At 39.2% G+C, this 288,358-nt stretch overlaps 1 protein-coding gene across 3 annotated transcripts; it reads right to left on the reverse strand.

The window, feature by feature from the left end:
• Positions 1 to 6,364: 6,364 nt before the first annotated feature.
• FSHR (follicle stimulating hormone receptor) lies at positions 6,365 to 180,959 on the reverse strand. Of its 3 annotated transcripts, none has more exons than XM_045445998.1 (10): positions 180,725 to 180,959; positions 101,794 to 101,865; positions 59,387 to 59,461; positions 56,865 to 56,936; positions 35,834 to 35,905; positions 34,369 to 34,446; positions 29,381 to 29,449; positions 29,199 to 29,273; positions 13,981 to 14,166; positions 6,365 to 9,254 (listed from the first exon to the last, which is right to left on the reverse strand). In XM_045445998.1, the coding sequence occupies exons 1-10, from the start codon at positions 180,874 to 180,876 to the stop codon at positions 8,030 to 8,032; spliced, it is 2,076 nt and encodes a 691-aa protein (XP_045301954.1). In that variant the 5' UTR covers positions 180,877 to 180,959; the 3' UTR covers positions 6,365 to 8,029. The 3 variants fall into 3 exon arrangements, with proteins under 3 accessions (XP_045301954.1, XP_045301953.1, XP_045301955.1); XM_045445997.1 differs by having other exon boundaries at positions 56,865 to 56,939; XM_045445999.1 differs by lacking the exon at positions 59,387 to 59,461 and having other exon boundaries at positions 56,865 to 56,939.
• Between the last annotated feature and the right edge of the window lie 107,399 nt (positions 180,960 to 288,358).

Genomic DNA, 288,358 nt, shown 5'->3' on the forward strand with positions numbered 1-288,358 from the left:
TGAACAAAAATACACATAAAGTTTCTTTCTTTCTTTCTTGAGGAAATAGCTTAGAGTTTTGAAACTTATTAACCACCTTGGCTCATGGCCAAGTATGGCCCATGAGTTAGGGGTGTACTGGTTTAGAGTATACTTCATGGACCTTATCTTCCCCTGGCTTTTGCTGAGCTCAGGATTTTGCTTAGGGTCAGTAGGAAAAATGAGGTTTCAGGGAATTAGTAAAAATCCTGCTCACTTGAAAACTGGGCTTTGCTTTGTGACCCCATTTTTCTTGTTCATTTGATTAAATTTATACCATCTAGGCTTCACCGTGACCAGTTAGCACCAGCTGTATGGAAATGTAGTGGCTGCTCAGTAGTGTTTGCAATGTCTCTACTTTTATGTAACTTCAGGAAGGGTATAGCAGGAGACTCAAATTGTAGTTTCACTCTGCTTTCTGTTAGCTGTGTGACCCCACATAGGCCACTTAGCCTCTGAATGGCAATTTCTTCCTCTCTAACAAGAGAACCCTTCCTACCTCACAAGAATATTTTGAGAATCTAATGAGCCAATGCAAGTCAAAGTCTTCTAGAATGTGTAAAGCCCATTGGAATTTAAGAGATTATTATCACTGTAGTGTGAACCATTTATCATATCCCTTACAAAGTGACAGCTCCACAGGAGAGCAGCTTTGCTATAGGGGGGAGTAGAGAGATGATGGTGGAACAGGTAAAGTAGGGCTGGGGGAATCAGGGCGATGAGGTGGGGCACGTTGTTAAAGGAAATGAAAAGTGACTGGAATTCAAGATCTCCTAGCGTTCAGGACTAGGATAGGCAATGTTTACACATTGGCTTAGTACCACAAACTTTTATTTTTTTAAATGTTTATTTATTTTGAGAGAGAGAGTATGTAAGAACATGCAGGAAGAGGGGCATGGTGGGGGGAGAGAGAGGTAGAGGTAGAGAGAGGTAGAGAGAGAATACCAAGCAGGTTCCACAATCAGCACAGAGCCTGATGCGGGGCTTGATCCCATGACCCTGGGATCAGGACCTGAGTTTAAATCAAGAGTCCGATGCTCAACTGACTGAGCTGCCCACATGTCCCGATATGACAACCTTTTATATAATTTTTTCTGTTTGTCTACCTGGACCTTTTTAGAAGTAAAGAAAACCAAATAATCTGGCTCCCTATGCTTCATGTCTTTGTCCCACTCGATTTTCTCTGCTCCAGGCACGCTGACCTTATTTTTCTGGAACACAATAAGCTTATCCCCAGCCTTTTGCACTGAACTTGCTGTTCTCTCTGGAACATCCTTCCCTCAATGTCCTCATGTACCATATTCTACTACTTTGCTGTCTTCAGTCAAAAGTCACCCCTGAGGGAGGCCTTTAAATTATCTTCTGACATTTCATATGCTACCCGTCTTCCCTGATTTGTGTGCTGTCATTTGCACTTGTGAGTGTCTAGCATTCAATATGTTATTGAGCTTATATGTCTTCTCTTACCTCTACAGAATGTAAACTTAACAAGGGCAGAATTTGTCTGATTACTTACCACTATGTTTTCATATTTTATTTATTTTTTGTTTATTTATTTAGGGAATAGTGGAGGGAGGGGCAGAGAGAAAGAGACAGAGGATCCAAAGTGGGCTCTATCCTGACAGCAGAGAGCCTGATACAGGGCTCGAACTCACCAACCTTGAGATCAAGACCTGAGCTAAAGTTGGGTTCTTAACTGACTGAGCCACCCAGGTGCCTCTTATTTTATTTTAGAGTTTATTTATTTGTGTGTGTGTGTGAGAGAGTGAGTGAGCGAGCATGCGGGCATGAGCAGAAGAGGGGAAGAAAGTGGGAAAGAGAATCCCAAGCAGGCCCCACACTAGTAGCACAGAACTGGACATGGGGCTCAGATTCATAGATCATGAGCTGAGCTGAAACCAAGAGTTGGATGCTTAAATGACTAAGCCACTAAGGTGCCTCCCCATTGTGTTTTTAGTGACTGGAATGGTATTTGACTTACAGTAGGTGCTTAATAAATATTTACTTATTGAATGAGTGGATGGAAAACAGAACTGTGTGGCTTCTTTAAAGTTGGTTTTTGATTTCTGGAAGTGGCCACCAGTGATCTAATTTATCTCAACACCAAATATTTGCATAACTACAAATGCTAACTAATATGACTTTTGATTAGCTTCTCTCCCACAAGTAACTTGGCTCTTGAATTTTGGTCTAATTCTGTTTACAGATGTAGAAAACTAAGCTGCTGTAAGCCCTCCAGATATTCTAGGAAGGAGGGCTTACCACACCAGCCAATGTTCCATCAGGTCACAGTGAATAGAGGTCTTCCTGGGTCATTACCTGAGGAAGCACTACCTTTGCTGTGGTGTTTGGGAGCCTGGGCTGGGAGCAGCCTATGTTCTACTTGGAAATACATGGAGAAGAGAATTTTGTTGGGATACATGGAGAAAGGATTTCTACAGGGATGTGGCCTATAAAGGGTTCCCATCACTTTATAGACAGATGAAGTATAATTTTATTACTATTTTTCAAGTTTTCTTCTTCCTTTCTTCCTTTCCTCCCCTTCTTCCCCTTCTCTCCTATGTTATGGAACATGTAGGCATTTGGTAGATTATTTATTTACTCACTTATTTATGGATAAGAGCCCTGTGATATGTCTTTGTGAATGAAAAGGAATGAAAAACTTAAAACCTTGTCTATCCAAACCTCATCTTCATGTAACTCATTAATACCTGGAAGTTGAATGACCCTGGCTAATGATACATGTGGGAAAAATTGCCTGAAAATTCACTAAAGGCAGAACCAAAATTCTCTCTGTATCTTATGTGGTGAGCATCACTAGAAATAAGATGATTTTTATATTCTTCTCTTTGTAGGTTTGTTTATAAGTAATGTTTCAAGATTCAAGGAATCTTTTGTTAAGTAAAGGAATTGAGAGCACAAAAATAGAGTGCTATTACAATTTTGGGATTTAGTGTATTTTTGAGGCCTATCTAAGAAAAGAGCTCAGGGGCTGTGGATAATGCTATTAGTACAGAATATTAGGAAGACTTAGGTCTTGAAAAGGACTGAGCTTTCCTTACATTTTCTGATGTCTGAAGTAAAGAGGCTTTGAAGACCTTCAGAAATGTTTTCTTATTACTCATCCTTTAAACTAGATCCCAGGGCTCCAGATGATGGTATGTGGGAAGTCTAGAACATAATGGTATGACCGATGGACCTCTCTGTTGAGATCTAAGGCCGAGCCCGTTGAATATTTTGAGTTGAACTCTTTGCAACAAGTTGAAAGGGTTTAAAGACGGAGATGGGCAAGTACCAGCCTAAAAAGATACAATCTGAATCTGGTTTCCTTCTGAATTTCTCTTTTCTTTAACTTGTCTTGCCTTTCTCTCTCTCTTCTCATGTCTCCCCTTTTCCTGTCCTTGTACTTCTTTTTTTCTTTTATCCCTTCTCTTTGTTCCCTTCAATTTCCATATCTTGCCTTAAATGAACATTTCTTAGGTAATATCTGACTCCAGTGGTTGCCTTAAGATCTAAGCAGCTTCTAGAGTTTGTCCCAGGAAGGACAGACTAACATAGGGAGGAGAAGCTGGAATATGGGCTATGGGTGGAGGGGGAGAGGAGTGAGGGATGAGAACATAAAATGGGAGATGTGAAGGTGTGGTATGCTTCTTGACCTTGAACCCCATGGTTTCATCCCATAAGGATTTGGGTTAAATCTGGTTGTAGGATGGGATTGCCAACCCAAAATTCCCCCATCTGAATCTTCCCCTTCCACCTTCCTAGCTAACAGAGCTGTCTTTCCACTACAGAGGCTAACTGTAGCAGAGTTCATGTTTGCCATCTCTCTTGCTACCAGGGTAGTAATATGAGATAATAGGTAGGAAGAGATAATTTCTGAGGGTCTTTTGGGAGACATTTTCTTCCCTTTTGAAAAGAGACACCGGGAAGTAAAGATGTACATTTTGTTTCTGGATTTGGTTATACCTGTATGTGGTGTGTAGAGTTGCTACAGCCTTGCTGCCAAGGAGGAATCATGACTGAACACTCCAAGGATGGCAGGACAAAAACATGGAAAGGTCCTGGATCTTTGAGCTCATGGAGCTGCCAGTCCAAGTCTGCAGCATCTTATGTAATTGGCTTTGTGGTTTAAGCCATTCTTAGTTGGGATTTCTGTTACTTGAGCTGAAACCATTTTGATGGGAACCAGTTAGTACAGTCTCATGGCTGGGCTTTATTTTGTGCTGACTTTTAGTTGTTTTTTTTTTTTTCAATGTTAAATATTAAACAAAACATCCTATATATTTGTCTTCCTCCAATGCCCTTGATTATTCGGAAGCTGAAAGTTCATTCTTTGTATTTATGAGCTTTCCTTATAAATTACTGATTCCAACACTTGTGGCCATCACCCTAGAATTGAGATATCAGTTTCAGTAATCTTTTTCTGATTTCCTAATGAATACTATATGATGCTGGACAAAACAAGGTAGAGTGTCATTTCTGATAAGATCTGTAGCATCTTGGTGATGCAAGTACAGAAGAGCCTTTCTCTTGTTTTATTCCTCTCTCCATGTACCCCTTTCCAGAAATGAAGTCTGAAGGGTTCTCCATGTTTTGTTAACCACTGAGCCCTGTCGTACAATAGTCTCATGTGTTACTCCCTCCATCCCCCACCAGTACTGTTCCTGTATGTGGCAAGATAAAAATGTATTCATCTGTGTATCTAGTTCATCATATCATTCTGCTGGCTAAAAGCTTCTGGATTTTCTCACTCAGTCTCTTTGTTCTGATCCTTTTGAGGATCATTCTATATTGTCTGACTGCTTCTTAAGCAGTGAAAGAGAATCTGGAGCAAGGTGGAAGTGAGGAAGGTGATATGAGAGACTGGCCAGGATGAGACTGAAGGAGTTCTAGGTAGGTGAAAATCTGAGGAAAGAGTAATGGAAGCAAGGTCCAGGTTGAGGTCAGAGAGTTGGGGAGAAACTTATGCAGGGCAGCCAGTCACCTGGTTTGCATGAGGATGGCCAAATGGATTGTTGACAGCCAGTATTCATTCTGAAAGATCAGTACCTAGGCTGTGTCAATATTTCGAGTATCCCTCTGAAGTCATGGGTACTTGAAAAATCTCTGGGAGATACTGGTCCTCTGTGGTGTTAGAGATTTGAAATAAAAATTTTAGAAAAACAAGTTGGATAATATTTGATTTTATTTTTGGGGGGGGGTGTGGGTTTTTTCTTTTCTGTTGTTGTTCGTTTTGTTTTGTTTTCTGTTACCACTCTGGGACTGAAGCACCACTCTGAGTCACAGCCTAGAGGTGTGTGACCTGTATAATCTTTGTCTTTTTTTCTTTTTTTATGGGAAAAGAGTGATACACTGGACGCCAACTGTTTTATTCAAATGCAGGAAGTATTTTTCCCTTAAGACTTAAGAGTTTAGGAGCACTAAATTTAGCTCCCTATAAATATGTTTGCTTTTTTAAGGAAAATCTCCTCTCTTTCAGGAAGTGTTGTAGTGATAAAGCGATGGAACAAAAGTCTTATGAGCTTCTCTTGGCGCTTATTTATCTTTAAACATATTCTTGCCTCTTAGAACCACTATCTGTTAAACCAATGTGTCATCAACAGCTATGTTGTAAAATAATTAATACTGTATCCTAGTTTTAATTTAGCTGCTACTTGCTTTTGAGTCCAAATTCATAAACCTATTCCTTTTGGACATAAACAAGGATGAAGTATGGCTGCAGATGGAGCTGGGACACCCAACAGTGTGACAAACTGGTGTGGGGGCCAGAGAGGAAAATGCTAAATGAAAATGCTTTATTTTCATGTCAGGTTAGACCAGTGTTCTCCAATAGAAACATAACATAAGCCACAAACATGACCTACATAGGTGACTTTAAGTGTTTTAGTAGCTCCATTTAAAAATGTCAAAAGAAATAGATGAAATTAATTTTACACTTTTCTTAATGTGTTCGAAATAGTAGTGTTCCAGTAGGTAGTCAGTATAAAAAATTACTGAGTTACCATACATCCTTTATTTTTTTCTTTGCAGTAACTATTTGAAATCAAGTCTGTTGTGTGTACTAATAGCATGTCTCATACTGGTTAGCCATATTTCCAGTGCTCAGTAGCCACATGTGGCTAGTGGCTACTGTACTGAAGAGCCTAGGTCTAGACTACTTATTTTTATTTATTTCACGTTTATTTAGAGAGACTGAGTGGGGGAGGGTCAGAGAGAGAGAGAGAGAGAGAGAGATTGGAAGAGAGAGAAACCCAAGCAGGCTCTGTGCTGTCAGTGCAGAGCCTGACCCAGGCCTCCCTCTGACAAACGGTGAGATCATGACCTAAGCTGAAATCAACAGTTGGACACTGAACTCACTGAGCCAGCCAGACACCATGGTCTACACTATTTTTAAAGATAACCATTCTATTGTTCACTTGATGCTCACAACAGATCAAGATGGTGCCAGGGCACATAGGGAGAAATGATTGCTTTTTCTTCCAGCCCTATACGAACTTCCTTGTTAATTCATTTGGGACAAAGTTATGAAATGTTTGCCATAAGGCAAGAGGAGGAAGGATTGGCTTCAACATGGAAAGAGCATACTCTGAGAGGAGACTCAGAGCTTTGTGAGGTGGTTATGGAACAGTGCTTGGTGGAGATTTATGGTTGGAATTTATGGTCCAGGTTTTCTAGACTGGGTCTTTCAGGAAGATAAATATGGGAAATATAGTTACTTATTAGGAACAATATGGTATAATGGAATGAGTTCTAGATCAAGGGTCAGGAGTACTGGGCATTGGTCTAGGGGGAGAAAGGTAAACTAAAATGTATCGAGCCTACTATAACACTAAAGCACTTAACATTTTCTTACTCACTTCTCACAATAAGCCCAATAGTTAGGAATTCTAACCAATTCCAATTAACATGAATAAGTTGAGCCTGGAGAGATAGTATAGTGTCCTCGCTTATCGAGGATTTATGATAAAGTCTTAGCTCTAATTCCAAAGCCGCTAGGTTCTTAACATTATAATCTACATACATGCCATATAGTAGGCTCTATCTTCTACACATTAGGCTTTAACTAAAGAAGCAGAACCAGGCATGCATCTCATGCTGGAGCTCAAGTACACAACAGAGGCAGTGATAAAGGGAAGACCACTAGCATGCTGGAAGCCACCGCATGAGATAGAACCCCACAAGATAAAACTGAGCCCCATTTCCATCTTGTTGCCTCTCCCCTTGGTCATAAAAGAATTTTGCAGCAGCCGAGGTTCTTCATCATTGAATGAAGCACATGTACCTGGCCCAGGAGTCAGACTGCCTGGAGGATCCAAGGGAAGATAGAGCATTTCCAGGCCCAGTGGCTGCTCCATAGCAGTGAGCTGAACCAGCAGATCAGCAACAAAGTGTAAGAGTGACAAGATGGCTAGAGTTTCCCTTAATCTCTTTTCCCAACAATCTTCTCTGTAGCCCATCATGATGGGAAGCACATAGGGGATTCTGGGAAATGTAGTTTACCTTATTGAAGCTGACGCATAACAAAGCCATCACATAGGTACTCAGTAAATATTTGTTGAATGAATGAATGAGTGAACATTGTGCTGCTTCCCTTGGAAGTTTTTTGGGAATTGGAACACCTAATTGTCGCTCTGCTTCTTATAAGCCAAGCCATCTGGAACAAGTCACTTAATCCTTTGAGTCTTGATTTACTTGTCTATAAAACTCCAAGAATAATCCTGGTTAATAGGACTTTTATAAGGATCAGTTGGGATGATCTGAACAAAAGCACTGTGAACATCATAAAGCATAAAACAAATGTATTGTTTTAATTATGAATGTTGTTACTACTTCAGCTTCTTAATCTATCATAGGGAGTAATAGTTCCTGAGCAATTTACCTTACAGGTGTGCTAGGAAGATTAAATGGGATGAAGTATGTAGAGTACTCTGCCAGCTATGCCATGGCATATACTTCAAAAGTGAGACTTCAGTTATCCTTTGACACTGAGATACATTTTGCACCTAATGTTTTAGTTCTGGGCTAAATGGGTTAGAGGGACAAGTGTGTAATTGGTAACTCTGAGACCTGGAGGGCAGTGGCCATTTCTTGGATGGGAGTTGTGGGCAGTGGATAAAGTTTCTGTTCTATAAGTTTGGGCTTGCATTTCATAGCAACCAAACCTGCTCATCAAAATGAAGAAATCCCTGCGGAAGTTCTTAGTGAAGATGGCATAGAGGAAGGGGTTGGCACAGGAGTTGATGGGGTAGAACAGGACCAGTAGGATCTTTGACTTGGACACAGTGATGAGGGGCACCTTGAGGGAGGCAGAGATGGCAAAGAAGGAGATGGGTGCCATGCAGAGGAAGTCTGTGAAGATGAGCATAGCCATGCGCTTGGCGATCTTGGTGTCACTAGAGGAGGACACAATATTGGGGTTTCTCACTGTGAGGTAGATGTGAGCATAGCAGCCACAGATAACCACAAAGGCCAGGACATTGAGCACAAGGAGGGACATAACATAGAGCTGTGACAAGGGGCTGTCAATATCCATGGGCAGGCAGATGCTCACCTTCATGTAGCTGCTGATGCCAAAGATGGGAAAGAGGGCGACCGTGAAAGCAAAGATCCAGCCTAGCAGCATGATGCTGGCAGCATGGCGGAGCTGTACTTTGCATTCTAGCTGCATGGCATGGGTGATGGTATGCCATCTTTCCAGTGTTATGACTGTCAGGGTGTAGACTGAAAGCTCACTGGCAAAGACTGTGAAAAAGCCAGCAGCATCACAGCCTGCTCCAGTTTGCCAGTCAATGGCATAGTTGTGGTATTGGCTTTTGGTGTAGATATCAACTGATGCTATGAGCAGTAGGTAGATTCCAATGCAGAGATCAGCAAAGGCTAGATTGCACATAAGGAACCGGGGAACTGTGAGTTTGTATTGGCTGGTTATCAGGATCATCAACACTATGATGTTCCCTGTGATGGCCAGGATGCTAATAAACCATATCAAGACCCTTAGAATATCATACCCCATGATATCTTCACATGGGTTGAATGCATCTGGCTTAGGGGAGCAAGTCACATCAACCACTTCATTGCATAAGTCATAGTCAAATTCACTGTACATCATGTCAAATCCTTTGGTGTAACTGGATTCCTCGTCTTCTGCCAGAGAGACTCTCTGACCCCTAGCCTGAGTCATATCATCAACTTCTTGCCTTAAAATAGATTTGTTGCAAATTGGATGAAGCTCAGAGCTAGAAAAATACAAAAAGGAACAGAATCAACATCCTGGATCCAGAAAGGCAAATACATCACTGTTTTTGCACAGGGTGGAAATGATTGGGTTTCTTCCTGATTTTTTTTTTCTCTTCTCACAGTCTGTCTGCCCTTGAGGCTAAGCTCAAGGGTTAATGGTGCTTACTGTAAATGAACAGAACAACTTGTGTATATATTCCTAGAGTTGGATGGCCCACTGGGGAAACCATCTGGCCACAACCTGAATGTGGGAGGAAGGCGCCTGGGACTAGCTAAGCTTTGCTGTTAAGTGCAAATAATTTACGGACCTAATATCTACTTCACCCTTTGCCTTACCCTTTTCTATTCAGCTATCTGTTAACATGCCTGAGTAGGATATAACCCTATTCCTCCACTATTTACTGAAGTTGCTGTAAGATCTGGGCTGTTATGAACTGAATGGAGAACTTATTTGCTTGTTTCTTTTCTCTTTCTCTCTCTCTTTCTCTCTTTCTCTCTCTCTTTCTCTCTCTCTTTCTCTCTCTCTTTCTCTGTCTTTCTGTCTTTCTCTCTCTGTCTTTCTGTCTGTCTTTCTCTTTCTCTGTCTTTCTCTCTTTCTCTCTCTTTCTCTCTCTCTCTCTTTCTCTCTCTCTCTTTCTCTCTCTCTCTCTCTCTTTCTCTCTCTCTCTCTCTCTCTCTTTCCCCCTCCCCCTCTTTCCCCCTCCCCCTCTTTCCCCCTCCCCCTCTTTCCCCCTCCCCCTCTTTCCCCCTCCCCCTCTTTCCCCCTCCCCCTCTTTCCCCCTCCCCCTCTTTCCCCCTCCCCCTCTTTCCCCCTCCCCCTCTCATATGTATATATCTACATAAGGTAGACAAGCAGAATCTGTAGTCAGTTCCCAACCAGCAGCTTTCCCTGGCTCTTTGGTACTCAGGCTAGTGAGAGGTCTGCTGATTTGCCTGAGATGTTACTCAGGGTCCTATTCTCTATTAGCTCACTTCCCAGGAGCCACAATAGGCCTCAGGTATATAGTGATCTGCAAGGTAAAGCTGGGCTGTCGTATTAAATAGTAAGTGCAGGGAGAGCAAACATAGATTGTGAGGGGGGGGGTGTCTAATTTATTCCAAGATTATAACTTGCTCCCTGGGGAGCTGTCCTTTCTTGGGCTTACTTTTCTCTCTTGGTTTTTCTGCTAAACCGAAATGAGCAAGAGGCCTAGACAACAGAATAGAGGTGCTTACAGCAGGGATTTGAATGAAAAGCAGATGATAACTATTCTACCCATATGGGTGGATAGTGCATGTAGAGATAGGGTAATAGTTGTTTTAAAGCAAAGCCTTAGGGAAAGGAGATATTTTACACTGGGTCTCTTTTTGGATGGAAAAAATTTCATATAAACACATACCATTTCCTTCTGCTCTTGTTCCCTGAAAAGCAAACTCACAGCAATGTTAAGGGACTTTGTTTCTCTCATACTCTCATGTGAGTAGGGAAGTGGCTATTAAACCCTTAAAGAAATTGCTGTAAGGAGAGAGTAGCTGGGGGAGTGGAGGAAGTAAAGGTTGCATTTGATACTAAGGGAGGGGTCCTGGCTAAGTGTTCTGACATACATGGACTGAATTTTTCTCCATCAACCTCTGAGAAGGGGCTGTTAGGGAGAACCCTCTCCTTTTGTTTCTCCCCTCTGGGAAGTGAATTGAATTGCCAGAAAGTCATTGTCCATTGGCCCAAGGGACCCTCCCGCCGCCCCCCCCCCCCAACCACTTCCTGGAGAATGTGTTGTCTTTCATGTTAGAGACTGGTTGGGCTTCTCCCAGCACTCACAGGTTGCATGAAAAGGAGCAAAACAATGAACATACATGTAATTGAAAATGCCAGAAAATCTTTTGGTTCAGTCAGAGATGTTACAAGAAAGGTGAGGCAAGGGATGGGCCTGGCGGGGTGGTGGTGGTGGGGGCAGTGGGGATAAGAGAATCACTTGGTCCTTCATCTAACTTGTGACTCCTAAACCCTGTCATTAGATTAGCAGAAGCACGATTTTAAGAACAGAAAGTAAGTAACCTGGTGTCTACAGATGGCAATTCTGTTCATTGAAACAGATCTGACTTAACCATCTAGAGTCAGCCTTCACTTCCTGGGGCTTGCCTTGGCTTCTGTGAAGATTCTTACTGTCAATAATGCTACTAACATATTTTAAATATTGATGCTTCCCTTTCCTGAAACAGAAGTGATCAGCCACATGAATGTGGAAAACGTAAACAATGTATGTCTCTTAGAAAAGAATAGAAACAAAAATAGAAATGAGGGAATATAGTGTTTCTTCTGCAGTACCTTAGCAAATAATAAGCATCATAAAGAGTTGGGAGATCAGTTTAGGGTCATTTTTAAAAAAGTTTTCTTGAACCCCAATAAATTAATGAGCTGATGGTTGCAAAGTGTGTAGTGGAGTGGCCCAGAGCTTGAGTTTGGAAACAAAGAAAAGGGTTTGGATCTGAGTTGGGTGGTGTTGGTCAAATTATGTACTGTCTCTGAGGCTCAGGTTCTGCCTCTGTGAGGAGGGAATAAAAATACTATTGCCTTTGTAAGAATTACAGGAGATAAAGGTGCAAAGTTTAACGGGACCCAGCAATGAGACCTTAGCAAATATGAGCAATACCAAGACAGATGATGGTGGTTACTTAGTTCATGTTGGGGCCCAGGCCCTGTGTGGGTATTTAGATGTATATGCCACAGTGAATCAATTTAAAATCTAGTTGTGAAGAGAAAGCCTAAAACTGAAATCACAAAATGAGCAAAATAACTTTGGAAGCTAAGTGTTGAACTATGACAAAGAGATAAATGGTTCAAGGACAGATGAGGGGTGTGGTTAACCAAGTCTTTCTGTGAGAGGGTCCTTGGCCAAAACCTCACAGTCACAAGGGCTTAATGCTTACATCTTGGGCATGGTTTCTAAATGCAGATTGTAAGAACAATTGTATTGTACAACTTTAAATTTGAATCTCATTACTAAACCACACCTATGGTATAGGATGAAATGACACCATTAAAAAAAAAAAAAACCCTGCAATTATCTCACGAATATATAACTATTTTATTTTGTGTTTGTGGGCGTGAGTTTGTTAAATATAATGGCTAAAGGCCCACTGCAATATTTGTTACTCTGTTTTGGCATCTCTTCCTAGGAGAGGGGCGATCCTCTCTTTTGCTGTACCAGACAGGCCCTGATGGTCAATTACAATAGGGACCTAGAAAGGGTGAGAGCCAGGTAATCTGGGGGCAATCAGGAAAGGTCATGGGACAATGTGAGACAGACTTGAAGATTTCTGGTTGGGAACCCTGAGGCTGCATCTATGCTACCAGGGGGTGGCAAGACCGGAGGAGTATGAGCAATACTCCTAACACTGGGCCAGGCAACATATCACATGCAGCTCTTATAGTGATCTTGACTTCTTCGGAGATTTTTTTCCTGAAGGGTATTCAGTTCCAGGGTTTTGCCAGTAAATTGGTATCTTTCTCGTCCCCGCTGGAATAACTCTTATCTGGAATATAAAAGCTCAAACCTTGTTTACTGCAGCCCAACCCCTTCTGCATCCTGATTCTAGTCCTTAGGAAGAAATTCCCTGGCCCTGGAGCTAATGTGTGAGGAGTGTCCAATTCTGGATAGTTTTTCAGTGATGCATGCTATTTCTGAAAATAGCCTCTTTTCTGCAAATCCTTCAAATGGGTGTGAGTGTGGACTCCTAGTTACTCTGAAAACAATTTAGGGTATATACTATCTGTTTCATTTTTGTTTTATCTTGCTTTTGAGCAGGGGCTATGCCTACATGGGCAGATGAGTATGTGTTAAAGGTTGAACAATAGAGGGGATTATACTATACAGTGAAATGACAACACAGGGAAGCTGTATTAGTGCTGGGGTACTACACAAGAGTGTGATAAGGCACCATCTGAGTGTAACTGTATGTGGATTGTGTCAGTGAGCTCAGGGGAGGTGGAGGGCTTTGAGAACTCCTGATATCCAGTACATTCTATCTGCAATTGAGTCTTTAAATGCCTGGGACATTTTTGTGCAATCTCAAAAATATTGCCCCTCCACTCTTACCAGAGCCTCTCTATGATTCATTCATCTTTTTAACCAGTTACCTCCTGGTTTTTGTCTCTGTTTGCATTACCTGCTTTTCTGGGCTTTCTCAAATCTGACCAGCCTTGAAAGCCAAAGTGAACAGATGTCCCAATCTTTGTCCTGCCTGTGATGTGCTAAGATCCAAAGATGGATTAGGGAGCCTTGAGTGGTTAGGATATATTATGGACAGGTGCATCAGTCACTTGAATGGCATTTACGCTTCTCCCATCCAAAGTTGATTTTGATGGTCCCTGGGACATTTATAGGGTGCAGAGTTGGAGACTTGAAGGACAAATCCATATTGGTACCAAGGAAAAGGGGGACAAATGTTCATTAAACATCAGCTATGAGTCAGGCATTATGCTCGGTGTTTTTCATGTTACTTCATTTAATATTTGGAATGTCATCTACCATGTGGGTAGCCCTCTCTTGTGAGCCCATTTTCAAGAAAATGAGAAACCCTTCACAATACTGAAGCTGCAATCTAGAATATGCCTAAGGTCTTTCATCCGCTTTCTCTCTACAAGTGGATTCTCTTCATGCTGCAGATACGTGGAAGTTATGGACCAAGTTCTGCGTTGTAGAAATTCCCAAGTGGGGCTCAAGGGATGGACATGGGAAGACTCACATTGGCCGTCTCCAGTTTGCAAAGGCACAGCAGTGGCTAGGGTAGGTGAGGCTGGCCTCCATGAGTGTGACAAACTTATCCAGACTGGGAAGCTTTTTCAAGTTGTATGTTGACTTGGCCCGAAGCTTCTTAAGATTTTCTAAGCCATAGCTAGGCAGGGAATGGATCCTGGTTCTTGAAATGTCTCTATAAGGAGAAAATGTAAATAAGCCTGATTATTATGGACCTAAAATTTTCTGCTTGATTAGCAGGCAAAATTGCGGATGTAGTAGTGATATTCTTACACGAGTGAGGAGGGTGATGCCAATTGATCCAACACATCTCAGTCAGATCAATATATAGCTACTAGGACATGTGGTCCCCTAGAGCCCTGGCCCTTGGGTTTGCAGTAGGAGGACTTAGATAACAGGTTTCTCTGATCACTGGTTATACACACATCATGCCCGATCTGGGGCTTAACTATAGCCATCTCCCCTTCTATAGTCTGTCTGGAATAGATATCCACTAATTTACATCAGTTGAAGAAATGGAAGCCATTTCCTCCCCACTATAAAGCTAGCTACAAAAAATACTTGAGATGAGCGAGGGTGGAATCTGTGGCCAAATTTCAGAAAAGTGTGAGAAGAAACACCATAAGGGTAAGAGGAGTCTGGTGGGCAGTAGAGGCACCCTCAGCACAAAGTTGAAATGGCAATAGAGAGTGGTGATTATGAATATAGCCAGACTAGCCTGTGTATGTACCCTGTCCCTCTACCTATTAGATTTGTGATCTTGATAAAGTAATGTCACTTCTCCATTTCTGTCTCCTCAGCCATAAAATAGGAATGGTAATAATCACAGCTGCCTCAAAGGGTTGTTGGGACAATTAAATGAGTTAAAGTACACAGGAAACTTCCTGGCCAATAAACAGCACTTAAGAAATTGCAGATATTTTTAGTAAACACCTCTCGGTCTCTCGGTCTCTCGGTCTCTCGGTCTCTCGGTCTCTCGGTCTCTCGGTCTCTCGGTCTCTCGGTCTCTCGGTCTCTCGGTCTCTCGGTCTCTCGGTCTCTCGGTCTCTCGGTCTCTCGGTCTCTCGGTCTCTCGGTCTCTCGGTCTCTCGGTCTCTCGGTGTCTCGGTCTCTCGGTGTCTCGGTCTCGGTCGGTGTCTCGGTCTCTCTCGGTCTCTCTCGGTCTCTCTCGGTCTCTCTCGGTCTCTCTCGGTCTCTCTCGGTCTCTCTCGGTCTCGGTCTCGGTCGGTGTCTCGGTCTCTCTCGGTCTCTCTCGGTCTCGGTCTCGGTCGGTGTCTCGGTCTCTCTCTGTCTCTCTCGGTCTCGGTCTCGGTCGGTGTCTCGGTCTCTCTCTGTCTCTCTCGGTCTCGGTCTCGGTCGGTGTCTCGGTCTCTCTCTGTCTCTGTCTGTCTCGGTCTCGGTCGGTGTCTCGGTCTCTCTCTGTCTCTGTCTGTCTCGGTCTCGGTCGGTGTCTCGGTCTCTCTCTGTCTCTGTCTGTCTCGGTCTCGGTCGGTGTCTCGGTCTCTCTCTGTCTCTGTCTGTCTCGGTCTCGGTCGGTGTCTCGGTCTCTCTCTGTCTCTGTCTGTCTCGGTCTCGGTCGGTGTCTCGGTCTCTCTCTGTCTCTCTCTGTCTCGGTCTCGGTCGGTGTCTCGGTCTCTCTCTGTCTCTCTCTGTCTCTCTCTGTCTCTCTCGGTCGGTGTCTCGGTCGGTGTCTCTGTCTCTCTCTGTCTCTCTCTGTCTGTCTCGGTCGGTGTCTCGGTCGGTGTCTCGGTCGGTGTCTCGGTCGGTGTCTCTGTCTCTCTCTGTCTCTCTCTGTCTCTCTCTGTCTCTCTCTGTCTCTCTCTGTCTCTCTCTGTCTCTCTCGGTCGGTGTCTCGGTCGGTGTCTCGGTCGGTGTCTCGGTCTCTCTCTGTCTCTCTCTGTCTCTCTCTGTCTCTCTCGGTCGGTGTCTCGGTCGGTGTCTCGGTCGGTGTCTCGGTCGGTGTCTCGGTCTCTCTCTGTCTCTCTCTGTCTCTCTCTGTCTCTCTCGGTCGGTGTCTCGGTCGGTGTCTCGGTCGGTGTCTCGGTCTCTCTCTGTCTCTCTCGGTCGGTGTCTCGGTCGGTGTCTCGGTCGGTGTCTCGGTCGGTGTCTCGGTCTCTCTCTGTCTCTCTCGGTCGGTGTCTCGGTCGGTGTCTCGGTCTCTCTCTGTCTCGGTCTCGGTCGGTGTCTCGGTCTCTCTCTGTCTCTCTCTGTCTCGGTCTCGGTCGGTGTCTCGGTCTCTCTCTGTCTCTCTCTGTCTCGGTCTCGGTCGGTGTCTCGGTCTCTCTCTGTCTCTCTCTGTCTCTCTCTGTCTCTCTCGGTCGGTGTCTCGGTCGGTGTCTCTGTCTCTCTCTGTCTCTCTCTGTCTCTCTCTGTCTCTCTCTGTCTCTCTCTGTCTCTCTCGGTCGGTGTCTCGGTCGGTGTCTCGGTCGGTGTCTCTGTCTCTCTCTGTCTCTCTCTGTCTCTCTCTGTCTCTCTCTGTCTCTCTCGGTCGGTGTCTCGGTCGGTGTCTCGGTCGGTGTCTCGGTCTCTCTCTGTCTCTCTCTGTCTCTCTCTGTCTCTCTCGGTCGGTGTCTCGGTCGGTGTCTCGGTCGGTGTCTCGGTCTCTCTCTGTCTCTCTCTGTCTCTCTCTGTCTCTCTCTGTCTCTCTCGGTCGGTGTCTCGGTCGGTGTCTCGGTCGGTGTCTCGGTCTCTCTCTGTCTCTCTCTGTCTCTCTCTGTCTCTCTCGGTCGGTGTCTCGGTCGGTGTCTCGGTCGGTGTCTCGGTCTCTCTCTGTCTCTCTCGGTCGGTGTCTCGGTCGGTGTCTCGGTCGGTGTCTCGGTCTCTCTCTGTCTCTCTCGGTCGGTGTCTCGGTCGGTGTCTCGGTCTCTCTCTGTCTCGGTCTCGGTCGGTGTCTCGGTCTCTCTCTGTCTCTCTCTGTCTCGGTCTCGGTCGGTGTCTCGGTCTCTCTCTGTCTCTCTCTGTCTCGGTCTCGGTCGGTGTCTCGGTCTCTCTCTGTCTCTCTCTGTCTCTCTCTGTCTCTCTCGGTCGGTGTCTCGGTCGGTGTCTCTGTCTCTCTCTGTCTCTCTCTGTCTCTCTCTGTCTCTCTCGGTCGGTGTCTCGGTCGGTGTCTCGGTCGGTGTCTCTGTCTCTCTCTGTCTCTCTCTGTCTCTCTCTGTCTCTCTCTGTCTCTCTCGGTCGGTGTCTCGGTCGGTGTCTCGGTCGGTGTCTCGGTCTCTCTCTGTCTCTCTCTGTCTCTCTCTGTCTCTCTCGGTCGGTGTCTCGGTCGGTGTCTCGGTCGGTGTCTCGGTCTCTCTCTGTCTCTCTCTGTCTCTCTCTGTCTCTCTCGGTCGGTGTCTCGGTCGGTGTCTCGGTCGGTGTCTCGGTCTCTCTCTGTCTCTCTCGGTCGGTGTCTCGGTCGGTGTCTCGGTCGGTGTCTCGGTCGGTGTCTCGGTCTCTCTCTGTCTCTCTCGGTCGGTGTCTCGGTCGGTGTCTCGGTCTCTCTCTGTCTCGGTCTCGGTCGGTGTCTCGGTCTCTCTCTGTCTCTCTCTGTCTCGGTCTCGGTCGGTGTCTCTGACTCTCTCGGGGTCTCTCATACAGTTTTTTTGCCTTGTAGGAGTCTCTGCTTGGGCAAATTAGCAGAGGTCTACATGGAAGTCCCCAGAAATGTGCATTTTAATCAAGTTTGTGTCCCTGGAGGACTTCTGGTAGCCATACCAGTGACATTGGGTGCCTTTCTGGCAGCATGGTTGGCAGCTGCAATTCTCACAACAACCAAGACCAGCTAGTGGCAGCATGGGGCTCTAAATGGTACCAGCTTAGACCTGTTGGAGCCAGCAGGTTGGCCATGAAGGAGTGATTCTGATGGGGGCAGTAGCACGTGATAATAAGGTCTCAGCACCCTTGGGGACCTTAGATATATGTGGGGAAGGAGAAACTTCTAATGTCTGCATTTCCTGTAAGTAAAAGTAGTGGGCACTCAGAACAATAAACTTGGGTATGAAAATGCATTTGCTACCCCATATGTTCTCAAAGTCTGGTGAAAATGACATTCTCAAAACCTTGTTTTCATTATGTCCTTCATTTCCTTTCCCACATTCTGTATGCTTCCTGTTGTCCACTGAAACCCACCTCTAATTTCTTCCCTATTTGTCATCTCCTTTTCCCAAACTTAAAACAGTTTTTAATAACGGATGTCACTTTTTCCTTACAATGCAACATGGTTTCTACTCAAACCCTAGAGAAACAATACTTTCCAAGGCCACAGTTTCATTCTAACCTTCTTGATTTCTCAATTATATTTCATGTGTAAAACATTCTTCCTGAGACTTTTTCGTGGCATCACATTCTCTTTAATTTTTTCTGACATCTTCTTTGACTCTGGATTTTGTTATTCTTTCTCTTCTATCTTTTCTTTAAATATTGGAGTTTCTCCAAACTTTGGTACCTTTCTGACAGTATATAACCTTCTCAGATATTACCCACTTCTTTGGTTTCAGATACTGGAGATATGCTGATGGCTTCTGAATGTATGTTCCAGCTCAGATCCTACTTCTGAACCCAGGTCCAGATAATCAGTTGTCCATCATACCCCACTATGTTGATGACTTTCAAGTATTAAAACCGAATTTACCACCTTCCATTTAAATATGTTCCTCCTTATGTTTTTCCGTTCTCAGCAAATGACTCCTCCATTTTCCTCTGTTGCTCAAGATGGAAACTGGAAGTTGTGCTTGACTCCTACCTCTTCCTCACTTGGACATTGGGTTTCGTCAACTGAGACCTGACTTTATATCTGTTTGAAATCCATCTATTCCTCTGGTACCACTTTAGTTTCTGTAGTTTCGGCCTGGACAAAGACAGTAGCCTCATAACTGTTGTGCCTGTGACCATGGCATTCACAAGGGTTCTCCAGAGTAATAGAACTAGTATAGGATATAAAGAGATAAATAGGAAGAAATTTATTATGGGAATTGCCTCATGAGATTATGAAGGCTGGGAAATCCTGTGCTATGCTATCTGTAAGCTGGAGAATTAGGAAAGCTGGAGGTATAGTTGAATCCAAGTCCAAAGGCCTGGGGACCAGGAAGGCCACTGGTCTAAATTCCAGAATCTGGAGGCCCAAGAACCAGGAGCTCCAATGTCTGAGGCTAGGAGAAGATAGATGTTCCAGCTCAAGAAGAAAGCAAGCAAATTTGCCTTTTCTCTGCCTTTTTGTTCCTTTTGGGCCCTAACTAATGGAATGATGCCTACCTACATAGAGGGGGGTGATCTTCCTTACTCAGTCTATTGATTCAAATGCTAATTTCTTCTGGAAACAGTTTCATGGGTAGACTCATAAATGTTTTACCACTTATCTGGGCATCCCACAGCCCAGTCAAGTTGACAAATAAAATTAATCATCACAACCATCTCTCTCTCCCCAATGCAATCCTTACACTGCAGATTGGCATTAAAAAAAATCACCCAGATTATGGCTTCCTTCTTAAAACTCTTCGATGACTCCCCATTGTACTTTGATGAAGTACAAAGCATGGATGTGATATGTGGGTCTTTAGTCTGGTTTCTCTCCCATCCATTCTGTGCCCTTCTTTATGCTCTACTCTGTATTGCAGGATGGATGGCCTCTGCAGGTTCCATTTCCCAGATACCTTGTCAGTCAGCTTTCAGTTGGGTTTAGCAAATGAAACTGGTGGGAAATTAGAGGGTAAGATGAAGGGTAAAAGTTAAGTGTATGATTCCATGTGTCATTAGATCTTCTGAGGATCCAGCTTCTACTCATTTGTTCAAGTCCTAGCTTTAGTAGTGGTTACCAACCAATGCTAATATTTGGACTACTTATACTCTGCTTGATATTTAGGCAAATTTACATTTGAGAGCTAATGATTACATACATGTAATACCGATGTATATTTCACTTAGTCCCCTCCTTGTTAGTATTGACAAATTGGATAAACTTGGTATCTGTTACTCAAATTCTTCTGTATGCTTCCTGATTTTTTGCTTGCTTGTTCTATCATTACTGAGAGAAGTGCATTAAAATCTCCAACTATGATTTTGGATTTGTATACTGCTACTTTTAGTTTTGTCAGTTTTTGCCTTATATATTTATGAAAATACTTCAGGTACATGGAAATTGAAACTTTTTAGATCTTCCTGGTGACTTGCTTTATATCTAGTAATATTTGTCTCCTAAAGCTTTGGATGTTTCTTTGCTAATTGCTCCTTGACCTCCAACTGTTGGAGTACCCATGGGCTCAGAGCCTAGACTTCTTTTCTCTATTTTCACTTAATCTGTGGGTCTAGTCATCTAGTCTTACAGCTTAAACACCATTTATATGTTGATGGATCCCCTGTATTTATCTCTAGATTACTCTGCTCTCCTGAACTGCAGACTCTTACGTTCAGCTGCTTCCGTAAAATCTCTTCTTGGATGGATGTCTAACGGGAAGGCCAAACTTTGGATATTAAAACTGAGTCCTTATTGTCCCCCCCAAACTTGTTCCACTTATGGCCTTTCCAGTTGGAAAAACTTGTAAGTCATGCTTGGTGCCTCTCTCTCTCTCACATTCCATATGCAAACCCTCAACAGAATACCTTGGCTTTTTTCCACACATGCCTGGGATTTAACTATTTCTCACAACATTCATTACTATCACCATAAGGTAAAAGTTCTGGCATTCCAAGGTGTCTTCTCTAAATTATCTCTTAAGTATTTTGATTCTTGAGAATTGGGGTCCCTGGAGATAAGAGCCTGACCCATAAACCTTCATCCCTGTGCTAAGTCTTCACATTCCACTGCTAGATGATCCAGCTGTCCTGGCCTGCTCTCCACTTATACTTCCTATTGGTCCAGAGCTTCTTAGTATTTTTCTCTGCCCTAGAAAATCTCTTTAGTTTCTGTTTTCAACACAATTGTTCCACTGACCAGTTCTGCTATTGACACTCATTCTGGTCTCTGAGTTCATGTTCTTGTTTCATCTGGCTTTTTCCTCCCTGCTCAAATGTGGAAGAAAGCAAAAACTTCATTTTGTCTAAAATAATTCAAGGCTCCATTCAAGGAATGAGATGAAAGTATAAAAAGTCCTTCAGGAACAATTTAAGCCAGGGCAATCATTACCTGCCATGAACATTTTTCATATTTTTAAAAGCAACAAATATAAAACAGAAAACTTTTTTCTTAGATATGCACCTCCGTTGAGTTCAGAATATAAAAAATATCACATTAAATGAAGATTTCTAAAACAAACCAAAAAAACCCCCCAAATTATTAGATTCCATGGAATGCCCTCCTCTTATACACTGGGGTAGATTAAAGATGGCTATAAATTCTTTACATTCTTTCCATACAGGGTCTATTTGCTCTTCCCTTGAGTTCAGGCTGACCTGAAATATCTTTGGATTGTAATAGCATATGATGAAAGTGTTGCTTTACCAGTTCTAGACCTTGCCTTTAAGAGTGCTGACAGCTTCTATATTGCTCTTAGAGAGCCCTAAGATGCCATGAAAGAACTCTAAATACCCTGAGACTGCTGTGCTGGGAAAAGTCTAAGCTATGTGTAGAGATCCCAGAGAACGGGATGAAATGCTATCTGTGTGTGTGCACGTGTGTGTGTGTGTGTGTGTGTGTGTGTGTGTGTGTGTAGAGAGAGAGAGAGAAAGAGAGAGCAATAGGAAGGAGGACAAATACACAAGGCATGTGGAAATAGATCCCCCAGCCTTACTACCTGACTTGATATCACTTGGATCAGAGATAAGCTACCCACTTTTCTGAAACACTAGATTATGAACAAGATGGGATGATTATTTTGAGTCAGTAAGTTTCAGAATAGTTTCTATGCCATAATAGGGATCCCAAATAGACTCCCACGGAAGTCTCTGTGATTCTGTCATCTCCATAATTTTTAACAGTTGTAGAGATATTTTTCCTTGAAAGCCATTAAGAGTGCAATAGTATTATATCCCATCGATCTTATGTCTTTCTCACCACTTACTAGCTTTTATTTTATATGCTAGCTATAAAAAATATTTCTTTTATGTTTATTTTTGAGAGACAGAGTGCAAGTAGGGGAGGGGCAGAGAGAGGGAGACACAGAATATGAAGCAGGCTCCAGGCTCTGAGCCATCAGCACAGAGCCCCATGCAGGGCTCTAACCATAAACTGTGAGATCATGACCTGAGCTGAAGTCAGAAGCTTAACCAACTGAGCCACCCAGGAGCCCCTATATCCTAGCTCTTTGTACTTGGATTTTCTCTCTGCTTCATGGCAGAGGGCTCCTTGCATTCTCACCAGTGACTTTCATGTACTAAGCACCCAGAAAATTGTTGATTTGTTTGAAGATCCACTGGGAAGTGACGCTGAATAAGAATATGGAAAAGGAAGAGCTAGGTCACCCCAGCCAACTGTGTTGTCCCCTGACTTGCAGCAGTTTCAAAGAATCTCCCACCTTGTGTTATCCCTTCTATCATTTCAAACAATATGAAATGATATTTCATACCATGAAATGATACCATGAAAAATATGTTCATGTATGTTTGTTTTGTCTGCTCAGATTTCAAATGCTCTGAGAGCCAGGATTATTAAGCTACTTATGGGTTATGCACTGTATCTAGCACAGTACTGGGCTCTCAATCTATTCAGAAGATAGTTATCTGATTAGCAGAGATGCTTCATTATTAGTATCATAATACAAATGAGAGAGTGGAGCAAGTCTTGCAGGATAGTCATTCTAAAAGGAGAAGGCTGTTGGGGCACCTGGGTGGCTCAGTTGGTTGAGCATCTGACTTTGGCTCAGGTCATGATCTCACGATTCCTGAGTTCAAGCCCCACATTGGGCTTGCTGCTATCAGCCTGTCAGCACAGAACCTGCTTCAGATCCTCTGTCCCCTCTCTCTGTTCCTCTGTTGCTTGTGCTCTCCCCTAAACAAAGAAATATTTAAAAACAATAAAGGGAGGGGCGCCTGGGTGGTGCAGTCGGTTAAGCGTCCGACTTCAGCCAGGTCACAATCTCGCGGTCCGTGAGTTTGAGCCCCGCATCAGGCTCTGGGCTGATGGCTCAGAGCCTGGAGCCTGTTTCCGATTCTGTGTCTCCCTCTCTCTCTGCCCCTCCCCCGTTCATGCTCTGTCTCTTTCTGTCCCAAAAATAAATAAACGTTGAAAAAAAAATAAAAACAATAAAGGGAGAAGGCTGTGGGGCAGACTGAGAGAGGAAATCTGGATTTCAAGGTTGCTCAGCAAAGCGGTTACTGAAAGTATCAAAGGCACCAAGGAAGGGAGCAACCTTGTGCATATAGATGTGTATGATAGATAAATAGATGTGTATGAGAGAAGCAGCAGAACCATGTATGTATTGGGTGGATTGACCTGACTGCAGTCCATTACCTAGGTGTTAGACTGGGAAGCCTGGTTGGGAAGTTTTGGTGCCTTTCTGCCTGCTCAGTTTTCTGGAGCCAGCTCCTTATTACAGCTACGGAATATGTGATCTGTTGTCATAAGTGCTAGGTGGCTTTGCTGCTATGAGGCTAAAACATCTTGTCAGAGACCTGGGATCTGGATCTTCTGGTGGATGTTGAAAGGAGGGAGTGGTTGGTAAGAGACAAATGTAGAGTCACTTATAGTTCAGTAAGGCCAGTCTTCAGGAAAGTGGTTCCTGGGTGATAAGGGAAATAAAAGTCTTTATAGAAGTATTTACTTAAAGCTTGCTGGATACTTGCTGCAGTGAATAAACATGGGACCTGTCAAGACTTTCAAATTTTGGACTGACAGAAAAATGTTTCTGATATCTGCATGGATTAAGAAAAATCCATAGAAATTTATATCAGCAGGAACAAAGATAAGTGGATAGTGTTGAGTGTGGTTTGAGACTTTACTACTAGTATTTCCACTTTTGCTCTGTGTTCCCCTAAAACTTTATCTTTTTCCTGGCTACAATCTTTGTGCATGGATTGGAAATCTATTGTTAGATTTCAATTTCTTTGTAAAAACATTTTCCATGCTTAAGATGCGAATATACAGGGATGGGGGTGGGGTAACAAAATAAGACATTATCAGTTACTCACATCTTCATGGAAGTGGATTATTAGGACTATTGGCCAAAGGTGGGCTTAGAACACAAAGCATGGCAAGTGAGGGGTTTTCAGAATGTTGATTCTGGGTAACCATATTGTGAGGAGTAAAGGGATGGAATTAGATCTCTGAGCCTTGAAAGCCAGGTGGAAGAGTCTAGAATTTATAATGAGCAAAATAATGGCTTACTGAAAGCTGTAGTTTTGTAGGATTAATCTTGAGAACCTTGAACCTGGAACATAGCAAGTGCTTATAAATACTTGTTAGGTGAACTGGAAGGAGAAAGGATTGAAGGGAGGGAAGGGATGAAGTGGCCATTGCAGAAATTCAGGCATGAGTGCTCTCTTTGCCACACACCACCACTTCATCTGTTAAAGTCACTGTATCACATGACAAAGACTTATTCTGCTCTATTAGCATAGCCTCCTGAGGAAAATTTCTGTAGAGCATATTGTTCTGGGCAGTAACATATCTTCCTTGACCAGAATGAGATAGTTAAGGGCAGGCACTGTTTATTTTTAAATTTCTCTATCCCTTACACCTAGCATAGTACCAGATACACAGTAGGTGCTCAATCAACATCTACAAAATGTAGGACATGTATGACCCAATATACTCAGTGAATAGCTGAGAAGGTTTATTACTGACGTTGTTCCTGGGGCTGGTGAGCTGGACAAGGCGGGGGCATGGCTAGTTGTGGGCTTGTGTTTTTTATCATTGTCTTTCAGGCTGGTCTAATGACTGCAGTCTTTATTTTTTTAAGATGTCACTTTGGTTAACATTTCAGCACATACTATATTTGGCAGGGACTGTTTCTGAGAATTTAAATCCTGAAAAGTACTAACAGGAGACATAAGGGGATGGTGGCTGGCACTGAAGAGATTTAGTAATCCTAAATTGTTTCAACATTGTTAGGATTCCTGATTTTGAGACACAAAGCAAAAAGGGAGACAGCTGTCAGTAATAAGGTGCTGAGTCAGGAGAGGCAGGAGTTAAATTGCACTCTGTGCCCCATTTAATAAAGTGTGTTATAGCCAGTGCCACAAATTTGATTTGAACAATTTCTATTTTTCCCAGCAAAGATATTATTACAGGTCAATCATTTCCATAAGTGAGAGCACATTTCTGGTGTATACTACACTGACAGATGGCTAGAAGACCTCTCTTTCATGATCCCAGGCGGAATAAAAAGGCAATTTACTATCTATAGGACTGTGGGTACACTGGTAATGGAAGAGAATCGTTCTTATACAAATAACTCAGTGTTTGAATCTGAACTATCAAATGAATCTGAGCTATAGCCAAATCAATTTGATAAACCATCAGAATATGATTGTACTGGCTCCAGCCTACAAAGGCAATGCATTAAATTTTCCCCACAGGAAACAGTTACCCAAGGAAACAGCAATTGCTTGATTGCTTAACACACACACACACACACACACACACACACACCCCACACACACACACAAAACTTGAGTTCAGAATATCAGGTGAAAACTCAGATGGTCAAGACACCAGAGGGGGAAATCAAGGTGCTAGGCTGCTCCTCTGAAACTCAGTGGAGCTTGTATGTGTGCCCCTGGCTTTTTCCACATCTATTTCTATTTGCGATGGAACAGCTCACCCTTGTACCCTCAGGTGTTCAGAGGTTCCCTGTTTTCACTCAGCTGAAAATTTTTGCCTTCAATAAAGGAGTTATCATTGGTTTGGGGACCCTTCCCTTGGCTCTCTTGGAATCCTTTGCACGTATCTACTGTGAGGACAAAAAACTGAGTCTGTTGGGGAGGAAGACTGACCACAGTTTGCTTGTGGAGGAGACATCCCAGAGACAGGAAGAAGTTTCCCAATTCCCAGCACTGGTTCTAGTGCAGTGATTTTTGATGTGCTCTCCAGACCAGCAACATCAGCTTCACCTGGCAGGTTATTAGACATGCAGGTTCTTAGGTCAACTCCTGACCTGATGAATCAAACTCTGGGGGTGGGAATCAGCAGTCTAGGGTTTTACAACCATGCCTGGTGATTGTGATGCATGATCACACTCAGAACCACTTACACCCGAGGTGCTTATAGCTGAGCTCTACTCTGCAATTGCCTTCTTCACACTTAGCCAAGATTTGGCTCCTCTCCAGGTACAGCCTGATTGTTGATGAAGAGGGCTGGCCCCTTGCCTTAATTCAAACTTTGAAGGGCCGTCTTAATTCCACAGTTCCCCATGGGGAGCTGAGGCTTCTGTTGCAAATGCATTGCAGTTCAACTTCCCTCTTAGCCTGATTGTGTTCTCAGCAAGTCCTTCCCTCATAAACTAATAGCACTCCTCAGTAAACCTCCTGCATGCAAACATCCATATCACAGTCTTATGTGGGGGGAATGGGAATTGGATCCAAGACATAGAGCCATAGCCTGAGCATCTACTGAGCACTGAGTGATCTGCACTATCTGTACTCCTCCTGTTCATTAACTCACAGCACCTGAGGTGGGCTAGTTTGGGGCACACGCCTAAACAAGCAACTCTCAGGCCAGGGTTTGGCAGGGGTTGTCCTATGAGTTTGTAGATTAAGAGATGGACTAGGCCATAGAATCCTAGTTCAGCAAGCAGAGGCTGGAAAGACATCTGCAGACAAACCTGAAAACCCAGAAAGGAGGCTTGATGTTTAGGTGATCAATCCTCTTGCCCCTAAGGGGAGAAGAAGGAGACTAGCAATTATAGGCTGGGCTTTCAGCCATCATCTTGCACATATATCCTCATGCATTGGGGTGAAAGATGTGGGAATGTATTATCACTCTCAACCCTTTTAAGTCATGGCAAGTGCTTCATAATTCCTTTGTATTTTCTATAAATGTTATCCACTTTATTCTGGCCAGATAGGTTCCTGTGGTAAAAGCATTGAAATATGCACTTGTAACTTGAGGACTCTGTGGAGCTGCCTGTGATGGTGACATCCCTCTTCCTGCTGGCATTTGTGGGAGGGCTGGCTGGGGGATTCATGTCTGTGTTCTCCATTAAACACTTGGATGAGACACATGGCACAGTGCCTCAGCCTGGGACTTGCTTATGCACCTGTAGGAGATGCTCTTCTGTGCTATTTGCATTTATCATTTACTGGTGTCCTTAGGCTGGGAGTCTAGTGCTTACAATTATTCCTCCTCTATTTTAGTTCACAGCCTATTGTATAACTTTCAGATGTTTGATTAGACATACTTATGTGCTTTAGACAACATGATATGGTGGGAATACATGGACTGTGAGGCAGAAGACCTAGTTTCTGGTCTAAACTCTGCCAATTACAATAGCAGTGTGATGTTTCATGGGTCTCTTTCAACTTCTGGTTCTGGTTTCCTGGATATTGAGCTCACTGAGGATCCAGTCCATCTTGAATGTTGTCAGCAGAGTGGTTAAGGTGCTATGATTTAATAGTATACTCAGTGCAAACAACATATGGAAACCTATACCATCACAGACGCATGCTGCCATGACAAACAGAGGTGTGTGTTTAGGGACATTCAAAACTCTTAAGACTTTTAGGTAAGTAAAATTGCCAGACTTCTCTGGTGGTGGTCAAAGACATCAACAGCACTTTCTATAAGTCTGTTGGTCTCCCAAGTACTTGAAGATGAGGAAACAGTAAACATTACAAGTTTTAAGTATGTGGTATATTAAAGCACACGGATGGTATACCTGGCATTCCCTATTTGTCATGCCCATGAACTACTTGGTACTTCATAACACACATCATGACCTGTCATATTACGATGTATATTATTGTCTGATTCTCTTTTGAGAATATAAGCTTTCTGTGAGGAAGAACTTTCTGTGAGGAAACCAAGGCGTAGAGAGATGAAGGAATGGTTTTAAATCAAAGTAGTCTTCTCTGGCCTCTCTGCTTTCATCACGCCGATACTTTCTTCTTTTGCATATACTGCCCATCTCAAGCCAGCCATACTGAAATAATCATTGAACTTTTTTGAATCGAGTCCTATATATGGGTCAAACACATGCTCTGTCATGAATAATCACCCTCTGGAGTTTCTGCTCTACCATACGGGCTAGTGCTAGAGAGACACTATATTCCAGCCTGAAGGAGAATATAAGCTTTTGGGTGAAAATTAAAGTGATGATAGATGGGAGGGAGGTAGATAAACACACACATGGGAACTGATATTGACTGTCAAGAGGTTCAGGCTAGTGGCTCTCAAATGCCTAAATTTACCTTAGGCAGGCCACAGAAGGATCACCTAGTAAAACTTGAGTTTTTTTTTTTATATGTTCGCTTATTTCTTTGCTCACTATTTTTTTCTTGCATATGACTTCTTCCTTCTGGGTTCCTTCCTACAGTACATTTATCAGTAGATGGAGTAGGTCTTGCTTAGAGCCCAGGAAAACACACGTTTTTAAAAAGCTCTTGGAGATTGGGGTCCCTGCAGCCATAAAGGCTGTCAAAGTCACAGGAGGAAGAATTCACTGTTGACTGAGGTTGTCAGGGAAGAGGTGGCAGTTAGCATGACCCCTGTGGAGGGGCAGGGGCCGATGAGCATATGGGCAGTCCCTCATGGAGAGATTGAGATGAGGAAGCAACACCAGGAGGAGGGGTCCTCATGCTGGGCTATGAGGTACTGGATGAGTCCCAAGAGGTCTGATAGAAGGCAAAGAGGATCCAAAAATAAGTGGTGTGTGGGGATCTCTCAGGGGAGGAAACTCCTAGACATTGAAGGTGAGGAAAGAGAACTGTGCTTTCTCTTTCATGGAAGGAATGTATAGCAGACTCGTTAAGAGTCTATGCTATGAGTCAGACCAGTTTGATGTTAAATGCATGCTCCAAAATTTCAATGGCTTTGGGTGAGTTAGTTAACCCCTCCAGGGAAGTCAGTTTTTCCTTCTCTAAAATGGGAACAATAGCTCCTCCTGCAGAGGTTTTATAAGGATTAAATTTGAAAATGCATCTTCAGCTTTTAAAACACTGCGGCTTGGTAAGGGCTCATTAAATATTTGTTGTTGTTATTGTTGCTGTTATGTGGTTCAGCTTAAATTGTCCCTGTAAGTCTTTGTAGATAACACAAATAAAAATTGCCAGCTCTGTATGGGAAGCTTCTCTGAATTGGAGAAAGTTGACTTCTAAGTTATACATGTTGATATGTAGCACATGGAAACAGGAGAAGCTACTTACAGAATGACTGGTCCAGAGGCTCCCTGGAAAACATCATTAGGCAATTCTTCCAAATTAATGTTATCACTTAGATTCCTGGGGATGGAGATGAGGAAAGAAGGGAAACACGAAGCCACATAAATATCACTGTTGTAAGAGCCATTTCCCTCAAATGGCCTGGAAGGATAGTCAGGGCTACTTACAGCTCATCTAGTTGGGTTCCATTGAATGCACAGTTGTGTATTTCTTGAATGCCATTCTTATTCAGCCATCTGAAATAAAAGGCCCATTAAAAAACCAATAATGTTAGATGCAAACAATACAGGGGGTTTCATAATTGGAAGCACTGGGGCAAGGTCAGACATTGCAGGTTATTGGCATAAATAAAATGCCACCCTTAAAGCTCAGGGACAGGAGTAGGAGGGAGGCTGATTTATCACTATATAACCTATGTGATGTTTGAAATTTGTATAATGAGCATGTATTACTTATTCAGAAAAAAAATGTTGAAAAGGCACACATAGGCCTAGCACCTGGATCCTGTAAGGTCTTTGCACACATTATTAGTGGGCAGAGACCATGCCATGGGGGGATAAGACAAAGATCTCTGCCATCCTGCAGAACTGAAATCATACCATTATTGGACAAGTGTTTATAAGACAAGGAACATTTTGTATCCCCTTTCTCTAAGATCTTATGTCTCTCACCCATGCTCTTCCATAACAGCAGGCCTGGCTGTCATCAAAAAGTGATCTAATTAAGCTGTCAGACAACCTGAACATCTCCTGTGACCCATAGGGACCTGGATATTGAAGGCTTGTGGAGGTGGCTCTGGGTTAAGCCAGAAAGGAAGAGAAATCAATTACAGAGACTGGGCTGCGGCAGGGCACAGTACTGTGAGTGGGAGCAGGAGGGGGCTTTGAGGTTGATGGGGGCTGGATGTGGAACAGTCATCCTGAGTGTGCAGAGGACGGTGAGCAGGTCTGCCTGGATAGGGGAGCCCAAGGACACCTTGGGCTGACAACACAGCACTGCTGTGCTCCTGGATGGATCTGAAAACAAAAACAAAATCGAGGTTGGGAGAGCTTAGCCTGAGGAGCCTTTGACCGCCTGCTCTTGATTTGCTGTCAGGTTCTTTTTCCTGTCAGGCTCAGTGGGTTTACAGTGTTTGAAAAACCGAGCCAGAGAGGTTCCTGCATGTTCAGGACTCTATTTCCTGGCCTGCAATGGGTAACTAGAAACACTTAAAATCACAGGACAGCAACACCATGTTTTTTTCCTTTTTCCTGACAACCAGTATACCTAAAAAAAAAAAAAAAAAAAAAAAAAAAAAAAAAATCCAGACAGGAACCAGATAAATCTTCTTAAAACATAAGCAACCAATTGGTGAATTCTGATGGCCAAGAAGTGGCTATACACCCCCACACCCCACTAACCTTGCCACTACCTGCCTACACCCCAGCTCTCCAGCCTCCTGACTGCTTTGTCAACCTGTTCCCAGGTAGTGAATTGCTGGAGCAGCTGCCCCTAACCTGTGGGATGTACGTCCCTGGGATTTTGGATCAAACACAGGAGATTAGTGAACTTCGTCTGTAAAGGGCCAGGCAGTACATTTTAGGTTTTGTGGGCCAAGAGGCGAAATGGAGGATATTACATAGATGCTTTATACAGGCACTTATAAAGCAATGTCACAAATGTTTCCACTAAATTTAAAATGCAACAACAGAGTAAAAATTTTTTTGTAATAGTGGTCTATTGAAAAGAGTGGATTTCTTGCTTTCTCTCTCTCCCCCTTTCTCTCTCTCTCTCCCCCTCCCCCTCTCTCCCCTTCCCCCTTTCTCTCACCCCTTCTCCCCCTCCCTCCCTTTCTCTCTCTCTTTCTCTCTCTCTTTCTCTCTCTCTTTCTCTCTCTTTCTCTCTCTCTTTCTCTCTCTCTTTCTCTCTCTCTTTTTCTCTTTCTTTCTTGCCTGTCTTCTCTTGCCTGTCTTCTCTTGCCTGCCTACTCTTGCCTGCCTACTCTTGCCTGTCTTTTGTCTGTCTTGTCTTCTCTTGTCTTCTCTTTCGCAGGATACCATTTTACTTAACTTACTTTCAATGGTAATGTTCCCTGCAATCAAAATGTTCACTTCTAAAAACTTGTACTAATTTATGGTCCAGGTTTGGCTGACCCTTCATCTAACACAAGGGGTATGTAAATCCAGATGGGCTCCAACTATGTTTCTGAACACAAGATAGTATTTTCTGTACATATATTTTCTGCAAATAAATGTTATGATTACATATCATAGAGGCTAATTTAGAAGAATTACTGTACTTGAAGTAACCCTTTGTCTTTATGGACTTTTCTTAATCAATGGATACCATCATATGGGGAGAGGGTAGAATTTTTTGATGTCAACAGTGGATCTTTACACAAAAACCAAGTGATGACCAGAACCTCTTCCCTGGGATTTACATGAGGTGGTAGCACTCAGCCACTAACAATGAGAAGCTGACACTTATGAAGTATAACTCTTAGCCTCTTAAAAGAGACAATGGTGGTTTTAAAACCTGATGATGATGACGACAGAGACAATCTGGGCACCGTATTGACTAATGAATAACCGGATCATGGTTTCCTCGAATTTTTACACATAGGTAGCTTTAGTAGAGGCTCAGGAGCTCCAGAAGCAGAAATTGCCCTCAGCCTGGAGAGTGAAGGTGCTGGGGGTGACCTGGCCTATTAAAGCTCCCTGGGGTAGGCAAGAGAGATAGAAACCGGTTGAGGAAGAGAGGAAATGCACATGGAGTGAGCCTTTTCTATGGCTGGGATGTGTGGGAGCTGATAGACCTGTAGCCTCATTTAATTTTTCCCCAAATCTGAGGCCATTCTGCTAGTTGGCCATGGCTAGGTGTTTTCATTCGGACCCTCTGGTTGCAGGGTAGGGGTGGGAAAGGGCTCAGAGGCCTCAACATGGTGGACATCTAATCACTCATTTTCTTCTGAGTCACTAGCCAAGTATCTGATAATCCTTCATTACTGGATTGTTTGAAAAAAATGTGTGTGTGTGTGTGTGTGTGATATTTATATGTATGTTGCATATGTACAATAAAGGTATTTTTAGAACAGTGCCTCTGGATTTTGAAAAATGCCAGTGCATAGAAAATGTTATCAGTCCTCCGTGCCATTTTGCCATGCTTCCTTTTCTGGATATTCATAGTGGGAGAAAGTGGCCCTGCATCCAGAGGTAGCACCCAAATTAAGAAAAACTGGAGTGTTAAGCTGTGTTGAGTATGAATTTTCTGATTCTATTATCAATGGTAAGGACCATCTGAGGTCAAAATATTTTGTTCTCACAAAAATGAATTTATCCTTTAGAGATATGTCTGAGAAGTATTGACTCTCAAGAAAGCTCTCCTTTTTGGGAGAGTATGCTCTTCTGTCTTATGTTCTGGACAAAAATATTGGCTTGCCAAAGTAGAAAACAGTGGAAATATCAGCACACTCCCACTTAATGATATATTTCTATAAAATATTCTGTTAATAGATTTGCCACATGATAACATTAAGTGACTTTGAATCACTAGATTTAAAAATGACACCTGTGTTAAGGCAAGTTTTAAAGAAGCACAGATATCCAGGGACAACTGATGACCTTTATCACTAGTCTCCTTCCATATGTAGCACGGCAGTCCATTGTTTGTGCTCTAACCTGCCAGGCTGATGTTACTAAGGTGCTTGCTATTTTCCCCTTTTCCTTCTATCTCCCGTATTCCTTTTTTTTTTTTTTTTTTTTAAATCTTCATATCCTTGATGATTCTGTTTCTTCTGTTTGCTCTTTGCCTGGCACATCCCACTTATCGTTAAAGCCTATCTTAGACACAACTTCCTTTCTCAGCCACCTTTCCCTCATTAAACTGTTCCTTCAACCCTCACATCACACGCCAGTCAGAATAAATTAATCCTTCTTCAGTCTTAGAATAGTTGCTTTTATCTTGCACACTTTTAGTTCTGTTTATATTTTAATTCATTTATTTTGCTTTCTCCTTCACTCATATTTCCCACACCCCATCAACTCATTCCAATACATGTGTACATAAATTCTGAATATCATCAGTGTATTAAAACCAAGGCTTAGGTAGGACTCACTAAAAATTTTTGTTGTTATAACATATGCTCTGAATATATGCCTTTGATTTTATTTTTTCCTTGCCACTTGCAATTCCTCCACTAGTCTCTTTGAAACCTTTCTGTTGTTCTTTGTAATTAATTTACATCAAATGCTGTGCTTAGCTTTAATCTTCAATATTTCCTCATCTCTGTTTCTTCCCCCTTTCCTTTTTTGTATTGCTGAGTAGTCACTGAATCATGTTGCTGCTTTGAAAATGACTAAAATTCTTTCTTGGCTGGAACTTACCTTTTGTACATAATGACATATTTTAAAGACAAACAGACACACACATTACTATATTTTTTAAAAGTGCGACAATTTGTGAAATGGAAGGATAAAATGCATTCTTTACAGATGTAATGGCAATTACCAGTTTCCCAAATGCCATTCTGTTAACCTAACTTTCATGGGTCCCACAAACTCTTGGGTAGGCTCTAGCACTCTCTTTCTTGGCCATTTTGGGGAGTGGGTAAACTGTCACACTGGCTCCTAATACAGAAGATTCCAAAGTAGTCCATCAATGGCACAGAGTGCATTTAAAAACATTCCCAAAAGTCAGAGGGAGTAACTCAGGCTCATTAAAAAAACGTGATTGTTCCAAGAAAATGAGAAGTCATCTTATGCCCAGCATGGGGTTGAATAGGAGCTGCTTGGCATGGTTATGAGAGAATATCTTTTGAATTCAGCCTCCTTCTTGATCTTTTTCTCTGGGCAACAAAAGCCTTGCCAGGCAATAACTAGCTTTATTGATGCATGAGTTCTTCTGTCCTTCAGAACAGATGTTGCATCACAGGAGACCATCACTCACAGAGCAATTTTAAATACTTGAATCGCACCACAGAATCATAAATTATTAACATGACTCCATGTTGTGATTCTGAAATGCAAAGATGGAAATGAGAGAAAAATACTGAACCAGACAGAAATTTAAATGGTGAAATGCCAAAGTTACCTAAACACAAAAGGAGCATCCTGTTAAGAAAAAGATGATTAAATGAAAAACCAAATGTTACTCCATTGGAGTTTTTTCCTTTACTTACAAAATCATACTTTCAAAACTCAGCCCCATGAAAGAATTTCTTTCGACTGTGTGGATGTTTATATTATCTTGAATGTCTCTAGAAGAAAGAACAGGTACATTAGGTATTTATGCCAGCTCCACTCAAGTAACCTTCCAGCATTTAATTTCCTTGGCATGATGTGGTCTTTAAAAGCTGAGGCAATGTTTGAACAGTTACTGTTTGGAAAGATGATGAGTTCAAAGTTAGGGAAATAAATGACCTCTAATTTATCTTCAGTATATCTGTTCTTAAAAGTGAAATTGCAGACATGCAGTCTCTTGTCTCTGAACATTTCCTTAGCTAATTTCACTGTGTTAAAGTTCTAGGAGACTCCTTTATTATCCTTGACTGCTCACTATGCCAAAGCTACCTTTCACCTCCAAACCAAACTTCTCCATTCCCTATAGTTGGGACTTCATCTTCCTCCCGTCTCAATCCCCCTCTCACAGCCAGTTGACCTTCTTTTCTATCTGGGTCACAGGAAAAATTGTAGCATTGCTTTTTCTCTTCCTGAATGAAGGGGTGGGGAAAGTCTCATTTTTTGGTTTGTGTCCCTCATCCTCCCATCAAGCTTGACTGTTGGGTCAGATTTAACAAATAAACTGTATACAGAAGTGGTAAACTGCTTAGAACAATTTGAGAAATGTTAAGATTTTCTTTTTCTCTCCCCTTTCCCCTTTGTCCTTAGCTCCTTATACCGCTTCCCTACCATTTCCAGATTCTTACAATTTCACTATTGGAAATACACTTGGCACTACACACTTTTTTCCCCTCTTCTTTAAAAATTCAGATGTCTTAGGGCGCCTGGGTGGCTCAGTCGGTTCAGCGTTTGACTTCGGCTCAGGTCATGATCTCGCAGTCCGTGAGTTCGAGCCCCGCGTCAGGCTCTGCTGACAGCTCAGAGCCTGGAGCCTGTTTCAGATTTTGTGTCTCCCTCTCTCTGACCCTCCCCCGTTCATGCTCTGTCTCTCTCTGTCTCAAAAATAAATAAAGGTTAAAAAAAATTAAAAAAAAATTCAGATGTCTTGGGAAAAGGCAAATAGCTTATCTTGCTGACAGTGTGAGTTTGTTTGTCAAGTGGTTTCTTTATGCCTAGTATAGTAGACTTCTGGAGGGAAGAGGTGAGGGTGGGAGAAAGACTGGGGTGGTCGGGTAGTTGCAGCGGGAAGGGCATGTAAATCACTAAATAGTGAAGAAAGGAGAGACTACTTGATTTGCTACAAACTGGTTGTGTTGATAACAGTCTTATTGAGGAGCCTGCTGTCTCCACACTGAGCTTAGCTGGCTTTCAGGTAAAACCAAGGTTGCTTGCTCTTGGCCTTACTACCTCTGCTTACCCAGAGTGACATATTTGGAGGATGTAGGCTAAACAATACATATTACAGGCCCAGTGGCTGTTGGGCAAGCATCTATTGATTAGGTAAATACTCAAGGAAAAACTTACAGTAGAACCTTTTGGAGAGATTGAATCTTGTGAACAGCTGGCAAGTGCTTAATACCTGTGTTGGATATTAACCTAGAGACAGACAAAATAAGAGTGAGAAAAAAGTGAACATGGCTATCTTAACAATTGCTAAGGTATGAGCTTTCCAAATTCAAAATAACGATTTTGAGCTATCAGAAAAACCTACCAGAAAATCCCATAATATTCTTGACTCGTGCTTACCTTTTCTATTTTAAGGCTGTGACCAAGGTCTAGCAAGGTATTGATTCCTTGGAGAAAATAAACTTATACTTAAGGCAGAAAGGGGCTGGTATGCCACATGCACAATGCTCTTTTTTTTTTTTTTTTAAGATAACATGATCAAAAAGCAACTTGTAACTAGATAACAAAATGTTCCTAAATCACCCTTTGTTTCCCACCTTCACATATTCTTTGGAGAGCTGACCCCAGTCCAAATAATTCTGTTGAGATTAGAACATGAGGTTCTGTGCCCTTTGATGGAGTATGCATATAACCTAAACTGCGTCAATCAGACTGTCTCCTGGGGAGTGTTTGGAAGTTGATGAGAGCTGAGTCCGCTGGTGCCATCACCCCTAAGAGATAAACTATAAATCTCTGTAGCTGAAATATCCAGAACTGTAATGGATCCTTCCCAAGGCCTGCTTGTGTTAGCCTGGGTTCCCCAGGAAGCAAGGCTTGAGAAGCCTGGGCTATAGATAGTATATTTGATAATGAGCTCAAAGAGTTTGTGGCAGCAGTAATGAAACAGGGAAGAAAGATAATCAATACAAAGATAAGTTGTTGAGTTGGCCACCGCTACTGGTTACTGGTCCTTTATGCCAAGGACTTGATTTAGGAGATTTTCAAAATGTATCTGAGAGCTGTTGCTCTGAACTGGGGAGAAGGGTAAGCATTTATTTATGGACTATTATTTCCTTTTGGTCACATGTGTCTCCATGGTGTTAACTCCCCACCTCTGACTTGCATGCCCCAGTGTCTAGTGGGTTCCTGCCAGGACAGAAGACCCAGGACAGGAAATGAGAGGTATACAAGGCTAAGCTAGGTGCAGTCCATTTGCACCTTCATTAAGCTGGTTGAATGTGAGTGGAATGGCTGCCACAGCAGTGGTAAACCTTTTGAAGTGACACATGAGAGTTGTTTGACACCTTCTTGTTCAGCATTTCCTTCTTTCTTGTGAGTTACTCCGAATCCTTCTAATACCTCCTCACTACCATTTTTCTTTTCTATGTTTGGCTGACCAACCAGAGTTGGTCTTGGTCATTTGCAATGTAAAGAATCTTCACTGGTACAGTCATCGTGAAGGATCATGTGTCCTTTTGGGTTTATGAAGCTAGAATAGACTTTGGTATCTTGTTCTTTGCTTCTAAACTCGGAGAGTCAGTGAATTCTGCTATGGGTTCTCTAATGGTTCACAGATGTTTTGTTCCCTCTTCATTGTTATTGATTCATGGAGGCTCCATCTTGGTCAGTTCTGCTGATTACTTCAACAGCCCTTGATGGGTACTCCTTTGTTTTGATCAGTTTCTGTTCCTATGATTTTGCCTCTTCCAAAATGTTATATGAGTGCAATTATATATTATGCAACTTTTTGAATCTGGCTTCTTTCATCCAGTATAATGCATTTGATATTCTTCCATCATGTTGTATTTATCAATAGTTCATTGTTTTTTATTGCTGAGTAGTATTCCATTGTAAGGGTGTATCACAGTTTATCCATTTATAAGTTGAAGGACATACAGATTGTTTCCAGTTTTTGTGATAATTAAAAAGCTGCTTTAAACATTGGTGGTGGTGGTGGTGGTGTTTGTGTGTAGGCATGTACGCATTTCATGTGAAAGAGAGCGAGAGAAAGAACATTTTTCTTTATCTTGGATAAATACCTAGGAGTAGAATTGCTGAGTTGCATGGTAAGTGTATGTTTAACTTAATTAGAATCTGCTGAACTGTTTTCCAAAGTGACTACCATTATGCGTTGCCATTAGCAGTGTATGAGAGTTCTATTTGTCCCACATCCTTTGGTTATGTTAAAAAAATTCTTAGAATATAAAAGTAATAAATGTTGAGTGTGGGAATTATGGAAAATATGGTAACATTTAGAGAAGAAAATAAAAATCACCTCTAGTTTGACCACCCGGGGAGAGTTTCTGCCAACATTGAGAGCTTGATGTTTCTACAAAAACAAATGGCTTTCATAGTTGCTTTCTACAATCTGAGATTCTACTCATTCTAACAGAAACATTGCCACAAGTAAGTATCTACTAGCTTGACACAGCCCTATTCCACAGTTTAATTTAATCATATCCGGCCATCTACCATTTTTAGATCTCTTCTCATGTATCTATGACGTATGCCCTTAATGAGATATCAAAGTAAGGACCATATTTAATATCCTCTGACAATCTATACAACTATGTGCAGATTTGGAATGTAGTATGTGCTCATAAAATATTGAGTTAATTGGTTGATGTTTCTAAAACATTTCTTGAATCTGTCACTGGGAATGTATAAAAATCCTTACTCACTTGTCTGCCATCATTGCTACCTGGAGTAATTAATCTGAAACAGAGGCAGGGAAGACTGCAAGCCAAGAATTGGTAGAACCTATGGGCCAACTCTGTCATGAACTAGATACAACTCATTTCATCTCTTGAGACTGGAAAGGATGTGGAGTGTGTGAATATCAAGGTAGACATTCTATCAGACACCTCTATACTCTGCTTCATTCTCTCGGTCCATCTTTTACTCTAGCTGTTACCATAGCAACTAACTACATACAGACTTAACTTGACAGATATTGGTTGCAGCTATACTGATTGTCTCATTTTCTGCCCTGGGCTTCTTTGCCACCTCTGAGTGGGACACCTAAAGGGATCTGTTCTACCATTCAGAGACGTGTGCAAATTGGGAAGTGCAAGGGAGTTGGTACCCCATAGGGCAACTTTTGACTAGTGTTGAACTCCTGTCTTCCATTATTTGGGTGAAGAATTCTGAATATATTCTAAATGACACTTAGGAGGGACTCTAACATGAATGAACCCCAATTTTCTGGTGGTGATGAGCTGATAATACATTCCTAAGTTGGCTTTCCTTCTTTATTTTCTTCTCCTTAGTCATCCAATCTCTTTCCTTGGGTTTAGGTATAAAAATAAATTACTTGCATATAAGTTCTTCCTCAGACGTGTTTTAGAGAACCTAGGCTAAGACAAGTACCAGCTTACACTGAATCTCACATTTACATAGATTCCCTGATGGTTGCTATTTCCTTTTACTCCAAATCTGTCTCTCCTTGCACCCTAGCCCTGTTTCTCTTCCTTCTTCTACTGTAAAGTTTCTAGAAAGAGTTGTCTGCATCTGTTGTCTTTATTTTCTTGTATGCCGTTCCTTTTCCACCTGCTCCAAGATTTTTCATGATGCATCTCTCCACCAAAATTACTTTGTCATTCATCAAATGCACCAATCCATAACTAATAAATCTAATGAGCAATTTAAATTCTCATTTTTAAAAACCTTTTTCAGGAGAATTCAGTACTCTTTGCCAATATTCCTTTCCTGTTAGCCTTTGTCATTTTGCACTCATCTGTTGTTCTTCCTCTTAATTCACTTTATTTTGTTTTGACATCCCCTCCTCCAGCTTTATTCTGAGCCTTTTCCTTTTTTCTCTATCATCTTGCTGGGAATATCTCATTTACCATGGCTTTAAGTACTATCAATATGGTGACAACTCAGATTCATACTTGACTTCTGACTGTTATAGTCTGTCTCTAATTAAAGTTTACTTTATATATTCTTCAGAATGTCTCATTGGCATAGAAAACTAATTTTTTTCCCTCATCACCTCCACCAAACTGTTCTCAATACTTCCTCATAAATAGCACTACCATCTTTCATTTGTTGGTTACACATGTGACCATTAAACTTGGCTTCTTCTCTGCCCAACATCAATACATCTCAAAGTCCTCTTAGATTTCATTTCCAAGAGATTTCTTGATTCCATACAATTACTTCCAACACTACTGATACCATTCTAGAACAAGCCACCATTTTCTTTCCTCTAGGTCTCTGCCATAGATCTCCCATATATGTAATCTTGTCTTTTTTGAACCCATTCTCCATACAGCATCCAGAGAATTCTTTTAAAAAATGTAAATTAGATGGCTATCATCCTCTGCTTTTCTTTTGTTCTTTTCCATTATAGACTTTATACTTCTTATTGCCTACTCTTGGACCTTATCTCGTGCCATCCTTCCAATACACTTCAGCACCAGTAGCTTTCACCCAGTTCCTCAGATACACTAAATTATTCCCTGTTCCCAGGCATTTGCCCATGCTCTATATGGAAGGCTGACCACCTGCTCCTTTCTTGGCCCACCTCAACTTATCCGTCAGGGCTCAGTTACAAATGTCATTTTCTTGGTGAAGAGCTCTCTGATTGCTGATCTAAATTATGGCCCCTGATTTATTCCTGGTATAATCATGTCTTGTTTAGAACTTTTTCTTTTTCACACCCTTCAAAATTCTAAACTATATATTTTATTTATTCAATAGCCATCTCTTCAACCAGATTGTGAATGACCTGAGCACAGAAATCATGTTTTTCCTGAAAAACAAAAACAGTGTTGGCACAGTGGTTGGCACATATAATGTGCTTGATGTTTATCAGGCCAGGCAATGTGCTATGTGCTGTCAAAAGATGAGCACTAAAAGGAATCATTCACTACCTGTGTTCATTACACCTAATGGATTTGACATTATATTGATAGCAACCTGGCTCTGTCTCTTAATGAATTAGTATTACTTGTACAAAATTGAAGGAGGGAAGAATTTATGCTTGTAAAAGAGAATGGTACATTATTTGCCATCAATAGCATGAGCTTCTGAAGCCACAATACTTAAGGGATATCTATAAATGTCTATAGATGCACGTGGAAATCTTTGGCTTTTATAGAAATCACACAGCAAAATGGCTAAAATTATTCCAGTAGTGCTAAGTTTAAGACACTTAAGAAGATCTAGTGACCATCTAGTGAGATGGATTATTGGTGATAACTCTATAGCTAAGACTCTCCATAACCCCAAGATAACTCAGGAAATGGAGTTCGGATGAACACTTAGTTTTCAATTCATTTTTCTCCTTTGATCAATAAATTCATGTCTGATGGAGGCTGGAAGTGGGTAATCACCTACAAGCTCTGTCTCAATGGGTTTGCTTTGGTCAGATGACTGTTTGCTGCAAAATTATTTTGATTCACTCAACTGTGGTTTATCTTCAAAAACAGGTAAAGGCCTGAGGGTAAAATGTCAGCAAATTTAAGTCCTGCAAAAAGATCTTCTAAAGAAAAGCTTACAGTTCTCCTTTCTCAACAGCCAGTTTCACATTCTGAGCTGGTGTTAACACCTTTCATGCCTGACTGTCCCTCATCTTGAGGTAGTGAAAATGAGCACTGCTTCCATTGGGGTGAACTTAATGAGGTCCTTCTATTGCTGGAAACCATTCCCACTATGTGCTGCCATGTAAGAATATACTTGCCTTTTAGTACACGTACTGCCAAAGCAAGTGTTATACTTGCCTTTTATGAACAGGTGACCCCACAGCTCTGAGGCTCATTGGTGAAAACATCAATTATGCTTTTATTAATTTCCAGGAGTGCTGGTGAGTTTTTAACTCTTAAATTGTGTGTGTTCTTAGTTTTATTGCATTGGAAAATATGCCTTCCTTCCATACAACCTCCATTCCATTCCATCCAAGAGTGGACACCAAAGACCATCTCTTGGTTCCAGAAAGCTTGCAGCTGAATTGAGCAGTTCAGGCTAGTACAGATGAAATACTCAGACAGGTCTAGTGCTAAACTGTGTATTATTTATTGAGTGTATTAAGAGTTCAGAGAAGGGGAGAGCAATTTGGGTTGGAACAGTCATGGAGGACTTCTTATAGGAAAGAAAAAAAACCCAGATTTCTGAGTATAGAGCTTATTGGCCTGAATGAGAGAAGTGAACGCATGTGGATAGACCACAGGAAGGGTGTGACGGAACAGAGGAAGATGGAACTGAAAGGGAAGGAGGAGGAAGCATCTCAAGAACCTTTACAACTAGGTAGGGAAGTGTAGACTTGACGGGTAAGTGATTGGAAGTCACTTTTGGATGCTGAAAGAGGATATAAGACTTAAGGACTCTCTAAGCAGAGGTGGCCCATGTTTCCACAATCCCATAACACTGGAACTTAATAGTGGTGGCCAGGACAAACCAGTTGCTGGTTGAGACCCAACTGCATAACCCAACGAATGGAGAAAAGTCAGGAAGGAAAGATCCGCTTCATCACACATGCTAACAAAGAATGTAATTCTTTATCTCTATTCCACCCCAAATCCACCATGGAAGGGAATGGTCAATTCTGAGACTGTGTGAATCAGCTCTTGTAATTGTGAACTGAGGCCAAAACAGAGTTCATGCCAGAGACTGGATGGCTCATTGAAATACTTCAGGCAAATTTGATTTTGATTTAGGAATGGTATGTTGCTGATTGTATGTCCAGGTTAGGGGTCTATAATTTTTGCCAAAGCACATGTCCTAGAAGCTAATGCTGAACTCCTTTTCCTACCTCCTAATTGGTTTCCAGTGATAAGGAATTTGTTCACACCTAATTTGAGTCTTTTTTTTTTTCTTTTTACATTTTTAATTCTTTAGTCTCCTAGATAAAATGAACTTTTTCCTTCTGACCACTCTGGGAGAAGATACTTATCCAATGATGGATAAGAAGGAGAACAGACTGCACTTAATTAATACATGAAAAGACTTGTTACCTTGGGCTCACTGATACTGAGATTTCTATTAACTGCAGATCCTTAGCGATTGGGAATTCACATCTTTGCATACACCACTATAAAAGAAGCTAACATGTACTTTCTGAATCACTAAATAAAGATTGGTTAGGTGTAGAATCCCACAATCTTGGAGTTAGATGGCAGTGTGTAAGAAGCTCTGGTATAATGAAAAGGGCCTTGTACGTAAGATTAAAGACCCTGGATTTGAGTGCCTATCCTCTTACTAGTTGGATGATACTGAGTACTTCACTTGCCTTTTCAGAGCCTCAGTTTCTTTCTGTACAATGACTTTGTGTAAGGAACTACGTGAGAGTGGAGAGCCTGGTTTCCTGCCTCCCCAGCCTCATAACTTCAAAACTGAGACCATTTAACTCCTATTTAGCTTAAACTCACCTCAGCCCCCATAGAAAACAGACTCCTTAGCAATCAGGAGTGGGTAAGAGCATAGTGGTTGGGGGAGAGTTTAATGAACCCAAGGGAAGCATTTTAAAGAGCTCAGCCCTGTTAATGTGGCTGCATATTCTGTTTTGACCTAATATTCTGGCTTACTAATCAGGCTCTGGTCCTATTCTTAGGGCACGGAGCAAAGCTTTGAAACTAGTCAACTCTGAGGCTAGAGGATCTGGGTTCAAGTTCTGCCTGTACCACTTCTTAAGATGTGTGGCCTCAAGAGAGTTAGATGAAGTGTCTAGGTCTCAGATCCTTCATCTTGTACCCAAGAAAATAAAATGTACCTTACAGGAAACCTTAACACCATCCATGTTCAGGCACACTTATTGGTCCTACTGCAACCTTGTATTCCAGTTGCCCCAAGACCCTACATGATTTCCAGGTTCTCCTAGGACCTGGACCATGTTTTGCCTTTTTCCAGTTCTCTTGGGTACTAAGATGCCATTTCCACATCCAGGTCAATGTTGTCCCAATGGGGCTGCCATGGTGCCAGAGTGGGCTGGTCTATTAGCTGCTGCCCAAGGCTCCTTACTCTGTTGCAATACTTGGAAGCCATAGCTATATTTCCCAGATTCTTGCCACTTCCTCTCTCTGATTTCCTTTAGCAATTGCTGATAAACCTGCCTGAATCAACCTTCTTGCCTGTCTGATTCTGTGTAGTTTCTGGGTCCTGATTATCACCTAGAGGTTTGTTGGTCATCTCGTGGAAAATTACTGTGAAGTGACAAAATTGAAGACTTAGACATTTATAACAAAAATATAAGTGATCCAAATTGGTTGATACTTTCTGTGATAACAAATAATCTCAGAAATAGTGCTACAGAGCAGATACTTTTAAATTAGGCACACTTGGTTTGTCTTCTTAAGGGAAGGGTGATGCAATGCATTTGTAAGAAATCTGTGCTATGTAGAGACCACTTGGAAAAAATGGAAATAGTTAATTTATTGCTGAAAGTGATGCATGTCATCATTAGTGAAAACTCTAGTATTACACATTTTAAAAAGTAAGGACATACAACTTTCTAACTGGTTAGAGTTTTTTTCATTGTGTTTTGAACACATTCACTGGAAATATAAAAATGCAGTATCTTCCAAGTAGTTTGTAAGAACATTGGATTGAAATTAGGGAAGAAAACTTACTAGCTGAATTTCATCAACACATTTACATAAAAGTATAGGATAGAACCACTGAGTGTGATGACTCAGGGAGTGTAGCTATAGGCTTGTCTTCTGTTGGATTTACTTATTGTGATGATATTTTGTCTTCAGCTTTGACAGCCATTGAAATATGGTGTGATATGACCTGTGGGTTGCTTTTCCAGTGTTAAACTAAGGATTAAAAAATAATGAAGCACATCCTATGACATAGTTTTCTCTAAAATATTTTTATTGTAATTAATGAGAGAAAAATAGGCTTTTTGTGCCACATAAAATGTTATCTACTGAGACAAGATGTAAATGTAAAAGCACATTATTTATTCAGCATTGTTTCATGCTTTAAAATATTTTTGTGTATATTTTGTAATGTATAAAATAATACTGTAATTGTGTATATATCCATTTTATAAAGTTATTTGGGAAGTATACTCATACATTTTTGTTTGTTTGCTGATGGGAGGAGGAATCAAGACCATGCTGTCCAATACGTAGGACATTTTGCTTGGAAGGAGAAGCCTGTAATTCTGAAGGGCTGCCAGGTGGAAATGGTAATAGATTTGTGCTGTGTTGCTCTAGAAAGTAGGTATAGGATTAATAATAATAATGGTTAACATTTATTGAACATTTCCTATGCACCAGGCACCACACCAAGCACTTAACATTGATTATTTTATTTATTCCTGTTCTGTACCTTAGGAGACAAGTATCATTACCATCCTCATATCAGAGTGGTGGAGGAGGCCCAGCTGATAGAGGTCCAGTAACTTTCACAAAGCCACACATAAGGAGAGCAGAGCTAGAGGTTGAATCCACATTTTTCTGACTCTATATAGTTTGTGCTATTACCATTACCTGGCTTAGCATAATGATTGATTCTCATTCATTATGAAAGATGCCCACAGAGGAATGAATGGATTATATAGCTAAGCACTTGGTTCTTTACCTCTGGAAATATGTTCAACTAAATGACTGGAAGTTTTCTTCATGAGGAGTGTGATATTTTAACTTGTAATAAATATTTCATCTATGTTCCCCTTCCTGGTCCAGAACTTTCGGGTTGGTGAACATGTGGAGATGTGGGGAGAGTGGTGGGCATGGGAGCTCTGAACCTTTTCCCCACATCTTTCCCTATTCATCTCTTCTATATGGCTGTTTCTGAGTTATATCCCTTTATAATAAGCTGGTAATCTAGTAAGAAAAATGTTTCGCTGAGGTTCTATAAGCCACCCTAGCAAGTTAGTTGAACCCAAGGAGGGATCATTGAAACTGCCAATCTATAGCTGGTGGGTCAGAAGCACAAGTGTCAACCTGGACTTACAATTGACATCTGAAATGGGGACAATCATGTAGGATTGAGCCCTTAATCTGTGGGATCTGATGCTGTCTCCAGGTAGATGGTGTCAGAATTGAATTGTAGGATACCTAGCTGGTGTCTGAGAATTTCTTGGATATGTTGTAGTGGGGGGGGGGGACCTACACATTAGAATTGGGTGTAGAATTGGAGGAGGGAGTTGAACTCTGTGACCTCTAAGATGCCTTTCAACTTAGAAACCTTGAGCATTTCTCTAGACAAACTATTTCCAGAAAATATAAATGATTCCTGTACAAAGGATAGGGTCTAATGGTCAAAGAAGTTTGGGAAATTCTGGATTAATAAGGGGCAAGTAGTGTCTTTCCTGAAGGATTCTCAGAGAGCCTTTACCATATTATTCATTATAAATGTCCAAGAGAAGGAAATAATGTGCTGGCTTTCCCCAAACACGTTCATCTTGGATGACTCCTTCATTGTAGAGTTATCTCCTGAGTTTGGTGTTTTCTTGTTGAACCTTGGAAACTCTGATAGAAGCTAAAATATTTATACTAATTCTTGGGAAATTCTGTTACTCTTTAGGACATGGTTGGCAAGATGTCTGTTAGGCAGAGTATTCTATTAGCACCCTCCATTCCTCTCCCACGATATCAGAAAGTTGATAGTATAGAAAATCAGAACCACCTTCGTGAGAGGGTGCACTGTGCCAACTGAACTTTGGCTCAATTTCTACTCTCATCTTCAGGCCTTTTAGGGTAGTCTTCTTTAGATTATCACTTTGAGAAGTAAGGTAAGATACCCTGAATAATGCCACTGCAAAACTACAGAATATGTTAGGTACATGATAAGATTCTTGCTTTCAGCCCAACAATTAACCTCTACATATATCACGTCTGGGTAGAAAAAAAAAACATGTTCTCTAATGGCAAACTGAATCAAGGGAACTAAACTGAAAGTAAATATTAGGAAAAAGGGCCTGAATGTAAAAAATTAACATATGTGATGAGCTAATGTGCAGCCCTCACGGTTGATGTTATTTGTGCTTTGAATTTGGAGCATGCTGTAGGATACCTTTGTATCCTTAGCTAGGGCACATCTCAGTGTAGGATATTTAAATGCGTTTTGCCTGAGACACCGAGGGATGAGCGATGCTATGTTCTAGTTACATAATTCTTAACCTCTCCTGCAAATTAGGCAGGAAAACAGTTTAGAGATGCTGGGAGAGGGATTTCTGTGGACAAATGCCCTTCCCATCCCCCCACCATGAGGAAGTGTGGGCACTGCCTGCTGCTTCACTTAGGTTGAGAAACGGACCTGAAGAAGACCATGCGGCAGATTTCATAGCACTCTACTCTTGCTTGGGGGATATAGTGACCAGTGTTTGACTTGGACCAAACTAGAGGCTAAAGTGGCAATAGACCAGACGATTGCTATTTGGGAAGTAACTGAAGTCCTAAGGGCTGGTTACACAGGTCACAATTCTGACCCAGTCTTCTATTTTACAAAGGAAGGACTGGAAAAGAACCTTGACTTACATGTGTGTAACACATATGATTGACAAAGCTTTTTGTATGATCTTGTTTGACCTTACAGTAAGTTTCTGAGATGAACATGAATATGATTCTTGTCTTACAGATAAGGGAGGCAGTGCTCACAGATAGTAAAAAAAAAAAACAAATTTCTAGACTTAGACTAGAAAGAATCATAGTTAAAACTTCGCAATTACCTTAACAAGTGTTAGGCAGCATTGTAAAGGACTTACTGTATTGAAGTCCTTTAGTCCTGCCCACACTCCAGGAGAAAGATACTATTAAAATCTCCATTTTATAGATAACTGACACCTGGAAGCCTCAGTTTCCTTGACTTGTCCGCTAGAAAGTGCAAAAAAACCAGCATCTGAACTCAGGAACTCTGGCCCCTGGGCCTTTCCTGTGATGTTCTTTCCATTATAGCACATTGGCTACATAAGGATTTTTAAAACATAAAGATCTCTCTAGGTTAGTTTCACTGCCAACAGAGCATTGCCAAGTGGCAACCTTTTGGGACCTTCTTGGATGCCAATGTTAGAATAACTTTAATCATACTACCAATTTGTGATAAGCAGTTACTTTTAAAATACATAGGGGAGTCGCAAAAGAGTTAATATTTTAAACAGTTTGCACACCCTTCCTCACAACTCAATTCTAGCATTAATTATTTAGAAAGCTATTTCTTAGGTACACTTTGACTTAGCCTGAGTAGATGATCACAAGTTCCAAATGGCAAACATTAATAAGGTGTTAGTGTTGTGCTCAGAACACGAGTACATCATTTTGGCTTCGTCCATGCTCTATACCTTACCTGCTGTGGTGTGCCAGAAAGTGGGATAAATTGGTTTGGAGTCAGACATTCCTCGTTTCCATTCTATCGAGTACACAATCTCCGAGTTTCAAAATCCTCATTTGTAAATTGGGGAAAATATATGCCTTCTGTTTTTTGAAGATTGGAAGATGAGATGAGTTGTGTGACCAAAATACCTAGTCAGGGGTCTGCCGTGTAGTAGATGCTCAATCAGTTATCAGTTTCCCTGTTCCTTGTGGCCCGGGATCATTTCTTAATCCCATTTTGTGAGTTTGGGCAATTCAGTCATCCTCTATGAACCTTAAATTTGCCACCTGTGAAATGGAACCATCAGAAAATATCTCACAGGCTTTTCTAAGACTTCTTCAACCAATACCAGTGCAAGTGCTTCCTAAATTATGATTCCTGTTATCTACCCCCAAATCATTCAGCATGGCCTTGTATAGTTAGCAGATCTTATATTTGTTGTTGCATTAAACTTCAAAAGCAATCCCAAACTCTGTTTCATTTTCTGTTCTTTTCCTTTTTTATAACAACCGTCAGAAGGAGAGACAAACATTATTTTTCTCATTATCATACTTGAGGCCCAGAGGGCTACTTGCTTACAACTTCTCACAGGAGGACCAGGGCTGGAACCTGGGTCTGTGGCTCTCATTGGTGTCTTGCCAAGTGAATCTGCGTCCATGTGGCTCCTGTGGTTTGTTCCTTGCCTAGAGAGACCTTGCTGTGTGACTTTTGTTAGGGGGGCACCTGATTTATTCCCCCACAGTCCCCTAAACATCCTGCTCTCTTCCTAGCACTGCTATCTTTGAAACCCAAACTGGTGAGGGAGGAGTTTGTCGTCTCTTGACCTCAGCACTTTTTGCAGGGTGTTTACTATGGGTGAGCTCATGATTCAGCCACAGAAGAAAATTTTTGTAATGTCTACTGGAGATGAAAATATTCTTCCTTGGAACATTTGTCGCTTGAGTGTTCATACTCTGTAATGCCCCAAGACAATCCTCTAAAAACAGCAGCTGCTTCCCTTCCACTACACAAACAGAAAGGTTCAAACTCAGGCCTGCTTTGTTATTATGGGCCAACTGTGTGCAAACACTATGTCCTGCGGGGGGCCCAGAGATGAATTAAACAGCCCTTGCTCTGGATTTTCTGACAATAGAATCGGGTGATATCCTCTCCCCTCCCTTCATTGTTCCCCAGCCTGAGCCGCCTGATCTGGCTGGCTGTTGCATCCCCTGGGCTGCATTCCTTCTGCACACATACATGGGGAAGACCACTTCCCAGATGGACACGTCCAGAGTTTGGGAGCAGTGGATCTATTCTGCTAGAACATGCACTTGTTCTTAGCTGACAGCCTAAGAACACATATTCTTAAAGAGAAAGGTGAGCTAAATGAGGGCAGCAAGGAAAAAATGGGTCCCTCAACAAGTGTGAGAGGGAGGCGAGAACCAGGTGCGTGGGAGCTGCACAGCCAGCATCCTCCAAAAGGAAAAAATCCATAGCTAAGGGCTCTTTTTTGTGCCCTGAGCTGGGGATACAGCTATGAAGATGACCTGGTCCCAACTTGGAGTAGCATAGAATCTGGTAGTAACTAGAGTTCGCTCGAGTGTCACCCTCCTCCCAGTCATTGTCCTGCCTGCCCCTGCAGCACACTGCCCACCTAAAAGGATTGGTCATCGCTGTCTTGGGGAAGTGGAGGTGATGCTAGCACTGAGGAAGAAATCAGGACTGAGCTTCACGCAACTCATCTGAGAATTGTTTCTCTCTGAACCCTTGCTAGTCTTGTCCTTACAGCTGACTTTTGGTGATGATAGATGGGCCTTATTTCAAAATTAATGAGGTGAGGACACACCTACCTCATGAGAAGGTGTATCCTATGAAAATATAATTCAGAGACTCTTTAAGTGGGTGGAATATGGTTACCTAGGTGCTTTTGGAGTTGATTCTGTGGGACTGATCTCTCCCTCCCTGAACCTTCCATACCTGGGAGTCTACCATTATCAGTTCTTGGGTTTCACATTGCCTTTTCCAGGCTCCTGTTTTAAAAATGGAAATACCCCTAGGAAGAACATCAAGACCCGAACATTGAGGTACACTGATGGATCAAATAGTTGTCTTGCTGATGGATGAGACTTGGGCTTCTTGTAGGAAAAAACATAGTAAATAAATTAGAGGAATGAGGAGAGGAGGTGAGCATATGAAAACCTCACCATCCTGATGATCAGGCCCTTGGTAGAAGGAAGTTCTTGCCCTCCTTGAGTGGACATGCTCAGGCTGAAATCTCATCCTGAACCTCAGTGTTTCAGAATGCAAGTCTGATCATATTTTCCTAGCATTGACAACAGCAGGCAAAGTTGGCTCTGCTAGACAGATAACTGATAAAATAAGCAATTGTATAATTTCCATTGTGCCCAAACATTTTTGTAGTCATGACAACATCCTTAGATTCTTACAGCCCTGACAGCCAGGGAGATGGCTAATAATTCCTTTCCAATAATCACCAGCCTCTGTGTAAGAGGACTATTGGGCCCCGTTGCAGGATGGTTCTGTGTGAGAGGTGCTGAGGGAGAGGCACTAGAGGGAAGGGAGGCTTTGGGGATTATTCAAGGTAAGGGGCAAAAAAAAAAAAAATCACTGCAGTCACTTGGGTGACTGACCTAGAGGTAAATCATGTGCCAACGATCCTCTTTTGGAAAAGTGTCTCCAATTGAACCCATTCCTCCAGGTGCCACCGTTATTGTACCCCCAGGATTATAGCAGTTGCTCCTTAGTAGGTCTCCATTGTGTGTATCATCTGTACCCTGCTACTGGTCAATCTACAGTTCAAATCATTGTCATCTTGTCATGTTGCTGCTCAAAATTTCATGTAGCTTATTCACTACTTACTGTATTAGGCCTGAGCTCCCCTGCCTTAATTCCTTTTTTCTAATCTTGCCAAACCCAATCTATCCTATCCTGTCTTTCCAAATTTTATTTATCCCTTAAGTTATAGCTAAGATCTTCCTACCTCCATCAAGCTTCCTCTGACTACTCTGGCCCAAAGCATTGGGCTTTATGACCAGTACCACACAGCCCTACAGGTGTGTTGTTGCCAGGGATTAATGCATGCTAGGCCTTTTCTCCAGAAAAGACTGAATTCTGTGAGAGCTGTCCATAGATGTCTCCTGTATCTCTCAAAAAAGGCTATCTTTTCCATCTTTTCTCAACTGCCCTTTCTAAAACATTACTGTCTACTTGGTCTGCTTTTTTTTTTTTTTTTATCTTTCTTTATACCACTAACACCATGTAACATTATCCAACATTGTCTCAAGCTAGAATATAAATTCCATACAGGCAGAGGCTTTAACTGTCTTGGCTTCTTTTGTATACCCAACAAATACTACAAAGCTGAGAATATAATATGACCTCAATAAATGATTGTTGAATGATTGAATGAGTTTTTATTAGCCAATTCACATCCAAAATTATGGAGAAGAAAAGGGGAGGTACCAATCCTTTCCACTGTGTACATGCTGCCATAACTTCTAAAAATGAACCCTCATATGGTCTTTTTCCTATTAGAATAGACAGCCAAACGTTGCTGAACAGCAAGAGTAATCCAATTCATAGGGACATTGTGCATTCCTGTCAGAAGAGCCCTGTAATCAGGGACTACAGGCAAGGCCAGCTTACTGCTGCAAAATGCATGGGCTGTTACTACGCGCCAACTTCTTGGATTGCTGTGAGATTCAAATGCAATAAGGAATGGCAAAAAGGGTTAAATTGTAAATCAAGATAAAACTAGGAATCATTATTCAACCAGCTGGTGGTGTGAAGAACTGGAATTAATTTTGATAAAGACAGCAAGGAATACTCTGGACCACAAGTATTGAAAATAAACATCAAAAGGAGGTGTCAGGAGCTCTCTATTAGAACTCTGAAGGATAATATGGTTTTGATTGTTTGGAAGGGCCTTTCTGGATATGTCAGGGCCTCAGTAAGAAGGATGCCTTTCTCCTTTGAGAAACACAAATGATATATTTCCACATTGGAATACTGGTCAGTGGATCTTTCCAAAAGAAAAGTTAAAAAGACTTTGAAAAATTTTAGGAAACTTGGCGGGGAAAAAAAATCCACGATCACCACTATTGTCATCATCATCGTCATCAAATTAATCCTTTGAAAAATCTCAAAAGGTAGGTATTGCTTTCTTTTCTTTAAGCATAGGGGAGAACTGTGGTGTGAAGAGAATGAAGTCTCTTACATGGACTTCCCTTAGCTAGTAAACAATAGGGTCAAGAATTTAACAAAAAATGCCAACATTTACTGAGGATTTTCTTAATGTCAGTCGTTGTTTGCAATGCAATGCAAAGGTGCAGGTAGTGCTATTCCTGGTTTATAGTAAGTAAGACTGGGACCTAGAGAAGTTAAGCCATTACCTAAGGTCACATAACTAAGGAGAGCAGGAGCCTAGACCTGAGTCTAGACAGGTGGCACTGGTATCTATGTGCTTCTGCATTACTGTGTGATGCTTCCTGTGTCCCTGGCCACTGTCCTTTGAGATGCCCAACATATGGTTCAACTTTTATAATCAGAGAAGCTACTTTCATTACCCTTACTAAATGAAATGAGGGAGGAATACAGAATAGAGAGAAGGAGACTTGGGGGAGGGATTGCTAGGGTGAGTCCCAGTGAAGGCTCTCCTGGAATTACCTGGCTGGAGAAAGCAGATGGTGTGGGTGTTGTTAATAGGCATCCTAAGGAGGGTCTAACAAGCCTGCATGTGACTAGAAGATGGTTGTCAATTGGGGAGGGGTCCCACTCAGCTGTGCGAAGGGTTTGCTCAGATGAAATTAGGGTTTATTGAGTAGTAAACAGCAACATCCAGCTGCCTGAGAATTTCATTGACAGGATGCAAAGGCAGGAGAATATTGTGTAAACCTTATTTACAGATCAATAGATAATCTTTCATACACAAAAGGTCAGCTCCAGGAAGGCAGAGCAGTAAAAAAAGAAATATTGCCTGCAAATACAATATTGACTTTAAAAATGCACCCAGATGAATCCTTTGATGTATATTCTTCTAGTCAAAGTACATTTCTTTATTCATGAGGTTTTTTTTCCTAACCACTTCAGGTTTCTCAGTGAAGTATGAAGACAGTGATGAAGAACACTGATTTCTAGTTGTCTTGAATTCTGTGCCATCAAATGATCAGCATGAAATGGAATCAATGCTGAAAATTTCAAAACAACTTTCCTCTGTGTGTGTGTGTGTGTGTGTGTGTGTGTGTGTGTGTGTGTGTTTGTGAATTAAGATGCTCAAGTCAAATAGAAACTCACCCCTAACCCCTTGTAATTTCCTGCTTTGGTGGCTGTGATGATGATAAACATTTATCCTGGCTTCGGGAAATAAACAACTATTCAATCCTACTGATTCCCTCTGGATTCCTTCATTCATTTTGTATTTCTTCTTTGCCTTTAAGCAAGTAGTTCATCATCCCAAAGAATATCTGAAATCGTTGCCATCCACCTATACCTGACTGCTGGATTGTGAGGCCATTTATGACTGCTGCTCAGACACAAGTAAGCATGGGAGAAGGAAGCCTAACTGGGCTATGTTTCCCTGATAGAATCTTTCAGATTAGGGGTCCAACTAACTTAGATACCTTATCAGTATGGGAAATTTTTCAAAGGGCCACAGTCTGAGCCCTGAATAGAAATATTGCTGGTAGAAAGTGCCTTTGGGGTGGTTGCTCCACTCTCTGGGTCATTGTGTGCCACATCTGAAGGAAGGATGCACAGCTGGGAAAAGTCCACCCTCGTCAATAAGTCAAAAGGCTTAAGATGGACAATTCTTCCTCTTAACTTCCTGATGGAGAAAGGCATGGCAGTGGCTGTGAAAGAATTTTCTATGCTGTAGAATCATATAAATACATTTTCCAGAGTAACCAAGGAGGATCCTTTGACAATGACACAATTACTTCCAACTGCTTACAAGTTCTTTTCTTGCTGCACTGAGAAATCAGGTTTCAAATGCTGTGAGAACAATAACCTCCTCTTATGAAAGGATGTGGCTGGAATCGGCCACCTACAGCTTTGTCTAGACTTGATGGGGAACCAGAGGGACAGGGGACTACTCAACCCCTCAAAGAGAGAAAAGGATCCAGAGGGGAGGCTGGATTTCATGACTGATGGTATAGATTTTAGCCTCTTTCAGAGTCAAAGTCATAGCTTGGCCCCTCTATTTGGCCAAAGTTTCCATTCCTCCCACCTGGGGCTATGCCTTCCATGCTCACATCCTCCCAAGTTCCTCCCCAGCTCTTACCCCCTAGAAGGAGGACTGAGGGTCCTTATTCATAAGAGTGAATGGTGGTGACTACCAGGTGTGGGCCAGTATTGGGTCTAATTCTGGATATCTTGATTTCAAACTTTGCAATGATTCCTCATCCCTTATTTACTTGCTCCCAGCCCATCATTCTGGCTATTGTTCATGCTGTTACTATCAAGGGCTCTAGAATATGTATGTGAGGGGGTTGTTTTCTTTTTGGATCTATCTTCTTCAGGAATGCTTTTCATTACATGTATGTGAATGGCAGTTCCCCTGTGGATTCATTTGCATGTCCTAAGGTGATTATATTTTGTTATTGAAGGCTCTGTGGCCCCCACATCCCACTTGGACTTTTCTAAGAGAAAAGGGAGAGAAAGAGGGAAGAAGGTAGTTGGGAGGGAAAGAGGAAAAGAGGAAGGAATGAAAGAAGTCAGTTGGGTAACAGGTGCTAATAATTTTGTACAGTTGTTTATAGTTTATATACTGAGAAACAATTTGTAAAATGTTTTTGGCAGGCATCATCTTATTTTTCACAAGCACCCTATTTACAGATATGGAAACTGAGGCTTAGAGAAGGTAATTGGGTATCTAGCTAATAAATAACAATATCCCACCTGGAATCCAGTCCTTCTGCCATCATACATAGTTTTCTTTTCTATACTGCTTCATGAATATAAAGGCATTTCCTAAACTTGTTTTTTTGAACTTAAGACAAAAACTGTAAGAGCTGAAGGTCTTGGTGGCCACCATAACTCTATTCAGTCCTTACTGGACTTTTCTTGAGGGTGGACTGGTAGACTTTGGTTGGATAGAAATAATCATCCTACAAAGTACTCAGTACATATATTATTTTTGAACACTTCATGGTTTATGTAATATTTTCCTATATAAATCTCACTTGAGGGTCCTATAAGCCAAGTGGGTCTCGGAAGTCCAGCAAATGACCCAAAAGTAAATGGTGGGATGAGGATGAAGTCTTAGTTTTTTTTTTCTTTAATGCTCATGCCTTCTATTACTCCATATTTCCTCCACTGTTATGTGCCTAGTCTGCTAATCTGCAGACAGTATAGTAAAGTCCATTTAGGGATCCAACACACCCAAGTCTGAAAATAGAAGAGGTCATAACCCTGACCTCTGAGCATGATGGGCTGTATTTGGGGGGCACAGTGTAAAATGAAAATTCAGGGCCCTTCGTTAAAAAAAAAAGTATAAGCATTTCAAGACTGTGGAAGCAGGAAATTAAACCTAGTGTGAGGCTCTCTGAATGTGGGGTGCTTTTGAGCATGGAACCCTGTGTGACTGTATGGGCAGCATGCCAATGAAGCTAGTCCTGCCTCTGACATTAACTCAGGAGTGGATGACCGTAACTCTTTCTCAGATCCTTCCTGGAGCTTCTATCAGGGAGGGGAAGTTACATGTCATATAGACTCTGTTCTGTTAAACCTTTTATTCTTGTAGAGATGAGGCACACAAAGGCCCAGTGTTGCTCATTGAACCTACTAACTCCAGTTCTCAGGGATCAAAACTTAAGGACAAAGTATCACTAGCAAGTAATGTTGATGTGAGCATTTACTGTGTGACAGGCACTGTATAAAACTTTTTTACATCCTTTAAATTGTTTGCAAAGATGGCCTCAATTCTCTATCCTTACTTGGATCAACACATCTTATATTGTGACTGTGAAGCTTTTCCCATGAAAAAATGGAGTGCATTTCTCTATGTCTTGAATCAGAGCTGGCCGCATGAGTTGGTCTGGCTAATAAAATGCTTCAGAATAGATGGCATACTAGTTCAGGGGGTAGGTCTCAAGAGGCTTGCAAGCTTGAGCTCTTTCTGTTGGAACCCCAGGACTGCCATTAGAGCAAGCCTATGTTAGGCTGCTGGAAATGAGCTCCACTTGGTGTTGTCATCTCAACTGAGACCATCTAGGGCAGCCTGCCCCCAGTTGACCTGCCACCTAACTGTAATTGCTTAACCGAGCTTAGCTGAGGTCAAACAGTCCAGGTCAGGAGAACCATTCCACAGATAAACTCACAGACAGGTGAGAGATGATAGCTGTTGCTTTAAAACTGTGTGTGTGGGGGGAGGGGCTTAGGTAGTTATGCATTATTATCCCAATAGGTAACAGATACATACTATTACCATTGTTATTTCCATTCTTGTGGTAGGGAAATAAGGAAATAAGCAAATAAGCATCAAGACATTAGGTTGTAGCCTGTGACCAGTGGCTAGTAAATGGGCTTACTGTGACTTCTAGCCCAAGTCCTTATTGGTTACTTTGTGGGGTCCTTTCATAGCACTCTGGGCTCTGTCAAGCACTCAGCTATTTGGAAAGGTATTTGAATGAAAGAAGCATGACTGAGTTATGCAAGAGGTCCATGTGAAATTGCATTAATGCAAATGGAATTCTTTGTTTTTGTAAATGAAAACAAAAATGCAGTTATATTAGTGGAACTCACATATTAAACTAAAATAAAATCTACCAGCAAGTGTCTCCCCTCCATGTCTAGGTAACCCCACATCTTTTATAAAAAGCAGTTGCCCCCCAGAATAACAAGTAGACATTGTGCTAAACCAGGAATACACAATTTGTTTATAGTGGCCGCACCAGAATATAAGAGTTCTTACAAATATCGGAGGTTGGGAAGGTTCTGGAAGGCATCAGTGTCGATGTATAGCAGGTTGTTGGCCTTTTCAATTCTACTGTAAAACAAAAGAATATATACATGAGCTCAACTGTAAGGAATGCTGTAGTATTTTTCACATTATGCAAAGAGTATATCACTTATTCACTCACCCATCCATCTATCCACCCATCATTTCAACAAAAAAGTTTAGAACACATGCAGTATTTTCACTATGCTAAGTTGTTCAAGCTAAATATTAACCCATTTTGCTTTCATCACTAATGTCCTGTTGGGACATTAAAAATAGCCAAACAAAACACTTTCTGAGTTTGTCCTTTTCACCCAGCACACTGTGTCTTTAACCAGTAAGTGTCTCTCAGGGTCTAAGGAGGCTAAGAAGGCAGGGCTGAGACTGACCTGGGAAATGGAGATTTTGTCTGATTTGGAGACAAGAGTAGGGGATAGAAAACGAAGGTGAAAAGAAGATGGCAGGAAGCAAAAGGGTGAAGGACAAAAGGAGATTGGAGAAAGAGTAAAGAGGCAAAGGAAAGCAAAGGTCAGGTGAAAAGCAGTGGACATCTGATTTTAATCATGCAATTGTAGCAGGAAGTAGTTGGGAACGTGCTGCTGATTCCCTTCATGCTGTAGACTGAGGCTGCTCTCACAGCTCATGAGAAGTGGTGACTTTTGCCCTTGTTGTCTTTAGCTGTGTCCTGATCAATAGTCTGGAGGTGAACGTGTTCACATTTGGATTCCAACAGAGAGAGGCTGACCTTTCCTCATCTTGCTGGATCAATGTATATTTACAGATATGCTCTGTGTTAATTACTTCCTCCCTGTTTCATTAGCTTTTATGTTGCAGTAACCTGTAGCTACCCAGATCCAAGTACCAGGTAATTAATTAAGTATAGTCAGTGCTACATGGGGGTGAGCACCTCTCCATGCAGGGAAGAGATGAAAGAGCTGTTCCATTAGCTCTACTGCCTGTTGAACTGCAGAAAGGGGTGCCTGCTTAACCCTGCCCAGAGGGCTGATTGCTCTTTGGTTCATTTCTTTGACATTTCCTGTGGGTTCTGAGACACTGGTGAAACTCTCTTTTTCCAACTAGGGTAAGGAGAGACCAAGCAGAGAAGAAAAGAAGGAACAGGAGGGCAATGGGGGAAAGTGAGGAAAGGCATCAGTTTCAGAGGCTTAACAGCAATGAGGAAGAATGCAGGTGGGAGGCAGAGTGGGTGGAAGGAAGGAAAAGGGAGAGGGTAGTCTGCCAGTATGGACAGACTGAGTATCATTTCTAAATGTGTGTGTGTGTGTGTGTGTGTGTGTGTGTGTGTGTGTGTGTGTGTTTGTGTGTGTATGAATTATATGGATGTATAAATGTATATATATGTATATATGCTTGGCAAATGATAAGAAATTTTTTGAAAATGTAGGAGTTGGTATTTATGTTTAAGTCCTTATCCTGCTGTGGATTTGGCTGGGTGACTTTAGATAAGCCTTGCAACTTTCATTCTTGTCTGTAATATTAGGAAAGTGGTTCATTCACTTTCTTAACTATGTTGCATGGGATTTTTGTGAGGTGTTAATAAATGCCCCACAGAAGAAACCTTACCAGCGATACTGGTTGAGAAACCCTTAATAAAATGCCTCCCTGGATATTCCAAGTGTATATTCACACATGATAGGTTCTGAGTTTTCCTATAGTAAGTGAGCCTAACATTTGCCCAATGTTTCCTAATATAACTTGACCATAAAGTCGTTTACCTTTTTAAAAAACACTTTGTACTTTGGAAAATTTGGGACCAGATAGTGTCTAGTCTTTTCTGGCTTTGACATTTTATGATTCTGTGAATTAATTTATGGTGGTTATAGGCTGGTATGAAACAGAAATAGATCTGTATGAATATTGACAGGTGTGTAAAACCAGAATGTTAAAAACAGAAAGTAAATTTGGTTGTAATAAAGGTACCAAGTATCATTATGACATATTTACTCTATGTCAGTTGATGTGGGATCTAATTTATTTTTATCACCTTTGTTCATCACAGTGATCCTGTGGCATGCACTTTTACTCTCATTTTACAGTTAAGGAAAACTAAGTGTTAGAATGCTTTTGTTTCTTGGTAGGTTTCATGGTGAGTGTATGGCATAGACTAGTATTCAAGTGAGGACTGCCTATCTTTACATCATGTGGGATTTATTTTGGACTTTGACTCTGGAATAATTTTAAAAGAAACGATGAGATAGAGACCCCTTCAGTCACAGCACAAGGTTATTGGGTCTACTATTGGAAAAAAAAAAAAAAACCTCTTGGAGGGAGACAGCAGGACAAGATTATTTTCTTGGTTGGTACTTGGATCACCAGGCAGAGAGACACAGAATGGTGCCCTTTGGGCTGTCTTTGACATCTTAAAATGAAATTCTAGGGATCAGAGGATAGAGCAGAGTTAGGACCTTCCAGGGATATACACAAAATTTACAGCTATCGCCAATGGTGATGAGCAAACCCCACAGGATCTTGCTTACATTTCATGTAATTTGGACAGGTTGAAGAACACATTTGCCTCTATTACTTCCAAGACATCATTCTGTGAGATCTCTCTGCAAAAAAAATAAATAATAATACATATGATATAAAAATATGTGATTTGAATTTTTTACAAATGAAATGTAAGTCACCGTAGAGCCTCTTGTCTGCAATGATTCATGAGACACACACAACCCTATTCCTGTCCTCAAAGAAGCCAGGTGTAATAATCAGACAAATCTAAAATAGGAGATGCTAATATTTGGAGAACAATGAGAGAATAAGCCCAAGGTGATGGCTCAGTTAGTTTAGAGGTTATTCAGTCTGTGGATGTAGCAACTGAGGTCCAGAAAGGGAAAGAAAATTGATTAAAGATATTTAGGAAAAATTGATTAAAGATATTTAGGAATATTTAGGATGAGAACAAACTCTGAGTTCCTTAGACCTTACAGGGGTCAGCAAGCGTTTTCTACAGGGCTAGATAGTAAATATTTTTTTTGGCTTTATGAGTCATTTAATCTCTGTCACAACTACTCAATTGATAGTGCAATGCAAAAGTAGCCATAGATAATAAGTAAATGAATGAGCATGACTGTCTCCCAATAAAACTTTATTTATAAAAATAGATTGTGGGCTGGCTTTGGCACCATGGGGCTATAGATCTTGCTCTAGACCATGGAGTCAAGTTCTTCTCTCTGCTAATCTAACATTGGGAGATGAGAGCCTCAATTCAGTCTCAAAGGAGCGTGGCTTTAAATCCCTCTCTTCTCCATATCATTACCCAAGTAAGGGTCGTTACTCCAAGGTCTTTTGTTACCTAAAATATCTAGAGAAGATCTTTCAGGTCTCAGGTTTTTTTTTTTTTTCTTGATGGAGTAATTTGAGGGCAGTAGAGAGTGAAGTCCACTATGCCAAAGCCCAGAGCTTGAGAAGATAGAGGGTGGCTTAATCACTTAATGTTTATAAAGTGGTTCACAGATGAAACGTGCTATTATTAGGCCTTCAGAGGAAGGCTCATGCAGTTTTAATGCAGCAGCTGAGAGTGTCTCAGGAAATCTCATAGGCAGCATGCATTCAAATTGGCTGAGGCAGAAGCACTGTCTGCTGGCCCAGGATTTAGCTGAAGAGCTCTAGAAAGGCTCTTGATCAGGCAAAACCTGGAAGACCGAGCAGGGAGAAAGTCTTACAGGACAGGTGTGATTGTGAACAGTAGCCATCTCAGTGAGGGGAGCTGGTGACATCTGGAGCTTGTCAACTCAGTGGTGGTGGGTCACGTTTCACAAGCCCCTGTGAGTAAGGAGACATTTTGTGGGAGAAAAATAGCCTTCTTATTCTATGATAGCATCTTTGATGATTCACTCGGTAAACTTAAGTATTCACAATTTTTACAGTTGAACATAGATAAAGGTGGTGTGTGTGTGTGTGTGTGTGTGTGTGTGTGTGTGTGTGTAATAGAACATGTTGGCTATTGGCGGTTTATTTTGCTCCTCTGTCCTGCAAGTGGAAGGAGTGCTGGGAGGTACAGGAATGAAGAGGAGTAGGAAAGGGGTGGTAAACCTGGAAAAAGATGTTAATTTGAACATTTAAGGGAGTTGAGTGAAAGAGTTGCACAGGGAAAGGTAAGTCATGGAGGAAGAACTAGATAAATCCAAATGGGGCCATATCTTCCAAAAATGATTTGCAGGTTCACTTACTGCTTCCAGTAGATTTGGTTGACCACACATGATAATATCTCAGCCTGATATTGCCTAGAAGGTAGATATTCCTCCTTGTCTGAATTCATGTGCTGAGAGTTCCCTTATTTGGATTTTCTCCCTCCCTTCCATCTGTCCGTCCCTCAAAGAGAACTAAAAACTGTTAGAATGAACAAACCAAAGAGCATTTCTAAATTATTTCAGAAGGTAGTTCATATTTTATAGCCTTCACTTCAAAGACAGGAGAGGGTGTGGGTTGGAGAGGGGCAGGGAGAGCCTTTGGCTGGATGAGGGTTGGGGGAAGGTGAACAGTATGCAGCAGTGGAAAAATACATCACTGAGAAATTCAGGGATCTTGTTCCAGTCCAGCCTAGTTCTGTCTCTAGTTATTTTTATTATAATTTATTCGGTATCTTTATCAGCTACTCTATATACATTCTCTCTAATCCTTTTGACACACCTATAAAGTACATTGACCTCCATGTTAATAAACAGCCCCACTAATATGCAGGTATGCTAGGCTACCTCTGACTGATTGCAGGGCTACAACACTTTTTTTTTTAGGGTTTATTTACTGACTGAGAGAGAGAACAGAGGAGGGGCAGAGAGAGAGAGAGAGAGAGAGAGAGAGAGAGAGAGAGAGAGAATCCCAAGCAGGCCCCAGGTTGTGAGCACAGAGCCTGACATGGGGCTTGATCTCAGCGTGGTGAGATCATGGCCTGAGCCAAAACCAAGAGTGGACTGCTTAACCAACTGAGCCACCCTGGAACACTTTGTTTTACACATTTTGCCTCCCAGGCCACTCTAAGCCCAGGATTTCCATTCCTGTGTATTTACTCTAGGTAAATAAAAATGTATGCCTTCCCAAAGGCATTTTATACATTTTATTTGTAATAGCCCCAAACTGGGAACAACCCAATGGATGAACTATGGAATATCCATGTGATGAAATACTGCTCACTAATAAAATGGAACAAACTGTGGCTACAACATGGTTGAATCTTTAAACAATTATGCTGAATAAAAGAATGCATACTGTATAATTCTATTTGTATGAGGCTCTAAAACAGGCAAAACTAATCTATAGTGGCAGAAATTGGAGTAATTGTCACTTGGGGCCTGGGAAGGAGATTGCTGACAGGGTGGAGGCAAGGGGAAACTTCCTGGGAAGTTATGGAAATGTCCTATTCAAGATTGGGGAAGTAGTAACATGAGTGTATATACTTATCTAACTTGTTAAACTTTAAAATTAAAACAGGTGCATCTATTTTATTGTGTATAAGCATACATTAATAAAGTTATTTGAAAAATGACTTCCATGTAAAGGAAGGGGAGTAAACTGTTTTTGAGAACTCTGAATTAAATGAACTAATAGAAGAGTCTTGTCCTGTTTGCCCAGAAGGTGGTGTTCAAATCCTAGTTCTTCCCTGGTGATTCTAAGGATCTTTTCCGTCTTGGCCATCCCGGCCTCCTATCTGTAAAAGGAAGAGTTGGACTATATATCAGAGTTTCTCAACTCTGGCCACATGGTAGAATCTTGTGGTGGACCAGAGTCTGAGTCCACCCTAGAAAGCTGGATTTATTTAATCTGGGGTGGGACTATGGCATTGTGTGTGTGTGTGTGTGTGTGTGTGTGTGTGTGTGTGTGTGTCTGGTTTTTTCTTTTTCTTTTCCTTTTAATTCTCCAAGCAATGGTGATTCTCTTATGCATGAAAGATGGAGAACTGCTGGACTAGATGATCATTAAGGTCTCCTTTAGATCTGTGAATTTTGTCTTAGTCTGCTTCAGGAGCAAGTAGGACCAATTTTCCCTTGGCTACTGAGACAATAAATTAGACAAGTAAGGTTCTTGGAGCACGAGATAATGAGAGATAATGAGGCAAAATAGTAGCAAGATAAACCAGAGATAGAACATGGAAGCAGAAATAAAACAGAGAAGGCAGCAGGTAGTTTTTCATAAGTAAGAAAATTTAAACAAAAACTCACAACATTTCAGATGTTAAATGTGTAGCAAGAGCTGCTGTGGAAAATATATAATGAACATTTATTTACTATTGATAATTGACAGTATTTTTTATTATGCATAGCCTCCCTTCATTTTTAATGTACCTATGTAAAGTAGAGTGAAACAGCCAATGCTATCTCCAGTGAGGTTTAACAAAACTTGCCTGGCTTGGCTAAGATAATACACAATTGTGAGGATCGTTAAACTTGTCTTTGAAGGGAGGATGTGGAATCTTTACATCCAAAGAACTTATATAATTAAGAAACCATTCTTTGTCTCAGTAGATGCAGTTAAGAATTTTCTTTGCAATTGTGACAAATCATTGCAGTTGGCACAGTTCCAGATATGGCATTTTCTTAGGGGCAACAGGTAAAGGTTTTGTGAAGACAGGGGAGCTCTAAGAATGTGATAGATTAGCTGTTCTCAAAGTGTGGTCTGGTGGTCTGTATGGTCAAAACTATTTTCATAATAATTCTAAAATAAAAATTTTTCCACTTTCACTCTTTGAGGACACAGTGGAGTCCAGGGGTTACCCAGTGTGTATTATGGCAACCACTATAATGCAGAAGCAGATATGAGACTCCATCTGTCTTCTGTTAAGCCAGATGTTAAAAATGTTTGCAAATACGTAAGACCATGGTACTCTACTCACTAATATTTGTTTGAAAAGATGGTTGTTTTGTATAACAACGATTATTTATGTTAACATGTAGGAATTTATTATTGTTTTAGAATGGACTGTCAAATAAAACGTTTCCCAGTTTTAACTTCTAGTATGGAAAATATTGGTAGCTATAACCCACATAAACAAAATCTATTTGCTGTCTTTAAAAACTGTTAAGAGTTTAAAGAGATTCTGGGATCAAAAAGTTTAGGATATGTTCAGTGCAGACATTGAATGCAGGCCTTTTTGGGTGAGAGATCCTGAGACCCTGTGGAAAGCTTACTTCCCGAGATGAGGCTCCACTCATCTTCTAGGATAGTGCATCTCAGTTGTTCATGCACATAAGAATTATCTGGGGATCTTGTGCAAATGCTTCTCCACGGAAAGACCTTGAGTGGGGCCTGAGCCTCTAATTTCTAATACCTCCAGTATTAGGGGGTGGTTCTGGTTTTGACTGCTAGACTCTTTAGAAGAATGGTAGTAACACTCCAGCAGACCTTTCTCCACATCACACAAGTGGTTGGATGTGAAAAGCTTGATAGAGGAGTTCAATTAAATCAGCTCAAGAGGAATGAGTCACTTGATTTTCAAAACCCTGTATCTCCTTTGGAAAGCCTCCTTTTTCTCTCTCACTGAAGTTTTCCTACCTTCTAGTTCTCACAAGACTTCTTTGATTTTCTTTGATTTCTCAGTTAAAGGAAATGTATTGTTTTGTCATTGCTTTTTTTTTTTTTTTTTTTTTGGTCGGGAGGTGTGGTCATTGTCTAATTCCCTGACTTGGCTTTGAATTTCTGATCCTATCTCATTCATCTGTCTCTAGCATCTAGTGGCAAGTTTGCACGTAATAGGGACTCAATAAATGTTAAAAGGATGGATGGGTAGATGGAGGAAAAATAGTCTTCAGGTCCGGAAATGGGCATCTGCAAAACTGTGAAGGAGATGACAATTGTCTTAAGTATTCTTTCACCCCTTTTCTGTAGGCAGCATGACCAAACTGGGTAAATGGCAACCAAGGCTAGCTGGTCTGTGAGTTAGGCTTTTGTCCCAGGGATTTTTACATTTAATACACATCATTTAAGGGACACATACATGTATTTAGTCTGCTGTACTAATAGCTTCTGGATGTCTTTAGCTCCAGCTAAAGGTATTTCCCAGCTCCTTCAGCAGAGCTCCAAGATGAAGTCCTTGAGTCAGCAAACACCCATAGAGGAGAAAACATGGGAGATGACTGGTATGACTCTATGGGGTTTGGAGAGGATGACTTTTAAGGTCTCTTCTGTGAGTGAAATTCCATGTTTCCTTAAAGGAAGGGGGGATGTGCTTGCATGAGATACTGGGGGTTTTCAGGGCATTCTCTCTGGAGTGAATTTCCGAGCCACAAATTCTACTCCAGTATTACATTCTTCTGGTCAATGGAGTGGTTTTTATATGCAGGTACACTTGATGGAGGGGGTGGGGTGGGGTATTCAGTAGGAAGGACTTTAGGGACTGAATGAGCATGTAGAATTCAGCTAGGTCTAGCATAAAATTTCAAACTATTGTAGACAGGTATTAATTTGTCCACCATTTCACCTGATACTCATTTGCCAAATTCTGGGACTGTCTGATTCAGAGCAGAGTTGCTCTGGTTTTACAGGATAAGGAAGAACTAAAAACGGTCACCAAAAGTTATAAGTATCACTAGAATGTCAATGGCATCTATTACATTCTGGTTACATCCCGTAACAATAAATCAGATACCAGTAGAGCCTCCTTTGCTGTTTTTTTTCCTCTCCCAACATAGGAGATATTTTCCAGTTGGATCTTCCTCATCTTTTCCCTCCTCTCCTGACTTTTCACAGAGCATTTTCCTCTAATATATCCAAAGTACCCCTCCTTAACTAAGCACATTAGGGAACTCAATTGCACTAAAGTACTTTTAATATTCACCAAAACAAATTTCTTCTGTTTTTAATAACCTCAGACTAAATTCAGTTGACAGTTTTCTTTCCCTGAGTCCTTGTGGTCTAGGATTCATACATATATACTCTGTAATAGCCCTTACATACTGTGTTGGGTTTGCACTGGTTTGTCTCCTTCACTAGGCAAAGAGGACAATGACACTGCCTTTTATTTTAGTATTCCTGCTCCCAACCAAATGTTTGCTGAATGAATGAATTACCTTTTAAAGATTATAAAAGATTTTCTACCTTGGCTCTTGCGCAATAAAGCTGTGTTCTTGAAAACTTGGAGTAAACAGAGTATTTACAAATCAAATTGTGTATTAGCACAGGAAGGAAGCTTCTTGTTTAGCAAAACCTTGGAGTGAATATTTAAAGGAGTTAAGAATGAATTCAACAAATGTTCAACAGATTTTGATTAAGCAGCTTTTGTGTTTAAGGCACTAGGCTAGGTGCTGGGGATCTAAAAGATGAACAAAGTGGATCCTGATTTAGAAATCATCTGTAAGTAAGTCTAGTATTCTAGGCTTTCTTTTAACTGAGTGCTATCTTTATTTGATGGGTTATATCTGTGTTGGTGGAAAAAAGAAAATGGATTGTTGGCATGTTGTATTTGAATATAGCTGCAGATGTATGAATAATATACTTTTATATATAGTACATACATTATACTTACATATGAAGTAAATGTATATGGTTATACATAATAAAACATGCACACACATATACATATATATGTGTGTGTGTAAAAAAATATATTTTTTTACACACACACATTATGTTTTCTGTATTTATATCCTATGTCTACTCATCTACTCTCTATAGTCTTCTGGAACTGTGCTATATAATTAAAAAAAGTACGGAACAGGACAGGTGAAAATTCTAATGAAAATACATTTCAGAAAATTTCATAATGCTCTCCAAACACACAATTAAGGCTCTCATTTAGAATTCCCTGAAGATCAGATCCAGAGACTACCATAGAGACCTGAGTTTGAATCCTGCCTCTATTTCTTACTAGTTGTATAACTACGGACAAGTTAAGGAGTCTCACTGAGCTTCAGTTCCCTTGTTTGTAAAATGGGAATAATAACTACCACACAGGACTGTTAAAGAGACTAATCAGATGGTATGTGTGAAAGCACAATGTTCATTACATGGTCAACTCCAGATATCACCATGCCTGCCAGACAGCCGGCTTGACAGCCTGCCTTCTTGGGGGAGTTTAGACCTGAATTCCTCTGAAGGTAGGAAATAATAAGCTAGCCAGCCACTGTGCTGGAGAAAATGATGCTAGCAAATGTCCTAGGAACAGTTCCCTTAACCCCATTTAAAGATTAGATTCTTAAACCAGGCAATATGTAGCATTACCCTAAACGCCACCCTGAGTTTTTTCCACAGTGAGACCCACCATCCTGGTCTATTGGCCATCAGAGGAGAGTAGACAGTGCACGAAGGCATCCCAATAAGGATGCCTCTGTCACTGAAGTCAAATTCCTATTGTTCCCTTTGGGAGAGGATCAATATAGAATGGGACTTGCAGTCAATGTGTGGTAAGGCCATTGCCAAAGGGTTCCTCTCCCCTTCCTTTCCTGAAATTTTGCATCTGCTTTTTTCTCCTGGGCAAGGTGAGTCTTTGCTAAAGATTCTCTAAGGATGTCCCCAAAATGAGACAAATAAAAAGAACCCTCTCTGTGACTTTATCTGAGACAATTGAATTCAGCTCACTTTCAAATAGATCAGCAGCAAAGTATTGTATCCATTTTTAGTTTTGTCTTAATTTAAAATGTTGAGTAATTATATTTTGGAGTAATGTATTTCCCTCACTTCCCTTAGCAGATGAGGAAAGGGACTAAAAATCACAGTCATAATAGCTAACATTTATTATGCACTTATTTGCCAATTTTTCTGTGCTTCACATTTATTAAATTGCTTATTCATCCCAACAAGAGGAAGAGGAAGCATACAGAGGTTCAGTAATTTCCCCACTACCACGGAGCCAGTAAATAAAGTTGACCTTGGATATGCTCATGGGGCCTCAAAAGGATGGCAGAAATCAGGTAGGCCATATTTACAGTGAGTTGGAAAACTATTTCCACTTCAGAGAATTCTGTTGTTTTAAAATCCAGGAGAGTAGAAATCCTTTTGGGAATGATATGCCTATAAGACAACTAAATACTACTCCATTCCTCCATGCTACATTGTAAGGCAATATATAAACGTGGAAATTCACCTTTCACAGATAGTCTCGAGCAGTGAATCATATAAGTACTTTTTTAGTACATTCTCTCTGTGTAAGTGTAGAGCGTGTAAGACAGTAAAAAAACAAAACAAAACAAAAAAACAGCATCTCTGTCTCCCGAGAATTAATAATTTAGTTGGAGAGAATCAACATGCATGAGACGTTGGGAGTGCAAAGTCAATAGAAGTGGAGCAAAGTGTGGGAAGGATGCCCAAAATTAGAGCAATGAAGAGCAGAGTACAGAGTAGGGATTCAATACATTTTATTCTTTGTCTTCATATACCATATTTTCTCTCATGCCCTGTCAGTGTCAGCATCTCTGAAGCTCTGTCTTGGTATCCCTCAAGGTTTCCCTGTTATAACCTCTCTGTCGATACTTCACAGGTTACTGGGATATGTTTCTCTCTTAGACCAAAGTTCATGTCTGCAACTACCAAAGCCATATTCTACTACATGTTCAGTATACAATTCTAGACTAGGCATTTATTCTAGAACAGGTTTATTATTTTCTTCCCTCAACTGTCTTCTCCTCCCCAATTAATAATGCCAGCCAATACCTGTACCTGTCATCCCTATTGGTTCACTAGACCAACCCAAGCTTTAAATATTGGGGTTACCTCCAACTCTTCTTAAACATTTAACAGATCCTAAGTCCTCTCATTTACTTTTTTCAGTGTTTCTTGCAAATGTTGTTTCATTTCTCACCATCATTATTGTAATTAGGATTCTTTGCAATTTCAGGTATACCAGTAGTTATTAACAGTCATGTGATGACTAAGGAGTGGTTTGATGTGGGTTATGAGTCCTCTTTTTGCAAACAATTAAGTGTCCCAATGGCTTAAAAATTTTGGAGTAAATCCAAGGTTATGTATATAATGTTCAAGAAAATAAAAATGGAATGGCTTATGGAGACAAAGGTGGAGTAAAAAGTGATGCCCTAGGAGTTTATCTCTGCATGAATACAGGAGGATAGCTAGTACTTTTGCTTGGGAGCCATGAAGACTGTTGTTTGGGAAAGCCATTAGTATTGAGAAGATGATAAAAAGAGAATGGAGGAGAAAGAGCAAGAGGGAAAGGGAAAGAGATTTCTAGAGGTAGAATGATATTAGAGCTAGAAGTTACAAAAAGTAGACAACTCTTTTATTCCTCTGTGTGTGCCTCTCAGAAATTGTTCAAATGGGAATTTAATTAAGTTCTAAGTGATAGAAGACTAGGGATTGTGAAGGTATAAGGAAGTGGAGACTGTGTGTAGAGAAGAAAGGGAAGGGATCACTTAGGTCACTTGGCTTAGCTGTAGTCCTCCAGCTTCAGCAGAGGCCAAAGAAAGGGAGATGGGAAGGTAGGTGATACTTCTGACACACAAACCATGATAAATTATCTGTAGGTTTGGGGCATGTGTAAGTTTGAGCTGTGTAACTCAAGGCTGCAGCAATAATAATGATGGTGAAATAATTAACCTTTATTACACACTTGTGTAGCAGGCATAGTGTTAAATGCTCTACGTGGGTATTCTCACTAATGACCTTTTTCGAAGGCTATGCTGACTTGTATTTATCTTAGTTCATGTACACATATGAGAGGCAGTGTGGACCTGGGAGCCAGACAGGACTGAGTTAAAAATATACCTTTATCATTGCCAGTTATGTGACCTTAAACAAGTCAACTAACCCCCAAGAAACTTACTTAATCCAGTGGATATCATTATATCTACCTTTGGGGTTTTTTTATGAGAATTATGGATATAATACATGGCAGGGAAGAGATTTCTAGCTGTCTACCAAAATCTGTTTTTCTTTTCTTATTTTTGGGTACATAGCTAGACTACATTTTCTGGTCATTTTGCTGTTTAGGTGAAGCCTTGTGAGGAGCAGTTTCCTTCCATGGGAATGTGAGCAGAAGTGATTTGTGCACCCTTAGGCCTGGCCCATAGCCCCTCATGTGTGTTCCTCTATGTTCTGACTTCTTTCCATCTGATTTGGCTGGAGATGCCCACGGAAACCTTGGAAGCCATAATTAAAAATGGATGAGCTACTGTTGTCCTGGCATCCTAAGTAAAGTGCTGAGGAACACTACCCGGGACTACTAGGTGAGAAATAAAGAACCTTGTTCTTAAAGTCCCTGACACTTTGGAATTTGTTGTTGCCATCTATTCACTCTAATGCCTAAGACTCTAGAACCCTGCATGGTATCTAGTGTTTGCCCAACAAATGCTCTTTCCATCAGGTCAAGTAGGAGTTGTGCATCTACCACCTAGTGAAAATGGGTATATACAGTAAGTGTTTAAATTTTTGTTGGCTATTGAATTAGGAGTCATGTAGGAGTGTTGGTTGGCCACACTGGAAAAAAATCCCCCTCAAAACTAAGTCTCTGACCTAATTTACCAGAGACCTCTCTTCAACTTAATGGTACAGTATTTACTGCCTGTGATGGAGTTGCTTGGCCTCTCACTGTGCGAACAGGTGGCTGCTCCTTCCTTATGGTCCCTTGGCTTTTTATTTTATTTTTCAATTATGTCATGAAAGAAAACATATAGAAAAGTAGAAAGAAGAACTTTTTAAAAATGGGGACTACTAAATCCTTTAGCACACAGACCCTCAGAGGGTGTTCAGATTAAGAAATTTGAGCCTCCAACTCTCGAGACTCCAGCAATGTGGAGCTTCATGAGGCAAGGTCTCTTGAGTGGGTAAGATAAAGTCCTTCATCACTTTGGAAAATCACTGGAGTTCTTTGAGATCCATTTTCTTCAGTAAGATATTGCTAAGGCCCTCTGTACCTCAGTACATTTCATACTCAATTCTTTGTAGTTGGTTGGGCTATTGAAGATCGCATGAATAATGTATGTTCATACAGGAGGAAAAAATACATAGTGTTATGCAAAGGTTATGCTGCTTACCATTATTTTTATTACTTCACTGGAGTCAGGAGACCTAGGTTCTAGTCTTGACTCTGCCACTAATTAACCACTCTGCTTGAGTCAAATCAGTTACCTTCTCTGGGCCTTTGTTCCTCATCTATAAAACAATACTGTTGATCCAGATGATCTCGTGGGTAACTTCTAGCCCTAGAATTCAGTGATTTTAATTATTTCTGTGATTCTGTTATTAAAAGGCAGCCAGCCACATCGTCAGCAGTCCTCCATGACAGCCAACTTCCATTTCTAACAAGGTGGGTGAAGGGCTCCATCCTTCTTAGGGCACTGCACCTGTTTCCTAGAAGCGGCTCTCTGGGCAGTCCCTATGAGGGAGCAGCAGCAGGGTAGCCAGCAAGGGCCATTCTTCCTGAAAGCTGGACAAGGGGAGAAGGTAACCTTAGTCTGAGCCATTATTTTGGACATAGTTCTTGTTTTATTATCAGCTTAAATAGGGCTCCATTGATCTCCCTGTAAGCAAGTGTTGAAATCTTCCTTGTCATATATCCGGAGCCTCTTTACCAAGAGAAACACCAAATGTGTGTGTGTGTGTGTGTGTGTGTGTGTGTGTGTGTGTGTGTGTGTGTGTGACACTTATTGCAGGCTTTTCCATTCACTTTTGTCACCCCACAGCACCCCCAAAAACTTCCTTAATAATTATCTCTGGGGATCTATTATGCCTTTTTCGCTACCCTTCCCGTACCTATAACGTAATTTGCCCTTCCCTAAATGGCTTTCATCCTCCTTCCAGTCTCTGTTTTCACTCTGTAATTCATAATTACTCTCCCTTTTATGCCCCACTATTTTCCACCTCATTAACTCTTATTCTTGGCATAAAAGTGCCTCCTTTATGGGCTGCAGTGAAGGAACAAGAAGGAACTCACATTTAGCCTCTTTTGAATTTGAGAAAGTTTTCCTTGTTTTCCTCTTTGAAATACATGAGAGTAGCACCCTCATAAGCATTCTACATGGAAAACTGATATCTATCCTGCCTTTTGCCACATTTTCAGAATTTCTTTGAATTCAGAAATTCAGGGGCCCATTTTTTGCCAACTACATATTTCATTAATTTTATGTAAATTTCTGAGCAGATTTCCCCATCTCACATCAAATGGTAGTCAAAAGCCCTACACTACAGCTGACTTTGCCACACGTTGGTTCTAAAAGTGTCCCAATTTTTTACAGCAAAGAGACCTGTATGGTCAGGAAAAAGGAAGTCCTGAAAAAGAGACTCCTATTTTATGAGACTTTGCCACTGCCTGGAGAAAAATGCCATCATTTTAGGAAGTGAGGAGGAGAGTGGACTGTCTTTCAACATGAGTTTGATTCAGCCAGTTAAGGCCATGCAAGATGTTGGGAATCATCAGACTAGTTTAGTATATATTAATTTACTATATTTTTTATGCTTTGGAAACCTTTATTAAACTTAAAAAAAAATCTTTATTATTTTTGAGAGAGAGACAGACTGTGAGCAGGGGAGGAGCAGAGAGAGAGGGAGACACAGAATCCGAAGCAGGCTCCAGGCCCTGAGCGGTCAGCACAGAGCCCAATGCGGGGTTTGAACTCACGAACTGTGAGATTATGACCTGAGCTGAAGTCGGATGCTCAACGGACTGAGCCACCCAGGTGCCCCTGGAAACCTTTGTTTAAACAAAGCTTGAAGAGTGGCAAAGCAAATAAGGGTGGAATTATTCCTGTTGAGGTCTAGGGCATTGGCTGTAGAACAGAATAAAAGAATCCAGATTTCCTTCCTCCCTTTAGCAGCTTCTGGGGGCTCTTCTGTACTCTTATTCATGTGTATATTTGTGAAATACACATTTGCCTTCTAATACAATTTCAGGTAACAAAGATCTTGTTAGGAAAAAATCTTTTAGAGAATGTGTGTTGTTTTGTAGTATCCCTGAAAAGAGAATTTCAGAGGATCAGCAAAGGAAGGAAGACAGGCCCTTGAGTAGTTATCTTCTAGATTTACTAGATTTTCATGTCCTACACATGCATCCTCTCCTTTTTTCTCAAACACATAGTGTAACAAAGGAATGGTAAGCTGTATTTACATGGGTAATTAATAACTGAGCTGGTCTAGGTTAAGATGTTCTTTATGATAATAGGAGTGCATTTTCATTCATCCACTTAAAGTTTTTGCTGGGGCTATAGAAATTGAGTCAAGGTTAACTGACTTCCAGGAAAGGGCATATCTATGTTAGGAACCAGGACCAGGCAGCAGAGTTAGTACTATAGACCCATACAAGTACTCAGACTCATATAAGCTGTGTGAAGCTGGCAAGGTTACTTAAATTCTGAGCTTCAGTTTCCTCATATCTAAAATGAGGACAATAGTATTTACCTTGAAAAACTTTGTGAGGACTAATTACTAAACAATTACATGTTAAATATCTAAAGCTTAGTAAGTGTTAAATAGTATTATCATTATTTTGTATTATAGTAGTATTTATTATCATCACTCTATTAGACTAGAGTCTAGTCTAGTAACTATAATTCCCTTGAGGTCAAGGACTTTGTTATATTCATAGTTTGTCACCCCTGCACCCAGCAGGCACTCCACAAATGTGTGCTGATTCGACAGATGACATCTTTAGGACTTGAAATCCTTTGCTTACATTGATTAAAGTAAACTTTACCTTCACAACTAAGTAGTAGAGTAGGAAGGAAATATATCAGTTTTAAGGCCACCCTTTACAGTTTTCCCCAAGGAAGACTTCTCTAATCCTTTGGAATTAAGACATTGCCTTCCTCTGAGCTTTCCTTGAACACTCCTTGTGTCTTTATTAGAGTATTTTATCATTGTTGGACTTGTAGTTACACTGGCCGTGCTTCTGTCTATAGGATTCTGAGGGCTGAATCTGTGGCCACTGTCATACTGTAAATACTACTGAACCTACTACATCACATACAGGGGGCTTTCAATTCTATTGAGCTGGAGGGGACAGGTGTTAACAATGCTTAAGTGTTTTTGGCACCAAATCTCAAAATTTGTCTGCAGGCCTCATCTTCAGATATATTCAAGAGAATACAATTTCTGCTGTCAAGGAGCGTTTAATCTAATGGAAATTGTAACATTGTTTTCATTGCAACAGATTCCAGGGTTTCATGTTGAATGAGTGATCATTGGTTGTTTAAATTAGTGAAAGAAGCAAAAGCTGTTATCTTGTTTAGGAGGAAAGAATGAGAAAGTACAGAAAGGTTAGGTGATTTACCTAAGGCCACACACCAAGTCAGAGAAGTAGAACCTGGGGCTGCCAAATCCCATCTGATGTCCTTTCAAGCACACAATGCAACATCCTTGTGTTAAGGACCTCAAATACCTCAATCCTAATTTTTAGCTATGAATAGCCACCTCCTTCCTGCTTGTCCATGATACAGTTTTTCCCCTTTTTTCCCCCAAAATATAAGTATTTGGAGGAAAAAAAACATTCTGACCAAATGTGCTTTTGGTAGAAATTCTAGGACCAACTTATTACATCAAATCCTGATTTAGATTTCAGAATTCATTTGAATATATTAGTTGCACAATTTGTGTATTTTCCTCTGTCACCTACCAAAAGCAATTTCCCCCTTTTAGGATCATTGTGTTTTTAGATATAAGATGTAAGAGACAAGAATTACATAGCAACTTGCTTTCCAATTAGACTGCAGTTGCTGACAATCTATCTGATCAGACAAGGTCAGTGACAGAATAAGCTCCATAGTATTTAAAGAGAGCTTGGGGGGGTGGGCAGGGACAATGAAGAAATGAGAAAACTATTGGAAAATCTTTCCCTAGAATGGAACGTGAGTCCTTTATTGCTTGCTGCTTGTATAATCTGAAGAGATGTCTTACAGTAGCAACAGTTTATAACCTGCCAACAAGAAAACTGGGGAACTGAGGCAATGAGATGTTCAATTGTGGTTGTTTTTTCTTTCTTCTAGTTCCCAAAGCTTTAGAAAACTAAAGACTAAAAATCACCAACTTGAGAGGTTGAAGCTGAATAGGGGGAGTTAATGAAGAGGCAAATACAGGGGACTCTTTTCAACTCAAATAGGGAATTGAGGATATATGAAAGGAGGTGGAATGGTCCAAAACCAGGTTTGCCTGGTGGGGTCATGGAAGTGGACCTTGACTCCAGGCATCATAGGAAGTACAGCTGGCCTTGAATCCTGTATCATCTGGGCCCATTTCAGTGACTGTCTCTCTCCCCCTCTCCCTGTATTAGTCTCTGCTTTAAGAAGAAACACTCATTCATACCAAAGTGTCTATCTCTGACAACTGATGACAGTCTGATTGGAGGAAGAGCATTAGGGTGCCTGGGTGGCTCAGTTAGTAAAGCTTCTGACTTTGGTTCAGGTCATGAACTTGCAGTTCATGAGTTTGAGCCCTGTGTCGGGCTCTGTGCTAACAGTTCAGAGCCTGGAACCTGCTTTGGATTCTGTGTCTTCCCTTCTCTCTGTCCCTCTTCCAGTCACACTCTGTTTCTCTCTCTGTGTCTCAAAATAAATAAACATTAAAAAAAAAAAAAAGGTGCGGGAGGGCATTGCATTTTATCAGGGAGCAAAGATGTAACCAAAGAGTCATGATGAATACTGGGGACAATGGATCACATAGATGAAATAATTTTGGAGCTTTCTGACCTTTATGGGGCCCCTTAAGTGACATATGTGACCTACCATGGTTTCATAGAAGGGTGGTTAAAAATGAGCTCCAGGTCCTCACCCCACTCAAGGAAAAAATGAAATGAGGTCATTGTTCTAGTGGCCAAATTTTAGATGCAGCTCAGACACAGGCAACATCATGGAAAGCAAACACAAAATCATATTCTCTGGGAGCATTTGGGTTGAGGAGATGAGACCCAAAGCTTAAATGTTTAGTACCCAGGAGAGAGCTTGGACTAACTCTCTGCCTGAAACTCCCTTTCTCCCTGCTCTACCCCTTCCCCAACTATTCTCTGCCTGAGGACTGAGTGGGAAGAAGCCAGTTCTAACAGAGAAAATGAGCGCAGGGGCTCCTGAGAACTGGTAAGATGAGGCCTTGGGTTGTCAGAGTATTTAAGTATTTCCTGATGTCAACAAGACCTTGAGTAGTTGAGGAAAGCTGACCTGCTAAACCAATTCCCAAAAGGGCTCAAAAGTCTCCTTGGCCCTGAAGACATTGTTAGAGCAAAACAGTGTCTGTGGGATGAACAGCTAGCACCTAGTTTTAGGTTCCTACTTTCTTACCAGTGATGTGACCTGGCACAGACTCTTCATAAATTTTATGTGTGAAGTGAATAAACAATTCTCTCATCTACTTCATATCATCAAAATCAAAGTTGAATGATGTCGGTGAAAGCATTTGTTAAACAGTAAAGCATTAAACACATAAACCTGCTTTTGGAATTATTAGAATGATTGTTATCACAGCTTTTATTACTGTGATTTTTCTTTGAGGATACCTCTACTCCCTGCCCCATTCTATACTCCTTTTCCTCCTCTCCATTATGCTTTTTATCCATCGTTTTTGAGATGAAACTCAACCAGTTTTATGAATTGACACCCAAGCAATAACTATACATACAGCATTACTCTCCCCCAGGGAAATAGATAGAAGGTGACATTTAACATATAACATGGTACTGGGAGGTAGAATTGCAGCCTGAAGAATGAATGTGAGAAGCTGTATTAATTTAATATTCTATTTTTTGGGAATGACCCCGTCTAGTGCCCCTCACCTGAAACTGCAGATGGGATACTTCTTTTGCTTATACAGGTAGCTATTCACTGTCATATTCGACATGCCTTTAATGTCTTTAAGCATTAATGCTGGTCTTTATAGGCTTATATTTTATACAAAAAATTGCTTTTATAGAATATGGGGTGGCTATATTAAAAGTAAACTGTATTCTCTTAGGCTGCTGGAAAGACAAATCACAGGATTGTAGGAGAAAGGAGTGGACAGAAATGCCAACAATGTCCTAAGGAGGTTCATATATGCAACTAGCTCCTGTTGGCATAGTTTTATTTGATTTCATGCTGCCTTTTATTTTCAAAGGATCTTTACCAGTGACCAAGGGGCCAAGGACAAGAAACACTTTGTATCCATTAATATCATGCTCTCAAGGTGCAAAGCTGTGGGGTGTAACTTCTTGGCAGTACCACCAGAAAAACACCTTAGATCACAGAGGACTTCACAGTGATGCTTGTGTTGGCTTTAACCACCCCTTTACTCCACCTATCCCAAGTGGCATTTAAGACTATGAATCTACCCAGATTCCTAGTTCTCTGTCAAAACTTACGGATGTATGAGTTTATTGTATTACAGAATTGGAGAACTACAGTTTCCCAGTGAGAGGAGAGACCTATAAAATCATTTATTTTGACTTTCTTGGGAATTGAAGACCACAAGACTGTTGTGTAGCTTCTCAAGACCTACATGGGTGCTGGTGATTTATATTTCCAGGCGTCAGCTTTGCATTTTAATAAAGGTTTGCAATCTTTAAACCATGAGTAAGATGAGAATTTCAAGCACTCTGGTAGGCCAGTAAGAGAGATCTTTGAGCATATAGGGCTTTGGTTATTTCTTAGATCACAAGATGTAGAACTTGATACATTCTGTTTGAGGTGAACATCACCAGTGAATTCAAGCATGTAGCTTCAGTTTTAAGAGTTGAGCAACACTTCTCTCTCTCTCCCATTCTTTCTTTCTATCACCCCCGGTCAGTATGCAGAGAGGTAGTTGAAATTATATATACTCAATTGCAAAGGTAAATATGTTACCATATACTTTAGATTCTTTGCTGTGGACATTAACCAACATCTTTAGCCATGATCATTTATATTAAATGGATATTCAGCAAGGTTAGTTACTGTTCATATTTCCCACCAGAACCATGTCTAGAAATTGTTGTGAAACAGTGGCTGATATTTTGCTGCTCAAGAAACTGATTTCCTTCCTCTTTAGGGGTGTGAAATTTATTATTACCAAGGAAGAATTTATTGTCCTTGATCTCTGTTTCCTCATCTCTACTCATCCTTTCTGTTGATTATTTGTATATTTAGTTTCCACCCTACACTTAGACATATTGAAGCTTTGAATATTCCCTGGATATTTACTCTAAAAGGCTTGGATAGACTCTCTTCCTAAGGATTCTTGCTGCCAGCCATCAGTTCAACATTATTTTACTCTGATACCCCAGCTTCTCAAAAGCTGGTTAAACACTTGAACTCTATATTCTATTATAGTTGTGGGAGTCTATAATACGATTCTTGCTAATGGTTGTCCCAAAACACAAAGGCCTCATAAATATAACCTGCTTGGAGCTAGTGGAAGGGAAAGCTGAAATGGGCTTGGTACTGGGGAATGATAGAATCAATTTGAAAGTCAGATTTAGAAGGAGAGCAACCAGATACTCCTCTGTCCAACCTTTGAATCAACCTTGAATCAACTTTGAATCAACTTCTCTCAAATAGTACCTTTCTGTTAACCAGTAAAGTAGTTTAGTACTATGTGATAGATAGGGAAAAGGGTCAGGAGTCAGAAGAATTATGTTTAACTTCTCTACAAACTAGCTGTTGGCCAATTGGCTACTAACTTAAATGAAGTCTGAGTGTTCTCATGATTTACGTGAAGATGTTAACACTTACTTATCATTTTCATAGGATGATGTGAGGATCAGCTTAGCAACATGTGTTGAATGGATAAATGAGCCGTAGGTAGTAAAGTACCTCGAAAAGTTAAGTATATATATATTTTAAAAGGCAAAGTGTATAACTAAGACAGTCATAATGTTACCTGGCTTTGGTGTTGCTATGGTGGTATGAATCACCCAGGTTTTTTGTTTTTTTGTTTTTGTTTTTTACTAGACTGAGTTACCACTCTTAGATCCATTATCCCAACCCCATCTTCTCATCCTATAGTTTTAAGATACTTATATGTTCTTTGTTTAAAATTCTTAGCTATTCTTACCTGTGAATGACAGGATTTAGCTTGTTTCTGGTGCTGAATGCATTCTTCGATGTTTAGATATTGCTTATATGGGAGCAGCCCCAGTTTGGCAAGGCATCAGGTAATCTAAACTAAGTCTTGCATTAAGATGTTTGGTTACCTCCCTCTGACATCATCTCATCTTCAAAGGTGAGCCAGAAGAGGGTGATAGACTATTACAAAAAATGGAAGAGTTATGTTGGGAAATCTGGCTACAGTAGAAGTCTGGGATGAGAGCTTCTTTACCTTCAACCACATGGAAATGTGAAATAAAATAGGTCAAACATTTATGAAAGAGCCAATTTAGAAATAGTGAATGACCCCCAACCTAGTCAAAATTGTGAAAGTGCACTGGAGCCAAAAGATCAAAGAAAAGTTCTAACAACTTAATGGCTGGGTCTTGGATCTTCAAAACCCACTTGGAAAGATGAGTCCAAATTGCAGATTTGTTTTTGAGAGGAGCTAGAACTGAATTACCTGCATAAAGTCAAGAGTGAGGAAGCGTGCACATTAGTGAAATGGGGACTCTAAAATTCTACTTTGTCACAAAGGAAATCATCAAAGAAGCAGCCTAAGCCCTGGGTGGAAATAGTCATCTGCAAGTATTTAACACCAGGCCAGTAACACATGATTATGTGGATGAGAATACATACCATCCACTCGATATAGTGACCTCAAGCCAAAAAATTAACAGGAAGATCATAACAAAACTGGAGAAAATGAAAACAGTCAACAGCAGCAAATGAGAAGCTGTATGTTAGGATATTTTATATCTAGAGCATGGGGCTGCAAGTGAACGTTCCTCATCCCTCCTAAGATGGGCTGAGGATAAATGTTATATAAATCTTACAAGGAAATAACACACTAGAGAGAATATATTTATACCTCAATGACTGTGGATTAAAATAAGACTACAAGATATTTAAAAATAAATATATTTGAACTGTTCAAAGATAAAGGTCTAGAAGTCATAAAACAGGAAAGTGTAAGAAAGGACAGATTTTTAAAAACTAATGAAAAATACTGATAAAAGAATATGTAGTCAAGGACATTAAAGTTGAATAATGGACTAGATATATTGAAAAATAAGGTGAATGAATTGGAAAATAGATGAGGTAATAACTCTTAATATAGCTCATAGACAAAAAGATGGAAACAGGAATAATAAGTGAAGAGACCTAGAAGATGGTACAAGAAGTTCCAACATAGATCTAATAGGATATCCAGCAGGAGGGAAGAAAGAATAAAGAAGAGAGTAGAGATGATAATAAAAGCTTTTCTGGAATTGAGGAAATGTCGCCTTAGTTTGAGGAAACCACTAAGCCACAAGCATAAAAAAATTAAAAAAAAATCCATACCAAAAGTGAAACTGTAGGCAAAGGATATCTTAAAACTTACCAGAGAGGAAAGACAGACTACCAAAAGTTAGACTGACAGCAGAATTCACAGAAGCAACAATACACAATAGAAGACAATAGAGTTATTTGATGAGTGGAAATTCTGATCACTCCAGGCTTATAAATTCATCTAGACTGTAAAGAGTTCAGGAAGGGGCATGGAAGACTTTTTCAGAATAAAGAGTGAAGAGAACTTATCACTCCTAAATGTAAAGAACAATGAAACAATTTTCATCAACAAGAAGAAAATGGAACCCAGAAGATACAGAGTTTACAAGCAAAATCCTTGGCAAAATGATAGTAATAAAAATAATACTAATTGAGAAGTATTTAAAAAAAAAAACTAAAGTTCTGGACAAAAATGACATGGAAAATTTCAAGAGAGAGATGAGGATTAAAGCCATTTGCAGGTTCTTGTGTTCAGGTAGAGCAACATGATGCTGATTAATCTGAGGGTTTGATACATGTTTTTAAAATGATAAAATAATAATAAAATAATATGAATAGAACATATAACTTCCAGAACAGTAGAGAGGGGGAAAAAGGGAGACTAAAGAAGTTGTATGGTGACATTTCAAACACTAACAGGAAAGGTTTTATTATTTTCCCTGTGCATATGGGTGTATGTGCTAGATGCGGAGTATCTTATGATAGCTCACAAATCTATTTTCATGAAGCCTTGTATGTATCCTAGCTATAAATGAAAGCAAAGTTTCAATATACATATAGACCCAGAATGACAAATCTTCTAGGTTATTCTTCTGTAGCAAGTACATTTGTACATATTGCTACAGTCGACAGATTACTTGTCTCTGGGAAACCTGGCTGCAGCAGGTACAGGTGCTTCTAGGGAACATTTTACATCGTTATTTTCTGGTCCGTTTTTGAAGGAGCCCAAGAGCTGCCTTTTTGTGGGTTGCCAGGTTTGTAATCCAGAGACCTGACATCTTTTATACTGACTTTCTTCTAATGGTAGTCTAGTCAATGTCCATTGATAAAAACAGCATATCACAGAACCCCTTTCAAAGAGGCCTCCACTTAGAGCACTTTTCATACTCAGCCTTCATGGAGGTGGGCACAGAACAGTGCAGAAAGGAAAATGATACTCTACTCTCTCATCTTCTTTCCAAAACAATTAACAAAATTGTACTTTCCTTCTGTAAGTGCCTCTTCAGTTTTTTTTTTTTCCTTCTGCATTCTGCTTTACATTCAAACTAGAGGTGCAGTGTTCTTGGCAGTTTTCTACTTTTTCCCAAACCAGTAGCTGATCCTTTATACTTAACAGTAGTTGTGGGTGAGTTCTGGTCTTTTTGAATTAGGGATTATTGCCCTTGTCTTTAACACTTCAGCAGCCATCAGTATCCTCTAAAACATTTTATCAGCATACAGTTAGTGGGAAAAAAAAGTATGTTACAAAAGATCATGTGTAATATAATCTCATTTTAATTTTTTAAAAAAAGTGTGTCGGAGAAAAAATTATGGAAGGCTATCCACCAAAATGTTAACAGTGTATATGTCATTGTAGAATTATGTAAAATCATTGTTCTTTTTAACTTTCTACATTGTTGAATTTTTTTTCCTATAGCAAACATGCATTGCTTTTATAATCATAAAAAATCAATTTTAATTATTAAAAACAAAAACTAAACCATTTCCATCAGGGATAGCATTCCTGGTTGCCCAGCTTGGGTATCTATAAGTTGCCCAAAGAAGGCAGACAGTATGCAAGTACATTATACCTTTGAAACAATATATGCGTGGTTTGGGGAGCCACTTGCCAACTTTGTCTTTCCTCTTCAGTTGCAGTTAGGTTTATTTAGGAATAAGCCTACAGAAGTGTTACAAAGGTGGCCATAGAGATACTATAACATGGTAAAACCAACATGGAGGTTGAGTGTCATGTAGACTGCTGTACCCCAGATCAGGGCAGTAAGTCTTAGAAGAGGATTCCTGATCCCCCTATCCTGCTGTAATTTTTCTCCCCTGCCATAACTCAGAACTTATCTTACTCTTGGTAAGTTACTTGAGTTTTTAAAAGGTTTTATTTAAATTCCAGTTAGTTAGCATACAGTATAATATTAGTTTCAGGTATGCAGTATAGTGATTCTATAATTCCATACATCACCCAGTGTTCATCACAACAAGTGCACTCCTTAATTGCCATCGCCTAGTTACATGATTTTTAAAAAGTCTATTGTCCATTGTCTATCTCTGCTCCAAGAATCTGAATGCCATGAAGACAAGGATCTCCATCTATTTGGTCAATGTTTTCTTTCTAGTGTCCAGCACACTGTAGGTGCTCAGTAAATACATGCTGAAGGAGGGAGTACACACTAAATGGTTACATAGAAATGGAGAGGGGCACCTGGGTGGCTCAGTTGGTTAAGCGTCCAACTTCAGCTCAGGTCATGATGTTGTGGTTCATGAGTTCGAGCCCTGCATCGGGCTCTGTGTTGACAGCGCAGAGCCTGGAGCCTGCTTCTGATTCTGTGTCTCCCTCTCTCTCTGCCCTTCCCCTCCTCATGCTCTGTCTCTCTCTGCTTCTCAAAAATAAACATAGTAAAAAAATGAAAAAAAAAATGGAGAGACCAGTGGTAGCACTGAAGGCTAGACAACTGTAGAAATGGGAAGGTAGGAAAGGGGATTGCATTGGATATGGACATGAGGAGCCTACCCTAGCTATTGAGAAGGGTCTTTGAGGTGAGTAGTAGCAAAGTTGGATACCTGGACTGGGGAGAGATTTGAAAAGGAACTTGAAAGTGAAAAGGAGCAAATCAAAATATGGGATGAGCACACTCAGGGGATGTTCTGAGAATGATGCAAGATTTCCTAACATGGCATTAAGTTAGGGCTCTGCCGCTGAGACAATGGGAATAGCCTCTCACCCTGATTTTTCTATAAAGGAAAAGTGGCCCCTAGTATAAAATTCAGAAGAGAGATGGGTTAGATGTCATTGTCTGTAATAATATTACCTAAGTCAAACATTCAGGGTTTAAAGGCTTTGCATTTGGAATAATTTTCAATTCAAACCATTGACAATGCAAGACAGCTATACTTGTGCAGAAACAGAACACTTACGGCAATGCAGACCTTTTTATTTAGGCTTCTCTGAAAGTCTAATTAAATGAAACGGATCTGTGCCTCATGCTTAGCTCTGATTTTTTCATACAATGCATTTGAAAGGCACACCGTGAATATGCATTTGAGCATTTTGGTGATGCTCGCTTGTGATGAGTATGGATAGAAATGGAATTCACTCTGTTTAAAATGTTTACATGCTACAGTGAGCACGCCTTTGCTGTTTCTGAAGACAGCATGCCTTTTTGCTTAGTCCACCCTCTGAGGGTGACATGTCAGGGTGCTACTCCTGCCATCCAGAAATCCTGTTACACTGGAAAATAGGAATTGTAATTAGGATGGGCAGAACAGAGATCATGTTTCCTTTCTAGAAATGTGCATGTCTTTAAAAATTTTTTTTTTAACATTTATTTATTTTTGAAACAGAGGGAGAGAGCGTGCATGGGGGAGGGGCAGAGAGAGAGAGGGAGACAAAAAGTCTCCAGGCTATGAGCTGTCAGCACAGAGCCCTATGTGGGGCTTGAACTCACAGACCGTGAGATCATGACCTGAGCCCAAGTTGGCCGCTTAACCGACTGAGCCACCCAGGCGCCCCATAGAAATGTGCATGTCTTTTAAAAGATTTCCAAGGTGCATGAAAAACTATTCCAGTCCTCCTATTATCTTGGATTGATGGCCCTGGAGAATTATATTTTATTTTTTAATTTCTAGATTATTCTAAGGAAGACCCAAGATAGGTGTAACTGGGAAAGATGGCAATGAGACATTGTAGAATTGAAAGGGAGTCTGGTCTGAGGAGTTCTAGACTGGGAAATGTATTTTTCCTTGAGATTATCCCTTTGTCATCCTTGCTTGAAGGGAAGGGGATGGACTTTCTCAACCTAAATGGGAGCTTTCTTACTGCCTCATTTTGGGCATTTTTAAGAAGTGAAGAGGAAGAAAACATGCTGGAGAAATGGTGCAATGTTAGAAGCTTAAAGTACATTTATCAGCTTCCCACCATGTCATAGGAATTGATTTTGAAAATATTTCCAGGGACAATGGCAAGGCAAGGGCACATATTTTATACTGTAGACCCTAGAGCTGATGCTTTTGAAACTTTACCTTCCCCAATTGTTCCCAGTGGCCTGATTCTAGGGACATTTAACCTATGACTTAAAGGTGATCATCTACCCCTGTGTTGAAGAATTATTGGGAGTGAGAATCACACCAGATTAGATGTCAATAGGGACAGAAGGAGATTTTGAATACCAAAGATGGAATGAGAGAACGAGAACAGAGAACAGTGAAACCTAAAATAGGATTACCAGAGAAGTGTGGTAAGTCTCAAAAGGGATAAGGGCAATTTGAGAAAAGAGTGCTCTTGATAAAGAGCTGAAAAATTCATTGCCATCAACACTTTTTCCTCTATATAGGATGGCCACAGGACCCACATGTGTTTGTTACAGTATCTTTGAAGCCTTTAAAAGGACATAGTTTTGCTTTTAATCACATGTTAGTGAATGTTGGAATGGCAATTTCCTTTTTTTTATGGCTTTAAATGTGGCATATTAGGCTCAGAAGAACCAAATGGATCTGTCAGGTTGGTCATCTCTGGACTCCAGGGAGAGGAGCAGGAACAGGTTAGGACCAAAAACACAGAGATAATTAGGAAGGATTGAGGAAGTGGTATATTTCAGAAAAATCTTGCCATTTGCATTATTTAAATATGAGATTACCAAGAAGCAGAGATCACTGTAGTGCTTTGTCACCCATGGATTCACTGACCAGACATAGCCTGTTTTTCATCCTGACATGGACAACACTTTACAAAAAAAAGGCAGAATGTAGCAGATATTAGAGCATTAATAAAGGCATTCCAAACCTTCTCCTCTTCCTACAATAGAGAAATCTGTACTTGAGAATAGTGAGCATTTGCTTGCCTTTCCCCAGAGGAGATCAGGAAACACTATTCTTTGAGCAGAATATTTTCCTTTCTGACTTCATTCCTGCACTGAAGAATTTTACTGTGTCCTCAGAAAAGAGAATTCCTTCTTGAAGCTAGAAGATTGGGTTGTACCAATCTACCCCATGTGTGTTTGCCACTTCTCCTACCTGTGCTTCTGACCGGGATGTGGTAGTGGTATATGTTTATTATTTAGTCAGCGAATGTATGAAATCGTTTTCATGCAATCTATGAAAATGGAGAAATTGGACAATTAAGGCCCTGAAGTGAATTTTATGTGTGCCCTAATTTGACTATATAATTGGGGTGAGATGAGAGAATATGTATAAATCTCCCATTTCCTTTGGGACATCTACTTTGTGGAGAACTGACAATGGCTACTCCACATCAGTGGCACTTAGCAGTTTTAAATGTAATTTGATTCCATCTATTGCACACAGATCATTACACTATTAGGACATTGATAGATGAGCTCCTAGCATCTTGGGTACAGAATCATGAATGGGATATCAAAGGAGTAAATATCCTGGTGAATTCAGGTGAAGTTACCCCAGTGTATGGAGTTTCTTTTCTTCTACTGGAACTTTGAGAGGTCAGTAGGAGCCCATTGTGTATAATAGGATCAAAGGACAGGGGCTGTAGTAGCCTTCAGACTTCTTTAGGGAGACCTCAGTTACCCAGAATAGTTTTAATCTGTTTCATTCGTATCTGCCACTCAGAACATTTTCCCCTCTTGCCTTTGATTATGGAAATCCTACTGTCTCCATGACAGCTTCCCAGGCTTCTCTGGAATACAATGATCTAACCCCCACCAGTTTGAACTGCTTTCAGCATCCAAGGTCTGGACAGCAACATTAGAGTCTACGTATGTTCTGATTTGTGTCTTCTGTTTCACATGAATTCCTCTTATTTCTATATATCACAAACTTCTTGAGGGTTAGAATGAAATCCTATCTTTTCTTTCAAGTCCTAATATGGAAGATTGACTGAAAGATGAATGGATAGATAGACTGATAAAAGGGGGCTAGGAACTTCTAATAAGAATGAATTGGAGAATTTGTGATGTGTTGTTCTTTCTGATTATACAAAGTCATAAGCAGGTGGGGGAGATTCTCATTTCCAGTTGGTGAGGAGCACCTATTCTGTTTATTACTGTTCACTCCAAGAAACCTCTCACCCTCCCACCTTCCCTCATTTCTTTTATACACCACACTTAAAATTGGAGGCATAACCTTGTTCAAGAATGTGCAAAACAGGAACATGGTAATGAACTCTTGTTGCTGCTATAAACTTGATGAATGGCTTATGGAGGAAGGGCATTAAATGGCAATCTCAGTCCAGTGATTAGCTCTGCAGAATTCCTTCCTTAAAACTCAGGCAGACCAGCATAGCTTGCATTCTACTCTAGGTTTCCTGTGAGCTCCATTGGGTGTACCAGGAATATTTCTGGGTCTTAGCTGGAAAGGGAAAGGAGAAAAGAAGCCTTCTTTGTTTCCTTCCAGCATTCTCACTGCTTTCCTCCATCTCCTTGCCCCAATCCACCTCAACTCACAACTCTGGCTGTGTTTGTTCTGGGTGAAACCTTCTGTGCTACCTTGACCTGCACCTTCCCTCTGACCTTTGCCCACCTGATACTACCAGGCCATAAATATCTATTTTTAGTCCCTTACTTTTTGCCTGAAATGCAAATTTCCTGTGACAAGAAGGAGTGCTCAGGCTGTTTGCCCACATGAATGATACAATGAATGGGTTTACTCCTGAATAGTTGTATAAGAATTGCATTTTTCATTCTCCAACTACAATGTTTGCAGATCACCAACGAAGAAACTGACAATACTTAGATAAGTGATTAGTTATACTAAAAACTGAGTACCACTTTAACTGTTATATGTGATCTAAAAACGACAAAGAGTAGAAAAACTGTCCCATTATCTATGATTTGGTTATAGCAATGGAGCACATGTTTATGTAGTTCTCTGCTTTTCTCTAATTGCGTCATGTCATTTTATCAACAACTACAATGGAGCATATTACTGTGGCCCACTTCTCTTGGATCTTCCGCCATACAGTTCCTTACCTAGGACTAGTACATTGTTTAGATCTTGTTACTCCATATGGAACATGAACCATCAGTGTTGGCCTCATCTGGGAGCTGGTTAGCACTGCAGAATCTCAGGTTCTACCCAGACCACGTTAGTCAGACTCTTCATGTTAGATCCCCAAGTGATGTGTGCACGTTAATATCTGAGATGCTGTGGTGTAGGAGACACTTAGCAGGGGCTCATGAAATGCTCATTACATTTAGTTAAAAGAAAAATTCTCTCTTGCGGAGATAAAATCCTTTATCTTAGCTAAGAAGTTATGGTTGAGTCTATATGTTACTAGAATGTTAATTCCAAGGAGAGGCAGAGAGAAATACACAAAACCAGGAAGAAAACAAGTCTATAAATGGTGTTGATTTAGAAAGAAAATTGCCATTAAAAATAATGTTTTGATGAGATAGCTTGGGCCAGTTTTTAATAACACATTGATTCTTTGGCATGGAAAAGGCCAGTTTTGCACTTGGGTTTTTACTACTTGGATCAAATATCTGTCCACTTCTAGGGCATCCTTCTTTACCACTGCCAAGTGCTCAGGACTGAGTGGGAAGCATGAAAACACTGAGCAGAAACACCTGCATATGAAGGTTATGTATTTGGAGAAATAAAATGTTACTTTTTTCTTCTGACTTGGACATTCTTACTGACCTGTATTGAAGTGACCATAAGGCTCTCAAGATGTAATTTCTCTCTCTTTTTTAACGTTTATTTTTATTTTTTTATTTTTTAATGTGTATTTATTTTTGAGAGAGAGAGACAGAGCATGATCAGGGGAGGAGCAGAAAGAGAGGGAGACACAGAATCCGAAACAGGTTCCGGGCTCTGAGCTGTCAGCACAGAGCGCAACGTGGGGCACGAACTCACAAACCATGAGATCATGACCTGAGCCAAAGCCAAACGCTCAACTGACTGAGCCACCCAGGCACCCCCTTAACGTTTATTTTTTATTTATTTTTGAGAGAGAGAGATATCGAGTGAGTGGGGGAGGGGCAGAGAGCGACAGAGACAGAGAATCCCAAACAGGCTCCTCGTTGTCACCATAGAACCTGATGTGAGGCTTGAATTCCTGAACCATGAGATCATGACCTGAGCCAAAATCAAGAGTCATATGCTTAACCAACTGAGCCACCCAGGCACCCTAGATGTAGTAAAGGAGAGGCAGCATTGCAAAAAGTAAAGCGTTATGTGGAGAAAATGCATGTAATGTGGCATGGGAGGAATCTCCCCTCCATCACTTTGTTGCTGTTGATCTTAGGCCAGTCACCAAACTTCTCTGAACTTTATTTTCTCTCCTGTGATATGGGCTCAAATACTTGCCCCAGTTGCCCCTGAAGGGTTGGTATGAGAGATTAAATGAGCTAATATATAGATGAGGCATTTTTTTTTTTAATTTTTTTTTTTTTAACGTTTATTTATTTTTGAGACAGAGAGAGACAGAGCATGAACGGGGGAGGGGCAGAGAGAGAGGGAGACACAGAATCGGAAACAGGCTCCAGGCTCTGAGCCATCAGCCCAGAGCCTGACGCGGGGCTCGAACTCACGGACCGCGAGATCGGGACCTGGCTGAAGTCGGACGCTTAACCGACTGCGCCACCCAGGCGCCCCTAGATGAGGCATTTTGAAATTAGAAAATAGGTAACAACTGCAAAGATATTCAAACTACTACTATTACAATTAAATAAATAAGAACTCTGTGAATTTGTGTATGTCCTGCTCTTCTCCCTTAGAAAGATTATGATCCTCCTGTATCATGTATAATCTGGGGTACCCTTGTTGGATTCATAGATATTACAGAAGAATAGATTACTCTGTGAGCATTGGAGTCAGAATGCCTGGGTTCAAATCACAGCTCTGCAAGTTGCTAGATGTGTGATGTTGGGCAAGTCTCATCACTTCTTGGCTTCAATATCCTTACTGTAAAACTAAGATGATAAATAAATAAGATAATGTATGTAAAATGCTTATTTAAATTTATGGTAAAATAATGACTCAACAAATGACAGCTATTGTTGTTGAGCACTATGGGAACTCCTCGAGAGCAGGGGCTGTGTATCTTCATCTTGATTGCACAGAACATCTAGTAGTGAAGCCAATAAGCTTCATCAAAACACTCCCTCATCTAATTAACAAATATATTGTTGCTCAAGAAGAATTTGTGGAATTATTGACTGATGGATGTATTATGCTTCTCAGAGTTTGCTTGGTTTCTCTGAGTTGCTCATAAATAGAACAGAATAAACACAAACACAACAGCACCTATACTAGTCAGATGTAGGTGTCCCAGATTGAGGAAGCTCATTAGCTCTACAAGCCTCATCCTCACAGGTGTTTAGGGAGTGATGGAATTCACAATCATTTACTCTGTGAATCCTGATAAATCACTTGATGGATTAGCTGGTGTCATCCATCAGCCTGCACATGTCTTGAGTACTTGACTGAAGTCTATTAATCTCTTCCCTTTAAAAATGTCCAACCACTGATCTCTGATTTGGTCTCATCTCCTTGAAGTTAGTTTGGAACTTTTTCTCTATCCAGGATTTTTGGCTTATGGAACTTGGTGCGACAGTAAGCCACCATCCCTTTTTCCCCAAAGCAAATGTCTGCTTTACTAAATGAAAAGTGCCATCTTAAGTATCTGACTTGGTTGGACTGAGAAGTTAGATGTACATATGAAGAGAAGTAGGGAAGACAATATAAGGGAAGGTATAAGAGAGCATACTTGAAACAAATACATGAAGACTGGCACCTCAATTTTTAACATTCCCTTAAGGAAAAGAAAAAACAGTTTAAGTTTTCCATCTGGTCAGTCAGTGAGGGAGCCTGTCCTCAATAGACGGAATCTTGAAAGCATTAATGTCAGTCTGATACAGGAAACTCATTCTTCTTTCAAATTTCAGTTCATGTACACATGGACTTTGCGGTCCAAACAGGTAAGCCACTTTAGATAAAATTTTTCATGTATTAAAGCAAATCTTCATAAGCACATGTACCACATTGACTAAAATCTCACCATTAACGATTCAATCCTCTGAAATAGGTATTGCCTACTTCATGTCTTTTCAAAAAGGCAAATTGTCTTGGAGAATCCTATTCATTAACTCCTTAGAATTTTACTGGCAGTACTTCTTAACTGAAGAAGAAGAATAAAGAAAAAGATTAAAAAAATATTGAGATCTTATTTGGGGGAAAGGTTCTGAAAGGCTGGGAAAGAATCCAAGAGTTAGAGATGCCAAATTCACAGACGTTGCCTTCTGTTTTCCTTCTAGTGTGCCCAGCCGTGTGCTTGGTGCTTTGAAAGAATATGAGAAGAGGGAAAGGCAAGATCAGTAGTCATTGTGTTGTTGAGCTGAGCTCCAGGAATGGGAAGCAGAGCAAATGTTCTCTCTTTGTTATTCATACCTTGCATTTGTATGCACTTTTAACTTTTCAAAGCACGTTCACATCCAAGTGCAAATTACATGTTTATAAAACACTTGGCATCAACAATTGCTATCTCTCTGCCCAGACTCTCTCAGAATCTCAGACCCACTGGGGTGGTTAACTTCCACTTTATTCATTTAGGCTCCTCTGGCATTTTTTCCCTCTTATGTTCTTTCTCTCTGCCTGTTTAACTTCTGGAATGCTCTGAACTATAAAAACACATCTCTGATCATTTGATTTCTATGTAGTCTGGCCAGGGTGGAGCCGAGTACCAAAGGAGAGGTTTATGAAGTGTGAGATTCAGGTAGTTTATTTGCTGGGGGGTAGGGGGGGAGAAGGGGTGGGCAGGCAAGTGGGTCCATATTCTATTTGAGTCTTTTACTGTTTAAAGCATCTTATTAAGTCATAAACAGTCCAGATGGATGTGGTTGTGATGGGCATGGGCTAAATGAGGAAATAAAAATAAGTAGTTTGTGCATCGATTGGAGCTTACATTTAGATTGCATCTTTTTATTTTAATACCATTCTATTAAAAAAAAACCTACCAAGAGTCTCCAGGGTAGAGCCAGGAGGCTATTTTTAACTTGAGTATTATGCTGCCTTAATTGTATCTTCTCCAAGTAGAGACAAACATTAAGTTACTGGCAGAGAGAAAAAAAAAAGTCTTGTTCATTTTCGGGTGTATCTGTGAGCACTGACAAATATAACACATTTGAAAGTCCCTCCACAACTTGGCTTGTCAAGAAAGGTCAGAAGGAGAAACATGGCTGAAGCAGAAGTCTTGAAAGATAGAGAAGATGATATTGCTTGGCTGTTGATTAGAGAATAGAAGAAAATTACATTTGATGGTAAGCCAGAGAAGCCTTGTTTTAGTAACCTCTGTTAAATCTTGGTACCTGGAAGTCTTAGCTGCTGAATGAAAGCTGCCAAGTGGAGGTTGCCAGGACCATAAGTCCTGGAGTGTCAAGTGGGTGGAGGATCCTAGAGATGGAGTATGTAAATGACAGCATATCTGTGCCTTCCCAAGCAAAAGAGCATCTATAATACACATCTTTATTACTATATGCTTGCTAGTTCACAGTTGGTGCTATGGACTAAATGTTTGTGTCTTTTTCTCTCCATCCCCAACCCAAATGTATATATTGAAGCCCCAGTCCCCACTGTGGTGGTGTTTGGAGGTGGGGACTTTGGGAAGAAATTGCATGAGGTCTTGGGAGTGGAGCTTTTCTGATGGGGTTGGTGCCCCTATAATGGGATAGAGAGACCAGTGCTCTTGGCCATGTGGGGATACAGTGAGAAGGCAGTTGTCTATAAGCCAGGAAGTGGGTTCTCACCAGAACTGGCCATACTGGTACTTTGATCTTGGACTTCTAGCTTCCAGAACTGTGAGATATAAATGTTATTTAAGCCACCCAGTCTGGTATTTTATTATAGCAGCCCAAGCAGAGTAAACAGTGGGGCTTTCACCTGTATTCTTCCAGTATTCCCTTACTTGTAATCCCTTCCAGCAAGGAATCCCTATACTATTTTTATGAATAAAGCATAAAGGGACTAAGATGTGGAGAGTTAAAATGAATACACGGTTGGGGGGAATCCATAAGATCACTATATCTCAGGAATTCTGCCTCCCCTATTACACTTCCCCTCTTCCATCCCCCCATCACATAAAAAGAAATCAAAGCAAGGGTGCCTGGGTGGCTCAGTTGGTTAAGTGTCCACTTCGCCTCAGGTCCCTATCTTGGAGTTAGGATTCTGTGTCTCCCTCTCTCTCTCTCTCTCTCTCTCCCCCTTCCCTGCTCAAGTGCATGCTAGCTCTCTCTCTCTCTCTCTCACAAATGAAAATAAACATTAAAAATATTTTCTTAAAAAGAAATCAAAACAAAACCAAAATGCGTTAAAACCTAAATACATAAGTGTGAAGCTAATAAATTATTCTCTTTTTGAGCTGGGCAGCCATTAGATATTGTAAAGTTTATTTTAAGGACTTACCTAGAAACAGTTGAAATAAGGGGACTTAATGGGAACACTAAAACCACATCAACCCAAAATGTGAGAAGAAAACAGCTTCTTGTATTCTTGGTTGAAGCAATAAATAAAAAAAAAAATACTTTCAGAATATTTATGGAGAACAGGAGATGAGACAAGGACTTTCACCTTCTAGACACTAACTCATGTTTGACCTGGGTCAATAATGACAACTTAATTGGCCTAATTGTACATTTCCCAACTGCTGACTAAGTTAATTTGCAACTTAACAGGCAGCACAGTTTGTAAACCCTTGGATTTAGGCCAGTCTCAGCAAGAGCTTTACCCAGAAATGAGTTGGCACACTGGAAGTGGAAGGCAAAAAATGTTGCAAGAAGAGGTTTACTCCTTTCTAAGACTGTTCCCCCAGAAAATGATTTTAGGTTCTGGTTTATGGAAGTTCCAAGTGCTTAGGTATAGAAATCCTCTTTTCTAATTATAAATGATACTGAAGGAAGCTTTCACAGCCATGATCCTTCTGTTGGTCACTGCTTTATTTTAGTAGAATAATTCTGGAAAATGGTGGATGCCAATAAAAAGGAAGCTTTTTGTAGCAGAAAGGACCAGACTACCTTGGATTCAATCCTAGCTTAATCACTGAAGGATCCTCTGATGCTGGTTAGTTGCTTAACCTTGCTGAATGTTAGATCCCTGTCTATAAAGTGCAGATTAACTGAGATGTGGTGTTTAAAACTGGCTCCAAATAGGTACTAATTGTTTTTAAAAAATCAACTTTACTTAAGTATAATTTGACAATTAATATGTACTCATTTTAACTGTTAAAGATTTTACAAATGGATATATTTTCTAACAACCACCACAATCAAGATATAGAACATCTCTGTCAGCCTAGAAAGTTCCTTGTTCCCCTTCCAAGACATTCTCCAGTTATCACACTTGGCCCTATGCAACTACTGATCTGCTTTTTGGCACCAGAGTAGATTTTTTTTTTTAGGAGTTTGATCTAAATAGAATTATATGGAGTATATTTTTCTGTGTTTGGCTTTCTTACTTGGTATAATGCTTTTGAGATTCATTCATGTTGTTGTATTAGCAGTTTATTCCTTTTTATTTTGGGGTAGTATTCTGTCACATGGGTAAAACATAATTTGTTTACCTTCTGGCCTGGTGACGAGTACTGGGTTGTTTGTGGTTTTGAGCTATTATGAATAAATCTGTTACAAACATTCTTCAACAAGTCTTTGGGTAGACATATGTTTTCATTTCTCTTGGGTAAATACATTATAAGATACCGCCAAACTATTTTCCAAAGAGGTTGTACCATTTTACATCCTCAGCAGGTGTGTATGAGAGTTCTAGTTGCTCCACAACCTGACAATGCCATCTAGACTAATAGCTCTACAAATATAGACAAAAATCCTTAATGAAATACTAACAAAAATCTGTGTGTGAGTTATCTTTAACAAATGCAAATCAAATTATTCACCTGGTTGTTCAAAATAACCCATTTAGTCCCCATGATTAACTATGACACTCAGACTTGTCCCCATGATCTCTGAGGTGCTCTATGATCTCACCCCAGCTTCTTCTTTGACCTATTCTCCTACCACCCTCCTTTTATTTGTTCTCCAGCCACACCATACGTACACGTACTACCTACATTTGTGAATATTCTTTCTACAAATGGGATTCAGGCCTAAATAATCATCCACCTCAGGGGCTCCAACAGTGGATGTGCATTAGAATCATCAAAGGGGTATTAAAACATGATCAGTGCTTGGCCCCACCCCAGACAGATGAAAAATGCCTAGAAATGATAGTCCTGTGGATTATTTAAACAAAAAAAAAAAAAAACCCAGGGCATTCTAAAGCACTGCCTGAGATGAGAACCGCTGAGCCTCATTATCCTTTGTATGCCCAAGGATTCATATCCTGTCTTCCCATTCAAGGATCTAATTGCTCCAACACTGGCCTCTAGTTGTTAATCAGCAGCCTGTTGCATCTTCAGCCTACCCCCTTTTGCTTTATTTCAGCAAGTGAGACTCAAGACTCCTTTGCCTATTAACTTGGAAACATAGAAAGATGGGGTGGTAATGGACCTACATTATCCAACAAGCAGGTGCTCAGGGAGGCAAAGCAGATTGGAGCCCAAATTTCTAGCAATACAGTTTTGATTACCTGATTTGTTTCCTTTCCTTTTATCTGTGCTTGAGTAAGTGCAAAGAACTGAGAATTTGAAGGGTCCTCAACTTTTTTTAGTGTTCTTGCATTGGTTCTCATTTAATAAATTTCTTCTAGAAGTCCCTCTGTTAACTTTTCTTTCCCCAGTGATCTAGGGGTGGAGGCTGGGGTGTTAGACTAGCGTTCTCATTTTTAAATGTAAATAAATCACTTGATTATATTTTTTGTCCTTATGTTATCATGAATATTTCAAATGAATTTTATATGGTTCATATTTATGGCTTGGGAGCTATTTCACATTTTGGCTCATTGCCGTCTCATCTGCATATACCATATCTCAGCTGATGTTGATTGGTCTCATTTACATATTCATCATGCTCCTATTTTCAAAGATATTTTGTTATAAACTGGCTTTTCTTCCCCCTCCAGTGTTATAATAGCACGTAGATGTGTTTTTAAATTGCACTCATTTCCATACATAATTTTTCTGGTTACCATAAATCACCACCTTGTCACCTACTCCCCCCACCCTATTCAGTGTAATCTTCACACTTTATACCAAGCTGACATATGGCTCTGAAGTAATTAAAGACAATGTAAACAGTTTACAGTGCACTTTGCAAAGCCACTTCACATTGCAGAGAGTTTAATGGTTTCTTTTCCCCCAGCTAGTCCCAAAGAGTAGGAAGGTTTGAGATAGTGATGCTGAGTAAAGCTACAATGTGTAGAGTGATCATTTCATTTCCAGGGAGAAGCTTGCCTTCTACCAGAAAGACTCCTTATCTGTTTGACTCCTTATAAAAGCAGAGGGGCTAGGTTAAGCTGGGTTAATAAAAGAAGAATCATCAGCATGGGTTGGGAAAAATTACTAGATTCTTTAAGTCATTCTAACAGGAGGCAGGGGAAAGAACCAAACTTATCAAATCCTCAACCACCCAGGCCACAGAAACCTCTCTTGGGTTTGAGAACAGGACTAATTTTAAGATGTGAGTAGTTTGCAGCCACCAGCACTTAGTCTCCACCCCCCACCCTTTTTTCCCCAGCAGTGGCCTCAGGTTTTGTTTGTGACTCTCCCTCACCCACTCCAAGTGCATGTGGTTGGGATGGGTGTTTTCAAATCTGAGAATGGAATCCATTACCCAGGCCACAGCCAGTTTGAGTATCACCTTCCCTTAGTTGTAGTGGTTGGTCCAAGAATGATTGTGTGATCTAAATGAATTATACAAATCTTAAGACTTTTATGAGATTGAGAAAAAAAGGTCAAATCTTTCCTTCTGAATAGAACCCAAGAAATGTGCAAACAGGATTGCTGCTGGCATGTTGCCACCAGGGTGGGACTAAGGACTTAAGCTAACATAGTGGAAGGGAGACCTGAGAGAGGGAGGCTAAGTCCTAAGGACATGAAACCTGAATAGAATGTTTGCTAAAGCTATTCGTCCTCTCTGACCATCATGTTAAATGAGCCATTAAATTTCCTTCCTTTCCTTAAGCCTATTTGAGGTTTATTTTCTTTGGCCTCTCACAGTAGAAAGTGTCCTAACAAATACAATGGTTGTATCACTTACTTAGAACATATTATCTTGTGCATTTTTGTCCTGAGTTACATTTTAAACTGTAACTATATAAATGCCTAGATCATAGTAGATTCTCAACCAGTGTTTGTATGCCTATCTACTTCTACATTAGTTATCACTATCACTCATATTATTTAATATTTTGATATCTGGATATCTTGTCTTCCCAACTATTATATTTCTTCATTTTTATTCATGCATTTATCAGTTATTTATTGTGCAAGGCACCAAGGATCCAGTACTGAATAAAACAATCATGTCCTTTGACAGTCCGGTAGGGGAGTTAGAAATTAAATTATCCCATAAAATAAGTATAAAATTGTTAAAATGAAAGTCAGCTCAAAGAGTCTAGTGGTGGTAGGAGAATGTATATAGTAATGGTTTTTTCCTAATTGGAGAGGTCAGGGAGGGCTTTTCTAGGTGAGTGACTCTGGCATGGGAATCTGAAGGATGGGTAGGAACTGACCAAATTAAGAGTGCAAAGTGGGGGCGCCTGGGTGGCGCAGTCGGTTAAGCGTTCGACTTCAGCCAGGTCACGATCTCGCGGTCTGGGAGTTCGAGCCCCGCGTCAGGCTCTGGGCTGATGGCTCGGAGCCTGGAGCCTGTTTCCGATTCTGTGTCTCCCTCTCTCTCTGCCCCTCCCCCGTTCATGCTCTGTCTCTCTCTGTCCCAAAAATAAATAAACGTTGAAAAAAAAAAAAAAAAGAGTGCAAAGTGGAAATGATGTTCTAGTCGGGATGAGCTGCACTAAGCAAGGTTCATGGTAGGCAGATAACATGGTACGTTTTATGAACTGATAAAAGGAGAGAGTGTGAGAGATCTTTTTTCTTTTTAAATGTGAAGAGCAATGGTAAGGCATGGTGTGTGTATGTGGCAGGACAGATGTGGAAGTGGACATAATTAGATGGGAATTTAGATAATATCACTGTGGTTGCCACTTAGAGAATGGATGAGGGTGAGTGCAGAGCATGCTGGAGGACAGGGCAGCATGCGTGAAAACTCTTGGAGTCATTTGGGAAAGCTGATGGTAGTTGGAGGAGATAAGTGGACAGATGAGAGGTATAGCAAGGAGATAAAAACAGAACTTGGTGTTGTACTTTAATACAAAGTTACACTCTGACCTTGCCCTTAAAGATCAATCAAGAGATCTAGAAAAACTGTGAATTCTGAATACAATCTGATAATAGTGCTCTTGGTATGGTGGACACAAGATTATGGTTTGGAAGTACTGAGAGCATTCTGGAAAGGCTGTACAGAGGAGTAGACATTTAATCTGGACACTGGAGGATCAGCAGGATTTCTATTCAAATTTCGAGTGAAATTTTAGGCAGAGGGACAGAATCTACATAAGACCAGTGTGAAAGTGCATTTTGTTAATTAATTCACCAGCAACTTTTTAAGAAAATGTTTATTTATTTGGAGAGAGTGCAACTGGGGGAGAGGGAGAGAGAGAATCCCAAGCAGGCTCCCTGCTGTTAGTACAGAGCCCAACGTGGGGCTCAATCTTATGAACTGTGAGATCATGACCTGAGCTGAAACCAAGAGTCTCAAATGCTTAACTGACTGAACCGCCCATGTGCCCCTCCTTGCAACTACTTTTTGATCCCTCTATGTGCCAGGCACCATCCAAAGAACTAGCTATCTTGTTTTATGTAAGTAATGGGATGTCTGGTAATGAAATGGGAAACGGCACACGTTCCTGCCTGGCAAAAATGTGGGATAAACAGTGCATATGATGGAAATAGAAAGGGCTTTGATTTTTGTGCCACTTAAGACTAAAGCCTATGGCAATGAGAGTCCCTCCAGTTTCTTCTGTAAGAGAGTTTGAGCAGTGTGGGTCTGGCAGCAGGGAGCTGGGGAGATCAGACCTGGGATGGGCATAGCAGCCTCATGTAACAGGCTATGTAAGTGTTAATGAGACTTTGGATATAATAGCTGGAGGGAGAGAAGGGCTGGTTTCCAGGAATATTTTTGAGAAAGAGTCAATAGGACTGGAAAAGGACCTGGGTTTAAGGGAAAGTCAAGGGATACTGAATTTTCCTGCATGGGAGTTTGAGCAGATGGTAATGTTCTTCACTGGGCAATATGAGAAGATAAGAAATTTAAAGATACAGATCATGAACTAGTCTGGATGTATTAAATTTGAGGCACTTGCAGTTTAATGAGGTATAGATGTTTAGGAATCTTTCCATTTGAAAACAAGAATTATCTTTCAAAAGAGAGATGGGTGTTATGGAAGAAGGTTTTGGAGCCCTGATAGTAAGACATCATTTGGTGAATAATGATTGGGGATTGTGAGTATAATATGAGAAAGAAAATGGCCAATAATGGAGCTCTGGAATATCTGAATTTTTGAAGGGCAGCCGAGGAGTAAGAAAGATGGAAAGAACTGTCAGTGGAGTAGTCTGGGACATTAGGAGAGTACACAGGAGGGTGTGTTGTCACTGAAATTAAAAGGGGAATGAGTATTGTAAAGAAGGGTGTGAATAGTCAGTGACGTCAAAAGCTGCAGATAAGTGCTAGGAAGACAAAGTAGAAGTCAAGAGATCTGGCAGGTCCATCATTGTTGGGAACTCTCATAGAGTGATTACATGGTGTTAGAGAATTTGTGGCCAAATAGCAAGAGGGCTGGCTAAAGAGTGAGTGAAAGGAAAGGGCAGGGGGGTAGTGAATGCAACTGTTCTTTCACAAGTGTGGGGGTGACCAGAGAGAGGGGAAGGTAGCAGGGAGGGAAGGCAGGATTTATACAGAAAGTTTTTCCTTCCTTCTTTTTAGCAAAAGAAGGTGAAACTTGGCTACATGTGCAGAATGAATGAAAGGGATTTTATGATTCATGGAGAAAGAAATATTGAGGAGGAAGCTGATACTTACTAAGTTCATGAAACTGGCTAAAAACCAGGTGAATAGAAATACTGGGGATAGATCGGGAAAGGAGATAAGAAGCCATCACTGACCAAGAATAGAAGGTGAGACAACGGAAGAAAGGAGCGTAGAGACTGAAGGGCACAGTCTGTTCAGGGTTCAGTTTGGTGACAAGCCTTCTACTAAGAAATGTTTTTGAAGCCTTAGGACATACAAAGTGTTGAAAAAAATGAGATCACTTTAATTTTATTTTAGGTATCTCGCTGTGTCAGTATAGGCTGATGAATAAAGTCATGAGGTCGAAATGCACAAGCTGTGTTTGAGGTTTGAGGAAGTTGAGGTTTTAAGCTAGCTGCCCTATCTCTGGGATTATTGCTGTGTCAGCTCAGCTTAACGATTTATATCACTACTGGAATGTCCTGTCTGATGCTGAACACCCAATGAGGGTCAGTCACACCTGCTGGATTGAATTTGATTAAGGTGGATTATTTTTGATATCTGATATTCCTGTCTTTAGAACAATTTCTATGCAATTATAGGGCTTCTTGGGGATGAGGTGTATCTAATAGTCTAGTCATCTAGTACATGTCAGTTCTAAGCAGGGCAACAGCTAACCCATGTAGGAATATACCTTGAGCAGAGAGCTCCCCAGCTCTATTGCTTCCCTGTTTTCCTCGGTGAGCTCTGCTCCATTGAGTGCCCTATCTCTCAATTCCTGTGAGTGTTGAATATCCTCAAGAAGGTAAACCCTGAAGACTGCAGGTTTTATTTTAAAAACATTTTTTAATGTTTATTTATTTTTAAGATAGAGCATGAGTGGGGGAGGGGCAGAGAGAGAGGGAGACACATAATCTGAAGCAACTCCAGGCTCTGAGCTGTCAGCACAGAGCCCGACGCAGGGCTAGAACCCATGGACCGTGAGATGGTGACTTGAGCTGAAGTTGGACGCTTAACCAACTGAGCCATCCAGGCATCCCAAGATTGCAGGATTTAAACCAGGCTGTCATCCAACTGGGGGTCCTTACACTTAGGAATTAGAGTTCACAGGAGCCATCATCTCCTTTGAGAAAAACTCCTTACTTAACCCACAGATAGGGAAACCAAGATACCAAGAGATACAGTGATTTAATCAAGATTGCACAGTAAGTTTATATCAAAGCTAGCCCTCAAGCCCAGGATTCTGAGCACCTTCCTCTAAGCAGGTGGTGTAATTGCTGAGACATATTCCCACTCTCTCTGCTCTGTGTTTCCTTTATTAATGGATTTCTTTCTTCTTCAGACCTCAGCAAGTATTCTTAAATGGGGTGAAAGAACCAAGAGGAAAAATTGAATGGCTTTAAGAAGGAGAAAAGCATGTAACCTGAGGGGTTGCTTTCTTATGATGAAAAAATCATTCCTTTCTGTGTAATCCATCTTTCTTTTGCTGTATTCACTGGTATTAAAGTCCTGAGTTCTGGCTGCTGCTCTGGTGAAGAACACATTTTCCTGGCCCTAGAGACCTGGGAGATGGGGTCAAGAGCCTTCAAAGGAATAGTGGGTTACTTTATTAAAAATTTTTTTAAACATAATTTATTGTCAAGTTAGCTAACATAGAGTGTATCCAGTGTGCTCTTGGCTTCATGAGTAGATTCCCATGATTAATCGATTATATACAGCATCCAGTGCTCATCCCAACAAGTGCCCTCCTCAATGCCCATCACCAATTTCCCCCTCTCCTCTGCCACCCCCCTCAACCTGCAGTTTGCCTCCCTCTCTGTTTGAAACTATTTTTCCCCTCCTTTTCCCCCAAGGTCTTCTGTTAAGTTTCTCAAATTAAGAGTGGGTTACTTTAAACATGGCAGAATTTATTCTGCTTTTTAATACTGTGCCTAATTTTTTTTTTAACGTTTATTTATTTTTGATGTGCCTAATTTTGAGAAAAGCCTGATTGGGGATACAACTACATTAAACTAGCTCAGTAAGGAGTTAATGCTTGCATTAGCAAAGGAGTCTTCTCCTTTCAAAGGAAATCTTCAGTGCTATAAACTTTTCTGATGCTTGTAAATGTTGATACATCAATTACCACTTGTCAGCATGGCTTGGAAAAGAGAAGTCTAGAGAATCTTGAACACAAATGTTAGGCCCTGTTGTCAATTAAAAATTATTCAGAAATAATAGACAACATCCCTGAGAAAGAATAGGTATCAGCAGAGAAAATCAGTTTGGTTTATAAAAACTCCACTCACAGGTACTTTGGAGCAATGCCCTGTAGAAGAAAAAGTGAGGACTGCTTAGATTGACCTTATGCTCTTTTCATTAACCATACTCTGAAAGGTCCCTCACTATTAGGAAATAAAATAGGAGGAGGTGCAGAAAGTTTTCTGGCTTCTAGGCACAGAGCATCACACTGGATGTGATGTGAGGCTGCTGACCACAGCCTATTTGAGGCACTCACACACAGCACTGTTAGGTACGTACATTTTCTCCAGGTCCCCAAATCCCAAGAATGCTCCTTTTGGGATGACTCGAAGTTTGGTGAGGACAAACCTCCTGAAAAGAGAGTAGACATAAAATATCACAACCTATCCATTCACTGATAAGTAATTGCCTAATGTGTAGTATCAGCCAACAGCCAACATATACTAAGTGCTTGTCATTTAGTAGTAGTTGCAATTGCTTTCACATGATCTCTCTTCATCCTCCCCACAAAGCAGTGATGCCCATTTTGCATTAAGAGGGAACAGGTTTAATGAGGTTTGTAGATTTGCCCAGGGTCACTTGGCTGATACATGGCAGAGCTGGAATATGAACACTTTCATCATCAGTACTCCATGTTGCCCTCCCATAGCTTGTGTGAGGCCTCTTTTCTTTCTCTAGTCCAATCCCCAAAACCTCTTCCCTTGCCATTCTTAGCTGACCTTGCTTCCTAATTCAAAGAGAAGATGAACCTAATAGAAGAGAACTTCATGCTCTCACATGGCTTGTAGCCACTAAGCCATCTGCACCTGAAGCCATACCCTGCCTTCCCTCCTGTTACCATGGGTGACCAGGACTCTGGACCTGGCTGAGAATAGTGCCTCCAATCCACATCAGATCTCCTCTCCTCTCTTCTTGTTGAGGTAACCACACAGTAATTTCCCCCTTTCTTGGGTACATTTTATTCACCTATGTTTGCTTCTCTACTGAGTCCTGCCCATCAGTATACAAATATGCCATAATTTATTTCATCAAAAAAACTCTACTCTCAACGTCAGCCACCTTCAGTTTTTGCCATTTTCTTCTACTTGAAATATTTGTTTCCCTCTTCCACAAAGTTTGTTCCAGTGGCTCCTCATCTCCTCCAGGAAAAAACCCACATTGTATACAGTGATGTATGGATTTCCCTGCTCTCCGTTTCCACAGACCCTGTACTCTCCATTTTGACAGTTTTCCCCTTTGCTTCTCTTGTTCTTTTCACAGTACTCTCTTGCTAGTTCTTGGACATGCCAGGTTCCTTCTTGCCTGTGTTTCTGCATTTGTAATTCTCCGCGCTCCGGGCAGCGCTCCTCTCTCAGATATCCTCATGGCCACCGCCTCCAGTCTGCTGTTTGCTCAAATGTCACTTGTTTAGTGATGCTTTTTCTAACCACCCTATTTAAAATGACAACCTCCCCTACTTTGCCCCTGGCTCTCTTTCCTGCTCAGAGTTTTCTTCACAACACTTCTGACATTTTGTACATTATATTTATTTATTTATTTATTTACGTATTCACATATGTATTTATCTCTAGCCTATAACTAGAATACAGACTCAGTGAAGGCAGGAATTTTTGTATGATTTGTCTACTACTGTCTACCGAATGCCCTCAAACAGTGTCTGGTATGTGGCAAGTACTCAAATTTTATCTTGAATGGCTATTAATCAGTCTGAGAGTTCTAGGCTTGAGAGTGGAATTATAAGTGACCCTTTTGGAATCTCTGTGACAAGAATACTATTCCTTCCTCTGGCTTTCTCTTGCTTTGTAACTGATTAGTAGGTACTTTCCCCCACTCCTCCCCGAATCTTTCCTTCCACAAGGCGGTGTTTCAGCAGGAATGAAATAAGCACTGAGGAGTTGGATAGTTTTGCAAACCTGTATTACTTCATTCTCTTATTACTTATTGGTGTTAGTGAAACTCCTATTGCAGATGAAATTATCCCGGCAAACGATATTTTACTTTAACTTTGTTTACTTGCCTTTGGCTGTCAGGTGCACCAGCTCTATGGGGAGAAAGCATGAGAGAGAATCTTAAGTGCCGTTTTTGCTTTGGAGGAGTTTGTATATGTGGAAAGGTAAAGCCAGAAATGTTGGAATACCAGAAAACAGTTGTGGGATACAGTTGATGTAATAACTATAAATGTTATGCAAATATTGAAGTGAGAAAGATCCTAAAGTACATAAATACATAAAAGGAAGATTGGAAGAGGTGGGTGAATTTGAGCCTGGACTTCAAAACCATCAGGTCATACTAAACCCATGTAAATAAAAAGAGATATAAATTAAGATTAAGGACTATGTACCTGGGAGACTGTCAACTTCTAGAACTCCCATCTGAAAAGAATCAAAGTTAAGGTACTCATTTAATCTTTTTAAAAAATATTTTTACATGTATTTATTCATTTATTATATATAATTTATTGTCAAGTTGGTTTCCATACAACACCCAGTGCTCATCCCAACAGGTGCCCTCCTCAATGCCCATCAACCATTTTCCCCTCTCCTCCACCTCCCATCAACCCTCAGTTTGTTCTCAGTATTTAAGAGTCTCTTGTGGTTTGCACTCATTTTGTCTTAAGTAACATAGACAAGTCCCTTTTGTTTCTATCACTCTTTTGTTCCTATTATCACAAGACAGAAGAATGATGAAAACAAACTTGAAAAAGCAAATACTAAGTCAACTAGATAGTGCTTTTTGATTCAACCCTAGTAGCATACAAGTTTTCTATAAACACTTATGCCTAAATGTTTCCAACCTATTAACCTAATTAAAGCCTTTTTTTAAAGACACAGTCTTGACTTCCATTTACCGAAATGTTATGAACTAGATAACTTGAAGATATTTTCACTAAAATTGTCCAGAAGTCTTCTATAAATCATAATAAATATTGCTTTAATTGCATAGTTGTGCTTATAAGAAAGTATGAGAAATCCCCAGGGGCCCAAAGTAAAACAACTGAAGACCAAATGGAACCCTGAGTGGTGAATGCAAACAGAATTCTAAAAGGATAAATTGAAGCCAAACTATTCAGGGAGGAGGTCAGTTTCTGGACTTGGTAGTGAAGGACTTGTGTTTTGATGCTAAGATGTCGTGTGAGATGAGATATACAAGATGAAACGTAAAGATTTATTTCTCTGTGCTGTCTATTTAACTGTCTCATGCATTCTAGAAAATAAAAGGGGCAGAAAATGGGAGACAGGCAATTTTTAATGAATTAACATCTGGAAATTTCCATAATTTATAAAAGACCTAAATCTCAGATTTTGAAACCTCAAGTCCTAGGAAGGAAAACAAAAATAAATCTACTTCCAGATACCTCTGAATTAAAACTGTGGAGTCAAAAGAAAAACTATTTTAAATAAAAACAGAAATAGACCTATTATCTTCAAATAAAAATAATCAGCAAACTTTGTAAAAATATCTTCATAATTAGAGAAAATACTGCCTGGTTAGAATCCTATACCCAGAAATAAACATTCAAATGTGAGGATGAAATAAAGATATTTTAGACAAATTTAGTTAGTCATTAATGAAATTTCAGCAAAGGAATTCCTTTAGAGAAATAAAGTATAATCTGGTAGGAAGGCACAAAAACAAGAAGGAATAGTGAACAGAGAAATCAGTGTTCCTTATTGAATAGGTGGGTTTTCATAATGGTTGGAAAACTCACCTATTCAACAAAGAACAATGAAAAAAATATTGACCAAGAATTAGGTCACAAAGCAATTGGTATAGAACAAATAATTGTCTTTGATGTGGTGCATTTAAATTACTTAGAAATTAGTTAAAAGAGATAATAATTAACAGCCTCCCTCCAACAACACATGTACAAACATCTAGAAAGTAAAAACTAAATCAAAACAAAACCCCACTCTTTTAAGTCGCACATGGGTCACAGAAGAAATTACATAATAATTAGGAATTATTTGGAATTGAGCTGTAATGAAAATACAACATGAAACTTCAGGGATGCAGCTAAGCTGCCATGTACAGAGAAGTTAAGGGCTTTAAATTATTTTACCCAAAATGGAAATAAAAAAGATGAAATTTCACAAGCTACATTTCAACACAGTGAATAAACAAAGCAACAACAGAACAGTGGAAACAGAAAACTATAAAGTCGGTAGTTCTTTATTGCATTTCTGGGTAGAACTTACAGTACAAACTCAAAAGTCATTTCATAAGACAGTTGGGAAAATGAGGGACTGTTGAGATAGAGGTATTTTGTGAAGATAAACACTCAGCCAGACATTAAAACTTGATGTATAGATACAGTTTAACCTATACTAACTTGTTTCATTATAAAAGATTAAGTTTCAGGGCTCCTGGGTGGCTCATTCGGTTAAGTGTCCGACTGGCTCAGGTCATGATCTCACTGTTAGTGAGTCTGAGCCCGGCATAGGGCTCTGTGCTGACAGCTCAGAGTCTGGAGTTGGTTTGGATTATGTATCTGCCTCTTTCTCTGCCCTTCTGTCTCTCTCTCTTTCTCTCTCTCTCTCTCTCTCTCTCTCTCAAAAATAAGCATGAAAAAATATTTAGAAAATTAAAAGATTTTCTTCATAAGTTTATTGCTAACATGAGTAAGGAGTTTTCTTAGAATATTGAAAGGTTTATCAGAATAGTTTCAAGGACTTTGACTTAACTTTACCACTAAAAATGATTGTTAGAGAAAAGTACATTTATCTGAATGTTTGTTGAATGAAAACATTAGTCACTTAAAGTTGCAAACCCTTCTTACAGGTCTGTTTTAACCAGCAACTTTGTGATAATTGATTGATTATGATTTTACTGATCTAGCTCTAATTAATGAAGTTTTGTTGAGATTTCCTTTAAATCAGGAGTACTGGTAAAGGCATTATTTTTGATGAATTTTCATATTTATTTACTTATGATTTTTTAAATGTAATGTTTATTTGTTTTGAGAGAGAGAGAGAGAGAGAGAGAGAGAGAGACAGACAGACAGACAGACACATAGGAAGACAGAATCCCAAGCAGGCTCTGCTCTATGAGAGTTTCTCATAGAGCAGAGCCTGATGCAGGGCTTGAACTCATAAACCTTGAGATGATGACCTGAGCTGAAATCAAGACTCAGACACTGAACCAACTGAGCCCCTAAGTTTTCATTATAGAGATAAGGTAAGTGAGAACCTAAGAGATTAACTTTAAAACACATTTCAAAATTTAACTTTGACTTGAGAGAAGAAACCTAAAGAGAATAGAAAAAAATAATAGAGTAGAAATTAAAGATTATAATGGAGAAGATCAATAAACTCAAAAGCTAATTTTTTAGAAAGATCAATAGAATAAAAAAAAATCTGTCCACTTCAACCAAGGGAAAAAAAAAAACAAACGAAAGCAACAACAACAACAAAAAAACAATGAGAGTTATGAAAAATGGCACCTAGGTAAAGACATTAGTTTTGTTTTTGTTGTTGTTTGTTTGTTTTTTGAGGTATAACTGACACAATGCTGCATTAGTTTCAGGTGTCCAACATAGTGAATCAACAATTTCCATCCACACATACCAAAACAAAAAAACTTGTTTGTTGCCTTTTCATTTTGTTGGTGGTTTCCTTCAGAGAAGCAGGATTTAAATTAGAGAGCCCTAGGAACAATTTCAAAGCATTAAATTAAAAAAAAATCAGGCAATATGGATAATTTTCCTTGAGATATATACTTACCAAAATTGATTAATGAAGATATAGAAAAACTGAATGAATCTAAAACTGTTAATAAATTGGGTTTGTAGTTTAAAACCCATCCACCCCAAAACAAGGTTAACATGATATGATTTTATTTATTTGTTGATTGATTGATTGAATAAGAGAGAGAGCAGGGGAGGGACATGGAAAGAGGGAGAGGGAAAGACTCCCAAGCAGGCTCTGCACTGTCAGCGCAGAGCCCAACAAGGGGCTTGATACCACAAACGGTGAGATGATCACCTGAGCTGAAATCAAGAGTCGGACTCTTAACTGACTGAGCCACCCTTATGCCCCAGTATCATATCATTTTAGAAGTAAATTATGCCTTTTTAGAATAATAGAAAATCTCAATCTTATACAAACTATTCCAGGGACCAAGAAAAGAGGGAATGTTCTCAAACCCATTTTGTGTGGCTTGTATAACATCAGTAATAACATCAGACAGGGACAATAAAAGAGTAGAAAGATTAGGCCAATCTCACTTATTAATGTAAATGGAAAAATCTGAAATAGTATAATAGCAATATGTTCTCAATAGAGGCTAAATAAATAATGTTGCCAGTTTGAGTTTGTCCTAGAATTCAAGGGTTGTTAAATATTAGAAAATGCTGGTAAAACTTCCACATTGAGAAATTAAAAGAGAAAAACCACATGATTTTCTTAATAGGCATAGAAAATATATTTAATAAAAAATTTCATTCATGATAAAACTTTTTGACAAACAAGGAAAAGGAGGAATATTCTTAAACTGTAAGGAATAAAAATCTATCAAACACTACGATAAATATCACAATTGTGAAGTATTAGATATATTCTTTTTAAAATTAGGAATGAGACAAGGATGTTTACCATTACCTCATCCATTCAGTACTGTGTTAGATGTACTAGCCTAGACAGTTAAGAGAAGAAGAAAAAAAAATCAGTATTATCGATGAAAAACTCTCATCTATAGGTAACATTATTGTCTGCACAAATAACTCTCCTTTAAGAGGTTAGGAGTAGAACTAATGAGAAAGTCTAGCAAGGTAACTGGCTGTATAATTAGTGCACAAAATAATTTGCATTCTTAGATTATCTTAAAGTGTATCAATTATAATAGCCATAAAACTTATTCAATAAAAGAAATATAAGAAAAAAAAATGTTTAGGGTTGTATGGAGAATAATCAAATACTTAACTGGAAAACCTTTTGAAAAACAAACCCCGGACAAACAGAAATGCCTCAGTTTTACATGGGAAGTTCTCAACATTGTGAAGGTATTGTTTTTTTTTTTTTTAATTTTTTAAATGTTTATTTATTTATTTTAAAATTTTTAATGTTTATTTTTGAGAGAGAAAGAGAGACTGACAGACAGCATGAGTGGGGGAGGGGCAGAGAGAGAGGGAGACACAGAATCCGAAGCAGGCTCCAGGTTCTGAGCTGTCAGCACAGAGCCGGATTTGGGCTCGAACCCATGGACCATGAGATCATGACCTAAGCCGAAGTTGGATGCCCAGCCAACTGAGTCACCCAAGTACCCCGTGAAGGTATTGGTTTTAATCTACATTAGTATATAAATTAAGCATATGACACATCTGAGGCACAATAGCCTTTTCTTTTGTTTTCTTTTCTTTCTTTTTTCTTTTTCCTTTTTTTTTTTTTTTTTTGGTATATGTGAATGGAACTTAGACCAGGTGATTAATATTCATATGGAAGAACATTCAGAGTATAGCCAGAACAATTATGAAGATGTAAAACAAGATTGGGGGAATTGACATTCCAGGCAATATAAATTTTAGAAATTAAATGTGATTAAAATGCTGTGGTATTGACAGGGATTAAGAAGTTAGGGCAGTGGAAGAGAATAAAGATTACAAAAATAGATGATAAACAAAAGGAAATGGCAAATGACAGAGTAACATTAAAAATCAGTGGAGGAAAATGTGAAATAATCAACCAGAGATGCTGAAACTATGCTTGTAGAAAAAGATAACATTACCATACTAACGTCTCAGTTCCAGGCTTACTAAAGATCTAAATGGGAAAAATCAAAGGTTTAAAACTCCTAAAACTTTTAAATATAACACAGAAAACTGTACACCAAAATCAAAAAGTTGATACCCTGGACTATATTAACTTAAAATTTCTGTTAAACAGATACATAAACGAATGAGAAGATAAGCTGTGGACTGGGGAAAGATATCTGCAATACATACAACTAACGAAGTGTTAGCATCCAGAATATAAAGAACTTTACAAAATAATAAAAATACAGCGCAGTAGAAAAATTGGCAAAATATAAACAGGAAACTTTTATAAGAGGAAATGCAAACAACCAGTAAACATATTAAAAGATGCTCAACTTCATTAGCAGTCAGGAAAATGGAAATTTAAACAATAATTAGATACCATTATACATCATCATATTGGCAAACATCAAAAGGAAAACCTCACAATAATACTGCTGGAGAGGCCATGGAAAAATAGGGCATTTTCTACACTCTTGATGGAAGGGTAATTTGCTAGGAGTACTTTCAGTAGCCATGGGCAATATGTGTTAAATTCAAAGATACAAATGTCTTTGAACTTAGCTATTCCATGTCTTTCTGCTACATGTGTACCCGGAGACAGGTAAAAGATTAATTACTGCAACATAATTTATGATAGTAAAAAATCAGAAATGAATGGTCATGAACAAGAGCATGAATAAATATTAATAAACTGTTATATATTGAACCACAGTCAATTATAAAGCCAAGTTATAAAGCAATGGAAAGAAATGAACTGACTAGAGCTGCATGCAACAATCTGAAGAAATCTCTAAAGCATAATATTGAAGGAAAAAGCCAGTGCCATATACATGCAGTATGTATAGAATATGATTTTTATAAAGGCTACCCTGCAAAATAGCATATTGTTGCAAATAAATCATATCTTTTTATTCTGTATTTTTGAGTTTTGGATATCTTGGAGTTTTGATGACTCTGGAGGGCGTACTCCTACCAGCTCTAGCTAATTCCTCCAGATGGCAAACAAGCGGCCTGTGAGTGTGCTTTTATATACAAACCAACTAATTCAGAGTCAATAGGGCCAACCACCTTCCCCAAGGCCCCCTTACAGTCTATTCTCTTGCCCTAATCATTCCATGGCAGCCCTACACCCCAGAGTCCTTGGAATTTTATTTAAACCAGATGATCCTAAACCTGCTTACGCTGTTTCATCAGTTCCTTCCCATGGAAGCCACAATAAAGGCTCTTGCCATATTTCCCCTGACCCAGCTCCCTCTGCCTCCTGGTGCTTCCCTATGTGCCCCTACATAGTGTGGGGTCTGTGAGTATAACAGTGTATCTTTTCAAGATCAGTTGTCTCCTGATCTGTTTGCCTCTGTCCTTTCCTGAATAATAAAACCTATATTGTAAAACATGCTTAGAGATGCATATATATTTATCAAAAGGAAAATTTGAGAATGATCAACACCTAAATAAGCAAAGTATTATTTCTTCTGTGAAAAAAGGACCGGGACACAGCCATATCTAAAATATTTTGTATTTTTAAAAACCATCTGAACAGTTATGACCAAAAGTTAAGATTAAGCAAAGCTGGGTTGGGTGTTTTATGAGTGTTGATTATATTATTCTCTACACTTCATACTTAAAATATTTCATAATTTTTCAAGATTGAAATTTTCACCAGGCCATATCCAAAGCATCATTTATTTGTTTTTAAATGGAGGGAGTGATTTAAAAGTATCATCATATTGTTCTTGTCAGATGGCACCTCTCTTCTGTAAGGGGGCATAAAGGGTCTGAATGATTTCTCTAAAAACGCACAATTCATCAAAATGGCTCTGAAAAGAAAATTTTCTTGAGTATATTGCAGTTTATTTAATGTCTCTTCCATGATAAATGGAGTAGGTGGGATTTACTTTTTTTCTTCCCTGAAATTGGAAGCTTTAGGATTCCCTTGAACTCTGTCTCTGTTAGAAGCAATTCATATCTTGGGCAGTCCATTCACCCTTGGCCAAATTTAATTTCCCTTTTTGGCTTAAAGGAGAATAGTTTAAAAGATCCCATAAAAAGCTTGCTGGAATCCTGGAAAACAGCCAATATTCTTTTTGAGAAAGCTGCCTTTTTATGATGGCCCAAGTGTAAATGACACTAGGCTCTGTGTTCTTTGAATTTCACACAAGTTTAAAAATTAAAGCGAGAACAGCTTGGCAAAGGATATACAAAAAGAAATTGATCATCTTCCTGACCTCAAAATGCCAAGAGTTTTTGAGCTTCACACTCTTTAGATCAAACTCTTACTCTAATTAACTTTCTGGGAATGTGTTTAGGAAAACTATCCAAAGAGGTGGATTGAACTAAATGAGCAAAGCACCCAGAAAAAAATAGATTTTAAATAACTTGATTTGACTGTTTACCGTGATCCAGCAGACAGCTATACCACAGTCCAAATCATTCATGTATCTAATTGGTTGCATTTCTTCTTATTTTACACATGGGTCTTGAAGCCAGTGGGGCAGGGAAGAGCAGGAAGGAAGAGATTGGAAAATAGGAAGGGGTTATTTCCATATATTTTGACTTTAAGTTACTTTATTTTTCTAGAACCTCTTCACATTTTCACATGAATCTTAACTGTCTAGATGTGAGGTGCTCTGTCACTGTAAATATGGAGAAATGGGTTCAGCTGGCATTAGCCCTTCACCCACCTTCAGGCAGTGTAAGGAAATGCCAAGGATTCTTTGGGAGTTGCAGGGTCTCCCATGAGGATTTCTTGGGATAGAGTTGTGAGTGTTCTTTGTGTCCCTTTTCCACGGTGTGGAGTGGGTCCTTGTTCTTCATCTTAAGTCAAATGTGGGAGGTAATAGAACCAGTTAAGGGGGTTAACATGTATTTCCTGCAATTTGGAGGAGATAACAAAGACTGGAACATGACCCAATTCTGACCTCTAAAGATAGGAAGTATCCAGTTGCTTTGGGAGAGAGTTGTAGTTTTATAGACAATGGTGTGGATTTCCCATGAGCCAGACCTACAGCCAGCAGAAGGGAGCTAAACTGCTTATAGTGAGAAAGATGGGCTTGCCTGTACAGTGAACTGACCCCAAATGTGGGCTGCTGGAAGCTGATGGGAGGGGGAAATGTTCTTCTGCAGATGGAGACTTCTAGCAGGAGGGATCCTGAGCAGCCCATATATGCTCCAGTGACAATAAGAATTGGCATTTGAATATCAGCAACACCCAGAGGGTCCAGACAGCCACTCTGGCCTCAGAGTAGGATGCAGTACCTTCCCAGCCAGTTTGTATCCCTCCTAGACCCAACCCACATGAGGCCAAAGAGAGCGGCAATTGGGGAAAAAGGGAAATGAGGAAAGACAAAACTCTTTCTTCCTCAGTCGGGGGTTTCTGGGTATGAAGCAGTCCATAGGATAACACTGGACTTTGATTTATGAGGCTGGAACATCTATGATGCCTGCCCCAAATTTCTCTCCAGTGCGGAAAAAGGAGGCAACAAAGTGATTTTGCCTGGCAGTTGTAGTGAAGAAGAAAGTTGCTTTCTGGTGGTACCCTACTGAATCTATCTTGATCAATATGATAACTGAATTGGTAAAAACTTTACCCAAGCCATCCTGTGTAATTGCTTTATTGGTGAGAGAAAAAGTGCTGGGAACTTGAATAGGGCAAGGAATAGAAAGGCATGGAAAGCATTCTTACTCGTACTTCCTGTCCTTAATTAACTCATGGGCTGATGGTGAGCAATTCAGGACAGAGTGGATAATTGGGCTTTCCCTTTTGGCACGGTTTATGGGAGCCAAGAAACATTTCAACTCAGGGGTCTGGCCTTAGTAATTGTCTCATAATACCAAAGTGGCTGGCTACAGGACTGGAGTTCCATTTGTCTTGAGTTTCCATAGAGTATCTATTTGGTTAAACTTGCAGATAATCTCTCTGAGGCAGACACTGCCATATGCCGTTGTGTCAACTCACAATACGTGATTTCTTCTTTAGAAGAAAAAAAAAATTTATAAGACAGAAACTCATGAGGCAGGTACCACTCCAAACCCAGCTCCAATGACACCTCACTGATCCCTGAGTCCCTCTGATTTTTCCCTCAACAACATTTCCAGAGTGGTAATTCTTCACTTTTATCATCTTCCAGTGAACAGGGCTTTCTAAGAGCTAGTTTGAATCTGCTTTCCTTTTATTTCCATTCATGTCCTCTTATCTCAACATCTGTGCTGGGCTGATAAAAGGGATGTAGGCACTATTGCTAACTGTATATCACTGCTGACTTTATCTCCTCTTCTGTACAACCTTTACATCAAGGTTGTGGAGACTTTCTTTTTCTGGCTCCCTCCTCCCTTGTTTGCATTGAGTGGTTATGGAATTACTTTCTATACCACATTTTATCACCTGTTCACTTTCATTTTATCACTTGTTCACTTGCATTTTCTTACCTGAATCTGGTACCTGATTTATAGTCCATTTATATGAAAGCTTGGGACAAGGAAGCAACGTGGTGAAGATCATTAGGGTAAAAAATCAGAAATCAGGGCTCTATTCTGGCTCTGTTCCAGGTATGTAAATGACTGAGAAAATTCAAGTCCCTTCTGTAAAGTGAGGGGGTTGGACTGGATGATCTCCAAGGCCCTATAAGATAAATTTTAGTGTGGTTATATAGTGGAATCCTCTTCAAGTGGCCTCCCATTTCAGTCATATTCTGTTTTAAACAAAAAGAGATAATTTTATGTGAAGCCCTCAGCTTGGAATAAAGATCATCCTAGGGGATTACTGAATAAGTGGTAGCCCTCCTTTTTCTTTAGTCAAGGTCAAAATCACTTGAGCTTACCCTTCCTTCCCTCCCTCTGCTACCTTCCAGGCCAGACCATCCTCCCCTCCTCTTCTCATGTCTGTAACCTTGGCTGTGACCTACTAACAGGTTGTCTTCCTCTGTTTTCTACTGTGCAATCTGTCTCATCTACCATAACCAGAATACTCCTCCTAAATGCTGCTTGCCATGATACTCTGCTACTGAAAATCAAGACAAAACAAAAGACAAAAAACAACAAAAATTAAAAACACACAAAGCCCTTTCAATTGCTTGACACTGCCTCCAGGAATCTTAATTAATTTGTCATACATTTGAGGCACTCCACAATCTGCCTCCATTTTCTTTTCAATGAAATGTTCTATTTCCTGCAGGTAAACTCAAATCTAGCCTTGCTCTCACCATTAGTAAATGGCTACGTTTTATTTTTTTACTAAAATCCTATAAGTCTATGTCCTACCTCTCTGAATATATGGCATGGTTCTGTAAAATAGGAACTATGCCACTGTCTCTATTCCAAAGAGCCTAGTCAGTGCTTTGCATATTTCAGGTATTACTACATATTGGTAGATCGAGGAGTGATGTTCACACTGCCAATGGCTTTCTGCTTGAGGCATTTGAGCATCACATACTTTAAATAACATACTTTATTGGCCTTTAGAATTATTCCAGCCATACCAATCAGTTTTGTTCAAAACAACACCTACAACATACATGAATGATATAAAAGGAATCTAGCTTTCTAAGAATTTATTTAATAGACACACTCTTGATGAAAAATATAGAAGGATTTCTCAGGATATTGTAGAACAGTTGGTATAAAGTGAAAACTGCAGATTATTGGCCCATGAATGGAATCTAGCTCAAGACATGTTTTGTTTACCCCATACAGTATTTTGAAGAAATTTGAATTGGTTGCCAGCACTTCAAATTGTGAAAGTTTATTCTAAAATTGCAGATTATGGCTTCTCTTGAAGATTAAGAAGATCTGGGCTACTTTCCCACATAGTTATAACTGGCTACAGTTAAGTGATGGCTGAAGCCTTAGACCTGGCATACACAACTGGTTGCTTAAACTCCTTCCCTGTCTAGTCTTGTGTGTTGTGCCTTAAGACTTTGAGTTTGGGATTTCTGGTACCTGAAAACCTAGTCTGAATGGACTTGAACTCTTTACAACCCAGTGGTTCTCAACTTTGGATGCATATTAGAATTACCTATGGGAATTATTACTACAAATTCCTAAACATCACCTCTGTGGTGGGAGCCAAGGAGGCACAGTCAGTCATTCTTTTTGTTTTAAGTTTATTTATTTATTTTTTGAGAGAGACATCAGAGAGAGGAGAGAGAGAGAGAATCCCAAGCAGGCTCCCTGATGCCAGTGCAGAGCCCTATGCAGGGCTCAAACCAACGATGGGATCATAATCTGAGCCAAAAGCCAGAGTCTGATGCTTCACCGACTGGGCCACTCAGGTGCTCTAGGCATTCTTATTGAAAAGCCTCAGAGGTTATTTTCATGCATAGTGGAGACCGAGAACACCTGCTTTAGAGGGAAGCTACAAAGAAGCAGCAAGCTGCTCTGATGAATAGTTGGGGAGTTGGCAACTACCTGTGGGCATGATGGGAAAGGTTTTTAGAAAGCTGCTTCTATCCCAACCCCCCCCCCCCACCCCACTCAGTAGAAGGTTGAGACACCATCTAAGCAGTTCCTTATATAATCGAGGAGTTCTGTAATCTCAATTGACACATCATCATTATCCATTGGAATAACAACACAAATAGAATGTGTGCACACTCTTTTGTAGACTTCCTTCTTTGGTCAATGGACCGAAAGTTTTTGGTACTGGAACTGGGTCAGGGTGGAGAGGACTCTACCTCAAAAAGTGTATAATGCAGTAAATAAGAGCAGTGCATATCATAGTAAAGGAGAGCATTGAATGGATCGAGACAAGCCAGAGAGGGGAATCCAATGTAAAGGACCAGAGGCAGATCTTGAAATTCAGAGAATATCTATTTATTCTTTTGACAAATACTTATTGTGTTCCTGTTTATATGTCTGATGCTGTTCTAGGTCCTGATTACATGATGGTAAAAAACACAGTGTCTACACTAATGAGTTTATATTCTAACCATGAAAATAAGGAATGGGAAATAATTTGAAAAAAAGGTACAGTTATGGGACAATTCCTTGAAGTGAAAGGAAGATCAATTATGTACAAATCCACAGGGATAAAGAAGAAACATTTTAAAAATTATATGATACCTATGCATATATAGAGAGGGAGGAAGTAGGGAAGGAAGGGAGGAGAGAGAGAGAGAGAGAGAAACCTATGTATAGTTATTCATTTATAAATCATTTATTGACCATCTACTACTTAACACACATTAAAGTTTTAGGAAAAACAGTGGCAGGAAAGATAGATTTCCTGCACCACCAATTTTAATTCTATTGTGAGAGATATGTGTGTAATCTAATAATTATAGAACAGTTAGTGTGGTGATGACAGTGGTCATATTTAGTGCTTGCTGTGGGAGGTATTGTGCTAAATATTTCATTTGCACTATCTAATATATGCAAAATCACCTTAAGTAAGTATATTTGCATCTACCTCTGTAGATGAGAGCATTGAGTTAAGAGTAGCTTAGTAACTTGATCAAGGACATAGCTATTAGGTGGCAAATCAGATTGTTGAATTCAGGTCTGGTCCACAATGATCATACTCAATCTCTGTTGACATACAAAGTTAGATTTTAGGTGTACAGCGTACTGATTCAACAATTGCCTGTATTACTCAGTGTCACCATGATAAATGTGGTCATCGCTTGTCACCATACAATGTTATTACAATATTATTGACTGTATTCCATATACTATATTTTAGTCTCTGTGACTTGTTTATTTTATGATTGGACGTTTGTACCTCTTACTTACTTTAACCTATTTTGCCCATCCTCCCACCCACCACTCTTCTGGGAACCATCAGTTCTCTGTATTTAAGAGTCTGTTTTCGTTTTATTATTATTATTTTTAGATTATACATATAAGTAAAATCATATAGAGTTTGTCTTTGTCTTACTTCTTTGACTTAGCCTAGTACCCTCTAGTTCCATTCTTGTTTTCCTGTGGCAAGATCTCATTCCTTTTTATGACTGACTAATATTCCATTGTATATGTATACCACATCTTCTTTTGATCCAGTCATCTATTGATGGATACTTGGGCTGCTTCCATATCTAGGCTATTGTAAATAATGCTACAATAAACATAAAGGATGCATATGTCTTTTCAAATTATTGTCTTTCTTTTCTTTGGGTAAATACCTAGTAGTAGAATTCCTGGATTGTATGCTCTTTCTGTTTTTCATTTTTTGAGGAACCTCCATACTGTTTTCCACCATGGCAGCACCAATTTCATTCTCACCAACAGTGCATGAGGTCTCCTTTTTCTCTGAATCCTCGCTAACACTTCTTATTTCTTGTCATTTTGAATCTAGCCATTCTCACAGGTGTAAAATGATATCTTTTTGTGGTTTTGATTTGGAGTTCCCTGATGATTAGTGGTACTGAGCATCTTTTCATGTGTTCATTGACCATCTGTGTGTCTTCTTTGGGGAAACTATTCAGGTGTTTGTTCATTTTGAAGTTGGATTATTTGGGGGTTTTGGTGTTGAATTCTAGCAGTTCTTTATATATTTTTGATATTAACTGTTTACTGTATATATCATTTGCAAATATCCTTTCCCATTTTAGTAGGTTGCCTTTTCATTTTCTTAACATTTCCTTTGCTGTGCAAAGCTTTTTATTTTTGTGTAGTTCCGATAGTTTATTTTTGCTTTTGTTTCCTTTGTCTGAGGAGACCTATCCATAAATATGTTGCTAAGGCTAATGTGTAAGAGATTATAGCCTATGTTTTCCATTAAGAGTTCTATGGCTTCAGGTATTACATTTAGATCTTTAATCCATTTTGAGTCTATTTTCATGTGTGGTGTAAGGAAGTGGTCCAGTTCGTTCGTTCGTTCGTTCGTTCCTTCCTTCCTTCCTTCCTTCCTTCCTTCCTTTCACATGTAGTTGTCCAGATTTCCTAGCACCATTTATTGAGAAAAACTGTCTCTTCCCCAATGTATATTCTTGCCTCCTTTGTCATAGATGAATTGACCATATGCACATGAGTTTATTTCTGGGCTTTTTATCCTAGGTGTCTGGGTATCTTTTTATACCAGTACCATACTGTTTTGATTACTACAGCTTTGTAGTATATCTTGAAGTGTGAGATTGTTGTTCTTCGTCAAGATTGCTTTAGTTACTGAGGTCTTTGGTGGTTCCACACAAACTTTGAGATTATTTGTTTTAGTTCTGTGGAAAATGCTATTGATATTTTCATAGAGATTGTATTGAATTCATAGATTGTTTTGGGTAGTATGGACATTTTAACAACATTCTTTCAATTTATGAGAATGGTATATTTTTCCATTTGTGTCACCTTCAATATCTGTCAACAATGTATTAAAGTTTTCAGAGCATTGGTCTTTCACCTCCTTGGCTAAATTTATTCCTAGGTATTTTATTCTTTTTGTTGCAATTGTAAATGGGATTGATTTCTTAATTTCTCTTTTTGCTACTTTGTTATTGGTGTATAAAAATGCAAAAGATTTCTATATATTAATTTTTTATTCTGAAACTTTAGTGAATTCACTTGTTAATTCTAGTAGTTTCTTTTTTTGGTGGTATCTTTAGAGTTTTCTGTATATAGTATCATGTCATCAGCAAATAGTGACAGTTTCACTTCTTTCTTACCAATTTGGATGCCTTTTATTTCTTTATCTTTTCTCATTACTGCAGCTAGGACTTCCAGTACTATGTTGAATAAAAAGGGTGGGAATGGACATCCTTGTCTTGTTCCTGATCTTAGAGGAAAAGGTTTTAATTTTTCACCACTGAGTATGATGTCAGGTATGGTTTTTTCATATATGGCCTTTATTATGTTGAAGGATGTTCCCTCTAAGCTGACTTTGTTGAGAGATTTATCATAAAAGGATGTTATATATTATCAAATATTTTTTCTGCATCTATTGAGATGATCATATGGTTTTTATGCTTCTTCTTATTAATGTGATATATTACTTTGATTTGTAAATACTGAACCACCCTTTCATACCCAGGGCATATGCCACTTGATTGTGGTGAATGGTTCAGTTGGTCACTGAATGCTTGTTGAATTCAGTTTGCAAATATTTCACTGAGAATTTTTTCATTCACATTCATCAAACATACTGGCCTCTAGTTTTCTTTTTTTGTAGTGTTTTTGTCTAGTTGTGTTATCAGGATTGTGCTGGCAGGGCTAGTCAGGCTTTAATGAGGGCATTAGTTTTGAAGTGGGACGAATGAAAACAAAACAGGTCTGGGCTTAGATATTTCTCTAAAAAGCAGTACTATTGGCAAATGAACTCAAAGTGGAGAAACTGCTGGGAATAAGGGGAAAACACAAAGCCTCAAAAAAGTGAAAGGAGATTTACCACACATTTCTCTGATGACTAGTCTTATTAAACTAATTCAGAATTGGGTTCTTATTACTCTGGATTCTGGATTTTGGTCTGGATACAATTCACAGCCACCTTTACCCTGTCATAGTGAATAAACAGAATTCCACTTTAATGACTCACTAGGGTCTCACCATCTGATAACATGGCAAATATATTTTGCCTCTAAAGCAGTTCTTTTGGTCCCCTTGGTTAATGTCAACCTGACTTAACTGTGATTTTTATTGACATTTAGCTCCAGATGCAATAATGAGAGGTGACTGTCACATAAAGGTCAGTTTGGGGCTACTTCTGCTCAGATAAAGGAGGATTAACTACAGATAAACTTCATTCTGGAAATCTCTGGGCTCTGACTGACTGTGACAGTCACTGAGAATGAAATCACAGGAACACAAGAAAGATCACTGCTTCATGAACCAAATATAAACTTAAGTCTTTCATAATGCACTTAAAACCAATTTCCATTTTCTATTTAGAAGTTTCACACATGTAATCAGAAAGCATATGCATTGAATAATTATCTTTTACTGACTATGTAAAGTACAAATGTCGAATGTTCAAATGGACTCTGTTAGAGACAAGTGCATAAAACTATTTAAAATAGATTCAGAGAAAAGCAAACATGACAGTGCTTAGAATGTAACCCTGTATCCAATTACTCCTAATGTAATAGTATTTATTATAGAATTTTGAAAAATGATTTATTTAGTCTTTAAGGGGATAACTTGATAACTATACCTAATCCTTAAGAACAACATGAATTGTGACAGAGGGAAAGATTTCATGAAAAATTTAATTTCCTGTGGGGATGGAAGAAAACATTATTTAGCACTGTTTCTTTTGAATGTAGACCAGAGATTTTCACAGAATATAGATAAATACCTCTTCTTTGTGTCAGAAGAATATAATATTAAGTACACTTTATGCTTCTCTAGATGCTAACTGCTAGCACAGAACTGATCCTAGATAAATAGTTCACATGTTGTAAAAGAAGAAAATGTTGTTTGTCTATAATACTTAATTGGTAGAAATAAATAGGAATGGTCAAGAGAAACACAAGGACTCTTCACTAAAAGATACTGAAATCTATAAATGACAATTTCTTTCTTTTTTTTTTTAATTTTTTTAACGTTTATTTATTTTTGAGACACAGAGAGACAGAGCATGAATGGGGGAGGGTCAGAGAGAGAGGGAGACACAGAATCTGAAGCAGGCTCCAGGCTCGGAGCGGTCAGCTCAGAGCCTGTCGTGGGGCTCGAACTCACAGACTGTAAGATCATGACCCAAGCTGAAGTCGGACGCTCAACCGACTGAGCCACCCAGGCGCCCCTATAAATGACAATTTCTAGAATGACTGTCACAAAGCAAGAATCTCCAGAACACAGGTATATATTTCATGTTACTCTAAGATCAAAATCTGTATATTGACATTGGACATTTTCTATTTTGAAAACACCCATTGATCTAAGAAATAAATGTTGCTGTTAAACAGGATCTTTGTACTAATTGAAGACTAAAACTTGGTCTCCACTACACTTTTCCAGTTCTGAACTGTGCAAAGGACACGATTCTAGCTAGTGGGAACACTAACGGTTGGAAAGGGTGTTAGCCTTGGCTAAGAAGAACAAAGAGTGGGAGCAATGAACTAATATTTATTGAGGACTCAATTGGTACAGCCATTGTTCAAGGCTCACCACATGACATTCTCACTTTTAGTTCTTGCTGCAGTGTAACAAAGTAAGTATAGTACAGGAGAGTATGTACAGTTCTATGTATAGATTCATGTAACCCACCCCCTAGTCACCATCACAATCAGGATACAGAACTGTTGAATCACCAAAACCTCCCTGTGCTTCTCCTTTGAAGTCACCATGTCTTCCTGCACCTGACTCCTAAGCCCTGGCAACCACTGATCTATGTTATGCTGTGACATTTTGCCTTTCTAAAATGCCATATAAATGGCATCCTACAGTATACAGTCTTCTGAGAGTGGCTTTTTTAGTCAAAACAGTTTGATATTCTTTTGTTATGTAGGTCAACTGTTCCTTTTTATTGCTGAGTAGTATTTCATTATGGGAATATACCACAGTTTACCCATTCATCTATTGAAGGGCATTTGTGGATGATAATGAATAGAGCTACTATAAACACTAAGGTGCAGGGTTTTGTATAAAAATGCATTTTCATGTTTCTAGGATATAAATACCTGGGAGTGAAATTGCTGGATTACATGGTAAATGTAACTGTATGAGAAGCCACCAAACTGTTTTCCAGGGCTAGTTTACCATTCCGTATTTTCACTAGCTGTACATGAGAGTTCCAAGTGCACCACACCCTTGCAAGCCCTTGGTTGTGTTAGTTTTACTTTGTTTTTAGCTGTTCTAGTAGGTGTGCAGTTTTATCACATTGAGGTTTTAATTATTTCCCTAATGGCTACTTAGGTTGAGCATCTCTTCGTGAGCTTACTTGCATTCATATATCTTATTTCATGAAGAGTATTCAAATCTTTACCTGTCTTTTCTGTTGTTTTCTTTTTTGGAATTTTGGGCTTTAAAAAAATTTTTTTTTTAATGTTTACTTATTTTTGACAGAGAGAGAGAGAGAGACAGAGCATGAGCGGGGGAGGGGCAGAGAGAGAGAGGGAGACACAGAATCTGAAACAGGCTCCAGGCTCTGAGCTGTCAGCACAGAGCCCAACTCAGGGCTCAAACTCATAGACCTCAAGATCATGACCTGAGCTGAAGTCAGACGCTCAACCGACGGAGCCACCCAGGCACCCCAGGAGTTCTGAGCTTTTAAAAACATACTGAATTCATGTCGTGTCAGATATGTTGTTTGCAAATATTTTCTCCCAATCTTTCATTCTCTTGACAGTATCTTGCACAGAGCAAAAGTTTTTAATTTTGATGAAGTCCAGTTGATTGTTTCTTTTATGGATAGTACTTAATGTCATGTCATTTTCTTCAGTATTTTCTTCTGGAGATTTTATGGTTTTATGTTTTGCATTTAATTTTTATTTTTTGTATTTTATTTTTATTTTTCTTCAATGTTTATCTTTGAGGGACAGAGACAGAGCTTGAGTAGGAAAGAGGCAGAGAGAGAGGGAGACACAGGATCCAAAGCAGGCTCCATGCTCTAAACTGTCAGCACAGAGCCTGATGTGGGGCTTGAACTCACAAACCTTGAGATCATGACCTGAGCCAAAGTTGGATGCTTAACCAATTGACCCACCCAGATGTCCCTGCATTTAAATTTTTTTTAATTTAAAATTTTTTTTAATGTTTATTTTTGGGAGAGACAGAGCATGAACGGGGGAGGGACAGAGAGAGAGAGAGAGAGAGAGAGAGAGAGGGAAACAGAATATGAAGCAGGCTCTAGGCTGTGAGCTGCCAGCACAGAGCCTGATGTGGGGCTTGAACCCATAGACTGCAAGATCATGACCTGAGCTGAAATCGGTCGCTTAACCAACTGAACTACCCAGGCGCCCCTAAATTTTTTTAAATGTTTATTTTTGAGAGAGAGAGAGAGAGAGAGAGCAAGTCAGGGAGGGGCAGAGAGAGGGAGACACAGAATCTGAAACAGACTCCAGGCTCTGAGTTGTCAGCACAGAGCCCGACGTGGGCTCAAACTCTGGAACCGCAGGATCATGACTTAGGCCAAAGTCGAACGTTTAACTGACTGAGCCACCCAGGCTCCCCTATGTTTTGCATTTAGATTTATGATTCATTTTGAGTTTTGGGTTAATTGCTGTATAAGGTGTAAAGTTTAGGTCAGTGTCTTTTTTGTTTCTCTAACTTGTGCCATTGAACTTGTGCCATTGAGTTTGCACTTTTGTCAAAAATCACTTAGCCATAATTGTGTGGGTCTATTTCTGGACTCTGTTACATTGATCTGTCCATCTATATCTTTGACAGTGGCATATTTTCTTGATTACTTTAGGTTTATAGTAAGTCATGAAGTGAGATAATGTGAACTCTCTGACTTTATATTTTTTCAAAAATTGTTTTGGGCTGTTTTAATATCTTCGCCTTTCCATATAAATTTTAGAATCAGGTAATCTGTGTCTACAAAAAAATAGTGCTGAGGTTTTCATTGGAATTGTGTTGGCCTACAGATCAATTTGGGGAGAACTGACATCTTGATTGTATTACATTTTCCAATTATAAACACAACATAGTATATGTCTCTATTTATTTAGGTCGTCTTTGATTTTTTTATTAGCATTTCATAGCTTTCAAGATACAGATCCTGAGTCTATTTTATAGGTTTATACCTAAGTATTTCAATTTTTTTGAATTATTGTAAATGGTATTGGATTTTGTTTTGTTTCTAATTGTTCATTATTAATTTAGAAGTAAAAATGATTTTTTCTTTTGACCTTGCATCCTGCAACTTTGCTAAACTTACTGATTAATTCTAGAAGCATTTCCGTCCCTCTCTCTGGAGAGTTCATGGATCTGCTATATATACAATTGTCATCTATTAACAGGGACAATTGTTTTTTTCTTTTCCAATATGAATGCTTTTTATTTCTGTTTCTTGTCAAATTTCACTGGGTAGGCTTAAAGGGGAGAGGTGAGAGTGGACATTCTGCTTTATTCCTGATCTCAGGAAAAAAGCTTTCCATCTTTCATGATTAAGTTTGATGTGAGTTGTAGGTTTTTTGTTTTTTGGATGCCCTTTATCAAGCTGGGAAGTTTCTTTTTGTTCCAACTTTGCTGAGTGTTTTACAATAAGTGGATATTAGATTATCTTCAAATGCTTTTTCTATATTAATTAGTATAATATTATTTTCTTCTTTAGTGTTTAAAAAATTTTTTAATGTTTATTTATTTTTGAGAGAGAGAGAGAAAGAGAGAGGCAGAAAGAGAGGGAGACACAGAATCAAGAGCAGGCTCCAGACTCTGAGCTGACAGCACAGAGCCCACGCAGGTTTTGAAACCACAAACTGTGAGATCATGACCTGAGCCGAAGTCAGACACTTAACTGACTGAGCCACACAGGCACCCCTCTTTAGTCTTTTAATTAAAGTCTGTGGATTGCATTATTTGATCTTCAAGCTCTAAAGCAGTATTACAGTCTTGGGATAAACCACACTTGGTCATTGTGTATAATTCTAATTATATGTTGCTGGATTGGATTTGCTAGTATGTTGTCAAAGATTTTTCATTTGTGTTCATGAGGGATATTGGTCCATGGTTTTATTCTGTTGCACTGTCTGTCTAGTTTTTTAGAGAGTGAGAGTGCAAGCTGGGGAGAGGCAGAGGAAGATGGAGAGAGAGAATCTTAAGCAGGCTCCACACTCAGTGCAGAGCTCTATGTGGGGCTTGATCTCATGACCTTGAGATCATAACCTGAGTTAAAATCAAGAGTCAAACACTTAACTGAATGAGCCACCCAGGCGCCCCTGTCTACTTTTGATATCAGAGTAATGCTGGCTTCATAAAATGAGTTAGAAATGTCAATTAGACCTAGTTGGCTGATAATGTTGTTCATTCTCCTATATCCTTATTGATGTTCTACCTACTTGTTCTTTTGATTATTGAAAGAGGAGTATTGAAGCTTCCACATATAGTTTAGATTTGCCCATTTCTCATTTCATTTGTGTCAGCTTTTGCTTCATGTATTTTTGAAGCAATGCTGTTAGGTGTATATACATTTAAAATTAAGTCATTATGTAATGTCTCCTTTTATTTCTGGTAGTTTTCTTTGCTCTGAAGTCTGATGTTAATATAGCCACTCCAACTTTCTTTTGATTAGCATTTGCATAATATATATTTTGTCATACTTAAAATTTTTTTAAATGTTTATTTGATTTTGAGAGAGAGAGAGAGAGCAAGCGAGCAGGGGAGGGGCAGAGACACAGAATCCGAGCTGTCAGAATCTGAGCTGTCAGCACAGAGCCTGATGTGGGGCTCAAACTCATGAACTGCGAGATCATGACCCGAGCCGAAGTGGACGCTTAACCGACTGAGCCACCCAGGCACCCCCATTTTGCCATACTTTTATTTTCAACCTTCATATAACTTCAGAGATGGTCTCTGACTTAGGATGGTGCAATTTAATGATTTTTCAACTCTATAATAGTGCAAAAGCAGTATGTATTCAGCAGAAATTGTACTTCAAAGGTTGAATTTTGATTTTTTTCCAAGTTAGCAATATGCAGTACATGCATGAAAATAATGACAATGTGATAAATGCAGTGATAGAAAGAAGTACAGAATATGAAGGAAAAAGTGAAGATTGGACGCTTGATTCAGTCTTGGAGGACAGGGTGGGGAGAGATAGAGTTGGTTTTCTGGAGGAAGTGATACTTCAGTGGAGTCATAAATGGTGTAACCAGGTGAAAGGGAGCAAAAGAGAGAGAGATTTTAGGCAAAGGGAAACATTTCAGAGAGGTGGAAGCCAGTACACTGTCTTCAGTAAAAACAGGTGCCAGATTTTGGAAGATCTATATACCAGATTATGGAGACTGGATCTTTGCATTTGAATGTTTGAGGAGGGCCCAAAATAGCATAGAGTAGAAGAAAAGGGATCAAGAGGAGGGGATAATATGTATGTGCGTGTACATGTATCTACTACTACTGCTACTGGGCAAACACTAGAACCAGCAGGACTTAATGTGTCATTTGAATATGGGGTATGTGAGATGGAGAAGAATCATGGATAACGACTATTGTCTAGAAGGTATTTTGTGAGAGCTGTGGTGCCTGTCTGTTGTGGGTTGAGTTATTACCCCCCCCCCCCAAAAGAGAGAACTCCTAATATTTTGAAAATAGGATTTTTTCAGATATAATCAAGTTAAGATGAGATAATACTTAATTAGGGTAGGCCTGCATCAAACATAACCAATGTCACTATGAGAAAGGAAAGTAGAGACAAAGGTCTAGAATGACTTGGAAAGACATAGAGACACTCAGACACTTGGCTGAGGATAGAAGCAGAGGTTGGAGTGATGGGTCTATAAGCCAAGGAATGCCAAAGATTGCTTTTAATCACTAGAAACTAGGAAAGAGGCATGACACTGAAACTTCCTGAGAACCCTCCAGAGGAATGTATACTATAGACACCCTAATTTTATATTTGTAGCCTCTAAACCTGTGAGAGAATAAATTTATCTTGCTTTAATCTACCCACTTTGTGGTACTTGGTCATGTCAGCCCCATTGCAGCTAATCCAGTGTCCAGTTGGTAGTTAGCTGTACAAATCCAAAGCTAGGGAAGGGAAAGAGGTGTTGTAGAGAAGTGTATTTGCAAGCACTAATAAAAAAATGGTAATACTGATTTTTTTTTTTTTTTTTTTTTTTTAGTGCTTACTCTGTGGAAGGCTCTAAGTCTTTTACATAAATTAATTCATGTAATCTTCACAACAAACCTGTTAGGTAGGCACCATTATCTATCCCAGATTAAAAAAAAATTTTTTTTTTCAACGTTTATTTATTTTTGGGACAGAGAGAGACAGAGCATGAACGGGGGAGGGGCAGAGAGAGAGGGAGACACAGAATCGGAAACAGGCTCCAGGCTCTGAGCCATCAGCCCAGAGCCCGACGCGGGGCTCGAACTCACAGACCGCGAGATCGTGACCTGGCTGAAGTCGGACGCCCAACCGACTGCGCCACCCAGGCGCCCCTATCCCAGATTTTTTAAATTAGGATGCCAAAACACAGGGGGTCTAAGTGACTTGCCTAAAGTCACAAAAATGGAAAGTGGAAGTGCCAGAATTCAATGCCAGGGACTACTAGCTCTAGTATCTATGCTCTGGGTGTTTGCCTTTCTGTGTGCTAAAGTTAATTGGCACCAAAAGAGAAGGTGCGATCATAGTCTGTGGCAGACATTGAGTACTAGCTAATCAAACTCCAGAAATTCACAACTTCTTTCTTCCTTGATTTCTTCGGTTTCAGAGTCTACAAACTAAAACACTCTATTGCTCAGCCATTCTTGAAGCTTAAAGTGTCCATGCAAGACATTTCTTGTGAAAGTCCTTAAGGATTCTCCTTGTGGAAAAAAAAAAGTTAAGGTCTTAGGGTAGAAAGTGGTGTTACTCCCATCACCCTTCTCTAGTCTACCTGCCTGGAAGATTAAAAAAAAAAATGGCAAGTACACCAGTGAGATGTGGTAAGATAAGAACTCTAAATGATACTTTTATTATTTTATGTTATTTTATTTTATAGCAAAAGTGGGGGAGGGGCGCCTGGGTGGCGCAGTCGGTTAAGCGTCCGACTTCAGCCAGGTCACGATCTCGCGGTCTGTGAGTTTGAGCCCCGCATCGGGCTCTGGGCTGATGGCTCAGAGCCTGGAGCCTGTTTCCGATTCTGTGTCTCCCTCTCTCTCTGCCCCTCCCCCGTTCATGCTCTGTCTCTCTCTGTCCCAAAAATAAATAAACGTTGAAAAAAAAATTAAAAAAATAAAAAAAAAGGGGGGAAGAGGAGCAGAGAGAGAGGGAGGGAGAGAGGGAGGGAGGGGGGGAGAGAGAGAGAGAGAGAGAGAGAGAGAGAGAGGGATTGAGAGAGAGAATCTCAAACCTCATTCAAGCTCCATGCTGTGCACAGGGCTCAGTCCCATGACCCTGGGATCATGACCTGAGCTGAAATGGAGAGTGGGACACTCAACCAACTGAGCCATGCAGGCGCCCCTCTAAGCTATGCTTTGGATTTGATTATTGGGAAGTCAGTGGTGACCTTATATGGAACACATTTCTGTGGACTGTTAGAGAAAACATTCAGATTGCACTGCATTGCAAAAAGATGTAGAAATGTTAAGGAAGTAAAGACAGGAAGTGTAAAATAATCTTCCAAAAAGTTTGTATGAATCAGGAAGAGAGGTTGGAGAGTAGCTAGAGGAAGATGGAAAGAAGAGCGCTCTGTCCCCTCTAGTTGTGAGAGACACAGACATGTTTATAGACAGGGAAGGAGCAAGTGTGTGTGTGTGTGTGTGTGTGTGTGTGTGTGTAAGTGTGATAGCATGGGATCCCTCCAAAGTGGGAGTGGATTGGGGTGAAGGATGTTAGAAGATGGCCTGATCTTGAACAGGACTGAAGGACCCTTGTCCACTGAGACTAGAGAAAATTAAATATAGAAATGAGAGATTGTAGTTAATTCTCCAGAGAAGAGAACAAGAACTGAGGGAGAGAGATTATACCAGATGCACTCAATTTTCTATATAATAAATTATGGAAGGGACAAAGCCACTGGCTTCAATGATGGGGTGGGATTGAGAAGGATATGTGAAGAGATTCTGGATTAAGAGAATGGGCAAAACAGCTAACCAAGGATGTGTAAGCATGATGTGCAGTGAGTGGTGTGGGGCACTTGTAATCCAGGACTATATTTTTGTGTGTGTGTTTCTTGGCCATTTGCCCATATATGTGCATTTCTATTAGTGCCCAGTCTCTTGGGCACAGGGGCAAAGAGACTGGGTTGTGGCAGTTAACTAGAGCCATCCTCTTTCATGAACTCTCCTCTCTTTGGTCCTTTGCTGTGAAGGTGTGGGGATAGGATTGGGGTGTTAAGAACTAGAATTCTGATGAGAGAATAAAGTAAAAGTTCATCCAGGTCTGGATAGAAAAGGGAGGGAGGCTAAGAGGCAGGTGACATCCTGGAGGGAAATTAAGGGATCATGTAGTGGGAGATCAGTCAGGAGGTCGAAATTGAGAAGCGCGGTGAGAGCTGTTAAGATAGGAGGTTGTGTGTCATAGAATAGACAAGTGGTGTCTAATGGTGACTGTGGTGGGCTGGTTCTGGACAATAAATGAAATGAGTATGTGCCCTGGAGATCGCTGCTGGAGTTAAGTGAGAGTCTTTAGAGTTATCTAGCAAATAGGAGGTTGATTGTTGAATGATTCAGCTACATGGACATTGAAATCTAAGATGATGTATAAAGTAGTATAGCTCAAAATCTTAAGTCAGGTTAATCCAATGTAATAGAATATTATATATTTATCACATTAATTCCAAAATATAAATATTTCCACAAAAATCCCCATGACTTTTAGGATATCTGCCATCTAAAGGGTTTGTCAGAGAAAGGACAGAAAGGCATGTAGGGATCAGATTGTAAAGCTTTCATTCTAGGTCAGTGTTGATCTGCTTTGGTTTTCATTATTGCTTCCCTAAGGAGCCTTTGCAGACAGGCATTTTTCCTTCTAATCTTCCTTTCTTGCTGTTCTCATTCTCATGAAATTTTAATATCATAGATACACTGTATATCTGTTTATGTACAACATGTATATCTGTTCTTTATATGTAAAGTGAGTAAAAAACTGTCCCCTCTCACCCTGCCAAGAACACATTTTGGCCTCCTTAGGAGTAATATCACCCCATTGAGAAGAAATGTTCAAGGTAAATAAGTTTGAACTTTTCTTGGGAGAAAAATAGGGGCCACTGGGGATTTGTAGGGAAGGATTGATACTGAAATGTTGCAATGGCTCCTTTAATAATTTGTCAAATCCTTTATTCTGTAGAAATTAGAAGATCATTCATCAACTCAAGCTCATATAAAAAAGTAGGACTTGAAAATCTATCACAACAGGGTTACATAACAACCTTTAGAAACATAGATAAGCCTTGCTTCAGGTAAGACCATACAGGTCCACTTACGCACACCCTTTCTAAAGTTGCAAACTCAGAATTTGCTTTTCAGAGCCCCTTGTGACAAGAAGCAGACATCAGCACTCATCTTGGGGCAGGGACCAGGTAGTACCCAACAACCTCAGGACAAAGGGCACATTCTGAGATAGTGTCCCCACAGAACTGATGGTCTGCCTCTAACTGCTGGCTTGTCAGTAGAGAAGCTCCTGTTTTGTTAAATGATGGTGAAGAGGGGATAGCAGGAGTTTCTAAACCAGTATATCTGACTCTTAATGAAATAATAATCTACATAATGGGCAGGGTTTCCCTCTCATAATGTTCCAGATGAGACATAAGACAACCCACACTCAACATTCTTACCTTAGGATGATATTTAGAATTCAGGTAAACTTCCAGCTGGGTGAGTAGGGGACATCAAGAACTGTCTTTTTCTTTTAGAGTGAACTGAGTACCCACTGATTTTCCCCTAAGTCCAAATGCCATGGGTTATTTTAACTAGGGTGAGCTATGCTTTTATTATCCCTTAAAGAGATGTTCAAAGAACCTACCATAATTATGGCAGTTTCAGTTTGTAAAAACTTGGAGGATATGACATTTTCAGTGATCATGCCAGAGAGGAGAATAATGTTAAAATGGAGATGAAGTTTAAAGATCCCTCAAACAGATAAAACCAGTTAAGCCATGTGAGACTTTCATGAATGTATAGGTTGCATATTTCATGAATGTAAGTGAAAGTTACCTTAGGTTATTTCTTATAAATGCTTCTCATAATCATAAAGGAAACTTAGTCATCTTCCTGAAATGATTTAAGGGGATTGCTTTTAACCAATCCTCTGCCACCTGGGAACCTCCACTGCATTAACCAATGACTGTAAAGGTTTAATAATGTTCTCATTTTCATTTTACAAGCCACCTTGTAATGTTGTACCTCTAAGAGTCATATCAGTTTCAGGTATGAAATATGCCTGTTCACGAGCACTTTGTTTGCTCAGTAAAATGGTGATATCAAGTAAAGCTCTCGGAATTTTCTTTTGAAAAAAGACGAGAACAAATCCTTGCATGGAGGAAGCAAACCCTCAAATGGGGAAATACTAGACTAGATTTAATGTTTGTAAAATGCTGACCCTGAGCCCAATGACTCCTCCAAGAAAAGGGTGGTCCTTGAATCTAGCAACGGTTTTCTCCAGTGTCCCAGAAGGCTGATTAGATTAACAGGCACACTTTGACTTTGTGGTCATCCATTGCCATTTCCTTCCAGCATAGATAGAAAATTGCATTGAGTAGGAACAGGTGGTGCTATGGAAAGGCAATCTGAGTCAGAATTCTTTGTGGAGGAGGAAAAGGGCAGAGGCATGGTCAGAGTTCAAAACAAGTCACCATGGAAAGTTGCTCTGAGAGCCATTCTGCTTGCATTTCTTTCATATCCATTAAGGCTTTTCTTTTACAAAGAGAAAGGGGAGACATTCAAGAAAGATAAAATGTTTCTGTTCAGCCTTTTCTTTGCATTCTATTTAAGCTACAATCTTGGCAGAAGCAAGTTGATTTGCAAAGTTAATAAGGGAGAAATAGTTAGCAGAAAGGTACCATGTTCCAATGGGTACATGGTGTGGTATGGGATTGGTGAATTCCATGAATGTGACAAAGACCGGGTCTTTCTTTGTGCTCCTGTCTCCCTCTGACTGTTGTCAGAGTGGAAAGAGAAGGAACAGTCACTAGGCAGTCCAGCTGGTCCAGCTCTGCTTGGCTCCTAGGTGCCCAAAGCTCCTCTGGTCATGGTGCAGGAGATGAAGGGAAGATGGAATACATCTCTAACACAGAAGAGATCAGCCTTCCAAAAACTACCTGGGGCACGTGGAGGGTGAGAAGGGCTTGGCAGTGAAGATTCCAGAATTAAAGTTTGGTAAATCCAGATAACAGATAGCAATATCTGTATTAAATAGAAAAATCCAGAGATACAAAGGTGTTGAGGAAAAGCCATCAATCCTGCATGGGGTAAGGGCAGGAGATGGGAGTTTGGGGTCAATCACAATTTGTGTTTCTCAAAGAGTAAAAGAATAACACAAAGCGTAAAGATTCAGTGTATTTTCACCAATGCAAACTGGTTTATCTGAATATCATGAACAACCGTAAAAACAAAACAAAACACTACCAACAACAAACAGCCTATACAGAAATAGCAGTTTCCTCCTCTTCACCTTGGTGTGCTGGGGAAATGCTGCTGGTATTTACATGCCTTAATTATGATGTGTTGGAAAACTCCTCCTTAGTTTTCTCTGCCACCTGCTGCACCCTCCTCCCCCCACTTACTCCTCAGACTGGATTCCTTATTTCTTGAGTTTATTAGAAGGGCTGTGGTCCCAATAAACCACATTTTAGCTCACTTGATGCATTAGAAGGCCAGATACTTTTCCTTTTGTGCTTAAAAAACGGAAGTTGGCAATTCAACTTTAAAAGTCAGAAGGCTGAGAAAAAAAAAAAAAACAAATGGAAAAGATTTAAATAAGAAAAATGAAATTTCTGCTTTCTCAGATCAGGCTCTGCAACTTGACTCTCATCAATGCCTGTTGGTTCCCAGTCCCCATCTTAATCTCAACACTGATACATTCAGTCTTTCAGGACAAAGCACCTCTGTCCCTGTGAGCTAGCTGTGCTTCCCTGGAAGCCAGCTGGGAGCTGCCAGACTCAAGGTTATTGAGAAGACAAAACTCCGGAGGAGGTGTGTCTGGATGGACTGACCTCAATTCAGCACGTGGAGCTGGCTAGATCTTCCAAGTGAAGGTGGGGAGTTGGAAAACACTACCTCTGAAGAGTTACATAGCAAGCTTAGGATATTCCTCCCTACCACCATTTAGCAGGCTAGACCTTATTGCTAAAGAGAACTGTGAGGCCCTTAGAAAATCACGTAAACCCCACCAGACCTCATTTTTCTCTTGTGTAAAATGGGTATACAATCTGTTCTGCCTTTTGACCAGGTTATTAGGAAGACCAATGAAGCAATATTTGGTAACTATTAAATACCATACATGGGTTTATAGAGACACCTTCCCGGTGTGATTTCAGGAGTGTGAAGATAAGACACTCTACCTGTCCATCTCTCCTTCCTGAGCCTTAAAGCCAAAAATAACTTTGAAAAGAAAGCAAGTCTTCAAGTTTAACAAAGAGATGCTATCTGAAATGCACATACTCCAGGGAGAAGATGTCAATGACACATTTATGCCAAAGAATGAGTGACTGCACCAGGGATGTCTGGAAAGGCAGGTTTGATAGGGAGAGAGAAAGAGAGAGAATGCTTTTCAAGTTGACTCAAGAATAAGGATGTGGGTGCATAGGGAAGGACAGAAATTAGGGAAGGCAAGATTCCCAGGATAAACATCAATTTTACAATTTGACTTGGGGTTGATCCTGCCACTCAGGGTTTTTCTTCAGAGACACAGATTGAAATTATCAAAGAAGAAGAAAGAAATGGTTTACCCCATCCTGCTCTTGAGGAAGTTTTATACCATGTAAAGACACATTTTATTAGATTCTACCAAACCCGAGGCCCATTGGCATCAAGCAACATTTTTGTCACTAAATCTGTATTACTGGCTGTTACTAACTTTTTGCTTATTAGGACTCATCTAGACAAATAACGTCAGTGTAGTTAATTCTCTGAGACGTCTCTTGCTTGATGATCTCAGCTCTCCTTGCATATGGAGCTTCCCAACTCATGCGCCACCTCACACTGGGGGATATGAGGCTTCCATGTATATGCAAAATGGTGGTCTTTTGGCCCTCTGGGAAATGTGTGGGGCCCAGGGCAGCCTCACCTAAAGCAGTCTTGCCACTGACCACAGTGAGCCATTCCTTTATTATCTCGTGTGTGCCATGATGTGAAAGAAAAAGAAACCATAAAGTATTACTCTAATCCATTTTCTACAATATCCAAAAAACAATTTTGAAATGTAAATTCTACTCTGTCATTGCCATTCAGTGGCTCCTTATTATGCATAGAATAAAGTTCATACTCCTCAGAATGACAGTTGTGAAGGAGTCCTGTACGATCTGGCTTCTGCCCCATTTCCCAGGATCCTGTTCTGACCACCTCAAGATGCTTGCTTTTTACTGAATGCATCATGCTGCTCTTATCTCTGCTTTTGGCATATGTTGCTTGAAATGACCTTCCTTCTTAGTTCTCATGGGATGTCTTCCCTTCCTTTAAAAGTCCTCTCCAGTATCACTTCCTCAGAGCAGTTGTCTCTGGCCTCTGACCTTCTTATGATCCTCTAATCCTTTTTTTCTTCTAGAGCATGCATGCTGCCTTGCACATACCCATCTTAGAGCATCTATTTTACTTCTATGATCATTTGCTGATCTAGTTGCTTACTCCATTATAGCCCCAGGAAGGCAGGCCTGTATTTCATGCACTTTATGTTTTAAAAAATAATAGGTGTTTTGGGGCACCTGGGTGGCTCTGTCGGTTAGGCATCCCATGCTTGATCTTGGCTCAGGTCATGATCTCATGGTTTGTGAGATCAAGCCCCACATAGGGCTCTGCGCTGGGCATGGAGCCTACTTGAGATTTGCTCTCTCCCTCTCCCTCTCCCTCTCCTTCTCCCCCAGTCATGTATTTAGTGAGTACTTATTGGAAAATAATTGATCCACCTGTCATTGTACAAGAGAAACTATTGAGTTTTCAAATGAAAACTGACAATGGTTAATCACAAAATTCTTAATAATCAGTATCTCTTATCAGGAATCTACTGTGTGGCAAGAATGTTTTTTTTTTTCTAGGTTCATAGTTTTTTTAAATTTTTTATTATTTTTTAATATATGAAATTTATTGTCAAATTGGTTTCCATACAACACTCAGTGCTCATCCCAAAAGATGCCCTCTTCAATACCCATCACCCACCCACCCCTCCCTCCCACCCCCCATCAACCCTCAGTTTGTTCTCAGTTTTTAAGAGTCTCTTATGCTTTGGCTCTCTCCCACTCTAACCTCTTTTTTTTTTTTTCCTTCCCCTCCCCCATGGGTTCCTGTTAAGTTTCTCAGGGTCCACGTAAGAGTGAAAACATATGGTATCTGTCTTTCTCTGTATGGCTTATTTCACTTAGAATCACACTCTCCAGTTCTATCCATGTTGCTACAAAGGGCCATATTTCATTCTTTCTCATTGCCACGTAGTACTCCATTGTGTATATAAACCACAATTTCTTTATCCATTCATCAGTTGATGGACATTAAGGCTCTTTCCATAATTTGGCTATTGTTGAGAGTGCTGCTATAAACATTGGGGTACAAGTGCCCCTATGCATCAGTACTCCTGTATCCCTTGGGTAAATTCCTAGCAGTGCTACTGCTGGGTCATAGGGTAGGTCTATTTTTAATTTTTTGAGGAACCTCCACACTGTTTTCCAGAACAGCTGCACCAGTTTAAGAAAGAGTGTTTATATGTCTACTTTGTAGTCCTCTTGATAACCCAGAAAGTAAGAGCAATGAACCCCAGTTTTTTTTTTTCAACGTTTACTTATTTTCGGGACAGAGAGAGACAGAGCATGAACAGGGGAGGGGCAGAGAGAGAGGGAGACACAGAATCGGAAACAGGCTCCAGGCTCTGAGCCATCAGCCCAGAGCCTGACGCGGGGCTCGAACTCACGGACCGCGAGATCGTGACCTGGCTGAAGTCAGACGCTTAACCGACTGCGCCACCCAGGCGCCTCTGAACCCCAGTTTTAAAGATGAGGAAAAGGAGGTTGAGAAGAACCTAGGTGACTTTTTCAGTTCACACAATTATTTAGCAGCAGAGTTGAGTTTTAGGCAAGGTACTTCTGACTCCAAAGATGGAGCTCTCTCTTCTTCACCCATGGCAACGCATATTGAGATACATTTTGAAATACATTCCTTACCTTGATACATCAATACATATCAGTACCTGAGTGTATTTGTCTTCCAAATCTCAGATGCCTTTTGTCTTTCTCACTCCTTGCTCTGCTTTATTCTGGCCAACAAAACCCACCTTAGAACTTTGATATATTTGGATCTGGTGATAAAGCAGGCAGAGGGGTGGGGGTGAGGGGATCATTAAGTGTTCACAATTTCCTGTCTATAATTCTCCTGCCAAGAACACATCACATAAACACTGAACATGAGGGTTTTCAGAAATGGAAGCAAAACAAAGTGAGGTGTACCACAGAGGGACAGTAAGGGGACCTGTACAAGTAGTGGCATATGTGGCGTTTGAGAATGCTGAGACTGGGTTGGAATAGAGGGTCAAGTCGTGGCCTGAAGGACAAGATAACTGATGGGGACAATGATGATGAGGGATACTCCAGGGATAGTTAAGAGCATAAAAAGGTTAGATAACTAACTGGATATGGGGCATTGAAGAGTCAGGCATGCATTCATTCTGTAAAAATTGATAACCCAATATGTTCCAGGAAGGGGACAAGGGGACAGTTATAAAATTTGGGGGAGGAAGGGGAAACAGGGCATATCTAGATTTGGATGTATAGACCAGACATAGAGCTGGTCAAATAAAGGGAAAACTACCTGCCATGGAAAAGTTCCGACACCTGTTACAGTGTTGCACAACTCAATGTCAGGTCTCAGAAGCCCCTCTAACTCTTTAGAAATTCATTGCTTTCTCTTTTGAATTTTTTTTGCAACGTTTATTTTATTTTTGGGACAGAGAGAGACAGAGCATGAACGGGGGAGGGGCAGAGAGAGAGGGAGACACAGAATCGGAAACAGGCTCCAGGCTCCGAGCCATCAGCCCAGAGCCCGACGCGGGGCTCGAACTCACGGACCGCGAGATCGTGACCTGGCTGAAGTCGGACGCTTAACCGACTGCGCCACCCAGGCGCCCCATTGCTTTCTCTTTTGTATCACTATGATGGTAGATCAGAGGCAACTCTGCCACATTAAGAAAGTGAAAATAAAATTTTAAATTAGGAAAAAGGATAAGGTATTCTTCAGTACATAAAAGATTAATTTTTCCACTTAGAGGAAATCAAGATAAATCTGTTTAGGTGGGACCAGAGTTAAGGAGTAAGAAAAATAAGCTGTCTAGGATGACACCATGGGCCATACAGGTGACAGAACACCTCAGATCATCTGAGAGGCAGGTCAGGACAGGTGCAAGAGTAGGCTAAGAAGGGTGCATTTAGGAGTAGGATTTGCATGTTGATGGTTTACAAACAGAGTAATTCAAGAATTCCCATCTTTATATATGCTTTAGTTTTATAACTGATTTAATCCTTTCAGTAGCCCATGAGGTAGGAAAAATATCCATCCCCATTTTACAGGCAAAAGAAACTAAGGGACAGAGTAAATAAAGTTTGAATAGTGGCAGACCCAATATTGGAACATAGGTACCCTGGCCCTAATACCAACTCTTAAGCACTTAATATATCTTAATATGCCTCTGCTTATTAAATTCCTCAACAGAGGGCACCTGTTGGGATGAGCACTGGGTATTGTGTGGAATCCGATGTGACAATAAATTTCATATTAAAAAAAGTAATAAAATAAAAAAAATAAATTCTTCAATAGAGCTTTCTGCGACACTTACTTGTAAGTCATTTATTTCTAGGTGGGTATATGATATTCATCAGTATACCATAAGAGTAAATTAGCTGGCACAACTGAAGGAAAATGGAAAGGATGGAGGTTCAACATCTAGTTGGTTGACTACATATTTGCCACCCTCTACGTTTTTGACTTCTTGAGGATCTAGGGTCTTATTTACTGTCTGCCTTATAACAGATGGTATAGATCTTTGCATAAAGCAGGTGATCATAAATACCAATTAGTCAGTTCCTCCCTCCCCTCAGTTTAGCCATTCTGTATTTCTAATCCATTTCTAATCATACTTGGATTTGTCAGAGTCAAAAAGCTGCTCCTTCTGCTATCCTCCTATGGGTGGGATTGTTGCCAGGAAATGGCTGCTCAGCCAGCAACAACATTTCCAGTCCTCTGCATCTTGGTGGGGCTGTTCAGAGTACTGGCAATGGAATTAAGTCAAAGAGCCACCTATCCAGGGACTTTGCTGGAAGGAGAAATACATTTTTATCCTGTTAAGTCACTGTAATTTGACTAGGTTGTGTTTAACAGCAGTTTAGCCTGCCCTTATGAATACGCAGTGATTTCTTTAAATTAAGAAAAAAATGGAGTCATGAGTCTTGTTTCACATACAGCCTTTGGCCATGGAGCTTAACCAGAGCAGGTCCCCCCCTGGGGACTTGTCTTTGTCCTCATTAGTTAGTGTCGCCATCTTGTTCACACGTAGTCTTTAGGACACGTGAGAGCCCATGTTCTGAACGTCTGAGAGAAAGGCAGCCCCAGAACACTTCTCTGACAAAGGGCCTTTGTATAACCAACCATTATTTTATTCCTTCCCAGTGCCTGTTCTGCCTCCTGTTCTTTTTTGGCTGGCCCTGTGAGGAAAACAGGTGAGGGAAATTTTTGTTTTAATCCACTGTCCATTCTTCTCTCCAGGTGTTTTTGCCTTTAAAATGCCTTTGGTCTTTGAATTCAGACCGATCATAGTTTTTGCTGAAAGAATAATCATCTACCTGCAGCTCAGCTGGTCACTTTATTTCTCTGGCCAGCCAGGGAAAGTATTATTATTAGACAATCTCTCTTCTCTCTGAGAGGAAAGAGCAGTGATCTGTTCCTCTATTCAGGTCTCAAAAGAAGGTGAAAAATATACTTTTTCTGGTGGCTTTTGTGTCTGAACATCCCACACAGTAGAGGAGGAAGCAGTCATTGCCCAGGATGGCAGGTTTATTGATTGAGATCATATATGATGAGGCCTCTCTTGGCACAGCTCTGCAGCTGGTGCTCACCATGGCTCCTCAGCAAGTGTGCATTATGAGCTTTCACAGAAGGCTCCAAGAACCATAAAGGGAACATTGGCAGGGAAACTCTCCATATTCTTTATACACTCCTGCTGAGCTCTGATTCTACAATGTGTCTTGTTTAGTTTAGCTTTTTTCCCTCAGTAATTATTTCTTACACCTGAACAGTCCATTATCTTTACAAAGTGATTACATGTGGACCATCCCAAGGGATTCCTCACAACAGCTCTGTAAAACAAGTGGGGCAGGTGTTATTACCCCCAATTTATAGAAGAGGAAAGTGAGGAAATAACATTTACTCAAGGTAACACAGCTGTCAAATGATAGGGTAGCAACTAGAATCTTATAATCATTCTTTTACTTCATGGCATCACTTCTTGTAGAAAATGAGATTAATGCCTTGGTCATGTGTGTGAGCTTCCTTTAATCGTAGTCCTCAAGTTCATTAAAGAGAAAATTCGCATTATAATCATTACATTTCCATTCACAAAACTGCAAGCAGACATGCCCAAGGTGCTTCAGAATAATGTAACTGCATTATAATAAGAAGGTAAAGTTGGATAAGGAAGGTTTAAGTTTTTTCTAATAAAATACATACTAAAATATTTATGGATATGAGACCATTATGTCTAGGGTTGTCTTTGAAATAATATGGTAGAGGAGGTTGTGGAAGAAGGTGGTGGACATAGATGAAACAAGATTGGCCATTTATTGATAATTGTTGGAGCTGAGTCTTAGGGACATTGGGGTTATTATGTTGTTACTTTGTGCAAATTTTTTTAACATTTAAAAATTTTCATAACAAAATGCTAAATATATAAAGATGCAGTGATAGGTGGAGGAGGCCCAGCCTTTGGAATTCTTAAGCAGAAGTAGAAGACCCCTTGGTGAACATATTAAAAAGAACATTGCATAAGAGTACCTCTGCAACTATTAGAATCAAATGCTGATGGGCATCATATTTTTATTTCAGTGAGAGAAACTTCCTAATATTCAACTAAGTAAAGGGGATAGGAAATCCTTCTCGCCCCTATAAGCTTTCAGTGTTGTTATTTTTATTTATTTATTTAGGTTTTCAAGTTGTGCCAAGGTATTTTGATGAAACAGTCATGCTGTGTGTTTGAATGGTTCATTAATGCAAAATGGGTCATTAGGGATCCAGCTCTGAGAATTTTTATTCCTGAGACAAAATCTAAATGCCCAGTTGGGAGAAAGCAATCTGAGGGGAAGAGAAAAGGCTCCAGGGGTGTAAAAGGGAAAGAAAACAGGCTAGTCGGTAGATCATGTTTGAGCAGCAGGAAGGAGGGGCTGTAGGACAGCGCCATGGGAGCTATGCTGTAAGAGGTGAGGGTGAATACAGTGACCACTACCAGTAACCTGGAGGGGATGCCAATGCCTCCAGATATGTGATGCTGGCAGCTCCCAGAGCCAGTCTGTTTAGCACATTGTTTATTCCGCAGGCAAAATATGGGTTGGAGATCTCTGTGCAGATGGCCCGATGTGCCTCTGTGCAAGTCTGGTATAGGCATGGGGGGCCGGGGCAGGCACAGTGAAAGGCTGAGCCCTGAGAAAACTACATTCTGGGCTCCTGTGAGTTTTTGTCTCCTCAGTGCCAAATTTTAAAAGAATGATTATTTATGAGAACAGTTCATCCAGCAATATCCCCACCTTATGTTCGGGGAAGCTGTGGATTTACACAGACAGGGAGAGAACTGATGTTAGCTCAGCAGGTCAGGAGATGAGATTTAAGTAAAAAACCATTCAAGCTTTTTTGTTGGTTTTCCTTTTGCCCAAATAAGCATTTTTTCCCCCTTTAACTCCAGGATAATTAAATAGATCTTGTGAGAATATGAGTTTGTTTGTTCCCTTCCTCCCCACCTAGTTTTAATTGAATTGGATAGTTCTGTTGGAGACATGGGTGCTGGTTTTCGTATTTTAACAATGGTATTCTGTAGGAGGTGGTCTCTGAACTCGAACTGTGCAGAAAAGGACTACAGGACATACTGAAGGAAGACTAGAAGCCCAGGTACACAGGCTCTGACACTGGGCCAGTTGGCAGCAAATTCTTCATGTCCTTTGATGACATGCAAAGTGCCTTAAATGTTTCACACCCATTACCTCCTGTCATTCTCAAGTGACCTGTGAGTTGTCTCAAGTAAACCTTATTCCCCCCATTTAGAAGATGGAACAGTTAAGGCTTGGAGGGATGGCAGACTTAGTTAAGAGCTCATTTTTCCAGATTCCAGGTCACATCAGTGAAGCACACTGTGATTCCAATCAGCAAGATGGTTGTGCTGTTATGCCTCTCTCACTGCAGGCTTGCTCTCTAGCAAAGCCATCTTTTCACTTCACTCTTTGGTTACCAGAGGGTGACACAGAGACCACTGTGCAAACAAATGCCTTTGGAACCCCAACATCACCACACTGCCAGTACAACCACCTGCACTTAGGGAAGTTTTGCTGCGTCGGACATCACAGGACTGAGTGCTATCTAAATGCTAAACGTGATGATGGGGAGCAGTCAATTCTGCATCCTGGGGAGCCCCTGTGGACTCAAACATCCATTCCAGGCCGAGACAATATTCTCTTAATGCATCGCTTTAACATAACATGTCAGAACCAGCATGCTATATTTTCCTTTGTTTATGAATCATGGTTGTCTTTGGGGAAGGGCTTCAGAGAAAAAAGAATCAATGAGAAGGTTTGCACATTAACTTGGAGTCCCATATTCAAACTTTGGCTCTAGTACTTAACAGCTATGTGACCTTAGGTAAGTGAGTTACTGTTTCTGAGTCCCAGTTGCCACAACTATAAAATATAAACAGAGTAAGAAGACTCAGAGAGTTACTATAGTACTGAAAAGGGACAATACATGTGAAAATATCTTGAGAAGTGTAATAAAGATGATAGCACCAATCACAGTACTTTATATTGTTGAAAAAGTAAGAAGTTGGGCTGGTTTCTTTCTCACTTGGCCTTTGAGAGACTGAGGCACCCTGAATTCAGATAAAAGTAGAAATTTTGGTGGGGAGGGAGCATTAGAAACCTACCAGGCTCAGCTGAATATTGTTACAATGACCAAACAAGTGTTTGTAGTAAAAACAATGTGATGTGACTGAATGAGGATCCTTTGAAAGTGAAGAATATATATATGTGTGTGTATATATTTATTATTATTTATATATTTATTTTTATTATTATATATTATTATTATTACTTAATGTTAAGACACAAGGACTAGAATTTGTTTTTAAGTCATGTAGTTCAAAAGTTTCTTTGGGCTCCTTTCTGTTCCTAGAGAATGATCCAATGTAAGTGCAATTCTAGGGGACAGAATGTACTAGGAAAGCAGCTGGCTTCCTCAAACCCCAAACTGGTAAGTGGAGAACATCCGAATTACAGGAAGAATGGTACATAAAAAGACTTGGCCACAGCATGACCTTAGACAGGCTCCAACCAGGAAACCTGGAGGAATGAGAGCAGAGAGAGAACATTGCCACATGATACGCCTCCTTGATACCTCTAGATGGGCTTTGAACACCAACTCGGAACCCAGCACTGTGTACATGCACCACATGACAGTTACCTATGATAGTTATTTTCTCACACCAGGTCCAAAAAGGTGCATTATTCATTCACTCAACACCGATTTCACCTATTTATTGAGCACTTCCTATGTGCCAGACAGTATTCTAGGTTAGTGAAAGGAAGAAAGAGCAGGATTGGCAATGGTCCTGATTTGTGTAAACTGTGCAGACGGTGGTGTGATTATCGTGATTTGAGTTTAGTAGGAGGGTGAAAACAAACATAGGGATGTTACTAAAAAGATGAGACAAGTGCTAAGGTAAAGCTTCTCCTGGAGGTGACTCATTTTAGGGAATTGTCAGTAATGGTTGGGATTTGAAACGAGGGAGCCATGCTCCTAGAGACAAAGTCCCCTTAAATCATGCTGTTTTGTATTATGAAAAGGGTAAAGAAACCATGCTCTTATGATCAGCTGTTCTTGTTACACTATTACTTAGAATCCACTTTTAGCACCAAGGTTTTTATCATTCAATGAGCGGATTCATAGAAGACCTGATTTACGCCAGTCATGGTCCCAAGTTCTGGGGCTGAAACAATGAATATGGTATATTTGGTGCCCTCAGAAACCCAATTTAGGGACAGAGAGAAAACTGATTTGGTATGACATGTGCAATGATACAGGTGTAGGGGTGGCTATAGGATCCCAGAAAAAAGGGCAGCTCATGGAGTTTGTGGGGCCTTGAAGACTTTTCTAAGAGGGGCTAAATCTGTGTCAAATGCTGTAGGTGTGTTTGCATTAAAATAAAACAGATAAACAGGGCAGAGGAGAGAGGGACAGGACTACTTTTGGTAGGAGCATCATCTTGTACCAACACCTGCAAGTAAGAGGCACCTTGGCATTTGCCAAAAACTGTAGCAGAATCTTCATGGGCAGAGAGGAGTAAGGAGTTGGCAAGAGCTGAATCTGTGTGTGAGCAATGTCCAGTCAAGAGGCTCTTGTTAAGTATTATTGGAAAATTTAAGGAGCTCTGCAAGGTTTCAAGCACAGGAGTAAGATGATCAAACTTGAGTTTCGAAAGTTCCCTTTGCTGCTTTGTGGAGAGGGACAGAGGGATGAGACTGAGGCAGGACAGGATGGTGAATTCGAAAAGCTCTGACAGGTACATTGCCCAGAAGCAACATGGTGAGATCAAGGGCATGGCTTTAGAGTGAGACACATGAGAGTCTCAATCTTGGCTATGCTATTTACATGCTGTGTCCTCTGAACTTCAGTTTGCTTCTCGGTAAAATGAAGGTAAAAGAGTGTTTTCTAATGAGGCTATGAGGATTAACTGAAATAATGTAAATGCTTTTAAAGTTCTTAGCACAGTAACTAACACATAGTTAAGTACTTGAAAAGTGCTGGCTGAAAAAGTAAGCTAGAATTTTGTTATAACCTCCAATTACACGAGCACCAGGTTTTTATGCATCCACATTCTGCTACCATACTCCTTAGAGTAATGCTCTTAGTTCAAGATTCTGGCTTTGTTGGCTTTAATTAGAAGCTGCCCTGTTCTCTTTCTGTCTGAGATTGATAAGGGTGGAAGCCTTTTCAGTCTAGCTAGTTCTAAGAGGAAGAAAAATACATAAGAAAGGTGAGAGGGGGCGAGGAAGGCTTCTTTCCCTTCTTCATGTGCCACCATGTAAAGCAAAGCATGGCCCTGGCATTTTGTGAGCACCTAATCATTGCTTGCTAGGATTGTTATCATTGGCTTGGTCAGAGTTTGGAGGCTGCCAGCCCAAAATCAGGCCAAGAAAAATGGTTCACAGGAAAAACTGACTTTAGTTTTACATGAAAAAAATCATGGAGTGCAAGTATGAAATATGCAGTTTCTGCATTTAATACTCACACTTCCAGGCTTTTGAGATGATTTTTCCAGCTCAGAGCAACCTCCTCACTCCCCCTCTGTCTCTCTATCTCTCTATCTCTCTCTTACCTACACACACACACACACACACACACACACACACACACACACACACTTTGCATGTCTAGTATGCCATTGAGGGAACTCCTCTACTGAATGGGACATACCACCTGACACTTGTAATCTGTTATGTCTTCTTCCAGCTCTGAGTATCTGCATAATAGTCCACTGATGACAAAGTGGAAGCAAAGAAAAATTAGTTTATACATGGATAATCATTTTACCTTTGCCTTCTCTGGAATTCATTCTGATTCATACAAATTAGCAGGTGCCTCTGTTTACCTATGCTGAAGACTAAAAGGAGTTCTAAAAAGTAGTGTTTGTTCCAGATAACTGGGATATTCTTATTGGAAGCATTTGCCAGTGTAGCTGAAGAAGAAAAAAGGTTCAGTGATATTAAGAACCTAGTATAGGGGCGCCTGGGTGGCTCAGTCGGTTGAGCGGCCGACTTCGGCTCAGGTCACGATCTCGCGGTCTGTGAGTTCGAGCCCCGCGTCGGGCTCTGGGCTGACAGCTCGGAGCCTGGAGCCTCTTTCGGATTCTGTGTCTCCCTCTCTCTGACCCTCCCCTGTTCATGCTCTGTCTCTCTCTGTCTCAAAAATAAATAAACGTTAAAAAAAAATTAAAAAAAAAAAAGAACCTAGTATATGTGTAAGTTAGAGTGAGTATAGTACCAAGGAGAAATACTTTAACCTCTTCACTCCCAGTTATCTGTTTCAGATTTCTTACCTATCTCTTGCCCCGATCTCTACTTTCACTATTTATTTTGCTTCACCAGTCTTGAAAGTAAATTAAAATTAAAAGTAAATTATTTTATCCCAACCTTTCACCTGGTCTCATATTAACACTTTTATTCACTGCCGTGTGCTGTTTTGCATCACAGCCATGCTCACCCATTATAACAAAGAGGTAGAGAGCCCAGTGCAAAGGAGAGTTACAGGATTATTTTAGGGAACTGCAGTGGCACTTAGCAAATACTGCCGAGCATTGGACTAGGAACTAGGGTGACATACAGGTGTTGAGATCCAGATGACTTTAACACCTACAGATTTAGAAGTGTTTGGGCCTCACTGATGAGGAGGTGTGCAAGGTGCCAGCTGACATGATTGGGGAGTGAGAGAGTGTGACAAGAAATCAGAGACTTTATAATTTACTTTTAGCACAGTATGATTTGTTTCTGCTATGCTGGTGAAGTTTGAAGAAATTTAGGTTTCATATATTGGAAAATGTTCCATAAGCAAATAATACATAGTATGGCCACCCAGAGGAGAAAAAAATACCCTTTTAAAATTAAAAAAAAATTTTGTTTGTTTCGTTTCTTTCTTTCTTTCTTTTTTTTTTTTTTTTGTGATCCAAGTCACCTTCTCTTTTCTAGAAAGTTCTATGCTGGAAACCTGCAATAATTCCTTAATTTTCCTTTCAAACCTGCCAATTCAAATCACTGCCCAACCGCACAGTTTAGTTCCTTTTTTTGCAATGGCAAATATTAAATTGTTTGTTGCTAAAAAATCTGTTAGCATTGAATTATATTATAGGATTCTTGTGTGAATATTACACAAACATTTATAAGAGATTGTCACTGAAATTCTGGGTAACATACCTTATCCTTGGACAGTCTCTTTTTGCAGCTGTTTGGATTGTTAGAGGTGATTTTCAACCTAAAGCAAGCGGACAAAAGTATAACAATGGAGTAAAGGGTCCCCACTCTGGGTTTGTGTCTCATTTCATTCTTAGAGCTGTATGCTCTGAGTCTCAGTTTCTCTATCTGCATACTGGGACTAATGATAGTCTCTGCATTGTCGGGTCACTGTGAAGATTAAATGAGAGAGTATGCCAGACACATGGAGAGGCCTAGAAATGGCAGCTCTTCAGAGAAGAAGGAAATGGTTACAATTCTTTGCAGTAGGTGCAGAATTTTATTTTCTAAGTCAGGATGGTAGTGGAATTCATTATGAATCAAAATTGGGGGAAATAAATTGTGGCTCCCTGAGGATGAATACTGATGAATTCTGGTTTGTGTCCTTGGACACAATGGCCTTTTGTGGTTAACTGGCTCTGTAACATAATTCAGGGGAGAATCTGGCCCTTTGAATTATATTGATGCAGTGATGTAATACTATGTCTTGGAAGAGCTGGAATTTGTTGGTTTAGTTACCAATTAATAGCATTCTAGCAATCTGTAGAAACAAGAGGTACTCTGCTATTATTGAGATAAGATTGACTTGGAGCCAGACACACTTTCTGGAGTGAAATCCTGGCTTAGTAACATACCAGTTATACATCGCAATTTAGACAGCCTTCTTGAGCTTTACTCTCTTCTATACCAAGAGACTATAATTCCAGCTCTTTTGTTGGTGTTGTTTTAAAAGGACTTATTGCAATTGCTGACCTATAGCACATGCTAGACAAATCTTGGTTTCTTTCTACTCTGCTTCCACATTTTAAGTTCTGAACTAATGTTATACCAGTATAAATTAATTGGGTATTAGAATATGAGAGCAAAATGAATTGTTAATGTACCAGGAGGACATTGGTGAATTAAGATTTTTCTTCTTGGCTTATAAATTAGCACGAATGAGAAGTCCTTGTGAGGCTTCCAGACAGTGAGTGATAATGAACCAAATCATTGTACTTTGCATGGTCATCCTTTGAAAGAAGAAATGCTAATGTGTTCGACAAGTTGTTTTGGTGAAGTTCTTGTGTGTTGGGGTATAGGTGCTGTATTGAACAGCATCCACATGTCAGACATGGTGCTGAGTGATTTACATGATCTACCTTTGGTCTTCACAACAGCCTTGGGTTTGGATTCTATTTTCATCATTTATAAAGTGTGTGCCTTTGGGTAAATCATTTAACTTCTCTGACCATAAGTTTTCTCATCAGTACAGAATGATAACCTCTACCTTACTGCTATAAGTAACAGTGAGAAGGTGCTGTCATCTATGGACCTGAAAGCAGGCTCTCATTAGGCACTGAATCTGCTGGCACCTTGAAATTGGACTTCTCAGGCTTCTGAAATGTGAAAGATAAATGTCTGTTGTTAATAACTCACCTAGTCTCTGATGCTGGTATTGTGTTGTAGCAGCCCAAATGGACTAAGATGCTTGCACATTGTGAGAACTAAATAAGATAATGCAAATGTTAGCTATTGTTATGAAGTAGAAGAACTCTCAGGACCAGAAATCTGGCCTCTTCTGATGTCTCTAAAAGTCTGTAGCCCAGAACATCACTATCATTGAGAGCACAGGAAGGGGGCTAATTAATTTTTGGGTACCTCTTATATTCCAGATTTTCTGTGAGGGCTTGTACATACCTGGCTGAGGTTTTGGGTATCAGTGATAGACTCCTATGTGACTTTAACTTTTCCTTTGCTTTTAAGTTATTCTGAATGCCTCAGTGCAATATGGGAAGAGAAGCTCAGGGGCAGAGGTACATGCATAGCAACCTAACCCCCAACATCGAAGCTCATTATATGAAGACTGAGGACCCACATCAAAACTCCCAAGTCTTACATCTTGAGTAACAATGATGTTTTTTCTTAAGAAAAATACCCATAAAGTAGCATCTCTTCTCTGCCTCATCCTTTGGTGATCTGTGTCTTGAGGACAAAAATGAGTACCCTTTCTCTTGAACATGATGCTTTTTCCAGTTATTTATTTGAGAAAATTTTCATCCAAGGCACTTCAATTAAATCTTCTTTCTCTATTTCTCCTCCCTGATGCCTGCTGCGTCAGGTGACATTGGTACCACTGCAATTGCTTCTAACTAAGGAATCAGAGCCCTCACTATAGCTTATTTTCTTTTATCTACTTCTTGGTGCCTTAAAAATCCTGGCATTGATGGTACAAGAGGCAAACTTTTTTCATTCTCAGCTTTGGGATAAAATATGCTTTGCCTAAAGCATGCTCTGAGCATTTGTCTTTGTACCTTCAAGATGGAAAGAAAGAGCTAGGAACAGACTGACAGACGCATGCGGGCATGTTCTTGGCTTACACAGAAATGAGCTGGTGCCTTACTGATTATGCTGACAGAACTGTCATCCTCCGGCTGCAGGGATGGGGGACAACCCTGGTTTCCTCTAGGAATGGATCTACAGGGTTACTATAAGCTTTGAAACAGTGAGCCAGCCTCTGTGGTTATGACAGCTAGAGTTGTCTTTGACTTGTTTCTTGCTCTCAATCCCCATTACTTAAAAGTCTGATTGCTTCTTCCTTGGAAAATTCTCTTGGATCCATCCTTTCTTCTCCATTTCTAGTTTTATTCTGGTCAAGCATCTTGTTCACCTCATGACTGAATAGCCTCTGCTCTGTCTCCTTTTCACTGGTTTCTCTTTTTCCTAATATGTCTTGGACACTCTGAAAACTTGACTTCCTTTTCCTGCTTTAGAACCCATAATAGTTTCCCACTGCCCATTACATTGAATATGAATCCTCTGCCTCTCTTTTAAAGTCCCTCCTGGTGAAGAGGACTCACTTCTGCTAAAGATTAAGGTCCCAAATTTTAGGTTCCATTCTTGGTTTTGCCAAATCCTGGCTCTGGGACCATTGGGAAGGTCCCATCTGCTCTCTGGATCTTAATGTCTACATCTATGAAGTGAAGGATGTAGTAGATATGTTGAAGTCCATCTGTCTGGCCCACTATAATCTTGTTCTCTAAGAACTGTAGTATTTCTCTCTCCTCCTTTCCCTCAGTCCCTCCCCTCTCCGTCCCTTCCTTCTTCTCTGCATTCTTCCTTTTTTTTTCATGTTTTGATTGTGATTTTTAAAAATCTGGAACATGAAAAATTTAAGTTACTTGTTTACTTAAGTAATATAGTAATATATAGAGAGACACTCTCTTCCATATCATGTCTGTAAGCTGTTTTAAAAGGAGTCATGCATTCCAAGCAAGGTTCATATATCTTACTGCTCTTCGGGGGAGAGGATGGTGAAGGAGAGAGGGGATTTGATAGAAGCACTGGGACTTTGCCAAGGGGGAGAACAAAGCAAAGAGGAAGGGTATGGAGTGTTGATGATAAAATGTACAGATCCAGTGGTTATCTTCAGGTAAGACAGGGTCTTCCCTGCATCATCACTAGAGCAGAAGGTACATGGTTTATATTAATAGCTGGAGGGAACTTAATTAGCTATTTGGAGGCATTTTTATTTTTATTTGTTATTTATTTAAATTCAAGTTAACTAACACACAGTGCAGTATTGGTTTGAGAAGTAGAGCCCAGCTGCTCACCTCTTACATATAACATCTAGTGCTCATCCCAAACGTGCCCTCCTTAATGCCCATCATCAATTTAGCCCTCCCCTCTAGCAACCCTCAGTTTGTTCTCTTTATTTAAGAGCCTTTTATAGTTTGCCTCCCTCTCTGTTTTTATCTTATTTTTCCTTCCCTTCCTCTCTGTTCATCTGATGTGTTCCTTAGATTCCACATGAGTGAAATCATATGATATTTGTCTTTCTCTGACCAACTTATTTTACTTAGCATAATACAGTCTAGCTCCATCCACACTTGGAGCTTGGCAAGTTGTTGTTGCAATCTTGTTGCAATGGCAAGATTTCATTCTTTTTGATGACCAAGTAGTATTCCACTGTATATATAATGCCACATCTTCTTTATCTATTTGTCAGTAGATGGACATATGGGCTCTTTACATAATCTGGCTATTATTGATGGTGCTGCTATAAACCATTGGGGTTCACATGCCCCTTCAAATCAGCATTTTTGTATCCTTTGGATAAATACCTAGTAGTGCAGTTGCTGGCTCATAGGGTAGTTCTATTTTTAATTTTTTAAGGAACCTCCATACTGTTTTCCAGAGCGACTGCACCAGTTTACATTCCCATAAACAGTGTGAAAGGGTTCCCCTTTTGGAGGCATTTTTAAAAGCTAATCTTGAAATATAATGTAATCATTCAGAACCTCTTAAGTTTTGTTTTTTGAATGTAAGTTTTTTAGTGCAACTTTCTAACAGTAAGGGATAGGCAGAAGCTCAGCCCGGGCAGTATCAAAAAATAAGAATGTAATTACATATCCAAATCAGATCTTTAGACTATGGAATTATTTTTAAGAGGATAAAGATCTGGGGGTGCCTGGGAAGCTCAGTCAGTTAAGCATCTGACTTTTGATTTCAGCTCAGGTTATGATCTCACAGTTCAGGAGATTGAGCCCTGCATTGGGCTCTGAGCTGATAACACATAGCTTGCTTGGGATTCTCTCTCTCCCTCTCTCTTTGCCCTCCTCTGCTCGTGTATGTGCATGCATGCTCTCTTTCTCTCAAAATAAATAAATTAAAAAAAATCTGTCTGCTTTTGATTAGGTCTGTCTCATAGTCTTTACCCCCTCCTCCCCCCACCCTGCAAGCCCTGTTTCTTCTGCATTCTTCCTCATCCTGGGAAAGCAACTCCATTTTTCTGGTTGTCCAGGTATATAACCCCATGACCATCTTTGACATTGTTTTCTTTTATATGCAATTTGTCAGTGATCTTCAATTTGTCAGTGATTTTATTTTCTCTACTTTCAAAATATGTCCAAAATCTGACCCCTTCTCATTATCTCCACTGTTCCCACCTTCATACGAACCATCATTTGCTCTCACATGAGTGATAGTCTCCTAACTGGTCTTCCTGCTTCTGTCTTGACATCTTTCAGTCTCTTCTTAACAGTAATTCTGTGAGAGCTTGAATCAGATCACATCTCTTCCATAGTTTCCCATCTCACCCTGAACAAAAGCCAGTGTCCTTAGAAGGGTCTATACATCCTTCATGACATGTAAACTTCTCAGTGACTCTCTGACCTTATCTTACACTGTGCCTTCTCCACTCATCCATTCCAGTCACTCTCAGTTTTCTGCTGTTCCTTGTACATGCAGGTGTGTCCCTGTCTCAGAGTCCTCATTCTTGCTGTCTCCTCTCCTGTAATACTCTTGCCTATGATGTTCATGTAGTTCTTCCCTTCACCCTCCTTAGGTCTTTACTCAATTTGTTCCTTCTCTGAAGTGCTTCCTGGCTGCGTATTTACCACCCTGACCTTCTCTACTTCCTTTCCTAGTTGTATTTTTCTTAGTAGCACACATCACCATCTAGCATATTTTACATCTTATTTATTCCTGTTCATTATAAATCATTTACTATAAAATATAAGCTCTACAAGAATTCTTTGTCTCTTTCTGCAGTCTGTTTTGTTATCATCTATATCTAGAGCATATAGAGCATTGTCTGACACACAGTAGGCAATCGATGTGTATTTGTTCAATGAATGAACGAATTGGTGGTCACCAATCTTTGCTTTCTTTTTTATACAGGAAATGATACTCACTTACTTGAGGAATTGAAGGTCCTTTCCTGCCTCAAACTTGAAGGGTTGTTGGTTTTAAATATGAGACTTAGACAAAGAAAGTCAGGAACCATCACTCACATGTATTTGAAGTGGCCCTCATTCCCGGTCTTGCCACTTGCTATAGTGGTGTGGACAAAATGTCAGTTGTTAACAGACCTAAAGACTAGAAAAGTGCAGATGGCTGGTAAGCCTGTTAACCTCTGTTCCCTCTCTTCCTGGGGCAGGGTCTAGAGGGCAGATTGTCAATAAAAAGACTCTGATCCCTCAGCTTAGTCCTGCTGCCACTTAATCATGACAAGCCAGGAGAAAGTGGCTGGAAAAAAAAGCAGGATTTTCACTACTCATGTGATATTCCTAGAATCATAAATGAAAAAAGCTTGAAGAGTCTCTGGAAGTGGCAGTCTCAAGAGGACAGTGAACCAGACATGAACCTGGTTTGATTATTAAATGGTTGAATAACTTTAGTCCCAATTCATTCCTAAGTTTTCTTTTTGTTTAGTGGAGATGGATGTGACTCTGGTGATCATTGGGTTTAATTATGTCACTTTATAGGGGAGTAAACTGGGGCCCAGAAACGTTAGATAATTTTCCTAGGTTAAATAATGAAGCACCCTTGGGACTAGAACCAGAGCCCAGGCCTCCTTCCTCTAAGACCTGAGGTCATTCCACTATGTTTTGGCTTCCTTGGCCTCTCAGGAGGTGAAACTTGAGGGTTACAGGGTTGGCTTGCAGGCCTGACCCTTAGGGAGGTATCTACCCTTTATCTCTGCTTTCTGTATTTGCCAGAGAGAAAAATTGTCTTCTTCTGTCAAGCTGGCAGGGAAATGGTGAGCATCCAAGGATGGTTTGAGTATACTTAAAGGAAAGAGAGGTGGGAAAGTTGGAGAGTAATGATCTTGGGTGAAGAAGAGTCCTAAAGAGGCAACAATAATGGAAATATCTTAGCATATAAAAGAATACAGATAACTCAAAAAAAAAAAAAAAGAAGTAAAAAGGTGCCTGGGTAGCTCAGTTGGTTAAGCATCTGACTTCAACTCAGGTCATAATTTCACAGTTCATGAGTTTGAGTCCTGCCTCGGGTGAGCTTGAGCTCCGCTTCAGGTGAGCCCTGTTTCACTCTCCCCACCCCCCTTTCTCTCTCTGCCCTGGTGAAATTCTCTCTCTGCCCCTCACTCACTTGCCCTCCCTCAAAAAAATAAAAAAGGACACAGATGAGAAATTGCAAGAAATGTGCACCATGGGAAAAAAAAGGAATAAGAAATGGGATGGAAGAAGTATACACTGATAAGTTCCCTGTGCTAATTAAAAACTGATTTTCAATAATGTTCTCCCTTTCTTCCTTCTGAAATATCCTGCTTTTCCCTCAACAAAGACCATCACACACACACACACACACACACACACACACACACACACTCTCTCTCTCTCTCTCTCTCTCTCTCTCTCTCTCTCTCTCTCTCTCTCTTCATCATCACTTATCTAAATGATTCTAGGTACAGGTCTACTGCTGTCTACACAATGAAGACTTCCTTCTCTAATCCACTGTGTCATCCCCAGATGCTGCCTTCTCTGAATTCCCGCAAGACTTCTAGCTCTTTTGGCCCCTATGATTTGTAAATGACTTACTCTCATGCTGGTGTGCTAACTTCCTGAATTCAGATCTGTGCCTGGTTAGTCTTTCTATGCTTAACAGTAACTACCTCAGTGCATGTTGAAAACATATTTGTTAAATGAATGAATGGGAACATTTTGTTAAAGTAATAATAAAATTAAAAGAATTTATAAAGGACATTAAATACATAACCATATGAACAAATAGAGCAATGACTGAGAAAACATCTTGAAAAATATTGCATTAAAAGTTGTACTATGCACAAAACAAAGGAACCCCAAATCACAAGTAAAGACAAAAGAATGACAGGAACCTAAATCCTAGAATGTGTTGGGGCTTAGGAAAAATGCTAAGACTTACAAAAAAGACTTTCCATCTGCATTCAGGGCAAGAAGAACTACTGGTCATCTTGCTGCTACTGTAACACAGATAACACAAGAACACAGAAGTAACTGACTTCTATTTTACTTATTCCTTCTTAATCAAGAATATTCCAAGAATAGTCTTGGAAAGCATTGAATAGTCTTTTGTCATATTAGAAATGAAGTTCATTATATGAGAGGGGAGAAGGGGAAGAGCAAGCTGCTTCAATTATGTTTCTACTTCCAGCACAGAAGTGGTATCAGAACACTGGAGGGTAACAAGTAACAATCTATTTTTTTTTCCAGAAAGATGGAAAACAGATTATAGAAACTATAGAATAGAAAACATCAATTCTATTAGTAATTTCCTCTAGGATTTGGCAACTTACAGTTGGCGAGGTGCTTACAAATAAGCAGATAAAACTAAAAATTACTAGAAAAAAGCTTGGATTCATTAAGGACATGACATGATGATCCTAATTTCACGTCCTTATCCTACTTTGTGGTTAAAGCACATGAATCTTGTAGAAAATTCATGTATTTCCTTGTTATCTTCACTCATGTGTTTCTTTTTTTTTTTAACAATTTTTTTTCCCCAACGTTTATTTATTTTTGGGACAGAGAGAGACAGAGCATGAACGGGGGAGGGGCAGAGAGAGAGAGGGAGACACAGAGTTGGAAACAGGCTCCAGGCTCCGAGCCATCAGCCCGAGCCTGACGCGGGGCTCGAACTCACGGACCGCGAGATCGTGACCTGGCTGAAGTCGGACGCTTAACCGACTGCGCCACCCAGGCGCCCCTTCACTCATGTGTTTCAAACTCATCTCAAATTCATGTCCCAAACTTTACTTTTTTCTTTACCCTCCCCATCCCCTGTCAATCTGCTCATATAACCCAGTAAATGATATTGCTGTCCACTTGATAACAAATGCTGGACTTGAACATTATCCTGCATTGGCCTCTGCCTCACACTTTACATCAAATCCATCATTCGCATTTGAGGATTCTGAGTTAGTGCTTGCCTCTCTGCATCTATAGCCATCTCCAGTGGCCTGATTCCCTTCTGATTCCCTGTGAGTGGAGACTGCTAAGTGACCTACAAAACCATATGTAATGAGTTCTATTTGCTCAGGATCTAAAGAGCTTGGATGGTCAGAACTAGAGGAGTTAATAATTAGAATCACTTAGGTAGTTCTGATTCTAATAGGATAATTAGAATACCTCTATGTGCATGGCTCCATGGAAGCATTTGGTCACTCTTCACTGATTGGAGCAAAAACTTCAGAGAATGCTTCAGATTCTGTCTCCCTCTGTTTCTGCTCCTTCCCCCCCACCTCGAAAATAAATAAACATTACAAAGAATTTAGAGTTGAATAGGACTTTGGTATATAGGGCAGGGAAATAATGCCATTTCAGGATTCCTAGTCCATGGTAGGGCATAGTATCCAGACCTGATTAGGTGTCTGAGTCCTAAGCTATTAGTTGAACATTTTCAACATTATGAGGCTATATTTTGGAATGTAAAGGCTACATAAATATGAAAAAGATACTGTGATTATTATTTGTTAGAAGGCTTTACTTTATGGCATTCACAGAAATTAGAACCTTGACATATCTGCAAGGCTCTGTACAATATGTCTGGTAGATCTACCAAGGTCTAACTTCAGGTTACCCAAGAGATGTGAAATTTGGATGTTTTAAAGTATTTAAAATGAGAAGATGGGGACAGGTTTATAATTTCAAGTTCTCAGGTGAGAAAACAATCCTCCTTTCTTCTGTTTCTCCATTTTCTTAAAATGATATTTTCCTTTCTTAAAATTTGTATTTAAGCTATGTTATAAAACATTTTCCTCCACTCCCCATGATGTTTTGAAATGATGAAGAGTCTTGGGGTCTTGCTTCTTGAGTCCAGATCCTGGATGTACTACTTGGGCAAGTTACTTAATTGCTTTGTGCCTAGTTGCTTTATCTGCAAGTGGTGATAAAAGTAGGGCTTGGCCAGCCTGGTTGCTATGATGAATAAATGAAATGATGCAGTTAAAACACTTGGAGCAGATAGTAGTTACTCAATACATGAAGCCCAATTACTTGTCTGTATTGTTATTATGTCTGGAGTCTCACCTCTCTCCACCTTAGTTATTGTTTTTGGGAAGTCTTTAACTTCAGTTTCCTCAACAGCCAGGAAGGCCTGGACTCCTGATCATTTCAAGTTCTGGTTTTGATTAACTGGCGATTGGGACATCTTGACCTTCTACTTTCATGATAACTATTCTCTTAGTCCAGAAAAGCTTAATTCAGCTCATTCCAATCTGTTCTAATCCAATTCAGTTCAACTCATCAGTTCAATTTAGTGCAAATCATTCATTTCATTTATTTTAAAAAAATATCTCCTGAGGTCTGAGTCATTCATAATACTTGCCAGACCTAAGTCAGACAGAAACAAGGCATGGGAATCCTTGTTTTTGAGGGTTTTACAAATCTGAATGCTTTCTGTAGCTTCACATCTTTACTAGTGAAGAGAAAATAAAAAAGACTCTATCCCCTTAAGGGTTTAAAGGACTTTTCCTTTAAACAATCTTGAGGAAAACAACAACCAGCCAATTCCAATTGGAAATAGGAAATTCAGTTCTGATACCTAAGTGGTTCTAATTATTCCCTATTCAAGGGGTAGGGGGCAGTTCCTAGAGGCTGACGAATCTTCCCTGGAGGCTGCAGCAGACAAGCTACTGAACTTTTTTGAAAAGAGGGTGACTGTTGTAGGGTTCAAACAACAGCAAAGTAAACAAAGACTGGGCTTTTTTTTATTTAGTCAAAAAGAATTGATTTTCCCTGGAGTGTCACTTACCCCATAATGATTATTGGAAGGAAGACAAATTAGAGTAAAACAAAGACAAAATTAGTTGAGTTGCAGATCAGTAGCTGATTTTGACTGCTTGTCTTGAAGGCAAAGTTAGAAAAAGACAGTAAATGGGGAGGCAGGATATCTGAAACATCTTTAAATGTATTTTTCTACATTCATTCATTCATTCATCTCATCTGTTTTTTTAAAAAAGTTGGAGATCAACATGCAAAATGGTAATTTCAGGTTAATTCTAGGCAAAGTTATCTAGATCTAACTGGAGCCTACTTGCTTACTGTGTAAAAGAATAAATTAGCCCAATGTTTAAATAAGTTTCTCTGAAGGGATTATTATTTTAGAAACATGTGGCTTTAGATCCAAAGATCTCTAGGCATAATATGATCTCAGCTGTTCCCCACTCCAGGCACTTGAAACAAATAAATGAATAGAAAACTAATTCTGTTTGAAAAGACTTCAAGGGACTTAAGTAATTTGTATTTCTTAACTGCAAACTAAGGCAGGGTCGAATCTGTTCTACATTTAGTTTAGGAGATTTTTAAAGCCATTTATTGCAACCCACTAAGTTTCTCTGAACTACACATTGGTCCTTTTTACCCAAACGGCCACAAATTGTTAAAAGAGAAAATGAATTCTTCCTGCTAGATAATATTTCTTGAATTTGAAGATCTGGAATGGAAATATTCCAATTTCAACACCCCCCTCGCCTGAATGTGTACTTGGCATATATCTAGAAATTAAATTGATTCAGAAGCAATACTTCAGGAGGGGAAAGTCTTTCTTTGATTTGCAGGTGTGTGCTTAACTCTCCAGGTGTTCTTTCTATCTACCATGCATTCTCCTTTAGTTTACCATGTATTTAAATCTTTTTAAAATATCTAGCACAGGTCTCACCTTTTCAAGGAAGTGCCCTAAATTTAATCCCAAGCATAGGGATTTCTCCCTTTATAGAATTCATGCAATGCTCAAATATTGTTCTGTTTATTCTATTCTTATTATGTCATCACATGATAAACTGAAAAGCTACCTTCTCATTTTCTGTGAATGTGTATGTGTGTGCATCTACTCTCTTCAGCTACGTTAAGAGTTCATGTGTCAGGGCTATATCTTCAGCTTTTCTATCTCAACAAATGGCTGTACAAACAGTAAGTAAGTGTTCAATATAGGTGTGTTGCTGGAGTAGCAGGCTGTAGAAGATGTACTGCTTGGTTTAGGGTCTCAATGATTTTTCTGTGAAGGTGCTGAACTCAGGGTTTTGATATTCCTTTTGGCTTGTTTTCCATTTGGTACCACTGCACTCTCTCTGTTGCTGAAATTACTGAACTCAAATGGTCAGGACTGTAAATACACAGGGGGAAGGTCATTTTGTCTATATTCTGCTCACGAGAAAATGAATCTGTTCTTTTCCTGTGATCTAACAAACTGAAGCAGACCTGGAAAGCGTCCTTTCTGTTGTAATTCCATTTCCACCTGTTTCTACCAGATCAGTTTTTAAGAAACAGTTAGGCCTGACAAGAAAAGCAGTTGTTAGTGGCCTTACTTTGGAGGTGATAGGGCCATTACCATTCACCAGACCAATATTTAGGACACACGTACTGAATTATTTAAAACTAATAATGCACATGAAAACCATTAAGGTAAAAAATGGGATGAAAAACTCCACTGTGATAACGTTTATTTCCTCTGGCTTGCCCAACTGTTCCCTTCACTCAAGGACACACAAAGAATCTCAGAGATGATAATCCTGAGTACTGGGCTGCTCTATTGCTTTCATCCCCAGCCCACTCCCTCTCTGTTCCCTCTCACCTCCAGAACCGTGGTGAGATTGACTTTGGGCATGACAGAGTGAGGAGCTATGCTGACCTGCTCTGTAGTGAAACTGGTGAAAATTATAAAAACAAGAAAATTATATAAAACAAAGGGAAACGACAACAACAAAAACTATTCAAAGCCTTTAAAAATGGTTCTAAGGGCAAAGGCAAAGAAGGAAACATCTACATAAGAAACATCTATTAAAATCCAGTAAAAGGAGGCAAGAGTCTATACCATGTAAACCAAAACCACTACTTCTCTCTCCTCTTCTCATCTCTTCCATCTCAGAAAGGTGGAGACTCCCCTCTAGATTGTTGCAGTCAAGAACACCAGGTTCTTTCTCCTTTTGACTTCCAGCTAGAGGGCCTTCATTCCTAGAGGAGCAGGACTTCAGCATTTCTTATTCTGCCTCCAGGTGCCTGTTGCTGAGGCTACATATGACAAATGCAGTTAGGAAGTGGGCTTTTTTTCTTCTTGCCAAGCCACACTTGTGTATTGGAGGCTCTGTCTTGGGTGTAGGCTGCTGAGAATACTGGGGCCCCAATAGCTCTTGCCTGGACTCATGAGGTGGTGGTTCCATGGTAGAAGAATCAAGCTGAGAGGATCTTAGGCTGCTACCCTACCTTCCACCAAGAGCTTAGCTCCTAGAATGAGGATCTCAGAGAGAAACTTGCCTATGAATTCACTCCTGGCTCCAGAGCCTTGACTGAGATTTTGCCTAGGAGGGTAAAAGGGAAACAGACTGCAAAACAGATACCTGATATTCTCTTCCCCAAAGAAAAGACTTAATTTGCAACAGAGATTTAAACCAAAGAGCATTCTCAAATACAGTAGAGGTGTGGTAAAAGGCAATTGGGAGATTCATGGAACTAATAAGGATCTAATGTAGGCTGGCTAGTATGCAGGAGAGAACTAGGGAAATAAGATAGCTGGAAAAAGCCCTCACGGGGTCAGAACAAATATCAAATACTGACCTCGGAAATGATTTCTTTGTAGGATCCACAATTTGATTAGTCTGTAAAGAAACTTAGGTCTCCAGGGGATTGTTGAAAAATCATAACATTGTCTGCCTACAAGTAATACAGGCAGGTGTGGTCAGGGAAAGGTGAGAGAGCCCTCTCAGTACCACTGTCCTCCCAGGGTGATTGTGGGCGTATGTTAAACTGTGCCTCCCTGAAGAGAACATTGGAGTCTTTGACTAAAATAATCCAGGCAGTTACTAAATAAATAAACAAATAGCAGGCCATGGAGGGAAATCAACACCTAGAATGCTACACAATATCTCTTCTACAATATCAACTTTCCAGTCCCAAATTAGGAGCCATACAAAGAAACATGAAAGTATGACTCATATACTGGAAAATTAAGCAAGCAACATAATTGACCATGAGAATAACCAGATGCCAAATTTAACAGAAAAGAATTTCAAAGTCATTTATAATGACTATTATAAATATGTTCAAAAAAGTAAAAGCATGATTAAAGAAATAAAGTATATGACAATATTACATCAAAATGAGAATATTAATAAAGAGGAATTATTTACAAATATATTAATTTTAGGGGCATGTGGGGCTCAGTCAGTTAAGTGTCTGACTGGCTCAGGTCACGATCTCAGGGTCCATTGGTTTGAGCCCCACATAGGGTTCCTTCTTCAGATCCTCTGTCTCCCTCTCTCTCTGCCCCCTCCCCCTGCTTATTCTCCCTCTCTCTCAAAAATAAATAAACATTAAAATATATATTTATATATGAATTTTAGAGTTCAACAGTACAGTTGATTTTTTTTAAATTGGAGGGGTCTCCATAGTAGATTTAAATCTGCTAAAGAACTAGTAAAATTGAAAATGGATCGGTACAGATTATGCAAGCCAAAGAATAGAGAGAAGAATGAAGAAAAATGAAGAGAACCTTAGAGAAATAGGAGCCAAAAGAAGGGGCACCAGTATGTGTGCAATGGGAGTACCAGAAGAGAAGAGAGAGAAAGGAAAAAAAATATTTAAAGAAATAATGGGTGAGAACTTCCCAAATTTATTGAAAAACAATATCCTACACAGCTAGTAAGCTCAATAAACTCCAGTAGGATATACACAAAGAGACCCATAAAAGATACATTACAGTAAAAATGCTTAAAGGAGAAAAATCTTGAAAATAGCAAAAGAAAAATGACATTACTTACAAGAGAACCTCAATAAAATTAGCATCTCACTTCTCATCAGAAACAGTGGAGGTCTGGGATGGTGGGATAACAAATTTAAAGTGCTCAGAGGAAGAAAACCTGTTAACCAAGAATAGTATACCTAGAAAGCTATCTTGTAATAATAAAGGTAAAATCAAGATTTTCCAAGATAAATAAAAACAGAGAATTTGTTGATTGCAGGCCTACCTCACAAGAAATAATAAAATTTATTCAGGCTGAAGCAAGTGGCCCCAGATGGCAGTTCAAATCCACATAGACAAATAAAGCATTAATAAAGGTAATTATATAATTATAAAAAATTCCACAAATGCACATTTTTTTTTCTTTTTTGCTTTTAACTGACAAGGAATAGAGCTATAGGTGTAACATTGTCTTTCTCACTCTTGCTCTCACACTGGAATTAATCTAGCATAAACCCAAAGCTGATTCTGATAAGAAATATAGTAAACCTTACAGCAATTGTTAAAGCAGTTGCTCAAAACATAGTGAAAGAGGGGCGCCTGGGTGGCGCAGTCGGTTAAGCGTCCGACTTCAGCCAGGTCACGATCTCGCAGTCCGTGAGTTCGAGCCCCGCGTCGGGCTCTGGGCTGATGGCTCAGAGCCTGGAGCCTGTTTCCGATTCTGTGTCTCCCTCTCTCTGCCCCTCCCCCGTTCATGCTCTGTCTCTCTCTGTCCCAAAAATAAATAAACGTTGAAAAAAAAAAACAAAAAACAAAAAAAACATAGTGAAAGAAATCATTAAAGAAATTAGAAAAGCTACGTTAGAAAAATCTACTTAATGTGCAAGACAGTTGTTAAAGATGAATAGAAGAACAAAAGAGACATGAGACATAGAAAACAAAAAATCAAATGGCAGATGTAAATCCAACTACATCAGTAATAATATTAAATGTGAATGAATTAAACAATCCAATTTTAAGACAGATTGTCAAATTGGATTAAAAAAACATGACCTAACGATACTTTCTAAAGGATACACAGTACATTCAAGAAAAAAAATAGATTGAAAATAAAAAGATTTAAAAATATATGCAAAAAGCAGCCACAGGAAAGCTGGAGTGGCTTTACTAATATCAGATAAGAGACTTTATTATTTTTTTTTTAATTTTTTTTAACGTTTATTTATTTTTGAGACAGAGAGAGACACAGCATGAACAGGGAGGGGCAGAGAGAGAGGGAGACACAGAATCAGAAGCAAGCTCCAGGCTCTGAGCCATCAGCCCAGAGCCCGACACGGGGCTCGAACTCGCGGACCGCGAGATTGTGACCTGAGCCGAAGTCGGACACTTAACCGACTGAGCCACCCAGGCGCCCCCAGATAAGAGACTTTAAAACAAGCAAACAAAAAATGTTAGTAGAGATAAAGATGGATATTTTATGAAGATAACGGTGTCAATCATCAGGAATATGTAACAATTATAAATATATGTACTGAATAACACACCAAAATATCTGAAGTGAAAACTGAGAAATTAAGAGAGAAATAGAAGATTCAATAGTAATAGTTGAAAACTTCAATACTCTACTTTAAATAATGGTTAGAAAAACTAGATGGATCAACACGTACTTAGGACACTTAAACAGCATTATTAACCAATTCCATCTAACAGGCATGTATAGAACACTCAACAACAACAGGTACAAATTCTTCTCCAGTGCACATAGAACATTCTCCAGAATAGATCATACACAAGGCCATAAAAAAACTTCAACAAATTTGATAGGTTAAAAATAAAATAAGTTATCCAACTACAATGGAATGAAATTTGAAATCAATGGCAGGAAAAAAACTGGGAACTCACAAATATACCAAAATTAAACGATGTAGTACTAAAAAGCAATATATCATAAATAAAATCAGAACAAAAAAGTGAGAGATGAAGGAAAATCAAGACATAGCATACTGAAACTTGTGGGATACAGCTAAGACAATGCTTATGTGGAAATTTATAGCTGTGAATGCCTATATTAAAAAAGATGTTAAATCAATAATCTTCCATCTTAAAACACTGGAAAAAGAAGAGCAACCTAAACCTAAAGGGAACAGAGCAAGAAAACAATAAGGAGTACAGCAGAAATTAATGGAATAGAGAAGAGAAAACAAAACAAAACAAAACCTAAAGCTGATTCTTTGAAAAGATTTTTTTTAATGGGCAAATTTTAGTTAGAATGACCAAGAAGAAAAGAGACTCAAATTATTATAATAAGAAGTGAAGGAAGGGAGATTATTACTGACTTTATAAAAACAATAAGGAATGCTGTGAATAAGTGTGCATCAACCAATTGGATAATTTAGAATGATTGGGCTCAGCGTCCTCCTACACCGCCATAAAATTTGTTAGAAAGCTGCAACTATGCAAAGTGACTCAACAGGAAATATAAAATACAAACAGAACTATATCAAATAAAGAGATTGAGTTAGTAATTAAAAAAAATTACCCCCCCCAAAATATTCCACACCCAGATGGCTTCGCCACTGAGTTCTACCAAACACTTATGGAAAGTAATAATACCAATTATTGACAAAATCTATTAAAAAATTTGAAGAGAACAGTTCCCAACTCACTCTGAGTCACGTATTACCTTCATATCAACACCAGATGGACATCACAAGAAAAGAGAACTACGGACCAATGTCTTTTATGAATATGAATGCAATAATCCTCAACAACATAGTAGCAAACCAAACCCATGTAAAAAGAATTATATACCATGATTCAATAGGGTTTATCTCAAGGATACACAGTTGATTTAACATCCCCAAATTGATTAAACTACATCATATCGATAGGATAAGAAAAAAAATATAAGAAAAAATATGTAATACTTCAACTGATACATAAAAAGCCTTTGATAAAATCCAACATCCTTTTTTTGATTAAAAAAATACTCAACAAACTAGGAATAGAAGGGAACCTCCTCAACATGATAGAGGGCATTTATGAAACTACAGTTAACATCATACTTAACAGTAAAAAGTAGATGCATTTCCCTTAGATCAGGAGCAAGACAAGGATGTATACTCTTGCTACCTCTACTTAACATTGTACTGAAGATTCTAGGTGGGGCAAGTGGGCAATAAAAAAGTAAGAAAGACATACAGATGAAAGGAAGGAGTAAAAAATATTTCCATTCACAGATGCATGTTTTTGTATATAGAGAATTCTACTGAATTAACTAGTCTTTTAGAAATAACTAAAGAGTTCAGTAAGGTTACAGGTTACAAGATCAATACACAAATACCAGTTGTATTTTTATATACTCATAATGAATAAACTGAAAATAAAATTAAAACACTGATTCATTGAAGTATCAAAAGGAATAAAAACCAGTAAATTTAATAAAAGAAGTAAAAATGTACAACTTGAAAATTATAAAACATCATTGAAAGAAATTATAGAAGATCAAAATAAATGGAAAGTCATGTTTATGAATTGGAAGACTTCACAGTGTTAAGATGGCAACACTCCTCAAACTGAGCTACAGATTCAGTGCAATCCCTTATCAGAATCTCAGCTGGGACTGCTTTGTAGAAATTGACATGTTGATTCTAAAAATGATATGGAAATGCAAATCAAACAATCCTGATAGAGAACAAAGTTGGGGGTGCCTGGGTGGCTCAGTTGGTTGGGTGTCCAACTTCAGCTCAGGTCATGATCTCACCGTCCTTGGGTTTGATCCCCACATCAGGCTCTGTGCTGACAGCTCAGAGCCTGGACCATGCTTCGGATTCTGTGTCTCCCTCTCTCTCTGCCCCTCCCCCACTCAAGCTCTGTCTCTGTGTCTCTCAAAAATAAATAAATATTAAAAACATAAAAAAAAAAAGAACAAAGTTGGAGGACTCATACTCCCTGATATCAAAACTTACTAGAAAGCAATACTAAGCAAGACAGTATGGTACTTACACAAAGATATACATATTGATCAGTAGAACAGAATTGAGAGTCTGGAAATAAATCTGTATATCTCTATGGTCAGCTAATTGTCAACAAAGTTGCCAAGATTATTCAATAGAGAGAGAGTAATTCAACAAATTGTGCTGAGACAACAGGATATCTAGTTGCAAAAGAATGAAGTTGGACACTCACCTAATATCATATACAAAAATTAATTCCAAATGGATCAAAGGCCTGAACATAAGAGCTAGTACTGTAAAACTCTCAGAAGGAAACATATGAATCAATCTTTATGACATTGAATTTGGTAAGTTATTTTTGGATATGAAACCATAAAAGCACAAATAACAAAATTAAAAAAATATACTGGATTTTATAAAAATTGAAAAAACATTTGTACTTTAAAGGATGCCATCAATGAAGTGAAAGGACAATTCATGGAATGGTGCAAATTATACATCTGATTGGGGGCTTGGTTCTGGAATGTACAGGAACATACTAGCAACTCAATAATAAGACAACCCAGTTCAAAATGAGCAAAGAATCTAAATAGATATTCAATAAAGAAATGAAAATGACCAACAAGCATATGAAAAGATGTTCAGTGTCACTGCTCATAACAGAAATACAAATCAAAACCACAGTGAGATACCACTTCATATTCATTAGGATGGCTAGAATCAAGAAGGTAGATAACAGCAAGGGTTGGTAAGGATGTAGAGAAATAGGCACCTCACACACTGTTCAAGGGAATATGAAATGGCTCAACCACCTTGGAAACCAGTTTAGTGGTTCCCCAAAGTATTAAACATCAAGTTACCATAGGACTCAACTACTCCACTTGAAGGTGCACACCAAGAACAATGAAAACACATGTCCACACAAAAACTTGTACCCAAATGTTTAAAGTAGTGTTATTTAAAATAGGCAAAAAGTGAGTAAAATGTCCCTCAACAAGTGATTGAACAAATGTGGTATGTCTCTGCAAAGGAATTCTTTCAACCCTAAGAAGAATGGAGTATGATACCTGTCAGAATTTGAATGAACCATGAAAATATTAAGCTAAGAAGCTAGTCACAAAGACCTCATATAATTCCATTCATATTAAAGTCCATAGTAGAGAAATTTAGAGACAGTAAGTAGATTAGTACTGCTGAGGTCTGGGTGTAAGAAGGTAGGTAGGGTAGTAATAGCTGAAGGAAAAGGGATTTTCTTTGAGGTGATAAAAAATGTTTGGAAATTGACTATGGTGATGGTTGCAAATATCTGCAAATACACTAAAAACCACTGAAATGTATACTTTGAATGACTTGTGAACTTTGTGTGTTATCTTAATAAAGGTGTTTTTCAGAAGCAGGTAAAAGGAAAAGGCAGTAGAGTTCTAACGAATATCTGGAAGGTGTTCCCTTGGGTGAGAGGAGAGGTAGAGGTGGCAGTGGAGGGTTTTCTATTCTTCATGGGAGGAGAGAGGTATGCTTCATCAGCAAGCCAGACATAGAAACTTGTCAATTGTGGGTTTAAAGTTTTGGCTTTGGAAATAGAGGCTAGAAAATACCTTTAATTACCCACATGACTTTAGGCAAGTCATTTCATCTTGCTGGGCCTCAGTTTTAATTCTTAAAACAAAGGGACGGAAGAAGCGTATGCTCTCTGAAGTTCATGTAGCATAAAAATTCTCTGATTGGAAGAGCAAAGCAGGTTTTCACAGGTGAAGACTTAGCACACGTAGAATTTTGAAAAGAGGGGAAATAGGTTTTGGTGTCTACCACATATATTGGGTTGTATATACTACTTCTCTCAACTCTCCAGTTCCTCTGGGTATATACGGAGGCCCATTTGCCAAAGCATAATCTCGGTTAGCTATATCTCACTAAATCAGAGTTTCCAAAAGTGTATTCTGTGGAACACTTATGGATTATATAGAATTGGAATGCTTCTGAGAGCCTTTAATATGTTATGTACTTTGTGAATCTTTAGAATGGGGGTATAGCATGCAGTTTTCCCAAACCTATTTGGTCATGGAAGACTTTTCAAAACTTACTTTCTCCTGGGGTGCCTGGGTGCTCAGTCAGTTAAGCGTCCAACTTTGGCTCAAGTCATAATCTCATGGTTCGTGGGTTTGAGCCCAGTGTCGGGCTCTGTACTGACAGCTCAGAGCCTGGAGCCTCCTTTGGATTCTGTGTCTCCCTCTCTCTCTGCTCCTCCCCCACTTGTGCTCTGTCTCTCAAATAAACATTAAAAAAGTTAAATAAAATTTACTTTTTCTTGAGCATCTTATAAAAGTAGAGTTATGAGGAATCTGTTTTGAAAAATGCTAGAGCAAAGGGCCAGTTTTCAAAAACTTAAAGATATTTCTCTTCCAAAAGGATTTTAGTTTCCTTTGCAGAGTCTTGGAAATTAAGGCAATCTTGAAGGCAGCAAGGATTTATTTATTAATGATAGCATTGTGACAAGTAGCAGGGGAGATGTTTTGGGTAAACTGAGCCAGCATGCTGTTTTTCGAATCATGTTATATATGATGTGGACTAGTTAGAGCAACTTGGCCCAGACTTGAAACCACATCCAAGATGAGACAACAGAGGTACAGTTCCTCAAATCTAGGAGAAATTGTAGAAAAGAAGCTGTGAGGTCATATGAGATCAATAAGGATTTTTTAAAAATCATACTCTTTAAAGAGTATGCTGTGTGAGGGCTGGATTGTCACTTTGAGTGGAACCAGGGGATGGAAGTGGTGGGGACTATTGCAATAACCCAGGTGAGAGACAACGGTGGTTTGAGCTAGAGTGATAGTAGGGAAGATAAGGAGGAGAGTAGACATTTGTGCCTGGGTGAGAGACAATCATGGTTTGAGCCAGAATGATAGTAAGGAAGATAAGGAGAAGTGGAGACCTTTGTGCTATTTTTTAGGGGTCACATCTCTGGCACTTGGTGATGGATTGGACTTAGGGTTGGGGGGCTGGTGCTATGTGCATTTATGTAGATGATGAAGCTTGGGAGAGGAGATTCTGAGAGATTTAGGGGAGGGTGATTAAGTGTACTATTTTCTACTTGCTCCTTTTGCTTTGTTTTGAAATGCCAGTAAGAAATCCAAGTGGAGAGACCAAGGTTTCAGCTGGATATTACCTGCTTGGTGCTTAAAGAAGAGGTCAGGCACAGCATATATATTTTGAATATAGGTGAGGTGATATTTAAAGCTATGGACTGGATAAGATCCCTACAGAGAATACAGGTGCATGAGACAAGAGTATCCAGGTGGAACCTGGGAAACTAACATTGAAAGACCATGAAGCAGTAAAGAACTCAACACAGACCAAGGTCTGTCGTGAGATGTAGGAGGAAGTCCAGTGTGGTAGAAAAGTGATTCAAGCAAGAAGATGGCTAACTGTGTGGTGTTCCTGAGAGGCATGTAAGATGTGGATAGGGGAGTGACCATTGAATCTGGCATCTGAATTGTGTGGCATTCCTCTTATATTGAAATTTTTATTTTTTATTTGAAAAGTACTATAACCACAGTATAAAACATAATGAAAATATAAGTTTATTGGTACCTGTGACAAGAACATTTTCAGTGGTTCCTATGGGAAGAGAGCCAGAATGAGTGGGTTGAATAATGAGTGGGTTGAATAATAATTGATGAGAAGAGATGGTGTAGTAAACATGTAACTATTTATTTCCTCTAAAAGCTCCACTGAGATGACAGCATTGTTTTTTTTTTTTGTTTTTTTTTTTTTTTTTAAGGCATAAAGCCACAAAGCCTCCTAGGAGCTGGTTAGAAATGAAGACTTTCAGGCCCCACTCCAGACTTATTGAACTAGAATCTGAATTTTCCCAATATATTCTTCTGATTTGCCTACACATTAGTTTAAGAAGTACTGACTTGGCAGTACTTACACTGCACAATCCCTAAAACACTCAGGAATTGGAGGCATTGATGTTCCAGAAAATGGGCATGAAGAACAAATAGGGTTAGGTGGCTAACGTACAAGGATTGGTAGAAAAATGAAGAGGCAGGCATGCTTCCCCCTTGGAGCATTCAGGCAAGTGCTTCTCCCCACTTGAGCAAAACAGCAAAGGTTTATTCTTTAAAGAGAGTAGATAGTTTCTGGACTGGAGAATGCCAAGGAGTACTGAGGATGCTAAGTGCTAAGACCCTAGCCCTTTTCCTCAGCTACCAGAATGCTGACATGGGGCTTCACCATCTGGGTAGGAGCTTGGGAAAATCTTATCCAGGGAATTTGACCAACTCAAGAGGCAAGATTTAGATACTGGCTCAGAGATTTCCTAACTCTAATGCCCAGGGGTTTGTCTGTCTCCCTCCCTCCCTCCTTCCCTTCCTTCCTTCCCTCTCGTTCTTTCCTTCTTTCCTTCCAACTTCTGTTGCTGTTTTGCTCTCCCTCTGGCATCTTAGTGGAGAGCTCTGCTTCCAGAGCTACTTTGTAATTTTCTCCAGAGCTAGTTTGTAATTTTCTCCAGAGCTACTTTATAATTTTCCTATCTGGCTATCATAACGGTTTGTTCTTTTTTCTCTTGTCTCTAGTATTTGTTTGGGGGAATAAGATGCCATTCCAAGACTGTATGTTCTTATTGAAGGAGCCCGACAGATTTTTACAATCAGGGTCCTGATAAGCAATTCTGCTACTGTATGTAGAAATTCAGATGACCTCTTTTTCTGTTCACCATATTCTCATATTTGCTTTCACTGCCTTTTCAGCTTGTTTTCTAAATTAAAAGAGTGTTTCTTGTTGCATTTTCCACTGTCTTTCTCCCACCCCCAATATATTTACTTACAGAAATTCTACACAGCTTGTTGTGTACAAAACAAACCCCAATTAAGTGAAGGTTTCTTCCCTTCCTGCCCTGATCAGAGGTTAGCTTTGGTGGGGGTATAGCAGTAGCAAGGGTTTGGGTGGACTCTTGATACTTGCTCAGACATTATTTGGTGATGGAGTGATCACTGTTTTTTGTTCAATTTGTTTTTCTATTCTAAAGCTAACAACACCATGCAGAAACAGTTTGAAGTTTACACAAAAAGAAAACTGATTATACATTCAAGAGCATTTAAGGACTCCCTATTAGTGTCCTCCTTTTGCCAAAGTTGAAAATTTTAAGTTGTGTCATTTCAGAAGAGACATCTGTGTTTTGTTGAGACTAACTCTGTGTGGTTACCAAATTTCAGAGATGACACTCAGCTTCTCTAGGGGAAAGCTGGCATACACAGTGCATTAATACATATGTTCCTTTAACGTATTATCTCCTGGTATCCATATAATAGTATTCATGAACACAGCAGCTTTGGGGAAAACTATAAAGTTGGCAAAGAAAACAGTGCAGATGAAGCTTAACCTTTTGGTGCTGTTTTCCACCTTCTGTATCATTCTCTTTTATCTCAACTCAAAGAACCCAGTCCCTTGTATTTGCACAATTTAAAAACTTCTAGTCAAATTTAAATATTTGGACATTTTTCTGTTAAACCTTACCATAAGTTTGCAGGTGTTCATTTGTCATTCTCTTTTATTTGAGGTCCATATTCCCCTTTTAAAATAAAGCAAGGATTTTTCTGACCTTTTAAAGACTATACTATTCTGGAAGTGGCCTTGCATAATTCCTGAAATCAAGCCTAGGTGGTCAAAAGGGCAAGTCTCTATGGGACAGGCAGATGCCCATCTTTTCATCAACTGTCTTCTGACAGCAAACAGGTAGACATCTTCTCATTGGCTTTTACTGGGCGTCCATTTCTTCCAGATCCCACAATTTAGAATTTCAGATTGCAACTTGCAGTTAATTTTCAAATGAGCGGATTTAACAATGAGTATGCTGGATTCTCAGGGGGGATTTTGATCTCTGTGAACAGGGTGAGGAAAAACATCATTGTCATTATTTCTTTGATGTTCTTCTCTTTGAGCAACTCCACAAGTACAGGCAAATTGTGCCTCTCCTGTTGGTTCCATTTGCCTAAGAGCCTAGTACAGTGCCTTGCACAAACATAACCAAATATTTGCTATTGAAAGAAAACTTCATGAAAAATGAGCATCTTTACTTTGGTCTCAGAACCGAACCATATTGAAATAGGCAAATAGACTTCAGGTTGGAGAAGGTAATAGTATTTGGGTAGGGGAATAGAAGACCTATCTGGAAATAGAAAGTAGTGCATGAAGCAAAGAGTTGAAAGGGTGGAAGATGAGAAAGAGGACAGGAGAGCTAATCTGAGGCCAAAATATGGAAGACCTTAATGTCAAACATAGGACTTGGGACTTTTTTCCTGAATCTGACTATTGGAACCCACAGGGGAATTAAACCAGAGCAAGGGCTCAGAGCAGGAAGCTGGGAGGGTAGAAGGCTGAAGGCACTGATATCAATTCAGAAGCAGTTACTGTGAGATGATGAAGAATGCACATGTAGAGGCAACCCTGTCTTCTAGGCATGTGATCCATTGTCTGAACCAAAATTTAGTAGACTTTATTAGAAGGGACAGAATATTTTAAGTTGGGGCCACTTTTGAAAAATCTAGTGCTCCAGGCTGTGGCCCTTCCTATATGAGGGACCTTTCTTTTTCATGCCCTTCTTATTCCAGGAGGATTGTGGATGAAATGTTCCATGACCTCCCATCAGCCCTCATTTATTTAGTTGTAGCCATTGATGGAAATGGGACCTCCCACAAATCTGTTTAAAACCCCTTGCCAAGCTGAAAGTAATGAGACAGAGGTGTCTGTGTGGAGGTTTTCTGTGCTTCATGTCAAAACAACAGAACAGTCTACTGAGCCTAACAGAACCCAACCCCCCAGAATCCCACAACCGAAATTGCTTGAGTTGAGGAATCACACACCTGCTGGATTCTGAGACTGAAAAAAAGCTTTTTTGCTTTGGGAAGTTTGGTGCCTGAAGATGTTTGTAAAATCAAAGCATTTTAGAATTGAATGAGGGGTGCCTGGGTAGCTCAGTCAGTTAAGCATCCAACTCTTGGTTTCGACTCTAGTCATGATCTCATGGTTTGTGTGTTTGAGCCCCACATTGGGCTCTGCACTGCCAGTGTGGGACCTGCTTGGGATTCTCCCCCTCTCCCCGCCCTCCTCTTGTACCCCTCTCCCTCTCTTTCCCTTTCCCCCCATCCCTCTCTCCCTCTCTGCCTCCCCTGCTAGCTCGCTCCCTCCCTCTCTCTCAAAATAAACTTAAAAAAAAAAAAAGAATTGAATGAAACTTTAGCATCATTTTATTTCAGGTTTCACCAATCTACTGATGAGTTTTCTCCCTGATATCCTCAATTAATTCATCTCTCTGTTTCACTGAAACTTAGCTGAGCTTTTTGGGTTGCTACTTTTTAAAGGTTTCATCAAGCTTGCCAATTGGGAGATGTAAAATTTGGCTCATGCTGTTTATTTTCCATTATTTCTGACACTGGATTCTGTGATGGCTCTGTGTTAGCTGTTGCTGAAATGGTCTGGGAGAAGGGATGAAAGAGAGGACTCAAGCCACTCCTAAGACTAAAAATACCTGAGTTCAAGGCTATGGCAAAGCTTTGGTTACTTTATACTGTTTTTTTTTTTTTTTTTTTTTTTTTTTGGTCCGTCACTTGAAGATTTTCAGATCTGCTAGCATATTCCATATGAGAGAACGAGGTAATGGCATGTTCAGGTCAGAGACACACGACATGCTCTGAGATACTTCACAGGGAGGTCAGATTAAGAACAAACATCCAGATCTCATTATAATCAGATCCTAAGCAATTAAAAATAATTACTCTCTTTTCTAGCTGACCTTGTGGGATATATAAGCTACAGTCTAGTCTAAATAAAGCTGAATTGGAGAGTCTAAATCTAACAGCTTAAAAAAAGTGTAGTCCAATCAACCATAGTGACTAGATAACCCAATTAGTGTCTTTGGAGAAGGATAATCACAAGTCAAATGAATTTCCCATTTATTGCCAACATGTCTGGCTTCTGAAGCCCAGCTTCTTTGGTAGAGGACTTGGGTGAGGAAGGACAGTGTTCACCTTTAGGGTAAACAAGGGATTTTATCATCACCAAGCAATTGGAATTCTCTCTCAAACCCCTACTCTTCACTTGCTGATAATGACTCTGTAAATTATAGCTCTTAGCCAATTCTGAGGGTAGAATTCATCTTGTATTTAAATTTTTTTTTTCTCAACGTTTATTTATTTTTGGGACAGAGAGAGACTGAGCAAGAATGGGGGAGGTGCAGAGAGAGAGGGAGACACAGAATCGGAAACAGGCTCCAGGCTCTGAGCCATCAGCCCAAAGCCCGACACGGGGCTCGAACTCACGGACCGCGAGATCGTGACCTGGCTGAAGTCGGACGCTTAACCGACTGCGCCACCCAGGCGCCCCCATCTTGTATTTTAAAGGAATCTTTCCCTGCGATAGAATTTCTACTTTTTCCCTTTCAAGATGAGCATTATATAGCTTTTCCTATAGTCATTTTTCTGATTTCTCCATGGGGAATATAAACCTCCCTTACCCTCAGCCCAATTAAATTCCAAATGTTGGACATATACCTACCATTTCTCACTAAAGTAGGTGCTTGATTTTGTTCCAAGAGAAAGGATTATGTATGCATTAGCAAGAAAACTGTGCTGTTTGTTTCTTTCAAAGAAACATCTAAACAAGACAGTAAGAGTCTCCGGATATGGACACTTGGGGCAATTTGCACAGTGGGGTGTTTCATTTTGATATCCAGACAGAACTACAGTAATCAAAGCACATCTGGGGAACACAGAAAACCTCATGTTCAGGTTTTGGAATCTGACCTTAATTGGAAAAAATTATATTTCTTTGAACATTACTGCATGGCTTGATGTGATTTTGTTTAGGCAATTTCATTTATCTTTTTAATATTCTCATTAGGTATAGAGAGGCAGGTAGTATTATTTACGTCAGGAGAACTGAGTGACGTGCCTAGAATACAGGACGTTCAACCTTTGGAAGATTTTGCTTCTGATCTTTGTATCCTTCTGAATAAATTAATTAATTCTAGAATGACATATAGGCATTTTCTTAAAACACATAAAAAAAGCAAGGAAAATAAGAAAACTATCAAATCCTATAGTACTGCACCACAGGGAGAACAATAATCATCTTTTATAAGAATCTTTTCCTTAGTATTGAAGAGCGGAGTGAATAAACAGATGTAATTCCCCCTGATTTATTATATTATTTGTTCTACATGTAATTGAAGGCCCAGAACATACATTGCATTGAACCAGGCACAACAAAGAATACAAAAGAAATTTTCACTGCAGTTGAGGAAATACAACACACATGAACAAATAAGAGCAAAGTAAGATTAAGTGTGAATCGAACAGTACTAGCATCCAGACTAAATAAAGATGAACTGGTCAGGGAAGACTTCATCAAGAAGGCAACCTTTGAGCAAGATTATGATCCGTAGGTCAGACTTCAAGAGGCAAGAAAGAAGAAACTGAGGATAGTATAAATAGGCATAAGGTGAAGACACAGGGAGGCAAAAATACACACACTGAATTAAAGAGCCAGTCTTCATCAGCCTTGCAGAGTAGCTGCCTTCTGTTGGACAGTAGTGAGAGGCAGTCAGAAAAACAAGCCATTGAGTAATTTTGAGCTGGGGATTCATAACATGGTGGCAATGGTATTTTATGCAGAAAAATTGAATGGCGGTGTGTAGGCTAATTTGGAGAAGAGAGAGAGGTTGGTTGAAAGGAGATAAAGTAGGACATAATTATACAATCCAGGCTTTGAATGTTCAGGGCCCAAACAGATGATGGCAATAAAGAAAGAATTACTGGTAGTAGCAACATGAAGGGAGTTTGTAAAACTGATTGAATGTGGGCAACCAAGAAAGTGAACCATCGATACTCAACAAATCCAGAAGTCAGGGGTGGTTTTAGTAGTTTTGTAATCCAGTGTTTTATCTTTCATTCTTCACTTCAGTGTAAGTAACATCTAGTTTCCACATGGCTATAGTCTTCAAAACCATCTTCTTCGTGAGAACACAGTACATTCCTAAACGGTAGCTTCTCAGACACAAAGTACTAAAAACCCAGCCAAAGATTTATCTCCAGCTGATGCTGAATACTGAATTAGGAGTCAGGAGGTCCAAGTTACAGTTTATACTTGACAAGGGGTTCATTCTAGTGGCTGGGGTGGATAGAACAGCCTTTGGATTAGCCTTTCCTAAAATGTGTTCCGCAGAATATGAATTCCAGAATATGCTTTTCAGAGGGAAAAAAGTACAATTAAACTTGTTCGCAAACATCAAAAGCTGTATTTCCTTCTTAGAGATCACAGAGCCTTATTGGCATAGGAGAAGTCTTCCCTTTTGGCACACGGTACTTAGAACTAAGGAAAGTCTAAAGGAGCTCCTAGCTAGACAATAATCTATGATGATGGAGTAAGGAGAGTGATCTAAACCAAAGCAGTGAAACAAGAAGTATAAGGCAAAGGAAGAAAACAAAGCAAAAAAAAATAATAATTAGATAATTAAAAGTAAGGGCTGGCCAATTGAGACTGCAATGAGATACAGGAACTTAATGTGAAGAAAGGGGTCAAAAAAGGCAGCCTATAATAAAATCTCAATACAGATCTCTCTACGTCGACAGTGACCGCCAGTGGGCCCTTTTCTCCTCTTAGTATTGTGGTCATCTGACCCTGCTGAAGAGAAAGATAGCTGTATCTGCACTGTCACTTAGTCAAAATTTCAGATTTTGAATGGGTGTTCACATTCTCCTTGGAAATTGTAACTCCAGGAAGAAAAAAGCAAGATCAAAGTGTCCTTGCTAGATTCATTGACTGCATCCAACTGAAACTGAGTTTCTAGGGTAAGTCAGAAATCAAAATTCCTTTGACTGTGGTCAGAACGAAACCTCCCTGAGTTCTTGCCAAATATTGAAAGCCTAAAAGAACACATTTTCTTACTTAGAAAATAAGTGCACAGAGAGTAAGTCCTCCAGCCACTGGGAGGAGGAGGAGATTATTCTTTTTTTTTCCATATGAAATTTATTGCCAAATTGGTTTCCATACAACACCCAGTGCTCATCCCAGATTGTTCTTAAGTAAGTAGGAGTCTTACAGAGTTATAAAGATCTATCAATTGTGAAAATCATTCTCATACCTATTGATTAATTTGGTCATCATGAATGCCCTCTGGTGTTTTTTTTTTTCCCTAGTGTTTTACAGATGACAACAGCAACAGCCATCACCACCACCACCTGAGAGGCATTACGCTAGGTGTTTTATATTCATTATCTCATATAGTCCTCACAGCAACTCTTTGAAAAAGGCCCACATTGCAGTTTCCATGACATGGCCAAGAGGCCATGTGATTGAGCAAAAAAACAGTGTCACAGCCTGTGTTTGAACTCCAGTCTCTCGGATTCTAAAGGCTATACTATACCATCTCTGACTTGTCAAAACAGCAAAAGCCCCTCCTATGAATATTACCTGGGGTGCCTGTCTGGATCAATTGGTTAAGCATCATAATCTCATGGTTGTGGGATTAAGCCCCGAGTCGGGCCCCGTAGCATGGAGCCTGCTTGGGATTCTCTCTGTCTCTTTCTCTCTGCCCCTCCCTGGCTCATACTCTCTATCTCTCTCAAAATAAATAAATAAATGTTAAAAAAAAGAATGTTATCTTAGAATTCCCTCCATTCCTGACCCAGCTTACCTAGTTTAGTACTTTCCTCATGGCACCATGTTGTTTCAAACTGCCTCAACTCTACTTAAGCCAGTAAGATTTAGCCACTTTCAGCTATAGTTTAAATCAGAGGTGGGCAATCTATAGCCTGTGGACCATACTTGGCCTATCTGTTTTTCTGTGGCTCATGAGCAAAGACTATTTTTCATCCGTTACATGATAAAAAAAAAAAATCAAAAGAAGAATGATACTTTGTGACATGTGACCATTATATGAAATTCAAATTTCAGTGGCAAAAAACAAAGCTTTGTTGGAACACAGCCATGCTTATTCATTTACATTTTGTCTGTGTCAGCTTTCCCACAACTCTGACAGAGTTGAGAAGTTGGAGTAGAGAATTATGGCCCATCCAGCCTAAAGTATTTATCATTGACTCTTAACAGAAAAACTGCTAACCTCCAGTCAAAATTCTAAAGGACATCTTTTGTTTGTTTGAAGAGGAACAAACAAAATGAGTCAGAGGCTTTTATTTTATACAACAGAGATAAGCTGTGGGAGCACGGACTCAGGTTTGGATCCCAGCTCTACTATCCAAGAGCCACAGGACTGAGCCTGCCGAAATTATCAAACTCTAGAGCTCTTTAGTTTGCTTCATCTGAAAAATGGAACAATAATACGAAACTTGCAGTTCTGTGCAATTTTAATGAAGTATTATGTGTAAAGCTTCAGGAAAATAGTATGGGCCCTTTGGTAAATGGAATCTACCTGCCTGTTGGTGATGCTTTCCTATTCCTTTTGTGTTAACATTGACATGTGCTGATGGTTGGGAATTAGAAATATCTGGTGATAGCTGGCAGATAGATAGAATGAAAGTGCTGCAAGGTGGATGCATTGCTAGGATAAACTGTACATGGTTAAGATGTAGCACCTGTTCTCCCCTGGGTGAATTTTACAGACAATGAAGCTGTGATGTATTGATGGATTAAACAGTTGCACTCAGTGAAGCCCAGCTATTCCATCCATCTCCACTTGATGTGACCATCATTAAAGTCAATATCCAAATGCAGAAGACTGCAAGGTGAACTAGAAATACTTAGTTGAACAAGCTGTTTCATCTTCCCTCTGCCAATGTTCCAGATAAACTGAATCCAATCCTCTTAAAAAGCACAAATAAATAAAAATAATGGTTCTTTCATTATAACTCAGCACCTGAGTAGTTCATGTGGCATTTTATCTGCTCTTCTGTGATGAACAAACTAACCTCCAAAATATCCTCAAATAATTTTTTTATGTCTAGCAACCAAAGCAACATGTATCTTATTTTTCTGTATATACCTTGCCCGGAAGATTGCAAAGCTAAACTCTAAAATGGCCCAATTCACACCCTACTAATGAGTGTGCAGAGAAAAGAATCTTCTCAAGATTAGATATCTGGGAGAAATCTTTCAAAACTCTCAAGCAACTACACTCACTCCTGGGATGGGGGGAATGCCAATAAAGGGCATTCCCCTTCTTAGTTTTAGGCAACTTTGTCCTCTAGTATATACACCTAAGGAAGGCATTGACCAGGGCTACCTTTTGTTAAGAGTTACAAACACTCTTACCTACAGTCTCTTTCTCAGTTGCAAAGTACTCTTGGACAGACAAATTTTAGTCATTTATATCTTAGTATGAATTATTTTAAAAAATCATACGTCTGCTCCTTCCACACTATACATACATACTCCCTGAGGTTTGGGGTTTGGGAATGGATTTTCGTTTCTTTCCTCCCTCCTTCCTTTATTTTCTTTCTTCATGTTTTCTATGCATAATGAAAAAAAATCTGGTAAAGAGATGTAAGAAAGTAGATGGCCTAGTGCAGAAGGGAGTTTGATATGGAGGATTATTACTAAAATGAAACCTTGTTAGGGGTTGTATGCTCTAGTAACTGGTTGGCACGGCTTGGCCCACAGGGAAACATTGGAAGAAATGGAGAGGCAGAAATGGCTATATTTGTGAGGCAACTATGCCTTTTAGTCTTAATAACAACCCAACCAAACTGGTTGTAGTAAAACCACTTCAGAAGTGAGGAATCTGAGGTTCAGGAGGGGTTAAATAATTGTTCAAAGTTGCTTAGGAGCAAGTGACTTCTTTCAGGAGCTCAGGTGCATTGGCCTTCTCCTGTGTTTATAATGACTAGACTGTGCCTAGGCACATTCTTCCCCATAATCAGGAATAACTGTCCCATCTGAGACAGTGTACCCAAAACACAGAGCTGACGAGTTATTTACTCTGCTGCTGCAGCTGCCTCTGGATAGGAACTGAGGACTTAGGATGTCCAGGGAAAAAGTAGCAAGTGGAAGCAAACAAGTGTACTACTAACCACTTGTCCCTGAGTGACAATGTGAAAGTCACTACCATGTTTGAGTGTGGTTGTGGTAATTGTGAACTGAAAAGATGACCATACTCTGCAGTAAAATAAGAGTCTTCCTTAGCCTTATGGGACCAAGAGTGAAAGAGGCGTCCAGAATAGCAGCTTCTATTTATTTATTTATTTATTTTATTTTTTTTTTAACAAAAAATTGCTTTTTATTTAAGATGACCTTCTAAAAGTGACACTCAGTTTAGTTAAAGGAACATCTTCTGGACTTATTGGGAGTAGTCAATTTGAAATGTTAATTTATTCCTATTTTCTGAACAAAGGTAGGGAAAAAAGGGTTCTTATTTTTGTCAAATGATTTTAATGTAATTTTTTTTTTTTTATAATATATGAAATTTATTGTCCAAATTGGTTTCCATAAAACACCCAGTGCTCATCCCAAAAGGTGCCCTCCTCAATACCCATCACCCACCCTCTCCTCCCTCCCACCCCCCATCAACCCTCAGTTTGTTCTCAGTTTTTAACAGTCTCTTATGCTTTGGCTCTCTCCCACTCTAACCTCTTTTTTTTTTTTTTTTCTTTTTTCCTCCCCCTCCCCCATGGGTTCCTGTTACATTTCTCAGGATCCACATAAGAGTGAAACCATATGGTATCTGTCTTTCTCTGTATGGCTTATTTCACTTAGCATCACACTCTCCAGTTCCATCCACGTTGCTACAAAAGGCCATATTTCATTTTTTCTCATTGCCACGTAGTATTCCATTGTGTATATAAACCACAATTTCTTTATCCATTCATCAGTTGATGGACATTTAGGCTCTTTCCATAATTTGGCTATTGTTGAGAGTGCTGCTATGAACATTGGGGTACAAGTGCCCCTATGCATCAGTACTCCTGTATCCCTTGGATAAATTCCCAGCAGTGCTATTGCTGGGTCATAGGGTAGGTCTATTTTTAATTTTCTGAGGAACCTCCACACTGTTTTCCAGAGCGGTAGCAGCTTCTATTTAAAATACATGGAATAAGGGGCGCCTGGGTGGCTCAGTTGGTTGAGCGTCCAACTTCATCTCAGGTCATGATCTCATAATTCGTGAGTTCGAGCCCCGCATCGGGCTCTGTGCTGACAGCTTGGAGCCTGGAGCCTGCTTCCGATTCTGTGTCTCTCTCTCTGTCCCTCCTTTGCTCGCACTCTGACTCTCTCCCTCTCTCTCTCAAAAATAGATAACCATTAAAAAAAATTTTTTTTTAAATAAAATACATGGAATAAAAATACTGAGTGTATCTATATTCTCTGAGCTGTAACTTCCCAGTTCTTTGGGGAAGTAGTAATTAATTGGACAGAATGAGGTTTGGGGGAAAGAAGAGTAGACTATGAGTCAAAAGGCCCGTTTTCTAGTATTGGCTATGCTTTGGCTCCTTGTAAGAGATTGCACGAATCTTTTGTCTCTCCAGATCCCAGATTCCTCATTTGCAAAATGAAGAGATAAAGTGAACTGGTCTAAGATCTTGTCCAACTCTGAGAGTCTGCTGACTTCCTTATTAAATAGTTTACTAAAATTCTCAAGTTGGGAATCACATTTTCCTAGCTGTTTGAAAGACGATGCTATATTTTTCATGCCCACTCTGCCTCCCCTGTTCTTTCTCCCTTTCTTCACACCCCTTCCCTTCTCCTCTAGTTCCCTGTTTCTCCAGGAAGCAGAACCTCTGTTGAGGAATTATTTGCTGGTGGCTCCAAAGTGACAGTGACTTGTGCCTTCTTGAGTTCAGTGTCCTTAGGGAGGCATGTTGTGTATTTCACTTAAATCAAAACTGTCTTTCTGCCTCTAATTCCAGGTCTCCAAAGTTTCTAGTTTTTCTTAGTTTTACTTTTCTGGTTACGAAACATAGTTTGGAACCCAAGAGCAAATGTGTTGAAAAGACTCAAACATTTTCCTTCTGCCTTTGAATTGAGCTTTCCATACTTCCTTCCTTGTCTGGCTGAGACAGGCTCTCACTAAGATCCTGGGAGACCAGAGTTGTTAGGATGGGGGAGTTTGTTTTATTCAAGCCTTTGGTCAGTGCAGAAATAGTTCAGCCCAACCGTTATCAGCCTAAAGTGAAAATAATAATAGCACACAACACGCAAATGCCAGCCCCACCATTGTTCCCGCTGCCTCTGATACTCACAGTTCAACTGCGTTCCTGGGAAGGTCGGAGGGAATCTCTGTCACCTTGCTCTCTTGGCAGAGGAAAACCCTGTGCCAGCAGTGACAGATCCGATGATGACATCCTGAGCCTAAGCTCAGGAATGCCAGCAAGGAGACCAGGAGCAAGGCCATACTTATTCACCCATCCACCTGCTTTCTTCCTGCATCTGCAGAGAAAAATCTCCACAAATTTCAGAAGCTCCACACAGCGCTCTTATGAGAAGATATCTGCCAGGGTCACGTGACTGACCAAAGGATTTTTTTTTTTTTTTTTTTTGGTCACTTTCAGACAAATAGCAAAATTCCTGTGTGCCTGTAGTGATTTCCGGGGCAAGATAAGCTACTCCCTTATTCTTCTCTATTGGATTTCTTCCACCCTAACTCAAGGAAGAGAGTAAATAGAACCTTGATGCATGTCTGGAGTAGTTTACATTTATTAAACTGTAGAAGTGTCCCTGCTGATCACCATTTTCTTCTCAAGAGAGTTTCTCCAAAAACAGACACAACATACAATGAGAACCATCAATGAGAGTGTCACTCAGTGAGGGGCATGGACCTGTTTCTAGTCTTGGCATCAACCTCTTCCTCCAGTCTACTGGGTATAAAACCTGAATTTGTGGGTCTTAGTCATGAGCCCTCTTTCTTGGTGTAATTAACAACCAAAACTGGTGTTGCTCAGAAGATAGATGGGTGGGTTAGTAAGTTCCCGGGGGGAAGGCACATATGAGAGGGTTGTCCACAGATATAAGTGACTAATCTGAGTGACCTGACGAATGGGCTGTATTTTCAGTGTGGATTTAGTGGACACCAACAGTCCACTCTCTGTTGCGGATCCTTCTGGCTGGCTTCTCTTATTTTCAGGCTCAGAAGATTGTCCTTGCCTTTGGGACATTGGCACAGATGAATTTATTTAATCTATGCTTTTAAGTTAATTCTAAGTGCTCCCTGTAGGTGATAGTCTTTGCACTTTGATTGGCATTCTCAATGGCTGCTTGATGGTCAGGAATCAGGAAACATTTGGTAACACTTTCAGTAAAGTGGCCTTCTACTTCAGACTCCAGAATCTTTGAAGATTAAAAGGCTGAATATTCTCCAGGATTCTCCCTAAAATTTATTACTTCCTAAAATTAGTTTCAACACTATTTTTAAGTAATTAGTTGCATAAAATTGAGTTAGTTGAAAATGCTAAACATGTATATATTTATCTCTCTCCTTCCTCCCCCTCAACGAGGAATAATGACTTACAATGAATGGATTAAATTATCATTAAAGGAAAAACAGAAACAAGTGACTTGTAAGGTGAAGTTGTTCCCTACCTTCCTGGGGGAGCAACTGATTCATTCTAATTCCAATACTGGAAGATCAGGGTGATACTTATATGGACTCAATGTAGTTACAGGTTTGGCTAACATTAATAGTTAAATTATTTGACTTGACAATTGATCTATAGAATAATAGTCTTTCAGATATGGAGGGGATTTAATGCAGTCAACCAACTAATGCTTAAGTTTTTTCTAAAATATTCACAATAATTGGGGCACCTGGGTGGCTCCGTTGGTTAAGCCTCTGACTTTGGCTCAGGGCATGATCTCATAGTTTGTGGGTTCAAGCCCTGCATCAGGTTCTGCACAGAGCCTGCCTGGGATTCTCATTATTTCCCTCTCTCTTTGCCCCCTCCCCAAATAAACAAATAAACTTAATAAAAATAAAGTATTCTCAGTAATTAAAAGGGATTTACCTGCCTATGCTTGACTAACACCAGTGACAAAAAACAAAAACAAAAACAAAAGCAAACTCATTACCAGTCGAAACTCCCATCTCTACCCTTGCCTCACAAATCTCCACTTAGGCTTCTACAACTCCAATTATAATGAAGTTAGACCTTGTAAAATGAGCACAAATCCTTTTAAAATTTAAATTTTTATTTTAAAACCGTGTCATATTCACAACTTGCAAAACATAAATAAAATACATATAAATTATTAAGCAAAATTATAAAACAGTGTGGCCTGAAGAAATGGGACATTACAAGTGCCACTGAATCTACTTAGTTGCTCCTTCTGATTCCCTCTGATGTTCCTATGCCTGCAAGTGACCATTAATGTGAGTTTTGTGTTTTAAAATTCCATTAATTAAAAAAAAGTATCTCCAAAGTATGTATCAGCAAATAATATATTCCTTAATTTTGCTTGCTTTGATTTTATACAAATTGTATCAATCTTTAAGTAGTCTTTTGTTACTTGCTATTTTACACTAATTTGACATTTTTAAGAATAACTCATTTACTATGTTATATGTAGCTGTAGTTAATTTTATTACTGTAGAATATTCTATTGCATAAATAGGCTATAATTTATGTTCTTATTCTCATGTGATCTTTCTTTATCCTGAGGTTAGGAAAATATTCTCCAATTTTTTTTCCTAAAAATTTTGGGGTTTTGCTCTGCACATTTAAGCCTCTAATCTACTTGATATTGATAATTATATATACTTTGGGTCAGGAACTCAATTTCAGTGTTAGTGATATAATAGTTTTTATCCACATGAATAAACAGTTGTCCCAGAACCATTTATTGAATAGACTCTTTTCCCCCCTCATCTATAAAAACTACTTTTCTCCTATCTCAAGTAAGTGTTTTGAATAAGTTTGTGTTGAAGCTCTTTTATAGTCCATTGTCCTTCTTATCTGTACCAGTGCTCTACTGAATCACTTGAACTTTAAGTCTTGATTGATACATGATATATGGTAAGAAAATATTCTCTCAAGTAATATCTTGCCTATTTTGGACCTTGATTATTCCATATGAATTTTAGAATCAGCCTTGTTAAACTTGTTATTTTCTTAAGTTTATTTATTTATTTTGAGAGAGAGCACAAGCACTTGTGGGGAAGGGGCAGAGAGAAGAGAGTCAGAATCCCAAGCTGGCTCCACACTGTCAGCGTGGAGCCCAATTCTGGGCTCAAACCCACAAACCGTGATATCATAACCTGTGCGGAAGTTGGACACTTAACTGACTGAGCCACCTAGGCATCCCTACTTGTTAAACTTCTTGAAAAAAACTCTGATAGAATTCTGTTTGGAATTACATTGATTGTATAGATTAATTTTGGGAAAAATTGTCACCTTGAAGATATTAAGTCTTCTTAGCCCTAATTGTGGTATATTACCATCCTTTATAGGGCCTTCATTGATGTATTTCAATACAGTTTTATAGTTTCTCCACAAAGGTCTTAATATCTTAAGAAAGAAGTTATGTAGAAGATATATCTACATGGCATATACATGTTTTTGCTATTGTAAACAATATCAGTATTTAAAATAACTTTGTGGGGCGCCTGGGTGGCGCAGTCGGTTAAGCGTCCGACTTCAGCCAGGTCACGATCTCGCGGTCCGTGAGTTCGAGCCCCGCGTCAGGCTCTGGGCTGATGGCTCAGAGCCTGGAGCCTGTTTCCAATTCTGTGTCTCCCTCTCTCTCTGCCCCTCCCCCGTTCATGCTCTGTCTTTCTCTGTCCCAAAAATAAATAAACGTTGAAAAAAAAAAAAAAAGATTTAAAAAAAAAAAAAAATAACTTTGTTATCACATTGTAAAAATGCAATTGATTTTGGAATATTTATCTTATATCTAGTTGCCTTACTACACTTCTTTGTAGACTACCATTCACATCTAAGCACATTGTATGTAGCACATATATTATATGTATATATGAGTCTATTTCTTCTTTTTAAATTCCTTCCTCCCTTCCTGTTCTTCTTTCTCTCTCTCCTTCCCTTCCCTCTCTTCCCCCTCCTTCATTGTCTCATCCTTCTCCTTCTCCACCTCTCTCTCTCTTTCTCTCCCTCTCTGTCTCTCTTTTTTCTTTTCTTCTCTGGGTAGGATATCCAGTGCAATGATGATTAGAAGTTTATGGTGAGCCTTCTTGTCATGCTCCTGTTTTTAAAGAAAATATTTTCTTATTTTTCACTACTCAAATGATACTTATCACAGGCTTTTGGTGTGTACCAGGATAGATATAAGGTTAAAGACCTTAGAAAAGGTTTCTAAGAATTTTTTTTTAAGTATCAATGGAGATCAGTATTGTTTAATGCCTTTTCTTCATTTGTTCCCCCCAAAAGAACTATTAATTTGCTGAATTATGATGCTAATTTTATACTTAAACTATTCATATTCTTAGGATTAACAGACTTGTTTATGAGTAATTGTCATTTTATACACCGATTTAATCTCCCAATATTTTATTTAGAATTTTGGTATCTATGCTCATAAGTAATTTGTAACTTAGTAATGAGTAGTTTTTATTTATTTTTTTAAAAAATTTTTTAACGTATTATTTATTTTTGAGACAGAGTATGAACAGGGGAGGATCAGACAGAGGGAGACACAGAATCTGAAACAGGCTCCAGGCTCTGAGCTGTCAGCACAGAGCCCGATGCGGGGCTTGAACTCACGGACTGTGAGATCATGACCTCAGCAGAAGTCGGCCGCTTAATCGACTGAGCCACCCAGGCACCCCAGTAATGAGTAGTTTTTAGTGAGCAGTGTAATTTCTACCTTTCTTATGTTGTCCCTATGTGGTTTGGTATCAAGGATATATTTTTCTCAGACTGAATTGGGAAATGATCTTGGTTATTTTGTTCTTAGGAAAAAGAAGTGTTACAGATTAGAATAATCTACTCCTTGGAAGTATGGCTTTGCTTGCATGTAAAACCACCTATGCCTGGTTTTATGTGTTGTGTGTGTATATATGTATGTTTTTAAAAATACAAATTCAACTTTTTTGAAAACATTTTTTGAGGTTATTTATTTACTTTTTAGAGAGTAGGCACAAGCTGGGGAGGGACAGAGAGAGAGAAAGAGACAGGATCCCAAGCAGACTCTGCACTGTCAGCGCGGAGCCCAATGCAGGGCTTGGGGCTCAATCCCACGAACCATGAGATCATGATCTGAGTTGAAATCAAAAGTCAGACGCTTAACCAACTGACCCACCCAGGCATCCCTCAACTTTTCAAAAAATTTTAATGTGTATTTTTGAGAGAGAGAAATGGGGGGGGGGGAGGAGAGAGAGAGAGAGAGAGAGAACACAAGAACGCAAGTGGGGGAGCGACAGAGACAGAGGGAGAGACAGAATCTGAAGCAGGCTCTGGGGCTCTGAGATGTCAGCACAGAGCCCCACACAGGGGTTAAACTCACGAACCACAAGATCATGACATGAGCTGACGTTGGCCACTTAACAGACCCAGGAGCCCCCAACTGCTTTTTTTAAAATTCAGACCTTTATTTGTGGCTAATATTCCACTGACAGAGACTTTGTATATTTCTGTCATATTTTTAATTATTTAAATCCAAGTTAGTTAACATATACTTTAATAATGGTTTCGAGAATAGAATTTAGTGATTCATCACTTATATAGAACACCCAGTGCTCATCCTAACAAGTGCCCTCCTTAATGCCCATCACCCATTTATCCCATTCTTTCTCCCAACTCCCCTCCAGCAACCCTCAGTCTTTTCTCTGTCTTTGAGAGTCTCTTATGGGGAAGCCTGGGTGGCTCAGTCTGCTAAGCGCCTGACTCTTGATTTTGGCTCTGGTCATGATCTCACAGTCCAGGTTTCCTTCTCTCTCTCTCCCTGCCTTTATACCCCTTCCCTGCTCACATGCTCGCTCGCTCGCTCTCTCTCGTGTGCTCTCTCTCTCTCTCAAAAAAGAAAAAGAGTCTCTTGTGGTTTGCCTCCCTCTCTGTTTTTATCTTATTTTTCCTTCCCTTCCCCTATGTTCATCTGTTTTGTTTCTTAAATTCCACATAGGAGTGAAATAATAGAATATTTGTCTTTCTCTGACTGACTTATTTCACTTAGCATAATACATTCTAGTTCCATCCACCTTGTTGCAAGTGACAAGATTTCTTGCTTTTTGATTGCCGAGTAAATACAGCACTATCAGCAATAGCCAAATTATGGAAAGAACCCAAATGTCCATCGACCGATGAATGGATAAAGATGTGGTATATGTACACATATACATATATACATACAGTGAATTCAACTTTATAAATTGTTACTGTATTATTTAGGCTTCCTATTTTTTCTTAAAATTTTTGTTATAATTTTTTAAGAAACTTGCTATTTCATGCAAGTTTTAGTGTTTATTGTCATAAAGATTTTTAGTATTTTCTATGAAATCTTTTTAAATCAATTAATTTTTTTTAAATTTTTATTTATTTTGAGGGAGAGAGAGACAGAGTGAGAGTGGGGCAGTGGCAGAGAGAGAGGGAGACACAGAATCTGAAGCAGGCTTCAGGCTCTGAGCTGTCAGCACAGAGCCTGGTGCGGGGCTCAAACTCATGAGCCGTGAGATCATGACCTCAGCTGAAGTTGGATGCTTAACTGACTGAGTCACCCAGGCGTCCCTTAAAACAATTTTTAGTATTTATTTCTGTCCATTTATTTCTATTGAAATATAATTGATACACAATGTTACATTAGTTTTAGATGTACAACATGATTCAACAACTCTGTGTTATGCTATGCTCACCATAGTTTAGCTCCCATCTGTCACCATACAATGCTATTAAAATACCATTGACTCTATTCCCTACAATGTACCTTTCATCCTCAGGGCTTGCTCATTCCATAACTGGAAGCCTGTACCTTACTCACCTTCACCTCTTTTTGCCATCCTCCCACCCTCTCCCCTCAGGTAGCCATAGTTTGTTCTCTGTGTTTATGGGTCTGTTTCTACCTTTTTGTTTGTTTGTTTTTCAGATTCCACATGTTAGTGAAATCATAGTTTCTTTGTCTTCTTTGACTTACTCACTTAGCATAATACCCTCTAAGTCCATCCATGTTGTCATAAATTGCAGGATCTCATTCTTTTTTATGGCTCGGTAGTACTCCATTATACATATATACCACATTTCTTTATCTATCATCTGTTGATGGACACCGGTTGCTTCCATATCTTGGCTATTGTAAATAATGCTAAAGTAAATATTGGAGTATATCTATCTTTTCAAATTAGTGCTTTCATTTTCTTTAGGGGAAATGTTTGGTAGTAGAAATACGGAATGGTGTGTGGTATTTCTATTTTTATTTTTATTTTTTGGGAATCTTCATACTGTTTTCCACAGTGGTTGAATCAATTTGCATTCCTGACAACAGTGCAAGGGGGTTCCTTTTTCTCCACATCCTTGCCAACACTTGTTATCTCTTGTCTTCTGGTATTAGCCATTCTGACAGGTGTAAGGTGATACCTCATGATGGTTTTGATTTGCATGATGATCAGTGATCCTGAGCATCTTCTCATGTGTTTGTTGCCCACCTGTATGTTGTCTTTGGAAAAAAATATATTCAGTTCCTTTGCACATTATTTAATTGGATTATTTGTTTTTTTAGTGTTGAGGTGTGTAAGTTTTTTAAAAAATATATTTCGAGTATCATCCTCTTATTAGATATACCACTTACAAATATATTCTTTCATTCAACAGGTTGTTGTTTCATTGTGTTGATGTCTTTCCTTGCTGCATGAAAGCTTTTGATTTTGACATAGTCTCAATTATTTATTTTTGCATTTGTTTCCCTTGTCTGAGGAGATAGACCTATCTAGAAAAACGTTGCTTAGGCTGACATCAGACAGATTACTACCTGTGTTTTCATCTAGCAGTTTTATGGTTTCAGGTCTCATATTTAGGTCTTTAATCTGTTTTGAGTTTATTTTTGTGTATGGTGTTAGAAAGTAGTCCAGCTTCATTCTTTTCCATGTAGATGCCCAGTTTTCCCAACACCATTTATTGAATAGACTGTCTTTTCTCCCATTATATATATTTTCTTCCTTTGTCACAGATTAATCGACCATATAAATGTGAGTCTATTTCTGGGATCTCTATTCTGTTCCATTGTTGTACCTGTCTGTTGTGTGCCCATATCAAACTGTTTGGATTATTGCAGTTTTGAACTATATGTTGAAACCTGGAATTGTGATACCTCCAGCTTTGTTCTTCTTTCTCAGGATTGCTTTGTCTGTTTGGGGTCTTTTGTACTTCCATACAAATTTTAAGATGACTTAATCTAATTTTGTGAAAAATGCTCTTGGTAATTTGATAGGGGTTGCATTGAATCCATAGATTGCTTTGGGTGGTGTGGACATTTTAACATTCATTATTCTAATCCATGGTAATGGTATGTCTTTTCTTTTGTTTGTGTCATCTTCAGTTTCTTTCATCAGTGTTTTATACTTTTCAGTATATAGGTCTTTCACTTCCTTATTCTTTTTGGTGCAATTGTAAATGGAATTGTTTTCTTTATTATTATTATCATCATCATCATTATTATTACTTAATATGAAATTTATTGTCAAATTGGTTTCCATACAACACCCAGTGCTCATCCCAACAGGTGCCCTCCTCAATACCCCTCACCCAGCCTCCCCTCCCTCCCATCTCCCATCAACCCTCAGTTTGTTCTCAGTTTTTAAGAATCTCTTATGTTTTGCCTCCCTCCCTCTGTAACTTTTTTTTCCTTTCCCCTCCCCCATGGCTCTCTGTTAAGTTTCTCAGGATCCACATAAGAGTGAAAACATAGGGTATCTGTCTTTCTCTGTATGACTTATTTCACTTAGCATCACACTCTCCAGTTCCATCCACGTTGCTACAAAAGGCCATATTTCATTCTTTCTCATTGCCATGTAGTATTCCATTATGTATATAAACACAATTTCTTTATCCATTCATCAGTTGATGGACATTTAGGCTCTTTCCATAATTTGGCTATTGTTGAAAGTGCTGCTATAAACATTGGGGTACAAGTGCCCCTGTGCATCAGCACTCCTGTATCCCTTGGGTAAATTCCTAGCAGTGGTACTGCTGGGTCATAGGGAAGATCTATGTTTAATTTTTTGAGGAACCTCCACACTGTTTTCCACAGCAGCTGCACCAATTTGCATTCCCACCAACAGTGCAAGAGGGTTCCTATTTCTCCACATCCTCGCCAGCGTCTATAGTTTCTTGATTTGTTCATTTTAGCCACTCTAACTGGCATGAGGTGGTATCTCAATGTGGTTTTGGTTTGTATTTCCTTGATGAGGAATGACGATGAGCATCTTTTCATGTGCCTGTTGGCCATCTGGATGTCTTCTTTAGAAAAGTGTCTATTCATGTTTTCTGCCCATTTCTTCACTGTATTATTAGTTTTTTGGGTGTGGAGTTTGGTGAGTTCTTTATAGATTTTGGATACTAGCCCTTTGTCCAACATGTCATTTGTAAATATCTTTTCCCATTCCATTGGTTGCCTTTTAGTTTTGTTGATTGTTTCCTTTGCAGTGCAGAAGCTTTTTATCTTGATGAGGTCCCAATAGTTCATTTTTGCTTTTAATTCCCTTGCCTTTGGGGATGTGTCAAGTAAGAAATTGCTGTGGCTGAGATCATAGAGGTTTTTTCCTACTTTCTCCTCTAGGGTTTTGATGGTTTCCTGTCTCACATTCAGGTCCTTTATCCATTTTGAGTTTACTTTTGTGAATGGTGTAAGAAAGTGGTCTAGTTTCATTCTTCTGCATGTTGCTGTCCAGTTCTCCCGGCACCATTTGTTAAAGAGACTGTCTTTTATCCATTGCATATTCTTTCCTGCTTTGTCAAAGATGAGTTGGCCATACGTTTGTGGGTCTAATTCTGGGGTTTCTATTTTATTCCACTGGTCTATGTGTCTGTTTTTGTGCCAATACCATGCTGTTTTGATGATGACAGCTTTGTAGTAGAGGCTAACGTCTGGGATTGTGATGCCTCCCGCTTTGGTCTTCTTCAAAATTACTTTGGCTATTCGGGGCCTTTTGTGGTTCCATCCAAATTTTAGGATTGCTTGTTCTAGCTTCGAGAAGAATGCTAGTGCAATTTTGATTGGGATTGCATTGAATGTGTAGATAGCTTTGGGTAGTATTGACATTTTGACAATATTTATTCTTCCAATCCATGAGCACAGAATGTTTTTCCATTTCTTTATATCTTCTTCAATTTGCTTCATAAGCTTTCTATGGTTTTCAGCATACAGATCTTTTACATCTTTGGTTAGGTTTATTCCTAGGTATTTTATGCTTCTTGGTGCAATTGTGAATGGGATCAGTTTCTTTATTTGTCTTTCTGTTGCTTCATTATTAGTGTATAAAAATGCAACTGGTTTCTGTACAATAATTTTGTATCCTTCAACTTTGCTGAATTCATGGATCAGTTCTAGCAGACTTTTGGTGGAGTCTATCGGGTTTTCCATGTATAATATCCTGTCACCTGCAAAAAGTGAAAGCTTGACTTAGCTTTGCCAATTTTGATGCCTTTGATTTCCTTTTGTTGTCTGATTGCTGATGCTAGCCTAGCACTTCCAACACTATGTTAAACAACAGTGGTAAGAGTGGACATCCCTGTCACGTTCCTGATCTCAGGGGGAAAGCTCTCAGTTTTTCCCCATTGAGGATGATATTAGCTATGGGCTTTTGATAAATGGCCTTTATGATGTTTAAGTATGTTCCTTCTATCCCAACTTTCTTGAGGGTTTTTATTAAGAAAGGATGCTGAATTTTGTCAAATGCTTTTTCTGCATTGATTGACAGGATCATATGGTTCTTATCTTTTCTTTTATTAATGTGATGTATCAAATTGATTGATTTGTGAATATTGAACCAGGCCTGCAACCCAGGAATGAATCCCACTTGATCGTGGTGAATAATTCTTTTTATATGCTGTTGAATTCGATTTGCTAGTGTCTTATTGAGAATTTTTACATCCATATTCATCAGGGATATTGGCCTGTAGTTCTCTTTTTTTGCTGGGTCTCTGTCTGGTTTAGGAATCAAAGTAATGCTAGCTTCATAAAATGAGTCTGGAAGTTTTCCTTCTCTTTCTATTTTTTGGAACAGCTTGAGAAGGATAGGTATTATCTCTGCTTTAAACATCTGGTAGAACTCCCCTGGGAAGCCATCTGGTCCTGGACTCTTACTTGTTGGGAGATTTTTGATAACTGATTCAATTTCTTCGCTGGTTATGGGTCAACTGTTCAAGTTTTCTATTTCCTCCTGATAGAGTTTTGGAAGTGTGTGGGTGCTTAGGAATTTGTCCATTTCTTCCATGTTGTCCACTTTGTTGGCATATACTTTTTCATAGTATTCCCTGATAATTGGTTGTATTTCTGAGGGATTGGTTGTAATAATTCCATTTTCATTTATGATTTTATCTCTTTGGGTCATCTCCCTTTTCTTTTTGAGAAGCCTGGCTAGAGGTTTATCAATTTTGTTTATTTTTTCAAAAAAACAACTCTTGGTTTTATTGATATGCTCTACAGTTTTTTTTAGGTTGTATATTGTTTATTTCTGCTCTGATGTTTATTATTTCTCTTCTTCTGCTGGGTTTGGGGTATCTTTGCTGTTCTCCTTCTATTTCCTTTAGGTGTGCTGTTAAATTTTGTATTTGGGATTTTTCTTATATCTTGAGATAGGCGTGGATTGCAATGTATTTTCCTCTCAGGACTGCCTTCGCTGCATCCCAAAGCATTTGGATTATTGTATTTTCATCTTCATTTGTTTCCATATATTTTTTAATTTCTTCTCTAATCGCCTGGTTGACCCACTCATTCTTTAGTAGGTTGTTCTTTAACCTCCATGCTTTTGGAGGTTTTCCAGACTTTTTCCTATGGTTGATTTTAAGCTTCATCGCATTGTGGTCTGAAAGTGTGCATGGTATGATCTCAATTATTTTATACTTATGAAGGGCTGTTTTGTGACCCAGTATGTGATCTATCTTGGAGAATGTTCGATGTGCACTCAAGAAGAAAGTATATTCTGTTGCTTTGGGATACAGAGTTCTAAATATATCTCTCAAGTCTATCTGGTCCAATGTATCATTCAGGGCCCTTGTTTCTTTATTGATCCTTTGTCTAGATGATCTATCCATTGTTGTAAGTGGAGTATTAAAGTTCCCTGCAATTACCACATTCTTATCAATAAGGTTGCTTATGTTTGTGATTAGTTGTTTTATATATTTGGGGGCTTCAGTATTTGGTGCATAGACCTTTATAATTGTTAGCTCTTCCTGATGGATAGACCCTGTAATTATTATATAATTCCCTTCTTCATCTATTGTCACAGCCTTTAATTTAAAGTCTAGTTTGTCTGATATAAGTATAGCTATTCCAGCTTTCTTTTGACTTCCAGTAGCATGATAAATAGTTCTCTATCCCCTCACTTTCAATATGAAGGTGTCCTCAGGTCTAAAATGAGTCTCTTGTAGACAGCAAATAGATGGGTCTTGTTTTTTTTTTTACCCATTCTGATACCCTATGTTTTGTGGTTGGAGCATTTAGTCCATTTACATTCATTGTTATTATTGAAAGATGGGATTAGAGTCATTGTGATGTCTGTAGGGTTCATGCTTGTAGTGATGTCTCTGGTCCTTTGGGGTTCTTGCAACATTTCACTCACTGAATCCCCCTTAGGATCTCTTGTAGGGCTGGTTTAGTGGTAATGAATTCCTTCAGTTTTTGTTTGTTTGGGAAGACCTTTATCTCTACTTCTATTCTGAATGACAGACTTTCTGGATAAAGGATTCTCGGCTGCATATTTTTTCTGTTCATCACATTGAAGATTGCCTGCCATTCCTTTCTGGCCTGCCAAGTTTCAGGAGATAGGTCTGTCACTAGTCTTATGGGTCTCCCTTTATAAGTTAGAGTGTGTTTATCCCTAGCTGCTTTCAGAATTTTATCTTTATCCTTGTATTTTGCCAGTTTCACTATGATATGTCATGCAGAAGATCGATTCAAGTTATGATCGAAGGGAGTTCTCTGTGCCTCTTGGATTTCAGTGCCTGCTTCCTTCCCCAGATCAGGGAAGTTCTCAACTATGATTTGTTCAAGTACACCTTCAGCCCCTTTCTCTCTTCCTCTTCTGGAATTCGTATTATACGGATGTTGTTCCATTTCATTGCATCACTTAGTTCTCTAATTCTCCCCTCATACTCCTGGATATTTTTATCTCTCTTTTTCTCAGCTTCCTCTTTTCCCATAATTTTATCTTCTAATTCACCTATTCTGTCCTCTGCCTCTTCAATCCGAGATGTGGTCGCCTCCATTTTATTTTGCACCTCATTTATAGCATTTTTTTAGCTCCTCATTACTTTCTTAGTCCCTTGATCTTTGTGGCAATAGATTCTCTGCTGTCCTCTATACTTTTTTCAAGCCCAGCAATTAATTTTATGTCTATTATTCTAAATTCTTGTTCCGTTATATTGCTTAAATCATTTTTGATCAATTTGTTAGCTGTCACTACTTCCTGGAGTTTGTTTTGAGGAGAGTTCTTCCATTTCATCATTTTGGGTAGTCCCTGGGGTGGTGCTGAACTGCAGGGCACTTCCCCTGTGCTGTCTGGAGTAACTTGTGTTGGTGGGCAGGGCTGCAGTCAGACCCGATGTCTGTCCCCAGCCCACCGCTGGGGCCACAGTCAGACTGTTGTGTACCTTATCTTCCCCTCTCCCAGGGGCAGGACTCACTGTGGAGTGGTGTGGCCCATGTCTGGGCTACTTGCACACTGCCAGGCTCATGGTGCTGCTTTGATGGGATCTGGCGTATTAGCTGGGGTGGATCTGCAAGGTGCACAGGGGCAGGAAGGGCAGGCTTAGCTTGCTTTGCCGTTGGTGGTCCCCTGCAGGAGGGGCTCTGCAGCACCGGAGGGAGGCAGACCTGTCAGAGGGATGGATCCACAGAAGCACAGCGTTGGGTGTTCGCGCAGTGCAAACAAGTTTGGTGATGGGAACTGGTTCCCTTTGGGATTTCAGCTGGGAGATGGGAGAGGGAGATGGTGCTGGCCAGCACCTTTGTTCCTCATGGAGCTGAGCTCTGTCTTCCAGGGCTCAACAAGTCTCCCTCCTGGTGTCCTCTCACCTCAGAGCTGTTGACTTTTAACATTCCAGTGTTAAGTCCCGCTGTCTGTCAGGACTCGTGCAGTCTGGCCCCTCTGCTTTTGCAAGCCAGACTTGGGGACTCTGCCTTGCTGGGCGGGCTGCCCCTCCACCACCCTGGCTCCCCCTTGCCAGTCTGTGTAGTGCTCACTGCCTCTCCACCCTTCCTATCCTCTTCTGTGGGCCTCTTGTCTACGCTTGGCTCCAGAGAGTCCATTCTGCTAGTTTTCTGGTGGTTTTCTGGGTTATTTAGGCAGATGTTGGTGGAATCTAAGTAATCAGCAGGACGAGGTGAGCCCAGCGCCCTCCTGTGCCACCAGCTTCCCCTCAAGAACTGGAATTGTTTTCTTAATTTCTTTTCCTATTTCTTAATTAGTAGTGTATAGAAACACAAGAGATGTCTATATATTAATTCGTATCCTCAAATTTACTGAATTAATTTATTAGTTCTAATTAATTTATTAGTTCCTGTTACTTCATTAGTAGTGTATAGAAACACAAGAATGTCTATATATTAATTTGTATCCTCAAATTTACTGAATTAATTTATTAGTTTTTATGGTGTTTTTAGGGTTTTCTATACATGTTATCATGTCATCTGCAGATAGTGATAGCTTTACTTCTTCTTTATCAATTGGGATGTCCTTTATTTCTTTTTTGGTCTGATTGCTGTGGCTAGGACTTCCAGTATGATCTTGAATTAAAGTGGTTAATATAGACATTGTCTTGTTCCTGATCTTAGAAGAAAAGCTCCCAGCTTTTCACCATTCAGAATGATGTTAAGTGTGGATTTTTCATATATTGCCTTTATTATGTTATGTCCCCTTTAAAGACACTTTGTTGAGAGTTTTTATTATGAATGGGTGTTAAATTTTGTCAGTTTTTTCTCTGCATCTATTGAGGTGATCATGTAATTGTATCCTTCATTTTGTTAATGTGGTGTATTACATTGATTTGTGAACATTGACCTTTGCTTGCATCCCTGTAACAAATTTCATTTGATCATGGTAAAAGATCTTTTACTGTATTGATGAATATGGTTTGCTAATATTTTGTTGATAATTTTTGCATCCATGTCCATCATGGATATTGGACTGTAGTTTGGTATTTTGGTAGTATCTTTGTCTGATTTTTGTATTAGTATTGTTATCAATATTTTAGTATTCTCTTTAAAATACTTTTAGGACAATTTTTGTACCGCTTATTTCTGTCTCTTTACATTGACCAACATAGCCAGAATTTTCTATAGTTTATTAATCCTTTCAAAAGACTTTTGCTGATCTTATTCTTTGTTTTCTCTTTCCACATTTTTTGCTCTTATTTTCCTCTATTTTCTTTTTGCTCTATTTTTTTAACCTCTTATTTGATATCATTTCATTAGTTTTGCAGCCTTTCTTCCTTCCAATATATACACCTGACCTGTAAATTTGCCTATAATGTTTGTCTTAGCTCTATTCGACAAATATTGATAGGTAATTTTTTCATTATAGCTTAGTTCTAAATATTTTTCAATTTCCCATTTTGATTTCTTTTTGGTGTATGGATAAATGAAAGGTACTCTTTTGAAATGTATGAACTACCAGAAATATTTAAATTTATCTCTTTGCCATTAACCTCTAATTTAATTGCATAATACAGAATATGGTCTGTGGTGATTCCCCACCTCCCCAAACATGTTGATACTTGTTTTATGGCTTACTACAGTTAATTTTTGTAAATACTCAGTGTGAGCTTGAGAGGAATCAATATTCTCTATTTACTTGTTGACATATTCTATATTTGTCCCATAAATCCGGCATATTACTATTTTTCTAAAGTCTTCTATATATTTACTAACATTTTAAGTTTTAATTTATCCTGTTGAGGGATTTCTATTGATATTTCACAGAATGGCAAAACTTGTCCCTATATCCTGTCAATTTTATCTTTATGTATTTATAATTGTTTTAATGTTTATTTATTTTTGAGAGAGAGAGAGAGAGTGAGAACAAGCATGAGTGGGAAAGAGGCAGAGAGAGAGAGGGAAACACAAAATCCGAAGTAGGCTCCGGGTTCTGAGCTCTAAGATATCAGCCCAGAGCCCAGTGTGGGGCTTAGACCCAGGAACTATGAGATCATGACCTGAGCCGAAGTCAGATGCTTAACTGACTGAGCCACCCAGACTCCCCTATCTTTATGTATTTAAATGCTGTTTATGGGCTCTAATTTGAGAATCGTATACTTGGGGAGTTGAACCTTCTTTCATTTTATAGCATCTTACTATATTCATAATATTTTATGTTAAAGCCAATTTTATCTGAAATTAATATAGATATATCAGCCTTTCATTTGGTAAATAATTTCTTTTAGTACATTTTTTCTACCTTTGTGCTTCAACCTTTATGTCATCATGTTTTAGGCATATTTCTTATAGCCACATATCAACTGGATTTTGTATTATAATCCATTCTTAAAGTCTTTTAACACATGGCCTTAATAATTTAACATTTATTCTAATTATCAGTGCATATGGATTTTTTCTACCATGTAACTTTATATTTTGTTCTAATTTTACACCTTCTATTTTTTTTTCTTTTCTTGCCTTTTATTTGTTGAATTTTTGTCTTTGCTTTTTTATTGCTATTGTTTTATTTCATTGTCTTATTATATGCTGTTCCATATATGGTTTGGGACATTACTTATTCTCCTTATAAATTTTAATAGTTACTCTCAAATTTTTACCTTATGCTTTTACCTTATACCTATAGTTTTACTTAAAAAATTAATATCAATATTCCTAATGCCATCCTAAAAATGCATGTACTTCACTTTTTAAAATGTTTATTCATTTTTGAGAAAGAGAGTGTGTGTGCACAGGGGAGAGGCAGAGAGAATGAGAGACACAGAATCTGAAGCAGGCTCCAGGCTCTGAACTGTCAGCATAGAGCCCAATGTGGGGCTCAAACTCACAAACTGTGAGATCATGATCTGAGCCAAAGTCAGATATTTAACCAACTGAGCCGCCCAGGGGCCCCAAAATGCATGTGGTTTAAATGTTTAAGCCTACTCATGGGCTACATAAAATATATTTATTCTTTTCCAGTATTTTATTTCTATCATTATTATACATCCTCATTGCCTTCAGTATTTAATACTTGCTTTGATTCTCTGCCACTTTGGACCATATCCATGGAGCTCCAAGGAATCTGTTTTATTCTCACTTACCTTTGTGAATACTGTGTTAGAAAGCTTTGAGAAGCTTTGTTTTTGAGCAAATACAATCTCTTTTGAAATATATACCTTAAATAATTGAAGACAGCTATTTTCAATGATAAACAGGCAAATGTTTAACAATCAGCTTTCCAGAAAAATAAAGTCATTTGTTGTAGTATTAGTTAATTCTGTGGTATAAATTCTCCCACTATAGCTTATATCAACTACTGATGTGATGTCAGCCAGCTTGTAAAATACCTGAACATATGCTCTTATGAGTTGCTAAGAGTCGCTTCTAACACATCACTGGCTATTTTGTGCCTCTCGAATCATCTTCTTGTCAGAGTAATCCCTGATTCCTACAGCCATTCCTTCTCTGACATAGCTTTGCATGTGCGGAAGTATATCCAGATCTTCACTATGGGATAATCTCCAACAGCGGCTTTACCTCAGTGGCTGAAGCCTAAAGTACTGTTCTGGGTTGTTTAGCACCATCATGAGTTCTTTGAGCTTTATGAGAATCTGGGCAGACAGGAAGTGATTTAGGGTGTGAATATGTACGGCATGGTCTCAGAAGCAGCTATCTAGAGTTGTACTCTTCTCCTCCAGTGAAGAGAAATGGCTACTTATACCTTAATCAGAGAATTAAGCATAGCAATTATAGCAGCAGTGTTTGGCAGTGGTATTGGATACAGAAGGGAAAAATACTTCTCTAACACAAAATGGAGTCAGATGTGGAAAATGAGACTTGAACAGCTTATCTGGAGATTAGCGGTGATAAACTTGAATTAAATACCTTATTACTGAGTGTTCAGTCCAGAAAAATTATGTGGAATACAGATCTTTTTCTACCACAGTAAATCTCCCACTTGACCTTTGTCATCCTTTTAATCCTGTCACAGACTTCCCTTATTTTTTCTTTCATGTATTCTATTTCAGGAGGAGCTTTCTCTTAAGGTCATTTGCCAGTTCTTCCTTTTATCAGAGGACACCTTGTATTTGACACTGGCTTCTGGTTGTTCAGACTTCCCTATAGATTTCCTAGAGATTAAGAACTATGTAAACTTCAGGTGATGATAATTATGATTATAACTTATCTTAGGGATGGACTCTTAGGAATTCTCTTTAGGAATCTATTAGGAATTCAAGGTCCCTTTTAGCTTCCTGATAAGTTAGTTTCTCAAACTTCAAAGTCCTCAAATCTCAAAGATGAGTCAGTAGCATGTCTTTGCAAGCATCGTTAGACTGGAGGACTAAGTGCGATTTCTTCAAGTAGGTTTACACTGTGGAGTCCTGATGCTCTCACACAACTCTTTAGACTTCTTTACCAAGGAAGGTTTGTCACAGGCTAGAAATTTGAAATGGCTGGTTAATAAATTGGAAAAACTAACTGCCAAGCCAATTTTCTTTTCAGGGTAGTCATGTGAAGACAGGGTCTCTGGGGTCAGTGGAAGAATACCTGTGTGTCTGCTGCTGAGCAGAAAGATGTCTTAATAATGGAGAAAGTAGTCACACAAAGAATAAAGTCCTACAAGCAAGACTGTAAAATGAGATGAGGTAGAAATATTTGTACTAGAGACTCTTGTGCTAAAAGGAAACTAGATATAAATATAAGATGATATTGGTTCCTCTTTACGTATTCAGTTAGATTTTCATACTTAACAAACAACCCCAAATAATCATGTCTTAACCATTTCTTTTATTCATGATTCTAGGAGTTAGAACTTTGGTCTGGTTTAGTTGAGTGGTTTTGGATTTGGCCCAGTACATTCATATATCTGTAGTCAGCTATTGGGTCGATTGGGGCCTTGCTGGTCCAAGATGGCTTTCGTCATCTTAGCTGATCTCTTAGCTCTGTTGCACATAATCGCTTACCCCTCCCCCCTATCCCCCCCCCCCCCAGAAGGCTAGCTTGCTGGTATTCTCTTGATAACATTCCAAGAAGCTCAGAACTGGCACCATTACTTTTATTGCAATCTGTTGGTCATGTCAGCTCACAAGGACAGATCACATTCAGGTGCTGGTGAAACTGATTCTACCTCTTGATTGAGAAGAACACAAAATGGTGTGCACACACAAGTGAATATAAGTTCAGGCACTCTTGCCAACATTTACCACAGGCACCTAAGCATCGACAGAGGACATATTGTCTATACTGGGTAACTTTTTTCCTTAATGTTTTCCAAAGTACAAATCAGGTCAACTAATTGTGGATACTGACAATGATAATGTTATATATTCATTTTTAGCTTTTAGTAGTTTGTTCAATTTTTAATAATGTTACTCCAAGAGGGAAAATAATATTGGCTGGTCTTTTTCAAACTATGATGTTATACAATAACCAAAGATATTTATTCCCCCTTCAGAACTCATATTTGGTAGTTATTTGTTCTTAAAAAACAACTTATTTTCTCTTTTTATACATTATCAGGCCATGATTTCAGTTGTTGATGTGACTTTAATGTGGCCTTGCTATAATATTATAGGCATTAGTGAAGTATGCTGTGAGACCCATGGCAAGAATGAAAATTCTTTGTGATAGGACAAGAGCATAAAGGTATATAGCATGTGAATTTTCACTAAAACATGGTAATCTTTGAACACTAAATCTTGGTAGCAGCATCCTTGAGTCCATTTTATAAATATTATAATGTTAATTATAGTTTCTGTTATACTTATTTTTTATATATTAGGCTTTATTTGTTGATATTTTATTGTTATGTCATATAATCTATAGTGAGAATTAAATGGGATTATGTAAACATAGTATAGCATTACATAAGGGCCTAGGATACAAGCTCTGCAATGAGTTGTACATGACCTGATGGGCCATGGCACACATTTTGCACATTGAGACAGGACATTTAGGCCATGATATTAATGAACCCTCTTTGGTTGAGCAGTGCACAACTTAACACAATCACACCTGGCAGCCCAACCCTGGGGACTTAGGGTTGTCAATGACATTTAGGTGTCAATGATGTGTGCTTGACTTGGTGAGAAAAAGCTTCTTGGACACTGGCAGTGGAGGCTGATGAGAGACATTTGACAGAGTTCTCAGAATCAGGGGAGGTGGTCCAGAGGAGCTTCAGCATTCCATGCTGCTGATTGCCTGTATCACCTATTCCTAAGCTCAGCAAAGGAAGGAGTATTACCCTGGAGTTGGGACGCCCAGGCTCTGGTCATAGCTTTGTCACTACTGTGGGATCTTGGGAGATTTTCAATCATCTGGTAGTCAGTTTCTCCTCTAATACGTAATTTACAGGGCTCTTGTTAGGACAGAATGAGATGCACACGTGCATGAACTGTGAGTGAGACTGGTGAATGTGTGATGTTCTCTTCATAGCCGTTGTGGTGAAAGGGAGGAAAAAAAATTAAACTGTTTATCACTGGAAGAGAAAATCTTTTTATTTTATTTTTTAAATATTTGTTTATTTTTGACAGAGACAGAGCATGAGCAGGGGAGGGGCAGAGAGAGAGGGAGACGCAGAATCCGAAGCAGGCTCCAGTCTCTGAGCTGTCAGCACGGAGCCCGATGAGGGGCTCAACCAATGAACTGAGAGATCATGACCTGAGCCAAAGTCGGACACTCAACCAACTGAGCCACCCAGGTGCCCCTAAAGGAAATCTTTTTAATGTCAGTTTTCCAGTTTGTTTCTATGGTGAAGTCATATGTGGACAACTTTGGTCACATGGTTATTTAAACCTGTATGTCTGTTTAAACCCTGCTTGAGCCAGTCACATAATTATGCCATTGGCAACTGACCCCCATCTCTCCTTTTGGACCCTTTCTCCCATTCAGGACTGGGGGAGTTCAAGGCTGACTGTGTGGGCAGAGAGATGATGTAACCTCCCTGACTTGTCCTTGACTGCTTTGGATAACAAATGAAGTATGCGGTCAAATCTGTATCAACAAAAATGTTACTATGAAGACTAAGGATAGGTGAAGGCGGGACATTTTTGTAACTTGATGTGCAAGTTGGTGCTGCTTTTGAGTAAACAAGTGGATTTTAAAATTCTTGCTGTAGTTTAATCTTATAGGGACACACAGAAAGCCTTCATCTCTTTTATAAACAAAATGGAGAGAACCAAATCACATTGTAGCTATGGCAAATAATCTTTATGTCACTGTTTTGACCTCCAACATTTCCAGGTTTTACAGTAAGGCAGAAATTAAAAGGGAGCATGCTTGGAAATTGGGACACATGCATACAGAGACCAGATGCTTCATGTGTTCAGATAGCAGGCAGAGGCCCAGGGAAGGGAGTGGTGGTGGCTGCATCTAGTTACTGGTTTGATCATGGGCAGTTTCGTAAGAAAAGGCAAATGAATGTTCTCAGGAATGCTGGTGAAGGCAGTATGAATGTAAATACACACCTGATATCTACCAAAGTTAAGTCCGAGGAGTTGGTGTATACCTGTCTAATATAACTGCCCCTTCACTCGAGGAGCTGAAACATTTACTTAGGACAACATGACTACAGCATGTGGCATTCTTTTAAAAAATAAAATAAAATTTGAGTATACTTGATGCACATTACATTAGTTTCAGGTGTGCAACATAGTTATTTGAGAAATTTATATGTGCTATACTCACCACAAGCATAGAGACCATCTGTCACCATACAACATTATTAAAATACAATTGACTATATTCCCTGTGCTGTACATTGCATCCCTGTGACTTGTTTATTACATAACTGTAATCCTGTATCTCCACTCTCCTTCACCCATTTTTCCCATTCTCCCACCCTCTTCCCTCTGTCAACCACCAGTTTGTTCTCTGTGTTTATAATTCTTTTTTTTTTCCAATATATGAAATTTATTGTCAAATTGGTGTCCATACAACACCCAGTGCTCATCCCAAAAGGTGCCCTCCTCAATACCCATCACCCACCCTCCCCTCCCTCCTACCCCCCATCAACCCTCAGTTTGTTCTCAGTTTTTAACAGTCTCTTATGCTTTGGCTCTCTCCCACTCTAACGTCTTTTTTTTTTCCTTCCCCTCCCCCATGGGTTTCTGTTAAGTTTCTCAGGATCCACATAAGAGTGAAAACATATGGTATCTGTCTCTTTCTGTATGGCTTATTTCACTTAGTATCACACTCTCCAGTTCCATCCACGTTGCTACAAAGGACCATATTTCGTTCTTTCTCATTGCCATGTAGTACTTCATTGTGTATATAAACCACAATTTCTTTAGCTATTCAGTTGATGGACATTTAGGCTCTTTCCATAATTTAGCTATTGTTGAGAGTGCTGCTATAAACATTGGGGTACAAGTGCCCCAATGCATCAGTACTCCTGTATCCCTTGGGTAAATTCCTAGCAGTGCTATTGTTGGGTCATAGGGTAGGTCTATTTTTTTTTTTTTTAATTTTTTTTCAACGTTTATTTTTGGGACAGAGAGAGACATAGCATGAACGGGGGAGGGGCAGAGAGAGAGGGAGACACAGAATCGGAAACAGGCTCCAGGCTCTGAGCCATCAGCCCAGAGCCTGACGCGGGGCCCAAACTCACGGACCGCGAGATCGTGACCTGGCTGAAGTCGGACACTTAACCGACTGCGCCACCCAGGCACCCCATATTTTTAATTCTAATTCTGCTCTTGTTTGCTTACTAATTTGTTGTTTTGGTTTCCACATAAAAGTGACTTAATTCATTCATTTTGACTTAATTCACTTAGCATAATACTCTTCAGGTCCATCCATGTTGTAAATTCACAATATTCTCTTTTTTAAAGGTATATAATATTCCATTGTGTATATATACCACATCTTTCTTATCCATTTGTCAATCAGTAGACACGTAGGTTGCTTACACAATTTGGCTATTTAAAATAATGCTAAGATAAACATAGGCATGCATATATATTTTCAAATTAGCACTTTCATTTCCTTTGGGTATATATGCAGTAGTGGAATTTGGATCGCATGGTATTTCTATTTGAAATTTTTTGAGGAACATTTTTCCTCAGTGTTTTTCCATAGTGGCTGCATCAGTTTACATTTCCACCAACAGTTCATACTGTTTCTTTTTTCTCCACATCCTCATCAACTCTTGTTGTTTCTTGTGTTTTTGATTTTAGCCATTTCTGGCAGCTCTAAGGTGATATTGCATTGTGGTTTTGATTTGCATTTCCCTGATGATTAGTGATGCTGAGCATCTTTTCGTGTTTGTTGGCCATCTGTATGTCTTCTTTGGTAAAATGTCTATTCAACTCCTCTGCCCACTTTTAAGTCAGATTTTCTTTCTTTGGTGTTGAGCTGTATACATTTAAAAAATATTTTTTGGATATTAACCCTTCGTGGATCTATCATTCGCAAATAGCTTCTCACATTAAAGAGGTTGCCTTTCTGTTTTGTTGATGGTTTCCTTTGTCATTGCAAAAGCTTTTTATTTTGATGTAGACCTCATAGTTTATTTTTCCTTTTGTTTCCCTTGCTTGAGGGGACACATCTAAAAAATGTTGCTATGGCTCATGTCAGAGAAGTTACTACCTGTGTTCTGTCCTAGGATTTTAATGGTTTCAGGTCTCACATTTAGTTCTTTAATCCATTTTGAGTTTATTTTTGTGTATGGTGTTAGAAAGTGTCCAGTTGAATTCTTTGCTTGGAGCTGTCCAGTTTTCCCATAAACATTTATTGAAGAGACTGTCTCTTCCCCCACTATATTTACTTGCTTCCTTTGTCATAGAGTAACTGATCATATAAGTGTGGGTTTATATCTGGGATCTCTGTTCCATTTTCTTTGTGTCTATTGTATGCCAGTACCATAGTGTTTTGATTGCTACAGCTTTGTAGTATGTCTTAAAATCTGAAACTGTGATACCTCCAAGCTTTGTTTTTTTTTTTTTTTTTCTCAAGATTGCTTTAGCTATATGGAGTCTTTAATGGTCTGTACAAATTTTAGCATCATTTGTTCTAGTTTTGTGAAAAATGCTATTGATTTTTGATAGGGTTTACATTAAATCCATAGATTTCTTTGGGTAGCATGGATATTTTAATAATAATAAATGTTTTTACTTCACAGGAAAATAATCAAGAATTAAAGTATAGCATCAGTACTCAGTTTCAAACTATGTATGTTGTAGTGCTTGTGGAAACACTGATTTTAAGCTGAGTCTCCATAGCAGTGAAGATAAGCTGGTTTGGCAGTTTTCTACCTTATCTGGTTCCTGCACTCACTTAGGCCTCCCAATCAAACCCTAATTAAACAAAATATTTTAAATCTCTATGTTTATCTATATGCAGTGTGTACCATACTCGACACACAATGGACTCTTGGAGTACAGTTGTTGTTTAGGAAAGCATGAATGCCAGTTGCCAGCAACACAGCACTGCAAGCTACAAACCCAAGGCCTTTTTTCTATTTTCATTCTTTGGAATGAAGAAAAATAATACGGACATTCCATTATTTATGAACATGGTTAAAGACAAGAGAGGCAGTGAAATTTCACTGCCTTCAAAGAATAATTTATTTTGACTCCACGTAGGGCTTCTTGCCTTTGCCTCACAGTGATGTCCCCTTCCCTGCAGATACTGTGAGTAACCCTGGTGCTGTGATAATTTGATGCTTTCCAGGGCAAGGAAAGAGCCAGCAGGCAGGACCTGGCCATCAGTGTTCACTGGGCTTGGGAGGCAATTGATTAACTGATTAGGAATGTCTTGAGGGCCTGCTTTGTGCCTTGTACAATGGAATTCTGGGTGCTGTGGGCAAAACTGAGGTATAAAATGGAGACTATTGTCAAGGCATTTGCTGACTCACAGGATTGATGAGAATGAGCCATATAAAAATAGAGCCCATTTATAAGATGTGGAGAATCGTCTACTAAATTGTTCAGAATTCACATATAGGCTATGAAAACAGTTTCTATTTATTTTGTACTGACTTTGCACTAGACCCCAGGCTAAATACTTGCATAATCTTGGATCCTTCCAGCAGTCCTGCAAGGCAGCTCTGATTATTCTCATTTTGTGGATGGAAAAACTGAGGCTTAGAGAGATTAAATGAATCTGCCTGAGGTCACACAGCTGACAAGTAATAAGACCGGAATTGAAATGCAAATGCAGTGGCTCTAAAGCCGATGTCCTTCCCCTCTGGAAGAGGGGATAGCCCAGGACAGGGGACCAGAAGCAGCAGGCTGAAGGTGGTTGACTGGCTGGCCAACAGCATGACTTCTGCTGGACTGTGCTCAACTGCCCTTCCAGGGGAGGGGAACTCCTCCCTTTGTTGCCTTAGTGACCCTGAAGGCCATGGTCCCTCACTTGTTCCTGCCATCTAGTCTTGCTTAATCATCCCAGCCTCCTTGTGGCCAAATTACCTTCATTCATGCTACATTTTTATTTCTGTGGCTCTGACTTAACTGGAAATAGCTCAGTTTTTGCAGTGAGGTTTTTTTGTTTGCTCTAACATTTAATTCATCATGTAAACCAGGACACATTTGAGAGTGAAGGGGGACTCCATTAGTAATTATGCTAGGACTATCCTGGTCAGGCACCCAAGGCTTGTAATCAACCTATCACCTGGGTGGCTCAGTCGGTTAAGCATCTGACTTTGGCTCAGGTCATGATCTCACAGTCAGAGAGTTTGAGCCCCATGTCAGGTTCTGTGCTGACAACTCAGAGCCTGGAGCTGCTTCAGATTTTATGTCTTCCTCTGTCTCTGCCCCTCCCCTGCTTATGCTCTGTCTGTCTCTCTCTCAAAAATAAATAAACATTAAAAAATAATAATAACCCTACCAGTATGGGATTGAGGCATACAGTTAACATGGAAATAAGATCTGCATTACTCAGACAAGAACATCTTCAGAACAGGGAACAGCCACATGGAAGTGAATTTCCTCTATCACAGCAATGATTATCTCCTGTCTGATGTGAACTCAGGCAACTTTGTCCATCAACCTTCACCTACTCCCTACTAAGCCAAAACAGCTTTGATTTACCATGTCAGAGTGACATTGTTATGTGGAAACCTCTTGCTTACTGCCAAAGTTAGTGACTTTGGGCTATTCTAACTTAAAGCAATTAAAGACCTTATTTTTGAAGGCCTTTGGATATTCTTGCTTAAAATTTATAAGCTGGACTGTAGCAAGGGATCATAGAGTTTCTCTTAATAGGTAACTTAACCCAAAACATTGCACGAACCTGGAAAATAATATGTATTGCTGATCTGGGCTCTAAAGAAGGGGGATAAGGAGTGGGGAGGGAGAAATGGAGAAAAGAAAGAAGGAAGGGTGGGTGGGTGGGAGGACAGTCTTAGGTGGCTTTAAGCCAGCAAAATCCAGGAACATCTTCCAGTGTGACCATGGACTTGGAACCCAGACCCCTCCTCCTTTCAATCCCTGACATTCTGGTCATTTGTTCTCTTTGGGCTGACAAATGAGGGTTGATTTGTGACAGCATCATTGATCAAATGACATGTTGTCTTGTGTTATGTCTGGTAATAAAGAAACATAAAAATGTTTCTTGGATTAACTTGACAGTATCAATTTAGTTAGTAGCATCCTGTTCTAAATCTTTCTGGGATTGACAAAAAGTTTCTTTTGTCTAAAACCTGAGTGTTTTTTTTATTACTAATGCCAAAAATAATGCATGATCTAAGAGACTCCTCAGCAATTTCCATCTAACTACCCTGAATGGGGAGGGGGTGGTAAGTGTTCTAACGGGATCCCCAATAAAGTCAACATTTCTTTGGGGCCTCTTATTTTATATTCTAAATCAATGTGAATTTTACATTCTATTTTACAATATCCATGTTTGCATGGCTTTATTATCAAATTTCTCAAAACATCTTTAATAAGACTTATAGGCAAAGAAGACACACCATTTTTATTCTGCACTATTGCATTACCTCTGGTGTAACACCACATTCTCCATTTTGGGAACCAGGGAATAGAAAACCACTCCATAGCAGTTGACAGCAGGGAGGAATTCATTATTTTCGGAGACATAAATCCAGAATTTTGATTGTGAAAGTAAAATAAAAACCTGAACTTTATTTCAAAACTTCTTTTTTGAAAACACTTCACAAGACCAGAAATACAGTAGGAGATAAAGAAGTTACTCTGATGATGATAATGCACACAAAATGGATGTGCAAAGAGTCAGGGAGAGAAAACAAGGAGACAAATATACTATAGTCATACTGACCCTGTACAATCTGTAGTGGCCTTTTTCTTCCACATGGCTCCATTTCCCCTAAACATTCATTAGTTTTTATCAGAAGGGCAGTTTAAAATTTTGGATTTCAGGATATATTAGGATTAAAATAAAGGTATGGGATATTTTATGTGAGAATTTTTAGTAACTCAGAATTTATCCTTATCTTTTTCTTGATGGAGATGTAGTTTTCCTTCTTTGAAGTGAGGAGAAATGGGTATGCACTTTAGTATGCTTGGAGCAGACTTAAAAACTGATGCACTTTTAAACTGTTTTGACTTTATGATAAGAACACAGGTAACCTCAGGACAAGCCTTTCAATATAATAAACATAAAATAGGCCTTTTCTTTGTATTGCTGTTAGCATCCTAAAAACAATAACAACAAAAAGAAAACAAAAAAATGAATGACATCCCTAAAACAAAAAGAAAACACACTAAAGCTGAAAATGTTGATCACAATAAAGAAAAATGATTTTAGGAAACACTTCTCCATTTCCTTTAAATTTTAAAGTAAAATTTAAGTAAATTTTAAGTAAGTTAAGTAAATGTGTTGATATAGATAATCAAATACATTTTCCCAATGGAATGCTTCTACATTTATTGAGTCACTGGAATTCAGTCTTGTCACATGAGAAATTCTGGTCCCAAGAATGCATCATACCATTCCCATCATCTGCTCTGAGCATGACTGAAAACTCAAATACCTTATCATCTATATTAATGTCCTTCATTCACTGCCCACTTTTCTGAATCTCTCATATGTCTTCAGCCCTGTGCTTGCTGCTTGGTAGTTGAAAATGAATGAGGCACATACCTTGTCTTCTGATACCAGTTTGGAGTATAAAAAGACAGCTAAGGTGTGTTGGAGTGTATTAGGCCAACTTGGCCAAATCTGAGAGCTACAGCTAATTTCCCCAGATAATTTTCCTGCTTGCTTTTTCAAAAAATAAATAAATAATTAAAAAAAGAAAGAAAAAAAAAAAAGAACTTGCATGCAAATTTTGCTGGCAGAAAATCATCAGACTCCTTTGCTCTCAGAAGGTCTTTGTTTTCAATTGTGATGATGGACAGATATAGAGGTTCCTGGTAGGCTCCAGCTTGTTCTTCTCCCCTCCCCTCCTCATCCATCTTGTCTTCAAACAGTGGCTCTAGGCCCACCACCAGACGCTTCTCTGGGGACCCATCAAGACTGCAGTTATGCAAAGGCAACCTCTTCCACAGAGGGAGACAGTTTCCAGAGACTTCTCATGAGTTCTCCCTTTGTGGTACCACTTTGGTGATTTGTTGAATTTCTCCTTAAGCTCCCACTAGTCCAATGGACTATTTGACTAGTGACTAGTGTTCTAACCCTCCAGCCTTCCCTTCCATATCATCTCTTCCCCAGCTCCTTGCCTATTTGTGTAAAGTCTAACTGAATAATACATACTTTTTTCCCATGGTGGATCTGTTTTTCTGTGTGAATCCTATTCAAACCACTGAATGAGGATATTACAATGAGGGCAAGTAGTGGACACAAAGGAAGATGAGAAAGGAATGGCATCTCACCCAAATTGGGTGGTGTCAAGGCTACCTGAATGGGCTGGCCTGGAAAAACAGGGTAGGGCATCCCATAGAGATGGAACACAACATTTTGGAGCTGCAAATAATTCTGTATGATCATATCATTAGGTATGTATTGAAAGGCATGCTGGGAGGGAAGTTTGGAGAAGTGAGGCAGGAGCCAGATCATGAAATCTTTTTATGCCTAGCCAAGGGGTCTGTTTCATGGATAATGGGGAACCTTGGAGCACCTGTAAGCAAGGAAAAGATGGATGAGATTTATTTTGTGAAAATTCTCTGGTGGTTTTATAAAAACTGAATTGGAAAGAATGAAGACTAAAAGTGAGAGGACCCAGAAGGAGTCTGTTGAATCAGTCATCAGTCCAAATTAAAATAAAATGTAAACACAACAATGTGGGCTCACCAGAGCAGGGGAAGAGCAATCTGAGAGAAAGTGGGTGCATCCCTCTATAATGGGCTGAAGGAAGAGATTTGTGAAAAGCTGAGGAGGGGGAGTCAAAGAAGTTAAGGGAGAATCTGAAAAGAGTGGACAGAAAAGGAGGGAAGGACATGAAGAGAGAGAAGTGGTCAAGAGTGTAATGAAATCAGGACAGAAAATAACCCATTCTTGGTTTGGTTGTTTGTTTGTTTTTAACCATTTGGCTAATGTAGCTATCATTGGTGACCATATATGAACTAGTTCCTGTTATGTTTGCTTTATTACTAGACTTATGGTCACAAACTCTTAAGAAAATCCTATTGTATGTGTAGTGAATTTCTGCAGTTAAGGAAACAAAGCATTCTTAGCTCCATGGTCAGCTAATTTCCCTCATGCACAGAATCCACTTCATCCAAACAGAAAACAAAATGTGCTGGTTAAGGTCTCAGACCCCACCTCTTCTATTCTCCCTCAAGAGAAGTCAATTTTGAGTCTTATAAGTGGTAGGATGCTTAAAACTTTTCAATAACTTGTCAATAACTTGAATAATGATGAGAGAGACGTGGGAAGAGAGATGGCTTTTCCTAAATCTGATGCTTGCTTTATTTTTCCCTTTTTGATCAAAAATCATGTTTTCCAATTTCTCTGAATGAGCCATCATCTTTCTTCATGAGACATAACATATGAGGGTGATTTTCCATCAATATTTATCATAGGAATTCTGGCTGCTGCCATTGGCCCAGGTGACTCAAGGAGGAAGCTAAAGCCACTTTGCCATGTTGATAGGAAAGATCACAGAAGCTGAATCCCAGAGTACAATCCTCTTCCTTATTAGTAGATGGAATGATTGTATGATTCTGTCTTTGCTCCTTTTTGACATTCAATTCTCAGAGATTCATCTTTTTTTTTTTTGCATTCTCCTAATGTCTTAACAAACATTAATTTGTTTTCTTTTATTAAATTTATTAACTTACTTTATAAAGAGTGGGATAAACCACAATTCAAATGAAGCCACCCCTGCCTTGCAGGAGCTGTGATTGAAGAGTGACTTCTGCTATGTCATTGCCTATTGCCTAGGGTAGCCAGTGACTTGTTACAGAGGAGAAACACTTGGAGACACCAAATATTTTCCTCTTACATGGCTAGATTACAAACCTGGAAATGACTATTCATGCTCTGACCTCCTAATGGTGAAAGGCAACCCTCTCAATCTGCCTACCACCCCTTTACCCTCCCAACATGCACATACAAATGACCACCCACTAGATTTTAAGTGCTTTGAAGGCAAAGGTTATGCTTTGTTTACATGGATCTCCAATTCCAGGCATTGTGTCTAGCATATATAAATAATAGATGTGACTGAAAAGTTCCATTTATTTTGCTCCTGAAATGGGTACAAAATGATAATGTTTCTTAATCCAAATTTTGGGGAAGCCAGTCTTTCTCCCAAGTTTGTCTATCAGGCGGGACCCCAATGAATGCTTACATCTCCTGCAAACTCATCTTGGTAGTCACTTGTTACTTTGTCCACTGCCTTAGCTCCAAACCATTGCTGTTCCCAAATGCCACATTATCATGTTATCTTATAATTAACTTTTGCAGACTACTGGCTCTCTTTACTAAGAATCAGCACTTTTTAATTAGGTCTTCAAAAGCACATCTAAGACCAGACTCTCTTATAGATCACTGGTGGAATAGTGCAAGGACAGCCCCAAATTCAATATGCACTGTCACAAGCATTGGCCACTCCCAGGACCCCTGACACACATGTCTCAGCCTGCAGAAGGTTTTATTTCCCTAATACAAATACCCATTTATGTCAGAGAACTTTAGGAACAGCAGTTGAAATAGTCAGCAATATATTTCCCCAAGTAGGAGATATTCTAATTTAAATAATGCCATTTAAGGAGCATTAATTATTAATCCTACCTTAGGACAATTGTCTGAATCTTTCAGGTCCCAGTCTGGCTTATGATAGATGCACCCAATTTACCCAACCAAAAATAGGCAAACTTCGGCTTATACCATCTGCATTCACATTTGTGGGGAGATACATTTTCTCTGAAAACAATTAATGGCATTGGAATTTACATTTTCTTTGTGTAATGGAGAGTTCCAACCTGTTGGTTTCTCCCAAACCAAGAAAGTTGGCTTCAAAAAATTCTACAGTTTCTTTCTTTCTTTTTTTTAGTATATTCATTTATTCTGAGAGAGAGAGAGAGAACGAGTGCAGGGGAGGGACAGAGAGGGGGGTGGAGAGAATCCCAAGCAGGCTCTACACTCTCAGCACAGAGCCTGATGCAGCCTGATAAACTGTGAGATCATGACCTGAGTTGAAACCAAGAGTTGGACACTTAACTGACTGAGCCACCCAGGCACCCCTCTAATAATTTCTAAATAGAAGTTTTGCATTAAAATAAAAACATTTAAAGTTTGTGTTAATTGGTACAAAATTATATAAGTATTTGTTGAATTAGTAAATGGATTCTAGGGTCCTGTGATTTTAAAAAATACCTTTAATAATTGCATCTTAAGTCAATGGCAAATAGAGCAAATGGCAATAGACAAGAGAAATTAACCAAAAATTCTGCATCATCAGCCATAATGTTGTCACTCTTTGTAAAACACGAGGTTCCAGTATTATATCTTAATAGAGATGCAAAGTGGCTCTTGATTCTTCCTTGTGTTCACTCTCTTTTCTCTACAGTCATAGTAATAATGTGGGAATCTCCTGCTGCTACAAAGTGGGTGGATGTGTTATTTGGTTGAGGTAGTGTGTTTTAATGCGAACAGCATGAACCAGGAGTCCAGGCCCACATTCTGGGTCTTTTACTTCCTTCAGTGAGGTCCAGCAAGTCAATTCTTTGTGCTACAATTTCTTCATCTATTCAAAGAGGGTGATGATACTTGTCTTGCTACAAGGTCAGATATAACAAGCCAATGTAGGATTCAGGTCCATTGCTTTCTTTACTGATGGACCTTTTGTGGGAAGACCTAGGTACTGGGAAACAAGAGTGTGAATGTCGATGGTACTTACAGAAACAGAAATGTGGGGATGTGTTGAGGGTCCAGAGAAAGGGGTTGAGGATGGAAGTTTTATGTGTATTTGAGAGATGACCTTAGAACCAAATTTTTTGATAGTCAAAAACCCTTTCAGGAGCTGGACCACTCTCTGCATACTGGATGCTGGGAAACCAATAGCCATGGTCCATGTTTTTCAAACAAAAACCCATAGGCGAATGTCTCATAAAAGAATTTTTAAAGTTTTTGTTTGATCTCAGTGATACTCTGATAAATTAAAAGATCTATTCTGAATAATTTTAAGGTCACACCTTCCAAGAACCACCACGCAATTTCTATGTGGACATTTGCATCTGTTTTTATAAATTTTATTTTTACTAGGAGAAGGTCGAATGACTTTAGGGAGTGATGCACTAATAAAAATTTCACAGGAAGAAATGTGATGGGAGAGCTTAGCCATCAGAGGGCCCAAGGGCTGTATGCATATCACACTCAAAGCCATATGCTCCTGGGCAGGCAATCCCAAACTGCACAGACACCCACTACAGAATCCATCTTTGAACAAGCCCAACTGTCACCACTCATTCACTGTAAGCATGGCCAGACACATGAAATGAGACCTGCTTCTGGCAATCAGGGTTTATTTAATGAAAATTTCAATAATGTTACAGTCATAGCCTTCTTTTCAAGTAAACAGGACAGCATTACAGAGTTATCAAATGACACTGAATTAAAATTGACACTTGAAGATTGTTTGTTGGCAGCGTTTTGGAAACATGTGAAATCTATTTATTGTGAACCAGCAAGCAAAGCCTTGAAATAATTAATAACATACTTAGGCTAACAGGCATTATCTGAATTACTGAAGCCAAAATACACATAAAAAAAGTATTAAATATGGAACCTGACATGAGGCTCATCTTCCTCTTGTTAAAACCCACATGGATGGTCTAGTTTCAGCAGAACAACATCCTTCATCACATTGAATTAATGTTTTTAATTTGAATTTTACTGGCCTTAAAATTTAGTTATTAAATGTTTTTAATATATATGTTTGGTTTTGGTTTCATGATTTTAGAAGGGGTTTATAACTAGTTTTATATTTGTTCACATTTTAATAAAGTTGTAATAAAAGTAACAAGCCAGATTGCACAGGATTTTTTTTTAAAAGATTCCTTTAAAGGGGTCTGTGCATTATTCAAATTTGAGAGACGTTCTTGTAGAGGTTAAGAGCATAGAGTTTGAAATTAGAGACCTGGGTTCAAATAGGAGCTTTGGCACTTTAAACTGTAAATATAAGTGTGTTATTTAACCCAGTTGTGCTTCATTTTCCTGATTTGTTAAAGGGGGCAATATAATATAATATAATATAATATAATATAATATAATATAATACAATATAATAAATATATAATATAATATAATAAATATAATATAATATAATATAATATAATATAATATAATATAACATAAAAATGCCTTCATCATGGTGTTGGTGGAAAGAATAAATAAAATAATGGTTTCTCAGTATATGATCTCTGGGATAGAGTATGTTAGCCATCATCACCACTATGATCATCATCAGTTTTTAAATTTTTTTTTTTAACGTTTACTTATTTTTGAGACAGAGAGAGACAGAGCATGAACAGGGGAGGGTGAGAGAGAGGGAGACACAGAATCTGAAACAGGCTCGAGGCTCTGAGCTGTCAGCACAGAGCCCGACACGGGGCTCGAACTCACAGACCGCGAGATCATGACCTGAGCCAAAGTTGGCCGCTCAACCGACTGAGCCACCCAGGCGCCCCCATCATCAGTTTTTAAACTTTAAGGGACCCCAAGAGATGGCTGAACCAGTCAAGGAGATAAGAGTTCTGTAGGACAGGCTGCTGGGAGCCATTACTGTCAAGGCTAGTAATGTCTCTTAAGGATTTCTGGGCTAGAGCAGCCTCAATAACTCCCCGAAGGAGTAGCAGCCAGGTCTCCAGAGGCAGCTGAAGTTGTCAGTCTGGTAGACTTCATTACCTGGAGGTCTCACCCCTCTCTAACAACCCTACAGTATGGGTCACCTTTGAGGAAGAAAGCCATGGTTGAGTCTCTGTTGTCTCTTTGTTGCTTCCAGAACTTTCTTGATGTGCTCAGCATAGCTGCCTGCCTGTGTTCTCATAGTTTCCCCTTGTACCTGACCCCTCATAGTTTTGCTGGTCTGGGTTTTCTGATTTTGCTCAGATTATGTCTGTTGTGACCATTCAAGGGATGTCCAGCTTCATGTGTTACGTTGTTTGAGACTCCCGTGGCTGTCATTCCCTGTGGGTTTTCCCCAAATCCAATTAAGGGAAACCAGAGACTTTCTTGGGAATGAGATGGCTAGTGGGAACATTGCATAGTATAAGTTAGTTTCTGCCATTGTTCTCTTCCTTTAGTGCTTGAAGGTTTGTGGAAATATATCTGAGTCAGAGAACTAACATAAATCCTGATTGGATCATCCAGTGGGGTTCCCTCAACTCTAGGTTCCCCCTGCAATTATTGGATTGCAAGTGTTTCTGATTTGGTCCAGACATCTCAGAGCTTCTGACTGGAAATTTGGGTAAAGCTGACCAGAAAATAAAAGAGGCAGAAGCCTGTAAGGATAATGGAGAAGGAGAAAATAGGCAGGCTGTTTCAGCTTTGCAGACCTCACAGAATGTTCGCTGTATTATGATTAAAAAAATAATAATAAAACATACATTTGAAAAGCTGGTTGAACTTCCACAGAAAGCCAATCTGATTCCTTATCACATGATCTGCAGCAAGATGTGCTGATCCAGACACCTGGTTAGAGTTGCATCAGTATGTAGTATGCATATCCCTCTCTTCCCAAACCCACAAACCCCTCTGGACAGCTTTCCCCCACCCCCCCCCCCTTCTTTTTTTCCAAGAGCATCTCAAAGCCTTTCTGTGATCCCAGAGAGCATGAATTATTCACCATATATAGCGTCAGGCTTCAAAGTGTACTTTTAAAAAAGTAAAACTGCCTAAACTACCCAATGCTTCGCCTCTGCCTTCATGTTCATTAACTGGACAGCATCTTTAGAATCATCACCCACCTTCCTTCCTGGCTAACTTGCTGCTGATGTGGTTTCTCTTTCCAACTCACCCCACCTCAGTAAGGTAACAGGACCTCATTTTGTCCTCTCAGGCATGCTCTGCCCAAGACTGGTTTACGCATGTAGTCATGTTCCTTGTAAATGTTATCATTTACATTTTAAACTCTTTGATGATCACAACTGGAAAGGTATCCTATCTCTTTCACACAGTGTCCACCTGGCTGCAAATTCAACTGACATAGGAATTGACTACCAAAACTCATGCCTTTAGCATTTATTAAGATTTAGGAAGCACCCACAGCTTTGGTTTGCATTCTAGCACTGCCATCGACTAAATGAATGACTTTCCACTCATAGTGTAACTTCTGCCTCAATTTCCTCAATAGCAGAGGATGCCTAACCAACTTCATGGTGAAAGGTTGAGACTTAATGCACACCCAGCGCTTAACATGGAGAAAGTACTTGATTAGTGGTGTAAATAATTTACTTCCTCGGTGGCAGTTGTTTTACTTATGGTCAATGATCTAAGTAAATGACCGTATAGCCCCTGGTTCCAGCAGTTGCAGCCATATCATACATCAAGTGTTAGGAGCTCAGGCTCTGATGGTTATCAGATTCGAGTTCAAATCCTATCTTGGCCATTTGATCCTGTGACTTTGGGCAATTTATTTCATCTGTGAGTCATTTCATCTCTTCAAGCTTACTTCCTCATGTGTGAAATGGGGACCATTAGAAGTGCCAACTGAATTTTTTTTGTGATGATTAAATAAGACATTGAATATCAAGTGTTTAGTACAGTTCTTGACACTTAATAAATATTTGTGTTTTTTAATGTATTTTAAAAATTTTATTTAAATCCAAGTTAGTGGTTTCAGGAGTAGAATTTAGTGATTCATCACTTACATATAACACCCAGGGCTCATCCCAACAAGTGCGCTCCTTTTTTTTTTTTTTTTAAATATAATTTATTGTCAAGTTGGCTAACATACAGTGCATACAGCGTGCTCTTGGTTTTGGGGCAGATTCCCATGATTCATCACTTACATACAACAGGCAGTGAACATCCCAACAAGTGCCCTCCTCAATGCCCATCACCCATTTCCCCCTCTCCCCCGCCACCCCCCCATCACCCCTCAGTTTGTTCTCTGTATTTAAGAGAGAGTTTGTTCTCTTATGGTTTGCCTCCTTCTCTGTTTGAGACCATTTTTTTCCCCTTCACTTCCTTCATGGTCTTATGTTAAGTTGCTTAAGTTTCACATATGAGTGAAAACATGATATCTGTCTTTCTCTAATTTCACTTAGCATAATACCTTCCAGTTCCATCCACATTGTTGTAAATGGCAGAACTTCATTCTTTCTCATTGCCAAGTAGTATTCCATTGTACATATAAACTGTGTCTTCTTTATCCATTCGTCAGTTGATGGACATTTAGGCTCTTTCCATAATTTGTCTATTGTTGAAAATGCTGCTATAAATATTGGGGTACATGTATCCCTATGAATCAGCAGTCCTGTATCCTTTGGATAAATTCTTAGTAGAGCTATTGCCAGGTCGTAGGGTAGTTCTATATTTAGTTTTTTGAGGAAACTCCACACTGTTTTCCAGAGTGGCTGCATCAGTTTGCATTCCCACCAACAGTGCAAGAGGGTTCCCATTTCTCCACATCCTTGCCAGTTGTTTCCTGAGTTGTTAGTTTTAGCCCCTCTGACTGGTGTGAGGTGGTATCTGAGTGTGGTTTTGATTTGTATTTCCCTTATGATGAGTAATGTTGAGCATGTTTTCATGTGCCTGTTTGCCATCTGGATATCTTCTTTGGAGAAGCGTCTATTCATGTCTTCTGCCCCTTTCTTCACTGGATTATTTGTTTTTTGGGTGTTGAGTTTGATAATTTCTTCATAGATTTTGGATACTAACCCTTTATCTGATATGTTATTTGCAAATATATTCTCCCATTCTGTCATTTGCCCTTAGTTTTGTTGATTGTTTCCTTTGGAACGAAGAAGCTTTTTATCTTGATGAAATCCCAATAGTTCATTTTTACTTTTATTTCCCTTGCATTTGGAGACACATTGAGCAAGAAATTGTTGCAGCTGAGGTCACAGAGATTGTTGCCTGTTTTCTCCTCTCGGGTTTTGATGGTTTCCTGTCTCACATTTAGGTCTTTCATCCATTTTGAGTTTATTTTTGTGTATGGTGTAAGAAAGTGGTCCAGGTTCATTCTTCTGCATGTTGCTGTCCAGTTCTCTCAGCACCATTTGCTATACAGACTGTCTTTTTTTTCCATCGGATACTCGTTCCTGCTTTGTGAAAGATAAGTTGTTCATACATTTGTGGGTCCAATTCTGGGTTCTCTATTCTATTCCACTGGTCTATGTGTCTGTTTTTATGCCAATACCATGCTGTCTTGATGATTACAGCTTTGTAGTAGAGGCTAAAGTCTGGGATTGTGATGTCTCCCGCTTTGGGTTTCTTTTTTAACATAACTGGCTTTTCGGGGTCTTTTGTGGTTCCATATGAATTTTAGGATTGTTTGTTCTAGCTTTGAGAAGAATGGCAGTGCAATTTTGATTGGGATTGCATTGAATGTGTAGATTGCTTTGGGTAATATTGACATTTTAACAATATTTGTTCCTCCAATCCATGAGCATGGAATATTTTTCCATTTCTTTGTGCCTTCTTTAATTTCTTTCACAAGTTTCCTATAGTTTTCAGCATACAAATCTTGTACATCTTTGGTTAGGTTTATTCCTAAGTATTTTATGGTTCTTGGTTCAGTTGTAAATGGGATTGATTTCTCTTTCTGTTGCTTCATTATTGATGTATAGAAATGCAACAGATTTCTGTAGATTGATTTTTTTTCCTATGACTTTGCTGAATTCATGGATCAGTTCTAGCAACTTTTTGGTGGAGTCTTTTGGGTTTTTCATGTAGAGTATAATGTCATCTGCAAAAAATGAAAGCTTGACTTCTTTGCCAATTTGGATACCTTTATTTCATTTTGTTGTCTGATTGCTAAGGCTAGGACTTCCAACACTATGTTAAACAGTAGTGGTGAGAGTGGACGTCACTGTTGTGTTCCTGATCTCAGGGGGGAAAGCTCTCAGTTTTTCCCCATTGAGGATGATATTAGCTGTGGCATTTTCATATATGGCTTTTGTGATGTTAAGGTATATTTCTTCTATCCTGACTTTCTTGAGGGTTTTTATTGAGAAAGGATGCTGAATTTTGTCAAATGCTTTTTATGCATCTATTGACAGGATCATATGGTTCTTATCCTTTCTTCTAAAATGTGATGTATTACACTGATTGATTTATGAATATTGAACCTGCCCTGCAGCCCAGGAATGAATCCCACTTGATCATGGTAAATAAAACTTTTTATGCTGTTGGATTCTATTTGCTAGTATCTTATTGAGATTTCTGCATCCATGTTCATCAGGGATATTGGCCTGTAATCCTCCTTTTCTGTGGTGTCTCTGTCTGGTTTAGGAATCATGGTTATGCTGGATTCATAGAATGAGTATGGAGGCTTTCCTTCCATTTCTATTTTCTGGAACAGCTTGAGAAGGATAGGTATTAACTTTGCTTTAAATGTCTGGTAGAATTCCCCTGGAAAGGCATCTGGCCCAGGACTCTCATTTGCTAGGAGATTTTTGATAACTGATTCAATTTCTTCACTGGTTATGGGTCTGTAGTGTGTGGATGTCTAGGAATTTGTCCATTTCTTACATGTTGTCCAGTTTGTTGGCATATAATTTTTTATAATATTCTCTGATAATTGTTTGTATTTCTGTGGTGTTGGTTGTGATCTGTCTTTTTTCATTTATGATTTTATCTATTTGGGTCCTCTTTCTTTTCTTTTTGAGAAGTCTGGCCGGGGTTTATCAGTTTTGTTTATTTTTTCAAAAAAAAAAAAAAAAAAACAACAACACAGCTCTTAGATTCATTGATCTGTTTTTTTTTAAATTCTATTTTTATTTCTGTTCTAATCTTTATTATTTCTCTTCTTCTGCTGGCTTTGGGGTGTCTTTGCTGTTCTGCTTCTAGTTCCTTTAGGTGTACTGTTAGATTTCGTATTTGGGATTTTTCTTGTTTCTTGAGGTAGGCCTGGATTACAATGTACTTTCCTCTTAGGACTGCCTTAGCTACATCCCAAAGGGTTTGGACTGTTGTGTTTTCATTTACATTTGCTTCCATATATTTTTAATTTCTTCTTTAATTGCCTGGTTGACCCATTCATTCTTTAGTAGGATGTTCTTTAACCTCCATGCATTTGGAGGTTTTCCAAACTTTTTCCTGTGGTTAATTTCAAGTTTCATAGCATTGTGGTCTTAAAGTGTGCACGGTCTGATCTCAATTCTTCCATATTTATTGAGGGCTGTTTTGTGACCCAGTATGTGATCTATCTTGGAGAATGTCCCATGTGCACTTGAGAAGAATGTGTATTCTGCTGGTTTTGGATGGGAAGTTTTGAATATATCTGTCAAGACCATCTGGTCCAGTACATCATTGAGGGCCACTGTTTCTTTATTGATTTTTTGCCTAGATGATCTGTCCATTGCTGTAAGTGGAGTATTAAAGTCACCTGCAATTGCCATATTCTTATCAATAAGATTGCTTATGTTGGTGATCAATTGATTTACATATTTGGGTCCTCCCAAATTGGGGATAAATATTTATGATTGTTAGGTCTTGATGGATAGACCCTGTAATTATGATATAATGCTCTTCTTCATTTATTGTTACAGCCTTTGATTTAAAATCTAGTTTGTATGATGTAAGTATGGTTACTCCACCTTTCTTTTGACTTCCAATGGCATGATAGATGGTTCTCCATCCCCTCAACTTTCAATCTGAAGGTGTCCTCAGGTCTAAAACGGGTCTCTTGCAGACAGCATATAGATGAATCTTGTTTTTTAATCCCTTCTGATAACCTATCTCTTTTTCTTTGAATTTTGCATAATTTATTGGAAAAGCATATTGCAACAGAAATAAATTGATACATACTGTACTCAAAGGGAGTTGCAAATAGATGCAGATGCAAAACTAAGAATATTCTGCAAATAATGATAGTTGACTAGAAACAAAGAAAATATAAAAATTTACAATGTAAGGAACAGGTTGGTCCTGTGGAAGAGGGGAGGATTGGGTGAGCTTGGATAAAGAGGCATCCAGAAGCAAGAGGCAGTGATGGCTTCTTTTTTGTCTTTTTTAATTAATTAATTTATTTATTGTTTAATTACTTCCAAGTTAGTTAGCATATAGTGCAACAATGTTTTCAGGAGTAGATTCCTTAATGACCCTTACCCATTTAGCCCATCTCTCCTCCCACAACCCCTCCAGCAACGCTCTGTTTGTTCTCTATATTTAAGAGTCTCTTATGTTTTGTACCCTCCCTGTTTTTATATTATTTTTGCTTCCTTTCCCTTATGTTCATCTGTTTAGTATCTTAAATTCCTCATATGAATGAAGTCATAGGATATTTGTCTTTCTCTGACTAGTTTTGCTTAGCATAATACCCTCCAGTTCCATCCACGTAGTTGCAAATGGTAAGGTTTCATTCTTTTTGATTGTCAAGTAATACTCCATTGTATATATATACCACATCTTCTTTATCCATTGATTTGTTGATGGACATTTGGGCTGTTTCCATATTTTGGCTATTGTTGATAGTGCTGCTGTAAACATTGGGGTGCATGTGCCCCTTTGAAATAGCACACCTGTATCCCTTGGGTAAATACCTAGTAGAGCAATTGCTGTGTTGTAGGGTAGTTCTGTTTTTAGTTTTTTGAGGAACCTCCATACTGTTTTCCAGAGTGGCTACACCAATTGCATTCCCACCGGCAGTTCAAAAGAGATCCTCTTTCTCCTCATCCTCTTTAGCATCTATTTTTGCCTGAGTTGTTAATGTTAGCCATTCTGACAGGTGTGAGATGGCTTCTCATTGTGGTTTTGATTTGTATTTCCCTGATGATGAGTGATGTTGAGCATTTATTCATGTGTCTGTTTGCCATCTGGATATCTTCTTTGGAGAAGTGTCTATTCATGTCTTCTGCCCATTTCTTCTGGATTATTTGGGTTTTTTTTTTTTTTTTTGGTGTTGAGTTCGATCAGTTCTTTATGGATTTTGGATACTAACCCTTTATCTGATATGTCATTTGCAAATATCTTCTCCCATTCCATCAGTTGCCTTTTAGTTTTGCTGATTGTTTCCTTCACTGTGCAGAAGGTTTTTATTTTGATGAGGTCCCAATAGTTCCTTTTTTCTTTTGTTTCTCTTGCCTCCAGAGACATGTTGAGTAAGAAGTTGCTGTGGCCGAGGTCAAGGAGGTTTTTGCCTGCTTTCTCCTCTAGGATTTTGATGGCTTCCTGTCTTACATTTAGGTTTTCATCCATTTTGAGTTTATTTTTGTGTATGGTGTAAGAAAGTGGTCCAGGTTCATTTTTCTGCATGTTTCTGTCCAGGTTTCCCAGCACCATTTGCTGAAGAGACTGTCTTTATTCCATTGGATATTCCTTCCTGCTTTGTCAATGATTACTTGGCCATATGTTTGTGGGTCCATTTCTGGGTTCTCTGTTCTGTTCCATTGATCTGAATGTCTGTTTCTGTGCCGGTACCATACTGTTTTGATGAGTACAGCTTTGTAATACATCTTGAAGTCCGGGATTGTGATGCCTCCAGCTTTGCTTTTCTTTTTCAAGATTGCTTTGGCTTTTGGAGTCTTTTCTGGTTCCATACAAATTTTAGGATTGTTTGTTCCAGCTCTGTGAAGAATGCTGGTGTTATTTTGATAGGGGTTGCCATATTGATACCCTATGTCTTTTGATTGGAGCATTTAGTCCATTTACATTCAGTGTTATTATTGACAGATAAGGATTTAGTGTCATTGTGTTATCTGTAGGTTTCATGCTTGTGGTGATGTCTGGTCCTTTGTAGTCTTTGCAGCATTCCACTCACAGACTCCCCCTTAGGATTTCTTACAGGGCTTGTTTAGTGTCATGAACTCCTTCAGCTTTTATTTGTCTGGGAAAGCCTTTATCTCTACTCCCATTCTGAATGACAGTCTTGCTGGATAAAGGATTCTTGGCTGCATATTTTTCCTATTCATCACATTGAATATTTCCTGCCACTCCCTTCTGGCCTGCCAAGTCTCAGTGGATAGGTCTGCTATTACCCTTATGTGTCTACCCTTATAGTTAGGGCCTGTTTGTCCCTACCTGTTTTCAGAACTCTCTCTTTATGTTTGTATTTTGCCAGTTTCACTATGATATGCCATGCAGAAGACCTATTCCTGTTAAATCTGAAGGGAGTTCTCTGTGCCTCCTGGATTTGGATGTCTGCTTCCTTCCCCTGATTAGGGAAGTTCTCAGCTGCAATTTTTTCAAGTAAATCATTTGCCCCTTTCTCTCTCTTCTTCTTCTGGAACTCCTATGAAAAGGATATTATTATGTTTCATTGAATCACTTAGTTCTCTAATTCTCCCCTCATGGTCTAGTATTTTTTAAATCTTTCTTTTCCTCTGCTTCATCATTTTCCATATTTCATCTTCTATTTCACTTATTCTCTTCTCTGCCTCTTCCATCCTCACTGTCAATGCATCTAGTTTATCTTGCATGTCATTTACAACATTTCTTAATTCATCACAACTATTTTTTAGTTCCTTGATCTCTGCAGCAGTAGATTCTCTGCTGTCTTCTATGCCTTTTTTCAAGCCCAGCGATTAATCTTATGACTATTATACTAAATTCTTGATCAGACAAATTGTTTATATCTGTTTTGAGCAATTTTTTTAGCTGTCATTTCTTCCTGGGATTTCTTTTGAGGATAATTCTTCTGTTTCATCATTTTGGCTGATTTTCTGTCCCTATGTGTTTAAAAAATTTTTTAATGTTTACTTCTGAGAGACAGGTCATGAGAGGGAGAGGGGCAGAGAGAGAGGGAGACACAGAATCCAAAGCAGGCTCCAGGCTCCAAACTGTCAGCACAGAGCCCAATGTGGGGCTCAAACTCCCAAACCATGAGATTGTTACCTGAGCTGAAGTTGGATGCTTAACTGACTGAACCACCCAGGTACCCCATGTCCCTTATGTGTTTTAATAGCTTTTTATGTGTCATGCAGCTGTGAGCACTCCTATATTAAAAAGGAGTCATATGCTGTCTGCAGTCTGGTCTTTCAGGAGGTGTTTTTGAAGTGTGTTATATGCTCTCTCTTGTTGTGACTCTGGTTGTTTTATGTCCCCACTTGTAGTGATGGTTTGGACCTTCCATCAGGTGTGCTTTGATTTGATTGTTGAAGTAACCCTGGAAAAAAATTTAAAAAGGGGGTGGTGATGGTGGTGGTGGAAGAAGCCTTATCCCATACAAAGAAAGAAATGACAGGGGTAGGGGGAAAAGAAAATAACATTGAGCAGGAAGAGAAACTATATGGATTAATCCAGAGAGAGAGAGGAAAATAAAGGAGATACAAAAGAGGTGTAAAAAGAATAGATAAAATATGTCTGCTTAAACAAACCAACAACCAGAATAACCAAAGGAGAGAAGAGAAGAAATAAGAGGATGAAAAGGAAGAGAAAAAACTGATATACATAATAAGAATTGACCAAGAATTAAATCAGAAAATCAAGGCACAGCTGGGTGCCTTGGAACTGGTGGCTGCACTGGTCTGGAAGAGGGGCTGTCTGGTTGTCTGGTTGGTTGGCATCAGTCTTGCTCTGGTAGATTCGCAGTTACCAGGTTTGGAGGGTCGTGGTTTGGTGTAGGCGGGTCCGGCCTCCACTGTGGGCCCTTTGTTCCCTGAAGCCCTGCCCTATTTGTAATGGGGAGAAAAATGGCAGCACCCCAGTCTCTCCTCCCTGGACTGAATGTCCCAGACCACTCTGTGCAGGCTGTCTTCACAGTGCTGCATGGGCGTGAGTGGACCAGTTTTTTGTTTTTTTGTTTTTTTTTGTTTTTTTTTTTTGTTGTTGCTCCACAGTCTCCTGTGCCTCCCAGGCGGTAGATTCAAACCTCGATGTCTTAAAGGATCCCACTCCATGTTACCTGGATCTGGGGTAGAGCCACTCTGACCAGCCAATAAAGGGCTGGCAGGCACAAGCAGGGTCCTTTGTCCTTGGTATGGCTCTTTGCCTTCTTCCCACAGCACTCAAGGGAGGGGATTGCTTTCTCCGACTCTGGACTATGGTCTGCGGACTGCTCTGAGCTAGTTACCAAGCCGGGGCTGGCTCCCCTGCTCCCCAGGCATGCCAACAGGGCAGCTGGTCCCAGTCTAGAGAAAGCCCTACAGTTAGAAATTTGATCTTTTTCCATTTTTTTTCAATCCTCAATCCGTGGTTTTTCTCTTGTCCAAATATAATCCTACACTTCTACAACCTCTCTTCCTCTTCCTTTGGTAGTTCTGCAGAAGGGAATCCCTCCCCTCCGTGCCTACACCACCCATTTAATCTCTCCCAGTTCACAATCACACACCTATGGCCTGCCAAGTTGTCCCCATGGGCCCATGGAGATGACTCTGTCACTCTGCAGCCTGGACTCCACAAGTGCCCTTCTTCATGCCTCCCAGCAATTGTACTACTAAGTATTTATCCAAAGAAACAAATATTTGTTTGTAAACTGCAACTTACATGCGTTAAGTCTGGCCATTCTTTACTTTCTTTATTGCCTAGAAAAAAGGTTGAAAAAAATGTTGAGGGAAGAGAGAAATGGCCATAGGCAAAGTTATCTCATGTTTTCCAGAATAGCCTCTTTAACAATTTCTCATTTTATTATGAAGAGTTTAATACATACAAAACAATAAATATAACATATATGAGGTATGAATCAGAATATAAAAAAACTTACCAATGAAAATATCATGAAAAATGAAGTTTTCTAAACTCTGGAAACTTCTATGAATTATTCTGATTCCATTTCCTTGCCTTCCCTGTCATTGTTTTTATTTTCTTTCTTTTTCTCATAATGTTACACATATGTATGTATTCTTAACATATTGTTGAGTTTTGCTTCCTTTTGAGCTTTATGAAAATGATAATGTACTGTCAATATTACTATCAAACTTTTCTCATTCAACATTTGTTTCTAAGATTCATTCTTGTGTGGGGCTGCTGTTCTTCATTTTTATTGCTGCATAATTTTCTATTACCTGAGTAGTCTACATTTAAGTTAATCTCTCACGTGTCAATAGATATTTGAATTGTTTCTAGGTTTTTTCTGTTAGGTACAGAGTTGCCATGAATATAAACATTGCTATACATGTTTGCTGTGATTCCCTAAGTTATACTGTCCAGTATGGTAGCCACTAGCCATTTCTGGTATTAGAAATGTATTAGGTATTATCAGTATAAAATAGGTATTATCAGTATAAAATACACATCAGATTTTAAAGATTTAATGCAAATAATGTGGAGTGCCTTGGTGACTCGGTTGAGTGTCTGTTGGTTTTAAGCGGAAGTCATGATCTTACTGTTGGTGGAATGGAACCCCTCATCTGGCTCTGTGCTGATGGCAGCCTGCTTAGGATTCTCTCTCCCTGCCACTCCCATGCTTTCTCTCTCTCTCTCTCTTAAAATAAATTTTAAAATACTTTAAAAATACAAATAATATAAAATGTCAAATTAATATTTTTTATATTGGCTTCAGGATGAAATGATAATTTTGGATATATTATCTATTTATTTATGTATTTATTTTTAATGTTTATTTTTGAGAGAGAGAGAGAGAGAGAGCATGCACAGGTGGGGAGGAGCAGAGAGGGCTCTCAGTCAGCATAGAGCCTGACACGGGGCTCAAACCCATGAACCATGAAATTGTGACCTGAGCCAAAGTTGGGCACTTAACCAACTGAGCCACCCAGATGCCCTGTGGATATATTGTTTTAATTAAATATCATATTAAGAATAAGTTCCCTTTTTAAAAATTTATATTTAATATGATTACTGGAAACATTTACATATGTGGCTTGCATTTAATTTCTATCAGACAACATTGCTTTAGTGTATAATTAGGATATTCTTAGAAGTGGAACTTCTGGGTCACAGGGTTGTATCCCTCAGCTTTACAAGATGTCAATTGTACTTTGAATTGACTATACTTAAGTCAATGTGCTGTTATTAAGCAACTAGATTGATAGCTAGTTTTAAGTAGTAGTAGCTGGTTATCTATTCATAGTAGAACCTGGAAAGGTACCAGAGAAGTGTGAAAAATATCTGAATTTCCATTATTAGTGTATAATCTTCATTGCTACACATTTTTTTCGTGATTGGTATTGTCAGATTTCTGAATTTTTGTCACACCAGTGATTGTGAATCACATTTCATTATTTTGCAGTTTTCTGATTACTATTTAGGATGAATATATTCTGACATATTTATTAGTCATTTATTTTTCTTCTGAGAAATGTTTGTTAATATCTTAAGATTTTTACTTGTGGTCGTATGCCTTATTTCTTAGTGATTTTTTGAAGCTATTTTAAAATTTAACTTTCGTTCCAATCTTTCTCACAGGTTATGGCTTGTATTTTCTTTTTCTTTTTGGAATCTTTTGATGAATAAAAGTTCTTAATGTAGTCATTAAAAACTTTTAGATCTAGTAAAATATTTTCTTTTTATGGGCAGCCCTTGCTTCTCTACCTTGAAGTCATAGAAATAAATTTCAGTGTTTTCCCTTTTACATGTAAGTCTTTAGTCCATTAAGAATTGATTTGTGTGTATTGTGACCTTAGAGATACAATTTCAATTTTTCTATATGCCATTTTTTTTCTAGCATCATTTATTAAACAGTTCCTCATTTCCCTACCTGTAATGCTACATCCATCAATATGGCAAATTACACCTATATCAGACTGCTTCTGGGTTCTCTTTTCTGTTCTATTGTATTTGCTTATCACTGAGCTAATTCTTAATGCTTTGTGTATTATAGATTTATGATAAATCTCTTTCTCTTATAGAGCAGGACCTCTTTTCCTTGAGCATTGGCTTTTCTTGGCTTTCGGCCTATCATACACATCTTAGAGTTAGCTTGTTGAATTTCTTTAAAAAAATTCTGGGTATTTTGATGAAACTGCATTCAAACTGTAATTCAGTTAATTTAGGTGCATTTGTGGTATTTAGTGTTCCAACCCAAGATCATTGTGTATCACTGACCTCAAAGATCATTTATTTAATTACTCATTGAACTTATTAATTGTATTCTTAGGCAAAATATACATGTCCACATTACTGTTAATATACAGGCTATCTTAAAAAAATTACACTTTCAACTGTTTTTGATACAAAAATTAAGTTAATTTTATATCACTCTTTTATCTAATTATATTCAAAACTCTTATAAATGCTAACATTTTGTTTGTAGATTCTTTTTTGGTTTTTATTGTCATGATATAATTATTTTTTTAATGTTTATTGAATTTTGAGAGAGAGGGAGAGAGAGAGAGACAGAGTATTAGTGGGATAGGGTAGAGAGGGGGAGACACAGAATCCAAAGCAGGCTCCAGACTCTGAGCTGTTGGCACAGATCCTGATGCAGGGCTTGAACTTAGGAACCGTGAGATCATGACCTGAGCCGAAGTCACACACTTAACTGACTGAGCCACCCAGGCGCCTCATGTAATTATATAATTTTTAAATAATGAGATTTTGTGTCTTCTGGATAATCCTTCCACGTCTTTTTATTCTTACTAAGATCACTAAGACCTTCAATACAATGCTTAACAGATTGTATTGAGCAGTGTGTAGCCTTGCCTTCTTTTTGATTTTTAAAATATAGTTCCACTATGTGAATATCCAGTGGATTGTGGTTTTAGGTTTTTGGTGGACACCCTTAATGAGGATAAAAGATACTCAGGTTTTTTTTTTTTTTTTGCTTGTTTCTTGGAAACTTTTATTAGAAATCGATGTTGAATCTTATTAAATGCTTTTCTGCTTTTGAATATCATTTGATTTTCCTCTTTTCAAGTTAATAAATACTGTAATAGATTTTTTAATACTATATTAATCTTGCATCCCTGTGTTAAATGCAATTTGATCATTACTAGATTTCATTTTCAAGTACTGTTGAATAGCATTTTCTGTTACTGTGTTCAAGATTTTTGCATCTATATCCATGCCTTATCCTGCCTAACCTGTGAATTGCATTTTGATGCAGTTAGCTATTCTGGTTTTCTTCTGCATGTCTGATCACTCTTTAGTCAGCATCATTAGTTCTTCCTTAGCTTCCTGACTCTTCACTGTCTGTGGATTGACCCCCAAATTCAATCCTTGGACTCTTCCCTATTCTATCTATGTTCACTCCCTTGGTGACCTAATCCAGTCTCATGGCTTTAAAACCATCCATTTACTGAGACCATCAAATGTATACCTTTTGGTTGTACTGCTCCTCTGAACTCTAGACTCATGTACCCAGCTATGTATATGATCTCTCTCCTGGATGTTTAACTGACATCCAAAGGTTAATAGATCTAAAACCAAGCTTCTGCACCTCCCACAGCTCTCCCCTTTTAGGAAATGGTAATTTCATCCATCCAATTGCTCAGACTGAAAAACTTGGGAGTCTTACTCGACTCTGACACTCTACACATCCCCTTGGTTCTACCTCAAAAGAAATCCAGAATCTGAGCATTATTTATCACTTTGGCTACTACCCCTGACTTCTAAGCCATTGTTATTTCTCACTTTGTGGCCTCTGACCCATGTCCTTCCATCTGTTTTGCATCTTCTGTCTATTCACAACATAATAGAGTGATATTTTAAAACACAAATCAGATCAAATCCTCTTCCAATTCTTTCTTACTAATAGTAAAGAACAACATTTCTTACAGTAGCTATGCAGCCCTACCTAGTCTGGCATTCCTCTCTGACCTCATCTTCTACTACTCTTCCTCAAGTTTATTCTGCTGAAGCTGCAGATAACTGGTCACCTTATTGGAATAACATAGACATAATTCAACCTCAGGCTTTCTTCATTTTCTGTTCCATCTGCCTAGAATGCTTTCCACCCAGATACTGCATTGCTTCCTCCATCACTTCCTTCTGGTCTTTATTCAAATGCTCTTTCTCAGGGAGGTTTGCCATGGCCTACCTATTTGAAATTGATACTCTATCCCCTTGAATCTCTTGCCTAATTTCCAGCTTTAGTGTTTTTCCTCATTATTTATCATTATCTAATATACTATAGACTTTACTTACTTAAGTAATGTCTGTCTTCTTCCAGGAGAATATAAGCTTCATAATATCTCTGTTAACATTTGTTAAGTATTCCATGTAAACTTGAAAATAAAGTGTTTTTCTCTGACTGACTTATTTCACTTAGCATAATACCCTCCAGTTCCATCCACGTTGTGTGTGTGTGTGTGTGTGTGTGTGTGTACATACCACATCTTTTTTATCCATTCATCAGTTGATGGAAATTTGGGCTCTTTCCATAATTTGGCTATTGTTGATAGTGCTGCTATAAACATTGGGGTACATGTGTCCCTTTGAATCAGCACTCCTATATCCTTTGGATAAAATCCTAGTGTTTTCACTCATATGTGGAAGTTGAGAAACTTAACAGAAGACCATGGGAGGAAGGGAAAGAAAAAAAAATAATTACAAACAGAGAGGGAGGCAAACCATAAGAGACTCTTAAATACAGAGAACAAACTGAGGGTTGATGGGGTTGGGGTGGTGGGGAAAATGGATGAAGGGCACTGAGGAGGGCATTTGTTGGGATGAGCACTGGGTAAGTGGTGAATCACCAGAATCTATTCCCAAAGCCAAGAGCACATTGTATACACTGTATGTTAGCTAACCTGACAATAAATTATAAAAAAAAAGAAAGAAAATAAAGTGTTAGTGCCACGTTTTCATATTATTTATTATTTAAACTTGTTAATAGTAATATTTAAATCTTCTTTACGGGCACTGAGTTGTGGCCTGCTTCATCTGTCAATCACTCAGAGAGGATTTAATACCTGATAGAGAATTGATAGATTTGTCAGTTTTTCCTCATAGTCCTTTCAGTTTTAGTTTTGCATGTTTTAGATCATCTTAGGGCAATAAGATTTTAGAATTAATACATTTCCCAGGAAACTGAAAAATATTTTTCATTATAGTGTGAGCACTTTAATTCCAGTTTTAGGGATGGATGGATGGATGGATATATAGATAGAGAAACAGAGGTGTGTGTGTGTGTGTGTGTGTGTGTGTACACACACACACATAAATATATATAAATTTTTTATTTGTGATAAAACCTATTTTGACTTGTGTGATATAGGTATACCAGATATCTTTGGCTAATATTTGCCTAGTATATCTGTTTCTTCTTTTTTATCCTCAGTATTTCTCTGTCTTTATGTGTGAGGGTTATTTCATCTAAAGGGCATATATTACTTGATTTTTTGTAATCAAGTCTGACAGTTCCTGCCATTTACCCACAGAGCTCAGTCTATTCTTGTTTACTATAATATCTGACATTATTTTGATTTATTTTTACCATCTTATTTTCAAGATTTCTATTTGCTTCACTCTTTCTTTGCTCAGATTTTCTTCCTTTTTTGTTCCTTTTGAATTAATTGAGTTTCCCCCTGCCTCACCCCACTTCATTCCATTATCGACCCCTCATCATACTTACTTGGTCTACTTTTATATTTCATTCTTGAAATTTTAACATGTTGTTTGGAATCCATACTTCATACACTTAAGCCTAAATTTAATTGAGTTTTACTCTCCTTCAAAAATATGAAAGCCCTAGAATAATTTTCTATTTATCATAAGATAAATTTATGGAAATAATACATGGACTGTATGATAGATATAAAGGGATAAGGGTCCTCAACTTGCACACTCACTCACCCTCTCCTGTTTTTTTTTCCATAGAATTTATAATAATCTGGCTTTATTTGTTTGTTTATTGCATGCTTTTCTATAATAACATGCAAATTTCACAGGGATAAACATTTTTGACTGTTACGTGTACCCTGGATCAAATAGCTTCTGCTTTCATAAGTGCTCTCTTAATATTGTTAAATGGATGAATGCTTGAATGGCAAACACACACTCCAAACTTAGATGATATGGTTGGTTAGCTTTTTAATGCTCTTACTTGTTTTTAAACTCATTAATCATTTTATTACTATTTTAAAAATAATGCTATTTTTCTTATTTTGTACTAGAACAATTTGCTTAGTTTCATCCACATGTTTAGTATTTTTTTTTTTTGCCACTATTCATCCTTAAGGTAATTTCTCTTTTGTTCTGAATGGCATCCTTTGTAAGCTTTAGTGTAGGTCTGTAGATGTCAGATTCATTTTGTTTTGTTTTGTTTTACGTGAATATATTTTTATTTTATTCTCATCCTTAAAAGATACTTTTTAATGGGATACAAATGTAGATTGACAGTTCTGTCACAGTTTGAAAGTATCTGAAGGTACTATTCCTCAACTTTCTGACTGCTTTTTTCCCCATCAAAAAGTTAGATGTCAATCTAAATATTGTTCCTTGTGCATAGTCTAACTTTTCTCTGTGGTTCCACTTGAGACCCTCTTTTTTATCTTGGCTGTAATTTGATTGCACTGTACTCAAAAATGGATTTTTTTAGTATTTACTCTCCTTGGGGTTTCATGAATTCCCGAATCTAAGACTTCATGTCTGTCTAGATTCTGGGAAACTCAGGCATTATCTCTTTGAATATTATCCATTCCTCATTTTCTTTCATATTTCCTTCTGTCACAGCACTTAGATATGTGTTGGTCCATTGTGCATATTCTTAACCTCTCTTCTGTTTTCACTCTCATTCTGTACAGTTTCATTATATCTCCCTTCCACTCAGCTTCTTGACAAATGTGTCTCTTCTAGTGTTTAACCCTCCACTTGCATTTTTTATTTGTGTTCCTATCTTTCAATTTTTAGAGATCTACCTGAATCTTTATCAAACCAGTTTGTTGATTTTTGATAGTCTCCTGCTGTTTACACTTATTTTTGTGTCCACATTCCTTAAATGTGAAGTTTTTGTGCCTCTAATTTCTTTTATTTGTATTTATACTGGCTTTCACTATCTAAAAATGTAGGGGCCCCATGCTGAGGTATTTATCTAGGAGCACTACTACAGAACCAGGTTTACTTTATTTTTTAAAAATATTTATTTGTTTTGAAAGAGAGAGACAGAACATGAACAGGGGACAGGCAGAGAGAGAGGGAGACACAGAATCCAAAGCAGGCTCCAGGCTCCGAGCTGCCAGCACAGAGACTGATACGAGGTTCAAACTCATGAACTGAGATCATGACCTGAACTGAAGTTGGACACTTAACCGACTGAGCCACCCAGGCGCCCCAGGTTTACTTTAAATTTAAGTTCTCAGGTTATGGTTTCTTCAACTGAAAAGCAAAAGTATAAATTTAAATCCAAACTCATGTGGGTCTCGGGATCCATATCAAAAGACACAGCACATCCTTGATTTTTAGCCTCTACTGCCTGGGTTTTCTTCTGATTCACTACATATACCTGAGCCTTTGCTTTGTGTGGAGTGCTCTAAGATTCAGTGCCCCATTCTGCACATGCACATTAACCTTCCCCTCACCCACTGATACTCCAACCCAAACAGATTTCTAGATGTGTCTTGGGTATGCAATAACTAAGTGCTGGCTTATCTCCTCCGACTCCCATTCCCATTTTTTCTGAACTTCATTTACTTTATTCTAGGTTTACTCATTAATTTATACTTGTCCTTTAACAATATTTTGACTAACATTTTGACATTTTTGTAACCAGCATATACTAGGATTTCTGATCTCTTCTATTGATGGAAACCAAATTGTGCAACAGTCTTTCTCAGCGTGCACTCCTAGAGACTTACTGCCATCTACCAAGGCAGGAGGAAAGTGAGATAACTAGTCCTGTCCATGTGCTCTGTGATCATGAGATAATGGAGATCAGACAGAATTTTTGGTGTCTCCCCTCAGTCTGGTGACTTGGAATCTTCTGTACCTTCAGTCACTCTATTCATTTTTACATACTCAACAAATCCCAGCTCCTACCTAATGCACCCCTCTGTGGCTCCACATGAAGTACAATGTAGCAGCTAGAGTTAAGCAATGATCTTTATAATTCTTATTGATTAAAAAGCTTACTACATTTTAATATTAATGCAGTCAGTATTATGGGAGACCAACAGAGATGACTGTTTTCTCTCTCCAGTTCAAGGAGCTGTGGAAATTTTTTTGTTAGACTTACTTTTGTGTGACTGAGTCCCTACTTCATTCATCTAAATAAAATATGGCCTGGCGGGGAGTACAGTATGAACATCAAGTGTTGCAGAATTCATATTTTATTACTCCATAAATGGCTATCCTGAAGTTTATCCTTCGTGTATTCTTCCTCTATCTTAGCATGAGAAAAAGTTTTCATGTAGGTGTGGGGTTTTAGTAAAATTTAGGGTAAGCACTATTACTGGTAACTACGGGCCATCACCTCCTTTCTATCTAGGGTCCAGCATGGTGAGGTGTTAGAATGAAGCCAATACTGACCAGAAGGCCATGGTGTTTGAGCTGACCATTCAACACAGGCAGGTAGCCAGTAGAGTACGAGAAGTGGCCAGAGAAAGCTCTGAATCTGTCTGCAGAAGCCACACTCCTATACCTGTAATGTCTGAGACTTGTCTTTAAGAGCAGATGTTCAAGATAAAGCCAGAATATTTAGAAAACACATGTAAAGCAAACTAAGAATTGTTAGCTCAGTCCAGCCATTAGCTCTATATTAGAAAAATCACTTGTGCTTTATTTACTGAACTCCTGAAAAGACCAGTTCTGGTTTTCCTGATCAAGGATAGCAAAAAAAAAAAAAAAAAAAAAAAAAAAGTTTACAACTGTGAAGATCATAGAGAAAGATAAGAGTTATAATACTTATGGCAGATAATCATGTAATGAGATGTTGAACTTAGGAAAACACAGAAAAACTGTAAAAATTCCTTTTGCTAGGGCAATTTCAATGTCTATCACTGTATTTTAAATTTTACTTGGTTCTTTTCAAATCTGTATTATTCTTTTGATGTGTTTTTAAATGTTTTTATTTCTATATTTGAATTGTTTGAGGTTTTGAGGAGGATCTGATTTTGCCGTTTTTGCACACACGTTTATGATAGACTGTCAACTCATTTGTTCTATAATTGGGATTTGAGCTCATTTTGGAGGGTGTTTATCTATAGATATCCTGTGTGACTTGAATTGAGGGTGTATCTCTATGAGGTAGTTTTTAATTTGTTTGTGTCTGTCACTTGAGAAACGTTATTGGTCTAAGACAGATTTTATGCTAATTCCCTGTCCTTCCCTGATGAGTTCCTTGGGATGCCCCTGCTGAAGTGAGGCAGGAACTTGTCCGTGTGGAAGGATAGAGGAGAGGTTGCACAGGGTGCTGTGGGAATCACAAACAAAATGGGAAGCCAACAGGAGAAAAACACCTCTCCGATGATGTGCTGGCACTTTGACATTGCCTGCAGGAGGTGCCCAACAGAAACGCCTGCTATAGCAGTGTTGCTGACTGTATTTCTGGTCCCACAGATCCTAGGCATTATTCACGAAGCCTCTATTCGATCCAGCTGTCCCCATCAGTTGACTCTGGCCAGAAATCCTGGAATATTCAAATTACAAAATAAAAAAGCCTTTCCCTGTCTTCTCTTCCCCTGATTACCTCTTGTGTCCACTTATTTATTACTGAAAGATAGATAGCATGGTAGGTTTGCCTTTCCCATTAGCCCATCCTAAAAGGGCAGGTCTAGGGGGTAAAAATATTTTCATTATTTATGCACAGTTAGATTTTTGGAACATACTCTCTTCCTTTACTCTTTCACTCGCTGCTTGTCAGCATGGATGTTTCTTTGTGGGTTGCCATTGTGGTGGTGAGGGCTGCAGTTGTCCAAAGGAGAGACCCAGCTTTGGGGTGAACCAGCCACATATTCACATCTTGTTGCAGAAATGGCTGCAGCCCATGGATGTTGCTTTCTCAGAGGTTACTGCTGCTGCTTTATCCCCAGGGACAGTTGAGCTCATGCAGGAATTATTTTCCAGATGTGGTGAGGGACAAGGAAGTAGCTGAGATCATGTAGGCAGTCACAACCCAGCTTTATAACTGGGAGGTTCTTTCCACCTTCAGAGCTGCTTTTAAACTCAAGAAAAACACTCATAACTTCGTAAGTGTTAATAGAGGTTCATTGAGTCACAAAAGTATCTCAATGTTCAGATGAGTATTTTGGTGGTAGGATATCCTGGCATGTGGGGATAGGAGAACAGGAGAGAGGGAATTCTCTTATGTTGGCTTCCATGCTTTGCTTTCATGTGTGCTGGGTATCTTCTTCCTCAGTCATCCAGTGCTACAATGTTCCAGCAGGAAGAGATCTCAGAGGCTATCATGTTTTTAATTTTTATCTTTTATTTAAGAAAATGTAATTCTTTTGCACAGGAAATAAATGCATAATATAGAGACAAGACTAATCATAGACAGGAAGTAAGCAAGTAGCTCGTGAGCCATAGAGAAAACTCATGGATTGTTTGTCAGTAACCTGTGAGGCACAGTAGACCTAGCTAGAATAAATGGAACATTTGTGTCTTGAACATAGGTCAAAGGATGCAACAAATAAAAGTGTAACATATTATTGACAGAAGATAATGGAAGGCCAGGTAAATGTTAAATACCACAAAGCACAGGTCATATCACCCCTGGATTCATAGCTATACTGTATCTGAACTGGTATATACATCTGTGCTGGCTCATTTATCCTTTTCCCAAGACATGCGGTTTTACTGCTTAGAATGTTATTGGCTGTTTATTGTTAGAGCCAGGAGTAGTTGCCCTTGAGTCTCCACAATAGAAGAAGCTCCAGACACCTTTGGTCTGCAGATCTTCCTTGTTCACCCTACCCTCTAGTCCTCAGAAACTCAGTGTTGACCAGAAGGGCAGGGGAGAATTGGGGGAGAGAAGAAGGGAAAGGGGAAAGTAAAAGGAAGAGGGTGAAAGACAAGGCATTTGGTCATTGTGTAACCCAGGATTGAGGCGCTGTAGTGCTTCCACCTGTTTGTACCCTGTCCTGTGTGTGTTAAACTACCCTCATCTATTTCTCATTGCTTCTCATTGTGTGATTCAAGGATCTCAGTTTGGTCTGTGAATCTTTTCATTCTTTCTGGAATAGACTGCTGGTAGTGTACTTGGAGGATTCTGAGTCAGAAGCTACTAAAGCCAATGCTTTCATTTAACATATAAAACCCCAGGCCCAGAGAGGTCAAGGGAAGTGCCCTGGTCTCTCAGAGAATTAGTAATTATTAGGAGACTGACAGAGCACAAATGCCTTCATATCTCTCTACATGGGTTCTCTGCTTCCCAAGGTCTTGGATGCATGCCCTGAATATGAGTTTTCACTGAAAGAAAATGCTGTTAAGTTCCCCTGTAAGGCAAAGCATTTAGAGCTGCAACAGGTGTGAACAGTCTCTGAGCGCGAGCATGAACTGGGCCCCAAGGACATGCTTTGCCTGAGCACAGGGAAGATGGGAAGACATATGTGTCAGCCACTCTGCCTGCAAGCCAAGCACCACCAGGAAGGAACCCATTTCCTCTGAGCACCGTGGAGGAATGGAGTGGAGATGCTCTTTCTGCTGGGGAACTCTCTCTTCATTGAGTGTGGAAAAGCACAGATGTTTAGGAAGAAAGGAAGGCACTCTACCTCCAGAGAGTTCTAGCCTTGATTTTTCTGTGCATCCACACTTCTCCATGCCCTCTTAGCTGGCATCACTGATGCCTTCTACCTCTAGAGTCAGGATGCTGCAGTAACTGATGAGCCTCACCCATCATCTCTGCCTCCACACTCACACATAACCTTCCTGGCCATTTACTGTCTTCTATTCCTAGGCCGCTTGTAGATGCCACAAATGAGGTGATTAAGACAGATTCCCTACCTTCAGAGAGTTATGCCTTAGTGAGGTAGTAGGTGAACAAGTGAATACAAAAACTAAAACGTACCAGAAAAGGGGACTGGACTTTGTGACTTCCAAACCTGCTTGGCAGGGTTTAGAAATACTTAAACAATGAGGAGCTGTCAGTATCCCCTGTGGAACTCCAAATGCCCAACATGTTGGCTCATTGTGAATGATTGGGCTTCTGCCTCAGTTTCCCTGCTTATTACTCTACTTTGTTGCTGTATATTGAGCCTTTGTCTGAACATCATGCTGTTTGTTCTGGACTCTGCTGGGGAGCTTACAGTTCTCCTTCAAAAATTTTTTTTTTCTGATTAGGGTCTTATAGTAATAGACCAATGATTTGTAATTATCTGACTTAGAGTTTTGCTTGCTGCTCCTGCCCCTGTATTAAGCCCTGCTGGCAACATGACCATTGACATTATTTATTTAAAAGGGGTCACTCTGCTGGCTGGGCTGCCTGTGTACCAGATCAACTCCTACAATGCCAGCATGGTCTCTACCTTCCTTCCAAGTTTTGACACTGAACTTCAAAGGATTTCTCTAAATATATCTTACTGTGTACACACAGAAAACATACATCCTTTAGAGGTTCTTTTGTTTTTCCTGAATATAAACTTTGCACATTCACCAGGATGGTATACTCACTGTTGTGTCTCCTTTGCCCCTACTTCCTAATCCCCCACGTGCATGTGCACACCACATGTATTTAGAAGCCTTTAAAACTGTGGAGTCTTATTTATCCAGTTCTACTGTAGGCCTGACCAAACACATCTACCACATGGTATCGCCCAACACACCTCCAGCTGACTTTCTGAAATAAAGCCTCAGAAGTTAGAGACGTGGGTCATGGCCACTTTTTAAGTAGGGCTAACTTTGCTGCATGCCTTACACATAGTGGAGGCCACGTGATCCAGGAATATTACCCAGAAGTGCCAGTCTTTAATTCTTACCCTCCAATTCAAAGAGGCAGATGATAATACCTGGCTTTAGTTTGCCCATGTTTTGTTCATCTGGATAGAATACTGGCAGGAAGTTGGTCTTAGTAAGAAAAGACCATTACTCCTCACTGCTTCTCTTCTTTATTTGTTAGCCCCTAAATGGTAATTTTAGAGTGCACCTTCATTGCTGTTTCTTCTCTCTCTCATTGGTAAGGAATTTGGGGTGAGAGTCTGCAGGATCAGAAAAGGAGGACACTGGGAGTTCCATATGACTAAATACATCAGGCATTAAGGCTGTGGACATGAGCTATATAAATCTGTTCATGCCTGCTCTGTCCAGCTTGGCATAGACTTGTGGGTCTTTGGTGGGAGTTGACCTGTACTGACAATCTTTTCTGAGGAAACTGCCCCTATCACTTTAGTCTGTGATCCTGGTGGAACCTAGCTTTACTGGCAATTAGGTTGGACATGTGACCAGGATCAGTAATTTCCATATCTTTCCCTGTAATATCAATAGTGTCTGGTTGAACTGGAGAGAGTGGAACCCTTCCTCTAAATTCCTGCACTAGGAAAAGTATGAAGCTGAGGTCTGACTCTCCTGCCTTAAAAGGAATCATTGTCAATAGCATGGGGGGAATGAAATCAGAGACCATCAGAATTGAGAGATACATGTATAAGGAAAAGATGATGCCACTGTTAACTCCTTGTTTTACTTTTCCATGGTCCTGGAGCTGATGTTATTCCTTTAGCTGTACTTTTGTTTCTGTGAGCCTATTCAGTTAAATGGGGAAATAAGCTCCTTTTAGTGTAAGTTAGTATGTGTTCAGTTTCTGTTATGTATGTGCAGATTCCTGAAAAACCAGAAATTAGTCATTAGAAGTGAAGCATTACAAATATCCAGCCCCAGCATTCAGAACTGATTGATTCCAGGGAGAATGTTAGTATAAGATGACTATTATCTGGGCTGGGAAAAAGGAATTATGTTAAGTAATCTTACAAGAGATGGTTAAATGATTTCCTGTTATCTCTTGGGCTCATAAACAATTGTATATACCAAGACAGGGCTTTAAGACTTAGAAGACAAATGTGGGGATAGTAGGAGGTGCTGGCTTATTCTTAGGGGTATCAAGGAGTTCTCATAAAGTGACATGGGTGAAACTATAAAAGGAACAATGTTCACTATTGTTCCAATAAGGCTCTCTACCTGTCATCAGAATCCTTCTTGGTCCTGTTGAAGCCCCCACCTCCTGCACAAAGTCTTTCCCAATTACTCTAGCCCACTCATTTATTTCTTCATGTATTCATTCTGCAAATATTTATTTAGCACTTCCTGAATGCCAGAAATTGGGCAAGGTGCCAGACGTTTGTACTGATCCTACTGTTGTTAGGACATGATTTGTTAGTACTGTACTTTATTCATTAAAGTTGTTCTTAAAAACATAACTCAGGGGAAAAAAAAAAAACATAACTCAGAACCTAAATTGATGGCAGGTCATCAGGGGAGTTTTGGTCCTATAATTTTCCCAAGAGAGGAACCACAAAAAGCAAGGTACATATTCATCAATATTAATTGAGTGCACACTATGCAAAATTGACCTGACTTCTGCCTTTGAGTAGTTCATAGATTCCTGGGAGCATTGTTCAGTCAACATGGTGGGATCATGGTGGATTATCAGGAAACCAGCTGCTGGGGTTCCCTTTACAGGGATTATATTTTCATTCTTTCCTAGGAAACTATGATATAGTCTGAACATTTGGACAAATGCCAAAACCTTTTTACTGTTGAGTAAAGTTCCTTTGGGGTGTTGGTATTCATATCTCCTGGCTATACATCCTTGCCTCTCTGTGCTCATAGAATAAGATTACTGACTGTCAACTGTGATCATCAGATGAATTTGGAAGCTTACTATTTCTTTTATTCATTAATTTGTTAAGTATTTATTAATTTCATGCTATGTGGCAAGTTGTGTACCAGGTGAAATCAGAAACAGAGTAGAGCTGAGAGTGAGTACACTGGAACTGTAGATACTGTTTTGCACTGAGTGACTGTATAATCTTTGGTGAATCATGAAAATGCTCCTCATCTCAATTGCTGTATTTGTAGAATGGGGATTACAAGATGATCCAGGAGCATAAGTGAAATAAATATCCATGAGCCCATAGTTATATAAATAAATGATCAGATAAGTAAATGAGGAAAAAGGAGCAAACAGAAGAATTCTGAAAATAAATTCAGAAGGAAGTAGAAAAATAAAATCACCATTAGGTAATTGCTGCAGTTAAGATCCATGGGTGAATGCTAAAAACGGTGAGCGAAACTCTGAGAAACAGAGTATTTACATAGCCTTAAAGCATTTCCCCCAAATATTAATTAAACGTGGTGGTGATTTTAACACATATACAAATTATTTGATATTCCTCTTTCCAGGAGATGGGGCTAATTCTCCTCTGCTTGAATGTTGGCTAGACTCAGACTCACTTCTACCAAAGAATATGCAAAGGGAAAAATATCACCTTGCATTGGAGAAACCTGGCAGATCCCACCTTAACCTCATGATCAAGGTTAACATCACCAATAACAAGTTATATTGATATCATTTACCTCATATGATATAAAGAAATGGGCACCTTGCTTCTGTGGTATTTTCCCCCCAAACGCATAACCCCAATCTAAGCGTGAAAAAATGGACAAACCCAAACTTGGGGGTGGGTGGTATTCTACAAATCCCTCGCCAGTATTCTTCAAATGTGTCATAGTCATGAAAAATAAAGAAAAACTGAGAAACTACCACAAATTGGAAGAGTTTAAGAAGAGCAAATGCTTTATGGGATCTTGGGCTGGATCCTGGAACAACAACAACAAAAGTATTAATAGATACTGGTGGAGAGTTTTGTGATTTCTTTTTTTTTTTTTTTCAACGTTTATTTATTTTTTTGGGACAGAGAGAGACAGAGCATGAACGGGGGAGGGGCAGAGAGAGAGGGAGACACAGAATCGGAAACAGGCTCCAGGCTCTGAGCCATCAGCCCAGAGCCTGATGCGGGGCTCGAACTCACAGACCGCGAGATCGTGACCTGGCTGAAGTCGGACGCTTAACCGACTGCGCCACCCAGGCGCCCCAAGTTCTTTTTTTTTTTTTTTAATTTTTTTTTTCAGAGTTTTGTGATTTCTGAATAGAGTTTATAGTTGAGAGTGTGGCACAATAATTAATCTCTTAGTTTTGACAATGTGCCTTGTTAAAATGTTAACATTAGGAGAAGTGGGGTAAAGGATCTACATGATTCTCAGAACTACTTTTGCAACTTTTCTGTAAATACATAATTATGTCAAAATTAAAAATTAAAAAAAACTACCTCATAAAGTTGTTTAAACAACTCCTGTGATAATATTTGAAAATACCTAGAAAAGTGTGGAGTACTATGCTTACATAAAATAGAAATTTTCTTTTTATATATGGGGAAACAGAAATAATAAAGAATAGGGGCAGTTGCTGGCTAGCACAGGAGGTGAAGGAGAATATTTTAAGTGACATTTTTAAAGGGTTCTAAATCAGTGTCTAACTCCCACTTACTGGAACATCAGCTTCAAGATGGGAGAGGGTTTTATTTGTTTTGTTCAAGCTTTAGAATGGTCCTTTGCATAGAGAGAGTGCTTAATAAGCATTTTTGAATGAATGAATGAATGAATGAATGAATGAATGAAAGAATAAGTGCTGTTTTCCATAATGGTCGTGAATTGAGGCAGAGTTGGAATGTGTTGACAAGAGTGAGAACAGATTATAACCACCACCACCCATCCCCCAACAGTGGTTAGGACATAGGAGAATAATCTGAATCTCAGTCTCTTTGGTGAGGGCTAGGGGTGAGATTGAGGTCAGAGCAACATGAGGGTTTTCAAGAGGAGAGGAAGAAGATGGGGGAGTTTTCTCGGGAGAACCAGGTTAAAAGCACCAAACTAAAATGTAGAACTTGAGGTGAATGAGGAGTATCTGGAGCAGCTCTCAGAGCCTTCAGCCTTTTCCAAAAGTCTAGGATTGCTCCTTACCAAGATCTCAGTTCCTCTGAATAAGTCCAACCGCTGACTGGTGGCAAGAAGAGCTAATTGCCTGAATGTAAACAAAGTCCTCTTGTTCCTGCTAGACAGGTTACGCCCAGGTACGTGACACCCTTAGTCCCAGAACAATTAGGATTATGGATTTCTGTCCCCAAATTTGAGTTCCAGCTTTTGAAAGAATCATTTTATAAAACCATATGGGGAAAGGCAGTGAGTATGGCAGAGGGTATATTTTATGTGGCTTGGTGATAGTTGTCTAAATTGTACAGACCACTGTTGTCTTTCAGAGTTGGGATGTGTAGTTTAGTATAGCTAAGCAAAGCGTAGACCTAGGCAGACTGTTCCTTAATTCCAGGGAACTTTTAAACTGTGTTTTCTAGCAGCCACTGCATCCCAGGACTGGGGGCTCATTCCACAGTCTGTTGCAGTGTTCCTTGGTGAAGGAGACTTGCCCCCCATAGAGTCCATAACAAAGTCCTAAGGAGTGTTGGTAGGACTATCTGAGGCTCCACAGAGCACAGAGACAACATATTCTCTTTCCCCACTCATGTAACACAGGAAAATTAGTTCTTTCTTTGCCTTTTTCAGATTGATTTAATTTCTCCTAAATTTCCCATGCTGAGCTCTATAACATGGGCTAAGGCTGGCTTCTGGCTTGGGACCATTATTGTCTAGTTGCAGTTTCCTGCCTAAAGTTAGTTTTTCCCAGAGTTGGTAGCTCAGCTGTTTCATATCATAATGGGGTGGGAAAATGGCAGGCAGGCTGTCAAACCTGATGCAAATGCCATTTTATAAAAAGTGGTTTAAATTGGCTGAAGCTGTTTTTAGACTGATCAGTTAAAAAAATATATATGTAGGGCATCTTTCTGACTTGCAGAAACATAGCTCCTAAGAATTAGATTTTTCATCATATACTTTGCAAGAGATTTGTAGGCGGGCATGGGCTCATAAAAACTAGAGGAGGATTTGTTAATGTGGGAATATGTAAATTGCATTCAGCCTGCCCTCAATTAATAGGAAAGGGCTTGTGAGCCAAGTGGGGAGAAAGGGAAAGAGCTACCAGAATGAATATGCTGGCACACCCTGGAGAGATAAGCTTTGTTCTTGGTTTCCCCTGGAGCTATTCAAAGAGTTGCAGGAATTTTGCCCCAAGACTGGATAGGTAGGCTCCTTTAGCACTTTGGGGCTACAATTACTCTCATTTTCAGCAGGAACAAAAGAGGCAAGTGGTATTTTGACCCTTGATAAAGGGATTTCAGGAGTAGAAGCAAGCAACTGGGGAAAGTTAAGTTTCTGAGTTCTGTGAAGACCAGTTCCCTTGAGATGAGCCAAATCAGAAACTCAAAATTTCACTGAGAAACTTTGGAGTTTGTGGTTTGTATTAATATCTGGGCTGCCCAATTGCCTTTCTTTTCTTCCTTTCTACTCAAATCTCACTCAGCCATTTTTTCCTGTCTCAGGGCCAGTCTAGATGCAGTAAGTGTGTTTACCTCTCTGAGCTGACCCTGCCAACCCAGGAGATGTGCCACTGAACAAAACGTGGTTGTTCTCTCCCGTCTGTGCACATAGGCTCTTTGAAGCCCATCTCTGGTATAATCTATATGAGACACATACTGAACCTATTCAATCACATTTGGTACAACAGAGAGTAGATGTTGTAAATTTATATACACACATATATATATTTATACGTATTATATACATATTATATACACATATATATATATTTATACATATATATGTCACATATATGGCTACCAAATATATATATATATATATATAAATACATATATATACATATAAATTTATATGTATATAAATTGTATGTATATAAAATTTATATGTATATAAATACATATATAATACATATATATGGCTACCAAATCTCCTCCTCCTGCTGGCTATCAAGAATTCTAGTTAACTTTATGCAGTATCTCTCTATTTTCTCCTAGGATATAGTCTAAGATACAGGGGCAGTGGAGTGAGTGAAGAGGAGCAGAGGAAAATAATTAGATTTTGTGGGGCACCTTCAGGTGGTTTTGAGAAGAGTCCTGAAAGCAGGTGCAATGTATATATGTGATTCACACCCTGGAGAAAGAAAGAGACTTTAAGAAGTATTGAGGTTCACTCAAGTCCTTTTCATGGTGTTAAGTATTAGGGAAAAAATAGGAATTGGAGCTGAATTATTTTTGTATTATTTTGGCTGCATGGTCCATGTTCTTTGACTACAATTCCATTTTGGTACAAAACCATGTGGATCATAGCATTATAAGCACTGAATTTGGTTCAACCGGTTCACCAATCCATGCATATTGTTGGATGTCTATTATCTGCCTTCTTCAAGACAAGTAGAAGTTGTGGTTTGAACTCAACTACTTGGGAAGGAATCTACTTGGGAAGATAAAAGATAAGAAATTTGATAGAGATGGTAGTTGTTTACTATGGTGGATGGATTACCATGATTACAACAGGAGAGAGGCTAAATCACACAAAAACTGCAACAGTAACTGTTTCCTGCCGTAACTAATCTCATCTTTGTTTGACTTTGCAATATTTCTAAATGCTGGCCTTTGCCTTCCTGACCCTTCTTCATATTATATTCCAGCACTCTTGTTTGCTTCATTCAGGTTATTCCTCTCCCTTGACTTTGCACATCTTCCTTAATTCTGACTCCATGCCTTTGCTCAGACTTTCACCATCACTTGGGGACATCCTGTTATCATTCCTTCATCTATCTGCATTCTACCCCTGCTGCAGGATACAAGGCAGGGTCTGATGGTCAATGAAACTTTTCCAGATTCCCAAATTCACCAGGATCTTTCTCTGTTCCTTGTACTCTTTTTTCAATTATTATTTACTTTATGCAACTTAGTAATTAGGATTGGAGAGTTGGAAGAACACTTAAGAGAGTTTAGCTGATCAGCTCCATTCAGTTTTTCAGATGATGCAACTGAGGTTCTTTGACATGATGTTACTGACATTAGATAACTGGGAATATATGTTAACATGTTTATAAACTAAAAATTGGTATAGAAATAACAGATATTCTTATAGTGGCAAAGTTATATACCCAAATCCTCAGACCCTTTCCTGCTTTATCCATTATGTCAAGCTGTCTCTACTAAATTGCTATTGTGCTATATAAGCCTTATTTGCCCAGTGTGAGGTGGGACATCAAAATTTGGATGGAAGTATCAGGTGGGACCCACAATTCACCAGGCACATTTATTACAAATACTCCGAGATAAAGTATCACACTTATTTTTTACAAATGAGGACACTAAGCCTCAGAGAAGTTAAAACATTTGCCCAAGATCACACAGAAAGCAATAGAGGCAGTATATAAATGTAGATCTGCCCAACTCAAAAGCTTGCATGTGTTTTCTCTTTCCTCTATACTGTGCTCTTTGAGGCAGAGCTGGGTTCTTTTTTCTTTTAGTTGCCTCAATATTATTCCATCTTTGGCCACAGTATATGATCACTTAGGACATTCTGTTTCATTGGTGGCTAAGTCCCCCATGGTAAGTCTCTGTGAACCTCATCTTTTCCAATGGGCAATTTCCAAGCATGATCTATCCCACAAACTATTTTCTAATGGTCCACAATCATTAAAATAAATCATAGGTTAAAAATAACTTCATATGCTATGGCTCTCTAAAGAAAGATGTAAGGATCTGGCTGGTGTTTTGAACTCTTCAGTTTAAAGTTACTCGTGAAATACAAAGGACAATTCATCTTATTTTTTTTAATGGGTGAATTCTGCATGGTGATTGACAAGAACAAAAATGAAGTCAGAGGCTGTCACAGCCCCAAATGATGTGAAGAGTTGCTCCTTGCCCCACCACCAGATAGTAGATGCTAACAACAACTCTTCTGGATAACACACAGATAGCAGTCTCCTAGGTACAGTGGGCTTTGGTCAACTAAAGAGGTTTTCTCATTTCCACTTTTAGTTTTCTCTCTCTCTCAGAGAATCCTTTTACTGAGCCTGACCATTTTTTATTTGGGCCTGCTCAGCTGGTTTCATGAGATGCCAACTTAAGCAGAGTCAGCCCTAAAAACAAGTATTAATGCTACTGTGCTAGAGTAAATTTATTCTTTAAGAGGGCTAGTAGACTCATAATGCTTTCACTTCTAAAGAGTGGATGTAATTTAGGGTTCCTGGTGATATAGAAGGCTGATGGAAAGGTTGTTGTTGGCTGGGTGTCTATACATATTAAGTGGAGAAAAGGAGGGGATTTTTTTTTTTTTTTTATTCCTTTTAGGTCTACCATAGTGTCTGTTGAGTACCATGTATTGAAAATGCACCCTAATTTGTAATGAGGTGAAAGGTCTGCGAGCTGAAGAGATAAGTAAATTTCCAAGTTGGGGGATTCACCCTAAGACCAAAATCATTTTGAGTTATGGCTTTCTTTTCTCTACAAAGTCTTACTTGCAGACCTTACTCTTCGTGGTTATGGGTACATATGTGACTTTGCCATTCATTTCATTATGCATCATTCCCACTGATTCATTCAGTACCAGCCCATATTCACCTGGCCTTCACCCAGCATCCTTTTTTTTTCCTTTTATTCTTTTTCTGGCAACTACTTGTGAGTTATTTAATCTCAAGTGATAATCTACACCTTCAAAAATGACCCTCAGGCATACACTGTACATAACAGGGTAGCTTTCATCCAATTTTACCTGTCACTACCTATCCTTTTCATCTAATGATGTGAGAGTCTATTTGCCAAACAATTGCAGTTTGGACTATGATTTTGAACAACGCAGATGGGTTTATTCAGTTGCTAGGGATGGCATCTCCTGATGGCTCTCCTAATGCTCCTGTGTTTATTCTTTTCACTGCCAAAGTGTTCTCTTATTCATCTGAACTATCAACTTTCCCGGTAACCTGTCTTTTAAAATAGCAACCATTGTCTCTCTGGGTCCCCTGAGGATAGAAAGGTTAAAAGACAGGTTTTCTGCTTCTATAGTGTGTCCCTGCTGAGAGAGGAGTTCTTGACCGGACCACATTTCCATCTAAAAGGTGTTACAGAACCCTGGATAATTACAGCAAGGGGCAGTCTGATGGCCAAAGCATGCATTTTCCTCCTGTAAGTTGGAGGGTTTTTTCACTTAACATCTGTCACAAACCACGTATTCATGCCTCCTGTGTTCTCTGGAGCAATTTAAAACATACTCTTGTCCTTACAGAGTTTGCAGTCTAACCCGCCCATTAAAGAATACGTATGAATTGCCTTTTATGTACAATACCTTGCGTCGGAATATTAAACGTGTCCCTAGATGATCACAATACAATAAGATTAGTTTTATACAAAACATAACACAATGCTGTATGCAATAAATGACATGAGTACACTATAAATGTTCCGAGGCAATGATTTTCCAGCTGTTTTGCAGGTATGCCACATTTTTAATGTGTAATGCCAAACTCATTTGTTTTATTTTTTCTTTCCTACTCTCAATATTGCTCCTCTTTTTATCTTCAAACAATGTCACTTTAGCCAATAGAATTAAAATATCAGTCTTTTATTTCTCTCTTTTACCTCCCCTTTCCCAGCCAGATTTTGACAATTCTGTATGATAAACATCTTAAAACATATGACTTTCCTTCTCTTCTCTGCTCCCACCCTCTTTCTCAAGTGCATTCTCTTTTCATTTGTAACTTGGGCTTTTGCAATAATTTCTAAGCAATTGATCTGTCTATAACTGCTTCTTCACCTAATTCATCCTCTACACTGCTGCCAGAGTTATAATTCTGATGTTATTTGACTAATTTATTTCAATAAGTATTCATAGGAAAAAAGTTCAGCTATGTAAGCATGGCATATAAAGACCTACACCTGGGGTTGGCAAAGTTTTTTTCTGTAGAAAGTCAGTAAATACTTTAGGTTTTATGGGCAATGTAGTCTCTGTCACAACTACTCAACTTTGCCATTATAGTGCAAAAGCAGTTATAGGTGATACATAAACAATTGGTCATTGTTAGATACCAACAAAACCTTTTTTATGGACACTTATTTGAATATAACATAATTTACATGTATAGTATCCTTCATAAGAAAGAGAGATGAAACAGTATCCTTGATTTTTTTTTCAACAAGCTAAAAATGTGAAAGCCATTCTTAGCTTATGAGCCATATAAAACAAAAGACTGGCCAGATTTGGTCCACAAGCCAAACACTGGCCTACAGACTCTGATCTTTCTTTGTCTCTCTGATGCCTCATTACCTCCACTCCTTTATCTCTTCTCCAGTCCTTCGTTTCTGGCACAACAGACTGCTTACCTATTCCCGTACATGCCACATACTTTTATACTTCTATATCTGTGATTCTTAACCCTGACTGCCCTTGCTCAAGAACATTCAATACAGGATCTTAAGGAATCTCCCCATATCCTTGATCCCAGCCCATGGAGCCTTTGTACTTAGTCTTCCAGAAAACTATGCCCCTGTGAGCATCTAATATCCTCTCCCAAATTACCAAGACAGTAAAAGACTGAGATTTTATGCTGTTTGCAAGGTAACAATATGGACATTTTATAAAGTCTATAGTGTAGCATAATTGATAAGTTCCTAATTCACAAATATCAACACCTTGTGTTAATATTCATTTTGTACTTAAACCTTCTCTTTTAGAAATGAATTAGGTAGTCTCTTATAATGTATTTTACTACCTTTCAATAAAGCTAAAACGTAGTCCAAAGGCAATGACAGAAAATAAATGCCAAGTTACACTTTATGGTGTGCATTAGTGTCTTTAGCTTTTTGTAAAGTTAATAAATGGCCAAATCACCTTTACAAAGCAGTTGATACTGTGAAATATCATGGGTTTCTAGGTTGTCATCCAGCCATTGGAACCTCTTATATTCAGAAACATATACATTCTGTCGAACCTCACCGATGTCTTAAAGATAGAAGTACTTTATATTATAAAGGTATACTTTTTTAAGTACAACCTGCTACAATATAATATTTTTATGTTGTGAAATCTCTGGAAAATATGCTGGATCCAGTGGATCAGATTACCTATTCTGAATCAGATGAGACTTTACTAGTGTTTTAATATAGCATTAGTTATCTATTCTGCCATAAGAATTTACTACCAACTTAGTAGATAGCTGGTGAGAAGTCTGGGTGGGTGTTACTGGATTCTCTGCTGAGGTCTAATGAGGCCAAACTCAAGGTGTTAGCAGGGCTATATTCCTTACTAGTGGTTCTGGGGAGGAAACTGTTTCAGGCTCATTCCAAGCTCATTGAATTCAGTTCCTTGCACTTAGAGAACTGAGATTCCTTTTTCCTTGCTGGTTGTTAGTCAGGGACTGGTATTTGCTCCCAGAGCCTGCCTGCATTCCTTTTCATGCTTTCCAAATGGCCCCAGACATGGCAGGTGGAATCCTTTTCCTGCTTCTAATGTCCTTGACTCCCCCTTTTACCACTTCTCCCTTGTCTCCAGACAGAAGAAGTTTTCTGCTTGTGAGGGCTTATAGATTAGATTTGGCCACCTAGATAATCCTGAAAAGTCTCCCTGTTCTAAGGTTAGTAACCTTGATTACATCTGCATGTAATACAGCATGTTCAAAGAGTCCAGGGACCAAGGCATGGACATCTTTGGAGTGCCATTCTGCTTACAAATATTATTAATATTTCATTTCTTGGTGACTGGAAAACTTATTAGGTTAACAGGAGTAATGAAACAATAACATGAAAATAAAAATGATTTTTATTTATCATGGAACAAGGATCTCCACATTACAGCCTTCATCATCTTCATATGCTCTTTATTCCAGACTTCTGTCTCTGATGTAAAAGAGGTAGTAGCAGACATAACAACAGGTATCAAGGGTTAGTTTATAAAAACCTTTGGTTGGCCAATGACCATCGCAAAGGCTGTGACAAACTTTAGAAGTACCGCTTTGTTCAAAGTTTCTTCTATCTCTGTTATCACAAGGAAGGAGTAAGAGTATCCTCTGGGGAATAAAAAATTGACTTCTAGCTAACTTAGGGAATAATAATAGCTAACACTTATTATGTCATTTGTATTTATGACACTATTTAATTAACTCTTCACATACAGTGTTGTATTTGACATTGACAGCAATTCTGGGAGGTAGATACTCTTTCCCACAGTATACAGATAAAGAGACATTACAGAAGTTAAGTGATAAGCCCAAGGCTTCTAAGTGGCAGAACCAAAGTTTTAAAAACCAGATGCAAAGGCTGTGATGTTTAGAAAAGAAAGAAGTGCTTATTAAATTTCACGCATGAAAATATTTTGGTTATTATATAAGGCCCATATCACTCCCATTTTCATCTCCCAAAAGCAACTGCTTCCAATTGTTTTATCTATTGGATTACCTTCATACTTTATATCACGTACTTATGCTACTATTTCTTGATTTTTCACTGTCAGTACTTGTCTAATGACACATGCCTTTGGAAGATGAGGATATAACTTCTCTCATCTGCGTTATGTCACTTCTTTTTTAAAACAAATCCTATTTTTCCATCTTGTCATTTTGCACATCTTTTTTGACATTTTTTCCCAACTGTTTTTTCTCTCCTTTTAATTCAATTTTTAAATGTATACTATCAATTTTTTTTTTAATTTTTTTTTTCAACGTTTATTCACTTTTGGGACAGAGAGAGACAGAGCATGAACGGGGGAGGGGCAGAGAGAGAGGGAGACACAGAATCGGAAACAGGCTCCAGGCTCCGAGCCATCAGCCCAGAGACTGATGCGGGGCTCGAACTCACGGACCGCGAGATCGTGACCTGGCTGAAGTCGGACGCCTAACCGACTGCGCCACCCAGGCGCCCCTATACTATCAATTTTAATTTCCAGGGTTTTTTTTTTTCATCTGAATGTTACTTTTGCACAGCATATTGTCAGTTCTATGAAGATATTAATGATCTATTTGAGTGTTGTTTTTTTTTTTTTGTTGTTGTTGTTGTTGGTTTTGTTTTTCCCCCAAGTTTTCTCTGTTTTGGTCTCCGCTTTTCAAGTAGTTTTCGCTTAGTTTGCTGATTTTTGCCTCTCTGCTTATGTTTTTTATTTTTTTAAATACTTAGGCTTATATTTAAGATAATGGAATTTTTATTTGTGTGGACTGGTTACTCATGGGCTTCACCAGTTGGTGTCATAATGGGAGATCATCAGGTAGGTTAGGCATTTTCTCTAGGGCTGGCCAGATTTCCAAGACTAATAGCTTTTTAAGGATTTCTACTGGTGGTGGTGATGGTAGTTATCTTCAGATTATGTATGCAAGCCTTCACATTTTTACCGTTTCCTTGGTATCACATTCCTGTTCTTAGAACTACTTTCTGTCCTCTAGAGCAGAGACCCTCTCCTTTTTTTTCTGGGGAATAAATCTCTAATCTGATGGAGTACAAGTGTTCACTACACCAGAGAGATGATCTTGGGGTTTAAGTGCTATGTAAGCTGACTTTGAACAGATTCTCTTATTTGGACCCCATCTTTACATCCACCCTCAGAGGTGACAGGATGCCCTTTCTTTTTTTTTTTTTTTTAAATTTTTAAAGTTTATTTATTTATTTGAGGGAGACAGAGACAGCGCAAGTGTGGGAGGGGCAGAGAGAGTGTGGGAGAGAGAGAATCCCAAGCAAGTTCTATGCTGCCAGCAGAGCCCGATGAGGGACTCGAACTCATGAAACTGTGAGATCATGACCTGAGCTGAAACCAAGAGTTGGATGCTCAACAAACTGAGCCACCCAGGTGCCCCTAAGATGCCCTTTCTAAGCTTTTTGCGGGTTCTGCAGTATGAATCCAGTTGTTGCTCAGATGCATTCTCTACTTTATGTAAGATTCAGCATTTGGAGTTTGCCCTTGTGCCTCTGCCTTCCAACTTCTGTAATGTTGTAGCTCATGCCTCTTCTTGTTGTTGAGATTATGCTTTTTAAAAATTGCCTTTCTCTCATCTCAGTATGTCCTGAAAGAGAGCAGAGGTAAACACTTGTGTGTTCTCTGCCATCTGCCATCCCTCACTGGTGTCTGAGCCAATTGTGTTATTGATCCGGGCGTGTTATCCTTTCAGGGCCTACTCAGTTGACAGTGGCAGTTTGAATTGTTCATTCAGATGAGCAAATAAGGATTTAGGGTAAGAGCAATATGCAAGGGGCTGACTTAGTTCAGGGCTTCATGGAGTACACTGGTGTTGGGTACTGATTTTCAGCTGCAAATACCAACACCTGCCCTTCCTCCCCCAATAATAGCCTTTAGAAGCAGTTCTAGTGCTGCCACTTAGCTCAGCTCAGCTCAGCAAAGGCTCCTAGAGGAGTGTGTTAATTGTGGTTGAGTGTCCTTTAGACTTTTTAAGGAAAAGGACCAGAGACAAGGCTTTCTAACTGTGTTCCCTCAAGAAGGAAGAAATCCAATTATGTGTACAAATCTGAGCATTAAAACAAGACATCCAGGTTTTTCTCTCTGCAGTAACTGCCAGTGACAAGTTACCAGGGATTCTGAAAGCAGATAGAAAATAAATCCATTACAATTATAGGTGGCAGACTGAGATTTAATTTGAAAACTATTAGTTCTCAGAAATTGTACTTTTTCTTGAGTGGATCAGTTATCTGTAACTACTTACTAAGCACTACTAGCTTTAGGCCAGGCAGAGTAGGAGGCTCGTGGTGTTGCTACTAAAAAGAGATGTAGAGTAGCAACTACCACTGTGCTTCGAATATCTTGGAACTATTTACCTCAATAAATATTTGTTAAAGTGATAATATGGGCACTGGTCTCAAATAGCATGTTCTCTAGACTGCAAGGTAGAGACATTTTGTGAAAGCTGACTGAAGAGACTTCAGATAGGTCTGAAAGCTAGAGTAACAATCAGGTGAAAACTAATTGCTAACCTGACTCCCCTCCCATGCATGGCTGAAAACTTTGACCAAGTTAAGGGGAGTAAATAATTGCCTGGGAAAATTTTGTGCAAAATATTCAAGACATTGAATATTGTCTGGTATGGCTAGACATATCAGGACTGTGTATTTGGCATCCCAAACAATTCTGTAAGTAAGGGAAAAACTTGGATCTTAAAGCTCTCATGTCTAAATTGGACCGTTTCTCCTTTGTTTCTCAGTGCAATAAGTATATAAACCTGGGCATACCTAGTTTGCAAATATTTATATAAGACATTTTTGAATAAACTGTTTTGACTAGAGTAAACTGTTGAATCAAAAACCCACTCCTATAACAGGTTTGAGTGACATTTTAAATCTGGAGTACCTTAATTTCTTATATGGTGAAATGGTTGTATTCATCCAGTTATCTTGTCATCATGTGAATACAGTGGTAATCTGGGGCTCAATTTATACAACTAAAGTAAAACACTTGAGGAATTTTGTACCATGTATCCTTTTGTGATAATTTTAGTCTTGAAAAATATATGCCATCATTCAAAGGGGACTACTTAAGCTGTTTTAATATGTGTGCCAGAAATAGTTTACTGGCACTTAACCATATACTCACTTTTCTACTGGTAGTGCATTTCCCAGATCCTCTTTTCTGTTGAGCTCAAGGGAAGTTCTGTCAACAGGAGACCTTCATGGAATATTAGAAACTAAGAAGGCAGTAGAAGCCATTTCCTTCTGCTGTACCTTAGGCAGAAGAATTAGCAGTGGTAGCAGTAGGGTCATGGTTCTTGTTTAGTACCTTCAGTGGCACCAGCAGCAAGTGTAGTCCCCTGGGTTTTTGCAAGGGCACTAGCAGCTTCTTGACCTGTGATCTGTATCACCCTCCCTCTTTTGTTCTGTGAGAATTTCCAACATTTTTCTAACTAATGTCTTGCATTAAATCTCTATCTCTGTGAGCTATGTAGAGTGGTTTCTGTTCACCTACTTGGGCACTGGCTGATAAAGAACATAATTCCCTAAAAATAAAATTGGGATTTTCCTGTGTTTTTTGGTAAAGTGTTCTATAATTCCTAGATGTTGGCCTTATGCTCTGGCTTCTCTACTTTTTTTTAAATTTTTTTTTCAACGTTTATTTATTTTTGGGACAGAGAGAGACAGAGCATGAACGGGGGAGGGGCAGAGAGAGAGGGAGACACAGAATCGGAAACAGGCTCCAGGCTCTGAGCCATCAGCCCAGAGCCTGACGCGGGGCTCGAACTCATGGACCGCGAGATCGTGACCTGGCTGAAGTCGGACGCTTAACCGACTGCGCCACCCAGGCGCCCCTGGCTTCTCTACTTTTAAGTCTTCTGGAGAAATTGGTTTAGTTTATTTGAAGGCAATATGTGTAACTATATAAATAATATAATCAAATGGTGTTCAACCTTATATGAATATACCACGCTTTATCTACTCTTCTATTTTACATTAAATATTTAAATGTTCTTGATTTAGTTATCTATTGTAGCATAACATGTTATCCCAAAACCTAGTGGCTTAGGACATTTTTTACCTCAGTTTTTGTGGGTCTGGAATCTGGTGTGGCTTAGCTGAGTCACCTCTCTTCAAGGTCTCTATCAAGACTGCAGTCAAAGTGTTAGCTGGTGTGTGGCCTCATTTGAAGGCTCAACTAGTGGAGGATCTGCTTCCAATATGTGGTTTTTGATTGGATGCAGTTCTGCATGGGCTATTGGACTGATGACCTAAATTCCTCACTGGTTGTTATTCAGAAGCTGGGTATTCAGTTTCTACTCACTTGTTTCTCAACAAGGGAATTCACAATATGGTATAGTACCTGGCCTTATCTTAGAAAACAGGAGAGAAGACAGGAGAGAGAGAGAGAGAGAGAGAGAGACAGAGAGAGAGACAGAGAGAGAGAGACAGAGAGAGATAGAGGGAGAGAAGAGATGGAGAGAGAGAGATTGAGAGCGTAAAAGAGATTGAGAAGGTAAAAGATTGAGAGAGGGAGAGAGTGGGGAGAAGGAGGGAGATTGAAAGAGAGAGAAGGTCATAGTCTTTATAACCTAATTTTAGCAGTGGCATGCCATCACCTTTTCCACATTCTATTTGATAGAAGCAAGTCACTACATCCAGTTCACATACAAGGGGAGAGGGACTATACAAGCACGTGAATACTAGGAAGTGATCATTTGGACCCATTTCAGAAGGTGCCAGCCACATCACTTTCTAAAGAAAGATGTATTCTTTGATTTCTGTTCCAGTGCTTAGTAAAATATTGATGATAGCTGAGCTTGTATGTAGTATAGAGATAGCCTAATTATTTAGTTTCAGTGACCATGCATATATAAACTTGCAAGTAGTAATCATAGGCAGCCAGGCAAATTAATCCCTATCATTTGTTTTGAATGATATAATATATGAAATCACCATATAAACGAATCATCTTAGCTGTTACTAGTTTATCTGAGAGATGTTTTTCTTTAGTTACAAAGAGAACTTTAGGATTTCAAGTCCACCTCCACTCTGGAATCATCCCTTAATGGCCACAGAAATGGAAAATATGCCACCTAAATCCTGATAAATACCAAAGTGCTCTCCTTGCATAGGGTCAGGTTTCCACCGTTAAAGATGTCCGTATAGCGACCCTGTGCTATTTCTTACAAGTCCTGCCAATGTCTTTATCATTTCAAATATAAAAAAGACTTAAAGTGGCTCCATTAAAACCCTCTCTATGAAAAGTCAAAATCCTTCAATAAGTCAGAATGAGATGCAGCTATATAAAGACACCGCAGTTACATGATTTTCCAGGTAGGAAATATATTGGCTATGCTGTACCATATTACATTTGAAGAAGAAAGCTTTTATATAAATCTGAAATATCAAGGCTATCAGCACACACATTTTAAATATATGCATTAAAATATTTGGTGCAAGGCTTTGCCCTGCATGAATGTAGGGATACCATTTTCCAAGTGGTGAGATTTGAAGAGCAAATGGACAAACCAATACCCTAGAGAGACTCTACATCTAGTTTGACTCTGATGCCTGCTACTGTTTTATTTAAGAGCCGCTGCTTTGGATGAACTGATTGTCTCCTTTCCAAATGCAAATGCCTCTGGAAAGAAAAACATGTAATTAATTTTCAGAACCCAATATCTTTGGGTAAATTAATTAAATTCTTTCCATAGGACTGTTCTTGATAGATGGCAGAAGGTAGAGGGAAGGATTCTAAGTACCTTCCCCAGGCAAAGGGATAGACACGGAAGATCATGGGGCAGTTAGGTCATCGAGAGCAGATGGCACACTGGAGGGGAGTGAGAAAACCCTATGAATCAAGTATTAAAATGTGTGCCAGAGACTGTGTGAAGTATGACATATACTTTATACAATCCAATCCCCACATCTCCCTTGCATGGTTAGAAGTGGAAGAGCTGGGATTCAGGCTCAGCTCTGACTCTAAATACAGTACTCTTTTAATCACACTTTCTCAGAATAATACCAAAATTTAAAGTGGGAAGTCCCAAAGATAGAATTGGCAACGTATTTTCTTAATGTATGTATGGTGAGGGAGAATGTGAGAACCATCCCACACTGAAAATGAGATGCCTGTTACTGTCTTAACAGAGATCAGATTTGGATCCATTTCTCTTTCCCAAGGAAGATGTTTGTTTGGTTATCTTAGAATTTCTGTCTTGCATGCTTAAGGCCATTTGGCATAGATGGCTGAAGGGAACTGTGAGGAACTAACTGCATTTGCCTACATGACTCCTCTCCTTCCTGCAAATGTCAGACCAAATTACATCAGAGGCAGAAGCAAACAATAATTGATGTTCATGTTAATACCCTGAAACATCAAGAAAACGTCAGATTGTGTTCAGTATCTATATATAAGAAAGTAAAAATGTACATCCTATATTTCGGAAAGATTTTAATGTTTATTTTTTCTAAGTTTTGGCATCTAAAACCATTAATGTCAGTTCATTCCTTGACATATTGCTTAATTTTTAAAAATGCCTAAGAGGTGCTTGGCATGATTCTTGTCCTCAAGGCTTTCTACTCTTGTTTATTCAACAAGTATTTGTTAAGGGCCTACTGGACATTGTGCAGAGGTCTAGAGGCTAGAGATAAAGAAATGAACAAAATCATGTAGATTAAGAAAACAAGATTTTTTAAAAAGGCTATGGGATAGTGTCTATGTTCTTAGTATTATAGAATTCCAGAAAGAAAAACAGGGAAAAGAAGTGTTGGGGAACTCTGCACTTGACCAAATAAAGGCAGATTTTAATTTCCTGAAGCATTTAAGCTTTAACTTAGAAAAATGACTCCTCTTAAAATTGTTTTTCTGGTTCACATGTCCTTCTCCCCAGGGATACTATCCTGATACCAGCCAGCCAGCCAGTCAGCCAACAAATTCTTCAGGGTCTAATATATGCAGGACAATGGGTTAGGTCTTGTTAATATAATGATGAAAAACAGAGAAAACCCTGACACTTATGGGGATATTTATATGTTGCAAAGTTGGTATATGTGTTGCTATACAGGAAAATAACAAGGCGTTATTTAACAGGATACGTATTCAAAGACCTCTCTTAGGAGATGGCATTCATGCTTAAAACCTGACATATGAGAAAGAGGCAAGCAACTGAAGATGTGAAAGAAGAGCCTTGCTGGCTCAGCATTTAGCCTTCACAGGAACCAAGGGTAAGAATGAGATGGCATGTTTAGAAAGGGAAACAAGGCCAGTATGGCAGATGCATTGGGAGTGAGGATGGCAAGCATAGAGGGTAGGAGAAGTGGGCAGGAGTCAGACTGACAGTGCCTTGTAAGCCATAATAAAGAGCTCAAGTTTTATTCTAAATACAAAGGAAGCAGTGATTGGTTTTAAGCAGAGGGTGATTCAATTTATAAATGTCATTCTTTCTGCTTTGTGGAGAACGGCTTGGAGAAGAGAGGATGAGAGACTACAAGAAGGTTTTAGCTATAGACCAGGTGGATACATCATCCATAACTTTTGCACGGGGCAAATGTAGCAGATCATAAACCTGGAGTCAGTAGCACTAACTTGATTTCCGTTTGTCTGAAGCTTACTCTTATTTTGGTTTAGAAACATGGAATCAACTCCACAGTGGCAAATGGCTTTTTTCTGGGGACCACTCTGACTCAGGAGATGTCAAAGCCTGTGTCTAGTTTCACTCACAATGGGGTCTTTTTTTCTAGATGTTGAGTAACCTCTTCTCCTTTTCCTTCTTTTTGTTATTGTTGCTGCTGCTGCTGTTAGTATAACTTGCCCAGCCTTCCTTGATTCCTCCAGGTAATATTTGTTGTTTCATGCCCCACCTACTGTCTCGCTTTCCAGCTCAACAAAGAAACTTCTCACATTCTCAGTCATGCTAATCAAGTAAAAAGTGCATACTGACCACATTATGTACTATGTAGAGAGCAGGAGAAGAAACGGTTCTTATATGGTCGAAGAGGTTCTATCATGCTCACCATTTAACAACACAAGGAGACAGCTAAATGATAAGAATTATGATTGCCAAGGGCATGTGAAGTCAGTGGGTGATAAGAAGGTGACATGCCAGGAGGTCATGGATGGCAAGGATACAAACTCCCTAGACCATATTAATCTTTTTTGGTTGCCATAACAAAACACCATAGACTGGGTGGTTTAAAAAAGACATTTATTTTCTCACAATCGTGGAATTTCTAAAGAAGTCTGAGATCAGGATGTCAGCATGGTCAGTTTCTTGCTTTGCAGGTGGCCACCTTCTCACAGTGTCCACACACAGCAGAGAGAGAGCGAGAGAGCTCTCTTTTTGTACCAATATTAATCCCATCATGATGGCCACCCCTCCCCTCCCCTCCCCTCCCTGTGACCTCATCTAAAACTAATTACCTCCCATCAGTCCCATCTCCAAATACCATCACATTGGGTATTCAATCTTCAACATATAAATTTTAGGGGTCACAATTAAGTTCCTAGCAGACTGTATCAAGTCTTCCTGGAATATGTTATCATAGCCTTTTATACTTTTCTTTCATAGCATGTATAAAATATGCATATACATTATATAATTATATGTTATATGATATAAAGTATATTTATAACTATTAAATTTGTGTCTATCTCTTCGATGATACCAAGCTCCATAAACACAGTCCTTTGCTCATTATTTTATTTCTAGGTGTTAAAATGGTAGATAGCCAGCGGTGCCTCCATGGCTCAGTCAGTTAAGCCTCTGATTCTTGATTTCAGCTCAAGTCTCATGGTTCATGAGGTCAAGCCTCATGTTGAGGTCTGTGCTGACAGTGTGGAGCCTGCTTGGGATTCATATTCTCTCTCTCTCTCTCTCTCTCTCTCTCTCTCTCTCTCTCTCTCTGTCTCTCTTTCCTCCTACCCTGCTCATGCACACACTCTCAAAATAAATAAACATTTAAAAATATAAAACAGGGGCGCCTGGGTGGTTTAGTCGGTTAAGCATCTGACTGTGGCTCAGGTCACGATCTCCCAGTTCGTAAGTTCAAGGCCCTGCGTCAGGCTCTGTGCTGACAGCTCGGAGCCTGGAGCCTGCTTCGGATTCTGTGTCTCCCTCTCTCTCTGCCCCTCCCCTGCTCATGCTCTGTCTCTCTCTGTCTCAAAAATAAATTAAAAAAACATTTAAAAATTAAAAAAAAATTAATAAAATGGTACATAGCACATATCTATCTAAATATCTATATTTAAATTTGAAATATAGTATAACTTTATGTTTAAAAATCATTTTGTGATTTATATATTGGGATTCTTCAATATTTCACTTTTTACAGTAGAATATATTGTAATTCATGTAATACATTCGAAGAAAATACATATAATGCATGCTAAGAAACTTTCAAAACATTGGCTTCTAGAATTACCTGCGTGCTTCTCCATAAACTCCTCTATCATTTGCATCGTGGGCAAACTTACAGAAATTTACAGTGTTACCTAAAACCTTCTGTGACTTCTATTTGATAGGTTTTATTACAAAAATAACTTCCATTGCTTTGGGCCAGGAAATCCTAGCTAGGAACCTAGGACTCACTATAATCTGGTTCCAATCGACCCTCTAGTTTTGTCACCTATTCTCTTTTAGTCTGGTGGCTCCAGGGACTGTTTACCAGTTTGTCTGTTTCAAAAACATGCCCTGCAATTTGGCCCCTGCTGCCTTTCTAACCTCATTGATAGCATTCTGTGCTGAGCTTTTCCCAAGGCATCAGCTACATAATCCTATTTAGTTCTTGAAGTGATCCTATGAGGTAGGTATTGTTTTACAAACTGTAGCTGGAGAAATTGTGGGTCAGAGAAGAGGAAAAAGCTTGCCTAAAATGACCTTTCTTATGAGCCCCAAACTCAAGTCTCTATCGCAAAGCCTGTAATTGCCAATGTAATAATTGCCTTCACTTCTGAAAGGCTCTAACCAAATTTACCTAAATGTTCAAGGCCCAACTTGGATTGCACTTCCTCTGTATCTCTTTGCTAAACACTTTAGTTGATGGAATCATCCCTTTTAATAACAAAAATAGCTAACATTTTTTCAGTGCCTGCTATATAGCGACTTGTGTTAAGTTCTTACATATCAATTATCTCACTTAATCTCTCATTGACCATATGAAATTAGTATAGCATTATTATAGATACGAAGTTAGTTTCACAGTGATAGAGTATCTTGTTCAAAGTCACAGGTCTATAATGTTTCAAAGAAGGCATTCAGACCCAGATATGCCTGGATCTAGAGCCAGAGTTTTGATCCACTTGTTGTATCTCCAGTTTTAGGAATATCATCTGCTAGTTATAGGATAATGTGTTAATGTGGAGAATTTAAGTGAAGTTATCCTGATTACAAATAATGACATGGAACAACCAACACAAACAACACAGATCCATATTAAAGAGTATAAACTGGTTGGCTGTATTAGGTTCCTATGTCTTTTGCAACTAATTACCAGAAATTTAGTGGCTTAAGATAACATAAATTTATAGACTCACAGTTCTGCAGGTCAGAAGTCCTAAAATCATGGTTTTGGCAGGTCTGCATTCCTTGTAGAGTCTCTAGGAGAGAATCTGTTTCCTTGTCTTAAACAGTTTTTGCGTGTTGCCTGTATTCATAGGCTTATGGGCCCATCTTCCATCTTCAAAGTCAGGAGTATAGCATCTTTCAGTCTTTCTCTCTGACTCTTACAACTCTCTTTCTTACAAGGACCCATGTGATTACATTGGACCTAGCTGGTTAATCCAAGATAATTTCCCCACCTCAAGATCTTCCACTTAATCAAAAGTCCCTTTTGACAGATCATGTGACATATTTCTTTTCTTGGGATTAGGACATGGACATGTTTGGGGGGGGCATTATTCAGTCTACTATAGTGGTGGTGGTGTATAGGACATCCAGCTACCAAGGGCTGGAGAGAGGGAGATAAGGACTGATTTTTTTGGATCCATATTACCAGTATTTTTATTTTAAGGAAAGACAGAGAGTAATGTATAATCCAAAGGAAAAAACCTCTAATGGTGAGATTTCAGGCACCTGCAGCAGTTTTCAAAATTCAATACATAAAGAATTTCCTATTGTACACACATAAAACATCAACCTAGGAAAAATTACCACAGCAATTCTCAGCAATTCCTCACTAGGGAGTAAAGTGTGGTAATCAAATATCCTCTTGTGAACCTCTTCAATCCCATTGGAATGCTAAGTAAGAGTGGAGACATGGTCAGATAGCAGGGAAGCATAGACTTAGAGTCCCTCCAGTTGAAATGAGCATACCTGTTTTCTAGGTGGTATAGAGAAGCCATCAAGGTGCCTGACCTGATTATCCAAGAGTTCACTGCAAATGGGTTGAAGGATTGAAAGTGAATCTGCAGTTGGTTGAATCTCATTCCAGTACCCCTTTCCATATGAATGAAATGGAGGAATATTTCTGAAGACAATGGAAGGAAAAGGGATGTCAGCTAGGAAAGAACAGAAAACACTGTGGAAAGGCCAGCAGTTCTGAGTGGGGAGTTGGGGGAGCAGTGGATTTCTTTCCATGCTTGGGCTTTAAATTGTGTCCCACCTCCATGATCTCCTCTTTGTCCCTTTTTGCTCTTCAAAGCAACATCAGAGTCTGTGGTGGTGGCATGGTATGGATGCTTATGAAAGGAAAGGCTAGGCTAGAGATGGAGAAGGATAGACAATGCTTTTTTTCTTTTTTCCTCAACTCAAATTCTGTTTGTGTTGATCACATGACTTAGAAATGAAATGGTTAAAGGGGGAAACAGACCTGCTATAAGTCACAAAAAGTGTTTCAGATTGTTATCCTGCTTGTATCATGGTATCTGCATTTCCATGTGAATAACACCTTTGAGAGCTGGGCTCTAAACTTGGTGTTACTCTTCCCCTCCCAGTCTGCAGTATAGGCAGAATGCAAATTGCTGAGTTTTTTAAAAACCACTTTGTTGAAATATGGTTGATATGTAAAAAAGTGGTTTGATGACACTTTTATCCCAGGTGGAGAATTACTGAGAAATTTTTGTAGGATTTTTTTCCAGGTTAGTGCTATTATAATGGGAAATTATTTACCCATTGAATTGTACACATTTAATGTATACAACTTTATGAGTTTGGAGATAAGTACACACCCATGAAACCATCATCAATGCAAAGCCATAAACATATTCATTGCCTCCCAAAGTTTCCTCCCATCCCTATTATTATTGTTGTTGTTATTATTAGTAGTAGTAGTAGTACTAGAACTCTTAATGTAAGATCTACCTTTTTAGCAAATTTTAAGTATATAATATAGTATTTTAGCTATGGGCACTATGCTGTATAGTAGATATCCAGAACTTATTTATCCTATATAGCTAAGTGCTGATTTTTTTTTGAGGCCACTATATCAAGCACTCAGAACAAAGATACAGATGTAACTCTAGCATCTTGCAAATAGAGATGCAAATAGTTAAGGAAATAAATAGCAGACATTTGCAGAGTAACCTGAAGGAAATAAATCTTTTTAGTGAGATAATTTTAAAGTAGCTAATTCAACTATAAGAGGTATTCTTTAAGTTGGTTGTCTGATTATTGCACTTAATATCTTGGTATACACATTTGGTAAACTGGTGTTAAGACACCAGTTCTTGAAAACTGTCAGCTTAACAAGATGTATTTAAGTCTCAAGAGATTACGTGTTAACACTTTACGCTCTGGAAAAATGCTGAAAAAGTAGCTTCAACTTAAGATTTTCCTCAGCCTGCATAACTTCTCCTTTATGTATTTACCTCATCCAAGCCAACACAGGCTCTCCAGCTTATCCACACTGACATGTTAATACAGATGTGACCCCCTTTTCAAGGGAATTTGCTTTTAAAAAGTGTGAAGTGAATGATACTTTCCACTAAAACTAACACAGAATTGCAGGTAAAAATGGAGAAGATACTTGGAAAAAAGAGATTTTCTTCTACAAATAAGCAGCACATTTTGTACTCTCATATTCCAATCCCCTTTACCACTAAAAGCATTTTAAATGCTCATTTCTCTCGCAGTGTAATGTCCAAGTAGTTTTTTCTGAAACCTCAATGTCTGGAACAGATACAAACCTATTAACAGTTGACTTGGGGATGGACTTCCAGAGGTGGGTTGGCTGTCATTTCCCAGTGTGAGGGTCAGAAGTGAATCAGCAGTGTAACACCCAACAAGCCCTGGAACATCTGGAACAACAGCAGAGGTGTAAAGGAAATAATTTCTCATGGCCAGATCTCAGACAAATTCAAACACAAACAAATCCAATCTGATGATAAATTCTCTTTGGCTCCTGCTCTTGTGTTGGAAGCATCAAGTCTCTGCCAGGACAACCAGTATGGCTGAAAGGAGAAAGTTAAAACAGCAATTAGATGGCACTAATATGGCTGCAATATAATCCCTCCTCTGGTTTCAAGTCTCTGACTGCCAGGGCTCTTGGCCACCATCCCAGGGCTTAATTGCATTTTGCAAGTAGCCATAGTACACTTGCCACTATATCTCCCTAAATAATTTTAGACACAGTTTTCTTACCCAATTCAGTACAAAGGAACTGAAATACTTCTGACAGAAAAATGAAAGTGTTTCATAGTTTAAAGATTGGCTCAATTAAGGGAATAGCTGGTTGAGGAGGGGATAAAGAATATGGCGGTACAGTAGAGGTACAAATCATAGCCTTGAAGTCTAGAATTCTATTTTTTAGGAAAACAACATAGAGGAATGGTTAAGATTTGAGACATTGCTACTATTTAATGTTTAGATACATCTTCAAGTAAAACGGACTTTTAAAAAATGTTTATTTACTTTTGAAGGAGAGAGACACAGAAAATGAGCTGGGGAGGAGCAAATGGAGAGGGAGACATAGAATCCAAAGCAGGTTCTAGGCTCCAAGCTGTCAGGACAGAGCCCAACGCGGGGCTTAGACTCACAAGCCATGAGATCATAACCTGAGCCGAAGTCTGATGCTTAACCAACTGAGTCACTGAAGTGCCCCTCAAGTGAAATGGATTTTAATTGGAATTTGGCCTTAAAGTAATTGAGGGGGGGGGGGGCGCCTGGGTGGCGCAGTCGGTTGGGCGTCCGACTTCAGCCAGGTCACGATCTCGCGGTCCGGGAGTTCGAGCCCCGCGTCAGGCTCTGGGCTGATGGCTCAGAGCCTGGAGCCTGTTTCCGATTCTGTGTCTCCCTCTCTCTCTGCCCCTCCCCCGTTCATGCTCTGACTCTCTCTGTCCCAAAAATAAATAAACGTTGAAAAAAAAAAAAGAATATTATAAAGTAATTGAGGGGCAATGGGGCTTAGTGGTTTTAAGCACTGGTTTCATTTTGGTGACCACTGGCTGTAGGCCAGATCAATGGTTTGAGTTTCACCTGGGCTAGTTACTAAATATACGCACTTGGAGAAGCCACTTGAAATTGCCATATCTCCCTTTTCTCATCTACATATTAAGGATAAGAAAATATTTCTCTTACCTAGTTTTTTAGGATTGATAAAATACCTCTAAAATTATGAAATGTTGAACCTAAGACCTTATATTAAAATGTAACTAGGGGCGCCTGGGTGGCTTGGTCGGTTAAGCGTCTGACTTCAGCTCAGGTCATGATCTCACAGTCCGTGAGTTTGAGCCCCGCGTCAGGCTCTGTGCTGACAGCTCAGAGCCTGGAGCCTGTTTCAGATTCTGTGTTTCCCTCTCTCTCTGCCCCTCCCCTGTTCATGCTCTGTCTCTCTCTGTCTCAAAAATAAATAAACGTTAAAAAATAAATAAATAAAATGTAACTAGAAAATACTTCTAGTAAATCAAGACCCATACAAGTTGTTGAATACATATTTCAGAGGGAATATAAAATCCTAAAAGGAAGGAAAAAAAATAGTTGGAAGAGGCTTCACTGATTTGAGCAGAGCCTAAACAAGTGGTTAGAAGATAGGGAAAAGGGTAGCTGTTTCAGGAGAGGGGAACATAATGAATAAAAGTGTGGAGAAGGGAATAAGGGTGATGAAAAGACAGGTAGCTATGTTAAGCAGAATGTGATTCATAAATCTTGTCACAGCTCCTGTGTAAGCAGATATGTTACTCACCAAAAAGGCATCATGCATTTAAAACCCACACTAAAGAGTAACTCATATAATTCAGAAATGTCTGATTCTTCCCAAAAGACAGCAGGGAGTGTGGGTAAACAAGGCTAAACTGAAAAAGATAAGAATAACTGCAAAAGAATACATGAAAATAAAAGGGCCAAGTTTAATAAGGGCCAGAAATCGGGTGTTAAAGTCAAAATAGAGAATCAACAGTTTGAAATCAAGGAGATGAGGCCAAACAAGAGCAGAACTTCTACAGAGAGGGAGTTAAGGAAAGAGGGCCCTGATCTTAGCCTCCAAGACCAGCTAGTCATGAACACTTGTTTTTTATGAGCCAGCAGAAGACATTCAAGACTCTGACTTAAAGGTCTGGGATGGGGGAATGGATGGGAGGCCATTAGATCAATAATAACTCTCAATAATTCTGTGTTGCAATCTTGTCCCCTTAAGACTCTAGTCATAGGAAGAAAATCTCATAGCTTACTGAGCCCAAAGAACCACAGAGCCTGAAAGAGACATTAAGTAGAAATTCTTATTTTATTTAAGATAAATTTCCAGTATTACTAATAAATTTGGAGGACTCTTTGGGAAAAATAGACTCTCTATGGGCTGGAAGAAACAAAATCATCAAAATCAATTATGTTTTGAAACACCAAACTGACTTCCAATAGTTACAGAGAATGTTCATCCTTTACTATTTGAGATAATGGGAGAAACAGGGACGTAAAATTGACTTTTCAAAGCAAGGTCCCCTGAAACCAGTGTCTACAGTGTAATCTCTTACAGATTTAGGAATTTTCTCTGCAACTTTCTCTGAATAGAGCAATATTTCCACATGGAGTATCAAATGCCCACTGTTGCAAAGGTAATGGTTATAGTGTCAATAGTATTCTTATAGTAACCTCACCCTGAAAACAAGTTTTGGCAGAAGCAAAAAGGGGAACCCAATCAGGAAACTAGTTGTTACAAAGGCCATTCGCCTTAATAAATTTTACTAACAAGTCTAGAGAAGTCAGCTCAGAGTCTATGAATTATATTGTTGCATAAAATAATGATCTGGATTCAATTAATCTTGTTAACCTTTTATTCCTGGTACCTTTGGTTCTGTCTTATCAGTAAAAACAAACAAATAAATAACAAAAAACCCCAAAGAACAACAACAACAAAACAAAGAATAGAAATTATGAGCAGACAACACAGTGAATTGAATTAACATGTGAGAAAATCTAGATGCTCACCGAATGCCTTAAACCAAAATAAATTCCAGATGGACTGAAATTTTAAATATAAATAACAGAAGTTTGAGAGGACTAGAAGAAATAAGTGAATAATTACACTTGGTAAAGGAGAACTGTCTAGGCATATCCCCCAACACAAAGCTCATAAGGGAAAATATTGATAGATCTGATAACAAAAAATTTTAGATTTGGTAATGCAATTAAACCTATAGGTCCGACTAAAAGCAAATCCCAATCTGGAAAAACATTTATATTACATTAGACAGATAAAGGTTTAACTTTCTTGATACTTAAAGAAATTTTACAGATCAGTAAGAGATGACAACCCCAAGAGAGAAATGAAATAATAACCCTCAGAAAGCATGTTCATCATTACTGGTGATCAAATAAATGCTAATTTGATGAGCAATAAAAAAGATGTTTCAGCCTTGAGATTATAAAAGAGAAATACCCAGTGTTGATAAGGGTATGGGGAAGAGACAATATCATATACTGAAATAACAATGGTTAAATTTTATTTAATACATGATATATGTGTCATACCCCATTTTGCATTTCTATGTATATTTTCACATTCAATCTTCAGAATAACTCTGTGAAACCTGTTTTTCAGATGTGGAAATTAAGACCTACAGGGGTTTAGTATGTTGCCCAGCACCTTCAACCAAAGATCATTAAGCTAGGATTTGAACCCATCATCTACCTAAGAGGCTATTTCTATTTAAGAAGAATATAAATTGATAATGCCCTTTTGGGAGACAATTTGGCAAAATACACTCTAACTGCAAAATGTTTATATGCTTTTACCTAAGCAAGCATTCCTCTTTTAGGAATATAATAAATGATGTGAGAAAAATGCAAAATTATATATTCCATAGCATTTATTACAGTGTGGTCCACAGTAAGATGACAACTGAAATATTAAAGATACAGGAAGTGGCAAAGTAAATTTAAGGGACATCTATTTTGGAATATTAAGCATGTATTAAAAATAATGTACAGATATATTTAGGGTCAGGGAAATGCTTTGGGGTTCAAAAAGCCTGGTACAACAGGCTATATATAATTTGCTGCTAAGTCCTATTACAAGCCCTTTTATGATAATAGTATTATTCTTATTACATTTATAGAGAGCCCTGTGTGTATTGAGTACAGCCAAAATAGACACACAACCCCATTTTCATGGAGCTTACATTCTAGTGGGGGGAGACAGACTATAAGCAAGGATGAAAAGAAAAACATAAAGCATATTAGAGTTTAAGGAGAAAAAAATAAAGCATATGCAAATTTGGTAGGAGGGTGACAATAGAAATTTAGGTGGGATGACCAGAAAAGACCTCACAGAGAAGATGACTTTTAAGCAAACAGTGCATATCCCATGAGGAAATTGAAATAGAGTCATGAGTTAATTTCCTTGCATCCAGGCTCCTAGTTAGTACAAGAGGCAGAATAGAAACACCCTGATTCTACTATGCTATAAATAATGACTTCAGGGTTGTATTTACCATTATTAATAGTAATTATTTATGGGTAGTGAAAAGATACCATGTTGGCTGATGTATAAGGCACGTGTCTTTTAGTGATGATTTGTGTGACCACAATATTGGTAAAGAAATGAAAGAGTAGCCTATTAGAAATCTTAGACAGGCAAGGCGCCTGGGTGGCTCAGTTGGTTAAGCATTCAACTTGGGCTCAGGTTGTGATCTCAAGGCTCGTGGGTTTGAACCCTGCATCAGGCTCTTTGCTGACAGCCTGGAGCCTGCTTTGGATTCTGTGTCCCCCTCTCTGTCTCTCTCTGGCCTTCCCCCACTCATGCTCTGTCTCTCTTCCTCTCAAAAATAAATAAAATTTTTTTTTAAAATAAAAGAAATCTTAGACAATTTGTGAATGGATATGAATGTACACTAGACCCATCTCACTTCTCTGGCTTCTGCCGTAGTGATTGTGCTTCAGTTCAACACTCTGATTCTCAGTGATAACCTTTAGTTCCTAGACATGGCATCTCCAAAGTGTGTTTTCCAGACTGCCTGTACGATGGCACCACCATTATTCAAGCCATTGGATCTCTCCTTTTTTTTTCTCCCTACTTCTCAGATCCCACATTCAATTAATGGCCAAATGCAACAAGATTTACCTTCATGAATGCTTTATGTATGTCCTTTTCTTACCATTGTCACAGCTATGACACCAATTTAGGCTTTAATTCTCTGTCTCCAGGAGACCATCTTCAGGATTATAGCTGGATTTAACCAAACCCAATCAACTCACTCTTCTCATCAAATACTTTCAACGGACACCCCAGTTCCTATTAAGGTAAGTGCAAATTATTTATTCTGACATTCTTGGCTAGAAGTGACTGACATTTCTCAATTTCTACTTTGATTTGTACATGTTTTATAGAATAGCCATGACACACATAGTGATGCTCACCAAAGGATCTAGTTTTCTCTATATTTCTCTGTTCCTTGTGGTTAGGTAGGACATATGGCTAGCTCTGGTTAATTGGCTGTTAGCAGAAAATACATGTGTTTCTTCTGTGCCAAAGCATAGAGGAACAGGTGTGAATTATCCATGCTTCTTTATTCTTGCGAAGCAACAAGGAAAGCTGCATGTTTCAGATCATGCAGCTACAAAATGGCAGAATTTGAGTCCCTCCTGATCTCTGATGGATATGTGTTGTGAGCAAGAAATAAACCTTTGATGTGTTGGTGCGTTCTTGAGCTATTGGGATTCTGGAGTTAATTTGTTACCGCAACACAACCTAGCCTCTCCAAACTGATGCATCACCAAAGTAGGGGAACTCATCAACTTGGATATCATTTTGTGTTTTCTCCTATCCTTATCCTTGCCTTTGTGTATCTCTTCACTGAGTACTTCTTTCTTTGAATGATCCATTCCTCCACACCTTATCACATTGCTCTACTTAAGTTTTACTCATCCTTGTAGAACCATCCTTTTTTTTTAAGTTTATTTATTTGTTTTGAGAGAGAGAGAGAGGGAGGGAGGGAGGGAGGGAGAGAGGGGTGAGAGAGAGGGAGAGAGAGAATCCCAAGCAAGCTCTGCACTGTCAGTGAACTCACTAACTGTGAGATCATGACCTGAGCCAAAATCAAGAGTTGGACCCTTAACTGATTGAATCACCCAGGTGCCCGCTTGTAGAATCATCTTAAATACCAACCCTCCTTAGTGCTTGTCTTTATTTGCCCAATCAAATATAATTTCTCTTCTAATCATAAAGAAGCTTGGTAGTTACTTTTTGAATGTTCTCCACAAATTATGCCTCCTATTGATGTTACCTGTATACTTTTTTTTTTCCTCTCAACTAGAAAGGAGGTCCTCTGAGGGTCCAAATCATTCATTCATATATATATATATGGTCCCTTGTATCTAATAGTCTAATAGTTGTCCAAAAAACATTTGTGAAACTGAGTTGAAGAATCAGAAGTATGCATTATTGTTTCCAAAGTTTCTACCATATTGGCTAAAATAAAGTGTGTTTTGGGTATTTGATGAATTGACTTTTATATAATGATTTTTTACACAAGTTCTGTTATTTTCCTGTTTCTTTTCTATTTCCATCATGAAATGGTGAACTTTCTTTTCATTATTGTCCTCTAAAGACCTAGGGCATTACTTAGCAAAAAATTAAGTGGTAGATAATGTCAGTGAATAAATAAAGATTCAGTACCTAAAATATTACTGTATAAAAATTTGAGTTAGCTAAGATTTAATTGCATATAAGACCTCTAAACCTAGAAAGAGTCCTCGACATATAAGCTGACAGAGTTTTAAAGCTAATAGTGGCTTCAGAATAAGGAAAATGAAAACTAAATTTTGAAGAAGGTGCTCCATTTGCAAAGGATTCTCATATATATTACTTCATCATTTGATTGATAAAATCACTCCCTGAAGTAGGCAAGTATCGTCTCTACTTTAGATATGAAGAAACTAAATCCCAGAAAGGTTAAGTGACTTGTGCAAAGTCAAACAGCTGATTTAAAATGGGTTCTCAGGTCTTCTAATTCTTGGTCCATTGGTCGCTCTTCTGTTATTGCCTTTCCTTACGTAAGTTTTGGTCCATTGGTCATGATTCTGTGTTACTGCCTTTCCTTGTTTAAGGACAAGAGACATCTTTAGTGTCATCATTATGTTTGTATCATGTGTTATCTTGGCAGCAGCAACTATGGTAAGTATCTGAAGAAGGCGCACACACATGTACACACACAATTATGCAAGCTTCCTTCAGTCTAGGCTAAAATAGAATTAATCCTGTGTTCATTGCTGGTGAATGCTGAATCCTTCCATATCGGTGTTTGTGTTTAAGAATAAGTCACTATACTCACTCTGTAATTGAATGTCAAGAAATATGAAAATATATTGTTTTATTGCTACTGTTCATTGATTTATCGGAGTGATTTATTGTCAATGGACATGCAGTACAACAAATCACTTTGGTGACACCATCAGCTGCCTTAACTAGGTTGTCAGTTCACGACATTAAAGGTAATGGATGGTGATTATTTTACAGTAATGGGTTTAATCAGCGCTTTGAATGACTTAGCAGTCATGTCAGAATAGAGCCAACTCATCATTCATCAAGGCAGCATTTTGTTTACCAACATCATCTATAATTCATTTGATTGTTGACAATCATCAGCAAATAGCTCTCAGGCAAAGTTTTATCAGAGATGGAAATCTGCACAGCTGCAGCATGCTAAATCACCCCATGGGGCTGCCTGAGTAGATGCAGGTGGGGAGGAGATGCACTTTTCATCAGCCCCCAGAAAGGTGGCTTCCACCAACTGGGTTTATAATCTTCTTGGCATTCTCATGGATTGGATTCTTTCAGGTTCTCTTTAGCCCCCAGTGTCATAGGGTCTTCAGTCACCAAGAAAGATTTCAGGTAGGAAAATGAGAAGTACATGATCTTGTTGTTTAATTCAGCTCAACACAGCTAAACACATGGTCCTGGTTTTGCTACTTACAGCTAGTAGCATGGAGGCCTGATCTGCAACCACTACTAAGGGGTTCACACATCTTGGCAGGTTTGGTGACCCAGTGGGATAGATGTAGCAAGGGTCCATTTTCATAAAAGATTATAGGGCTTTGTATAGGAAATCTCAGCATAAAGCTACGACCTTCTTTGGCCCTTTGAGTATCTCATATTTCTTACCAGAAGGAAAAAAATTATATACATGCAACATTTTTACATATAATTTTAGTTTACAAACTATCTAGCCATAGGGAGCAAAGTAGAGTCGTTAGGACCTCTGATTCTTATTTGTTGGAATTCCTTACTGTGTTTTTTATCTACTTATTTTCATATGTGAGCCAAGCAAGAGACACAAGGATCCATAAGTAAGAATTTGAAAGGAAGAGTTATTTTGCAATCCGGGGACAGACTTCAATATATGTTGCGCTACCTTGGTCTTCTGTGTAAGAAGACATACTACACAGCACATACCTTTGATGCCTTATAGGTTCCAGAGTGTTTGTGGGGGTGTAGTGCCCAGTGGGAGGCAGTGGTGCCAAATGGAAGATAGCAGCATCAATGGGAGCAGCAGTGTTCATGCCCAGCAGAAGCAGCAGTGGGAACTGAAAGATGCCATAGGATCTGCAGGTGCCATGGACCCAGCATTAACTATAAAATGAGATTGTAACTCAAAGAGATGACCAAAAGAGGAAGAAGAGGAACAGAGAAGCCATGCAGTGGCTGTTAGGACAGTTTGATATTGAGCATTTGTGGGATATCCTCTAGAGGCTGCCAGAAATTATTTTATGTAGTGGCAAGCATACTTCACAAGAAGCTGGAGACTCTAAAATAGTAGGGGTGGTAAAATAGCCAGGGAAGAACTGGTCCCAATAATTAGCAACATGTCTTTGGCAGAATGATTGCTCCTCTCTTGCTCTTGTTTTTCTCCTCCATAAACTGAGAGAGTTAGGATATGTTGATTCCAGTGGCAAGGAGTGGGTAGAGCTACATCAGATCATCCGATTGCCTTTTCCACAATACACATGGAGCTTTCAATGAATCTTAACAGAACCTGGGTTTGGGGTTTGGTGGATGTCAGATGAGGAGGTGAGAGAGTTAAGGGTGTTTGTATGTGTGGTAGAGGTGATGGATATTACTCTGATTAGTATTTCCAACATTGATAAACATTTGGTTGTACCATTTCTAATTTCCTTTTAGTTCTATGATTCTATAAAAATTTGCTGCATTAAATTCTTAAATCAGCTTTAGTTTCCTTTTGTAGACCTATTCTTATTTCTTAGGCTGTTCCAAGCATCCTTAGTTGTGGAGGGAGTAGGCTTCTCTAAGTCAGATTCTGTGGGTGAGACATTAGACATGGATGCCACTGTCAAGTAGTGTAAGAAATGAAAGAAATATAATAACATTCAATGAGTGCTTGCAATGTGATAAACACTGTTCAAAGTGCTTTTCATATGTTAACTCATTTAATCTCACAACAAATTTAGGACGTAGGTTTGGTTGTAGGTTAAGACAAATCCAGGTACGTAGAAATAAAATAATTTGCCCAGCTAGGAAGCAACAGACCAGGCTTTGAACACAAGCAGTCTTCTCTCTATTAAAGTCCCATAGAAAGAGGATCATGATAAGGAAGGAGAGACCACTGAGGATCGCCACCATGATGATGAGATCATCACTATATTTTTTGGCAGTGTCTGGACACAGATATGGACACTGAACCCTGAAGGAGTGGCAGAGATTTTTTTTAAAAAAAGAAGACATAAGAAAGAATGATGAAACAAAAAGCTTCTCAATCCTACTTTGGATGTCAGTGGAAGAAAGTGATGATGTACCTTTTTTTCAAAACATAATTGCTTGTTTAATAGCATGCACTTTATTAGATAAACATTCTTTCCACCTATTTTATCATCTGCAAAAAGTTGGGAAATACTCAGATTAAACAGCTAGTGTAAAAAAAGAGGAGACTATATAAAGGAAGCTTTTACTGCTTTTGAAACAACTCTATTTCCTTACATCTCCATAATGCACCCAGAGCTGCCTGCCTCCACTCTGGCTCCAGGAAATATTACTATGTAAGTCTTCCCTCTGCCAATGCCATCCTCTCTCTTCTTTAGATAATAGAAAGGATGCTCGGGAACTGACTAGAAGGGAAGGAGAAGTGGTCTTCAAAATGAGTTTGTTCAATTTGTGATGAGTAAAAGCTACCACTGCAGAGATGTTTCTTCATTTACTAGAATGTGTTCTTGCCAAATGCCCTTCACAAATCTCCAAAATGAGGACACACCGGCTAAAATTTTCACTAGTAAGAAACTTCCCTTACCAAAAACTGATGTCACCACTCAGGAGAAATTATGAGTGCTCATAAGCAGGACATCTATGTACCTGTTTCTCCTGATGCAAGTATAAAGATGGAAACTGGGATGGCTTCTTACCTTTGAAAATCCAAAGGCTCAACTAATTGAAATTTGAAGGTGCTTAGACAATCAAAGCTTATGTTCAAGTCCTACACAAAAAGCTCAGAGCTTCTGAGAGGTTTCAAATATTTGAATAACCACAGTGGACATGGAGGGCCTGCACATACAGAAGATAAGCCCCTACATGACAGTACAAAACTGAACATGACCCGGAGATTGAAGCAACTGCAAAAAGGAGGTATCAGCATGGGCTGAGCTAGTTAGGTAAGGCATTGGAACAAAGGGAACCTTGAAGAAATGATTGACCACAAAAGGAGTGAGGACAATCAGAGCAAAAGTACATTAGCTTTAGCAGTGAGAGTATTACTGAAGAATGAGGTGATTCTCCTAAGTATAACTTGATTTGGCTACAAGTATGTGTGTATATTTAAATCATTGTCTGAAAACATGCTAATATTACTGAAATTTTTGGTGAATAACACATGACTCATGTAATTTTCAAACTTTCAAAACTAAATGGATGAGTGATGTTTAGCTAGTAGAAAAATAGCAATGGGAGTGTTGCAAATTTCTTTCTACAAGAATGAGGGAGAGAAGGAGAACAATGTCTCTATGTGGTATTTTTGCTGTGAAATGTTCATCATTCAGATATTTTAATGGTTGAATGAGTTCTATATTGTTGGATGGGAAATATCCACAGAATCATTTTATTTGAACTAATTTTGAATCTTTAATAGAAATAATGCATCTATATATGCTAATTGTAGAAATGTTTTTTTAAATGCACATTAAAAAGTAAAGAAAAATACCTATAAAGTCATTGTTGTCCACCCTGCCAAAGGTAAATTAATATTTTGGTGTATCTCCTTCAGACTGTGTGTGTGTTAGAATGTGCTCATAATGGCTTGAAATTTGTGGTAGACTGTATATGGCTGCTGATGAGTCATCCTTCTATGTGTGCACATGGCTCCCACATAGACTTTGGGTTTAGCCCTATGATTTTATCAGCAGGTGGGACATCAGGAAGCATGATGCAAGTGGAAGGCCTGATAACCACCTGGTCTAGACTTCGTGAAGATATAAGACCTCATTTATAGGGAACTACAGTCTTAAAAGTGTCCCACATAAGCCAGGCCCCAGGTGAGCCTGTAGCTCCATTGCACAGAATTACTGCATCAGTGATTCCAGAAGATTACAGCAGAAGGCCTCCTTAGCCAACCAAAAGATTATGAAATATACCATAGTATTACTTTAAGTCACTAAGTTTTGGGGTATAAATGATACATATTTTAAACCTAATTTTACATTTAATATACTGTGAACAATTTCTTATTCTTAAACAGAACTCAATAATGTTATTTTTAAATTATGTCATCATATTCCATTACAACACATGTACTATAGCCCATCCAACTAATGCCCTATAGTTTGAGGTATTAAAATTAATTTTTAATGCTCAGTTGGTGACTCTCTAATGCCTCTTCTATCTGTGGTTCAGGGAATGTAAACTTATTTTGAAACAGGTTTATATGTCACTATGTTTTAAACTATTTGAGAATGGTAGCTATGATTTAGTCACCTTTTTCCCCCTCAAGCCCCTGCACTGTGCATGGAAAATAGTTGGTGCTCAAAGTATTTATTGAATGAAAAAAAACATGAATAATTTCATAAACTTTTAAAAATAACAGTTAACACCCTACACGTTACAATACAGTGTCATATCCATGCAAAAAGTAACAGGTATATGTTAGTGATCTGTCTTCCTCTACCTTGGACTTTCATGTTGTCCAGAAGAACTAAGAAGAGAGTGTTTCCTTTGAATTCACTGTTGTCACATAAAAATTGTTATTTATTATTCTTGGGATTATTACTTCCATGTCCCATTCTCTTAATGTCCCACTTAGAATGTAGGTAACAACTAGCCGATGAATGAATTTGTACCAAATTGATAGCTTTTTGTGTTTACCATCCTCAAAGATGTGTATGCTCATAAAGAAATAGTTTCATTTTTCTAAAATCATATGACATCACGTATATTTTGGTCTTTATGGCAAGAAAATACTTTGAGGTAATATGCTGTTTTAGGATTTCTGTTTCTTTGGTTCCCTCTGTAAATAGGGATAATTCAGAGATGGCCATATTGTATTTTTTAAGAAATTACCATTCTTCATTAAAGCTAATCCAGTATTAAACTTAGGTTTGAAGTTAAATGTTTTAGAAAAGTAGAAGAATCAAGATAACAAGTTATTTTTTGCATTAACCTTTAGGGCAACTTCTTTTCTATTTTGTTTTATTTGGATGAGGGAAGTAGATTGTAATCTTCATTTTTAATTTAGGTTTTAAAGTATATTTAATCCCCAGGTTAAAGCATATTATTCACGTTTAATAGAGAAAATGAACAACCTTAAGGATGTCAGTTTCATACTGAAACCACCATTACCTATTTGGGTAACAACACTGTGTAGGAGGCACCGAAGCTGCAAAAGTCTTTCCTGTAGTTTTTTTTTATATATAATTTTTAAATTTTATTTATTTATTTTGAGAGAAAGAGTGAGAGAGAAAAAGAACGTGAGTGGGGGAGGGGCAGAGAGAGGGAGAGAAAGAATCCTAAGCAGGCTCCACACTGTCAGCGCAGAGCCCCACGTGGGCTTGAACTCACAAACCATGAGATTAGGACCTGAGACGAAACCAAGAGTCAGACGCTTAACCGACTCTGCCACCCAGGCACCAAGACATTCTTGTAGTTTCAAACTTTGATCCACAGAACTCTTTTCCTTCACTACTTTTTATAGTTAACCACTGAATATCTGCTCATTTCACTTCATCTTCCCATCATACCATCCTCCCTCTTTGGGAAGCAGGGGAAAAGAGAACCAACATTAATTAAGCATAGCCTGTGATCCCATGAAATAGACCCAACTATTCATATTTTATAGCTAATAAAACAGACTCAGATGATTACAGATCAGTTGGTTGTAGAGCTGGCACTCAGATCTCTCTAGATTCAAAGAATGTTATTTCTGATATGGAATAATCAGAAGGCCTCAATTCTTGTTGTAGTTCTTGGAATGCTTGTGAGATCTCAGGCGAATACATGAGCCTCAATTTCCTTATTAGCAAAAATTTTCTACCTTTCTTACCTATGTATAGGGCTAACATTACTTTTCCCACCTGTCTCATGGGGTGATATGGTATTGGTTGAGCATATGTTTTAAAAACTGAAACATTTTATAGAACTATATTGATTTAAGCTCTAGATTCTGAATGAATTTAATGACTGGCCCACATATGGTACATGAGCATCTTGGCCATCCTCATGAGTGAGAAAAAGGACTCTTTAGAATGTCCTTTTGAACTGAGCCTTCTGCTTTTCTGTATATGGTGACACATTGATTTTCATTTCTTCCTGCCTCAAAGCAGTCTTGGGAATTTTTGTTTTTTCTTAGGTAACAGGGCTGAGATCTACTCACCAAGAACAGCTTTTGAAGGGAAAGAAAGTTGTGCCTTAGAAACACATACTTTGAATCTGGTGAGACAATGGAGATGAATTGGCTGATTTCCAAACAGAGGGAGACATGTCTTTGAGTCAGTGATTGCAATTACTGACTTCGGTGTGCATATTGAGTGAGTCAACCCCCCTTCTTCTGTCCCCTGAGCACTAAGTACCTTACATTGTCTTTTACAACTTTTCTTTCTCTGTAACAGGTTCCCTCCTTTTTTCTTAATCTCTAAAATAACACCTTTTTTATGCCAAGAATTGAGTACTAGATGATGAGGAACATGTTGTTTGTCAATTTACATTATGGTTGGTCAATTTATTTATAGCAGTCCTTCAAACTTCACACCTGCAAAAAGGGGATATGGTGTTAGCTCAGGTCTCTCCATTCTGAATATTGAGAAGGTGTTTGGAGAACTTTTGGGTTCCTCTGAATCACACTGATTGCTTCCAGTATCTTCTCGTGATGGCAGATACTAGTTCAATGTTCCAGCACTTTCTTTCCTCCAGAGGCAACATGCATTTTGTGAAACAATGTAATGTTTCTATTAGGTTGAACTGTGCGAATTACTATATTTGTAGGGAAAAATAGTCAAATACCAGCAGTTTCATGTAGTTCAACCTAGTATCTCCAATGATTATCTTTTGCATACATGTTTACCTTCTAATATGTGGACCAAACTAAACTAATCTATCCCAATTCTCTAAAAAGAAATAATAGCATCAGGTGTTCCTACTAATAGATAGTATTAAGTAATTAAGTTTTCTTCTTTTTCTTCAGTCTAGAGTGATTATTCATCAGATGATGCAGCTCATGAACTTGACAGAGGTGATACAGTCATGAGGAAACACAGTGTCACCTTTTTGCAGGTGGGCAGGTTTGCAGCATTTCAGTGCTCAGGGAGATGGGAAGCTAGGCAAACTGGTGCTGGAAATAAAGAGGAAAGGATGGGGGGAGCAGGCATGACACTGTGGCCCAGGCCAGGGAGCAGTGTGAGAAGGGGTACTAGGAAGATCCCAAAGCCTTTTCTGTAAGCATTCCCTTTGTTTTAGAGAGGAGCTTCTGATAGTTGAGAAGATAACTGCTGAGAACAGGGAAGCCCAAACACTGGGGAGTATAGAGGCTGCCTCCAAATCCCACTTTACCACTTGCCCCAAGCATTATGTATCTTCCCATGATGAAAATAGAATTTGGTGATTGCTTTAATGGCAATTTGCAATCTCCATATTTAAAGTTTATATACTGTATATTTTTCCCATTAATTATATATCTTTCTATAAATTAGTTTTCCAAATTCATGTTAGAGGACAGTATTAAAATGCTCAGGGACATTGCTCTCTCAGTGAAACCATGATGAGAATAGTGGAGTGCTCCTGAAGCCGTGAACTAGCTCCAGAGTGGCAGCAGTGATTTGCTAGCCAGTCATTCCATTAAAGGGGGATTCACCCCGTATTACAAAGCAGGCAGCTCGGGAGATAATCAGATGTGGAAGACTTGGGTGAAACTTTTTTCTTGTTTTTTTTTCCCCCTTCCATTTTGTTATGCTTTGAGTACTATTGTGCTATTTTTCACTCCTACATATGAGTATTTATTTACTGTACAGCATTAATGATTATAAAAATGATATAAAACCAATATTGAACACTCTTTATGTGGTAGATTCTCTGCTAACAGATTAATAGGCTCATCTCCTTTAATCCATACAAAATTCTTGTATGTCAGGTATTATTAGTACCCCCATTTTGTAGATGGAGACATCTAAAGTTTGAGATGTTGATTAACAAGTCTCAGGTTATACAGTTAGGAAGAGCAGAACCAAAACACACACCGTGATTTGTCTGACAGCGAAGGCAGGTTATTCTATGAATTCTGCATTCTACCACTCTGATTAGCTTGTGCAAGGACAAGAGGATGAATCCAGCTGAACACTGAAGTGACTTCTAAAGGCGGTATGACATTAAGGGTGTGTATGTTTGGTGGACCAACCAGGCACCCCTGGCATCTGTGTACAGGAATAAAGCTCTGCCTACCTATAGCCATATTATGAGCTAATATGCTTCATTTATTCCAAATTGACCACTCATTAATTTCCAGGTGACACTCTATTCTTCCATTTAGAAACTTGAAGTATTTCTAAGTGAAATAAAATGGTGATCTACAAACTTTCATGTTTTTTGTCTTAAAGTTCAAAACACTGGCATTAAAACTTCAATACCCCACTGGCCTTCACTGGCCTAATATTTCTTCTTTTACATCAGTTTTGCTCACCTTGGAGATGGAATTTGAAAGTAGATTAAATAATTTCAGAACCTTTGTTACTATGGTGACCTAGGATGGAATGTGTGAGATGCTTTCCTTCATATCTTGAGACTGAGAGGTCTGCCTATTTGTCACTGTCTTTTCAGAAGTTCATGATGTGATAGAAGGGATAATGTATGGGAAAAAGTGGTTTAGAGACAGACTGAGAGAAATTCAGCTTCATAATTGGCCTTTGTCTTCTTTTGAGAGGTTCAGATGTGGATAATTCTGTGGCTCACGTTCAAAGACTAATAAGTCTTATATGGTTTGAAGCCTGATGACAACACTGTACTATTTATTTCTGAATGTGGCCCAAAACATATTCTTAGGTTTCATCTCTTTTCTCAGCATGCTCATTCCTGGGTAATGTCACTTAGCCTCAAGTTTTGAATACCATCGATATAATGATGATTTCTAAATTTATATCCCCAATCAAGAATTCTTTACTGAACTCCATACTTGAAACTTAAATGCCTTCTTGACCAGCATTGCCAAATAAGATTTAGGAAACCAAGTTAAATTTGAATTTCAGATAAACAATAAATAACTTGTTAGCATAAATAAATATAATATTTGGGACATACTGCATTAGAAGTTACTATTTTTCTGAAATTCAGTTTAACTGGACATCTGTGTTCTACTTGCTAACTATGGTAACCCTACTCCTCAATCCAACACCTGTATTTAGATAGCTTAAAAAAATGCCCTAGGCTTATCATGTCCCAAGCAAAACTCCCAGATATCCTCAACCAACATGCTTCCCTCAGTCTTTTTCAAATCAGTGAATGACTACTTCACTCTTCTGGTGATTCAAGCTAAAACCTTGAACGCTTATCTTTTTGGCATACCTATATTGAATCCAATTATGAATTATTTTGATTCTACATTTATTACATGTCTAAAATGTGACTACCATTACTACATCCATTGATTTTGTCTTGGACCAAGTTACAACCATCATCTGCTGGGCTACTGAAATAGTTACCTTGATTTTGCTTTTGTATGAAGTCAGACTGATTCTTTAAAAATATAAATCATAACATGCCAGAAAGCTCTAATTCTGAGTAAAATCCAAAGCCATAAAAATTGTCCAAAAAGCCCTGTGCCCAGCTGTCCTCTCCTTGTTATAACCTGTTCTTCCTCATCCCCAAACACTCCTCTAATTTGCTCTATGCACACTAACCTCCTCATTGTTCCACAAACACACCCAGCAAACTTGACCTTAGAGCCTTTGTACTGTGCTGTCCTTTGCCTGAAAGCTTCCTTGCCTCACCCATATGACTTCCTCCCTCACTACATCCTTCAGACTTTATAATGTCTTGAAAGCTTTCCCCCATTCTCCACCCTCCAGCACTCACTATTCCATTTACATTGTTTAATTTTTCTCCATGGACTTGAACCACATGGAATTGACCAACATTTGTCAGTTGATCCACATAGAATGAAAGCTCAGTGATGGCAGGGACCTGTACTGTTGTAGCCCTAGAACTTAGGACACTACCTGGTTCTGTGAAAATCTGGTGAATAAATGAATGAAATCATCAATGGTTTTTGCAGTAGTCAAATGTAGGAAAAACTCACAGAAAAAATGGATATATGTATGTGTCTGTGAATTGGAATGTGCGTATTTGAGTATAACAAGATGCACACGGACATGGAAAGGTAATCATCTTTGTGTGTATGTGAGGGTCTCACCTAATCTCAGTATGCTTGAATGATAAGGATGCTGGAAGACTTAACTTACTTCTCTGTTCTCTATTACTAGTAATCTACTGATGTCTTTGTCTAATGCTTTGTGTATCTATAATCAGAATTTATTTTTGCTTACGCTATTTTGAAAGACTGAGGAGGTTTTTCCTTATTACTTTGGGCAATGCTTCCTTGAGTCATATGTTAGCAGTGGTAACTGTTTATCGTGGCCATTCCTCTTTTCTCTTGGCATCTACATGCGTTCTTTTAATCACATTGCCATTACCCTCTAATTATGTAAAATTATGTTACATTAAGTATAACTTCTGCTGGTAGCCACAGGGTGGCATTCATGTTCTTTGCTATCACTTTAATGACTTATAGATTACAAGGTCACTTTGAGTAGATAAATAGCCTATAGATCCTTTCCAGTGAGGTTCACATTCTGAATTTTCATATTAACACTTGTAAATTGCAGAACTTGTGCTATCCCACCTGCACCTCATTTTGCTTCCAGCATCTCCAGTCCCTTTCTGCAGGAATCCAAGATGATTCTATCAGGTGGCCTTGTTTTAATATTTGACTCAGAGAGAATCTAATGAAAGCCAGCAGCTGACTCTGCCTTGGTATTCATTTGAACTCAGCCATCATGCGAAGATTTGCCAGCAGCCATTAGCACAGGGCTCTGACTGAATGCTTGGTGGTAAACACTAAACTGAATAGCATGTAGGATCATTTACCCCAACAGGTTTGTGCCAGTCTAGGTAGATTCTCCAGACTGGTCCTTGAGGCAGTAAAACCATCTATTTAATATTTAAACATGACTTTGATTATTAAAAGAAAACACACACAAAGAAATGTTTATATGGGGAGATTCAGCTGTAATGTGGCATCTGGTTTGTGTTTTTGAGATGCGAAGCTTATCTCTTCTACTCTTACATCAGAGCTGACCATTCATTAATTCATTCTTTTAGATAACTTCATCTCATTCATTAACTTATGGTGAGTTCATATATCATTATATATTTTATCCATATTGTCACATTTATTACATATTTTATTACATTTCTCAAGCATTATTTTCCCCACTTGATTGATGAGGTGAGGATTAGCAGAGTTAACAATTAGTTGAAGGCAATACTGAAAGTAAACTATAGGGGTGAAATAGAGGGTTTTGACTCACTGTTTTCCTCTTTTTATATCCCTACAGTTCTAGGGGTGGGGGGTGACAGAAATACCTCTTACTTCCAGGTGCTCCAGCACCTGAAAGTCCTCTCCATTCTCTCACTATCTCATGTAGTGCTATAGGGGTTTTGTTGGCTTTCCTGACTTCAACCTCTTTACCTATTCTATAGTACTTTCCCCTTCTTCAGTCAGCTTACTAAAACTCTGATGTCCTTTTTTTCTTAGAAAAAAGTGGGATCTCATTACAAACTCATTTTACCTTCCTTTGACCTTTTAAAATTAATTCACTGAAAAATTTTCTCCCTCTAAACCCTTGAATGTTCCAGTGACTCAGAGGTAACAGAAAGCCTTGTGATTTCCTTAAGCCACAAATATAAACCCAGTACAGAAAGCCAGAAGTCCATTCCAATATATTAAGCAAGACTTTAACTTTCATTGGAATTTTCCTGTCTTCAGGGAGCAAAATGCAATCAGATTCATCCTTTTGGCTTGCTTCCCTGTCCTCCTGTCTGCTAGATGCTCTTACTGACCCTTACAGGGTTGTAGTGCATGTAAAGAAGAGAGGTAGTGGAACAGGGAGTTCTTATGTGGCTAATATTATTAGAAGACACCTTTGCTTTTCTGATGCCTGAAAGATAGGTAAAGTGACCCTATGCCTTATGGCATTTATAGGTTCTTCAGAGACTCCTTGGCTGGGCCCTCAGACTGTAGCTCCTTTCATTTGAGAATCACCTCTTCTTTGAGTTGGTGTTCCTTACGCCCCTCAACTTCTGGTTTTCTGGCTTTCCACTTCACATAGACCCTCTTTGGGAATTTCACTGGCACTAAAAACAACCCTTTTGATGCAGGATCATTTTAAACATGACCCTAACCTCATATTTCTTTTAATCATAGGTCTATATCTGGTCCCCAGCATTCATGCATCTTTGATCATCACTGAGAGTGGTTACTCCCCAGATAAAGCAATTTTACTCTGCTACGATGAGCTGCTTTAGCTGGCCTCTCATCTGGATTCTTTCACATAGAATTGACAATGTTCTTCCGTGTTCTCCAAATGTAGAGAATGTTTCTCATACTCTCAGACTAGTCTCATAAATCCTTTCTCTGGGCTTGAGAAAATCCGTACATTCTCAACACATTTTTGTCTTCTTTCTAGGCCAGTTGTCTAACTAACTGGCTCTCTGAAACCTACTTCAAAAATATCTGCCTCTTTGTTGTCTCACTTTTGTATTTAATATCAATGGTTGGATGCTTCAAATATAAATCCCAAAACATATATTTGAAAAGCATTATTTAGAATCCACTTTTTGGAACTGGTAGACTAGGTAGTTGAGACTAACTCTACATTGAAGGATAAAACATAAACCAATTTTTGTGTTTTAATCTGCTGGAAGGCCTTGGAGAACTAATAAGTCAGTGAGGAATTATTGCAACAGCATCTTGGAGATCCTGGCATTTGGGATTCACTTTTGTCCAGGAGGCATTTCCTGAATCGAAGAGCTCTCTTGGAAAAGGAGCAGCCCTTTTGACAGCTTAGAGGGGCCAGTAAAACAGATTGGAAGTCTCAGAGTTTCCCTGAAAACTCCTAAAGAGCTGCAACCCTGGTGAAAGAACAAACTTGCAAACAAGCTATTGGAATCACTGAAGAACCTTGAGTCCTCTCAGTGACTCAGGAGTTTTCAGGTCCTATAATTTATTAACCTAATTCCTGATTGTAGTTCTTACAGTCACCCGGAAGAAGCCAAGTGAAGTCCCCTGTGAAGGAAATGAGCATCACTCTAGGCCCCAACTAATCCCATAAATATTAAAAAAAAATTTAAATCCCATAAATATTTAAAATGCAAAGTCTGGCATAGAAACAAAGAACCAGATGTATGCAGATAAGAAAACGTAAAAATGAGAAATAGTAGAAACCTCAAAAATAGAAAAACCTCCCAAAGGCTCTAGATACTGTAATTTAAAACTTAAAATTTTACTTATTTTCTTCAGAGAGACAGAAGATGAGATACAAAATGTTGGCAGAAAACATGACATTCTAAAAAGTGACACAACAGATTTGAAAGGAACCAATATAAATTCCCTGACTACAAGTGCAAGTAACAAAATTACAAACTCATTGGATTTGTTGAATAGGATATTAAACATAGATGAGAAAATTACATATCTACAAAAAAGCGTGGAGAGACAAAAGAATGGAAGATGTAGGGGAGTGGGCAAGGGGAAGATGACACAGCAAAACTGATATATTCTTGCCACCTCAAATCACATTTGAGGTGCTAATGGTTAAGAATTTTCTAAAACTGATGAATCATAGACTCAAGAAATCCAACAAAACTATAGCAAAATAAGTGAAACTAACCAATACCTAGACAGATCACAGTGAAGTAATAGAAAACAAAAATAAAGATCATCTTAAAAATAAATAGGAGAGGGGAAAAGAGTTTACCTTAAAAGGAGCAGTATTGAGATTAAAAACTGATTTCTCAAAAGCATCTTAGCTTTGAAAAGTTAGAAAAGGGCAATGAAAAAATACCTTCAGTGTTTTGGAAGAAAATAATTGGCAACCTTAAATTTTAGCCCAGTGAAATGTCCTTCAAAAATGATGGTGATCATGACAACGAAATGTAATGTTTGATCTTGGGTTGATACTGCATCAGAAAAGATAATGCTCTGAAGTATATTATTGACACCATCAGAAATAATTGAATATGTACAATGTAAACTTAAAGTATGGTCTGTGGATCAGCTGCATTAGCCTTATCTATGAACTTATTAAAAATGCATAATCACAGGCACCCTCCCAGACCTAATGGATTAGATTCACATTTTAATAACATATCCACATGATTTGTATGCACACTAAAGTTTGAGAAGCACTATATTAGTTAATTGTATCTTATTTATGTTAAACTTCCTGAATTTGATAATATGTAAGTATGATCTGTCAGAAAATGTCTTTGTTCTCTTCAGATAAATGCTTAAGTATTTAGGGTTAAGGAGCCATGATGTTTCAATTAGTTCAAAGTGCTTCTTTAAAATGGCCAATGATGAGAAGTAAGCATACCTAATGACAATAACAAATAAACGTATATTATTACTATGAGGGAGAGTGCAAAGTATATGGTAAAGTAAGTATAATTAGCAAGTCTAGGTGAAGAGACAAGTGTTTCTTGTGCTACTCTTGCAATTTGGAATAATCAATTTGGGGAAAATGATTCTTTTGGGTTTAAAAATACATGTAATCTATATCACAGCAATTCCACTACTAGATATGCATTCAGGACAAATATGTATGCATGTCTGCTAATAGACATAAACAAGAATGTTCAGAATAGTATTGTTTGCAATGATCCAAAATTGGAAACACTTAAATTTCTAACAATAGAATGGATAAAATATGACATAAACACACAATGGAATACTATACAACAAAGGACATAAATTGACTACAACTACAGATAATAATATTCATAATTCTTACAAATACATTGGATGAAAGAGTCCAGAACTAAAAAGAATGCATACTGTGTAATTCTATTATAGTTGACAGATACCTAATTAAGTGGTAAAAGTATAAATACAAGTAATTTATCACTTTACATGTATTTGTAGGAGGGCAGGAGATGGTTAGGGTTTGGAAGGAGCTTAAGATCTGTGTGCTAGTAAGAGCCTACACCTTGAAATAAGAGTTGTTTGATGTATATTTGCCTTATAATTCATTGAGGTGAACATTTGTATTTTATGTACTGTCTGTATAGCTGTTTTATTTCAAGACCAAAAAGAGATTTAAAAAATAGGAAGGAAATAATCAGTGTGGGGGTGTCTGGATGGCTGAGTTGGTTAACCGTCTGACTCTTGATTTCCGCTCACGTCATGATATTGTGGTCATAAGATAGAGCCACGCTCAGCACGGAGCCTGCTTGGGATTCTCTCTATGCCCCCTCCCCGCTCTGGTTGTTATATGGAAAATGGACTTGAAGAGTACAGAATGGAAAGAGGGAGATAGGGAAAGTTTGCTATTGTCTGTGTGACACATGGTGGTGGTGTGGACCAGAATGATGGCCAGGGAAATAGTGCTAAGTGATTGGATTCCAGACACAATTTGGTGGTAGAGTTAATGAGACTCATTAATGGACTGTATGAGTAGACTGAGTCTTATTCCCTTCCAAAAGAAGGCATGAAGAATATCATCTTGTTTTTTTTTAATCTTTTTTTAAAATTAATGTTTATTTACTTTTGAGAGAGAGAGAGACAGAGAGAGAGCATGAGTGGAGGAGGGCACAGAGAGAGGGAGACACAGAATCTGAAGTGGGCTCCAGGCTCTGAGCTGTCAGCACAGAGCTCCACGTGGGGCTCGGGCTCACGAACCACGAGATCATGACCTGAGCCAAAGCCAGACGCTTAACAACTAAGCCATTTAGGTGCCCCAGCTTCTTGGCTTTTAGACTGAGTAACTGTACAGTTATGGGGCCACTAAGATGGTGAAGAACATGGAAAGAACAGTTTGGAAGAAATCATAAATTCATTTTTGGAGTTTTTATGAAAAGAAGGCTGTG

The sequence above is a fragment of the Leopardus geoffroyi genome, chromosome A3 (assembly GCF_018350155.1).
Source record: "Leopardus geoffroyi isolate Oge1 chromosome A3, O.geoffroyi_Oge1_pat1.0, whole genome shotgun sequence".
Lineage (NCBI taxonomy): Eukaryota > Metazoa > Chordata > Mammalia > Carnivora > Felidae > Leopardus > Leopardus geoffroyi.

Coding starts and splice junctions, on each gene's coding strand:
- FSHR (XM_045445997.1), bottom strand. CDS start 180,876: ATGGCCTTGCTCCTGGTCTCCTTGCTGGCATTCCTGAGCTTAGGCTCA. Junction 34,447..35,833: donor TCTCTCCAAAAGGTTCTACT/GTAAGTTTTTCC, acceptor TCTTTCTTCTAG/AGACATTCAAGATAATATAA. Junction 9,255..13,980: donor GCAAACTGGAGACGGCCAAT/GTGAGTCTTCCC, acceptor GTATTTTTCTAG/CTCTGAGCTTCATCCAATTT.